The sequence below is a fragment of the Neolamprologus brichardi genome, chromosome 22 (genome assembly GCF_056152115.1).
Source record: "Neolamprologus brichardi isolate AB-2024 chromosome 22, ASM5615211v1, whole genome shotgun sequence".
Lineage (NCBI taxonomy): Eukaryota > Metazoa > Chordata > Actinopteri > Cichliformes > Cichlidae > Neolamprologus > Neolamprologus brichardi.
Genome location: NC_142124.1, coordinates 32,703,727 through 32,992,084, shown reverse-complemented (window position 1 = coordinate 32,992,084; position 288,358 = coordinate 32,703,727). Strand labels below are relative to the sequence as shown.

The 288,358-nt window shown below is 41.0% G+C and overlaps 5 protein-coding genes across 5 annotated transcripts; 3 read left to right on the top strand and 2 right to left on the bottom strand.

Annotated features, from left to right (window-relative positions):
• Positions 1 to 3,725: 3,725 nt before the first annotated feature.
• On the top strand, positions 3,726 to 27,421 carry eepd1 (endonuclease/exonuclease/phosphatase family domain containing 1). The gene is made up of 7 exons (XM_087835340.1): positions 3,726 to 4,848; positions 14,222 to 14,273; positions 20,222 to 20,332; positions 20,827 to 20,961; positions 21,520 to 21,658; positions 21,750 to 21,944; positions 26,971 to 27,421. Exons 1-7 carry the CDS (start codon positions 3,899 to 3,901, stop codon positions 27,159 to 27,161), a joined length of 1,773 nt encoding a protein of 590 aa, XP_087691466.1. The 5' UTR covers positions 3,726 to 3,898; the 3' UTR covers positions 27,162 to 27,421.
• Positions 27,422 to 31,741: 4,320 nt separating this feature from the next.
• On the top strand, positions 31,742 to 43,774 carry anln (anillin, actin binding protein). The gene is made up of 23 exons (XM_087835111.1): positions 31,742 to 31,872; positions 33,168 to 33,318; positions 33,401 to 33,820; positions 35,405 to 35,727; positions 35,849 to 36,158; positions 36,345 to 36,511; positions 36,603 to 36,692; positions 37,665 to 37,773; positions 38,056 to 38,336; positions 38,410 to 38,543; positions 38,623 to 38,764; positions 38,850 to 38,985; positions 39,193 to 39,366; positions 39,520 to 39,646; positions 39,770 to 39,818; positions 39,920 to 39,973; positions 40,070 to 40,102; positions 40,194 to 40,212; positions 41,372 to 41,484; positions 41,776 to 41,862; positions 41,957 to 42,064; positions 42,783 to 42,955; positions 43,031 to 43,774. The coding sequence occupies exons 1-23, from the start codon at positions 31,855 to 31,857 to the stop codon at positions 43,146 to 43,148; spliced, it is 3,336 nt and encodes a 1,111-aa protein (XP_087691237.1). The 5' UTR covers positions 31,742 to 31,854; the 3' UTR covers positions 43,149 to 43,774.
• Positions 43,775 to 52,311: 8,537 nt separating this feature from the next.
• On the bottom strand, positions 52,312 to 54,133 carry arl4ab (ARF like GTPase 4Ab). Its single transcript, XM_006803370.2, has 2 exons — positions 54,014 to 54,133; positions 52,312 to 53,048 (listed from the first exon to the last, which is right to left on the bottom strand). Exon 2 carries the CDS (start codon positions 52,969 to 52,971, stop codon positions 52,366 to 52,368), a length of 606 nt encoding a protein of 201 aa, XP_006803433.1. The 5' UTR covers positions 52,972 to 53,048; positions 54,014 to 54,133; the 3' UTR covers positions 52,312 to 52,365.
• A 2,004-nt stretch (positions 54,134 to 56,137) lies between these two features.
• Positions 56,138 to 82,653, bottom strand: scin (scinderin). The gene is made up of 16 exons (XM_087835499.1): positions 82,386 to 82,653; positions 74,491 to 74,645; positions 72,329 to 72,490; positions 71,313 to 71,462; positions 69,563 to 69,655; positions 68,593 to 68,725; positions 68,388 to 68,476; positions 68,020 to 68,235; positions 66,660 to 66,781; positions 63,438 to 63,528; positions 62,712 to 62,882; positions 62,458 to 62,635; positions 57,887 to 58,008; positions 56,805 to 56,882; positions 56,672 to 56,732; positions 56,138 to 56,438 (listed from the first exon to the last, which is right to left on the bottom strand). Exons 1-16 carry the CDS (start codon positions 82,573 to 82,575, stop codon positions 56,275 to 56,277), a joined length of 2,175 nt encoding a protein of 724 aa, XP_087691625.1. The 5' UTR covers positions 82,576 to 82,653; the 3' UTR covers positions 56,138 to 56,274.
• A 48,529-nt stretch (positions 82,654 to 131,182) lies between these two features.
• Positions 131,183 to 280,519, top strand: LOC102779017 (thrombospondin type-1 domain-containing protein 7A). Its single transcript, XM_087834913.1, has 28 exons — positions 131,183 to 131,626; positions 175,583 to 176,708; positions 178,546 to 178,794; positions 188,341 to 188,522; positions 204,985 to 205,140; positions 209,758 to 209,961; positions 211,680 to 211,874; positions 221,651 to 221,891; positions 225,578 to 225,693; positions 229,081 to 229,213; positions 231,265 to 231,368; positions 237,845 to 238,039; positions 238,192 to 238,458; positions 242,030 to 242,208; positions 242,333 to 242,338; positions 242,530 to 242,663; positions 245,244 to 245,397; positions 250,934 to 251,075; positions 252,683 to 252,798; positions 252,879 to 252,996; positions 257,413 to 257,558; positions 258,563 to 258,737; positions 261,066 to 261,239; positions 261,490 to 261,585; positions 264,317 to 264,399; positions 267,821 to 268,034; positions 275,855 to 275,942; positions 277,938 to 280,519. Exons 1-28 carry the CDS (start codon positions 131,473 to 131,475, stop codon positions 278,023 to 278,025), a joined length of 5,235 nt encoding a protein of 1,744 aa, XP_087691039.1. The 5' UTR covers positions 131,183 to 131,472; the 3' UTR covers positions 278,026 to 280,519.
• Positions 280,520 to 288,358: the final 7,839 nt, after the last annotated feature.

The window sequence follows — 288,358 nt, the reverse complement described above, 5'->3', positions numbered from 1 at the left end:
GTGTGTGTGTGACAGAATGCAGAAATCGAGCTTTTGAACATATTCCGACCCCCCAAAAAAGACAAATTATGGAATTTTCTGCAACTGAATATTTCATTAATTTTGGTTGGTCTTCCTTGAGTTTGGCCTCATTGGCTCAGTGGGCATTATAACCTACAACTCTTGCACCAATTTTGAACATAACAATGAAGCTGAAAAAATGTAGTTGTTCACCAGCATCGTAATTCCATTACTGTTTATCATGGCTTACCTTGGTGTGGTTTGCAAAGTGCTTCAGAAAGATGAGGAAATCTGTTTCTTGCACCCATCCTGATTTATTTCCACTACCAGTACTTCCTACTGGTCCATCTCTGACACAGTGGTCTGCATCATGTATGTGTGGGAACACAAACAGTGGAGGAATTGTGTTGCCAATGGCATTAACCGCATATACAAAGGTGACCAGTGAACCTCTCTCTGCTGATGTCGTTGCCCCAACTTGTTTAATATAAGTTAAAGTAATAGTGTGGTAAGTTGTAACATCTGCATTATTGTTACAACTGACCCAGACTCCTATAGCCATGAACTAGCTAACATTACAGCCAACGGCTAAAACATTAGCACTAAAGACCTACACAGAATATATCCCCATAGACGTACAAATAACACAATTTAAGTTTGATGAGTTTAACTGCAAAGCAGATAATGCTGTTAGAAATTGAAATAAAGTAGAAAAACTTACTTTTTGGCATACAAATGACTTTTTTTCTGTTAAATTGTCTGTGTTTGACAAAATGTGCTGATTTTTCACATGTGATAGCAGAACTGAATTGGGCATGCACAGGATGAATCACATCATTTGAAACTTAGCCCTGATTGGAGAAATTGGAAGTGTTACAACTGACCCACGTTACAACTATCCCCGGTCTCCCCTACATGTGTGGCTGGAGAACAGCCACATGCAGGCCTGATGGGTGTGGCCCTGCAGGAGGACTGGCCACACCTGAAGTTCCTGCCTCACACCTGTTGGTGATCAGGGCTCGTCGGGGGGAGCTACTTAGGAGAATGTTGGAGCTCTCGCTGGCGCGGGATCATTGAGTTGTCGTCCCAAGTTAGTGTGTGTCAGTGCACGACGGTGCAGTTCGTGTATGCCCGCCAGGGTTGGTGTTAATGGCTGTTTTTGTGGTTTCCCCCCCAGGAGGAAGAGTGGACCAGAACGGCAGCACGCACAGGGTGTGCGAGAACACAACAGCGGGGAGCACGAGCACAGACGTCGGAGGGGAGCACACACACACACATACAGGATTCAAGGGAGCAACGGGGAGTTATTGTGTTTACAGCCTTCACTGTAAATAAAGTGCACTGTTTGCATCGCAGAACCATGCGTTGTGGGTCCTCATTCCCCCATATCCCCACGGTCTGCCAGCCAGACCGTGACACTAATCAATCTCTCCAGATGTGGTCACACGACAGTTTTCCAAAGAGACATTTGAGTGATTTATCGACTGTATGAAGCCTTGAGTTTGTCTTTCTTACTGACTTGTTCAAACAAAAGCTGGACTCTGTGGACTTCATTATGTTAGCTTCAGTTAGGTTTGTGTGTTTTAACCCTTTTTGTGTTAAATAAAAAAATCTTCTTTGCCTAAGTTTCCTTTGCTGCTCGGTCCATCATATTTATATTCAAAAAGAGGTTTTTTGTCCCCACATGTGTGGATGTAAACGTTTAAAGGCAACAGTGAAGCACTGAGCTCAATGTCACCTTTAAAAGGATTTCATTAAATATTTTAATTCTGCTGATCATGTGTGAAAAGTCATAATGGCTGAATTTGGCTCATATACGTTTACTTAGGACGATGGATAATAACAGACTCGTGTGCTTTTCATTGTTTTATGATGTGTGACTTTGGTCTTGCTTTGTTTGTAGACTGTAGCAGCAAAATTAACTGTTTATCTTGGAGGGTAAAGCAGGAGGAATCTTTCCTTCAATCAGCTTTCACAGGTTTAACAGTCGGTCTGTGTCTGTGGGGAAAGGCGACCGTGACATTTGTGAGATTCACGTTTACCCCTCCCTGTGTGAGCGGCTCCTGCTTTTGGTTTGTTTATTTCCTTGTTAATAAAACTGAATATTTTATGGATGTTTGGATGTTTAGAGACAACAGACTTGATTCATTTGCTGCTGTTGGAGGTGCTGCGAGTTTTCACTAAGCTACATCAGAGAGGGGGGAGAACATGCAAACTCCACACAGAAAGACCCCGGCCTGGAATTGAACTCAGGACCTTCTTGCTGTGCAGCAACAGTGCTAACCACCATGCCGCCTGGTTCCAAAAAGTCATTGATGAAAAAACATTGGGCACTAAAGTGGCATTCCTATCTGCAATGGGGTGTGGTTTGCAGCTCAGCTGCAGGGGTGGAGAAGGAAGTTCAGAGTGTGGTGTCAGGGGAGGCTGACCAACACAGCAGATCTCCATCACCTAATAATGCCTCCTGACCTGACAGGAGCGCTGTGCTGGAGAAGAGGCAACTGGAAAGCTGCACAAGTAGAAAAGTGAAGAAACACTGACAATAATTATGAAGACGACAAATGTTCCTCTTCTTTTCCCGCTCTGTTAGTTCAGAAGTCGGACCGAGTCCATTCAATCACTTGAATGGGGAGAGCTTTGGTATGTTGGTGAGAAAAAAATAGTTTAACAAGCAGCTAGAAAATATAATAACTGTTGTTCCACTGAGCTGATTGCATCTCTGTGCAGCGCTGGAGGCGATACATGCCACAACAAGCATAACAGACACTACAGAATCCTACCATTACTATTATTATGATGATTATTAAGTCCTACACACAGAGGGGTGTTGCAGTGTAACTGCCTCACCAATAACTTCAAAAACTAGTGATTTGGTCACATTTTGGAGGTTACATCGTTTTTCTAAGGAGAACGAGAGAGAGAGAAAACCATGAGTCGATCACTCTGGACATGTGACAAACAGCTTGAAGTATCCAGCTTAAGTTCGCTCAGGAGGTTAAAATAGTGATTTTGTGACACAAATTATCTTGAAAACTTCATATCACACCTCTCAGAATCTTTTTGTATAAAACAGCATTTAATAATCATTTCGCTTTGGAATAACTTAAAAATAATACAATTATGAAGTCAAGAAAAAATCCTGCACTGAGCTGCAGCAGCAACATTTCTGTGTGTTTAGAAAAGCCGAGCTCGACGGTGAAAAATAAATGATTAATCCTAAAGAAAACCAAATCTACGTTTGGCTGCAGCCCTTAAAACAATTTACATGATTGTATATTATCAGATCCTCTTCCTCAGTGACAGAAAACGTTTAGATATCACATAGAAAGACACGCCCCCTACTGTTAACGGCTGAAACAGCAAACCAGACATTTCAAAATAAACGTCAAACGCCAGGAAAAGTGTAAAAGTAAAACTACAAGTAAATAGTTTTATTTCATCGGGCCAAATCCTGATTAGACCAAACCTCACCCACAGTATTGCATGAATAACGATGTGTAAATGAACAACAGGTAATCTGATTACTTTGATGCATAAGATGAGTAAATATAAATTGTTAAATGTGAAATAAAATCATTATTAACCCGCGTTAATGTATCTGTTGGTTATTCCTACACTGTGTGTTTATGTGTGAACCAGTGACGCTGATGGCTGCTTTTATTTTGAAATCTGACAAGTACTCCGGTGTGCGCCGGTGTGGAGCTGGGCACTTGACAGATTTCTCCGGCAACGATTTGTATTGATGTGACCAAAGGCGAGTGAGGTGGAGGCTGACCCGTGGGCGGTCACACTGCGCAATACCGCAGGGCAAAGTTTGCCTGCTCTGATCTGCCGCTGGTGACTCGAGGACTGCTGTGTGCGGCATGAACCAGGGCTGAGCGCAGCTCGGGCGGTGCGTATGTCCAATATTATCTTCAATGAACGCTGCCGTGTAACCGCCGTGTTTCACAACGTACTCTCCGGCGCGGGCCTCTGCCTGTCCACTGCACCGATCCTAGCCATGGGTGGGAGTCTGGGTTGCCACCGCTCCATCCCCAAAGACCCCACTGATTTCAGCTGCGGCAAGCGCAAATTCAGCGCCGCCTGCAACTTCAGCCACATTCTGGTGAACCAAGAGCGGCTGAACATTAACATCGCCACCGAGGAGGAGCTCATGACTCTGCCGGGAGTTAATCGCACAGTTGCGCGGAATATCGTGCAGTACCGGGACTGTATCGGTGGCTTTAAAAAGGTGGAGGACCTGGCGCTGGTAAGCGGGGTCGGGGCCACCAAGCTGGAGGTGATCAAACTGGAAATCTGCGTTTCCAGCAGGACCAGTTCGTCCCAACACTCTCCGTCGTCACTGCGCAAAGACTTGGACTCTCAGCTCTACACCGGCATGAACATCAACACCGCCACCCCGGCGCAGCTCATGAGCATTCGAGGAATCACGGAAACGATCGCAAAGAACGTGGTTTCGTATCGCGCGCAGCACGGCCCGTTTAAAAGCATCGAGGACCTGGTGAAGGTGAAGCACATCAACAGCTCGCTGCTCGACAAGATCCGGTTCCAAGTTTTCGTGGAGCGCTCCCGGGCACCGTCCACCAACACGAACGCGGGGCTCCCCGGCACCACCAAGTGTCACCCGAGCCCCTCTTCCTTTAGTCTGGGCAGCGACGACTTGGACCTCCCACCTGGAGGCCCGACCCAGATCGTCTCTGTGCGGCCGAAGGTGGATCGCCCGCTGGGGCTCCGGGACGGGAAGTCCGTAGTGCGCGTGGCCACCTGGAGCCTGCAGGGCTGCTCGTGCGACAAGGCTAACAACCCGGGGGTCAGGGAGGTGGTGTGCATGACCCTGCTCGAGAATGAGTGAGTACCTGCACACACTCATCACACCTGGAGGCCGCGTGGGCAGATGAGGAACGCTTATTGGTTAAGTCTGATTTCTGTGCGGAGATAATTTAAAGCTACATGAAACCCCCAAACTGAATAAGTCACTTTATTAAATTCAGTCACTTTTATTTATATCGCGCAAAATCACAATAACAGTCTTAATGAATGAAAGTTTGTAAGATAACAAAACAACTCGAGTTTCTTTTCCCATCACATAAATGCGCACAACGTGCTGTCAGCCAGCTGCGTGTGCTGATCGTCATTATGTCAGGATATGTCAGCTGTGCGTCCACACACCAAAGGAGACCTACAGCCACTCACTGCCGCAGTCAGCTGGAGCTCTCTGGGGTTTAATTATGCTGTGACCTCATCATATTTTCAGATTCATGACTCTTTCGATCCTGAACGGGAGCCTTAACAGGACTAACCCCGCCCACAACATCACTGCACTCAGGCCCAAGTTTTCTTGTGCAAAAACCTAAATAGTGATTTGATTTGAATGACAGTCGTGCAGGAATGATGACTCTTTGTTTCGGGTTTATAGAGACATGTGTTTGTCTGATGTTGTGCATATTTCAGACTTCAGAAAAACAAAACCAAAGTAGCTCTTTGCTTTGTGTTATTTGAATGTTATGGGTTCAAACATGTGGAAACATCATTAAAACTGCTGCAGAAAGAAAATAAGATTAAAAAGAAAAGTTCAGAGTCATCACCTGATGTTACAAAAGCACAAATCTGGGATTCAACAGACCAAACTTAATCGTGACCTGACGAGTTTTTTGTAGCGTTAAATCTGGTTTTATGTGCAGAATAAACCTCGTTCATGCATCGTTTTTATAAAGCCATCAGATGCATATGAAAGGGAAAATGTATCATTCAAAATCTATGAAAATTCGACCCCGAGACAGCAGGCGAAAAACATCATCAGGGCTTCGTGATTGAGGTCAAGCCAGTTGTGTGTTGCAGGGGGCACATTCCCAGATTCCCTGTCAGACCACAGTGGACCGTGGTTCATATTCCACCAGTGAAAATGTTCTTTTAAGCAGAAAACGAACTAAAATAAAATAAAACTCCATCCATGCATTTTGTTTGGCTTATCTTGGGCTGGATCGTGGAGGCAGCAGCCTAAGCAAGCAACCAGACCTCCCTCTGCCCATCCACCTCCTCCAGCTTACCCAGGGGAACACCGATGGGTTCCCAGGCCAGCTGACAGATATAATCTCTCCAGTGTGTCCTGTGTCTGCCCCGGGCCTCCTCCCATCTTGTCCCTGACCCAGAGTGGCCACTACAACCTTCTCCGTCTGAGGACCATGGCCAAAGACCTGGAGGTGCTGATTTTCTTTCCAGGCATCGGTCTGCATACAGTGAAAACATAAGACTCTGTGGAAAAACTTTGGGTGTTTATACCTGTGAAGACCATGAGTGGCTGTGAAAAATGAGAGCAGCAGCAACGCAAATCAGGCATCAGGGTTTAAATCTCCTCAGTGGCTCTTTTTGTTCTCTCGTGGAGAAATGAGAAGCTATAGTTTGGTAAGGTCTTTAATTGATAACCCCCCTTTTTTTTAATATTACAAAAAGGTTCTTTAAGCCGTCTATAGAGCTTCACCCTGGTTTCCAGAGCAAACTGTGTCAAGTACAGCCTAAAGTCAGCAATGGTGTTGTGATCCTTGTTAGTGAGGAGCAGGAGCAGCAGCAGGAGGAGGCTCAGTGTGTTTGCACAGTGACAAACTGCTGTGTTAGTAATCATAAGACCCAGTCTAAGTTTACACACTTTATGACTTTCCTCCAGGCAAAAGCAGACGGCTACTACAGTTCAATGAACTCTATTATTTTTCACCAGAGTTTGCACAAACTGCTCTCGGCCCAAACAGCCAATCAGGGACGTGGAGCTAGAATCAGCTGGCTGCAGTCATCCTGAGTACAGGGAAGTGAAAAGAGCTGACTTAAGCTCCTAATAGCAAGGTTCACATGGATCAAAGCATGCAAGCTGATAATGTGGTGTTAATGTTTCTTACTGTTGAATTCTTCTTCCCCCGGCTTCTCACTGCCAAACAGGCCCAGCTTTGTTAGCCAGCTAACCCAACTAACTAACCCAACTAACTAACCGAACTAACTAACCTACCTACCTACCTACCTACCTACCTACCTACCTACCTAACTAACTAACCCAACTAACTAACCCAACTAACTAACCTACCCAACTAACCCAACTAACTAACTAACCAACCTACCTAACTAACCTAACTAACAAACTAACCTACCTAGCTAACCCAACTAACTAACCTACCCAACTAACCCAACTAACCTAACCTAACCTAACCTAACTAACTAACTAACTAACTAACTAACTAACTAACTAACTAACATACCCAACTAACCCAACTAACTAACTAACTAACCTAACTATCTAACCTAACTAACTAACCATCCAAAGCATATAGGACTGAATTAAAATGTTGAAATTTAATGTTGAAATATTTTTCGTTATTTTTGTATTTTGGACATTTGAGTGAGATAAAAGCTCAGTACTGACGTTTATTAGTTTATACCTGGAAACTGGACCAGTTTCTTGGATCGGCTCCTATTTTCCCCAAATATCCTTCAATCACTGATGTGCAGTGAATATTGGGACAGGGTGGAGCTGGTGCATCCTGTAAATCTGGGGAAAAGAAAGCCTTCGTCTCCTGGTTGTGACTTAATCTTAAATGTGACGCTCAAAGGACGCAGCCACTGATGCTTCATCGTGTCTTACTTGTGTCTGCAGCTAATATGAAGTCCTGTTTGACACTATCAGTGGTTGCTGCTGTCAGAGTGACACTGACGAGTCTTTAAGCAACATTTACTTTTATGCTCATGTGTATTTTTCTTGCTGTAAACCCAGCTGATTTTATCCACCTCTATAGACTTGACCATAGAGTCGTGGCTTACAGTCACCAGTGTTGTCCTGATGAGATGGCTAATAGGCAGCTCAGACTGTGGGGGTTTGAATCCTTGCCAGTGGAAATGGGAGGATCAGGATCTCAAGCAGCAGGAGCGTTGCATGCTCTCAGAGCGATCAGACCTGCAGGGGAGGAAGGAGGTATTGTCTGTGCGACTGCAGGCTGTTTATTCTGAAAACAGGATCTGTGGACAAAGTTTCTGCCCATAATCCCATCAACACCCAGCTGTTCAGCGGCTCAGGTGGGCCAGTGTGGCAGAGTAAAGCATGCAGGAGCTGGAAAAGTGAAACGGAGTCCAGCAAAATGTGGTTTTTTTTAAAACTTTTTTTTATTTATAACGAGTAAATAACGAGTAAAAAACAGCTTTTTAAAACTTTTTAAAACAACAGCCACTGATCAAAGCTTTACAGCTAAAAGAATAATGAAAAGCATGATAACAAACAAAGAACACAAGTAAAACAGTACAAGTTAAAAAAAAAGAAGAAGCCATAATTATTTTGGGGCAGCTGTTGCTCAGGAAGTAGCGTCGGTCATTAACCAATCAGGTGGTTTGATCCCTCTACTCTCGTCCTTTGGCAAAATACTGAACCCTGATTTGCCCTTGATGTATCCACTGATGTGTGTGTGTGTCTCATTTCCAGTATTCAGGGTTATATAGACTGAGCCCTGCAGAGGTTCATTAACAGGATCAAACACCAATTAGTCTAATTGAGTAGAACCTGGAGAACCATTGAAACCCTCGCAGGCACAAGAGGAACATGAACCTCCACACATACTCACCCAGCTGGAGTTTAAATCATGAGACGCTCTGTTTTTATGCCATGTGTCCTGAATCAGGAGAAAACAGGGAGCACGAGGGTTTATTTGCATTTTCAGAGACGCAAATTTAACTTAATAATGAATTAAAACATTGCTTTTGTTTTCAAGAGTCAAGATTTTAATAATTTTATCTGAACTGAGCTTTCAAAAAACCTCTGTGCAACAAACAACATTTAACTAAACGTCTTGTGTTTTTCAGTGATGGTCTGAGAGCATCTAAAGCTTTCTAATGAGTAACTCTGTCCAGATCTGTGGTTGATACGCGAGCACGAAAGACTGCGGCCGTTCCTCGACCCGTGTTAAAGATTCTGACCGTTCGTACGACGTTGAGGTGCTGATTCTTTTAAACATGGACTTCCTGCTGTGATGTTTCTAGGACAAAAGAAATCAATATTTCGATCAGCTGTTAAATACTAATTTACTAACAGTGAGTCGTTGTTATATTTAGTTGTTTTTGCTCTTTGGTGCTGTTGAAATATTTCTATTCATTTAGTCATTGAGGTTTCTGCTGGTGTTTATTATTCTTGGTGCTTTGGTTGTAGCTGCATGATGTAGAAGTTTACACCTGAGCAAAATGTGATTCCCAGGAGTAAACACGAATCATCAGGAAGGATGTCCGGTGTAACAAATCAAAACAATCTGAGCAACCTGTTGTGGCAACAGAGGAGCTCAAACAGCTTTTATTCTGGGTGGTCTGAGGACAGACTGACTGTAGACATCGAGGTTTAGGGAGCTGTTGCATGAAGACTGTAAGACTGCAGTGTCGTATTTGCATGTGATCAGTAGAGTCCAGAAGTGTGGAACCAGATTTTCACATTATTCAATGTTTATTTTTAGTCTTCAGTTGATGCAGATGGGTGTTGTTATTGTCATCGTCCTACAAAGACTGTTTAGCCGTAACCAGGAGCTTTCAGATCGCTGTCTCAAATGCATCTGGCTGTTTGTTGAGTCTAGCTTCAAATTGGCAATCACACATAGAATTATGAATAAAGTTTATTTTTTCCTTTTCTTTTCTTTGTTTTGTTGTTGTTGTTGTTTTTGTTTTTTTAAATAAAACAAGTGAAGTCAATGTAAAAATGTGGATGGGCTGGTGGAGTGTTTCATCCTCACCCAGGCAGGTGGAGTTCTCTAGAAGACCTGCTGGGGATGCTTATAAGGACCTCAGCTACTTCATACCCAGTGTTGGGAAGGTTACTTTTAAAATGTATTCCATTACAGATTACAGATTACATGCCCCAAAATGTATTCTGTAACGTATTCCGTTACGTTACTCAATGAGAGTAACGTATTCTGAATACTTTGGATTACTTAATATATTATCATGCTGTTTACAACTACATGAATGTACTATTGCTGTGATTTATTACTGTTACTGAAGGTCCGCGGCTCCGAACCGTAGTAAAGGGACCTCTGGCTAATACGGTGGGTTCGTGTCGGCTCGTAGCTGAAAACTAGCTTTACTTTGTTGTCTGGGTCAACTTTGCTAGCAGAGACAGAGAGAGGCGTTGAAAGGCTGCTCCAACAGAACTTATTGTTTGTGGAGGAAAACACGAACACGGTGTACAGTCGAGTCTTAATAGCTTACTTACAACTGGGCTCGTCAGGCTCTCTTCTTGGCTGCAGTGGTTATTATTATATTTACATGCTTCCAGCTCCCGTTTTTGCTCGATGACAGCTCGTACTTTTCCTTTTTCTCCCTCCCTCGCTCACAGACACATAACGGGTATGGCAGTCCATTCTCCCTGCAGCACGGACTACACTGCCCATGATGCTACATTCTTTAGAGCTATACCTGTAGCATTCTGCCTGTTAGCTTAGCACAACAACAACAAAAAGGCCTCTCTCACCCAGGAAACACGCAGAGAGAGAGCGTCACCCTGTAACCATGGCAACCGTAACGCTGCCGCCTGGAACAACAGAACGTAGCTGTCAAACAAAACCCAAACAGTCCTGACCCGCCACAATATGAAACAGGGAAGTACCGCCGTGTAATCCATTTATTTCAACAAAGTAACTGTATTCTAAATACCACCTTTTTAAACGGTAACTGTAACGGAATACAGTTACTCATATTTTGTATTTTAAATACATAACGGCGGTACATGTATTCCGTTACTCCCCAACACTGTTCATACCTACTGGTGTGTAGTCGTGGATGGATAGATGGAATTGGCACACTGAGCATGAGAGCGCTGAAGAAACAGCTGTGATGTTTATTTATAGTAGCACAAGTACAAATGGCTGAGACGGTAGCTTCAGTGCAGCTTTTCTTCCTTTTGTGTTGGTTTGTATTGACAGCGTGCAGAAAATCTTATAACAGTCACAGTTTATGTTGATTCTTTGAAAACATCACTAGTTGTTGCTGAAATGTCTGGAAACATTTGAGCAGATACCAGTTGTTGCACACACATCTCTTCTCCACGTTACCCACAGTTGTCAAATGACTGATAAGAATCGGTCGCCATCTTTAAAGGAGAAGAACTCTGCTCGTTCTTTCTGTCTGACATGAATCCTGTATAACTGAATCAACGTGGCACTCTGATCACGGCTGAATTGTGCCATGTCATGTGACATGTTGTAACTCAATTCTGACTCCTGACTGACGGCATTACTTATGATGCTTGTGCTTCCCTGGTTTCAGTGAGGATCAGCTGACAGGAAGCAGCCAGCAGCTGTAATGTTGAGAGTCTCACCTGTGTTGCAAAATGCAAAGCAGCTCATCTTCAGAGTAAAAGTGCCTGTTAGAAATGTATAGCACTTTATTATGCTGACTGTTGATCTGGGAAGTCATTTGAAAAGTAAACAGTTCAACATTTATTGGGCTGTAAAGGCCCGTCCTTCATGCAGTGTTGGCACAGTCCAAAGTGTGTCTATAAAGAGTCTTATTTTCTCAGCTGTCTGCCAGTTTGTTAAAAGAAACTTTAAATTTGGCCTAAGTTTGCTGTGTGTTTACTATGCTGATCAACCATAATACATGACCATCTCCTAGAAAAACTCTGTGATCTCAGCTTTGCTTGGTACCAGTAAGTCATAAATGCTGTGCAGGTGCAGTGTGAGGGTAGAAAGAAGAAATGAAATGCTCAGAACTTTTAATTAAGGCTAAAAGTTCCATTAATGTTAGAAGATTTCTATAAAACAGAGTCATCCGTCACATTACTTCATAGCTAGTAATAATTTTAATTTTTCAACGTTCTGATAAAATTTATTTTTCCCAAACATTGTAAGTTTATAAATTTTAATTTACAAATACAAAATGGGTGTTCTGGTGATTAACTCTAACCAGTATGGTTGAGTTTCAAAGTAACCTGAAAAAATGAACGTGGTCCACCCAGTGTTATATACTGGTGGCTGTAGCTCAGGTGGCAGAGCGGATCAGCCACTAACCAGAAGGTCGGTGGGCAAGATACTAACCCCATGTTGCTCTCCGATGCATCCATCGGAGTGTGAATGTGTATGAATGTTAGATACTCAGCACTTAAGCTTAGAAGTGCTTGTGTGATTGGGTGAATGAATTAGCTGTATAAAGCGCTTTGAGTGCTCGGTAGGGATGGGTATCGTTTAGGTTTTATCCGATACCGGTGCCAAACCGGTACTTTTGAAACGGTGCCGGTGCTTAAAGAATGGAGAACACAAAATTGGTCCATAAACCTCTCATGTTCAGTTGTTTTTTTTGTAAAAAGATAACAATGTTAGCCTTTTCTGCAGCTATAGGGCATATATGGTATCACTCTGGGCTGGAAGCAGTGCTTAATCAATGGAAAAAACACAAACTTTGTCCAAAAACCTCTCATGTTTAACTGTTTTCCACTTTTTCTTTGGTCATTTTAGCCTTTTTGGCCAGGGTGAAGGGAGTATCTGCCATCAAACAAGAAGACAGCCGCATGTAGCTATGATGATGTTTGCTAGTTCACCTTACATGCATTAATGTAATAACATGGTAGTAGATGTGCAGTAGATGTGCTCGGTGTGAGGTCTCGCAGCAAGCTATCAAATACGGCGCATTTCTCGGCTTTTAAAAAAACCCGCTATGCGTCGCGGGTGTTTCATCAGATTTGAGGTGTTACCTCCTTTGACAGCATCACAGTATCAGCTTAAAGCACTTGTTGCAGCTGCTGAGTTTGCATATTTTGCTGTGAAGTACAGCCAGACTTTGACCGCTTCGCCTTCGGCATTTTTAATCTGTAGCTCTGCTCTAAAAGAACGTACGTACCTGGACCCGCCTACTATCCTCGGAAACGTAAAATGATTGGCTAGAATCTAAAGTGTATCACAGCTCAGGAAAAAAAAGCACCGAAATGTGCGCTGCTTTTCGGTCTGGTCACTACCGTTTATGTCAGAACCGGTACCATCATGGCACCGGTACCCATCCCTAGTGCTCGGACAGAGTAGAAAAGCGCTATATAAGAACCAGTCCATTTACCATTTACCACATACAGTGGTGTGAAAAAGTCTTTGCACCCTTCCTGATTTCTTTTTTTTTGTGTATGTTTGTCACACGTAAATGTTTCAAGGTCATCAAATAAACCTAAATATTAGGCAAAGATAAGAAGTAAACACAAAATGCAGTTTCAAAATGAGGGTGTTTATTAGTCTCGTGAGCCATTATCCACAAATGAAATCGAAAACATGGAAGCTAGTGAAGCTTCCAAAGAGTGTCTGACCAAAATTACCCCAGGAGGTCACAAAAGATCCTAGATCAACATCCACGGAGCTGCAGGCCTCAGTCGTGTCAGTTAAGGTCAGTGTTCATGACTCCACCATAAGAAAGAGGCTGGGCAACAATGGCCTACATGGCCAAGACGAAAAGCACTGCTGAGCAAAAGGAACATAAAGGCTGATCCCAGTTTTGCCAGAAAACATTGTGATGATCTCCAAGAGTTTTGGGAAAACACTCTGTGGACTGATGAGACGAACGTTGAACTGTTTGGAAATGTCACATTACATCTGGTAAGACAACATTTTCGAAATGGAGCATCATACCAACAGTAAAATATGGCGGTGGTGGTCGAGTGATGGTCTGGGGCTGTTTTCCTGACTTTCTGTGGTAAATGGAACCACGAATTCTACCAAAACAATGTCTGTCCATCTATTGTGACCTGAAGCTGAAGTGCAGTTGGGTTCTTTAGCAGGACAATGATCCAACACACACCAGCAAGTCCACCTGTGAGTGGCTTAAGAAAACAAAATGAAGACTTTGGAGTGGTCCAGTCAAAGTCCTGACATGAACGTGACTGAGATGCTGTGGCATGACCTTAAAAGTGCAGCTCCTGCTTGAAAACCCTCCAGTGTGGCTGAATTACAGCATTTCTGGAAAGATCAGTGGGCCAAAATTCGTCCACAGCGCTGTGACACACTCACTGCCAGTTAACACAAACACTTAGGGGGGAATCACTTTTTCAGACCACAGTAAAACCATGTAGTAATGACAGGAGGAATGCCCAAAGTGTCCTTTGGTTGTCAGTGGGTTTCATTATCAGGTTTTTCAACTAATTATTTATTTTAAGAGGATTTGGGTAAATAATGGATATGTATGTATATGATGTACGTGTAAAGGTACGTTTTTAAAAAATGCATTCTCTCTCTTATTACAGTATCAAGTTACTGGCAGTGCAAGACCTGCTGGAGCACGAGGCTATTGATAAGGTAAAGTGGAACATGAATTACACTTATCCCAACTTCTATTGTAAATGAGGTGACTTGCGTGCACGGGCAGCAGGAATCAGAAATGTGACAGCAGCTTGTCTTTGTGTATACTCTGCAGAGGTTCAGTGATGGGGAGGGTCGTTAAGTTGATTGGGTTACAGCCATGTAGGGCCTTCCATGTGGTTTAAGTACGCCTGAGTTAAAAATACTCTTGTGCTCTCGCTCCCAGGACTGACACCCTCAAATTCTAGTTGATTTTTTCCGTCACACTGCTGCCAACATTAGCGCTCATTCATTCATTCATTCATTCATTCATGTCATTACTGATTTCTCGTAACTTATATTTGTCATATTTCCTTTTAGTAAATAACATAATGATTAGCAACACATCCTGTCTCGTCCCCCCCTTATTGTCACTGGCTATGGGCCAACTTGTAACAAGTGGGGGCTTGTCCGGGATCTAATTCATTGTTGGAGACGGTTTGCTTTGTCATCTGACTTAAGCTCATTGTTCCGATGGAAACTGTTTTCACTCCTGTCTTGGAAGGAGTCTGTTGGCTTGGTCTGCTCTGTGTGCATTTGGCTTGTGTTTTTGTTGTTTTGTCACAGCTGACAGAGGAGCGATGTCACGTTTCTCTGGGCTGGTCACAGTAAGGGGGCAGATGTATTTAGTTGGGATGTTTCTGGCAACTATTTTCTTAGTTGACTAAACGAGGGAAATAAATTAGACCACATAACTGACTAGTCTAAAACTAAGAAACACTCAGACGTCAACTTTCTAATCACATTCTTCATGTCACTTAACTGGGCAGCACCTCACATCGTGTGTTATAAATATTACACATTAAACTCCAAATAGAAAAGGAAGAAAAAAACTTTAAAATAATAAACTAATGTTAAGTTTAACTATACTACAGCGTTACTACAGAAGATGCTCATGTGTTATTAAAATATAACAGATTAACATCTGAATAATTAATAAATTGCTACTGAAAAGTCTGGCACATTGTGCCGGGTATCAATCAGAATGTAGTCACGTGACACACATGAACGACTTTAACCCTTTAAAACCGGTCAGAGCGGGCACGCTCCGTTTTGCGCAATTACTTTTAAATCCTGGTAGCTCTGCAACCATGTAAGCTAGCGCAATAATTTTTTTTGCATATGAAACCGGAGGAGTTGTACTTACATCTTATGCCATCAGCTTGTCCTCGGTCACAGTTTCCTTCCACATATAGCTGCAAAAACTGCATAAAAAGCACTTGCAGCAACAAAAACATAATATTCCAGAAACACGCTTTGCTGATCCGATCAGCTGTTCATAACACTTCCTACGTCCATCAGCGTGAACTATCGCATGTCCGCCATGACCTGCCCGAAACCGGAAGTGACGTCATTTTCGCGGAAATGTAGGTTTTTTTTTTACCATCAGGGCCTCATGAGCCTATACTGGTGTTTTTAAAAGTTATGTTTGACTTTATGACTTTCTGTGTCGTTTCTGGGATGCTTAGGACTCATATTGCACTGCTGGAAATAGTTTATTTTGATGCATATGCTGCTTTTTTGCAAATTTGCATTATAATATTTATTTTCGTTTTTCCTGCAGTGTATAAAAATTGGTGTATTTCAAAAATAAAACTATGAAGACACTTAAAATAAATTTCCTGTGGTGGGAAACTATTTTGTGCAACTTTTTTGTATTTACAGTTTTGAGGGATAAGCCTCTTAAATTTCTCTAACTAGAAATATATGTTAAAAAAAAGAACGATTTTCAATTTTTTTGTAGTTTATTGCACATTTTTTGCAATTTATGTAATTACTATGCACTTAATGCAGACATATTATTAAAATTTAGGCTGTAATGGATGTATTGATGTATAGCAACTTGAAATGCTCCCAAAAATGGCTCCACAGCATGTAAACATATAATATAAGCTCTGGCGGACTTGGTTCTATGGTAGGTCTTAAAGGATTAATGAATAACGATTTTGAATAACAAATCAATAAATTATAGCCATTTTCTTCCGCTTATCTAAAGTCATATCTTAAAGATCTTATAGTACCTCATGACCACTGAGGTCAATTGGCACTTCATTTAAAAATGAATAAATTAACTAATCCTGTCATGAATAATCAGACTCCATTTTATCTAAGAGACTTCGTAGTACCGTGTCACTCCAATAGAGCACTTCACTCTGGGGAAACTGGCTTACGTGTAAATTATACTTCTTCAGGAAATCTACGTCGTGACTCGCGCTTTAACTGAAACCCCATCCTGTACCAAAACCTATATAACAGATCGACACACATCACAAGGGCTTGAATGCCATGGGAGGTTGTGGTATAGTGATAAAAGGAGCTTCTGGTTATTATGCAAGTTAGAATGTGGCTTTCCAACAGAGGATATTTAAAAGTAGAAGCAGAGCCTTCAGCTTTCAGGTTCCTGGTCTTTGGAACCAGCTCCCAGTTTGGATTTGGGAGACAGAAAACGTCTCTGCTTTTAGGATTAGGCTTCAAACGTTCCTATTTGATAAGACATGTAGTTGAACTCCAGCGATCCAGCAATGACTCCTCCCCTAGCTACTCTACTGAAGGCCTGGGGGGCTTCCCATGATGCACTGATTGTTGCTTCTTTACTCACATATTTCACTCACTATGTTCTCACTCTGCTCACTCTGCATTTCATCATTTGTTATTATTGATCTCTGGCTCCCTCCCATCACCTCAACCAGCTGCCACTCCCTGAGCCTGGTTCTGGCAGAGTCTTCCTCTTGCTAATAGGGAGTTCTTCCTTCCCACTGTTGCCAAGTGCTTGCTAAAGGGGGTCGTTTGAGGTTTTTGCTGCAGGATCTTTTCCCTTAAACTATAAAGCACCTTGAGGCGATTTTTGTGACTTGGCACTATACACTACCAGTGTATAGTTTGGACACAACCTCTTATTTAATGGTTTTTCTTTATTTTTACTACTTTCTACATCATAGATACAAACTGAAGACATCAAATATATGAAGAAAGATATGTGGAATTATTTAGCAAAGAAAAAAAATGATGAATAACTCTAAATATGTCTTATATTGTAGATTTGTCAAAGTAATGCTCTGACGAATCTGACAAATCTTGCTTTGTTGACAGCGCTGCAAACCTTCGCCCTACTCTCAGTGAGCTTCATGATGTAGTCACCTGACATATTTCACTTCACAGGTGAGCCTGTCAGGGTTCATTTGTGGGATTTCTCACCCTCTCGTCCATGAATTATGACAACCTCGATCAGGATTTTTATTCATTTTTGAACTTTCTTTTATACATGTACTTAAAAAAAGTTTTTTACATGTTAACTTATGTGGACAACATCACCTTTCATCATACCGTCAACACTGACGCAAATACAAGAAAACAGCCTTTAAATAGCTGCCCACCATCCATCAGTTGTGTTGTGCAGCAGTCAGGTTGGTGCACAGCTCACAGCTCTGTTTGACAACTGATAGAAATCATATTATGGCGAGAACCAATCAGCTAAGAGAAACAACAGCCCATCATTACTGTAAGGACTGAAGGTCAGTCAGTCTGCAACATTGCTAAAGCTTTGTCCCCAAGTGCAGTCGCAAAAACCATCAAGACTACGATGAAACTGTCTGACATGAGGACGCTCCAGGAAAGGAAGACCAGGAGTCCTTCTGCTGCTGAGGATACATTCATCTGAGTCACCAGCCTCAGATTAGAGCCCACATAGATGCCACACAGCTCCAGTAGCAGACACATCTCTACATGTTCAGAGGAGACTGTGTGAATCAGGCCTTTATGGTCAACAGCTGCTGAGAAACACGACTAAGGAAAAGCAACAAGCAGAGATTTGTTTGGGCCAAGAAACACGAGGAGTGGACGTTAGACCATCTGTGCTTTGGTCTGATGAGTCCACAGCTGAGATCTTTGGTTCCAGCTGCTGTGTGTTTGTGCGATGGTGAACGATGGTCTCTACATGCATGGTTCCCACTGTGAAGCCTGGAGGAGGTGTGATGGTGTGGGGGGGCTTTGCTGCTGACACTGTTGGGGATTTATTCAAAATTGAAGGCAGACTGAAGCAGCATGGGTACCACAGCATCCTGCAGCTACATCCCATCATTTATTCTTCAACAGGACCCCAAACACACCTCCAGGCTGTGAGGGCTCTGTGACCAAGAAGGAGAGATGGAGGGCTGCACCTGATGGTCCGGCCTCCACAGTCACCTGACCTAAACCCAGTGGAGATGGTTTGGGATGAGATGGAGGACCAACAGGTGCTCAGCATCTCTGGGACTCCTTCAAGACTGTTGGAAACCATTTCAGGTGACGACCTCATGAAGCTCATGGAGAGAATGCAGAGAGTGAGCAAAGCAGGAATCAAAGCAAAGAATCTAAAAAATAAAACGTGTTTTCAATTATTTCACTTTTTTATTTACATAATTCCATATGTGTTCATTCATAGTTTTGATGCCTTCAATGAGAATCTAAATAGTCATTAAAAAACATTACATGTGAACGTGTGTCCAAACTTTTGACTGATAGTTTATATATAATTCAACTGAACATTTGCTTTAATAACTGTGCGCCGGTTTGAGTGGTTTAAAATAAGATTTCATATTGTTTGTTATTAACTGCTGCTCAAGCACTAAGTATAAGTAGGGATGGGTATCGTTTAGGTTTTATCCGATACCGGTGCCAAACCGGTACTTTTCAAACGGTGCCGGTGCTTAAACGGTGCTTAAAGAATGGAGAACACAAAATTGGTCCAAAAACCTCTCATGTTCAGCTGTTTTTTTGTAAAAAGATAACAATGTTAGCCTTTTCTGCAGCTATGGGGCATATATGGTATCACTCTTGGCTGGAAGCAGCTTAAACAATGGAAAAAACACAAACTTTGTCCAAAAACCTCTCATGTTTAACTGTTTTCCTCTTTTTCTTTGGTCATTTTAGCCTTTTTGGCCAGGGTGAAGGGAGTATCTGCCATCAAACAAGAAGACAGCCACATGTAGCTATGATGGTGTTTGCTAGTTCACCTTACATGCATTAATGTAATAATGTGGTAGTAGATGTGCAGTAGATGTGCTCGGTGTGAGGTCTCGCAGCAAGCTATCAAATACGGCGCATTTCTCGGCTTTAAAAAAAAACGCTATGCGTCGTGGGTGTTTCATCAGATTTGAGGTGTTACCTCCTTTGACAGTATCACAGTATCAGCTTAAAGCACTTGTTGCAGCTGCTGAGTTTGCATCTTTTGCTGTGAAGTACAGCCAGACTTTGACCGCTTCGCCTTGGGCATTTTTAATCTGTAGCTCTGCTCTAAAAGAACGTACGTACCTGGACCCGCCTACTATCCTCGGAAACGTAAAATGATTGGCTAGAATCTAAAGTGTATCACAGCTCAGGAAATAAAGCACCAAAATGTGCGCTGCTTTTCGGTCTGGTCACTACCGTTTATGTCAGAACCGGTGCCATGATGGCACCGGATACCGGTACCCATCCCTAAGTATAAGTTGACTTTAAATTGAATGTCCGGATATCCGTATGTCTTACTTTGAGAAAATAATGTGAAATGCTCATATTCAAATCTGAAATATTAATTTCATTTTTAAATTTCAAGTCCTGCCAGCTGGGTCCTTTTAATTTATATCGAAGCAGATTGGTAGAAGATGATACTTAATACTTTTAAAATGTTTTTTGTGTGTGTATTACCTGTTTGCCATGTTGGTATTTAAATAATTATCTATTAGATAATAATTTGGGTTAGAGCAGATACTCTCTAATCCGAAGGCTGGTGGTTCAATCTCTGGCTGCTCCAGTGTCCTCGGACAAGATACCAAATCCCAAGTTGCATCAGATACTTTGTGCCAGTTGCTTCCACAGTTTTACAAAATGTTAATTTGCTTTTTAGTTAGTAATATAATAACAGGCAAACCCGTCTTTATGTGTTGCAGTTCTGTGCAGAATTAAATCAAGGAACACTTGCCAGTTTACAGAAGTGGAAATGGCCACGAGGGCTGTGGAAAAGCGTCGTGTCGGAAAAACCCACCGGACACTCCAGCAAGGTGGGTTTCCCACTGGCAGCTGTTACAACGACACTTTAAATTGTATCCACAAAAATAAATCAAAGTCTAAACTTTGCCGAAGATCAATCAGTTCAGTTTTCAGTTCCCAGAAATCGATTTGAATAATTTACCCGTTGAGAGTTTTAACATTTTTTAACATTTTTTAACCACTTCAGTTTCTTTTATTATCAGGAACTGTTGCAGATGTACTGCAGTAAAACTAAAGCAGTGCTGCTGCACAGACTGATCTTTCATGCAGAATAAATATGAAATGATCTTTTGTAAAGATAGCAGTGACCCTCCAGCTCTATTACAGCAGCTGATTAGCTTCATGCTTACACTTACAATCAGCATCAGTAAACTACAGTAAAATGTTTATGTAACTGACATGAATAGCTGTGATTTACTAAATCATAAGTAGAGTAAGTAAGTTTATATTAATCAAATAAACTTTTGAAAGTGTATCTAACACTAATACATGCCTCTGTTCACAGGGAGTGAGCTACTCCGGCTTTTTGTGGGACAGCTCCTCAGGAGTTGATCTGAAGGATGCCGTCGTCATGGAGTCTCCTGCTGTCAATGGAAATGGGAGTCATTTACACCATCCACTCTATGTGGCTCACTTTTTAGTAAGGCTATAATTTATTGTCATTGAATTCATGTTGTTTAATTTTATTTCTATGGCACCAAACCCACCAACAGCTGTCTCAGAGCCTTGTATATGAGACCCTGCAACGATGAAGAGAACAACAATCAGATGATATCCATTTGTAATTGTTTAGGATCTGAATACTTTCTTAAACCTTCAGAACTAACACATGGTTGATGCACTGCTGCATATTTCTTTGGTTTTAAATAAATAAGATGACCTTTATTAGTCCCACAGGTGGGAAATTTGTTTTGTTACAGCAAAAGTGCAAAGTTATGTAGCAGAAATTAGAAAACACTGGAATGCAATAAAATAAAATACTATATACAATAGAATAAAATAGAATAGAATAGAATAATATATACAATAGAATAAAATAGAAACACAAATGCTATATACAACTTCGTCAGAAGAAGAATTGTATAAGAATTGCACATATAGCAGTCTCATTGCACGTGTGAGGGTTTGATCAGCTGTTCTTCTTTTTACTTGGCAGGATAAAATTTTAAGTGGTCAAAAAATTGACTTTTTCTATTAGATCGGTTCATTTGAGCTGACGGTGGTGAATGTCCATATGCAAGCCCCTGCTTCACCAGAGCCGTCCGGAGGCAAAAACCAAAACTCTGATGAAGCCAAGTGTCAACGCCTCCCTCCCAGCATCCAGGGAACACTAAAAGGTGAGTCTGCCAGGTCGGACCAGTCGAGGCCGCACGTGTCCGACGCCGTAGACGGATCCGCAAAGTTTGACGTCCGTTTCTTTCTTTGCAGGTGAAAAGGATCTACTAGTGTTGGGCAATTTTGGTTGCTCTCCTCAGAGCTCAGAGCTGGACGCACTGAGGAAGGAGAAGTTCTGCGCCCTGATACCATCCACCCAGTTCACCAACATCACCACCTGCTCACCACAGGGCACGCGCTGCTTGGACAACATCTGGGTCAGCCGCTCTCTGCAGAAGATGTATTCAGGTACATGCACAGTTGTGTTTGGACAGATTAAGATTAAAAAGTTCTCGTAGGTTGTCTTGATAAGGTCAGGGTTCATATTAAGGAAAATGATCTGTGAATTCATTCAGCAGTCATCACATCTCAAGTTATTTAGTTCAGCTCAGTTTTATTCGTGTTTCATTAATTCAGGGCAAAGGTCGGCAAAGTTTACATTACAAGTGCATCTCAGGAAATCAGAATATCATTTTTTGTAATTGAATCAGGTTAGACTTGATATGATTTCTTCAGCTTTATTTTAAATGTTGGTTCGCTCAAATTATTATTATTATTAGTAGTAGTAGTATAAGACTTTCAAGTTTGAGTAAGTGACTTTTCAGACATTAGTCTAGCTCAGGGGTCAGCAACCTTTAACACCCAAAGAGCCATTTGGAGCCAGTTTCCAGGAGCCGCAAATACTTTCTGACATCTAAAATGAAGATAACACTGTATATATTGGTTTTTACCTTTATGCTTTGTGTGAACAACTAAGGTGTGTTGCTTATGAAATCCATGAAGTGCTACAGAGAAAATGACATTTTATTTACGTAATTAACACATTTTGAACTCTTAAGAAATATAACAAAAGGAAAACTGAACTAAAATGATCCAGCAAACAAAAACTGTCGTATCTCCTTTGAGCTTTTGGAGCCTTGACCTGACTTTTAAAAAATAACTGGAAAAAAAGCACTATGCTGCTAAAAGTTGAAAAATAGATATTTGCAAAATTCTGCCTAAATAAGTATTTTACCTGGTTAATGTGTGTGGCGGGGCGTGGTCTGCAGCGCCGCTGCAGGGGAGGCGGACGCACCTGAGCGGCACCCGCAATCACGCCTCGCCGCCTTAACGTCTGTGCTGTTGTGTTGGTGTGTGTCGGGCTGTGAGCTGCAACGCTACAGCCGGCTGTATGCGTACAGCAACCGTGTGTGAAAAGCGTGTTCATGCAAACATCGTCGGGTCTGCCGTGATATGTTTACAATAAGACTTCTGCTCCTGAACCTCTGCGCACAGCGTCTGCAGATCGGGGCTGTACGAAGTCACTTTCATCAGGACCGTACGCAGTCACAGCTGTCGTCTGTGAGGCGTGAGCGGTGTTTGTTTATAACATAGTTCATGGTGGAGAACAGCTGCTAACATAATCCACAGCATGTCTTTATCCTGTCTTCCTTCTCTCACCCCAACCAATCACAGCAGATGGCCCCGCCCCTCCCTGAGCCTGGTTCTGCCGGAGGTTTCTTCCTGTTAAAAGGGAGTTTTTCCTTCCCACTGTCGCCAAAGTGCTGCTCATAGGGGGTCATATGATTGTTGGGCTTTTCTCTGTATCTATGAAGCGCCTTGAGGCGACTTTTGTTCTGATTTGGCGCTATATAAATAAAATTGAATTGAATTGAATTGAATTGAATAATGTGGATTCGAAGATCCATAACTGGCCTACCTGGGGTTGAAAGTGTCGATAAATGCACGGCGTTTCGGTGGGTACACCGGCTTCTGCGAGTGTGACGCTTATTTTGAGCAATGAAAAAATAATAAGATATAATTGTATTTTTATATTTCAAAATCACAATAATCTTCCAATTTAGAACTACAAGTTAAAAAAGAACTAAACATAAATAAAATACACTTCAGCTAAATACTTTTCCCAAACGGAGCCGCATGCTAAGGACTAAAGAGCATGAAGACCGGAGCATGCGGCTCCGGAGCATGCGGCTCCGGAGCCGCAGGTTGCTGACCCCTGGTCTAGCTGGTCTGGTTCAGTACACACCGTCACAGTGAAGGCTGCTGGATGGACAGCTGTCTCGCTGACGAATATCGAGCCACAGAGGATCTGTGCTGAGAAGGCTGATTGATTTCAGAGAGCTATATCAAAGCTTTTTAATCAGAGGTTGACTAGAAACTAAAAGTATGGTACAAAAGTTGATTTTAGGAACTAGGCTGAGGCTGGTCTTAGCAAATCACGAGCCACCGTGCACAGGTGTCTTCAGGAAAGAGGCGACAACTGTCACATTCCTGATATCAAGCCAATCCTGAAATATAGAAATCTTTCAGTTTATTATCTGAGCTAAAAGGAAAAAATGTTGCCATCCTGTTGTTAGACTGTTGGTCCTCTTTTCACCTGAAAGTAAGTATTGCATAGACTCTGGATGAAGAGTCACATGAAGAGACACAGAAACCAAGATGTTTGGAGACCAGTGCGATGTTTCCACAGTTGGTGAAGAGATTAGATGATAGTTGTTTGTTTAAGTTTGATAACTTACAACTGTTCTGAGGTCTGAGTGGATGGACGAAGGATGCTTTTAAATTCAATTCATTGTATTTTTCTGGCGCCAAATCACAACAGTTCCCTCAAAGTGCTTTGAGACGATGCCATAACCACACCGGTGCTCAGAAAGGCCTAGAAATAGCCGGTTGTCCACCTAACTGGACATGTTTAAAGGAAAAGAAATCCTTGAAAAGAACGTTAAAAAAAACATTTTTTCATGCCTAAAGATGAATAAAAATACTTTTAAAAAAAGTTGTCATAATTCATGCATGAAAGGGTTCATGAATATTTGAAAGTTATTATATTAAAATGGTGAAAGAAAAACAATTTTTCATAATGTAATTTTTTAAATGGGAGATGGAGATGCTGCAGAGTTAAAGAACAATCAGAGTTCCCGTCTGATCCTCTGAATCGAGCTCAGGTGTGGCATGATAGAAGAATCCAGGTTAGATAGTCTGGATACACTGATATGACGTTTTAAAGATAAGTGTCCACGTTGACTCTCTGTCATTTATTTGACTTTTTTACATAACTGTATATAAGTGAATAAGCCGAGTACACCTCCATGATTCAGCAGCTTGTTCAGTTCAGTCTGACTTGTTTATTTCTGTCTCTTTCTAACATGTGAACTATGACTGACAGAGCTCTGCACAAGCGTTCCAGTGTGACGGCTGGTTTATGCACGAATGGCAAATAAAGAACTTTGAACCTTGTATTTTAGCTCACTCAAGGTTTTCTTTATGCACAGCTCCAATTTCTATGAGGTGCATTTTAGAAAGATGAGGATTTCTCTTGGCGACCCTTCCAAACAAGCCGCACTTGTTTAGTCTTTGTTTCTAACTATCAGCAACTCAAACATATAACATGCTAACTTACGCCTGCATCGTTTTACATGTAGTTCTTGTGTTATTAGTTAGCACTGTGTTTTTGGCACAGTTGAACCAGAGCAGCAAACTGCCAAACTTACAATAGAAATAAACTGCGTTAAATCTACTCTACTGCAAACCCTTGTGAAAGTGTGTTTTGCAACAATGTGCACAAATGTAACCACACGTCCAACACAGCCCACACAGGAGCTACAGTGTCAGCCACATAGGCTACACTGTAGGCTCTACACAGAGTCGTCCCAGAAGTCCAAGTCGAGCGTTGCTTTTACGCAGGTGCTCAGTTTAGTTGTGTTGAGTTCCTGTTTCTCTTTATTCTTTATTATTCCTCTAGTTGCTTCCGTACGTTTTTTGCAGATTAACTACTCCCTCAGTTTTCAGCCGATTTTCTCCATTCAAACTTTAAAAAATTCTGCTTTTTCTGCTAATGCCAGCTATGACTTTTGGTGCTCATAACTTCTATACTTTTTGAGATATTTAATTTTTTTTGCAATATTTTTTGCCCATTTCTGCCACATTATCAGTGGCCTCACTGATTTTCCTTGCCGGGCTGAGCTGTGTTTTAGCTCAGTGAGATGAGCAGACTGGGAGGCCTGGGTTCAAATCCCGCTTATGGCAACATTTCTTTCAGTTACCAATTCAACTTATTTAACTCTTTTCAACACAAATTTCAGCTTTTTCACCTCTTCTGCAAAATTTTCAGTTTTTTCTGCTGTTTTCAGAAAAAAACTCTTTTCAGCAGAAATTCTGCTGATTCACCTCTTTTCTGCAAAGTTTTTAGCCTTTTCAGCACAGTTCTCAGCAGCTTCTACTCATTTCAGCAGAAGTGTCAGTCTCTCCACCTCTTCTTTCTGAGAATGAGTTTGGCTCAGTGAGAAGCCGCCTTGAGACCAGGAGGGCCAGGTTCAAATCCTGCTTATGGCAATCTTTTTTTTCACCACTTTTCAGCAAAAATTTCTCCGTCTTTACCCCTTTCAGTAGAATTTTTAGCTTTTCACCACTTTTCAACAAAAAAATTCTGCTTTTTCTCCTTTTTTCAGCAGAATTTTCAGTTTCTTCACCGCCATGCAACTTTTTGCAACTTTTCAACTTTTTCAGCGTTTTTCAGCAGACATCTTCAGCGTTAAGGCATCCACACAGCATTTTCGCAGGAAATGCAAATTTTTCTAGTTCTTTATATTGTATGTTTAAGACCCTACAAAACACCGGAAAATCCCAACAATCAGATGAGCCTCTGTGAACAGTGGGGAGGAAAAACCCCCTTTTAAGAGGAAGAATTGAAAAGAAAGAAACAAAAGTCACACAAGCAACTAACGATTAAATGTATAGCGGTTTATAAACTAGTCATATAAAACAAGTAAAGTCGGGTTTTTCATTAACAGTCTTAAAACGAGGCTGACTTTAGTTTCACGTCAGGTTAAAAACAGGTTTTATGCTGAACACAAACTAAATGTTAAGTCAGCTCTCGGGTCCTTTACATAAGTGTGCTCTGGAGTTCACCAAACCAATTGAAACTTTGGTCTCCAGTTATGACAAGTCAAACCAGGTCTTCAAGTCTAATCTGAGTGTCAAATCATCAACTTCAAGTGTGCCAAGACAAGTCTGAGCCTAGTTAAAAGCACGTTGAGGCCACACAGTTATTTAGACTAGAAGTCACTCAATCAAAGTTTAAGTTGAGTCTCAAGATAAAAATAAAAATGTATTTTAAACTATGTGTAAAGTAGAGGATACATGGTTACTTTAACTGTATGATGAATGTGATCCTAGTTTCATAGAAGCTGCTATCAGATCAAAGTTCGGTGCATTATTTGTGTTGCATGAAGTTCCAAGTGTCTCCTGACTGTTCTTGTGTCCTTTCTTCTCACAGGCCACTGCATGGTAGTTCGGGAAGGCTTAACTAACCCCTGGATCCCAGATAACTGGTCATGGGGGGGTGTGGCCTCCGATCACTGCCCTGTGTTTGCAGAATTTTATGCAGACCTACCTCCTAAGGAGCTTAGCAGACCCGGTATGGCAGCGGTGGACAGGGGGGACATTGTGCCCAAACATGAGCGGTGACATCAGCTGCAGCAAAGACAGAACTGAATGAAGGTTTTAACCTATCAGGATCCTGCTTTATCTCGCTTTGCTGTGGCGCAGTTTCCTACTGAATGTGAACAAGTGCCACGATTGCCTTTTGGGTTTCAGGTTATCAGTGGAAAATCGTAAATGAGAAATATTCAAGCCATAACAAATGTTTAGACAAAAAGATGATGTATTTTAAAAGAAATGTGCCAAACATTTTATATATGTATAGAAATAAAAATGAATTGATAGATGATCAAGGCCTGTACGAACTCTTATTGATGCAGTTTGAGCACCACCTGAATGACCCGGACTCTTACAGGCGCTGCTGTCCTTCATCTGTTATAGTTCACTGGAGAGTAAGATTCAATCTCAGCTGCTGAGCTCATGAAAGCCGTGTGCTTAATTATATAAGTGAAGCTTGTGTGCATGTGAACTGCCATACTTCTCTGCAATAACGTTGCCAGGCACAGTGACATCACAGGGCTTTGCTGCTGCCCTTAAAGCTGGTCGTTAACCACCTTCACAATGCTGCTTTTGAAATTAAACAGCCAAGTAACACACTTGTGTTATACTGCTCAGCACGAGGCGCACACGTGTTTTAAAAGCACTGTTTATGTGCACGGACATGCCGACTGGCTCACCTGGCTCTTTCTGTTTTGGTGCACAGCTGTTCTCTCTCCTCACGTCCTGTGTGCTGCTCAAACATGATCTGATGATCCCTAACTGCATTGGCCAGCCTCCTCTGGCACTGCCCCCTGAACCCACTGCCCCACTTTTTGCCCTGTAACACAGAAGACAAAGTGGGGCATATTTTACCACATGAGCTTTGAGCTATTTCCAACTCTTCCTGACCTCATCGACCTTACTGACAAAGCACTTTGCACAGCAATCAGATCAGAAATTGACTCTAAGCAGTCACGTGATCCCACGACAGCAGAGATGACGCTGGTGATGGTTGGATGACTCCTCATGAAGTGATTAATGTGCTGCTCAATAGTGAGAGCTGCTGGATTAAAAAAGTTACTGCAGGTAACCTGAAGAAAGGAGATACCAGGAGGCCAAATCTGTGACAAATGATCCTGATTGTAACCAACTGATGAAATACAAGGTGAAGTGTATGTATTCCAATTAATTTGGTTATAACAGTATATCTAATCTATCTGTTTGGTGATGGTCTAAGGAGGTTGGAAAGAAGAAAATTTTTTTATTTTGCGTAAAATAAAAATGAAAGTTTCGTTAAGGAATCAGAAGTGCTTGTCCCAGTGGGAGTGATTGCACTCGTGTGTGAGGTTTACACACGTCTGCAGATAAAATCATGTTCATTCATGTGAACATAAAGAAATGAGTCCATGAGCAAAGCATTGGGACGTAACTCAAATTACAACTGCGCAAAAGTGGAAACCGGAGCGGGGAAAATAGGCAGCGCGCGGTGATAGGACACCGCTGCTGTATACGTCACGTAATGTTTCTTAAAGCAATACACGCACCGATAACGGGCGTGGCTCGCTGCGCTCAGGGACGTTTTGATGTTGTTTAAATCCCCCCTGTGTTTCTGCATCTTCCAGAAGCTGTCACTACAAAAACATGTCAAACTCACTAAACTTAATAAAGAATTCCCGAATCATAAAAGTGTTCCTTTTAATCTAGCTTTTAAAATAACAATCCTCCATAAACCCTGGAACAACCTCTGGTCTCCATCAGGACCAGTAGTGACCTGTAATGGAAATGGGTGTGACGTTTAAACCCAACATAACTCCATGTCATATATCCTCCTCTATGTCTATTTTAACATTTATTTCTTTAATTTTATATCTCAGTATCATTACATACGGAGCCCCGCAGGGGACATGGGAGAAAAAAAATTAAGACGGACTTTTGCGAGATCTCGCAAAACTAACTCTCGCAAAACAAACTCTGCGCAAAAGTTGAATTCCAACAATGGCGGCAGCTACTTAGTTGTAATATTACTATTTCTGGGTCACAAAATACACTTTTAAGATATTTTGAGGCGTGAATGTAGCTGTGTAAACGTCAGATACCTGCTCGGTTTACAAGACATCACATATTTGCAAAAGAGCTCCGACGTTTTCGGAGATCTGACACCCACTAGCTCGAAGCTAACGGGAGGTCGAGACCTACTACAGCCGGGAGGAACACCGCTTTCCCGGCACATCGTGCCTCGACCTCCCGGTCGGCTTCGAGCTGGCGGCCTCCGAAGAATGCGGCTAAACTTTTGCGAGATCTCGCAAAAGTCTGTCTTAATTTTTTTTTTCTCCCATGTCCCCTGCGGGGCTCCGTATTTACATTTTTTCTTGTTTACAAAAACAGAAACACAAGTTGACTGAATCCAAAGTGTTGAACCTCATAACATTGTTAATTAATCAAGATTAAAATATCTGTCCAAAATAATAGAGATCCTTCACACGAGTCCCCCAGTAAGATCCTACATCTCCAGAGTTCATGACTGTTGGTGTTCTGTAGATCAGTCACTGCAGACACAGCCAAACAAACTGGAAGCTTCATGTTGCTGGTTACCTGACTGAAGAGTAACACCCAGTCAAAGTCTTTTGACCTCACACGGTTAGATAAGGGGAATTAAAGGTCACCTCACCGCCCCAATCAGGGTCTAATGCTGCATTTTGTTTTTCACATTTACACTCTGTCTAACCTTTTCAAAAACTAAAACTAAAAAATGAGGGAAAGTGGAGGCAGGAGGAGGAGAGACCCGAGGGGGTGAACTGAACTTCAGGTAAGAAGTTATGACCTGCAGTCTATCTGGGTCAGATATAAAGCAACCATTTTCGTTGTGCTGACTTTTTACAGTCAGTTACAATAACTTGTACTGCGTACTAGCATGATGGAGTTTCTATGATGTTACTGATAGTGAACTTTATTTTATTCATAAGGTTAGTTAGTAGAGTTGCCAACCGTCCTGTAAAAAACAGAATCGTCCCGCATTCAGAGAAAATATTATGCGTTTCATATTAAGCTGAAAAGGAACACAGTTTGTTCCGGACTTCAGCTACAATGAAAAAGCTGGAGTTATTCTGCTCGTTATGCTGTCAGCTGCCTCTTCTTCTCTCATTCTCTCCCCTCTCTCTCCTGTTGCCACTTCAATCAAAAACTGATCAATGATCAGCTGATCGGCTTTTCTCTCTTGTTTGTTTATCGCTCACTTTGCGCCAGAAAGAGGAAACCAGCGGATGTCGCGTTAAACAACAGCAGCACGTTTAAGCTTGATCAGCTGTTGTTAGAATTTATTTAATATTAATTTCTAGTATCAGCTGATGTTTGCTGGAGCCACAGCTGTAAAGCTGCTGGTCATGATGTGGGTTTGGATATGTGGTGAGAGGGAAACATGAAGATGAAACCAGGAGATGTCCTTACTGAATCATCAGAGCTGAACAGGTGATGGAGAAACAGGTTTACCTTTTAGGTGACATGAATGAGTTGAAGGGAAGTTATGAACTGTTTCTGAGAGACAAATAACACCAGCATCCTTTTCTAAGTACCTGACAGCTGGTAACTGTGCAGGGGCGGGGCACAAAGAAATACTTTAATTTCTTATTCTCATTTAAAATGTCTCGCTTTTAATAAATAATTATCTGAAGCTTACAACCAAAGTTTTTATCTGATGTAAAATGTATAGAAATATACCAACAAAACTGTACATCACTGTCACAACAGCGTTTGTTTTCATTCAAAGGCTTTATGGCTTTTCCTATAAATACCTGGTGGGCCGGTCTCTAGTCAAAATGCCCATTTTATGTCTCAGTCCAGCCCTGGCCACAGCCAAAGCACTGAGCAGGCTCCGCCCATGAATGTGCTGCAGCGGGTTTTGAATCCAACAACGAAGCCGTGCTGCTGGTGATCCATGATACAAGAATACATGACTCTGTAGTGCCGGGAACTTGGCATGAATTATGTTTGTGTTTTTTCCTCTTGCAAAAACTTAGACAGGATTGTAATTCCTGCCAAAAAAGCAATCCCCGACATTTTCCAAAATTTTGATTGGCGACATTTAAACGATCGGAAATTACAAATGTTTAAAGTCAGAAACAATAATATATATTTTTGTCACAAGGTAGAAACTGCAATCCGTTTTTTTTTTTTTTTTTTTTTGCAAAGCAACTTTTATGTTATTAATGAATGTATATATTTACATTCAACTCATTGACATGAAAAGATTTCTTTTCCAAAAGAGATCGGACCAAGAGGGCAGCAAAAATAGCAAAAACAAAAATTAACATAACGATAATTTCAGAATATTTTAAGTGGTCAAAAAGGGCTGAAACAAATACAATGTAGAACACAGTATGTGAAATAACGCTGAGTCGTAAAGATACCCGCAAAACAGGCCATTTCTTTATTTTATATGTAACACCTTCGTAAACTCTGTTGACTGCAGATTATTTTATAATCTGAGCAAACATAAAACACACACAGAAACACCGGAAGTCATTCTTTGGCACAACACCGGTCACGACCCCTCTCGGTGATTTTGATTGGCTCTAAGTGATCCGTTGAAGATGTAGAGTCTGCGCAGTAGTGACAGCGCCGAATTTCAAATTTGAACAGAAGCTGTTTGGTACAAAGAGAGAAGCTGGAGACGCGTAGTTCTCTGTACACGCAGTTGTAGTAGTTTTACTTCAAACTGCAGTCGAGTTGTTAGAAAGTAACCAGAATGGATCCGTTTACTGAGGTGAGTCACAGAAAAACTTTACTAATCAGCCAACAACGGAAGAAGCTGCGTTAAAGTGACTGGATAGTGCACAGCTAACGTAAAAACCAAATGTTATAATGGTAACGCTCAGACAGCACGGGCGATTAGCTTGTTTGTTATTAGCTTTAGACGTTGACATTTTTAACACGGCTGAAGAAAACATGTCACGTGTTTCTTTGGTCAAAACGACTACACGAGCCACAAAAAAGTGTCTCATTTTAATGTCAGTATGTGTGTGGTTGGAAAGTTAACAAGTATTTCGCTCCTGAATGATCGTTATATTTAAGCGCTCCTTAAACAACGCCCCAGTCATTAAACTCGCGGAGTGTCCGTGGCTGTGTCCAGCAGTCGGACTTGTTTCTTTCTTTTCTGTTATTTTCACTCATGTCGGTGTTGCCAGCTAACTAACCGACATGAATCATGTCTGATGTCATTATTAAACCGCAGGCGTACAGGAGGCGTGCGTCATTCTTCAGCAATGCTTTTCGTCAGCGCCTGCAGAGCTGATGTAGAGTGTCGTATGTGTCGGAACTTGCACAGCAGAATAGAATAGAATAGAATTAGGCCTTTAGTGGAATTGTTCATGGACAACGAGATTATGGGTGCATAAATATGCAGCAATTAGAATATAAATAGTAAGACAGCAGAATGCAATAACAAACAGGAGAAATGTAAACGCAGTGTTAGAAACACATTCTTATTATCTTTGGTTACTTCGTGTTTCTTTGGATGCGTTCACATGTTTCAGGAATTATCAGCTCTGACAGCTAAAACTGAGAAACATTAGAATCTGACAGTGAGGGGAATCCCAGCTTCCAGTGTGAAAGTGATAGTTTGAGTTTTGCACTCACTTATTTGTATGATTGCTGTAAAAGCACGTGTTAAATGTGCTCAGTAGCGTTTTTAACATAAATAAACAGTATTTATTTACAGTTTGTGTGCAGGTGAAATGAGCAACATAGAGCTCTGCCTGCTCCCAGACTTTACTTAATGGCATGCTTGTATTTATTTGTAATAGTAGTCAAAGAGAACAGTGAGAGCCCAAAGCTATAGGAGACTATTAAACCATTTATATGAGGTGTAAACACGTGTAAATGATCTTTGATACAGAAACTGTATCTGGGAGCGGCATCATCCCTTTAGCTGCAGCAGCGTTGCCATAAATCCCTTTGTGCACCTGGCTTTAGTTTGTCATGTAGCTTGACTCTGTTTCACTAAAGCAGTTGAACACTACAGAGGTGATGTTTATTAACAACCCCACTCTACCAAACTAGAAACTGTTGGAGCGAACTCGAGCTCGCAGAGAGAACCTCCAGAAGAAACTCGCAGAAAGAAGCAATGCAGCGAACAGACAGGTGGTGAAAAGGCCTCGAGAGCCACTGACTGACACAAACGTTGTGATCAGCGAGTCTCTTATTGATAAAGGTAGGAGCCCCTTTAGTGTTTTGGCACTTTAACCTCTGAGCTGCAGCTGTCTTGTTTGCTTAAATCTCTTTATTGTTGTCAGTGCCCCAGACGTCCACGAAGCCGTCTCCCTCGAAGCGTAAGTGCTCTGGAGAAAATGTCCAACCTGCAGCTGATGAAGAGAACCAGGAGCCGGTGATGCCACAAGCTCCTCTTCTCTCAGATCCTCCCACAGACAAAAAGCCCCCGGTGGGTCCAGCCAGCATCCGGCCTTTCTCCTCCTCGGAGAAGACTTCAGGAAAGCCTGTTCTGCAGTCTCAGGCAGTGCAGCTGAAAACTGAACGCCCAGAACCCGACAAGGTGGCCGTCTGCACTGCTCTTGTTCCTCCGAGCAGAACAGAAGCACAGATGGGAGCCGCCAATCCAGCTCAGAGTAACAAAGAGGATCCAGCTCCATCTGCTGCCGGCATGAAATCACGCTTAAAACACCTGGCAGAGCAGAGGAAGTGCTGGAACACTGACGGTAACAGTTTCCTGCTGTTTCATTTACATAAAATGAGTTTAAATTTACAGGAAGTTATTAACAGGACTTCAGGAGGGGGCGGGGCAGAATTATCATAAATAAATAAAAATGAGTCTGAGACAAACGATCACCATCCTGAGATAACAACAGCTGAGGGAATCTACATGAAATCGGCTCAACCAAAAAAACCTCAAACTCCGGACACACTGAGGTTGAAGCTCGTTCCTAATTCAGATCAAGCAAACGGCTCAGCCACGAGACAGAAAAGCACAGCAGCCTCCTCCCATCTACAAAAACAAAGCTAAAAAATCCATGTTTGAATCCAGCTGACTGGATGTTTTGTTCCACAGTCTGTAGCTCGTGGTGACTAAGTGCTTGTCCACACCAAAGGTGACTGCACAGGTCGCCTGACAGTCAGTCAGCAGTTTTATCAATAATCTGAACAAGTCAGTGACAACTCGAGGACTGAACTGCCAGCTGGTTGTTTTCTTATGGAGCAGGAAGGTGCTGAGTGCAAATGTTAAAGTTAAATGTGAATTTCTGTCTATGTAGTAGAGGTGGGAATCACCATACATCCCTCGATACGATATTATCACAATACTTAACGCATGATACGATATTATTGCAATTTTTAAAAATATTTTGGGATATTCAGATTCTGTACATAAAGGTAAACTTTATCAATATTCATTTTCTCTAATATCAAAGTCTCACACTCAGTCTTTCTCTCATTTCAGTTTGATTGTTGACAAACTGAACGGTTTGTATTACAGTCTAGTCCAACTTAACTGAATCAACCATCTGGTACAATTATAGCTATTCTGAACTATGCAGTTTATGAAAACTATGCAGCCCCTTCAGCAACTGAAGAATTTGAAAGTAAATTAAAACAAATATAATTTTACATTAAATAAAAAAGTTTTAAACTTAATTAAAATAAAACATGTCTTAAATTAAAATAAGTAAACTGTCATGTTTATTGCTGCCAAAAAAAAGTTAAACACATTTGGACAGTGAAGGAATGTCAGGATTCTTGCTCAGAAAAAAAGCTTTTTTTGTAACAAAATATCGATTTCTGCTGTCCCTGTATCGATACATTATTAGCAAACAAAGTATCATGATACTACACAGTATCCATTTCCCCACCCCTAATATGTAGAAAGTCACAGATGTGGGATTTTTGATCATTTCTCACAGTTGCTGTAGTTTCAGAAACAGATCGTGCTGCGTGTCAGACTGATGGTAGTGAGTCGGTCTTATGGCAGGTTTTAGTGACTGTGTATTGTGTTGTCTGGTGATTCCCACGTCTACAAGCAGACAACAGGAGGTTGAAATGTTTTCTGATGCTGTTTATTTTAAAGAAATCTCTCTTATATGTAATGTAGAACGATATAACACACACTGATTCTTTTAACCAAAAATAAGTTTGAGTGAGGTTACAGTTCATGACACCAAGAAGGATTCAGAAAAACAGATGCTCCATCTTCCTCCTCAGATGAGCTCTGATCCTGAAATTCCAGATAACGTCTTCGCTTTTTACGTGTGAATAAACGTGTAAAAGTGAAATTGTTTCTCCCTTTTCAGATGCTTGTGATGTACCTTCAGACTGTATTCCTGTATCCACGATAAACAGACCGTTTGATGCCCAACCAGCTGCCAGTCCCTCCGTCTCCTCAGAAACTTCCCTTGGGAGGAGAGGCAGACTGGCCAACCTGGCTGCAACCATTGGTTCCTGGGAGGATGATGTCAGCCATGCTAAAACCCCCAAAGAGAAAGCAAAGGAGACGCTCGCTACTTCGTCGAGTCCCAGATTCACAGTCAGAGACGCTGCGGCTTCCAGCGCTAAACCCAGCGTTTCGGTGACCAGTTCAACCGTGAGGAGCAAGTGCACGGGCATCTCCAAACAGGTATTATTTTATCTTCTGCATAATCGCTTCACTATTCAAATTTTAGTTTTTCCTGCGAGGTTTCCTGGAAATCCATCATAATCTCCTGTATAAATAAACTTTCCATCTGTTTATTTTTCAGCAGGCTGCGTTTTCTCCAAGCCTTCAAAAAGCAGACTCAGTATCCAGTCCTCAGAAGTGCTCCAACCAGGGCGCTACAGTTTCCTCTACTCATCTGAAGACCTCGGTTGAGGAACCGGCCCTCTTATCTACTCAGCAGAAGGCCAGCTCCTCCAGCTCCTCCATGTCGGCGCTTCAAAGTCCCCAAAAACATCAGGCCCTGTCCAAAGGCCCAGATGCCTCCTGCAGCCCCCAGAAGCCGGAGCTTTGTGCCAAGCCCAGCTCATCCGACCTTCCAGTCTCGAGGGAAAAGGTCACTACAGCAGCTTTTGGTGAGTTGGACTGATGAAAGTTGCTCAGTGGTAGTCTCTGCATGTTTTGATTTGGCCAGTTTCTTAGCACATCAGCTGGGTCTATTCACTTGTGTACCAGGGGCACCGTCCTACATTGTCCTTTAATTGTCTGCTCACATCAGTGTTGACACAGACCCATTAGTTGATTTTTACCATCTCAAATAGGAGTGAAATCTTTGCGGGAGCGCATCAACCAGAGCTTGCCTGCTCGAGTCGGCGTACAGAGCAGCGCTGCCTCCGTGAGTCCAAACACCAGGTCGGTACAGGAGAGACTCAGAGCTGCCCAGGCTACAAACACAAGCACCGCTGACATCACTATGAGACAGAAACTGGTAGGTTGATGTCATTCTTGGTGCTGCAGTCATGTTTTTCGCCCTCATCCGAACAGCAGAACGGCACATGCTAATAACAAGCTTGTTTCAGGAGCGTGAGAGCGAGCTGGCTCAAATCTGCAGTCGCTTCCAGCAGAGGAGCAAAATGTGGAAGGACAAAGAAGGAGGAGCGGACACTAAGGTTGGACAGGAAGCATCAGGCACACACAGAGTAAATAAAGGTCGTGTCCAAATTCATGGGCTGCTTCCTCCTGAGGACGCATTTGTAGACCGATTACGTCACAGCGACGCGCCGAAGGCTGTCCAAATTCATAGACTCCTCCGAATGCAGCCGACAAATGCGTCCTCCTTTTCCCCGAATTTGAAGGATGGGTCGGGTGTGTCCTTCGTGGCCTATCCCAGAATTCATAGCGCGGCCCAGCCAAACTCCAGTTTCCAACAATGGCGGCCGCTACTAAGTTTTAAAGTTACTCTTATTAATCTTTCTGAGTCACAAAATAAACTTTTAACATATTTTCAGGCGAGAAAGTAGCTGTGTAAACATCAAATATCTGCTCGTTTATCAAGATATCGCATATTTGCAAAAGTGCTTCGACGTTTTCGGAGCATCTGCTACCCACCAGCTCGATAGCTCGCCGGGAGCTCGGGGGTCACTGAAGCCGCCGAGAACGGCACAACTCCCGGCACATCATTTTCAGATCACCGCGGACTTTCGCTGCTCAGGTTAAACGTGATATATAAGTCACTTAGACAACCTAAAATGTTATTGTTTGGCTTTTTTCAGTGTTTTGTTTGTTCGTGAGTAAATCAGTTTGGCTGAGATTAAAGTTATTAGATTAGATAAAATAAAACTTTATTAATCCCCCGAGTGGTTTTTACACAGCTGACTAAACGTCAAACAGAAAACTGATTAAACAGAAGTGTGAGACGGTCGAGTTTATTAAACTCCACCGAGACAGCGGTGACGCTGATCAGAAGGCTGGACCGTCCAATTCCACGGCCGTTTACTTCCGGCCTACCCGACCTTCTGAGGACCCGGCCCACGTAGACCGCGAAGGCCGGGTCCTCAAGAGTATGCAGCCCATGAATTTGGACAGGACCAAAGTCTCCCAGCATTTACCCCGTTGGATTTTTCAAATGATGTACTTTTCAGGAAGAGGTCGTAAAGCCTGTTGAGAGAGAAGTGATGTCATCTGAGCCACCGGATGAACTCCCTGCACCATATAAGGCATCTGACGCACGCGGCGAGCGCACTGCTTCAGGTATTGCATGACAGCCCTGAACAGACCGAGTACTCGGACTGCTGGTAAAGTTATCAGTTATCTGGTGTCGGCAGATTGTTTTTAGTCATAGTGCAATGACTGCTGTGTGTTTGAATGATTGCACACACCTTCAAATGTCACCATCGGTGGTTCTGTTTGACCCTCAGCACTGATTCAGTTTAACTCCAGATTTTGAGTTTAGGGTGTTGGTGCAGCTCCACACAACAAAACAAACCTCCTGATGACAGTTTCAAGGTTTCTAACATGGGTTTGAATAAACAGCAGGTGGTCAGCTGATGAGCTCCCCTCCAGTGTTGACCTCCAGCCCCCTGAAAGTGGCTGTTCACACTACAGATAGGTTGACTGAAGAGACCCCAGAGGAGAAAAGAGAAGATCAGTCCATCAATTCTACCGTCATCAACGAGCTGTTTGGAGATCTAGAGCAGAGTGAAGATCACAGCTGCGATGAGGAAGATGCTTTAAACATCTCCTCGATGTCCCTCCTCACTCCACTGGCAGAGACCGTGGCCGCTGTGGTGAACAGTCCAGAAAAGAGAATGATGGTAAGCACCGACGAGTCCATGGAAACGCAGCGGTTATTGCTCGGTGATAATATTTTCTCCATGACTCGTGCAGACGTCCACTCCAGCCAACTCGTTCATTATGAAGAGCACGACTCCAGACGACGTCGCCAAAGCCGAAAGCTTCCAGACCTCCTCCGATGGAGATGCTGCAAGTGTCTCGAGTGAGGACCACAAGCTTCCCTACAGGTAAGCGTTTCCTCTGCGCAGCGCTGAGATGCTTCGTCTGCTTTCACCGTCTCACTGAGCGTTTGTTGCTGCGTGCAAGCATCGATGCGTACAGGTCAACCAGGGTGAAGAACACCGAGAGGCCCGGCGTGAAGCAGGTTATTGTGAGAAGAGAAGACGTTTCTAAGAGAGCCGAGGAGCCCCGAGCATCCAGCCTGTTCAGCGTCAAACAGAAGATAAAGGTTTACGTTAAACTTGTAGCTTGTAGGATTTCAACTGGTAATAAACTACAGTCTGATCTCACACAACAATCTGCCTTTTGTGTAGATTCTGACAAATGAAATCAACCTGCAGCAGACGGTTATCTACCAAGCCAGCCAGGCACTCAACTGCTGCACCGACGAAGAACACGGGAAAGGCTCACAGGTGGAGGCTGAGGCGGAGAGGCTGCTGCTGGTGGCAAGTAAGTGATGTTTCCTTATCAGCTCAAGGTTGTTGAGTAAAGGAACACAAACACACTTGGTGCTAATATTTAGTTTCCTGTATAAAATGTGAGAGCATTGCACAGACCTGCCCTGTGTCGACGCTCCACATGTCGGTGTTTAGAGGATTAATGAGGGACGTGGTTTGGCCCCAAAGACATGACTTTGTTTACGTTTGACGGCCTCAGGCGAAAAGAGAGAAGCACTGAAGGTGGAGCTGGACCAGCTGAGAGGAAGTCCAGGAGGAAGGAAAGAGGGGCCTGCAGCCCCGCAGCCGACGGCCTCCAAAGGCTGCATCACCCTGCAGGAGCTACGCCTGCCTCTCAAGGCAGACTTTGTCTGTTCCACTGCCAATAAACCAGGTACACGATCCATAACACTGCAGGTCTCCATTAGACCACATCTGAACGAGTGCTTTTATTAAACTGTTATTTGTGAGATTTGAGAATCTTCACAGTCAGAGTAAAATCCCACAGTTTCACACTAATGTTGTGATGCTGTTTCCATTATTTCAGAGTCTACCAAACATTCATTTTTCATCATGATCAGGGCGGGACCAGAGAACATTGTGGCCACGCCTTTAGCCACGACACACCGTGGCCTGAGTGGCGACACCCTCACCTTCCCCACCAAGTTCACCATGTGAGTCAGACTCAGACAGACAGACGTTAGTGTAGGCACTGCTGTGGTCCACTCATCATGTCAGCACGTCGCCTCTGTTATTGAAAACGAATCACAATCAATTTATTTACTCGTTTATTTCAGATCTGACGTCGACAGCGGCTTTGACATCAGTGTAGAAGTTTACTGTCTGGTACGTGTCCTCGTTCTGCAGCTCTGTGTTTCTGTGACGCCGTCATCATAGTCCTCTATAAGTTTCTGTTACTGATGGTGCACAGTGCTGTTTGCTTTCAGGTGCAGAAACGGGAAATCTGCAGCGACAAGAAGAAGAAAACCAACAAGTCGAAAGTAATTCCTGTTTTATTTTGCTTTTGTTTGCTGTTAGAGTGTGTGTTCTCACGTTACTCTTTAAAACAAATGTAATATTTTTCTTCATCTTCCTAGGCGATCACTCCAAAGAAGTTCCTCACCATCACTGTAAGTATTTAAAAAAACTAAAACTTTAAAGGAAAAATGAGAAAAAAGCTCCTTTTTTCCACATGTTAATGAATTTCTTCTTCTCCTGCAGAAGACGACACAGACACCAGGTATGTGACACTAAGGTTTATACAAACTGTGCTGGGAAGACTGTTATGTAACAAAGTGTAAAGATGCAGAGTGATGGTCTCAATATTTAAGCTTTATTAGGTCAAATAAACGTATTGGATCAGTGATCTGTTCATTTGAGTTGTTCCATTTTAAACAGAAGAAACATTTCAATACTCTTCCAGTAGAGGTGGGAATCACCATACATCCCACGATACGATATTATTGCAATTTTTAAAAATATTTTGCGATATTCAGATTCTGTACATAAAGGTAAACTTTATCAATATTCATTTTCTCTAATATCAAAGTCTCACACTCAGTCTTTCTCTCATTTCAGTTTTATTGTTGACAAACTGAACGGTTTGTATTATAGTCTAGTCCAACTTAACTGAATCAACCATCTGGTACAATTATAGCTATTCTGAACTATGCAGTTTATGAAAACTATGCAGCCCCTTCAGCAACTGAAGAATTTGAAAGTAAATTAAAACAAAATATAATTTTACATTAAATAAAAAAGTTTTAAACTTAATTAAAATAAAACATGTCTTAAATTAAAATACGTAAACTGTCATGTTTATTGCTGCCAAAAACAAGTTAAACACATTTGGACAGTGAAGGAATGTCAGGATTCTTGCTCAGAAAAAGGATCAACATGCTCTGAAGTCAGAGCACAAAAACCTTTTTGTAACAAAATATCAATTTCTGCTGTCCCTGTATCCATACATTATTAGCAAACAAAATATCACCATGATACTACACAGTATCCATTTTTTTCCCCACCCCTATCTTCCAGGTGACGTCTTTAGTCAGTGTGACAGTTTTTGTTTGGAAAGTTGTATCTGAGCAAAACCAAAATACAGATGTTTAGTTATGATGTATGTCTGAAAAAAACAAATGAGACGGATGGAGCCAGAGTGGGTACACATCACCAATTTTTTTTAAGTAAATATATTTCTAAAGATTCTTTTGAGATGAAATTCTCACTAGATGTCAGTAATGAGGCACCTTTTTACAGGAAGCAGCTGATATGAATTTGCACCCAGTAGCAGGGTTTCTAATTACTGACAGCTGTCTTTTTGCACCTTCCTTTTTCATGTGTTCATTACTTCCCCCTGTGTCACTTGTCATTATTAAGCATGATGTATGTTGTTGTAGTTGTGGCCAGTCCTGGAGGCCCCAATGCGGTTCGCACCAGTAACTTTGCTCTGATTGGAGCATACAAGCTCACCCTGGCTTCAATTGGGAAGACCCAGTTTGCTTTGGAGAAGGTAAGAAAGGCCTGAGTTCATATTCATGTATATCTGTCTCCATTCACACTGTTACATCCTCATGCATCTGTAAACTCAGGAATCATGTCAGCCTATGTATGTAATTAAGTATTAAACATGACACACACAGACACACACACATACACACACACACACACACACACACACACACACATCAAATGATTGTCATTTCTTATTTTCCTGGTAAAATATAAAGAAATATGCAGCGGCTCATGACTTTTGCACAGCACTGTATGAAGTGTTATTCAGTCTGACTGCTCTGGGTCACAGGTGCCATTCTTGTGCCCTTTGGAGGGCCACATCTACCTTAAGCTGCACTGTGAAGTGGGCTCAAAGGTGGAGGAAAGGGGCTTCCTGGTGAGTATGGCTCATGAGGCTGATACTGGCCTTAATGTGCTGCTACAACTATTCTTGAAGTCTAATCATCTGTCTTTGTTTTTTCTTACCACAGACAATGTTTGAAGATGTTAGTGGGTTTGGAGCTTGGCACAGACGATGGTGCGTCCTGTCAGGATACTGCATCTCCTACTGGACTTACCCAGACGATGAGAAGAGAAAGGTAACAATTAGGGATGCAACGATACCAATTTTTACAAACCGATACTTGGATCTGAGTACTTGCTGATACAGAGTACAAAAAACGATACTTCTACCACACACACACACACACACACACGCAATGAATTGGAAGACAGGTTTTATTTTATTCTCTGCCGATAAAAAATTAAATCTTGAAAAATAAGCACTTCTGTTAAATTGTTGCAGAGTCTCCACATTGTAATTTAACAAAATATCACTGAACTATTGGCACTGTCTCGAGCTTTCAGAATAATAAATAAACACTTCTGTTTGGAATAAAATAAACTTTTAAATTATTGCAGAGTGTCCATAATATAAACAAACAAACAAAATAATTATTATAAAATAAATAATAAATAAAATAATAATTGGCCCCCTAGTGGCCAATCTAAAAAGCTACAACAGAAATGACAAGCCACCCTCTGACTAATGAAATAAGTTGGTATCGGTTAACTTTTATGAGTACACACACACTTTACAGTATCGGTGCATCCCTAGTAACAATGCTACGAGCCACGCAAGCAAGTTTGTCTGTTTCTCTACATTCACGTGCTGCAAACAATGACTGCTGACTAACATGTGACTGCTCTAAACCTGCAGTAACAACTGAAATTCATTAAATAGACGGAGCCAAAGTTTACAGCCTTAAGAATAAAGTGTGTGTAAAGACATCTGACTGAACAGGGTTGTTCTCTTAGAATCCCATTGGTCGCATCAACCTGTCCAACTGCACCAGTAAGGCAGTGGAACCAGCCAGCAGAGAGTTCTGTGCCCGACCCAACACGATGGAGCTCATCACCGTCAGACCACGGAGAGATGATGACAGAGAAACGCTCGTCAGCCAGTGCCAGAACACCATGTGTGTCACCAGGTAAGTCTCCACCATATGGACAGGTACTTGCTCCTGGGTTGATGACAGTCAACACTCTGCTTGTTTCCTGTGCAGAAATTGGCTGAGTGCTGACACCAAGGAGGAGAGAAACCTGTGGATGAAGAAGCTGAACCAGATCCTGGTGGACCTGCGGATGTGGCAGCCAGCCTGTAACAGACCGCTGCCCAACTAACGCCTTTGTTTTCTTTGGACTGCTGATGCTGCATGGCTTACTAAGTGCAATACACTATGATACCAGCTGGATGTTTGAGTAGAACAGGATCATTGATCACAGGAGGGGAAATAAACATCCGACACATGCTAGGACAGGTTTTTCTGCGTTTACGTGGGTGTTGGGTTTTTATATATCTGATGCATTAGCCTGTTTGATGTGCTTCGGCTGATGTTGCCACGTTTACGTTAATGCTAATATTTAATATGCACGTGCTGCATGGCTTTAAAACATTTGGTTTCAGTGTTGAAACTTGAATGTGCGTGGTGTTGACATTCCTCTGTCTCTAAATATATACGTGTGTGTGTATATGTGTCCATGCTTTATAAACCCCTCCCCCAAAAACGTATTATGTTCAATGGAGATAACTGGGGAGCCGATGTTACGTATCCTGCTCTGAAGCCTGAGTCTGCATAACCAGCATGCTGACCCGTGTCCCAGCTGTCTGTCTGTACTGTCCATGTCTGTGGGAGAGAGAACCAGGCACAGGTAGAACATGTCAGCTGCACAACGAGCTCCAGCTGCTGTTTGAACCCAGACATCAGTGTGATGCAGCAGTGCGTAACCGCTGTGCTTCCATGTTTCAGTTTTTTTTGGTTATTTGTTCTTATTTTTAATTAAAATGTAAAGGTTCTGTCAGATATAACACACGGCTCCTCTACACAAAGAGATCGGGGGGGGAGTCATTTTTTTCCTCTAAGGTGACAGTTTGACTCCTCAGCTGTAAAAGGCTGATGATTGTCACCCTGCAGCATGGACGTGCATATGAACACAGTAACTCGGTGACGTAGGAGTTTATACGATCGTATAACTAGTGTAGTTTGAATCGCAGCGCCGTCGAGGTGGGAGATTGAGGTCACTTTACTTGTGACAGTAACTTGATGATTTTAAAATTGATGCCACCCGTGTATCTACCAGGAAGCTGGGGGCCGCCTTTTTCAAATGATGTCATTTTATTTACATGTTAATGAGTCTCAGGTGTAACAGCGAACTACAGAGTGCATGTTTACCTCTTAGATGCCTGTTAGACGATGCAGAGTAAATAAAATAGTCCAGTGACCTGCAAATAAATAACATTTTCAATAAAAGCACTTTTTTAAAAGCAAATGTTGATAAATGAAAATGGTCTCCATGCATCGTTATCTCTTGTTATCTCTTGTTCTGTCCTTTTACACTGATTTGGTAAACTTGGCTGTTTAACAATGTACGCTACAAGCTTTATTAAAAAAAGAATGGATGGTTTTAAAGTGTTGCTGTGTAATTATACTGAATGAAAACTGCTTTTTACCTTCTTGCAATTTGGTGCATTAAAAAAGTATTTGCCCCTTTCTGATTTCTTAGGGTTTCCACAGTTATGCTTGTTTCAGATGATCAAACTAAGTTTAATACAAAAATAACTCCAGTAAATACAAAATGCAGATTTTAAATGATAATTTCCTGGATTGGAGAATAAAAGCTCCAAACCTTATTGGATAAAGTCAGTTCTTAAACTGAGTCACTGGTTGGGCCTTCTTGGCACCAAGAAGTGCGATCATGTGTTTGATAACTGGCAAAGAGGTTACACAGCGATGATGCAGGAAACAGGTGACCTCACTGAGAAACAGCTCTGTCATGAAAAATAAAGTTTCCACACGACTCTGTGCAACCACATACATGCCCAAGTACATCTTTAATGGCTTACATGAGATTTAAGAGTAACAGCCATGTGCTGCTAACAAAATGCACTTGATTACCTGATCATCAGCAAGTGTGATCTATAAAGACAGCTTTGGCAGTTGGCTGGTCTAGATCGTGCACCTCTGCTTTTGTAACCTGACACATTAAGACACCGCAGCTGGAACATCATTAAATCTACCATCGTAGATTTAATGATGTTCCAGCTCAGCAGCCCCGGGCGTTCAAATACCTTAGAATGTGTCCTAAGGTATTTAAACAGCAGTATGTGCTCCTTTGAGCAAGGAGGGACAGGACGAGCACTGCCAGAGCCCCACTGACCACCAACAGGGCCTCTGACCAATCAAAGAAACAGATTCATCAGGCTAAATTTGAGCAGCATATATAAAATGTGTATTCATGCTGAACAATATTAGTTTTCTTAGCCTTTTCCATAGATGCATATTATGGAAAAGGCTAAGTAGTAAAGCATCAATATAAATACCACCAGAAACATAAGTAGCTCACATTTCGTTTCTATTTTAGCACGATAGACTATTTTAGCACGACCCAACCCTCGCCCCCTGCCTCCGCTGCACTGGTACGGCCTGTGGTGCTTATTGTGCTTATGTTATGTTCTATGTGCAATAGTTACTAAATCCATCCATCCATTCGCTTCTGCTTGTCCTGTTCAGGGGGAGCTGCAGCCTATCCCAGCTGTCAGGTTTAGTTACTAAATCGCTCAAAACTACATTTTTAAGTGTTTTATTAAACGTGTCTTTAAAGGCTAGAAATTTTTAATCAAGCTTTGCCTTTGTTTGCTAATATGGGACAATATGGATTTGTAGTCCATGCTCACTGCAGAACTCTGGCTTAACTAAAGGCTTTGAGGGTGTTATTAGCTTTAAGGATGCAGCTGAGTTATATCTGGGAGTCAAACTTCCTCTGATGTCACTTTTTCCTTCAGAGAGCCCACAGCATTATATGCACTATATCCTAAATAATGTCTCGTAATCGTGATGTAAATAGTGCAGATATTAATTGACACAATAAGTAATCAAACTGCTGGCCCAACAAAAGATGCAGATATTCCTTTATAATAATCAGCATAGTTTTAGACTATTCTCCCGTTCACCACCAACATGTCTGTCTTTCTCCGCTCTGCGACACCTGCTGGGAGTCAAACTCTGGTACTTGGTGATTCTGTTCTCAGACAGTGAAGCTGCAGACACCAGCAGCCACAGTCCACTGTCTGGAGCCAGAGCAGCCGACACCGAGGGAGATTTATGACCCTGTGGACAATATCCTGCCTTGTGGGTCAGCAGTCGAGGACAGGGGGAGTCAAACCTCTTATTTAATGGGACGTATCTCTGTGTGACTTCAAGTGGGCTAGACTAGTAAAACAGTTACTAGCACTGAATATCCAGTCTAGTCATGTCTTCCTGTACATGCCTGATTCAAACCAGGAAGCTACTCTCTGTGGGAGGAAAGAAGCATGAAAGCCTCACGTGTTAGTGGTGAGCCGTGTAGTTAGAATGATGGAGCACATTTTCTTTGTGTGATGTTGGAATATATGGTTGAAGTAGCAACACTGTGAAGTTGAACTGAAAACAACCTTTATGCTGTCTAGAAAACCATTTCCTCTGCCTGAGCTGCACTGTAAGGCTGTAAGTGTGTCAGCCACAGAGTGAAATGAATCTGCCCCACTTGCTTCACTGTTGCTGAGCTGAGCTGGAGGCAGCTTGGGACATGAAAGATGGGACAAGTCAGTTTTGTGTGTCACAAAAGTGGCTCTTTTTTTACCTGCTTAAATCACCATAGTAAGTAATGCTGAACATACAACTTGGGATACAGGAAGTTAAATTCAGAGTTCTGGTTTTCACATTTCCTCACTGATCCTTTGATTTCGTGAGAATCCACTCGGCGATGGGAAGTTGAATCTCTGATTCAGTTGCATCAGTGTGATGTTGGTCTTGGTTGCAGATCACTGAACCAGCTCTTTATTCTATAGTCGAGTGTGGTGACAGTTTGACCCTCCAGTCTACATCTGTTTTGTGGACTTGGAGAAGGCATTTGACCAAGTCCCTAAGACGGTTCTAAGAATAGAATAAGGTATTTTTTACTGGTGTAATTGCAGTTAAAAAAATGCAGTCTTCTCTTTTTTGTCTCATTTGGTTCTTTAGCCGTCAGAATTGATGTCTGAAGGCCAACAAAGATACCCAATGGATTTACTTTAACAAGTGGATCATCACGGCCTTGCCGTATTGGTCCATTTGATCAACGTTTTTTGTTATCATTAATTTAATTTAATTTAATTTTCAGTTGTTACAGATGGGACAGACATGGCTCGAGGATAGGAAAGGGAGGAAGAAAGAGGAAGGAAAAGAGAAACAGAAGGAAGAGGGACAGTGAGAAAGGACACAAATGTCCTGGATCACCTGTTGAGAGAAGGAAAAGAGAAAACAAGCAAAAATAAACACAGCACCATTGCATTAATCTAGCTAAGTGTAAATCAGCGGTCTCCAACCCCCGGGCCTCGGACCGGTACCGGTCCGTGAGTCGTTTGGTACTGGGCCACGAGAGTTGAGGCTCAGGTGTGAAATGTATAGTTTTCAGGGTTTTTATCGGTTTTCAGCGTTATTTTGTTATCGTTTTTATCGTTTACTCGGTTTTCCTTGGTCTTTTCACGTGTGTTATGAATAAATTTTCTTTTTTTCAGTACCAGTACTAGTTTTATTTTGTTGTATTTATCCGCGAAACCTTAAAGGCCGGTCCATGAAAATATTGTCGGGCATAAACCGGTCCCTGGCGCAAAAAAGGTTGGAGACCGCTGGTGTAAATAACAGTAAATACTATATACTGAATGTTGTGCAGGACCGACAGTACACAAAGTGCTTTGAGGTAGCAACAGTCTTCTTCATTAAGATTACTTGTTGAAAACACTGAATAAGTATTCTTGGTGTGTGTTCTTTGTTCTACTACACTTCAGCAAATGTGTTGGGTTTGCAGCTGAGTGCAGTCAGATATCACACAGTACCATCTGGAACCATTTGATTGGAAACAGCTTTATTACTCAGCATGCCGATGATCCCGAACACACTGGCAGTGGAGCAAAATCATACCTAAAGCCAAAATCTACAAATAGAGGAAACAGGAAACATTGTTAAACCTACCAAAGTTTCTCGAAGAGTGCACTGACGACTGGGAGCTCACAAAAGGACGCTGAACATCAGCTAAAGAACTCCCGGCCTCACTCGCCTCAGTTAATGCCAGTTTATGATTTCACAATATGACAGAAACTGGGCAAAAATGGCGTTTATGATCGAGTCTGAGGCAAACCCGCTGCTGACCGAAGAGAACAGAAACTAGGAGAATAGATGAGCTTTTAAAACTCTTGTGATCCATGGTGGGCCGTGTAAACTTAAATCTACATGAAGAGTGACTGCATTAGTGTATTAATACCATAATCTTTGGGTATATAAGACACACATCATGTCATGTTCTTCTTCTGGCACATGGTGGTGCTAAACATGTTCTAAATGCTTCTCCAGCTTCACAGCGTTACGTCTGTGAGTTTCTTAGAGCCTCCAGGCTGTAAATGAGCCTTTTTACACGTCATGTCCACTTTAAACACAGTCGGCTGTCATTCATGCATCTGCAGTTTCCTTCCTCCACAGCAGTATCTGCCCAGCACCCCTCTGTATTTTCCATTACACACAGTAGAGCGGCGTGCCAGGTCAAGACTGCCGTTTCCCTTTGGCTGGAGGGTGGCCGCCGGCAGGAAAACACTACTGAGGGCTTTTAGGTGTCATTTTTTCTACATAATCATAGCAGTGCTGGGCTTCTTGGTCCTGGAGTTTCATTAATGATGGATTAGTGAAGACACGCTGTTGGCTGCAGCTTCTCTATCAGGTTCTATGTGTTTAGACATGAGGTCACAATGAGGTTGAGACGCCACCACTTTTCTACTTGTATCTACTCCAGTCGGCTGCCTGCTGAGGACACTGGACTGTTACTGAGGGCATACTGGTCCAACTGTATACAAACCATTACAGTGTTTTGAATCACTTCAGCTCAGCTAATGTGAGTTTGAGCTAACTCAGGGGTCAGATTAGCACAGCAGCAGCACCAGTGCTAGCAGCATATCTTTCATAGCCATTCCTCCAGTCTTTTAAAGAGCTGAGAAAAAAGACTTTAAAAGTATGTTAGGGTGTATACTCAGCAGCAGAGAGGGGTGCAGGGTTGAGGTGGGACGTTTGAACGCTGTGTGGACTTCTAATCTGATTCCCAGTCAGCTCCAACTGTGAACGGTGTGAACTGCAGTTTCCAGAGCTGAGAACAGGATATGGTGATAATGTAAGAGGAACCGCTCCCTTCCTTGCTTCGGTTTCCTGAGAAGAGTCTGGCTGCCTGCCGACAAGACCCCACCCAACCAACCGTTCAGCACCGAGTGAAGAGATAGCACGACCCTTTCTGCAAACTAACGATTACTAAATGGACAATTTTGTGTTCATCCAGCACGTAGTTCAGATAAAAACACTTTCAGATGATCATGAGAGTAACTTTCTATTTTACTTTTATTTAAAAGTATTTGCCCCCTTCCTGACTTCTTGTTTATTTTACATATTTGTCACACTTACATATATTATACTCATATTAGGTAAAGATATCCAAAGAGCTATCTGAACCCTGTGTGCAAAAAATAAGTTTTTGAAAAGCTACACTCAGACCTGATGAACCAAGAAATCAAAGTCTGATAAAATGAAGCAGCTAAAAGATCCCATAAAGCAAAAGACAGCATGTTGATTGATTGATTGAAGTAGAGTCTTTGGGACTTCATTGGACCATGGTGAAAGCCATTCTCCACAAAGGAGTGGGTGACACAGTTAAAAGTCAGATGTGGTGGTGTGATGATCTAGGGGTGCTTTGCTGTTTCAGGACCTGACCAACGTGCTGTCATTGATGGAACCATGAAGTTTGCTCTACAAGAAAATCCAGCTCAGTTCATGCCCTGAAGCTTAAGTGCACTCGGGTTATTCAGCAGGACAGAGACCCAAGACGAACCAACAAGTCCACCTCGAAATGGTACAAAGAAAACCGACATTAAGGTTTTGGATGTTTTGAAATGTCCTTGTCAAAGTTTGACCTTAAAACGGATCCAGATGCTCTGGAATGACCATGAAAAGCAGTTCACGCTCGACAATCCTCAAACTGGCTCAACTGGAAACGTCTGTAGAGACAAGTGGGCCAAAACTCCTTCACAGTAGTTTCAAAGACTCATTACATTATTTCAAATGCTTGATCGCACTTCCTGCTCTCAAAGCTGCCACAACCAGTTATCGGGTGGCTGTAGCTCAGGTGGCAGAGCAGGTCAGCCACTAATCAGAAGGTCGGTGGTTCGACCCCAGGCTGCCTCCTGGGTGCATGCCAAATATCCTCGGGCAAGATACTAACCCCATGTTTGCCTACTGGTGGTGGTCAGAGGGCCCGGTGGCGCCAGTGTCCGGCAGCCTCGCCTCTGTCGAGCTGTAGCTGCCATCATCAGTGTGTGAATGGGTGAATGACTGAATGTAGTGTAAAGCGCTTTGGGGTCCTTAAGGACTAGAAAAGCGTTATACAAATGCCGGCCATTTACTATTAGGTTTAGGAAGCTAATATTCTTCCACACAGTGCATGTTGGCTTTGGTAGCTTTTCCCTTAGTAACAAATAAAAGCAAGTAAGCCCACCAGCCTCAAAAAGAATTAAAAAAATCCCATAACGCTATATTTTGTATTTACTTGGAGCATCTTTGTGTGAAAGATTTGTATGACAAACATGCCAAAAAAATAAAAATTAGGAAGGGAGAAAACTCTTTTTAATGGCCCTGTTTAACCAACAGATTTATGTACTTTTATTAGTATCACTGAACACATGATGTACAATTCACCTCCTTTGAAGAAGTGGAATCAAAGTCATTTTATAGCAAATAATTGTCCATCACGGTCATCCCGACTCTGGATGCAGTGCTGTAGTTTGGTGCTACACAACCCATTTGCTTACACACAAGGACACACGATAACACGTTTACCTTCAACAGCACATGTGGTGCAGCTGGAACCAATGACACGAGTTTGCTTCTTTTTTCCCACAAATTGTAAACTTGTAAAGCCTCGTTGGGCTACCTTTGAATAAGCGAACAAGCTCATAGCGCTGAGACGTGTGCAAAAGCCGGTGGGTGCGAATCCTTAACGTAATCAGTAACTGCTCAGCCTTTTATCTCACTGCACCGTGAGCAGCAGTTCGACAGTTACATACACCCAAACGCTCCGACGCTTCCACTCTGATCGTGTTAACTGATGTCCAAAAAAGGACTTGAGCATTACTTTTTAAAAGTGTGTTATTAATGCCTTACAACAAAAAGTCCAAACATGACAGGAAGTAAAAAAACAAAAAAAACATCACTACTCACTGAACATGAAAATAAATTCTCAGATGACGTTTAACATCACAGTTTTTATCCAATGTTAGCAGCACTGACACAGTAATCACAGGACGGCCTTAGACGTTACAACAATGCAAGTAAAGCATGTGGGACCAGTCTATGTTCTGCAACAAAAGGAGACACGACCCCGAAGAACTTAATAAATGAAGAAATGTGGCTGGTGACCTGAAAACTAACATCTTAGCAGCAACGCAGACGACACTTGCATATCAAAAAGTATAACGCTGATTGTCATCTTCCTCCAAGGGTGACTCGGACTTCTCACTGTGGTTTTTTAGGACAGTAGTTACAGTTGTTAGCTTTAAATATTTGAGCACTGAAGCGATCGTCAATTATTGACTACATGTTGTCATATAAACTAATAGCAGAGAGTATATAAAGCCCTTTTTTGGTGCAGTTGATTGAAAAGCAGCCTCGTGCTAAGAAAACAACTCGTGTGAGTCACATTTTGGTCTTTTGACGCTGCTGTCGAGTGAAGAAACCGATCACTGTTCTGTTTAAACAGTAACCAGATGATGAAGATCAATTAGTGTAGCTGTACTCGTCATGTCATCGAGACGTGTCAGCAGGAACACAAGCGCACGCTTGAAAAATAGCTTCTATTCAACTGATTGTGACACGTGACGCTGTTTCGAGGAGTCAGTAGTGATTCTGTACTTAGTGAGTCATTATCAACTTCACGTTAACTTTCAGAGCTTTGGTGGAATACACACGATCGAGACTTATTTGATTGTTTTAAGTTGGTACAGCGTATGTTTCAACAAATAAACACAACAAAAGCTTTTTGTCCTTCTTTGAGAGTTCAGCGTATTGCTGCACTAACTTTAGAACGACTGCATTCAGAATCCATTGCACGGGCCTCAGTGGGAGCACTGGCTAACTGGCTAACTTTAAGCCACTTCAGTTGAAGGAACAGACCCAGACAAAACTGACAGAATGGATACCCACACTGTGTCTTGTTCCAGCTAAACCCAGTGTTGTATTCAGCTGTACTCGTGCAGCTTTAGATTCTGCCCGTAGTTTGTAGTCCCTCTACTAGCACATCATCTCTTCCTCTTTTGCTGCCGCAGCACCTTTCTCCTCTTCACGATCATGGCATGGAGCTTCTCCAGTCCCTCCTGCAGCCCCTCGCCGATAATGGCACAAGCAGGCTGAAGGTGCCAGGGTGTGGCAGTGTTGAGCTCACCTAGAGACAACATGCTCTCCATCTCAGGCAGACTAAGAGAATTGCGCAGGTCCTGTTTGTTCGCCACCACCAGGACCGGCACGCCCTGGTTCTCTGCCAGCCGTGTGATTTTGTGCAACTCTGCCTTGGCTTCCTCGATGCGCTCGGCATCCACCGAGTCCACCACAAACACAATGCCATCGGCGCAGCGCGTGTACGAGCGCCACAGAGGCCGCAGCTTCTCCTGGCCGCCTACGTCCCAGAAGTGGAAAGACGCAGTCCGACGGCTGCCTCCAAGAGACACTTTGATCTTCTCTGCGTTGAAGCCCTTGGTCGGGACGGTGTTCACGAACTCATTGAAACGCAGGCGATACAGCACAGTGGTCTTGCCTGCACAGTCCAGTCCTAGAATGACAATGTGGAGAGCCTGAAAGCAGGGGAGGCGGGGGAGCAGCGAGCGGTGATCCGACAGTCCGTTTCCCATCTTGGCACACAGACGGGAAGAAGTTGCCACTAAATATTCCCGAGGTTGATGTTGTTGTGAAAGAACTGCAGCAAAAGCTAGAATGTAGAAGAGAAATGCACGAGTCAAGGCATGCAAACACACAGCACTGTTACTTTACATGGACACAAACACACAGGAAGTGAATAAACCCACACACCCTCACATTATCCTGACACTGAGCTCGGAATAAAACAGCAGGGCGCACTTCAACGTGTGACTCGGTAAACAACGGGGGCAAGAGATCTTTTAAATTTCCCCCAAATCCATCCGTCACCCCCATGGACAGATCAAAACCGGCCTTTGTGTTTTTTTTAAAAACTGAGCGACTGACATGTTGCTTTAAAAATGTGTTGCTTGGCAACCGACTTCTTTATGCTGAAAGGTCCGTTTCTAATCTATAAATTAAAATAAATCTTACGTTACTAACGAATCGACATGTGCTGAAGAATTGCCCCCCCCTGGGGTCGCTGATGAACACGTTTCCGACGATAAGAAAACTGCGTTTTTATGACTTTACGGCCGGTTTGCAGCGGCCGCTCCCGCCCTGCTCACCGAGGTAGACACGGACACGGTGATGAGTGATGCGCCACCAAGTAAGCGTTTCATTAAAAGCTAGCATTAAGAGTTAGCCCGAACTGATTTATATGGCAAATAAAGATGAAACATCTCTATTTATATCAATCATACCTTTAGCTTGTTATCCGAGGAGCGGCGTCAGTTTGTGACATATCCAAATGGAGTCTGGCGTGCAGAGCTGTGGTCCTGTGTTACAGACCTGACTCGCTTGCAAAGCCAACAAGTGTTGGAAAAAGCAGACTTAGCGCTTTGGGCCTTTTATGCACGTTTACATATAAAGCAGCGTCAGGTTAGCGTTACATGGCAAAGCAGGCGGACATCAACGTAATTTGCTTCATTGAGGGAAATTAATTTGAGCTGTCTCTGGGGTTAGATATGATTTTCCGGCTGTTATCGCTGTTTTCTACAGAAGAGTGGATCCGTCACGGCAGCGTAAGAAACGTACCTCGACAAACGGTGTTAACCCATCACCGCTGGCAGCGCGTCCACAGGTTCGCTAACCCACCGCCTTCACCTCCTCAGACGCCTACAACTACTACTACCTCTCCATTCCGCAGCGGCGCTAAGCCCACTAGAATAAACACCACTATTTCCGCTTCCGCTTTTCAAAATAAAAGCATAGCCGGCATATTTGGTTTGGCTGACTTCCACAGGCTTCGAAGCAAATCACGTAAAAGGGAAGGGCTCATTAAACGTACCGATGGGGGTACGAAGGGTGCTGTTGTTTGGAAGGGGTTTGAAATAGGAAATTATATAACTTTAATGCATCATCCTCGTGCATAATCTTATAATCATACAAAAGCTGAGAGTTCAGCGTCAGTGGCCTATTTACACGATCCCCCTCGTGTTGTACGCCCACCACGGGGAAACTCGTCAAAACAGGATTACAGTAATACTTGTAATAGTAATTTATATTAGTGATATTAATGTTTACACTATTTCAGAGTAACTCGGGATCCATTCCATGCACTTTATAGTCTAATTATCATGAACCTCAATTTTTCCAAAATTATGTAACACTGTTAATTTAAAGTCATTTATTTATATATTTATTTATTTAGCGACTCACTTCGTGGTTACACTCAAACCTGTGCAATTAAGCCCGTTATCAAAGAGCACGTCTCGGTCGAAAGGTTTCTTTAGGTATTTATTTATTTATTTGGAAGAAGGACGGTTTTTCAGGTTATATTCCACACACAGTGGCCTAAATTATGTTGAAGGGTTTAAAAAAAGACATTATAGATGGGATACACATGGACAGGTCGCCGGTCTGCCGCAGGGCTGGACGCAGGGAGGCAGACACATTCACACCTCTGGGCAATTACGAATAAACATAATCCTTCTAACCGCATGTCTTTGGATTGTGGGAGGAAGCGGGAGTATCCGGGGAGACGTCACCCGGCCCCGGGTGAAAACACGGAAACTCCACACAGCAAGGACCCAGACTGATGGTGGATTCGTGCAGTAGGACCTTCTTGCTGTGAAGCAGCAGTGCTAACCCCCAGTATACAATTTAAAAAACAAAGAAACTACTACATTGCTTATTTTAATTTTTATCATACTGTCTCCAGCTCATAATGAATTAAATGAGCAACTCTGCTCTGTGGATGAGGTTGAGGTTGCACGTGCTTTTGGATCAATATGAAAGCCGTGGCCAAATATTGTTTATTACACATTTTTAATTATATTATTATAGGTAAAGTTGGTGCTTAGAAATACATACAAACATCTACACCGAGCCTCGTGTTCACCCTCTGCTGGTGGAATTGTATCATTCAGACTATGACTGGCACACTTGCATACATGGATGGAGAAACTAGAAGACTAAACACACTGAGTCTGCCACTCTTTTGTTTCAACTGTTGTAAGAAGTGGCAACAATTCACAGGAAATGAATGACTCTCATTCACACAGTAAATATAAAGCTACCCAGTACACATCTTGCAAGCACAGAGCAGCCAATACACATATTCAGAGCAATGCATTTGCATTTAAAACTGCTGTTTTTGTAAGTTTAAGGGATTCAGAAGGACCGATACAAAAACAAATGGCAAAGAAAACTTTCCAGTGTCCAGATGATGATGCATCAGGAGGTGTAAACCATTATCACTGCCTGCACTGTGGATGTGTTAAAACAGACCAAAGAAGAACAGCATGCAGGAACTTCCAACATTTGATTATCTACTTTTATTAAATAGCTCTGAAGTTTACATGATTTATTTCAGCTGCACAATATTGTCAAAATCAGGAACATCCTTCCACAGAATAATGCCCTGGACTGCTGAACTAGAAGATGACACAGCAGCCTTCAGTTAATCCAATATACTACAATAAGAGCACTAACAGGGATGAGCAGAGCTAGCATCGCTTCATTTGAAACCCTCAGCTGGCCAAGACTTCATAAACACTCGTAACATTATGCACGCCATAAAAAGCTTTAATTACTGATTACTATCAAAGCTGAGTTGTTTCAGCTGGTATGAGAAAGCAGCTTATCGCGCAGTGAATACAGGACTGTTCTCATTAAAGCATTTTAATACAGACTGCTTTGAAAACAACCAGCCTCTAAAGGATGCAGCATCCTTTAGAGGCTTGTTGTTTTCAAACTTTAGGGAAGAAATCTACCACTGACAGCACACATGTGGATATATATTTAAATTGTGCTGATTATAAAGATGATAATATTTCTGTGTTCATGTGAATGTTTTAAACATTCAGAGACTTCACGCTCCTGGTGATCGAGTCCCAGTAGGAAGGGTCCCAGGCCAGGAACCAGCCTGTGAAGTTGGGCGGTTCATGGCCTTGTTTCACCACCACCACAGGCGTCAGCTTGTCACGCCCCCCGGGGTCAGTCTCAATGTACTGTTTGGCTGCAGAGGAGACAGTGAGTCACAGACAGGAAACTCAAACAAAAGTTTGTTGTAGGATGAATTTTGTAGATAAAAATCTAAAAAAAAACTATATAATTAAGGGTTCATTAGCTGTTAGCTATTGTATTTCAGAACAGGTTCAAATAGTCTCTTTATTATTCAAAGATCTTTGAATATTACTATAGTTTGTCTCATGCTACCTAATAAACTTCTGACTAAAGTCAAAAGCTCACCAGATTTGAGAGATTCAGCCCTCTCCACCTCGTTTGCATCCTTTCCAATCCAGACGAACACCTACAACAGAAGAGTGTGTGAGGGGTTGTTCACGTTGTCCTAAGACGTCTGTCGTGTTCTACAGTTCAGTACCTGGTCCCAAACATCCAGCAGCATCACGTCATCTTCAGCTAAGTCATCCTGTGTGAAATCTCCTGGAACCTCTTCAATCTGCACACAATAACATTTACACTCAGCTACTTTTCAATGATCAGTGTTTAGCACAACGTGACAAAAGCTGAATATTAGAAGCTCAGAATGTAGTTTTAATGACACGGGACTGTGTTACAGCACAACTGTCCCACCTGACCACATGGGGAATGTAACAGGTAACTGAAGTGCTGTGAATAACTGTAACCTGTGTTAGAAAGGCTGCATTTATTATTTAGAGGAGTGTTTAATGATATCTTACAGTTTGTTTAAATGCACTACACCAAATGTGCTGATTGTCTGACTGGGAAATATAACAGCACATCATTACTGGTGAAGCAGCTATACATGATGTGGGTCTTATGCTGTCAAGGGCCTATTGAACACAAGTGACTGACATCCAGAAGTCCTACCAGTGGCTGGGCAAAGCTGGACTGACAGACAGCACAGAGACGCTAATCATGACCCATAAATGGTTCAAATGTGAGCCTCCAACTAAGAATGATTGGATAGTAAGCAAAGAAAACTGTCGCTCCAACTTAGTTTGTTCCATCTGTGGGAAACTGTGGCAAAATTAATACAAACAAAACAAAACAAAATGTCATTAGTCTGATAAATAATAGAAATTCAGGTTTTTGTTTTCTCATTTTTATGATGAGTGGTCTAATAAATTTGTTAAGCACATAATTTGGGGGCGACCGTGGTTCTGTTATATAAATGCAATCCATTATTATTATTATTATTATTATTATTATTATTATTATTATTATTATTTTTATTATTATTATCATTATCATCATCATCATCGTTATTATTATTATTATTATTATTATTATTATTATTATTATTATCATCATCGTTATTATTATTATTATTATTATTATTATTATTATTATTATTATTATTATTATTATTATTATTATTATAAACTAATACAATAAAAACAGAATAAATAATATGCTGGAAAAGAAAAGTAACAAATAGATTCCTTCATGAGGGGAAAATGACAGATGTCAGAAACTTACTGTGAACCTGCCGGTCTTGTTGGAACATCCAAAGAGTCGAGGAGGATGAGCCATAGACGGACTCTCCAGCCTCTCTGATGTCTGGTACTCCTTCTTCCCTCCTAATTCAGCCCAGAAATGAGCTGCAAGACAAAATACAAAGTAACATCTCAGAAGCTCGTATAATCACATTCAAGTATAAGTATGAAGCCATTCAAACGTTCATATAGGGCAGGGGTCTGCAACCTGGGAGGAAGCTCTGGTCCCCTGCAAGACACCTCTAACTTTACCCTCACCTTCATCCTAAAGCTTCGAGCTGAGGGCCGTTTTCTCCCAGCAGGGGAGAGGGAGTGTATGTGGCAGTGGGGTGTGGTTTGTGGCTCAGCTGCAGGGGAGGAACACGTTCATCTATTTAGTACGCTTGGACCAGAGCTGCAGGACTGAGCTAGTTGACAAAAGGAGTGTCTGTGGTGTTTTGAGTACAAATCCCAGAATCAGAGAAACACATTGTTACTCGCCATAATGTGTCCGGGTGGCTGTTTTTTGTTCCGCCTGTCTGTGTCTTTAAGAGTCTCTGCAGGTCCCTGATTGGAGAAGCTGACGGCTGCTGATTGGTCCCCTGATCATGGTGAATGGTAAATATAGCGCTTTTCTACTCTCCCGGAGTTCTCAAAGCGCTCTATACAACATGCCTCATTCACACCCACTCGTACGAGCACTTCTAAACACAAGTGCAAACTAATCTACACTCACACTGAACGCATCGGAGGGCAACTTGGGGTTAGTATTGCCGATATCTGACATGTAGACTGGGGAAGCCAAGGATCGAACCACCGACCTTTCAATCAGTAGCTGATCTGACCCATCCTTGGCCTCCAGATCCTGTGTTACTCGTGTGTGTTCCTGAGGATTGCTGAGCTTCTGTATATAGTGTGTAGTTTAGAGTCACGTGTAAACAGTCACTGAAGCCGAAGGGTGAGCTGCCTTCTTATTTTCTCCTGTTTATTCAGTCAGGGGTAGCATTTGTCTTTGGTTTGTTCTTTTCATCACGCAGGGTTCAGGTAGCACCTCCTGGACTGGTTTTGTTTGTTATTTTGGCCTTTGTTCACCCCAGATTCACGCTGCAGTTTAGGCACAATAAACCAGTTTCACATCTAAATCGGCTGTGGTATGGCTTCGGGGACCAGGGCGGGGTCACTTTTAACATATGCTACGTTCCTGTACCCCTACACAGGGGCGTAACACCCATAAAACCATTTTGTTCAACATGTGTTGTGTGATATGGTTTCTGTGTAGGATGTTTTTGGTTTTTTGTCATTGAGAATTTGTCCAAAAATCAGGTTTCAAAGATAGTGGAGGGTCTTTGTCCCATTCGGGGATGAGTACAGATATCGAGTTTGTGACTGAAAGTAATGAATATCATTTTGAGAGAATAGTTTTTTCTTGTCTTGTTCAAAGCTTTGAAACAAATTAGTATCTGACATGAGTTTATTATCTTAAAGGAGGTGTGTGATTCCTTCTTGCGCCCATTCTGTAAAGTAAAGACTTGCTCTGTTGACCTGAAAGTCTGAGTTGTGCGTTTGGAGAAAACCTGCTGGGTTCTGAGTTTGTGACTTCGAGGGTTTTTCATCAGGCTGGCGAGGTGGAGAAGATGAATGGGTTTTTTAAGCAGCAGTGGCATTTAATTAAAGCTGTAATCAAGGGACGTTCTGAAAGTTTATCGTTTGCTTGTTCTGATTCTATCCAAGAGTTTTGTGCAACCTTTGGGTAAATCCAACTGATAACATGCTGTATCTACATGTGCTTTTTAATAATATGTTTGATTCCAATGAGCTCTATTCAGTCATGGTTGATTTCATTGGGAAACAGTTCATTCATGATGCTCTTTTTAATTCATGGTCCTTGCTTTTAACCAGTTCTTTTTGCTGGAAATGTTCAAATGTAGCGATGATGGTGAGACCGTGAGACAGTAGAATGACACGTTATTAACAGTTTTCAGGATAATCTGGTGCATTTTGGGGATTCCTGAGAAAAGGTGTCTCAGTCTCAGTGCTCTTGTTTGTATGTGGAGGACAGTTTTATTCTCAGTTTACAGATTTGCCCTCTGAGATATTATTGCTGACACAGATAATCTGAGCTTCCACTTGCCCTTTAGGGTTTTTTAAAAACATGCAAATAGAAGATTAACTAGTTTAACTTTGGGAAACACTGGATGACACCCAATCTTGTGGAGCCACGGCACATATCTCACATTAGAAAAATCACACAGCGCACCACCAGACAAAAATGTCACAAAAAGCATATTGATCCTTTCCCCCTGCGCACCAGGTATAGTGGAATTAACTCGGCTTGTCCCCAGTATAACTTTTTTGCTTTCTTCTGTCCCCTACTCATGCTGGGCCTTCATCAGAGGTTTCTCCAGGACCAGGTCAGACTGACGACTTTTTCTTTTCAAATATTCATCTATTGCTGTTAAACACTGCGTTCTCTCACTCACAGCATGATTATTATGAAATTCCTTCTTCTTCTTCTGTTTTACTGGCAGTTGGCAACCCATTTAATTACAGCAGGTAGATACACTGCCCTCTAGTGGAAGAGAATGTAATTGTTCTGCCCGTTACTCATGCTGATTGCTTGGAGTATTAATCAGGTGGAACTAGATAATCTAGATAATCTAACAGCCCCGTGCTGCGTCTCTGGCACTGAGAATCTCACAGTGTGTTGTGTGATCAGCCTAAGACAATCAAACAGCCGTTTTCAAGTTATAAGGCTTTGTTGTCAATTTTCAATCGATAAATCGTGAAGTTAACCTTGAAGAGCTTGGTGGATGTAAGCCAGATTTAACAAATTGTTAACATTACCCCAATCTTCTACCGCTCTAAACATTTTGAGCGATCATGCCATGCACGCACGAACACGCACAAACACTTCCAAATACAGTGGGGGGGGTACCCACAGCTGATGAACTGATCAAACTTACCAACAGCTGACAAACAAACTACGACTACTGTGAGATGGTGAACCAAATCAATAAGTTGGACACTAACTGGAAGGTTGGTTGTAAAAACATGACCTCATGTTGCAAACTGAGACATGAGCGCTGGTAAAAATCTTCACTTTCTGTCATATTTGTATTTAGTTTCTTTTGAATGGAGATCTTCCTTTTTGCAACAAGTGTTCAAAATAAAACTGGTCCCTGAGTCTGCCCGGCCAGCCCTGAAAGACTACATGTGTTTTTGTTTTTCCCCTCCCTCCTGCTCCTGCATCACTCAGCCGGGGCGGAGCTCACCTCGGGCTCCTGCCTCTGACATACTCACCTGCCGTTAATCACTCACCTGTTGCTCATCACTGCTTCTGGACACTACTAAAGGCAGCAGCTCAGAGCCTCTCGTCGCTGGAATATTGAATTACCCCGTTAGTGAGAATCCCGGCTTATAGATTCGACCGGCTGCTGCTAGCGACAACGTCTATGCTGTGTGACAACATGCAGACCTATGCGAGCTTGTGTCTGCGTGTGCGTATCATATGGACAGTGTTGGTCAAGTTACTTTAAAAAAGTAATCAGTAACTAATTACTGATTACTTCCCCACAAAAGTAATCCCGTTACTTTACTGATTACTTATTTTCAAAATTAATTAATTACTTAGTTACTTAGTTACTTTTTAAAAACACGATTTACAACCTGAATAGGTGATAAAGCGATAGATCTTTCAGCCCAATTCTACTTTTTCTGCATAATCATCATACAAAATGTAATCAAATGGAAAAGTCTCTTTTTAAAACTTGTTTTATTAGTTTTAAACTTTTAACTTTATGCATCAAGCAAACATTTAATTATCTGCAACATTCTCTGACTGGAAGAAATTTGTTTAATATTTAAACCTATTTTCTGCACATTCCAGCACATAAAATAAAATATTTTTTGTGTTTACACTCAGTCTTTCAAATAGATGCAAGTAAAACACAGCAGAAAATAAATAAAGTCAAAGACTAGCGGTCCTGTTGCTCTATTTTCACCTGTAAAGCAGGAGTGGGGTAGGCGGAGGGTTACCCTGGTGCAGGTGTGCAGCGGTCAGTGGAAGGATACGGCAGTTTCTCTGTGAGTTTCCCATTACGTCGTAGCTACTCGGTGCTTGTTTGGAAGTTTAGGGGTTTTTTCGCTGTAAAAAGAAGTTTTCTTCCCACGCACAACGGACACTAATGTTTTTGTCACTTTTTATGGAATCAAACTCAAAGTAAGGTCAGTACTTCCACGCTTTAAACGCTGCACGCTCATACTCTCTCCGCACTCGATATATGATCCATTGTTGATCTGCACACAGCTGTTGTCACGAACGTCGCACTCGCTTACGTCACTGTCATGAGACATTCTCGCAAAAAAATCACGGTTTTAGTAACGCAGTAACGCAGCGTTCCTACGGGAAAGTAACGGTAATCTAATTACTGTTTTTGAATTAGTAATCCCTTACTTTATGCGTTTCTTGAAAAAAGTAATCGGATTACAGTAACACGTTACAAGTAACGCATTACTGCCCATCTCTGCATATGGATACACACATTTGGGATATGTATGCCAAGTGTTGATCGTGACCTGGTTCTTGTCCTTCAGTGATGCGTTTGCAGCTGCAGTTCAGCTCGTTGCTCATGTACTCAGCTCCCTCTTCCTCTTCCTCACTGGCCCCTTTGCCTATCCACAGAAACCCCTGCCCATCAGGGCTCCTCAGAACGAAGGCATCATTAGAGTTTAGGCTGGCGGCACTGGCATCAACCTGAAACAGACAAGAAGTTCAGCATCTTTGCATAAACACGTCATTACTTTACTAACGACGAGCAGGAAATGCTTACCTCAGCAATCCTGGTGATGGTGCCCAGGTTCCGTCTGACTTGGAAGAGTCGCGTAGGAGGTGGAGGAGGATGACTGCCCAGGCGGGACGTGCCGCTCTTATACACAACGAGGGGTTTAGATTTAAAAAGACTGAGCAGATGTGGGGGTTCTTTACCCTGAGGCACTCTGACCTGAAATATGAAGCAAACTGGTTTTTAACGCACCAGTTAAAGAAAGTTCAAGACAATTATTTTTCACAGGACAATTTAAAGTGTTTCTGGTCGACTCGCCCGTTTTCTGTCTGCGTGTGTGCATGTGTAGGTCTGCTTATGTGCTTCAGGGGCGGAGCTTGCCTGGCTTCCTGCTCCTTTGCTATCACATCTGTGATCCATTGCTGATTATGGACCTGATTCCATTATGAATGATCTACACTATAGTGTCAGTATTTGCTCGTCTGCCATCACACGAATATCAAATTGAGTGATTTCTTAATCCAGAGGGTTTAATATGACACAGCCAGCTCTTCTGGGAAGGCTTTCAACAAGTTTGCATAAAAGAAGGGCCATTACGTTAGCTCCTGTCAGGTACATGGTGTACACTCTGAGCATGTTTCAATGAATCACTGCACCAACTTCCTATTTTCTAGCAAAATATAAAGAAATGAGGAGTGGCTGAAGATTTTGCACAGTACTTTTAGAACAATTAACAAAGCAATCAGTACAAGTGCTTCTCATATTTATTTGTACCTGAACCGCATTCCCTCCCAGTGAACGATCCAGCTCTACAGTCAGGAACGCTGAGGCAGTCAGCTCATCCACAGAGCAGCTGGCTCCCTGCCTGCAGGAGACAGTGATCAATATTCAGTTAGTCAAGTTACAGTAAATCTAGAAAGTGAACCAATCTATATTCTTAAAATAAAAATGCATCAAATAACTTTGTCACCAGCTCATTGTTGTGGATTTCCAGTGGAAACTTTTTACTTTGGTTCACTCGGTCCATTCTCCCACTTTGATTTAGTAAAGCGTGAAAAAAAGTGAAAATAATCAGAAAAAAACTACCAAACAAATAAACAAACACACACAGTTCATGTAGCTGTGATTCACTGTGATTCACTGTGATTCACTGTGATTCACTGTATTAGGAGTCTTAGCTGTCCACAGGGTGTTCTGTGACGGGAGCTTCCTCAGCTCATTTTGTAATAAAGATTCTGTATTATGGATGATGCATTATCATCCACGCTTAGGACTAGTCATTTAAATTTAAAGTTTGAGCCCTGTTTAATCCAGAATTGAATTCAAAATCCTGCTCTTCACATACAAGGTCTTAAATAATTGTCATGGAGAGATCAGGGCTAACGAGACAGGAGGCAAGTAAAACTGAACACGCTGACATCAGACACGAACCTTCAAAGTAAAACAGGAAACTCAAAACACACACGAAGACAGACTCAGAGAGGCGGGCTCTACACAGAGACCTGACTACACCAGAGGGGATTCACAGGCAGGGCTGACACAGAACAGAGGAGCACAGAATTAACACCACACCAAATAACAAAGCCTAAAAACTAGAACTCAGAAAGTTCTACAAAACTAGGGAGCCAGAAATACTAGGACAGAAACCAAAACACAAACAGTCATAATTCATAATAAAATCAAAAGTAAAAGTACAAAAACCCAAAATAACTGAGTCACCGACCCAGGACAATAATCAGGCCCCATCTTATCTTAATGACCTTGTAGTACCATATCACCCTATTAGAGCACTTCGCTCTCGCTCTGCAGGCCTACTTGTTGTTCCTAGAGTATTTAAAAGTAGAATGGGAGGCAGAGCCTTCAGTTTTCAGGCCCCTCTTCTGTGGAACCAGCTTCCAGTTTGGATTCAGGAGACAGACACTATCTCTACTTTTAAGATTAGGCTTCAAACTTTCCTTTTTGCTAAAGCATATAGTTAGGGCTGGACCAGGTGACCCTGAATCCTCCCTTAGTTATGCTGCAATAGATGTAGGCTGCCGGGGATTCCCATGATGCATTGAGTTTTTCTTCTTCTCTGATGTCTTATCATTCACTGTTTGTGTTTATACACTACTTTGCATTTGATCATTAGTTATTATTAATCTCTGTCTCTCTTCCACAGCATGTCTTTATCCTGTCTTCCTTCTCTCACCCCAACCAATCACAGCAGATGGCCCCGCCCCTCCCTGAGCCTGGTTCTGCTGGAGGTTTCTTCCTGTTAAAAGGGAGTTTTTCCTTCCCACTGTCGCCAAAGTGCTGCTCATAGGGGGTCATATGATTGTTGGGTTTTTCTCTGTATGTATTATTGTAGGGTCGACCTTTCAGTATAAAGCACCAAAAGGTGACTGTTGTTGGGTTTTAGCGCTGTATAAATAAAATTGAATTGAATACCAGGTTTTTGTAATTTTTTAAAAGTCTACTAACAATATTTACATAGATACCACTCTCCTTTTTAAGAAAAACAATAAAAACCTGCATTCTGATTAAAAAGACAGAATGTTACTTAGTATCAGACAAAGGTTTCTCAGAAGAACATTCTCCAAGCTTTGGAACTGCCGACATGGCTCCAATAGCTTGGAGAATGTTTTCTGATATGTAAAATAAAATGAACATTTTTCCCAACCAAACATTCTCCACTTCTTTGACCTTCTGGATGAGGTTTCCTCACTTAACTCTGAACGCCTGTCCTTTTGCAACATGCCAGTGTTGAGTTCTTTTTCCCACCTTCCTGCATCACCCTGTATGAATCCTTTATTCATTATATTTTGATCCATCAGCCTGATCTGTTTTACAAATCATTCTTGTAGTATTCTTCTTGTAGGCATAACTCAGGACTTCCCTTAATTCTCCCGTTTCAGTTTTTTTGATACAGTAAATCCTCTTTGTAATTCTGCAAACCTTCTAAAAGGTCCAGTCAGTGTACAAACTGTTGTGATACCCTTGTCTCACAATTTTTCATGCTCAATCATCCAAGTATGGAAATCCCAAAAAGTTGATTCTGTTCACCTGGACGTAGCGTTTTCAGTGTTTTGTCACTCATCCAGGTGACGTCTTCAGTCTCAGCTGACTGCAGACTACAGGTGCAAGTTTCAGTCATAATGCAGAAACCTGCAATCACCTAAGACCAAAGAAGACACTTGAATGAGTGACTGAACGCTACGTCCAGATGAACAGATTCAACATTAGGGGTCAGATTGGTATTTTAATGTCTCCCTCCAAAATATGCTCCCCCAGATTTTATTCCATTGATTGATTTCATTATCACTTTCCTGAAGGTGTTTTATTCCCTTGGTCTACTAATGATGTTGGAATCCAATTTTGGATTCTTTGCTTGGTAATGAGAATAGTATACAGAGACGGCGGTATGTTCCCGATGCGTTCGTCCCGAGGTGCTCCATAGGAATGCGAAAGGTAACCTTCCACATCCCTGTGATACACGCCGGATTGTGGATGGAATCCAATAGGACGATGCTCCCTAACCTTAACCACAACCTTAATCGTGTTAGATAGTGTTTTCCAAACACAATAAATGATTCAGTCCAAAAGGTTCTCATGTTTCCCCCTGTTTCTGAAAGCGTAACATACAGACGATTTGTCGATTTTGTAATATGTTACGTTTTGGGATGAGAACGTGTTGGCATACATACACACTGAGCAGAGCAAAATATCCAGTCCGTTAAACTTGATCTGGTCAGTTAGTGGACGGGCTGCTCAGTTTCAGCTGCTTCAGTGTTAAATACAGAGATAACAATGAGACTCCACCCCCCTCATATTTTCTGAAAGCAGGGAAATAGCATGGTGTCAAAAGGGCGAGTGACCATTTGGAGTGTGCCCTAAAGGTCGACTAGTCCTGGGGGTGCACCACTGTTTACCAGCATCAGCAGTGACAGGACATTTGGTGGTGAGAATCAGAGTATGTGTATTGGATGCAAACTAGCTCAGTTTCTGAACTCATACCAGGTGTAGATTATCTGCCCCTTCCTGTAAGTGTACAGGATGATGTAGCAGTCTCCACCGTAGAACTGACCATAGTTCTTAGGATCAGCAGGGACCCTACCGCTGCTCTCCACCCTCCAGATCTATAAAATGAGAAAAATAAGAATAGTTATTTCTCTAGTAATACCATAATAATTTCAACAAAAACTGATTTGCTGTTGCAACAGGTCAACTCATCTTCCCTCAAAGCTGTGTTCCTAGCATCATGTGCCAACATGAATCATGTCACCTACAGCCAAATAGCTCCAGAATCAAATCAAGTTAATTTTACTTATATAGCACTTTTAAAAACAACAACTGTTGACCAAAGTACTGTACAACAGAATAATCAGATACAATTGAAAAAGAAAGTAAAATTAAGGATAAGAAAATAATAAAATAATGACAGACCTGACTGGCCTTAAAAGCCAAGGAGTAAAAATGGGTCTTTAGACGAGTTTTAAAAGTATCTGATATGTAAAGGCAGTTTAGTCCACAGTTTCGGAGCGGTCACAGCAAAAGTCCGATCTGCTCTGTGTTTTAATCGAGACCTAGGGACATTTGGTCCGCAGACCTCAAAGATCTCACTGGAGTGCATCAATGTAGAAGCTAAGACAAGTGCTGAGAAGCCAATGATAAGAATAAGACCCATGCTATCAATACATACAGATTACCAGTCATCAGATACTCAGCTGGAATAATAAACTGGCCACACAAGGACATCAATGCCACCAATGTCAAGACACGAAAGCTCCTTATAGTACATGGAGGTCTCCACCTAAAGTTCACTGAGGCTCAAAGAGCAACAGCAGTTTCAGAGCCACAATCTGAAGCACACCTAAAGCCCCTCGTGCTTCTGTTTTGGAAGCAGTGCTGGAGCACACTGTGGTATCATACCCTCGTGAGCATCAGTCGAACAGTACTGCAGAAAGTAGTGTGTTGCTACAAAAACAGCGAGAAAAAGGCAATTAACATTGGAAAAGAGACAGGACTTCTTTCAGCTTCTTGAAGATGTTTCAAATCTCCTCCGAGAAGCTTCTTCAGTTCTAAAACCAAACGGTGGAGAGTCTCAGGTATTTAAACCCTAGTGGGAGTTGTGCCTTAAGAGGGTCGTTGACCAACTATTGATCATGTGCATCATCGCACGAGCCAAGGTGTGGAAAGGGTGTGGGTCATTATCAGCAGAGGTTTCGGGTGAAATCACTGTGAGACCTTGCCTCACCCTATCAGGATCCAATCACGATCACTCTTTCTTTCTTTCTTTTCTTCAAGAAACTTTAAAAAGATGACCATGACCTTGATGACTGAGAACATACACAGACATACAGTACAGTTCATTCACCTGTGTTTCTCCACTCCCATCATCCACCATGTTATACTGAGCTGCCATGTGCTGGGACTCATGAAGTTTTGAGGCATCAAACTCAACTTGCTGAATCTTGGCAACCTTCTCAGTGGTGAACACCTTCCCAAAACCCTCGCTCTGATCTCTCTCCTTCCAGTCCAGGAAGAACTGCTTGAACATGGGAGTCTCTCCTCCTTCTGGGAGCACCTGAATCTGCAGGACCATCAGGAGGAACATCACTGGAACTATTTCCATTTCCAATACAGGACAGTTTTCCAATAGTCCTGTACTTTTACTTACAGGAAACTTTTAATGAATAATATGAAAACATGCCCAGTTTCCATGAAGTGAAACTGAAAGTAAACCTGTGTGTTTGCCGGGTAGCCCATCTGCTTGATGAAGTTCTCAGCGGTTTTCATGGCCTCTTTTCTTTCATTGGGATTAGCGTTATGTCCTGCAGGAAAAAAATAGATGAAATCAATGCTGATATGAAACTGGGTAGCTTATTTCACTTATAACAAGCCATTCAAAGCAGGTCCCAAAATCTCTTAGCTAACACTGTTTGAGCACCTTTCCATACAAATATCATTTTGTTTTTGCCGTGATCCAGGATGAAGCATTCATCTGACAGTAGGTCACTCTGCAGGAAGGGGTTTTCTTCCTTCACAACAGTCACTGTCATGGATCCTGATGCATCGGACACCTGGTAATAATAATAATAATAATAATAATAAAAAAGTTACATGATGGTTCTTGACTTCATTTAAGAATTTGTGCAAATGTTAGATAGAAAACAAACAGAAAAAGGTTTTATATGAATGTGTTTAAATGTGTGAATGATGCAGAGGTGGAGTACAAATACTCTGTTACTGTACTTAAGTAGAATTTTCTGGTATCTGTACTTTACTTGAGTAACTTTTTACTTTTACTCCCTACATCTTTAAGCAAATCTCTGTACTTTCAACTTTTTCATTTTTAAAATGTTATTTTTGGTTTAAGGGATTTGAGGGGAGTTATTATTTCATGTCACTGCGGGCCATCAAACTGATTCGACAGTAACAGTAACTCATTAAGGCAGTCGTGTTTGCATATTAACCACCAGGGAACGTTGTACAAAAAGAAGTGAAAGATGCAAAACTGTGTGTCAAAGTCAGGCGAGGAAGTGGCCGTCTTGTTGTTTTGTTTGGGGTTTTTTTGCACAGCAGAGCGACTGCAGGTGTCCATAAGTTGCGGTTGGGACACTTCAGCATCTAGCTAGGTTTAGAGACAAGCGAGCATAAAGGGAGTAATACTTTTTAAGTGGGAGGTAATTTCAAATATAATGTTTCTATCAGCTCAACAAACACAAACTGTTTGTGTGCAGTTTGCCTCACAGAGTGTTGCAGCTAAAGGTCCAGCTGCTGTATCTGCTGTGTAGCTGTGTAGCATCAGCAACAGTAGCAGGATTCAGAGTTATGATTGTGTTTGATGAAACATTCTAACTATTACACAACAAAGATCTTTGTCGATTTTTTTGTGTTTGTTGATGTTAATACTGTACCATATATAGTTTAGCCATCTTTCTGTTAGACATGTCAGCCTCTGTGTCGTCATCATCACCTCCCTCTGACAGCGGTGGCTTGTCTCCAAGAACCTGTCCAACACCAGAAAAAAGCAAAAACAAGAAGAAGAAGTGAAACAATTAATGCTTCCAGTAAATCCAAAAATAAACAATTCAACCAAAGCATAAATATAACAAACTATAAACAAACATAAAAGAAATAAAAATGAGTTGAAAACATGAATTGAATGCACATGTGAAAAAACTAGTGAATGTTTTGCACTATTGTATTTATATGTAGATTTATCAACTTATGTTTTCTGAAGCAAAAAACAAAAAATGAATAAAACACAAATATCTGTCAGCATCAGGTGTTTAGTCTACAGCTCAAACATATATTTCTTGTTTGATTTCAAGTCCACTGCTAATGTAGAGACGCACCCCCCCCCACCCCCCCGCCCAAAAAAACCTAGCACAAAAATGAAGAAATTAGAAGTGCAAATGTTTATTAGCTATCAAAAAGGTGGGACCAGACAGTTATCCATAATCACGTCAGGGCCTCAGGCCTTCATTTAGCCCTGTGATGGTGGACTTCTTTGGTGGAGTGTTTGAAGCAGGAGGCTCAAGGGGGACATGTCGTCAGGTCCTGGAGCCTTTCTGGTCTTCTGTCTCTGCAAGTGTAGACTCACGTCTACACTTGGAGTCAGCGGGCGGGGGTGTGTGGGGGGTTGAGACTGCAGGTAGTCTTTTTGTGTAGGTGTGAGTTGAGGGTGAGCAGATGGGATTTTTTGGGGGTTGTCTTTAAAATCTGCAGTAGAAGGTGTTAAGGTCATGAGCAACCAGGGGAGGGACTCCTGTATTTGGTGATGTGCTGCAGGCCTCCCCAAACGGATTCTGGGTCACTGGCTGAGAAGCTGTTCATTTTCTTTAGCTTTCTTTAGCTTTCTTTAGCTCCTCTAAGAAAAGCTAAAGCTGATCTCCTTGCTCAGCTTGTTAGGAAACAGCCCAATGAGGTCCATGCACTCAAATGGTCATGAAAATAAAGAAAAACCATTAAATGAGAAGTTGTGTCCAAACTTTTGACAGGTAGCGTATACCACCACCTGGTAGTGGTATACGCTATATGGACATATAGTGTATTTGGAACATATACATGTACATGTACAGTGGCGGTCCTAGCCACACACACACACACACACACACACAGACACACACACCTGTATCTTTTGCTCGTTTCTCCTCTTCTTTTCTATTTTTTCTAAACTGAGCACCTGATGGCTTTGAACTTTTCTTGTCCATCTTCCATTGGTTAATTTTGCACTCCAGTATGAACACCCATCCCTCAACCCGAGGATCACCACAACATAACCTAACAGACCTACACCTTAGTTCACAGATTCACTTTGTCTAAGGTTTATTTCTGGGATCTCACACAACCCAGGTTTCAAATCATGAATCCATAATGGGCTTGGATTTACATCATTATGAATGAAATGTGCTCTATCTGGAAGCAGCCCCCCCTCCCCTTTCGACAGGTTGTGTGTGAGACTTTAAATCATCAAAGTGTGAATTATAAACACACAAAGTAGTCTTCAGTATGTATCTACAATGTACAAAGCAGTTAAAATAATAAAAAAAAAACCAAAACATTGAATGAGAAGGTGTGTCCAATCTTTGGACTGGTAGTGTATATGTTTAGAACAGGAAACCCAAATGCAAAATAACTCAACACCCATAAAATAGGACTTACATCTGTTAACTTTGATGGTTCACTTCCTTCTTCCACGACTATCACTTCTGCACGAGCATTCCTCTCGTTGTCACGGATACCCCTGGCCACTTGTGTTGCCTTCAGTCGCTCATACTTGTTACACTTGGATCCACACCACTGGTAGATCTTCTGCTGACACAACAACAGTTAGACAAGGCAATACAAACTCGGCTTTGGGCTCCATTTAATTTACACTCTCCCTGCAGATACATAGTGTCTACAAATACTATATCTGCCTTCACACGCATGTGAACTTGAGTAACATCCCATTCTTTATCTTTAGGGTTTAATATAGCTTCACAGGTTTTAAGAGTGTTTATATATTTTTGACCATTCATCCAGAAGCACATTTGTGAGGTCAAATACTGATGTTGGACGAGAAAGGCTTGGCTCACAGTCTCCCCTCTAATTACACCATCAGCCTTCCTGCATTTGGCAAAATGCAGTCAGTTCCATGTTCCTGGCAATGCCAAACCCAGACTTGCCAGTGAGATTACCAGATTGAGAAATGGGATTCATCGATCCAGAGAACGTATCTTCGCTGCTCTTTGTGATGTAACGCTTGAATGTGGCTGACCCAGCTATATGACTTTGGGTGGCCTTCCACTTTGTGGGTCAGTACACCACTAATAGCTAACTTGGGAATATCTAGTAGTGAAGAAATTTCATGACGGGACTTGTCGCAAAAGTGGCATCCTGTACCATAATACAATGTCCTGAGCTCCTGAAATTGACCCTTTTTTTAAAACAAAAAAAACCATTTTTTAATACTTAAAAGTAGAGAGGGTGCCTTTGTCCCAAATCCAGATTTGGGTGCTTGTTCTACAGAAGTGGGGCCTGGAAGCTGAAGGCTCCCGTTCTGTTTTTAGACACTAGGAATTACAAGTCAACCAGCAGTTTTAGAACAAAGTGCTCTGATGGGGTGACAGTACTATGAGGTACAATGAGTGATAATGAAATACTTGGCAGTATAGTATATAACAGTTTGTCCTTACATCTCCAAGGTCAACGATGAAGCAGTCTCCACTGTTGAAGCTGGACCAGCTGAAGGGGACTTGGGTGGCTCTGACAACACGCCGACCCTTGACATGTAGAAGTCTCTGTGCTGTAAGATCATTGGTGACCACATGGTTGAAACCTGAGGCCACACCTCCTGTCTGTGGACAGAGAACATATTATGCTGTCAACCTTCTCTGTTTGCATTGTCACTTCTCTTTCTTACTCTCTCGTGCTCTTTCTTTCCAGTCACTGTTCCCAAATATAATGTAGCAGGGTTTGCAGAGTACAATGTCACCGGGCTGGACCAGGTGACCCTGAATCCTCCCTTAGTTATGCTGCAATAGACGTAGGCTGCCAGGGGATTCCCATGATGCATTGAGTTTTTCCTTTCCAGTCACCTTTCTCGCTCACTATGTGTTAACAGACCTCTCTGCATTGAATCATATCTGTTATTAACCTCTGTCTCTCTTCCACAGCATGTCTTTATCCTGTCTTCCTTCTCTCACCCCAACCAATCACAGCAGATGGCCCCGCCCCTCCCTGAGCCTGGTTCTGCTGGAGGTTTCTTCCTGTTAAAAGGGAGTTTTTCCTTCCCACTGTCGCCAAAGTGCTGCTCATAGGGGGTCATATGATTGTTGGGTTTTTCTCTGTATCTATGAAGCGCCTTGAGGCGACTTTTGTTGTGATTTGGCGCTATATAAATAAAATTGAATTGAATTGAAATTGAATAGAAAGAAAAGAGAAAACAAGCAAAAAATAGAGCAACATAATAAACACAGCACCATTGCATTAATCTAGCTAAGTGTAAATAACAGTAAATACTATATACTGAATGTTATGTTGTATATGTTGGCGCTATATAAATAAAATTGAATTGAATTGAATTGAATTATGGTATAAAGTCAACGTAAAAAAAATATCTGGCTAGTTAATAAAGGACAAAAAAATCAAGTGGTCTGTAAAGTCATATTTTTGAGCCTACAGTAACAATAAACTTTAAATTGCAAAAGCCAGCTAGTGACAATTTTTAATGGTATGCATGGTACAAGTTGTATACTACTTTGGTTACCTAAGGCAAGGTGTAAGTGAGGGTTGAAGTGTTCTTTAAATGCACTCAAAGCACAAACGACACTCTTTTGAGGATGCCACATCTCGGACTAAGAAAACAGATGGTTTAAAAAGGAAAAAGCTAGGGATGCAATGATACCAATTTTTTCAAACCGATACGATACCGATACTTGGATCTGAGTACTTGCCGATACTGAGTACAAAAACCGATACTTCTACCACACACACACACCCACACACACACTGCCCGTGGATTTTCTCTTGACATTTTTCATCGCTTTTCCAAAACCCCAGTTAAAGTTGGCTGTTCTGGTCCACACTGCTGACATTTTGTTTAGCCTAGCTACAGCAGCCTCCAGTTTCTCTTTTTTATCTGGAGTCGCCAGTCTCACTCGCCTAACCCTGTGCCTGTTTAGTGCGGCATGTCCCCCTAGTGGCCAATCTAAAAAACTACAACAAAAATGACAAGCCACCCTCTGATTAATGAAATAAGTTGGTATCGGTTCATGGTATCGGTTAACTTTTACAAGTATGAGTACACACACATTTTACAGTATCGGCCCCGATACCCGATACCAGTATTGGTATCGGTGCATCCCTAGAAAAAGCCATTTTCCCCTTTCGAAGTCCAAAGTCAAAAAACCTTCACTATACAGAGGTAGTGGCTGACAACACCATCAGCCACCACCCACACAGTCCTGAGAGCCAGGGGCTTCAAAGCCCACTCACACATGCCCTTAGGAGACTTCAATGGGCCACATGTTGGGGTGGGGTCTCACAGTGGTTTTGACGTACACCCATTTCCCCACCATGGCTCATGTGACGCCTCACGTGATTAACAGGTCATGGACAACGACTGTCAGAACCACTAAAGTTACACTATTATATGTTTAATTCTGTTTGAGAATATTTGTTTTTCTACTGTGGGCACAGCAGAGAACAGTCTTCCTGCAAGATGATAGTTTAAATCATGTTCCTCCATGAACTGAATGCAATGATGGCGTTGGCACTTGTGGTTCGGCAGCTTTAGACATCTAGAATTGTAATTAAAAGATCAGCATGTTTCAGCAGAGCTCGTGAATGAACATACTTTGTAAGTGAGCCCTCCTTTGAAGTAGCTGGTGAAGGCAGTTGACTCAACCCCCTGTAGTTCTCGGTACTGGACTGGCTTTCCACCCAAGTAATCATCCAACTGCACGGTAAAGATGGCTGCAGCAGTGCTCTCATCCTGGCTGCACTCTTTTCCTGTCAATAATAAATAAGGACAGTGAGAAAGTAGTTAAGCAATCCAGCTGTATGTTGAAGTAAACTGCCGAACGTCATAAGGTGTTATTCCGGATGGACCAGAGCCTCCTGCCTCCATCTGGTCCATCAGGCATGGAGTGACTCAAAACGTTTATTTCTGGGGTGGATGGTGTCAATGGTGATCTCAGTGATCTCGGGCCAGGGAGACATTTAGGTTTTGGGAGAGAAAGCACATTGCTGCCAATCAACTTGTGAGCAGAGCAGGTGATGTGCTGTGTTCTGCCATTGTCTTCGGCAGAATACAGTTGTTATGGAAGAGGTGAGGATGGCTTCAGTAATGAAGAAGCAGAAGTGCACCATCACTGACAGGTTGAATTTCTTCGGCTGCTACAAGAAAAATGTCCTTTAATGTGCTGTTTTGATGAGGGAGGTGATATTAGCTTCCCACTGCAGATCCTGGGAAGATGATGGTTCCCAGGAAGTGGAAAGACTTCACAGTGACCACAGGTCAGTCGAGCAGATTCATGGTGGCCTGGTTTCATTCTGAAACTCACAGTCACCTCCACTGTTCTGTCAGCTTAGGTCTCCACATTGTTACTGAATCATGGCTACCTGAAGGGCCTGATACGCATCACCATTATGGAAAAATAAAAACAGTTGAAACCTTTCCTACATGGTGATAAAACTCTTGACGGTTACCTGAAAAACACATTATTGTTTGTTAAAACTTGTGAACCTAAATGCCTGCCAATGCGGTGCAACCAGAGCCATCCTGAAATTCACAAGAGTGTGATCTAGGGTTTTTGATATTGTACATAACTGGACACTCATCCTGCAACTCTGCCTGTTTGTGCTTCGGGTCCTGCCAGACCAGCTGCTGGCTCAGATGGTGGTGGAGCTCACCGTGATGCACAGGGACTAAGTGGTGGTGGCTCAGACCAAGTGCCAGATGCAATTGCTAGAGCAGCTTCACAGGAGACTCTGCTGGCTTCAGCAACAGGAAGATTGGAAGATTTTCCACTAACAGTCTTGTGACGACACTCTAAGATTCAATTCAATTCAATTCAATTTTATTTATATAGCGCCAAATCACAACAAATGTCGCCTCAAGGCGCTTCATAGATACAGAGAAAAGCCCAACAATCATATGACCCCCTATGAGCAAGCACTTTGGCGACAGTGGGAAGGAAAAACTCCCTTTTAACAGGAAGAAACCTCCGGCAGAACCAGGCTCAGGGAGGGGCGGGGCCATCTGCTGCGACCGGTTGAGGTGAGAGAAGGAAGACAGGATAAAAGACATGCTGTGGAAGAGAGACAGAGATTAATAACAGATATGATTCAATGCAGAGAGGTCTGTTAACACATAGTGAGTGAGAAAGGTGACTGGAAAGGAAAAACTCAATGCATCATGGGAATCCCCCGGCAGCCTACATCTATTGCAGCATAACTAAGGGAGGATTCAGGGTCACCTGGTCCAGCCCTAACTATATGCTTTAGCAAAAAGGAAAGTTTGAAGCCTAATCTTGAAAGTAGAGATAGTGTCTGTCTCCTGAATCCAAACTGGAAGCTGGTTCCACAGAAGAGGGGCCTGAAAACTGAAGGCTCTGCCTCCCATTCTACTTTTAAATACTCTAGGAACAACAAGTAGGCCTGCAGAGCGAGAGCGAAGTGCTCTAATAGGGTGATATGGTACTACAAGGTCATTAAGATAAGACGGGGCCTGATTATTTAAGACCTTGTATGTGAGGAGCAGGATTTTGAATTCAATTCTGGATTTAACAGGAAGCCAATGAAGGGAAGCCAAAACAGGAGAAATATGCTCTCTCTTTCTAGTCCCTGTCAGGACTCTTGCTGCAGCATTTTGGATTAACTGAAGGCTTTTCAGTGAGTTTTTTGGACATCCTGATAATAATGAATTGCAGTAGTCCAGCCTGGAAGTAATAAATGCATGAACTAGTTTTTCAGCGTCACTCTGAGACAGGATATTTCTAATTTTAGAGATGTTGCGCAAATGGAAGAACGCAGTCTTACATATTTGTTTAATATGTGCGTTGAAGGACATATCCTGGTCAAAAATGACTCCAAGGTTCCTCACAGTGTTACTGGAGGCCAAGGTAATGCCATCCAGAGTAAGAATCTGGTTAGATACCATATTTCTAAGCTTTTCAGCGCCGAGTACAATGACCTCAGTTTTATCTGAGTTAAGAAGCAGAAAGTTAGTGGCCATCCAAGTCTTTATGTCTTTAAGACATTCCTGCAGTTTAACTAATTGGTGTGTGTTATCTGGCAGATAAGATCAGCCTTTGTGATAACAATTAATGGTCACATGATGGCATATTGCTGACTTATCACCTCGATGTTGGCCACTCCACCGTCTGACTCAGTAAAAGAGGCTCTCTGTGGGGAACCCCTGCTCCACACACCTAATTTTCCTTTCCTTTTATTCTGCATAAGTTTTGAACACATCACTGTTTTGTCCTAGCAGGTAAGGGGGGGTTGATGGCTCTGTTGTGTACATCAGGCAGAAACTGTCTGTTCAGACCATGCATAATGGCTCCACTGAAAGATGCCAATGCCTAGATCACCCAGTGGCATCTCGCCCTCCAGCCATTTAAGTTCGAGGTGGTCCATAGGCCGGGGGCACGGTGGTGGCTGAGTAGACTTGGCCGAGTAGAGGTATAGTAGAGGTATGTGACCGTGGTGTGGTCTGAGGCGCCGATGCAGAGGAGTGGTGGTGCAGTGGGTTCAGCAGGCAGTGCCCTGGAGACTCGCGGGGCAGCTGGGTCTGATTATTTAATCACACGCTCTCTGTTTTAGTGGTAAACTGGGATGGGAGGAAAAGAGCAGTGTTGGAGTGAATAAACTGAGCTAGAGATACAGTGACTAAAAAGTCGAAGTATTCCAAGAGTGTGATTTATTGTTGTTGATATTATAAATAAATGGACTCTCACCCTGCAACTCAGGTCCTTGTCTCAATGGACAAGCCCCCAAACTATCTGCTATCTGCCCCTGGTGGGTTAGGGAGACTTCATGTTGACATTATGAACTTGGTGAAGTCATGAATAATGCTGACATTCCCTCCAGACTTTTGCCCGGATAGAAAAGAAAACATCTCAGACAAAGCTGAGACAGCAGCTGAATCAACATAAGAAGGAAATGTCAACAAAGAGTGAACCGTCAGAATGAGACAAGCATGACAAGTTGCTGGTTAAAGCTGCACATTACCAATACAAACTTTGTCAAAGAGAAAAGCTACTGGAGATTTCTTTGTGTCTAAGTCAAAAGAATAATGCTGTTAGCCCAGTGCTAGAAAATAACATGGAACCATTAGAGGAAGAATTACTTGTAGAGCGTAAACAGAAGTCTTAACACAATAGTGGTAAAACTACTACCAGCATTGTGATAATTGTACAAGAACAATTTATTGAAAAATAGCAGTCTGTTACATAACAGAAAAAAGGGGTGACTGCAGCTAAAGAGGCAGAGCAGGTTATCTACTGATGACTGGCTGCTCCAGTCTTGTCCTGCTAACTATGCTTGGGCGTTATATTAACCCACGCTGCTCTCTGACACACCCATCACAGTGCCAATGTGTGTGTGAATGTTTGTTCAGCTTGTTTGTTTTCTTAAAGTCACAAAAGAGAAGCTTAGAAAACCTGAGCAGCATTTAGTGCCATCTAGATATAACAACCCGCTTTGTTTAAATGCAACTTTTTAGGAAACAGTGAAAATTGGGTGAAGTGAACCCCGAAGCACAATTAATGTTGATCACTTAATTTTTATGTTTTATTCAATCAGAAAATCAAAGCACACAAATATCCCTCACTGTTATAAACACCCTAATTATTACAAATATATACATACATATATATATATATATATGTATGTATGTATGTATGTATGTATGTATATATATATATATATATATATATATATATATATATATATATATATATATATATATATATATATATATATATATATATGTATAAAGAAAATGTGTTCATAATATATAGTTTTGTAGGTTTATATCCATCGGTCTTAATGGACAAGCACCAGACAGAATGTTGAGAGTAGAGTAGAGTAGAGTAGAGTAGAGTAGAGTAGAGTCACTCGGTACACATTTGGTGTTTACTTTCACATTTTGAATTGTTGTTAAAATGGTTCCAATCAAAAACTGTAGGTTGGTGTGGGTTAGCGAGCTCAACACACGCTTTTGTGCGATGCCTACTTTTTGCAAAGTTGTTGCAAGTGAAGTGTGCAAAAGACACAAAAGGAGGCACGAAGAGATACGGCACCAAAACTTAGTGTTGAAGTGTGAACGCATGCACTGTTTGTTACACCCATTACAGGTTTCTTATGACATCTATGACATGCTGCTACTGATAACTTCTGTGGCGCAGAAAGACATGTCAAAACCAAGAGTGTTTTAGGCTTTTCTTCTTCTCTGCTGCAAATAAATAAAAGCAGTAAGAGCAACGCCACAGCTCAATGTTAAAAAGATAATCAGCTGTTGTCAGTAAATGATTAGTTTGGATATGATTATCAGGGGGATCAGGTAACGCCAGGTGTGAATAATGAGGTGTGGTTATGATGGAGCTGTCACTCGAGAAAGGCTTATTCAGGTTTTGGAAACTTTATGGCACACGGCATTAAAGTATATCAAGCTTCATACACACACTTATTGTTAGCATGATGTGTAGTGATTGTATGGAACAAGCGAGGACCGATTTTCTGGCTAAACTTTCCTGAGGTGAAGCAGTGGTGACATGTTGCTGAAGAAAGCAAACTGGTACAGTAGTCATGTATCCACAGCAAATTAACAACAAACTTCATATTTTACTGTTGCAATATTTTTTTTAACCATGCAAATCAAGCTTGATGGAGTTGGTGACTTTGCAGCACCTTCTCATTGTGATTTTACAACATTTCACTCACTGAGCTATTGAGTCACGTAGCCAACAAAGCGTCCTTGAAAATGAAGCAGTGACGTAACAACAAAAACTATCAATAAGCTTCTGCTTGGTCCAGAAGCAGTCAGACCAGCATCATATGTGAGTGCAATCTGTTAAGTGGGTTGTGGGTTACCAATTTATGATGACAGATACTATATATACTGTGCAGTACTCCATGTGTATATTTAATACGCAGTACTTTTCATGAATTAGTCCCAACAGTGAAGTAAACTGCAGGAGGAGGAGGAGCAGAGCAGGGGATGGTCTATATGACAAACCTGACAAAGACAGCATTGTTGGCAGGTGTTCTGATAGGACACTACAATATTTTTATAAAGTTTAAGCATTTAGATACACTGTTAAAAAAACATCTTTAAAAAACAGTAATATCCCAGCAGCTGGGGCCAAAATACTACCGTAAAATAACAGAAAATAACTTCCTCATAAAAATACTGGTATTTCCAGTAATGACAATACAGTTTGTTGCGCTAATTTTACATGGGATTCTTCCTTTTCCAAGTGCGTTTAGACATCAAATTAGGAACATTTTAACGTGATCCAACAATGGTAAATGGACTGGTTCTTATATAGCGCTTTTCTACTCTTTCTGAGCACTCAAAGCGCTGTACATAACTTGTACATTCACCCATTCACATTTTTCTAAGTGCTTTCTAAGTAACATTCACACACACATTCATACTCCGATGGATGCATCGGAGAGCAATTTGGGGTTAGTATCTTGTCCAAGGATATTTGGGATATTTGCAGACTGGGGAAGCCAGGAATCGAACCAACAACCTTCCGATCAGTAGATGACCCGCTCTACCACCTGAGCTACAGCCACAATGAAATTACCTATAAACAAGGTCAATGAATGTGGCAATATGAATCATAAAACGTAAATGTACAGAAATATACAGTTATTGGTTGGTTTAAATAATAATGGATTGCATGCCCTGGGACAGACTGACAGAGGCGAGGCTGCCATATCGCACCCTCTGCACCTCTGGCCATGGCCAGTAGGCGAAAAGTCTTGACCACGGACACAACACCGAGAGTGTCTGAGCCTGGGCTCCAACCGGCAACCTTCTGATCACAAGGCGAACTGCCAACTCTTGAGCCACGATCGCCCTAAATATCAATGATAATAATACTTATGTGATGTAACACAAGCTTATAGGAATCTTGTTATATACTTTTCCATAGACTTACATTTGAATTCAACAGTTCAATCTTTCAAATAACGGACAGATATTTGTGAAAACATGATACATTTGTGAATCTGTATCTAAGTATGCATATGTACAGACAGATACATTTAATACTCATGACAATTATGTTTTATTACATTACAGTGATTTAACGTTAATTTACATTTGAAATGTGAAATCAGTCTATTTACGTAACTTTAATGATGTTCTAGAAGAATAAAACTGTAAAATGCAGTAAAATACTTTTATATTTGGATGTTTTCCTGCAGTACAGCCATACCCGCGACCTTGTGGTTGTTAGTTCACATTCATTGGCTGATGCGTAGCGTCATGTTATTATGTGTCCCAACATCCAATGGGATGTCACATTGTTTTCATGGCCACACCCTCACCCCAGGTGCAGAGGCCTATTTCTGTTCAGGAATGTTGTGAATTCTTTGAGATTTATATTAATTGCAATTCCTACCTCTACATTTATTTTTTAAAATATATAATTAGCACAGCGTGACCATGCAATGTTTTTTTTAGTTTTTATTCCTATTAATTATATTTTCACTTGTTACCTCTGAAATTTTGAATCAGACCTAGATGACATGAAATTTTCAGCAAAATTATAATTCAAATACTCCTTTAATTATTGATTATTCTCATTAATTTTTGATCATTTTATATATTTTTCCATAGTATTACATTTGAATTTAACAGATCATTCTCTCACATAAAAGACAAATATTTGTGAAATTATGATACATTTCTGAATATATTGTATCTAAATATGCATATAAATATATTTAAAAAACAAGTAAATATTTACACTGATGTTATGTTATTTTACCTTTGACATGTAAAATCAGTCTACTTATGTAAATGTAATGATATTCTAGAAAGACAGTATAAAACTGTAAAATATACAGTAAGATACTTTGACATGACTATTTTCTGGAACAGTGTAGAGTGAAGTTTGTGTTATAGCTGAATGTGGATCATTCAGAAAGCTGTGAGGAAAATTATTTTCTCTGTAAATGCTTTTGCTACACAGCTTCCTAATACAGCAACGCAGTTAGATCACCAACTAGACATTTGTTTGAATAAAAATTAAGAAGGGTTCTTTAACCTGTTGCACATGATAAGAAAACATAAAAGTTATTAAAATTAAAGATGAAAAATGAAAAGTAACAAAAATTATTGTTTATGTTGTGAATAAAATAAAATAAAAATCTAAACAAAATCAGCTGGTCAGAGCAAAAACGATGTTAAAACGTATGTCTGACCTGTATATAAAGCAATATTGTATGATTTTGTATGATTTTGTGATTTCTCAAGGAATAGAGCAGAGTCAACTTCACGGGTGATATAAAGATCGTGTCACATCCTGGCGTTGGTAACTTCTAAGGAAGCTCTTGAGTGGTTCCTTGGAATTTAATTTGAGATTTATCTGTTACCCTGGAGGACCCCTCTGAAATAGGACTTCTTCCAATGATAGGTTATTACGCCCAATTATAACTCATTTCCCTCATTCTGAGTGGAACAATAAACTGACACAATGAATTCGGTCCAGAGCTTCAGTCACTTACCCAGCCAGTAGTGCAGATGGTAAAAAGAGCTCTCTTTCTTTTTGACAGTGTAGAGAATCACATAAGCATCCCCAGTGTAGAAGCTCCCATGTAAGTTGTCGGGCACAGGGACCAACTCCATAGTCTCAATCCTCCAAATCTGCAAGCCGGCTTTCTTGCCTGCTTTGGTGAACTCCTCATGCTCGAGCATCGTGTCAAGCTGTTGCAGAGAATCTGACTGAAGAGGTGGAAAGGATCGTTGAGAGCAGAAACACACTGCCGGCCTGTTCTGCTGACTGACTGATAGTGTAGCAACAATGTTTCAGCTTCTGCTTTTCTCCTCTTAATACACACAAAGTGGGCGTGTCCTGTCAACATACACCAGCGTTCTCAAACATACACGAGAAGAGTGGCTCAGTTCCAGATCACATACAAACTCATCTGGTTTTCTGTAACCACAGACAAACTGTCAAGCTTGTTAGTCGTAAAACTAAAAACTGGAAGTGTCTCCTTGCAGATTATTGTTTTTTCTTTTAGGAAAAAAGTTTGTGGCATGAAATGTGGAGAATGTGAGGAAAAATTAATATCGGTAGTATCTTTAAAAAACAACAGAAATACAAACACATGCTTGACAGAGTACAGCACAGAGCAGGTGCATTTCAAGCTTCATCAGACTTTGGTTAGTATCATTACAGTAATGATTACTCCGTCTGTTTTTTATCGAGCGCTGTCCTTTGCCAAAAAATAGCATTTCTTTGAAATGATCATAACATAAAATCTTTTCTTTCGAGGCAGCACCTTGAAACAGTGATCCATGATTTTGTTTCTTCCCGCCTGGACGACTGTAACTCACTTCATGTGGGGGTCAGTCAGTCGTTGCTCTCACGTCTGCAGCTGGTTCAAAATGCGGCTGCAGGACTCCTAACAGGAACTCGTGAAAGAGAGCATATAACCCCCGTGCTAGCCTCTCTGCACTGGCTGCCTGTGTCTTTTAGAGTTCATTTTAAACTTCTTATGTTTGTTTTTAAATGCATTCACAGTCTTGCCCCGCCTTACCTCTCTGAGCTTCTTCATCCCCACACACCCTGTCGGTCTCTAAGGTCAGCTGACCAGCTGCTCCTGGAGGTACCGAGATCCAGGAGGAAGCTCAGAGGGGGCGGGGCCTTCTCTATTGTGGCTCCAAAATTATGGAATAATTTGCCCGTGCACGTTAGAGAGGCCTCTTAACTGTCCACTTTTATTCCTTGGCTTTTAACCTCAGTGAGACTTAGTTTCTCTTTTAATTGAAGTAGTTATTTAATGATTTCACTCTTCTTTTATTTGGTTTTTACTTATATCTCATGTAATTTTATTTTACAGTTCCAATGTACAGCACTTTGTGTCAGCTGTGGTTGTTTTAAAGTGCTTTATAAATAAAGTTGATGATGATAACTCTAGTTTAACGTGACCTATCAACACATTCTAAAACCTGGTCAGTTGTTTGAAGTCCTCACGTTTAACACAGGTTGAAATGGAGACTTCTTGTGGTTGGTTCTTGTTGCTTTGTGATCTTAAACTGGGGATGTGATTTGAAAGACCTGGTGCATCCATTGACCCCAGATGGTTAAAGCAGGGTCATGCAGTGGGACCAGCGATTAACCGTCAGCTGGTCCTCACAGACCTGTCCTCCATCAGTTAGGGCCATGAGGGCTAGAGGGTCAACGGCTGTTGACGTGGCCACTGTGCAACTCAGCACATACATTTGTTGGAGCTGAGGGCTGTGCTCCAACAGTATCTGTGAAGACTGAGAGGCTATTACATCATTGTCAGGACAGACAGCACCAGACTTGGACTGAGCCCTTCAGCATCCTCCCGTTGAGCCTCTTAAGGATGATGATTTGGAATGGCTTTCCCTCAAAACGGTTACATTGTAACCGTGGTTCTCAGAGTGGGACACTGAGCTCTCTCCACCTTTAAGGTCGCTCGAAGACACATTGCCATCAAGTGATCAGTGACTTCCTGTGGGGCGTGGCCGGGATAGCTGGAGTGAGTTAAAGAAGTACCGACATGCCCTGACTAAAGGGGTGGAGAGATTCAATTCAATTCAATTTTATTTATATAGCGCCAAATCACAACAAAAGTCGCCTCAAGGCGCTTCATAGATACAGAGAAAAACCCAACAATCATATGACCCCCTATGAGCAGCACTTTGGCGACAGTGGGAAGGAAAAACTCCCTTTTAACAGGAAGAAACCTCCAGCAGAACCAGGCTGAGGGAGGGGCGGGGCCATCTGCTGTGATTGGTTGAGGTGAGAGAAGGAAGACAGGATAAAGACATGCTGTGGAAGAGAGACAGAGATAGTGTCTCAATCAGAGAACCAAGGTTACAATGTAACTGCACTTTCTCAAGTTATCGTATTCACAAGGTCAGAGGTCGGCGAGCTTCCGACTTGAGTTACTGCATTCACAAGATTTTCAGAAACCTTGACCTCTGACCTTGAGGTTGAGGTCACTGAGATTCAACCTTGCCTGAGATTTTTATTAGATGCACCAACAGTATTATTTTGATAATCCTACATCACATTGTTTTCCAGTAGTTGCATTCACAACATAGTCAGAAAATCGGACTTCTTGACATTAAGATCAAGGTCACCAGGATTGAAACTCACCTGAGATTCTTACTAGATGCACTGATTAGACTATTGGACTCACAAACCGGGTCCAGGCTGCTCACCGGCTGCCCAGTGGGGTGACGGCAATCAGCCTTTAAGCTTAGGGGTAAAAAGTATTTCACATCATTTATTGTACTTGTAAGATATATGTGAATACAACTTCATCAGTGTTGTTTTTGCATAAAGTGTAGGTATTGTCACTTGAGGAAACAAGGAAGGGTAAAAATGTTCACCATTTTTCCAAAACATTTATTACTTACTGTGTTTATTGAACATTTCTTTGGCCACATGGAAAGCAACTGTGCTGATGACTTCAGATCATCTTTGTAAGCTGGATGGATACAGTGGACCACAGAGGCTTACTTTTATATCTAAGTATTCTGCAGCAGGGATGGATGGTGTGCTCCGAAGGTCAAGCTCATCACCTTCTGCTGTGCCAGACATTTGAATTTTGTTGTGTATCTGTCTCTCAGTGTAGTTTAAGCTGTCCAGGAAGCCTCAAGCTGTGCAGTGCAGGGAAAGCTGTGATTGGCAAATGCAGGCGGTGATTTCCTTTTGCTTTTTGTTTTAATGGGCGGAGCAAGTATTTTAAATATTGCTTGATGATTCTCTTTTAATTGTGAAAAAATAAATTCATGTTCAAAGATTAAAATACTCTTAATTGTGCAGCCCTAGAGTTTATTTATACATGACAAAGTTTTGTAACCACTTTCTCTCCTCTTAAATTTAAGCTTCAGTTCTGACCACGCATCATGTTGTCCTTTGAGGTCAGTCAGGGAGCTGGTCAGCTCTGTGAAGTTTGGGATGAACCTATGGTAGTAACCAGCCCGCCCTTGTTGTACTGCTGATGTTAGCATGTTGATTCTTCCGTGACAACCTTCCCAGTGAGTAAAGTTTCGCCTTCCACCTAGTTTGCTTAAGTAAATCCAACATCCCACGTGGCTGTCGCTGGCTACAGCCACCTGGTTGCTGTGTTGGCAAAGGGCTGGACATCTTTAAAGCTCCCTTTAATCACCGCAAGTAGGCTGAACGCCACCGCCTGGCGTTCTCTTAACAACAGGAGCAGCAGGTGCACGGCACAGTCCCACGTCGCCCACTTACAGGCTTCTGCCGTGGCTTCAAACATGTCCACAAATGACTAGGGATCATCCGTTTCATTTTATGCAGCGTGATCGTCGGAGCAATGGGAAACAAGGATGAAACACCAGGCCAGCTGTGGGATCAAACCAGCACACTAAGTTTTCCAATATCTGTGTGCATGTGGCACTTGGACTGAGCCTGCAGGGCCTCCAGTTGTTGGAGTTAACTACTGCCTGTTCTTACTGTAGCACCCACGTTGGCCGTGGGTCAACAAAGCACAATGGGCCACAAGAATATCCCAAGACACACATGCTCTCATACCGTACCCACATGGAAAAGAAATAGAAAAAACTTATAAAAGACTTGCATCAGATGTGGCCTACTTCATATAGTGAATGTGGCCACTTTCTCATTACTTTTATATATTGTTTTAGTAAGTATCCAAAACATACAAGTTTCATTTATATGATTTTTCAATGGATCTTATATCTGTTTGACCTCTTGTATGCTTTTCATACAAGTTTCACACAAGACAGATACAAACGTTATAAGATTGATATATATCTTTTCCATATGCATGCTTGCATGTTTCTTTTATTATTACTCACTGTATGTTGTAACTTTGCCATTGTTGCCCAGTGTTGGGCCAGCGGCATTCCCAGCTGCTCACTGTACTGCTTCCTCCTGGTCCCAGGATTAGGAATTGCATACCAGTTGCACTAGCTAGCCTTTCCTGGTACGAAAAGAGACTATTACTTGTCAATGATCAAAAGAGGTACAAATTTGGTAGTGATTAGTTCAATTCAATTTAATTCAATTCAGCTTTATTTACATAGCGCCAACAGTCACCTCAAGGTGCTTTACATTATAAGCTAGACCCTACAATAATACACACAGAGAAAAACCCAACAATCATATGACCCCCTATGAGCAGCACTTTGGCGACAGTGGGAAGGAAAAACTCCCTTTTAACAGGAAGAAACCTCCGGCAGAACCAGGCTCAGGGAGGGGCGGGGCCATCTGCTGTGATTGGTTGGGGTGAGAGAAGGAAGACAGGATAAAGACATGCTGTGGAAGAGAGACAGAGGTTAATAACAGATATGATTCAATACAGAGAGGTCTGTTAATACATAGTGAGTGAAGAAGAAACACCCAGTGCATCATGGGAATCCCCCGGCAGCCTACATCTATTGCAGCATAACTAAGGGAGGATTCAGGGTCACCTGGTCCAGCCCTAACTATATGCTTTAACAAAAAGGAAAGTTTGAAGCCTAATCTTGAAAGTAGAGATAGTGTCTGTCTCCTGAATCCAAACTGGAAGCTGGTTCCACAGAAGAGGGGCCTGAAAACTGAAGGCTCTGCCTCCCATTCTACTTTTAAATACTCTAGGAACAACAAGTAGGCCTGCAGAGCGAGAGCGAAGTGCTCTGATAGGGTGATATGGTACTACAAGGTCATTAAGATAAGATGGGGCCTGATTATTTAAGACCTTGTATGTGAGGAGCAGGATTTTGAATTCTGGATTTAACAGGAAGCCAAAACAGGAGAAATATGCTCTCTCTTTCTAGTCCCTGTCAGGACTCTTGCTGCAGCATTTTGGATTAGCTGAAGGCTTTTCAGTGAGTTTTTAGGACTTCCTGATAATAATGAATTACAGTCGTCCAGCCTGGAAGTAATAAATGCATGAACTAGTTTTTCAGCGTCACTCTGAGACAGGATATTTCTAACTTTAGAGATGTTGCACAAATGGAAGAACGCAGTCTTACATATTTGTTTAATATTTGCGTTGAAGGACATGTCCTGGTCAAAAATGACTCCAAGGTTCCTCACAGTGTTACTGGAGGCCAAGGTAATGCCATCCAGAGTAAATGGTTAGATACCATGATCCTAACATCTAAGATTAGTGTGTGCAATATTCAAGTCTAAAAATATAAAGTCAAAGAATAACATAATTATATACATAAATAAAGTTAATAATGGTTCCCTGGAAGCCCCAAAATGTTTGGAAAATAAGGTTTCAGTAGTGATTCTTAGACTTTATCACAAAATTGAAATAAATGAATGTGAGGCACTCTACTAGATTACCAAAGTGACAGATGAACAATTTGCTGTTCTGGAAAATAAATGACCAACATTTTGTTAAAACGTCCCTGAGAGACAAATAGCAATAGCATATAAGTCACACATTTTACAGACTTTAAAGGCTTCAACAAACAGACTGAGCTTAACATTTGTTAGCAGCCTCTGCTCCAGGAAATCTAAACATCAGTATCATCTCTGAGTGGCCTCTTAGCACAAATACTGAGGAAACTGCTGATAAACCACCGCCTACCGTTACGATCAGTCTAATTCTGTGGCTTGTGCTGGCAGTCAGTTGCTACTTTTGGCTTCATTTCCAAATAATGTAAATTTTTACTGTAACTGTTCCTTATTTTAAAGGGCTGATTAGTGTTGTTAATCTTGTAGTGTAGTTCACAGTATTAGCTGTCAACTTATTTGCAACAGTGTTGCAGTTTATTATTATATTTTTTATGGTGTGATTACAATCATCCCATAATGTGAAAGACACATAAAACGCCCCATTTCAATGCACAAAGTTGATAACAGCTGCTGTCATATCAGTTACTTCTGACTGAGAATTTAGGTTTTGTTAACCAGTTAATACAATAAAAACCTGAACTTCATTCGTAGTACATCGCTCTATTTAATTGATTTAATTGCTTGCTAACCAGGGTAAATGGTGTACTATCTGGTCGTTAAGTGATGATGTGACGAATCCTACTTCCGGGCCTAAAGTAGTCTGCGTTTAATATGGCTTTTGTGTTGTTAACATGTTTAATGTTTTGTATTTTCTTCTATTTAATCTCAAAAAGCTCCTAAAACAGTCAGTGATCACTGTTGACCTCCCTCGGCTTTTATTACCACTAATCATTTATTTAAGCTCAGTTTTTAAAACCTTAGGATGTAGCTACAGCCCAGCCCATGCAGCAGTATATGAATGACTAACCTCGTATTGTGGATGGATTATCTCAGTTGTTCTCCTGGCTGATGTTTGGTCCTTTCATAGCATCCTGCCATGCGATTACATTTGTTCCTGACCACCGAGAACACTCACGTTAACTTTTATCGAGTGGAAAAAAAGTTAGCTTGTTTATATTATGCTAACATAGCTGTGTCGCTAGCGGTCACGTAGCACATCATTAAATACCAGCTAGCCAAACTTCAGTAACCCTACAAACGTCACTGCTGTTTAGTTTTCTGTCTTCATTTATGTTGGAAGTGATAACAGAGCTGTACGTTTGAATTTGTTTCCAAAACCCCGCAGTCAGGACATGCTATATTGTATTTAGATAGAAGCTAGCGAGCTAACTTCCTGCTAACTTCTAACTCCGTTAAATGTCATAAATTCCGTTTTCATGGATGCCTGGATGTTAAACTCAATTGTTACACCTGGTAGAGCAGAACGCTGATCATTTTATTAAAGATGAAAGACTTTAGACAGTTTTTCAACTCTCAGTAATGCCATAGTGATCGTTTGATATATGGACCTGCAGCGGAGTTTAGGCCCAGACACGGCTAGTGACGACAAACTTAACGACCGGATAGATAACTCTGTATTGTCATTGCACAGTCATACATATTACAATAGTACAGTGAAATTGGAAAACTGTCCCACGTTGGCACTACGTACAACACGACACAACACATCACAACACAGGTAGCCAGTCAGGTCAGCTGTTAGCACTGATTAGGCCTGCCCTGTTGTATCTGTTTGTGACCTCAGCAGCCTGAATCTCCTACCAGACGGCAGCAGCTTAAACACCCGGTGTCCTGGGTGTGTGCAGTCCCGTAGGATGCTGCGTGCCCTCTTGAGACAGCGAGTGCTGTACAGGTCCTTCAGGGAGGGAAGAGGATGTCCAAAGATTTTTTGGGCCATATTAATGACCATCTGAAATGCCTTTTTGTGTGCCATGGTGCAGCTGGAGTACCACACACAGATGCAGTATGTCGGCACACTTTCAGTGGAGCAGCGGTAGAAGACAAGCAGCAGCTCCCTCTTCAGCTTCATTTTTCTGAGGATTCTCAGGAAGTGGAGATGCTGTTGGGCCTTCTTTACAACTGCTGAGGTGTTTGAGCTCCATTGGAGGTTTGAGTCTATGTGCACACCCAGGAACTTGAAACACCCTTTCCACACACTCCCCGTTGTGCTGACAGGTTGCAGCTCAGACTTCCTCCTTCTAAGGTTGACTACCAGCTCTTTTGTCTTAGTGGTATTGAGGTCCAGGTTGTTGTCTCCACACCAATCCAACAGCCTCTGAACTAGGACTGAGTGATATGACCCAAAATTCATATCTCGATATTTTTTAGCTGGATGGCGATATACGATATATATCTCGATATTTTTTTAAGCCATAAGGTAAGAACAAAAAGAGAGTTCTTAGTCAAAGCTGTTTCCCAGATGTCACACAGACACTTTTATTAACATACAGTGCAGATGTGCATGAAGAAATTACTCAAACATAAATTATCAGCATTTATTAAATGCGCTGCTTTGGCCTCTCTGATACCTCTTTTCAGATCAGATCTGGCTGCACTGTACTGTATACCGTCCCTGGATATGAAAGCGGCATCACGTTGCTTCAGCAGGACCTGGACCTCTTTAGTCATCCAGGGTTTCACAGTCTTTATGGCTGGGGGGGCTCCCCTCCTAACAGGAGTGTATGCAGGGATCAGCAGCATGATCATGTAGTCTGACAAACCTAGAGGGGTTGCTCTGTAGTCTTTTTGGATGTTGCTGTAGGCTTTATCCACTGTATCATCCCCCCCTCGTTGCACATTTAATATGCTGTTCAAATCTGGGGAATACTGACCCTAAGTCAGCATGGTTAAAGTTCCCAGCTATGATGTGCACTGTGTCAGTACTGCATCACTAGTGCTAACTGTGCCTTATGCTAGCTTTTAGGAGGCTTGGTCTCTGTCTTCTAACAAACGTTTTGTGGGCCCTACAATAGTGCAACAAATGTAAAAGGTTATGACAGCTTCCTCTCCTGGGAAACCCCAGACCTGTGATCCTTCAAAGATCAGCCTCGTTTAAAGCTGTGTTTGCACCAGGTTTCTCAGTAGAAAACATAGATAAAGAACTTTCACTGGACAATACAAAGTGACAGGGACGGATAATAATAGTGAATTAGCATAAGAGAGTATAATACGTTTTAGCACCCAACAACTGGAAACTGTAAGGTGCAATCAAAAGGTCCTGAGACTGGTATGAGCAGTGACTGTCCTGAATCTGGATTGCATGTGATGATGTCAGTTGTCAGTAGGTTGAGGCCACATACATACACACTAAAACATGCTGGGTTAAAAATAACCTGATTTGTAACCCAGTGCTTGGTCAAATTTGGACCGAGCCAACGCTGGGTTGTTTCAGCTTAATAGGGTTGGGTTATCGGTCTGACCCGGCACACTGGGTTAGCATAATTGTTTTAACTGTTTAAAGTTGACGTTACCAAAAATTGGGATGAAACTCATATCTCACCACAAGGGTTATATTAAATTACCATTAACATTTAGGTTAAGATTCTATTTACTGGATGCTGGTTTAGCTAAGTTGGATAGTCAGGCGACCATATGCTGCACGGCTGAAAGCAGTCGGTCTGAGCTCAAGTCTGACCTGTCTCCCCCTCTCACTTTCCTGTCAGTCTTCATTGTCTAATAAGGTCAGAAAACAGGATTCCTACTTACAGATTGTCTCAAAAATACTTTTATTGCCATATGATACACAGAATAGACAGTATTGACAAATAGTTTGTCAAACAGAGCAACCTCAGCCTCATTTGAAATAATAACTTATTTTAAAGTAGAAATAACTGTAGCTTTCTTCATCAGAAGCTACCTGGTGTTATCTGTTAAATGGCCTTTGAGTAGGTAACGTTCTACAATAAACCAATAAATTGCATTATCAAAAATAACCTTTTCAAACTTTTAGAATTCACTTTTTACTCATCATGTTTGATTTCATAGTAGAGGAGAAGTCCAGTGATGTCTGATCAGGTCACAGTCTAGTTGACAATGGCAGTTTTCTTCTGAGGTTTGTATTCAACACAAACACTTGGGCACAATTTTGACCCAATATTTGATCAAAGCTGCCCAACCTAATTATTTAATTATTTATTGCCTGAGTCACGACTTTTGAACCAATATTCGGTCAAACTAACCCAACTTGGCTTTTACCCAGAGGCTGAGTTATGAAAGCAACCCAGCATTTTTCAGTGTGTATGCTTATTCTGGGTTTTTCCTGTTCCTTTTCTTTTCAGCAAAAGCTAACAAAGCCAAAATGCCTGAACACACACACTGTGTTTGTCAGTAGTCCAGGCTTTTCTCTCATGATTTATCCATGTGACTGTGTAACACAGTACCATTGTTATGACCCAGGTCATTGTTGCCGTGTGGTGCTGTTACTCGCCACACCATGCGGGGGCATTGTTTGTACTCTGTGATGTCTGTTATGTAAGTTTCCAGGTCGAGGCTGACCATTGGTGGAAGAGGGAATGAGGCCAGCTACAAATTGGGACCTGATTGGGCCGGCAGCTTTTCCTACTACTTCCTGTTTCCAGTGAGCTGTGCGTTTGGCGCCCTTCGTGGCGTGTGACAGAGCTGGGCTGCAGTAAAAACAGTTTAGAGAGTCGTATCTGGACATGGTAGCTGTAGGGGTGGGAAGCCGTTTCTTTTACCACCTTTTTCTCCTGTTTCGGGGAGGGAGACAGGTTAGAGGTTTGTATTTTCTTTTGGGGTTGATTCACTATAGGTAAGTTAGTTCTGATTCATTTCCAGTGTGTTTTGTTTGTTGTTTTGGCCACGCCCACCCTGACGCTCGCCACCTGTCAAGTTAATAAAACGACTAGTCATTGTAAAGCTGTGGCTGTGTGATTTACTTCTTTTTATTATTTTTCTTGTGTTGCACTCCAGCCCCCCAGGCCGGTGTGTAACACCATAATACCCAGCTAGTAGCTAGTTTGGCACATTCTTTAACAAACAGAGCAGGTGTCTAAATGAATGCAGATGCAGGCAGCGGCCTCACAGTCAGCCATTATTTTCACACTACAGCCACATCTGCTAACCCTCACTCTAAAACTCTAAGCTATGACTGAAGCGTACCACATTTCCTGTTTTTGAATGTTAATGCATATATGAGGAACTGAAGACAAAGTAGATTATGTTTATTTTAAAGGCCTCACAGCAACATCTGGCAACAGTGTAGGATACCAATATGTGTAGTGTTGGCACAGTGCAGTGGTACCACTAACAAATACCCAATAAGATGCTCAGTAAATAACTCTTTCGTCACGTCGACAGACCAGAGCAGACTACAGTGTTTTGTTCTGTGGCTTTTAATGCAAAGAAGAGAAGAGAGGTGTTTGAGAAAGAGGGTAACCTTTTTAAACAGCAAAGGACGAGCAGGCGGTGGTAACGTTCAATTCCTTGGAGTTGTTATTCTGCTTGTGTAGCAATTCTGCTTATCAGCTGTCTGCTTATCAACAATCAGCTCGTTTCAGTTCGTGTGCCAGAGGAAGAAAAGAGTGGCCCATCTACAGCATAGATATGAACATTACTTTTATTTTTATTGCACAAAAGGATGAGCACGCGGTAACAAACAGGTCCGACACAGCTGCATCCTGAACTTTGTGTTCACACATACTGAGAGAAAGATCATATGAGCGTCCTCATCAGGGCAGGGTTTGTGTTGGTGTGTGGGACTGTAGCCGAGAGGTTACTGATAAATGTGAAATGACACGCCACGACCCGAGTGTAGGCTGCTTTTCACACTTTAACAGTTTTTCTCTACAGATGGTTTTCTGCACATCCTGCTGTCACTGCCGCTGATGCTATCACAATGTCCTGATCGATCAGCCTCGTTCTCAGTTGCTCTGCCTCCTCTTCTGCTTCTCTCTGGCACCAGCAGCTACTGAATTAGGGGAGCTGTGATTAGAACGACGGCTCCCTGAACCGGAGAGCCTTCTTCACCTGCATCAATGTCACTGGCACTGCCAGATCTGAGGCATCTTTTTGGGTGACATCAGTTCAGGGGCTGGTCGGTTCTGCAAAGTTTGAGATGAACCTGCTGCACATGCTCCGCCCAGGTGTCACTGTGGATGATAACATATTTTTACATGACTTGGCAATCTTCTACGGATTATTGCAGTTTTTTTAACCTTAAGATCACCTTAATCTGACTGTCTGAGCACAGACAGCCAGTTCATTTCAACAGTGATGAATCCAGATGAACATAAGCAGCAAGAGGGCAGCCTGATGAGAGCAAACATCATCGAGGTTGTGCTGCAACAACTGACTGTGCTTGAAGCTGCATTTATTTGTTAGCACTTTGTGTTTCTCCACATCCTGTTTACGGATGGAAAGTGTGACCCAAGTGGTTTCTAAATTCTGTATTATCAGCTCTTTCTTATCTGCTGCTGTGTCTCCACTTAACATTTCTCCACCATCTAAGACATTTCATCTACCAGTTAATCCACGAGTCAGTAATAACATAATTACAAAGTGATTTCCCCTTCTCTTATCAAGCAACTCACATAAAGTACAAAACTGATCGTGTGCAGCTTTGTAAAGCAGAGGAATTGCTCTCCTCGCCGCACAGAGCGCAACTTCAGTACTTTCTGAGCTATGTGCAGACACAGTAAGCTCTGCTATTTTCACTGAAAACAGCAAACTGTGACCACGAGCTTATAGGTGCATTTTTATTTCCTCTTTAAAACCTCCACCTGGCTAAACTACATGCATGCATCTTTCCATTCCTATGCAGAAGCATTTATATACCATGTGACTTAGCCTTGCTATTTTTTAATTGTTCTGCTTTTAGATGGCACAAGATTTTCTACCAATTTAATCACACTAATCAGAATTTATGTTCAATTTGTTCAGTCCAAAAAATTGGATCAGACTTATTCAAACTTTATGATCTGTCTGCCAGAAATGATGACGAACCATTTGATTCAGATCTATGTTCTCAACCACGTTACTAAAAAAATGTTCAGTTCTCCTCCCTTTGGTTAAAAAGTTCATCCATGACCACCATAACAGGCACCAGCCGCCCTGCTGCTGCAGCTCTTTACAGCTGTCTCTGGCATGGAGTTGGAACTCAATGTCCCAGGCTCCCTTGCTCTCGGCATTCTGCTGGAGGTGAGAGTTGAAGATCTCCTAGATCGGGCACGCACCCTCACTATATGTTTTGTAAGGTCTACCCAGCATGTCACCTGATCTAACTCACCACCAGGTGGTGATCAGTGACACAGCACTTATCATCTGGACCTGGGGTGTCCTGGTGCTTTGGGCTGTTAACATTAACATTAATGTTTCATATTATACTCTGTTTATTTCGTGCTGTCGCAAAACACACTCTTTAATCCAGCATTTTTTCATTGGTTTAGATGATGGTTTGCAATAGTCATCACGGCACGACAGCCAAAGACCAGCCAAGACGAATCGGGGAGCTTGTTCCTAAACAAGGGGCCATCTCTGTAGCATGGGCATGGTTTGGTTACGAAAAGTCTGACATGGTGCAGAAAACTGTGCAAATTATGCAGCAAACTGGTCTCCACCAGAGACACAGACACAGTGAACCTCTTCTGCCACTGATGCAACAATCACGTGAGAGAGTTTAAGAACTAAGAAAGAGAAAACAAACCCTCAGACTCAAATGTTAGCACAGGGTTTTCCATGTGGCATGCCATTCAATAAAGACTTATGAAGATAAAAGATAAGATAAAAGATATGTGGATGAGCTGAACGGTGCACTTCATCAGAGACTGGACACTCTGCAGCCATAAAGGAGCAATTCTGACAGCCTGAGGAGCCTGAGGCCTCAGGGCTCTTGTGTGACTGCACAAAGGATGCTCAGGATCTGTTCCCCAACCTGAAGGAGCAGGTAAGCAACCCTCTGGTCCACCAGGAAAAACTCCAACATACATGCAGCAAGCCAAGGGGATACCAGAATACCCAAAGCTGCCCTGCGCCTCTCACCGAGAGCACCTCCAGACTGGAAGTCCAGTGCCTCTCTAGGTGACTGGTTCCAGCTGTGCGCCGAGGTGAACCCAACTATATAAAGCAGGTATCGCTCAACCTCACACAAATCCGTTCCCCCAAGAGAGATGTTATTTAGGGCCCAATTTACTGACATCTGCAGGAGCACAAACCCTTCTTTTAATGTTAAAAACCTGCTGGATTTACCAAAGAGGCACAGTGTTAGCTTTGTGACTGAAAGGTGTGAACAGGAGTATTTTTGTTGGCTTTACAGTACATGCATGCAAGAGCTTCTCTTTCTGTGGCAAATGATTTCCTGCAAAAAGCATGAAATCTAACACGAATGTCTTATGTCTGATGTGGCTGTGACAGTTGTTGAACAGTAATCAGCACTTTGCACTGATAGCTCCAAATTGTGAGCGCAGTGACAAAACTTTGACTCTGTCCTAAAACCATTCACTCAGTCCTCGTGCTGAGTATTTAGTGACATCACTTATTGTTCCTCAGTAACACTGAAACAGCAGAAACTAAAATGAGCTTCTTGTCTTGGCACTGCACACTCAGAGAGCAACTTGTCTCTGCTGAATCTGAATCTGTAGATTAAAGTGTTATTGTGTTAGATTAATGTGTGAATGTTGCATAAAACTACAAAGTCGTGTGTGCACTCACACTTGTGACACAGTAACACAGTAACTGGGGCTCATGACTAGAAGAGTTATTGAAATACTGATTTTCCTTCAGACTTATCTCAAATTGTAACGCTGTTTTCAGAGATAAACACATGTATGAAATCTGATCTTACATTTGGTTATTTTGGCCCCAACGCTCTCCCTCACGCTCCCTCCTTAGGAGCTTTTGTACGAAATGTAAGTGACCGAGAGCGAAAACATCTGGAATAGACACAGACACAGTTTACTGATGGAGCTCTGATATAGCAACAGACTTCACAGTGGATCTGCTAAAAAAAAATGCTTAAAGACAGAAAAACTTACAAAGGGAACATTAATGTGATCAACCTTCACTGATAAATGATGGTTCCCTGACAGTCACTGTTTCACATTTACTAAAATAAAGTATTTAATGAATATAAGGTTGTATCACCAAAGGGAATTTATTACAAATATCTCAGCTTTTGTAAAATGTAAAATAAGCCACTATGATCCAGGCGTGATGAGCTCAAAAATAAAAGTTAAACCGGATCTGGGCCTGAGCTGGTCTGACTCTGTGTCGGACACATTTGCTGGTCTGTTACGGACCAACTGGGACTGATTTAGGTGATTTTCAGTGGAAAATATGTTAAAGCTTAGACTCTGAATGTCAGACAGTAAACGATTAAAGCTCAATCTGTGAACACATTTCAACATGAAATATAGTAAGCATACAGACTGTCACTGCATTTAAAATGTTACTTTCAGATTCAACACTTAACTAAATGTATTAAAAGGAGTTTCAGCCTCATATATTCACATAATCTCCAAGAGTCGACTGTGACAAACATTTTCCAGTCGGTGTGACAAATTTATCATTGATAAATGTGTAACTTGCAGTAAATGTTTGCAAAGCAAGGAAACTGACAGTTCACAGCATCGCTATAGTCAGAGTCAAGATGGAGACTCAGTAGCGGTTTTAGATACGGGCGACACGGGCGGTTGCCCGGGGCGGCATCGTGGTGGGGGGCGGATTCACGGGCATCGGCAAATAAATAAATAAATAAAATTGCTCGTACTCATGCTGCCCCGACATCAGCCAGCGCATATTGGGAATGTCATAGGCAGATCGGTTTTCTATCACCCATTTGCTGGGAGTAAGGGCGCCCTCCGTTTGCGAGGTGCGCCTGCTGCATGCGGCGCAGGGAGGAGAGGGCGGGGCGGCGGGGGAGTCTCTGGCTGGCTGGAGCAGCGTCTAATAACCAACTCGCAAAATAAAACAATTAAAAAAAACAAAAAACAACAAGCACGAAAACACCAGACATCATGATACAGACTTATAATTTGCATCGATGTTTTTTTTGAAATTCTATACGCGAAAAGTGAGCGCGAGAGCCCTCGGTGCGCCTGCTCGCTGCTGAAGTCAAAGTAAACTTTATTGTCATCTCCGCTACAGACAGTCCAGTATATAGAGAGACGAGACGACGAGGCTCCAGTTACAGCAGTGCAAGTAAACAAACAATAAATATAAGAAGAGTAAGAAAATAAATATACACTTTAGGACTCGGGGTAAAGGGATCAATAACAATTTAAAATTTATAATTTACAGTTTGATGATCTCACACACAACCTGTCAACAGGGGAGGGGCCTGCTGCTTCCAGATAGAGCACATTTCAATCATAATGTTGTAAATCCAAGTCCATTATGGATTCATGATTTGAATCCTGGGTTGTGTGAAATCCCAGAAATAAACCTTAGACAAAGTGAATCTGTGAACTAAGGTGTAGGTCTGTTAGGTTATGTTGTGGTGATCCTTGGGTTGGGGGATTTGTGTTCATACTGGAGTGCAAAATTAAAACCAAGATGGACAAGAAAAGTTCAAAGCCATCAGGTCCTCAGTTTAGAAAAAAGAGAAAAGAAGAGGAGGAGAAACGAGCAAAAGATGCAGGTAAGCAGATGTGTGATTGGATAATGGCAGGTCATCCTGAAACAATCAGAATCAGAATACTTTATTAATCCCTAAGGAAATAATGTGGGTTACAGTTGCTCCAAGAAGAAATGGTAAAAATAGCAACAGTAACAGACTAAACTCCAAACAATACATTATGTTACAGATTTTAATGTTAATTAGTCATTGTCAATTGTTGATTTGTCCTGTTCTCATAGTATGATGAATTATGCTGGCTGTTTGGTAGCTGTTTGCATACAATGCATACTCTCTCTTCATGTGTGTGTGTATGTTTCTCTGGTGAAATTCATGTATAAGTTGTATATTTTTAATGTTTTACTTGGGAATAGAATGTATGTATGTGTGAGTTTGGTGATGGAGTTCTTATTATGTATGAATTATGAACTTCTATGACTTATTTGTCCATTTTTAATATGTTTTTTGGACAACAGATGAAAATTAGTCTTTGGCTATAATCTGGTATGTTTACATTTATGTAATGTTTTTTTTTTTTTTACATGTATGTTCATTAACATGCACTGTCCTAAAAAAGAGAAAAAAAAAAAAAGCGTTTTATTATGATGCATTTCAGACTGTACAAAAAGTCATTCACTAAATAATTCCTGGGTACCTTTTCCTCCCAGTACCACTGTCTTTGTGCTATGAGAATTATTCCTGTAGATGGCGACATTTTTCCAAGTTTTGTGTGAGTGACCGATCCCATTGACGAGAAAGCAGAAATGCAGGAACTTACAGCAAAGATCCACCACCTTTTAATTCAAACAGCACATGTCCACATTTGTCATGTTATGGAAAGACAATGAAGTGCCCAGCCTATGTAGTGGATGTAGCGTTTTCAATGTGGGAGACATCAGGATCCCCTTCAGTTCGCTGTTAGCCCCGCCTCAGAGCTGAGTGCGCCATCATGTACCTGCTCAGTCGTGTCTACGCCCATTTGGACGAGGCGGCAAGCACTTTGACTGTCATGTTTTTCAACTTTTCCAGCGCATTCAGCACCATGAGGCCGACCCTCCTGGGCGATAAGCTGACAGTAATGCAGGTGGATGCCTCTCTTGTGTCCTGGATTGTTGATTACATGACAGAATAACCACAGTATGTACGTCTTTAACATTGTGTGTCTGACAAGGTGATCAGCAACACCCTCTACACCACAGACTTCAGCCATCTTTTGAAGTTTTCAAGGTAGCTTTATGTTAATACATGTAAAAAACTGAACAAAATCAGTTAATGACAATTAATGTTTGTTTTAATCAATTTATTCATAAAACAAACTAACAATTAACAATTATAATGAAGCAACAAATACATTAAATTCATATGCCATTTCTCATTTGGGAACGAATCTTTCAAGAACTGACCATAATCTGTCCGTTCTTTCCCTGCTCTCCTCTGCTCTCGTCTCCTCAGCCTCTCTTCACTGCCTCATGTCCTCTCTGATGAAGTCTAGCAGCTCATCATCCCTATCCACCATCCATCCCTGCTCTCTCACTCTCTCACCGCTGTCACTTCCATCGGTTGCCCTATTTTAAAATTTAAACTCTGGTTTTACGTGGCCGATCAACAACTGCGTCTTGTCGCTATGTCATCTTGAATGGTTGACCCCAGAGGGATAATATGATATATTCATGTATGATCATGTCATAACACCTAAACAACTTAAATTTTAATTTTGGCATTACAAATCTTTTATTTTATATATTTATTTATGAGCTTTTCTATTTTTAAAAGTGATGAATGTAGTTTTCTTGATATTGAATTTCCAACTCCTTTTCACATCCATACAATACAGACTTTTGGACCAATCACAGATCACTGAAATATTCTAAATTCACACAGTGTTGTTACTTTGTACACATTGTTGTCTATTTTTTTTACATATCTTGTCAACCAAGTATAGTTTGTTGGTCTTATTCCATGTGACTCTAACCTCTTTAATATCTGTGTATACCAAATGCTTTCTGTAGGTCAACATAAATACAAACAGAGCACTCATCACTCATGACTTAATTAATTCAATGAATTCAATGGTTTCAATTATTTCTTTAAACTTCGTTATCACGGCAAAAGTAATAATTCTGTTTCTCCCAAAACAATTCTGATGCTCTTCCAATATTTTATATCAATAAAAAGATGCAATTGTTCCTTAAATAACTTCTCTAATATCTTTGAAAAGGGAAATATGCCTGTAAATGCAATGCTCATGTCCATGTTTAAGATTGGAATTACCTTCGCTAATTTTATATTATTAGGAAAAACTCATTTTTTTAAAGATTGATTGCTTGTATACATCGAAGGTTTTACTATAATCTCAGGAACTTGTTTTATAACTAATGTATCAATGAAGTTTATATTAAATGCTGTTTAGACTGACTTCACCCCTGTTCATCATGTCACTCTTGTTGATCATAACAACACCTAACTTTGGGATTTATCAGCCACTGTCTCCATTCTGTCACCTCATTGGCTCCATAACTACTCATAAACATGTATAGTGCTGCATATTCTCCTTTATTCTCCTTGTCTTCCACTCTTTCATTTATCCGTATCACACATGCACACACACACACATGCACACACACACACACACACACACACACACTGTCCATCTGTCCAGTGTGATCAATCTTTATTTCTTTCCTCTTAACAAAGCTTAAATAAAAATCCAATCAAGGTATCTTTTACTTGAAATGAAGTTTTTTTCTTTCTTGACAAATTATTAGTAACTCAATGAAACCTGCTGCCAGGAAACCCAGTTTTATTTTGGACTTGTTGATTTCTTTGAAAATGTAAGATAATTGTGTTCCTGGGTGTGTTATTTTTAGTGCCTCTGAGTTTTTTATTCATACTCGTTGATTTTTCTGCTTCGTTTCTGATTGCTCCCCTTTGTGTCCAGTCTGTCTCCGTTTCCTGTGATCAGTGTCCCCATGAAGTGTGGAGTCTAAGAGTTTAAACACCATAACTGAAAATACTTTATTTATTCAGATATTGATTCATCTTAAATATTTGGGTAAAATGTTCTATGTGTTACACTGTCTTCTTTTTTGTCTCCTTACTTGTGAAAAAGAAGGTTTTCCCATTACACGATACAGTCCTGTGAAGAACTAATTACACCCGATGATTCAATAGCTTGTAGAACTAACAAACAGGTCTATAAAGAAAAGCTAGACAAAGGTCTAAGGCACCTAATAATGAAACTCAGGAGCACAAAGGAACAAATTATAAAACCACTGTTGGAAAACGAAAGCGCTAAACACAAATCCTTTCTCAGATCATCTGTGTAGGTTCTCAGTCATCCAGGTCATTGCAGTCTAAGGAACATAAAAAAGAAAAGCATCTGAAGAAACTTTCATCCTCTCATACAAGAAGCTTCAGTTCTATGACCAGTCTGTCCCAGATTTTAAGCCCTATTCGGAGTTGTCCCATAAGAGGGTCTTCGACCCACTATTGATCATCTGCATAATCACATGAGCCAAGGTGTGAAAATGGGTGTGAGTCATTGTCAGCAGAGGTTTCAGGTCAAAACCATTGTGGGACCTTGCCTCACCCTATCATGTGACTTATTAGGGTGACTTAATAAGTGACAGATGTGAGTCAGCGATAAGGTGTCTGGGGAGGGATGTGAAAACTGGATAGATGGCAGATACTTGGTGCTGTAAGACACCCCCTCTGCTCAAGAACGGTCGTTCACAGTGGACATCAATGGGCTCTTTCAAACCATCTGTCTTCTTTGTCCAAAATGTGAACAGTGGCATCCTTGAAAGAGTGACCTTTGACCTTTAGATGCAGATGGACAGCCGAGTCTTGTCCTGTCGTGGTTCCGTGTTGTGGCGTTTATGAGTGGTTGTTTGGTTTCTCCAATGTTACACTACGTTGTTCAGTTTGTCTTTTGGATGAACCAGTTTTTGTCTGAGTGTGTGGCTGAGTCTGAAGTACACTGGGATTTCATGCTTGGAGAAAACTCTCCTAAGTTTCTCTGCTAAACCTGCTTCATAAACGATGACAGCGCTGTTCCATTTGTTATTCTGTTTTGAGAGCTTGCTGTACATCTATGTGTTACTTTGCTATCACATCTGCCTTGGAGGGAATGTTTTCTTCCAGGTGGTGTAGGGTCCTAATTACTCCAAGTTTGTGTTCCAGAGTGTGGTGGGAGTCAAAGAGGAGGTACTGGTCTGTGTGTGTGAGCTTCCGGTAAACTTCAGTGTTGAGGTTTACCATTTCTGGAAAATGCACGTGCATTTTTGCAACCTCAATATTAAAGTTTACTGTTTACTTATTTAAGTTTACTTATTTAATCCAAAATGGATTAAACCAAGCTTATTAGACAGGAGCTAACAAGCATTCGGTGGAAAGATCTAAAAATCTCTAATCTGCCCTTCATCAGCTCCAGTATGAATAGCCAAGTCTTCACTTATCCCATGTAAACTTACACCCATTTGGAACAATCCAGATATTTATCAGGAAAAGAAAAAAGGTTTTCATTGTGGCATGTGAAAGGGATACAAATTCTAGAACATATTATACAAGATGGAAAGTTTATTTCATCTGAAGAACTATCCATCCATCTTCATCCGCTTTATCCGGGGCCGGGTCGCGGGGGCAGCAGCCTAAGCAAAGAGGCCCAGACCTCCCTCTCCCCAGCCACCTCCTCCAGCTCATCCAGGGGAACACCAAGGCGTTCCCAGGCCAGCCGAGAGATATAATCTCTCCAGCGTGTCCTGGGTCTGCCCCGGGGCCTCCTCCCGGTGAGACATGCCTGGAACACCTCACCCAGGAGGCGCCCAGGGGGCATCCTTATCAGATGCCCAAACCACCTCAGCTGGCTCCTTTTGATGCGGAGCAGCAGCGGCTCTACTCTGAGCCCCTCCCGGATGGCCGAACTTCTCACCCTATCTCTAAGGGAGATGCCAGCCACCCTTCGGAGGAAGCTCATTTCCGCCGCTTGTATCCGCGATCTCGTCCTTTCGGTCACTACCCACAGCTCGTGGCCATAGGTGAGGGTAGGGACGTAGATCGACCGGTAAATTGAGAGCTTCGCTTTTACACTCAGCTCCCTCTTCACCACGACGGACCGGTGCAGCGTCTGCATTACTGCAGCTGCAGCCCCAATCCGTCTGTCGATCTCCGACTCCCTTCTCCCATCACTCGCGAACAAGACCCCGAGATACTTGAACTCCTCCACTTGGGGCAGGACCTCATCCCCGACCCGGAGTGGGCACTCCACCCTTTTCCGGCTGAGAACCATGGCCTCAGATTTGGAGGTGCTGATCCTCATTCCCGCTGCTTCACACTCGGCTGCGAACCGCTCCAGTGCGAGCTGGAGGCCCTCACCCGATGAAGCCAACAGAACCACATCATCCGCAAAGATCAGAGATGAGATCCTGAGGCCACCAAAGCGAAAGCCCTCCGCCACTTGGCTGCGCCTAGAAATCCTGTCCATAAAAATTATGAACAGAACCGGTGACAAAGGGCAGCCCTGGCGGAGCCCATCACCCACCGGGAACGAGTCTGACTTATTGCCGGCAATGCGAACCAAGCTCTTGCAACGGTTGTATAGGGATCGAATGGCCCGTAGCAATGGGCCAGACACCCCATACTCCCGCAACACCTCCCACAGGACACCCCGAGGGACACGGTCGAATGCCTTCTCCAAGTCCACAAAACACATGTAGACTGGTTGGGCAAACTCCCATGCACCCTCAAGTATCCTCGAGAGGATCCCCAGACATGGGATTCCTCCTCGGAAGACGCGTCAGTGGGATTAAGGAGGTCCTCGAAGTATTCCTTCTACCGCCTGACAATTTTCTCAGTCGACGTCAGCAGCGCTCCGCCAGCACTATACACAGTGCAGGTAGAGCACCGCTTTCCCCTCCTGAGACGCCTGACGGTTTGCCAGAACCTCTTCGAGGCAGTCCGAAAGTCTTTTTCCATGGCCTCTCCGAACTCCTCCCACACCCGAGTTTTTGCTTCAGCCACTGCCCGAGCCGCATTCCGCTTGGCCTGTCGATACCTGTCGGCTGCCTCCGGAGTCCCACAGGCTAACCAAGCCCGATAGGACTCCTTCTTCAGCCTGGTGGCTCCCTTCACCTCTGGTGTCCACCATTTGGTTCGGGGATTACCACCACGGCAGGCACCAACCACCTTGCGGCCGCAGCACAATGCAGCAGCTTCGGCAATGGAGGCGCTGAACATGGTCCATTCGGACTCGATGTCCCCCGCCTCCCTCGGAATGCTGTTGAAGCTCTGCCGGAGGTGTGCGTTGAAGATCTCGTGGACTGGGGCCTCTGCTAGTCGTTCCCAGCACACCCTCACTACGCGTTTAGGTGCACCAGGTCTGTCCAGCGTCCTCCCTCGCCACCTGATCCAACTCACCACCAGGTGGTGATCAGTTGACAGCTGGTCATAACATATGGTCGCAGGTCTGGTGATACGATTACAAAATCGATCATCGACCTACGGCCTAGAGCGTCCTGGTGCCACGTGCACTTATGGACACTCTTATGTTCGAACAAGGTGTTCGTTATGGCCAAACTGTGATTAGCACAGAAGTCCAATAACAAAGCACCGCTCGGGTTCAGATCAGGGAGGCCGTTCCTCCCAATCACGCCTCTCCAGGTCTCGCTGTCGTTACCCACGTGAGCATTGAAGTCTCCCAGCAGGACAACAGAGTCTCCAGGTGGAGCACCTTCCAGCACCCCCCCCCCAGGGACTCTAAGAAGGCTGGGTACTCCGAACTGCCACTCGGCGCATAAGCGCAGATGACAGTCAGGACCCGTTCCCCGACCCTAAGGCGCAGGGAACAAACCCTCTCGTCCACCGGGAAAAACCCCAACGTACCGGCAGCAAGCCGAGGGGATATTAGAATACCCACCCCATCCCGCCGCCTCTCACCAGGGGCAACTCCAGACTGAGACAGAGTCCAGCCCCTCTCCAGGAGACTGGTTCCAGAGCCCAAGCCATGCGTAGAGGTGAGCCCGACTATATCTAGCCGGTACCTCTCAACCTCACGCACTAACTTAGGCTCCTTCCCCACCAGAGAGGTGACATTCCATGTCCCTATTGCCAGTCTTGGCAGCCGGGGGTCAGTCCGCCAGGGCCTCCGCTCCTGGCCGCCACCCGGCACACAATGCACCCGACCCCTATGGCGCCTCCTGCGGGTGGTGGGCCTGAGGGAGGATGGGCCCATGTCTCCTCTTCGGGCTGTGCCCGGCCGGGCCCCATGGACTAAGGCCCAGCCACCAGACGCTCGCCCTCGGGCACCCTCCCCGGGCCTGGCTCCAGGGCGGGGCCCCGGTAACCCTATCCCGGGCAGGGTAAACTGTTCCCTTTGTGTTTTTTTCATAGGGGTCTTCTGAATCGCTCTTTGTCTGGTCCCTCACCCAGGACCAATTTGCCATGAGAGACCCTACCAGGGGGCAAAAGCCCCCAGACAACATAGCCCCTGGGATCCCTGGGACACACAAACCCCTCCACCACGATAAGGTTGCGATTCACGGAGGAGGAGCATTTCTTTAATTTCATTTTCTGTCTGTCAAGGACCATGAGTAGTTATGGACTTGTTTATATTTTGATGGGTTTGGCTTGGCGGTCCTTGCAAGGTGACCTGCCATGTCCATGTATTGTATTGTTGTCCCTTGTTTTCCCTTTTACTGGTGTGTGTGTGTGTGTGAGTCAGTCAGTGAGTGTGAGACTGCCGCATTGGGAATGTACTAACGGCTGCCAATTTCCCAGCAGGAGTGCGTAAACGAGAGGGCAGCGAGTAGGGATGGGTACCGGTATCCGGTGCCATGATGGCACCGGTTCTGACATAAACGGTAGTAACCAGATCGAAAAGCAGTGCACATTTCGGTGCTTTTTTTCCCCTGAGCTGTGATACACTTTGGATTCTAGCCAATCATTTTACCTTTCCGAGGATAGTAGGCGGGTCCAGGTACGTACGTTCTTTTAGAGCAGAGCTACAGATTAAAAACGCCCAAGGCGAAGCGGTCAAAGTCTGGCTGTACTTCACAGCAAAAGATGCAAACTCAGCAGCTGCAACAAGTGCTTTAAGCTGATACTGTGATACTGTCAAAGGAGGTAACACCTCAAATCTGATGAAACACCTGGCGACGCATAGCGTTTTGTTAAAAGCCGAGAAATGCGCCGTATTTGATAGCTTGCTGCGAGACCTCACACCGAGCACATCTACTGCGGGTGTGGTGCCTGTTATCAGACCGGAGTTAGCAACATCCCCCAAAAACCCAAAGAGGAGAGTCCTGGCCCCTAGCCCTGCCAGTGTAGCAGAAATGATGAGGATGATGATGCAGCAGCAGCCGTTCTTCTCTGCGTGAGTAGCTTAATGTTGTTCGTGTGTAATTTACGTTGTTATTACATTAATGCATGTAAGGTGAACTAGCAAACCTCATCATAGCTACATGTGGCTGTCTTCTTGTTTGATGGCAGATACTCCCTTCACCCTGGCCAAAAAGGCTAAAATGACCAAAGAAAAAGTGGAAAACAGTTAAACATGAGAGGTTTTTGGACAAAGTTTGTGTTTCTTCCATTGATTAAGCACTGCTTCCAGCCAAGAGTGATACCATATATGCCCCATAGCGGCAGAAAAGGCTAACATTGTTATCGTTTTACAAAAAACCAGCTGAACATGAGAGGTTTTTGGACAAAGTTTGTGTTCTCCATTCTTTAAGCACCGGCACCGTTTCAAAAGTACCGGTTTGGCACCGGTATCGGATAAAACCTAAACGATACCCATCCCTAGCAGTGAGCATGGGGTACACAGACACTAGGGAGCAGAGACATGGAGTACGGACACTGGGAGAAGACAGGACCTGTGCGGGATTTATCACGGTGGTTGTTTGGATGCAAGGTAAGACAGAATTCATGCTAATGCTTTTCAAATGTGAAATGTAACTTTGGTTTGGCAACTTTGTACTTTTGTGTTACTTGCAGCAACAACTCCACCTCATTGTTAGTCCATTTAAAAAACTCTGTGCTTTTCCTCGACATTTTGCTTTTGTTTCAAAGAACCGGGAAGTAAGGATTTAGTTTGTTTGTTAGAAAGTAGCGAAGTACCGGGAAGTAGCGACGAAAATGCCATTTTCAAAATTATCCGGGCTGGTGTAGACGTAGCCTTGGTTGGAGCGTGGCATAACTTTTATTTTGGAATTTGAGAGCTGTACTTTCAATAGACACACTATTTGTCATGTAAATGCCCTCAAGGAATCCACACTTTTCACAGACTCTGTTAACCTGCCCTTTAATTGTTTGTCGTTTTACTTGCATTTGGTGGTCATGAAAATTTTTTTTGTGAACTCTGAGCTGAGACTTTCCTGTGGATGCCATACATATCTATATTTAAATACCAGACCTGGTGGCACAGCCTGTGAATGTTCCCCCTCCTAGCACAGGAAACACTCTCGTACTTGACTATCTTCACTGTCAGCAACACTAAAAGTTGCACGCAGTTCCCATACCCCTCGCTAATGCCTCAGCCCAAAACTTAGATTCTGGCCCTGATTCTGCACACGTCTCCTCTCTTCTCTCTTTTTTTATTGATCAGCGCTTTTTTGTCCCACCCCATACAGTGGACATAAATCTATCCAGTCTAACAAGATGAATCCAATCTCCTCAGCCCAAAGTGCATATTCTCATCATCACAATACTTTCTGACAATGATTCTCCAACGTGGGCTGTGTACATATGTTAAAATCACAGCCTTTGAGTGCTGAGTAGAAAAGTGCTATATAAGAATCAGTCCATTTACCACAGCTGGGCACAGACAGTGAGTTTTGGGCTGAGCTTTGGAAACGTGCAGTGTTAATATTTTTTTATTACTTTTTTCGGAGAGCCCTTTCAGTGTAACAAGAACGCGAGGCGCTGCCTTGATAGGCCGGTAACGCACAGAGCATGAGGCAGGGGGTCCAATTGTGAACCGAGGTGATGAGCTAAGGGCAGGTGGCTACGACATGTCCCTTACGGCTGCAATAGAGGCACTTACCGGCCGAAATCCTGTGCTGGCGCTCTGCAGCTGTAATGTAGGAGCCGCCTAACTGCATGGGTTCCTCCCCATCAGCGCCCTTGTGTGCCCGGGAGAAGCCTGATTCAGCCATGGCGCCAGTGCCCAAGAATCCCACAGACTTATGGGAGTTGTAGTTTCGCTGCGACCGGCGAGCCTGCAACCGTTCATTAACCTTAATGCACAGGGACATCAAATCATTAAAGAAGGCAGGTAAATCATGCATAATGAGTTCCTCCTTTAATTCCTCACAGATGTTATTTAACAAAGCGCTCCTTAGCGCGCCTGGCTCCATCCCGTCAATAGCGTAGTGGGACATGCTCCGCTTACCTTGTTTGAAGTTCAGGAGACGGAGAGCAGTGGCCTCAGCCCCGGTGCCTTGATTAAACGCACTCTTAAACTTAGTGACAAAGTCAGTAAAGGAAATGGGTCAGAGCTTAGCACAACCTGGGCCCATTTTAGCGCACGGCCTCTAAAAAGTTGAACAAAACAAGTGATTTTTGCCCCATCATTATTGTGAAAATGTTGTTCTTCACGGAAAATTAAAGAACACTGAGCCAGGGAACCGGTGTATTTTTCAGACTCGCCCGAGAATGCTTCAGGCGTGGGCAGGGGTCCGTCCAGGGATAGAGCAGCCCGAGGAGGGCTAACTGTCGCTGCAGCGGGTGGCGTCGCCCGGGGAGCGGGGTTAGCTGGCTGAGGGCTTCCCGGCTGCACATTTCCTTCCAGCGGTATTAACTGGGCAACGGCCTGAGTTAATGCGGCGATGTCATGTAGCTGGATGAGCATCTGTTCATGACGGGCAAGAGCAGCTTCCTGAGCGGCCAGAGCCTGGCCCACGGGGTCCTGTCCTGCTGAGTCCATGTTGGCTGGATTGTTTTGACAAAGTTCTTTTAATCGTGGCTCAAAGAGTTGGCAGTTCGTCTTGTAACCGGAAGGTTGCCGGTTCGAACCCCGGCTCGGACAGTCTCGGTCGTTGTGTCCTTGGGCAAGACACTTCACCTACCGCCTACTGGTGTTGGCCAGAGGGGCTGATGGCAGCCTCGCTTCTGTCAGTCTGCCCCAGGGCAGCTGTGGCTACAACTGTAGCTGCCTCCACCAGTGTGTGAATGTGAGAGTGAATGAATAGTGGAATTGTAAAGTGCTTTGAGGTTCTTGAAAAGCGCTATATAAATGCAATCCATTATTATTATTATTATTATTTTAACGGACCAGGTATTCTTTGGGCAAAATCAGTGTGTTTATTTACAGTTAAAAAACACCAAGTGAATATATACAAAGTGCCAGGGGGAAAGGGGAAGAAGTGCTCCACTCTTTCTTTACAATAAGCCAATTCCTCTCCACAGCCGCTCCTCTTGTTCGTCCGTCCAATACAAAACCAAACAGTTTCAGGGATGATCTACGCACGCAGAAAAATCAGGTTAGCAGAAAGTCACAAAACTCTCAGATTGCAGATTCACAGGTTGACTGACACTGATAGCTCAACGATCCAGCGAAGACTAGCATAGGTCTGCCATCTTAAGTAGAGTGGCAATCCGCTGGAATCAGCCACAGGTGTGGTGATGAGAGCAGGTGCGTGGGCCAGCAGAGCCTAACACAGAGTCAACCGGTGAGACACGGGGACCATGACAGAAGCAGAAAGTTAGCGGCCATCCAGGTCTTTATGTCTTTAAGACATTCCTGCAGTTTAACTCATTGGTGTGTGTTATCTGGCTTCATGGACAGATAGAGCTGGGTGTCATCTGCATAGCAGTGTAAATGTATGCTATGTCTTCTAATGATGCTGCCTAGGGGAAGCATGTATAATGTAAACAGAATTGGTCCTAGCACTGAACCCTGTGGAACTCCATAATTAACCTCAGTGTGTGAAGAGGACTCTCCATTTACATGCACAAACTGGAGTCTATTAGATAGATATGATACAAACCACTGCAGCGCAATACCTGTAATACCTACAGCATGTTCTAATCTCTCTAATAGGATATTATGGTCAACAGTATCGAATGCTGCACTAAGGTCAAGAAGGACAAGCACAGAGATGAGTCCACTGTCAGAGGCCATAAGATCATCATTTGTAACCTTCACTAAAGCTGTTTCTGTGCTGTGATGAACTCTGAAACCTGACTGAAACTCTTCAAATAAACCATTCCTCTGCAGATGATCAGTTAGCTGTTTGACAACTACTCTTTCAAGGATGTTTGATATGAAAGGAAGGTTGGAGATTGGCCTATAATTAGCTAAGACTGCTGGGTCTAGAGATGCTTTTTGAGTAAAGGTTTAACTACAGCCAGCTTGAAGGCCTGTGGTACATAGCCGATTATTAGAGATAGGTTGATCATATATAAGATCGAAGAATTAATCAATGGCAGGACTTCTTTGAGCAGTTTTGTAGGAATGGGGTCTAAAAGACACGTTGATGGTTTGGAGGAAGTAATATTTGAAGTTAACTCAGAAAGATCAATTGGAGAAAAAGAGTCTAACTTAACATCAATGGAACTAAGAGTAGCTGTAGATAATATCACATCTGTGGGATGATTATTGGTAATTTTTTCTCTAATGATTCAAATTTTATTTGTGAAGAAGTTCATGAAGTCATTACTAGTTAACGTTAAAGGGATGGTTGGCTCAACAGAGCTCTGACTGTTTGTCAGCCTGGCTACAGTGCTGAAGAGAAACCTGGGGTTGTGTCATGGTCCTGAGTCTGTCAACTCAGTGTTTCGTGTTTCTTTGTATTATTCTATGTGCTTGTTTATTCTGTTATATCGTTTGTTAAGGTTTGCCTTAGGGTTAGGGTTTTTGTTCTATGCCTGCCTGCTCCCACTTCTCTGTGTTTCCTCGGCCTGTCTATGGTGTCACACTGTCTGCTTGTGAATCTGTCTGTTTAGTTCAGCGTCTTGTCTGGTTCTGTTCGTGTCCCTGAGTTTGTGTTGTGGATTTCCTGTTTTATTTTGAAGGTCTGTGTCTGTTGTCACTGTGTTCAGCTTGTGCCCTCAGGCCGTCTTGTGTATTAGAATTGGCTGTGCTTCCCACCTGTTTTTTCCACCTATTTTCTTCAATCAGTGACGAATAATAAGATGTTCTGGCTTTGCGGAGGGCTTTCTTATAAAGCAACAAACTATTTCTCCAGGCTAAATGATGATCCTCTAAATTTGTGACACGCCATTTCCTCTCCAGATTACGAGTCATCTGCTTTAGGCTACGTGTTTGAGAATTATACCACGGGGTCAGGTACTTCTGATTAGAGACCTTAGTTTTCACTGGAGCTACAGTATCCAGAGTCGTACGTAGTGAGGAGGTGAAATTATTAACAAGATAATCGACCTCTGTTGGGGTAGCGTTCAGATAGCTGCTCTGCTCTGTGTTGGTACAGGGCATTGACGATGATAACAGTGGCTGGATTATATTCTTAAACTTAGTTACAGCGCTTTCAGAAAGACATCTACTTTGATAAAGTCCACTCTCCACTGCTGCGTAATCAATTATTGTAAATGTAAATGTTATCAAGAAATGATCAGACAGGAGAGGGTTTTCAGGAAACACTGTTAAATGTTCAGTTTCTATGCCATATGTTAAAACAAGATCTAGAGTGTGATTAAAGTGGTGGGTGGGTTCTTTTACATTTTGAGAGAAGCCAGCTGAGTCTAATAAGGAACTTATAATAATAAGCAACAGTCTAACAAGCGACTCAGTTTGCGGTGTGAGTGCAGAAAGGGCTTTTCTCCCCTCCTCACCCTATCGCACAGATGTTCTCAGTGCAAATTGTGCTGCATTGTAGAACAATGTACAGATACACCATCATCGGTAAGCTGTTCTTGCAGGTCTGTGGAGGTGATCTGTGGGTTGTCTGTAACCATTCTCACAGCTCATCACATATGCAGCTCCTGTATGTTTCTTGGCTTTCCAGACCTGGGTTAACAGCAATGGTGCTTGTGGCCTTCTACTTCCTGATTACACTCCTTACAGTTTAAACCTCTGAGATAGCTTTTTGTAACCTTCCTCTGAACCATGATACTGAACATTTGTCAAGCACAGAAGCTTACACAGTACGATGTGGTGAAATGCTTATTGCTGTGCAATGCCCGACCATTAAATGGCAGCAAGAATTGACAGTAAGATTTACAGATTACTACAAAATTTACAGATTTTAACTGCAATTAAGAATTACATGTAAGAAATTATTCATAAAAGAAAGAAGAAAGAAAGAAGAGATTATAAATTATGTGTGCAAAAAACCAGAGTTCGTGTGGTGATGTGTGTGGGAGAGGTCCATCCTAATCTTCCTAGCTTTGGTCTTGCACCGCTTGGTGTAGATGGACAGCAGACCAGGATGCTCTCGATGGTGCGGGAGTTATCTTAATGATCCCATCCTGTCACTCTTCAGAGGAGAAGTCAAACAGTCAAAGAGAAACACAACCTTGGCTTCCTGTTTTTCATGGTGGGACACACCTGTTTATTCAATTCAATTCAATTCAATTCAATTCAATTCAATTCAATTTTATTTATATAGCGCCAAATCACAACAAAAGTCGCCTCAAGGCGCTTCATAGATACAGAGAAAAGCCCAACAATCATATGACCCCCTATGAGCAGCACTTTGGCGACAGTGGGAAGGAAAAACTCCCTTTTAACAGGAAGAAACCTCCGGCAGAACCAGGCTCAGGGAGGGGCGGGGCCATCTGCTGCAATTGGTTGGGGTGAGAGAAGGAAGACAGGATAAAGACATGCTGTGGAAGAGAGACAGAGGTTAATAACAGATATGATTCAATACAGAGAGGTCTATTAACACATAGTGAGTGAGAAAGGTGACTGGAAAGGAAAAACTCAATGCATCATGGGAATCCCCCGGCAGCCTACGTCTATTGCAGCATAACTAAGGGAGGATTTAGGGTCACCTGGTCCAGCCCTAACTATATGCTTTAGCAAAAAGGAAAGTTTGAAGCCTAATCTTAAAAGTAGAGATAGTGTCTGTCTCCTGAATCCAAACTGGAAGCTGGTTCCACAGAAGAGGGGCCTGAAAACTGAAGGCTCTGCCTCCCATTCTACTTTTAAATACTCTAGGAACAACAAGTAGGCCTGCAGAGCGAGAGCGAAGTGCTCTAATAGGGTGATATGGTACTACAAGGTCATTAAGATAAGATGGAGCCTGATTATTTAAGACCTTGTTTATGAAGATCAAGGCTTAAAGAGCTCATCCAACCAATTTGGTGTTGCGAGTAATTAGTAGAAAGCAGTTACATGCACTTAAATCAGCAAAATTACAAGGGTACCCAAATTTTTGCACAGACATTTGATTTAATTTTGTACAACTAAATATTACTTTGTAAAACATCCCAGTACTCAGATATGACTAGGAAATAAAAGCCACACCACTATTATTATTGTTTTTAAAGAAGAGTGAATTATTATGCACGCTGAAGGGGTTCCCAAACTTTTTCATATGACTGTATTTGTGGCATTGCCAGAAATGAACAACTTTCCTTTTAGCACCTTGATTGTTCCTCCTGTAAAGTCCGGTGGGTATTAAAAATGCTTATAGAGATTCTGTTGATTCTATTTCTTGAAGATTGCATGAACATGAACTGACTGCATAAGGACACACAGCTATTTTGTTTCTTTTGGGTTATTTTAAATGATGCCATATAAATATAATATGATCTCAGTTCCCAAAACTGACATGTTGTGACTGAAACTGACATTATGCTGATTTAATTTAATCCAGAGCATGCTGTTCTGCATATCCAGCCCAACTCTATTCTGATGCAAAAGAAGGCTTCCAGTAAAGCTGCAAATGTGAGACAGGACAATAATGACCACAACTGTCCTTGACCTTTATTTAGAGTAAAACATCTAAGATGCAAGGACATTTCACTTCAGTAGAATGAGAAATCAAAATTGTTTATCTTTTGTTCTTTGCAAATGGCTTCATTAGGCGGGCAGATATCGTGCTCAGGGGTAGCAACCATGAAATTCTACATATTATTTGCTTTTTTTATTTGGCAACTCTATGATGTGGAATCATTTGGTGTCAAGCATGTGATTGGTGTTGCGCATTATGACTGTCAGAGGGAAGGATTTCACCAGAGCTGGAGGTTCTTGTCTCTGGGAAGGAATACGGATGTAGAGTGCTCATTGGTAGAGCCTTGGAGATCCTGAGGGGTCGTGGGGAGTGCAGCAGGGGGTTCAGTTGTTGGGGGATGGGGAAAAAGGGGTAGGGGAAAGCGTGATGGAAAGACAAAAAAAAAAACCTCTGTGGTTCTTCCAGCCACATCACAGAAAATAAACCTTTAACTGTAACTAGGACTTCCACTTCTTTACAGTTTTTTCACAGCGTCTGCCTCATTACTATACCGCAGAAATGATTGTTAAATTCTGATCTTTGCCTAAAGCATGCATTTTGTAAACAGTCCCTCCCTCCCTCTATTTTCAATATACTGTCTGTCTCAGACAGAGAAGGGTGCCCTAATAAAATATAAATCTATGATTCACCCTTTTTTAAAATCAGCATTAGAAATAAAACTGTACACTGGGATTGCAAAAATGTAACAATCATAACATAAGAAATATTTTATCTATCCCAAAGTTCAGCCACAAACATGAAAAACCACTTTTCTCACTGAAAATCACCATATATTATAAAGTATTCACTCATCTGCCTTCGCACACATATGAACTTGAGTGACATTCAGTTCTTAATCCATAGGGTTTTTAATATCTCAGCCCAGCCTTTGCAGCTATAACTGCTTCCACTGTTCTGGGAAGGTTTTCCACAAGCTTTAGCAGTTTGTCATTTTGCATTTTTGCACTCGCTGCTCTAATTCATCCCAAAGGTTTTCTATCAGTCGAGGTCAGGCCAGACGAGTTTTGCTGCACCAAATTTGCTCATCCATGGTATGTTGAAGCATTAACCCTCTGGAGTCTACGGTCTGCAGCATAACTGCTCGTTTTTGACTACTTTTGATTTCATATTTTGATTTTACCTTACGCTGTGTTTTACCTTGCAGAAGTGTTTACTTTGCCTTGGTATCTGGTATTTTCAGCACCATCTCACATCTCTGACTTTTGACATACTGTATTTAATGACCTTAACTCACACAAAAAAAACATTTGAGTTGGAAACGGTCGAGTTTTACTGTGAACATTTTTAACGACTCATTTTCTTATCTTTTCATCCATCCATTCGCTTCCGCTTATCCTTTTCAGGGTCGCGGGGGGCGCTGGAGCCTATCCCAGCTGTCATAGGGCGAGAGGCGGGGTACACCCTGGACAGGTCGCCAGTCTGTTGCAGGGCCCATTTTCTTATCTTTAAATGCATATTATATGTGGTAGTGGTCCCATTATTTTTATGCACAAAACAAACAAACGAAAAAAGACAACGACACTACAAACCAACTATAAACTCCAAACACTCTAAATGTCACGAATCTCTCACACTGTTGATATCACTTTCTCTCTCTATGCCGTCACTCCCAATCAACCCAATGCCAGGTGTTGCCATACAGTTTCCATGGTGCAGTTTTCCACAGATAGGAAAGGAGATATCATGTCTCCTTCATTTTAAATCAGTCTTGTGATTAGGACACGCCGTGTTCATAGACTCCAGATAGGAGTTCCTTCCACTGAAAGTAAGAGGCCAAACCTAACTTCTGAAAAACAACCCCATACCATAATCACGTAAGGCTGCTTGGCCATGGAAACCCATTTCATGAAGTGTAGGCTGTATCCCAATTCAGGGTCTGCAGCCTTAACGATCCTCAAGGGCCGCGTACTCAAACACCACTAAGGCCGGAAGTGCGAGGCTTGTGAAATGAGACGGTCTAGCCTCCGTCGCGCTGCCCAGGTTGCCTAGCAACCATGATACTAACAGCTGGAAACGTTTCATACAGCTTTGTTTGACAGAAATGAAGGAGAAAATCTTTTGTTCATTTGTTTGTTTGTTTCTACATGAGCTTTGATCATTCTCTGATTAAGCTCAGCTATTGAACGGCGTATATTTTAAAGTAAAGGCTTTAAAACCAAGTTAGTACAAACGTCACTAATGTCACATGACTTTACCGACATGTGGCCAACAGTAATGTTTTCATGTTCTTCGTTATTAAACATTTGCACATAAATAATTGACATAATATTCAGTACTTACTTAAAGTTTACTCTTCGGGCGCGCCTTATCCGCCGTTTTTAGTGGCGTATGTAAATGTATTATTATTAATATTAATAAGTGTTTGGGAACTGAGGACACTGAGGACACTTGAAACCGTGTAGGGGGAATTCTTTCCAATTCTTGCTTGATGTACAACAGCTGCTCAACAGCCCGGGGTCTCCGTCGTTGTACTTTGTGCTTCATAATGCATCACACATTGTCAATGGAAGGCAGGTCTGGACTGCGGGCAGGCCACTATAGCACACGCACTCTTTTACTACGACGCCACGCTGCTTTGCATTGTCCTGCTGAAATAAGCAGAGACGTCCCTGAAAAAGACGTCGCTTGGATGGCAGCACATGGCAGGTAAAATAGCTAAAGAGAGGTTGGAGAGCTCGCTGGAAAAGATGAATAAAATCTATGACAGGCAGGATGTGGAATGCCAGTGTGTGTCCTTGCACTTTTGGCCTTTGCTACCTCTCCTTTCAGGTGAAATACAGTGGTCCCTTTCTAGTGGTCTGCAAGGTTTCTGACCTAAATTATTTGATAGAGACTCCTGGCTTCAGGAAATCGACAAAGCTGCGCCATATAAATCTATATATACATATATATATAAATCTCTTAAACATCTCATTCTTGTGAACAAACAGGGTTAGGGTCTTCAGCCTGCTCACTTGTGAAGTCAGGATTAGGTTGTATATAATAAAAAACATATTGTTTATATTTTCCCCTGGAGGTGTTTAAGAGGAAATGTTAACCACGTCTTCTATAACCTCTAAATGAGATAAGTGATTGTTGATCAGGTCGACAGTAGCAAACATTTAATTCTATTAAGTCCTGTGTTGTTCTCTGTTCTCCCTCATTGCTACCATGTTTCTTGTTACCACTCCCTGTGATAACATTTGCATATTTAAATTGGATGTGCTTGGCTTGGCCCTGCAGTCCAACTCCCACACCTCCCCCCACAGCCTTCTAACCCACCCCCACTCACCACATACTGGAAATGTGCTGGAAACAGTACAGAGCAGAAAGAATAAACATGCTTACAGCCCGACTCTTCTCATAACCATAATTCAGTTGGCTAAATATGCAAAGAGCAGTGAATGACAAAAATCTGTTGGAGCTCACTAAACAAATGATGAGGCTCATGCCTGAGTGATCCTTCCCCCCACGCTGCACCACTACACCTGTGAGGGTCCCCCCACCTACCATATCCCACTTTAACCCCCAGGTTCAACCACCATGAAAACATTAACAGTAAAATCAGCAGAGGCTCACGGTTATGTTCGGGGAATCTCTCCTCTTAACAAACCCAACAGAGAATAACTGGGGGTTAGTGTCTTGCCCAAGGATATAAAGTGTGCAGACTGGAGCAGCTAGGGACCGAACCACCACCCTTCCAAAGTAACTGATTACAAACGCTACTTCCTGAGCTAAAGCCACCCCACATTTTGCATCTTTGAATGTAATTTGTTTTCCATATCAAAATCAGATGCTGTTGTTCTGGGTCGATATCATTCTGTACCTGTAAAGGGGATAAATCAGTGAAGACGCTGGGACGCTATGCTTCTCCTTCAGCTTCATTCCAAAGGAGGCATCATGGCCGCAGCGCCCCCTTCCAGCAGCTGCAGGCATGACTAATCAAACACATGGATTATGTTTCAGCCTAGAGCTGGGCGATAGAACGATAACGATATTATTGCGAAATAACTTTTTCTCGATAGAAAAATTTAACTATTGCGATAGGCCTCATCTCTCTACAAAAAAAAGAACAGCCAATCCAAATTAAGTAGCGCAGAGCCGAACCAATCACAGCCGCAGCGTCACGTCACGTGACTTGTTACGTACAGGACAAGTGCCAAGCCGCACATGTGTATTTGTTTGGGAAGCAGCCAGCCGCCGTGCCACCTGGTAATGGAGGAAATGAGTGTGCTGACTAGAGAAAAATCAACCGAGAGCGTGAGCGAAGGTTACCGAAGAGAAAACAGATGATGGTTCCAACGCCGGAGAGATTGTCGAACGGAAGAGCCACAGAAGTCTGTAGTGTGAAGGTATTTCTGCTATTTCAAGTCTGACAAAAACAGAGTAGTGCGCACTGTAAATTGTGCCGAAAGCAAGTCTGGAAATACAATAAAGCGGTGCATGCTCAATCTCTGACTGGAAGCGCTAATTCGTCATTCGGCTTCTGTCAGACTAAAGTAACTGTTAAACTGTTTGAAAAGCTCAGCTATACAACAAGGAGAGATCGAGAATTTCCTTTGAGTTCTCAGTTTATTTGATATTGACAAAAGTTAGTCAATTTTGTTCTTCTGTAAAACAAACTAAGATTTATTTTTAGAATTAATATTTTGTTTCTAAGTGGAATTGACAATTTAGTCTGTTTTGTTTGTTCTATTTTGAAACGTAAACGCTTTAGCGGCTGCCTTTTGTGTAGTTTGCAATATTTGCCTTTATTTATCTGAAAAAGTCTCATGTTCCTTAAGTACATCTACCCTGTTGAACTTATTATGGGAAATAAATATTTAAATCAAAACAAGCTGCTGATTATTTCACATTTTACTTGTGAGCAACGGCACATTTAAATCCTACAAATATAGTTATTTGGCTTATATCGTGATATATATCGTTATCGCCTGAAATGAAAAAAAAAAACATATCGTGATATGAAAAAATCTCATATCGCCCAACTCTACTAGTTCAGCCCCATCAAGTACATTGTGGATTGAAATTGGCTAGTTTGTACAGGCGGTATTATTACATCCTTCTGAACAAAGTTAATAACTCTTAGTTGTTTCCGGCTCTTTTGCATTACAATACTTTAAAAGGGACATTTTTACCTTTATTTATAAATTTACATTTTTTTAATGAATGGATTCACTTTTGACTGTTTTACTTCCCACTGTTTCCCAAAGTAAAGCCAGAAATGTATCAGGAGAATCATTTGTTTGCATGAAGTTTGTTCACTCTATCCTGATAAATCCATTAACAGGGAGATATTAAATTGTGGAAGATGATTAAAAATGAGTCAGCAGTGAGGGGTGTGTATTCTAAAACTGTTTTCAAAAACAGAATTACCTGTAAGAAAAAAAATCTTTTCAAGAAAATCATTGATGTACTGGAAAGAAAAGAGTCTCAGACTGAGACCAACATCCTCCAAATATATTCCTGTTATTATTTTGGCAGATTGTGAATGCCTAATATTTGCTGAATTACTGGAGCGATCTATTGAGGTGTTCAATACAGTGTCAAAAGCTGTTGAAGTTTCCAATAAGATCAGATATTTGAGAGGAAATGTGTGACTCAAAGCTGGATCATTATTATTAGGAGCATATAGACTGACAACTAGGGATGGGTATCGTTTAGGTTTTATCCGATACCAGTACCAAACCGGTACTTTAGAAACTGTGCTGGTGCTTAAAGAATGGAGAACACACACTTTGTCCAAAAACCTCTCATGTTCAGCTGTTTTTCTGTAAAAAGATAACAATGTTAGCCTTTTCTGCAGCTATGGGGCATATTATCACTCTTGGCTGGAAGCAGCTTAAACAATGGAAAAAACACAAACTTTGTCCAAAAACCTCTCATGTTTAACTGTTTTCCACTTTTTCTTTGGTCATTTTAGCCTTTTTGTCCAGGGTGAAGGGAGTATCTGCCATCAAACAAGAAGACAGCTGCATGTAGCTATGATGATGTTTGCTAGTTCACCTTACATGCATTAATGTAATAACGTGGTTAGCCTACTCAACGTAAATTACACACGAACAACATGAAGCTACTCACGCAGAGAAGAACGGCTGCTGCTGCATCATCATCATCATCATTTCTGCTACACTGGCAGGGCTAGGGGCCAGGACTCTCCTCTTCGGGTTTTTGGGGGATGTTGCTAACTCCGGGTCCGATAACAGGCACCACACCCGCAGTAGATGTGCTCGGTGTGAGGTCTCGCAGCAAGCTATCAAATACGGCGCATTTCTCGGCTTTTAAAAAAACCCGCTATGCGTCGCCAGGTGTTTCATCAGATTTGAGGTGTTACCTCCTTTGACAGTATCACAGTATCAGCTTAAAGCACTTGTTGCAGCTGCTGAGTTTGCATCTTTTGCTGTGAAGTACAGCCAGACTTTGACCGCTTCACCTTGGGCATTTTAATCTGTAGCTCTGCTCTAAAAGAACGTACGTACCTAGACCCGCCTACTATCCTCGGAAACGTAAAATGATTGGCTAGAATCTAAAGTCATCACAGCTCAGGGGAAAAAAAAGCATCGAAATAGAAAGACAGTTAGAGTTGGTGTGTGTCTGTCAGTCCACTGTTTACTGCAGCTATCAAACGTGTACATGTTTACTGACTCTGGAGGACACTTGAAAAGTTTGTGAAAGGAGTCTGATATGAGTCAGTGAAGCTCACTTCTGTCCGATGACTGCAATATTGAGGGGAGTTTTTCAAACTTTCTTGGATAAAACATTGTTCCAGTCAGTTGTACGATGTGAGAATGTAGTAAAATTGTTTATCAGAGCGAAAGTGTAATTTTTAGGACACCGAAGCCTAAAATTGTTGACAGATGTCCAGAGACGGGAGGGTGGTCTATCTAATCTGCTAATAATAAGTGATTATAACAATATCTGGAATAAATAAGCAAGTTTAACTCTGTTCTTGTATGTTAGCTTGAGGAGGAGGAGGACATATTATCCAGATGCTACATTGTCTCTTTCCTCTGTTTTCCCTTCTTAGGTGATCAAACACAGGTACAGTTCTTCATATCTTGAGTTTGAAGCTGCAGACACAAACACTAACAGTGAAACCGCCACTATGTTCAACATGGAGGTTTCCACAAACCAGAACACACTCTCATGTAATTTTAATGGATTAACAGATTTATGAGAATAACCATTTCTTTGGAAAACAAAATTACACGTTAATCAAGTACAGCTGTCAGTACAATATTGTTTTTATTAAGGCAAGGCAAGTTTATTTGTATAGCACAATTCAACAACAAGGTGATTCAAAGTGCTTTACAGAGACATTAGAAACAAAAACAAATAAAAAGCATGATTTAAAATTGATTAAAACAAGCAAACAAACAAACAAACAAACAAACAAAACAGTATATAAAATCAAAACAGATAAAATCAAAACAGATAAAATCAAAACAGATAAAATCAGTAGTTAAAATGTAAGTTTTGAAATTTAAGCTTAAGTGTGGATTTGGTGCTTTATTCAAATGCAGCTGAGAACAGGTGAGTCTTCAACCTGGATTTAAATAAACTGGGTGTTTCAGCTGATCTGAGGCTTTCTGGGAGTTTGTTCCAGATATAAGGAGCATAAAAGCTGAATGCAGCTTCTCCGTGTCTGGTTCTGACTCTGGGAACTGATAAAAGACCGGATCCAGATGACCTGAGGGATCTGGAAGGTTCAGATTAAATGAACTCAAAAAATATTTTAAAATTTTAAATAATTAACTACAATTTAAATGCTTTTCACTCTATGCTCTAAATTCCAAGATCAACAGTTTTCTGCAGATTTAAAGTCTTGCCTTATTTACAGCAGTGTTGCATTTTATTGTTATATTTTAATCAAGACTTTATTCATTCACCAAAGTGTGAGGTAAGACAAAGCATAGAAAAAAGTGCTTGTGTGAATGAGGCATGTTGTATAAAGTACATTAATTAGAATAGAAAGCACAATAAGAAGCATTTAGTGCACGCTTTAGATGGGTTCGTGCGTGAAAGCATCAACACCATGTGCATTATTTAGTTTGTTTACCCATCGCTGTTGGTATTCTCCATTTGTTTTGTTCTTTTCTCTTGAATTTTCTTATGTGAATTATAATTTTGGAATGTGTTTCCATCAAAAATGATAAAATGTTGATCAAAATGTAAATTGAACATAAAAAATATAACAGTAAACTCTAACAATGGTGCAACTAAAAGATTAATGCTGCAATAAATCATTGTTTGTCTTCTGTCGTTGCTGCATCAGATGCTTCTCTGAACTTTGGCCATATCTGTTGGTGTCATTGATTTTGTATACTTTGGTAAATGCTTGTTCCTTATGTGGCGTAGTTATTCATTAGGTGTTTGTATTGTTTTTTCAGCACCACAAGAAACGTAAGATTTTATTTGTGTCTTTTATTCTTGCCAGGATTCTTAGCAAGAATAGCAAGAAGAGCTGTCCTGCTAAGATAAAGGGAGGAAGAAAAGAGAGAGAGTGTTAAGATGTTAGCGTAAGTAGAAACTACTCTGCTGTCATTTGAGCCTCACGTTACAGCAGCAGCTGAGTTATGATGATGCTTTGCTAATGGAGACTGTAATAACATTTGCTTCTGTGGGGCAGGGGGCTATTACATGGCGTACTGTGGTATGTTCAGTAATTGCACATAGATCATAGGCTAAGCCTTTGAAACAATAAAATTTAGGTGTTGTGCATTAGTTGCAGTAGTTGTGGTGCCTGATGGTCACAGGCCGTCAGAGCGTTGTGTGAAACCCGATAGACAAACCGATCCACCAAGTCCATTTCATGCTTTGCATCTCCAAAACATGAAATCTACATGCATGCAGACGTTGCATTACCAGCAGGGAGAGATCGTGTTCATAGTCTTTCAGGGCCACCGTAAAAAGGTTAATAGTTAACCTTTTAATAGGCTCATAGTTAGGCTAACACACTCACCTCTCATCTTTTCTTTCCTCACAAAACCGATAGATCCTCCACTTCGTTTAACTGTCTCCCAGCGCAATTCTTTGCATATTTTGTTCCTGCAACTGGTCCGTCGGGTTATTGTCTCCCCAGAAACACTTCCTGTGAGCTTTTGGAAATCAGTTTTTTTCCTCTTTCTGTTGTGTTTTGTGTGCTTTTGCAGCGTTTTTCTTATTGCTGGTGTTTTCTAAAGTTGCAGTCCGTTTGGCCTCTCAGGGCCACCGTACTTTTCGCAGTATACTTAAATTGGCCTTATTTCATTTGAATTTGTTTTTATTGATAAAAACAACAGCTGCCTCAAGCCAGCTTCATATTGTAAGCTAAAGACCCTACAGTAATACAAAACAACAGAGAAAACCTTAACAATCATATGACCCCCTATGAGCAGCAGTTTGGCAACAGTGGGAAGGAAAAACTCCCTTTTAACAGGAAGAAACCTCCTGCAGAACCAGGCTCAGGGAGGGGCGGGGCCATCTGCTGTGACCTCTTAGGGGTGAGGACAGGACAAAAGACACAAACTGAAGAGAGCCAGAGATTAATAATACTAATAATTACATGCGGAGAGGTGTATAAACACCTGGTTTCCAATGTAAAGGGAAGTGGGATGTTTCAAAGTAACATGAATGCCTGCCAAGGTTTCCTGAGAAAACATATTTACATAAAAGTGCATTAGGAGAGGTAATATATCCATGCATATTTTAGCAGGTATATATTGTATGTGTGCATTGTACAGCTTGACTGCTGCTGGGATGAAGACACGTGTCTATGATAATGCTTCATCTTACACTGTAGCTGTAACAATCTACTGCTGAAGGCAGATTTGGTTTTGGCGTTGGTGGGGACGGATGATTCAACCACCGAACACTGTTTCTTTTTTTTTCCTTTTTGTCTTTGCTTCTTGATAAAAAGAGGAGATATATACTTGCCTACATCTGCTATTCTACATACTTTTAAACCATTTAAAATTACAATTCATAGTTTTATGCGAATTATATAACGTTAAATTACTATTAAACAAATGACTGACTAAGTATTTTAGAGTTTAGTTTACTTCAGCCATAATCCATATAAATCAGATATCATACAAAAATAAAAATAGCTTCAAATACAGTCATGACAATAAAAGAATGACTTTAAGGACTTAACAACATTACTTCAGTTACACCAACATCTGTTATATTTTGGCACTAAGGCAACACTGAATGACCTGCTGGTTTTTGTCCATAAAACTACTCGTCTAAGATGACCACAAAGTAAAAGATCTCTCAGCAGAATTATGCAACATTTTAGGCACTATTGCCCCGATCAGATCAGTGAGCTGAGAGTTTTTATTCTAAACATGAACTACTGTTACAGCAACAGACATGGACTACATGCCCCACACAACAACTCAATGTCCACTATGTGAAGGAGCCACATAGCTTGTTAAGAGCTCCTTAACTGGGATAAACTGCTGGCGTATTTGTTTTACATCTATACTGTTCAGTCTCTCCTGGACTTGGTACAGCCTCTGTAAACTAATATCCTGGCCTGCTCGAGGCTCCGTTTTCTCTGACAGTTTCAATCAAAATTAGAAATGCTGCTCTGAGACTGAGAGAACTAATAATGCTGCTTGTTGTGCAGTTCGTTTCCAAAACATGTTATTCATGGTTACATACAGTTTTAGACTGATGTGGGCCAAAGCCTAGCACAGCCTGTAATGTTATTATGACACATTTTATGAGTGAACTTGACTTTAAGTGACTTACAGGTTTCTTTGAAAAATACTTTCTTATATCCAGGTTCTTCTTTTTGCTGCCTCCTCTCCTCCTCACAGCGCAGGCTTGCAGCTGCTAAAACTAAACAGAGCTCCCTGAAAGGCTCAGCCAATCACATTGGCCATATTTGTCACATGATGTAGGACTCCAGTAGAGAACGTAATTTAACTCTTTCTGGAGTCGTTGAGACGCTGACAGATCTTTATTTCTTTCTATCGAGTTTGTTTTTCTTTACTCGAAGAGATCAAATTATTGGTGGGGACGTGTCCCTGCCGTCCAAATGTGCCAAATCTACGCCCTTGGCTGAAGGAGCTGCTGAGAGCCTCCACAGTCTCATGCATTGGTTCAGAGGTGTTGTCCATAATGTACCGTAGCTTGTCTAACATCCTCTTCTCACCCACCTCCTCTGTAGAAACTAGTGGACTGGCCAGGACAGAGCTGGCTCTCTGCACCAGTCTATTAAATTATTTCGTGTCAGTCTCCGTGTGCCACCTCTCCAGCAGACAACCACATATAAAATTTGCCATTAATGTGTCATAAAAGGTCCTCAGTAATGCTCTGCACACCCCCAAAGACCTCAGCCTGCCCAGCAGATGAAGCCAACTTTGGGTCTGGTGTTTTCTCACCAGTCCAGTTTTCTTTTGTGGAGAAGAACAATTTGGAAAGGAAAATATGTTTTGAAAGAGAAAAAAATATAACCTTACTTGTGCTAGTAAGGTTATATTTTATACACTTAGCATCGACTGTGTGCAAGTACATAACCTCCTTAGCAGGGAAAAAGAAGAAAGACAATTCAGAATATGACATTTCTACTAAACCAGTTTAGCAGAAGTCCTGAAATCTCCTGATTCTCAGATGCCTCAACATTCAGCGGGTAAAATAGGTGTGAACAAGTCACCAATTTTCTAATGAAATATATTCCTACAGGCACTATTGACGTGATTCTCACCAGATGCTGGTAACAACCCATCAAACTCACACATGCAGAGAACTCAAACCACAGATATCCATAAATAAAGATTGCCTCCACTCAGCCTCATTATGTGTAATAACCAGTGTTGGTCAAGTTACTTGAAAAAAGTCATCAGTAACTAATTACTGATTAATTCCCCCAAAAAGTAATCCTGTTACTTTACCGATTACTTATTTTCAAAAGTAATTAGTTACTTAGTTACCTTTTAAAAACATAATTTACAAACTGAATAGGTAATAAAGCAAAACATTAAATTATCTGCAACATTCTCTGACTGGAAGAAATTTGTTTAACATTTAAACCTATTTTCTGCACATTCCAGCACATAAAATAAAATAGTTTTTTGTGTTTACACTCAGTCTTTCAAATAGATGCAAGTAAAACACAGCAGAAAATAAATAAAGTCAAAGACTAGCGGTCCTGTTGCTCTATTTTCACCTGTAAAGCAGGAGTGGGGTAGGCGGAGGTTTACCCTGGTGCAGGTGTGCAGCGGTCAGTGGAAGAATCCGCGAGTTTCTCTGTGAGTTTCCCATTAGCTACTCGGTGCTTGCTCAGAAGTTAGGGGGTTTTTTCGCTGTAAAAAGAAGTTTTCTTCCCACGCACAACGGACACTAATGTTTTTGTCACTTTTTATGGAATCAAACTCAAAGTAAGGTCAGTACTTCCACGCTTTAAACGCTGCACGCTCATACTCTCTCTGCACTCGATATATGATCCATTGTTGATCTGCACACAGCTGTTGTCACGAACGTCGCACTCGCTTATGTCACTGTCACGAGACACTCTTGCAAACGAAATCACGGTTTAGTAACGCAGTAACGCAGCGTGCTTACGGGAAAGTAACGGTAATCTAATTACCTTTTTTGCAATAGTAATCCCTTACTTTACTCGTTTCTTGAAAAAAGTAATCGGATTACAGTAACACGTTAGTTGCGTTACTTGTAACGCGTTGCTGCCCATCTCTGGTAATAATGAGATATGACACAGAGGGTCAAACTCACAGGAGGCCACACTAGAGCTCAAACACCAGGAGATGAGAGAGATGATGTCAGAGTCCAGATGCAGCAAAAGGCTGGTTTTTGTAGACTTGATCAAAAATGTTCTTTTGTCAGAAAACTTTTTGCATGAAACAGATTTGCATGATTAAACTCTCTTGTTGTTATAACAATGCTGTCACGATCAGCTGATATATACTGGGTACCTAAGTGACGTAGCTTGTTCATAGCTAACCTAGCTGCAGTTACCAAACTGATTAGTATTATCTGCTCTGAAGTCGGCAGAATATGGGCTGTTCTGATGACACAGTGCTTCAAACTGCGCTAAATAATGTGTAATTGAAGCTCATCAGTTTTGTTATTATGTGACTGTGTGTTGGCAAGCAAAAGAACCGGGAATGCCAGTTTGTAGGGGATAGCCTTTAGCTTAGGTTAGCTTAGCCTTTAGCTCCTTTAGTCCCCTTCCCCCTTTTTTCTGTCTCTGCTGTCGACACAGACAGCCGGGACTCCTGGACTTTCTGCTACATCAAATGATGCAACTATGGTGTTGAAGTAAGCCACTTAGCCTCTTTTATGACATTAGGCTTGAAGACCAAATCCCACTTATGGTTCAGCCTGGAGGAGGTTTGTTGAGTTGGTGGAACAAAGTGTTGATCCACTTCTAAGACATAAAATCAATCTATACTACGGTAAATCTAAATTAAAGGAAATTTATACTGTAGTGTGCTTCATAGCATCTGCTTTCTCCTTGGTAGGAGAAACCTGTCAGCACCACAGGTCCAGTGAGGGCACTGAATATTTCTGAATAATCTTCCTGTAGCATCTTTGTATATAAGTGTTGGATCAGACATGTGGGAATGCTAATGAAACAGGCAAAAATTAACATTCCCTTTTGGGAATGTTAAGTCCCAAATTAACATTGTTAATGTTGTTTTGGGAATTCCCAAAAGGAAAATGCTAATTGTTCAAGGAGCTGTCCTTCACCTCCCTTATTTATGCACCGTTCAAATTCAGTAAACATCAGGCTCAGATCAGGTTTTTACAACAGAAAATCAAAGTGCTGTTTTTCATCAATATGAGCTCGTAAACTGTTATTAAGCAGACAGTTTGCTTAGCTTCTTAACTTATATGATCATAGAAGGCAGGTAATCAATCATCTGTACAAATGACTTCTTCAGTCCTGGAAACAAACAACTTCAATTCAATTCAATTTTATTTATATAGCGCCAAATCACAACAAAAGTCGCCTCAAGGCGCTTCATAGATACAGAGAAAAACCCAACAATCATATGACCCCCTATGAGCAGCACTTTGGCGACAGTGGGAAGGAAAAACTCCCTTTTAACAGGAAGAAACCTCCAACAGAACCAGGCTCAGGGAGGGGCGGGGCCATCTGCTGTGATTGGTTGGGGTGAGAGAAGGAAGACAGGATAAAGACATGCTGTGGAAGAGAGACAGAGGTTAATAGCAGATATGATTCAATACAGAGAGGTCTGTTAACACATAGAGAGCGAGAAAGGTGACTGGAAAGGAAAAACTCAATGCATCATGGGAATCCCCCGGCAGCCTACGTCTATTGCAGCATAACTAAGGGAGGATTCAGGGTCACCTGGTCCAGCCCTAACTATATGCTTTAGCAAAAAGGAAAGTTTGAAGCCTAATCTTGAAAGTAGAGATAGTGTCTGTCTCCTGAATCCAAACTGGAAGCTGGTTCCACAGAAGAGGGGCCTGAAAACTGAAGGCTCTGCCTCCCATTCTACTTTTAAATACTCTAGGAACAACAAGTAGGCCTGCAGAGCGGGAGCGAAGTGCTCTAATAGGGTGATATGGTACTACAAGGTCATTAAGATAAGATGGGGCCTGATTATTTAAGACCTTGTATGTGAGGAGCAGGATTTTGAATTCTGGATTTAACAGGAAGCCAAAACAGGAGAAATCTGCTCTCTTTCTAGTCCCTGTCAGGACTCTTGCTGCAGCATTTTGGATTAACTGAAGGCTTTTCAGTGAGTTTTTAGGACATCCTGATAATAATGAATTGCAGTCGTCCAGCCTGGAAGTAATAAATGCATGAACTAGTTTTTCAGCGTCACTCTGAGACAGGATATTTCTAACTTTAGAGATGTTGCACAAATGGAAGAACGCAGTCTTACATATTTGTTTAATATGTGCGTTGAAGGACATATCCTGGTCAAAAATGACTCCAAGGCTAAAACATTCTTTGTAGTTGTGTCATTGTGGGTACAGCAGCTCACAGCAGAGTCTTTTCAGCTCAATCAGACATTTCTTAGAACGTTTCCCGCTCAGCCATCTCTAATTTGCATAAAAACACATTATAGTCCAGATTGCACATATATAATGATTGCTGTGAAATTTTAAATTCACATACTTATACATATATGAATCCTTTTAACATGCCATTTATTTTTCATGCTGGATTAAGCAGATATGATCGGTCCTCCTTGGTGTGTGCCTTGGCTCCTGCAAACACTGTCCCCAATCTCTAAAGTTCTGTTGGTGATGGGCCTACAGCAGGGTGGGCCTTTTTTCCTTTAGTTTAGTTTTTTAAAATGTGCGTATGTGTCCTGAACCTTTTCTTTCAACAGCTATTTAACTGTAAAATAAGCTGGTGCAAGATGTTCATTATTAATATTTGCTTTATTTAATCAAAAAGTAGACAATCAGGGATGATTACAGATTGTTCCTCATTCTTTTTAGTTTTTAGTATCAACTCAACAAAAGAAGCAGATTAAATGCTAACCATCAGTCGATATTACACCTCGAGTTTCAGTCTGAAATGACCTCAGTCTTGATACTTTTGGTTTCTGGTGAAGAACGTCCAACACATACCATAGAAACGTTGATCCTCCAAACAGAGCAAGGCAACTGTGCAAACAAAATCCATATCTCTGCAGAAGCTGTCAGTTATCAAAGCTGAATAGAAGTCATAAAAAGTACTCTGATGATTGTGACGGTCAGCCATCCTGGAGCTTATATATCCCTATATATATATATATATATATATGTAGATATATATATATATATATATATATATATATATATATATATATATATATGTATATCCTGCACCACAGCACTGGAATTGCTCAGGACACTAACTTGCCATTCAGATTTTCCCAATTCAATTCAATTCAATTTTATTTATATAGCGTCAAATCACAACAAAAGTTGCCTCAAGGCGCTTCATAGATACAGAGAAAAACCCAACAATCATATGACCCCCTATGAGCAGCACTTTGGCGACAGTGGGAAGGAAAAACTCCCTTTTAACAGGAAGAAACCTCCAGCAGAACCAGGCTCAGGGAGGGGCGGGGCCATCTGCTGCGATTGGTTGGGTGAGAGAAGGAAGACAGGATAAAAGACATGCTGTGGAAGAGAGACAGAGATTAATAACAGATATATTCCCTGATCCCAATCCACTAGATGTGCCAGAACAAGCCCACCCACAAATCTGCAATGCTTCAAGAGTTATGAGCTGGTTTGCCAGTTAGTGGGGAATTTGACCAAAACGGGACAGGTGGTTTGAATATTTTGTCTGACTGCTGTATATAACAATATTTTCTACATACCCATCTTTTGACACATCCATCCATCCATTTTTATTGTAATAAAAAGTTAAAATAGAATAATGCTTTAATAGGAAAACTGCTGCTTACTTGTTTACTTCACCAACAAACACATCTCCACATTCTCGATTCAGCTAGAACTTCTCTCAGGTCTTTGTAAAACAGCACGAGTGATGAGTGAGCAGGGCGGGTGGACAGGATGTGTGTGTGTAAATGTGTGCATCAACTGCTTGTGTGTGTAAGAGAGAATGAGACAGGCAGAGAAAGAGCTGGGAGAAAGGGAGGCGCTACATTACCCGGCATACAGCAGCAGGAGCAGGCTGGGCTTAGGGATCTATTGTTCCCTGTTTTATTACCGCAAGAGCTCATTCGCACTCATTAAGTAGCCAGGGGAATAAGAGAAACACAGAGGGAGAGGAGAGCGTGAGGAAACCTCACCCTCGCTTGCTCAGGATTACTTCTTGGATGCGGTGGCGTGGACAAAGCAGAAAATTCACTTGAGTGCCGCTCTCTACCTTGTGGCCAGGCTCACATTCTCCTCTTGATTGCATTGGGAACAGCAGTATTTGCCGTGCGGTGGCCATGGGGACGGCCGGCAGAGGTATCAGGATCCGAGAGGTATTGAAAGGAGCCCCACTCCTCTCTCTCTGGACGTTAGCGCTGCTGTTTTTACCCATGTGGGAACTGGATGCACAAGCTGCAGTGGAAACTAGACCCGTGTACATCTGGCGAACAGGTACAGTCCATCCTCTCTGCTCGTTCAGTCCTGGTCCCTGAGACACTGACTGGATGGATGTTCTAACCTTACACTCTCGATGAAATATTCATATGCAAATGTTTGTGTACAGAACACAGTACATAAGGGGAAATGAAAAGGGTGAACATGCTTGTTTTTGTTTCTTTCACTTTTTATGATTGGATCCATATATCTCATAAATTAATATTTTTTTAAAACCAAAAGTTTATTTTCTCACGGTCTTTTTGTGGTTAATGCACTGGAGCCATCTTGCTACACTAGAGTTTGATAACATATTTGCTGCAGTCCCTGAAGTGAATGGGGGTTTTTGCCCCCGTTTGGGGGGTGGAGATGTGCATTGTGCTCCTGTCTTTTTGGCAGAGCACTCCCCCAGACAGAGACAGCTGGAACACTTTGATTGCCTTATGCTGCTATTGGACTCATGTATCACATTTTGAGATGTGTGCAATTGATAAGAAATCGTGTGTGTATCAAAGCTGCATATGTTACTATGTTTCTGAGTGGGGGAAATGGAAGCTAGCTGCAAAGGAAGCGACACAAACACAAATAGTAATTGACTATTGATGCAGGTGTTTTTATCTGCTGATGACTTGTGAGTACAGCTTTACAGTCTCAGCACAATACAAGGATCCTCACTGCTGCTGTTTAGGGTGGTGCCTCTCACCATCCAAGGTTCATTCACTCTGTGAGAGCAGCACATGGCCAGAAGGACACAAGGGAGAAAGAGGGGAGGAGGATAGAGGAGGAGTGATGAAAGCAGGAATTGGGGGTGGAACTGTGTTGACCCATTGAGACAAAGGTGCCCTTTAGGGGCAGCTGGAGATGAATGTTCTCTTTCTCTACTGTCTAATCTCTCTTTCTCTGGATCAATGTCCTGGTTTCACTGGGATTCTGCAACCGCTGTACCACCAGGGACTGATCGATGAATATAACCCAGTAAAGCTCAGCCTGCATGAGATCAACTATGGCTTTAGATGAAGTCTAAAATATGACCTGCAATCATTTGTTTATGAAGAATAGCATGTGCAGCGTAATCATCCGTGGAGTTGAAATAAAAATATTTCCGTTCTGCAATGTTTGCGTCCCCTAATTGGTTAAGATTCCCAGATGTGTATTCGGGACAACAGGAAAAACATTCACAATAAATTATTCCTTTTTTCTTTATACCAGCATCTGTGTAACATCTATTGCTGTGAAGTTTCTTTTCATTTTTATGTAGAAAATAATGGAGCAGGTTGATGGTAGCAGGTTGATGGTAGCAGGTTGATGGAGCAGGTTGATGGCAGCAGGTTGATGGAGCAGGTTGATGGTAGCAGGTTGAAGGTAGCAGGTTGATGGCAGCAGGTTGATGGAGCAGGTTGATGGAGCAGGTTGATGATAGCAGGTTGATGGAGCAGGTTGATGGTAGCAGGTTGATGGTAGCAGGTTGATGGAGCAGGTTGATGGTAGCAGGTTGATGGAGCAGGTTGATGGTAGCAGGTTGATGGTAGCAGGTTGATGGAGCAGGTTGATGGTGGCAGGTTGATGGTAGCAGGTTGATGGTAGCAGGTTGATGGAGCAGGTTGATGGCAGCAGGTTGATGGTAGCAGGTTGATGGTAGCAGGTTGATGGTACATGTGCTTTCACCTGTTTTGTTTACTTGACTTTTTCTTTTGTTTGCTGAGTTTCCTCCTTAGTAGAAGTGAGACACCAGTATTACTTAATGGTTTTTCTTTTAGAGCTGGTTTTATGCTATTTCACACTTGGACTACTTTCATTTAACGATCACCCTCATTTTACTTCCTGATTAGTTGGATTCATGCATTGAAATCGTCGTCTCTTTAATGGAAAAGCTTCTTTTGTTGCTCCTGAACTGCTCAGCTAATTTTGCTCTCAGACTGGCCTCGATTTATTTATTTATTTGTTGTGAACATTATCAGTTTTTTAACACAGTATAGGATATAAAATAATTTTAATCAGGTCTGACTTCACAAGATAACACGAGACGTGACTGTGTGCACTTTAAAAAATTATTTCCTTCAAACTGAGACTTTGTTTCCCCCCAATCTTCGTGCAGCGGTTTACTCCAGTATAAAAACACAACAAGATAACACACAAATAGGTCACACTCACTATACGCTCTTATCAAAGATAATTTATTTATTCCTGTCATAGCTGTTGTTTACAAGCTTCATTGTTCACACCACGTGCAAAGGAATGGAAATCCTTTTGTATTATGTGCTGTACCTCCCACTGTGTTAAAGCAGCGGATGAGATTAAGGGCAGAGAAACCAGAGCAGATTGGCCAGACAAAGTTAACCTAGATACGGTACAGACATGTTTGTGTGGCGTCTCTCTTCTTGGCCTAAGTGTGTCTGTGCTTGGCACTTGGGTGCAGCTCTTGTCACCCTGACAGAACAATGGCAGCAGTGTAGAAAAAAACAGTCAATGTTTTTGTGCATGCTGGGTGTTGCTGCCTAATCGGGTTTTTGTATGATATTAATAAATTCTCACTTCATTATTTTATTATTTTTTACATTTATTCCATGTTGTCAGATTAGGTACTATCAAAACTCTTGGCAGTCCTGATCCTTTCCCACAATGAATAAAGCCGATCTCAGGAAATAACTGAACAAATGTCCTGCTCACTTATAGGCAGGGTTTTAATAGTTAATAGTTCTGCTTATCCTTGGGTATGTTGCTCTTCCAGCTACCATACTGCACCCTGGACAGGTCGCCAGTCTGTCGCTGGGCTAACACGCAGAGACAGACAACTCACATCCCCACCTATGGGAATAAATAAATAAATGAGGGCAGATGAACAACTATTGATAGCAGCAACTATAAAAGATATATCTTGACCCAATGAGACTATTAACTCTTGCAGCTCCGGGTGAAATGCTAAACTTTTTGAAGACTCACACAGTTGTGTAGATATCCCAGTCTCAATAAACATATTCACCAACGCTTCCTCTCGCTTGTGATGTTCCTGCGAACGGACCAACCAGCAGCCATCGCTGTTGGAAGCACTGCGTTAATGTTTTTGTGGAGTTGTCTCGGGATGCTTCACGCTGCCTTGCCCGGAGTTAGCTTCTGTTTCTGGGGATGAGGCTTGGGCGTGCTCCCTTACCTTCTCAAGCTAAGCTAGGTTAGCCTTCTTGTGCGAGCTTTTCAAGTGCACTTTAAGGTTTGCGGGACTTTTTTCCCTTTAGAAATGTCCCGCATCATTTGTCTCTTTCCACTACAAGACACTTGCTTTATCTAAAACACAGTCATATTCAGAGTAATACGAAATTGGACTCTGGCGATTTCTCCCGACTTTTGCTGACGTGATTCTGCGTGGGAGCAGCGACACAGACGACTCGACTAACGTGCTGCCCCCTGCTGGCACAATGAGACACAGCAAGAAAAAACCTGGAAACTACACGTCATTTTCACCCGAGACTATTGAAAACTAAACACATTTTTGCTATAAATTCAGTTAATTTTAGTTAGTTTTGTGAACACTCATTACAGTTTCAGTTAGTTTTCCTTTTTTTTTTTTGCAAAAGTCTTGTTTTTATTTTTATTTCCGTTAACGTAAAATGTTTTTTCACCTCTAGTTTTCATTAACGATAATAACCTCGGTTATAGGGAAAAGAATCTATCCCTCTTCTGCTACAATCAGCTGATTTCAATGTGTGCCAGAGGGTATTGTTACAGTCTGCAGCATGGATATTATTTTACAATGGATGGGTGCTATTTTATATTATTTTACATGCTTTCTCCTGGGAGTAATTAAGTAACATACACGTCTAATGCATGAGTTTTTTTTACAAGCTAACATTTATTAGAAGAGCTTGTTTTTGACAAACTTCATCTAACCATGCAGCCTGCCTTAAGTCTGAACTGAAAAATGAAGAGATGCAGCCCAATATTTTTGTCCATGGTGCAGACGGGCAGCTGAAATTTGCGACAGTACTAATGTGAAAGACACGGGTTCTCTGGCGACTGCAGCAACATGTTCAGAAGTGAACATGGAAATATTAATAAAGAATCTGTTAAATCATTCCCTGCAGGCCATTTTTAACCAGACCAGAAATGGACCATGAAACCAACAGATGAGTCATCAGCCTCCACATTACACCCATATGCATGGAATTTGGTGACAATGTGTAATTTGGCACAGTGTGGTGTCTTTTGGCAGATGACTAGATTTGTGTCTGGAGTGTAGAAGCCACAGACAGAAGGTTTGGGATCAGCTGGTCTTCCTCTGTAAATGTTATCTCCCTGTTTCCTCTCCAGTCAGTCACACAGACTTTCATTCATGATGAGTGTCATCTTTTGTCATTTTGAACAAGAAAAACATCTGACACTGTTTTGAAGTTGTTACATGGCACAAATAAATTCTAAACAAATTTCAGAGATTCACAGTTTATTTTCTATTTTTATTACAATTATATAATCATATCTCTAAACCTTTCTGTTACCTTTGGAAAACAATAAGAAACCTAAAACAGCACATTTAAGTCCGGCCTTTCACATAGTTAAGTCTTACAAATACAAAAACAAACATAGTGGTCTGTGTACAGCATCTATGTTTAATCATTTTAATACGTTTTCAGACACTGCAGCAGCTCCTGGCAGTCCTGAAAACCAGTTACTGGTGCTTTATATGTCCGCCCTGCACTTACTCATCTGTTTAAAGCAACCTTTGAGGCATAAACACAACTGCCAGTGTAAGTGATGCAGTTGTGTGCTGCTTGGTCCTCTGTGGAACAACAAAGGTTTCTGTAGAGCAGCACAAATCAGAGCAATGAATGATGGAATTTGATGGGACAGGTCATCTTGTCCAGACTCTTAAGAAAGAAGTGATGAATGAAGGTAATTTAATGCTGTATAGATCACACACTGAGAGAATAACACTGTGTTGTGGCATCGTTCGCATGCAGCTCTGTTCAGGCTGCAGATGCTCATCTCTATGTGGCACACAAAAGAGGCTTCACCTCGAGTCACATGGCTTGCTTATTGTTCTTCTTCACCCCCACAAAATCAATCCCCCGACCTCAGCCCTCACCCTCTCTCAAGGTGACCTTTAACCTACAAGCTGAGAGGGGTCTTGAGAGTATAAACATTAAAAATGAGGCAGGAGTTGAAGCTGAAGCTGCTTCTACACATCAAGTGTTTGTCTGGGTCGAGTGCTTCGTTCAGCTATTTAGACTGGCCCGTTAAAATATGACATAATTAATCATAATTAAGGAAGACGTACAAAAAATATTTTGAATGTCAGGGTAGCAGTGCCGGCATCATCATCATTAATATTATTGTTTAAAAAGATTAAAACGATTTCAGTTTCCTGAGGAAATATTTATCCCTTTGTTATATACAGTCTCTGTATTGGTCTTCCAGCTCAGTCTGATTTCAGTGTGGATGCTCAGGTATATATACTCCTCCACCAACACTGTGTCCCAGTACAGACTGGTTGTGTAGCTGTCCTGTTCCTTCAGATGTTGATCTCCATCTGTCTGATCTTCACCGTCACATCGCGAAGCAAACAGTTTGGTAAATGGTCTGTATTTATATAGCACTTTACTTGGTCCTAAGGACCCCAAAGCGCTTCACACATCCAGTCATCCACACATTCACACACTGGTGATGGCAGCTACATTGTAGCCACAGCCACCCTGGGGCGCACTGACAGAGGCGAGGCTACCGGACACTGGCTCCACCGGGCCCTCTGACCACCACCAGTAGGCAACGGGTGAAGTGTTTTGCCCAAGGACACAACGACCGAGACTGTCCGAGCCAGGGCTGGAACCGGCAACCTTCCGATTACAAGATGAATGCCCAACTCTTGAGCCACGATCGCCCTGTTTCTCACAGAACACACCACGAAAGAATCCAGGAGCACTTTATCCTCTTTCTCCTACCTGTCACTGATGCATCCAATAATTGGACATAATTTACAGTCGTTTGAAAAACAGTTTGCGCTCTTCCTGGTTTCCTAGTGTTTTGCATATTTGTCACACATGCTTCAGATCCTTTTTAATGTTAGACACAGATAGAGTTTTTAAATCCATTAAGGGAGAAATGAAATGCAAACCTACCTGGTCGTGTGGAGAAGTCATTGCTCCTCCTGTTAAATCATGAATTAACTGTGATTAACCACAGTTTTCGAAAAACTGACTTCAGTTTCACTAATCACACTAATCACAAGGCCTGTCAGGAAATCAGGAAATCACTTAAATAGCACCTGTCTGACAAAGGGGAGCAGATCAAAAAGCAACACCTCACGCCACGACCTGAAGAAACACCTGAAAACAAAGTCATTGGAAAGGGTGACAAATCCATTCTAAGGCTTTGGGACTCCAGTGAACCACAGTGAGAGCCATTATACACAGATGGAGAAAACTTGGTAGGTTGGTCACTCCTAGGAAGCTTCACCAGAGCCCCACGAGCACATCGAAGACTCAGGAGGTCACAAAATAAACAAGAACAACATTAAAGAAGCAGGAAACTGCTGCAGACCAAAAAGAACACAAAGGTTTGTCTCAAATTTCCAAAAACATCTTGATGACCCCCAAGACTTTTATTCTGTAGACCAAAGCTGAACGTTTTGCAAAGCGTGAGTCCTATTACTTCTGGCATAAACACAGCATTTCAGAAAACGAACATCATACCAACGGTACATAACGGTGGTGCGACGGCCTGGGGCTATTGTGCTGTCACAGGACCTCAGAGGACTTGCTTAATGAGTTCTGAAGGATGTCGGTCCATCACTACGTGACCGCTGAAGCACACTTGGGTTATGAAGCTGGATGATGATCCAAAACACAGCAGTCTACCTCTGAATGGCTTAAGAAAAACAGAATGAAGATTGGAGTGGCCCAGTCTGAATCTGGGATGCTGTGGCATCACCTTGAAAAGGTGGTTCATGCTCAAAAACCCTCCAGTGTGTCTAAATTACAGCAATTCTGCAAAGAAGAGTGGCTCCAGTGTTTTTCCCCTTAATAATAAACACTTTCATTTACAAACTGCATGTTGTGTTTTCTCATGTTATCGTTGTTTAATATTAACATTTGTTTGTTGATGTGAATCATTTAAGTGTGACAAACATACAAGAAAATAGGAAATCAGGAACACACAACACAACTTGTAGTTTGTGCCTTTGTGCTGAAAAGAAACCTGAGGGCATTCCTGCTTTCCTCTTTCTTTAACAAATAGGAAAAATGTTCCAGCTTTAAAGACCTTTTTTTCCAGGAAAGACAAAGAGTTTTTAAATATGGAAACATTTCCTCTCCAGCAAATGTGTTATCTGCTTTAAGACATGTGTTTGTGAGTAATACCAGAAAGTCACTCTTTGATTTGTTGCTTTCTTTTTCAGAGGAGCTACAGTAGCCACAGTCATACAGCTCAAGTTATGATAATGCACTGAAGAAAAACGTAGTGGAATCATCCAAGCTTAGTTACAGCACTTTTTAAAAGACTTATAGATTTACTGCAATCGTTTTTCCCAAGGCTGTGTATTCCACGACTGTAATCTGAACCGCATGGTTTTAAGGAAATATTATTAATTGTCAAGTTTTTGTTTTATGTCAGGACGAGACCAAGACTGAAATACTGAGGCTTTACATTTCAACAAATGCAAAAACACTCAGTCTGCTCGTTGCCCAGATGTATCTGGGGTGAGAGCAGCTAAAGTAAATACAGGACGAAGGTCATTTATGTTCATTTCACAGCCGGTTGTCAACCTGTACAGACCTTTGCACCTCTATAGCACCTTGCTGCATTGAGAATACAGCAGATGTTGTGGAAGGAAATTTGTAGCTCAAACTTGTAACGCACACCTGGTAGTTGGTGGGATCAACAAACATAAACAAACCAGTCTACATTCTATCAAACAATAAGTTTTATTGTTTGATAGAATAGAGCCGTTCTGTCCTCCTTGGTCTCTGACTAAGCTTATAATCAGGGGTGCGTTAGGTGCAGTGTTGAGGAGTAACGGAATACATGTACCGCCGTTCCGTATTTAAAATACAAAATATGAGTAACTGTATTCCGTTACAGTTACCGTTTAAAAAGGTGGTATTTAGAATACAGTTACTTTGTTGAAATAAATGGATTACACGGCGGTACTTCCCTGTTTCATATTGTGGCGGGTCAGGACTGTTTGGGTTTTGTTTGACAGCTACGTTCTGTTGTTCCAGGCGGCAGCGTTACGGTTGCCATGGTTACAGAGTGCCGCTCTCTTTCTGCGTGTTTCCTGGGTGAGAGAGGCCTTTTTGTTGTTGCTGTGCTAAGCTAATAGGCAGAATGCTACAGGTATAGCTCTAAAGAATGTAGCATCATGGGCAGTGTAGTCCGTGCTGCAGGGAGAATGGACTGCCATATTCGTTATGTGTCTGTGAGCGAGGGAGGGAGAAAAAGGAAAAGTATGAGCTGTCATCGAGCAGAAACGGGAGCTGGAAGCATGTAAATATAATAATAACCACTGCAGCCAAGAAGAGAGCCTGACGAGCCCAGCTGTAAGTAAGCTATTAAGACTCGACTGTACACCGTGTTCGTGTTTTCCTCCAAAAACAATAAGTTCTGTTGGAGCAGCCTTTCAACGCCTCTCTCTGTCTCTGCTAGTAAAGTTGACCCAGACAACAAAGTAAAGCTAGTTTTCAGCTACGAGCCCAACACGAACCCGACGTATACATTTTGGGACATGTATTCTGTAATGGAATACATTTTAAAAGTAACCTTCCCAACACTGTGTATATGTAAACGTTTCTGGGCTTGCTTTCAGCCTTGTTGTCGGCTTTGTGTTCACTAGTTGTTGTTTGACTGTGTTTCAGGTCATTTATTAAGTGATGCAAAAGTAGCAAGTAATCTGTAATACATACTCAACACAGTTTATGAAGCTCAGGAGGAAGGAATGATGCCATGCAGCTGTGTGTTATCACAGCTCAGAAAAAAAAAACTAGTGTGTTACCAAGTTGGGATAATCCATTAGATGATTTACCACATGCTTGTTTGTCAGGCTATGCTTCCTAAAGTCACCAAGTGTGGCGTCCCAGCTTCTTGAGAAAACCTCCACCTGGTTAGTGGCAGCTGAACCAAGTATATTTGTGTTATTTGTCAAAATAATCTCATCACACGTAAAATAAGACACAATCAGCTACAGAGTAACACATCAGTAAGATTTTTTCTTTTAATACAAGATAGTTTTGGTTGGAATAAGTGAAAAACAGGAGATGAGAACAAGAGAGTGTGTCTCTGGCTTTTAGTGTTTCTAAAAAAATAAAATAACAAGAGGTCACTTGGTGGTCTCCGCTTGTGTTTGGTCCCAGTGACGTCACCAAGACACTGAGCATGAGAGTCATTTGTAAAAAATATTTTGGTATCATCCACAAATCATATCTCAGTTTGTCTAAGACTACATATGGTGTTTATATATCATCTGAATAACTTTGGACCGAGCACGGTCGGTGCGACGTCCAAGCAGGAAGCTCAGAAAGTTTTTCGATCTTGTGTCAGCAGAGTGTCAGTTGAAGGTGAATACTAATAGAGGTGTGCCTTTAGAAGATGCCAGGTGATGAAAAGCTCTTTACGCTTCTTAGGCCAATCTGCTGGCATGCTCCCATTGCTCACCAGGAGGTAACAGGTTTAGCTGCGAGCAGGAACACATTGCTAATCTGTAGGATGTGCAAGTTTGCCTTCAGTGCTTTGTGTCAGAGAAGCTCTGTGAGAGGCACTTTTGTGTATTTGAATTCAAACCATTACCTCTTCCCAACCCAATGTTGCAATTTCATTAGCTAAAAAATATCTAACTTGTATTTCTATACAAGTATTTGTTTGTTTCAGTACTTCAGTGTTTTTTCTGGCTGTTTGTAAACAGGAACTGAGTTTTGGCTTCAGCAGGTCCTGCATGTCTACTGCAGTGAATCCATCCATCCTTTGTTTAAAGAAAGATTTGACCTCTGTCAGTGCGCCCCAGGGCGGCTGTGGCTACAATGTAGCTTCACCAGTGTGTGAATGGGTGGATGACTGGATATGTAAAGCGCTTTGGGGTCCTTAGGGACTAGAAAAGCGCTGTACAAATAAAGACCATTTACCATTTACGACCACTGATTAGATTTAGGGAATGTTCACAGTCACCAGAAGGAGCCACGTCTCCTGCCGGGAAGCCTAACAGTCTTATATGGCTCAACGTTTTCAGCATTTACTACATTTTCAGTTAGAATTGATGGTTAAAAAGCACAAGAATTATAAGAGCATCCTTTAAATACATTTGCTGACTTTATGACCCACACAGATGATTTTTTGTTGTTGTTGCTGATTGTGACTTTGATGTGGTCTCATCCTCCAGTCTTTCTAAAGACACCCATGATAAAATCAGTTAGTTACTCCGTACTGTAATCCATTCATCAGCCAAACTCATATGTATATTTTGTCCTCTTTTCTGTCTGTTAAAGAAGAAAATCATAATTGGAAATGTATCCCCAAATATCTGATGCATCAGTTCACTAATTGTTCCCAGAACACATTTCGTCTTTGTTACTTCCAGAACACGTGTGCGGCCAGCGTCATGGAGCCCACACTTGCTCCAGCATTTCTGTTTCTTTATCTTTATGTGATCATGTATCGCACCACGTTTTTCCAGGTAAACTCCTGACGTGCTATGCACATATTTTATCCCAGGTTTTATTCTCTAATTCAGGGTTGTCCAAACTACGGCTCGCGAGCCGACTGCAGCCCGCCAACCGTTTTTAATGGCCCGTTCTAAAAATATAACAGACTTTAGTTCACACACAACATTTGTGCTGTATTGTACTTCTTAGCTGTCGAGCAAGCAATGAAAGGAAACACTGGCTCATGCCCACCAGAAATAACAGAACCAAAGAGATGCAAGCTTGCAAGTGATCGCAGAATTGCAGAAAATTTTAGAGTAGGTGGAAAATGAATATTTTTCATGGAAACCCAGGAAAAGTGTTTGTTTGATTTGCCGTTATGCAAATCACAGCCTGCTAACCCAGCAAACTATTTATTTCCAAAGAGCAGCCAAAGCCGTATGTGTGCATGAAAGCGTTTCGGGCAAAGCTGCGTCTCTTCATGTCACACCTGTGCACCTTCAGGGGCGTGCATGTCTCCATGCTGACCAAAATCAAATGTGCATTCCTGAATATGAAGCTCTTTGTCGTCCTGTAGGGTCCACCTGGATTTCCTTCCTGTAGTCGTCTCTGGACTGTATAGGATATGTACAGGAGTCATAACTTTACCTTAATATCTTTATTTTTGCAATGAATCCATTTTTTTTCGATGGTTTGAAACTGACAAGTTACCCAATCAAATGCCTTTTAAGCATCAATGCTCAGGTTTCTCTTTGGCACACTTCTCCTAATGTTACCATGAGCTTGGTGCCTTTTATACAGCCCGTCTGGTCTTCATCTATTTCTGATACCAATGTGTTCATTTTTTTCAGAAATGATCGACGTATATATTTTATAGTCTATATTTAACATGGAGATTGCACAAACTACAATCTTCCTGTGATTATCGCTTCTTACCATGATGGTGACATCTTATTTTTTGAGTCCAATTAAAAGTGGCGTGAAGTACTGATATGAATTCTTCATTAAATAATTTGTACTATTGTGTACTATTCACTACCAATTGATTTTTGTGTTTTAAATTTTATAGCTTTGTTAATTTCATTTCATCTTAGGAAGTTCCACTGATGGCAGAGCCAGTTGCTCTAAAAAGCATTCATTGTATTATCTTTCTCCGCTGGTGGTTGTGTATAGAGGTGGTTATAGTGATGATGAAATGTCTTTCTTCTGTTTATTTGAGTGTGGGGCTTTAAGTTTCTTTATTGCTTTATTCATCTTGGTAGATGTTTTGTTTATTCTGGGCCCATTTCACAGGAACGCCTCTTTAAAAGTAGATGCTTCTTTTCCACCTCTTCAAGTAGAAATGTCTTTTTTTTCTCTTCTCAGTTTCTTTAACCTGGCTGTGGTCTGTCTGATCGTTGATGTTTTTAATTTTTCTCTCTATAAATTGATTTTATTTGCCAATTTTATTTATTTGTTTATGACAGGGGATTTCTTTAAATCACCCTGTAGTTCTTCAGCTAAGACACCTGAGTTAGAAAACACAAACACTGCAGTTGTCTTTCACTCGCGAGGGCGGTCATGGACGCACGACCTGCGTCTCATCACTGTCTGCGTTCTTTATTTATACTTTTCTGTGTGTGTACAAAAATAACAACGTCACTCAGAGCAACGGGTTTTTCTCTTCTCTACATCTGACTGTTCTCTGAAGACAGGAAGCGGTTAGTAGCTGAATAAGTTCAAGTCACGTAGACATGTAGATTGCTTAGTGATCAATAAAAGCACATTTCATGGAGCTGATCACATTATATAAAAACAATTTTCCTTTGACAGTTTAATATCTTGTTTTTTTTCTTTGTTTTTTTCAGTCATTGTTTTCAGTTTTCCATGATTAACTGCCCTCAGCACATTATCATATATTAACATTTGTGCCTGCTGGAATCAACTCGCTGAAACTAACTGAAAGTTGAAGTATTACATGTAAATCTTTTAAGCCCCAAGATGTTTTACAAGTATTATATGGACATAAATTACAGCTACTGCTCTAAGTTAAGAGTGATGTGCAAGGATGTAAGACTTCTATAACTTCTCAGCGTCCTTAGAGAGAAGACAGAAAAGACATTTTACAAATCTTAAAATGAGGTTCTTGCTTCTCATAACTGTGCAAAAAGTAAGAACCTGAAGCTTTTTTAAATGAAGAACAATATAAATGATTAAACAAAGACACTTGTACACATGTTTGCACATTAACAAAGCACACACACTTATTCTCATGTTGACTCATACATGGTGATCCCCGACCTTACGCTCTTAAAAGGTTCTGCTTCTGTGTTTCTGCCACAGTTCCTTAAAGCAGCTGTTATTCCATCCTTATAATCTTCATGCTGTCACATTCCTGCCTTGTGTCAGCTCATTTGTTCTTGAACTGGGGAGAGCACTGTGTCTGCAGTGTTTCTGTTTTTATGTGTCGGGATCATAGCTAGTATATTTATTCCACAAAATAATCTGGTCTGCATGCTGCGCTGTCGTGCTGACACACACAAACACACATGTTCACATTGTTGTCTCCGTGACTCAGTCTGGCTCTACATACTGTCTGAAAAAATTGTTTAACACTCTGCGAGTGCGGAAAGTGGAAACATCAGTGTCACAGGCTGCTCCACCTGCTTATCTATGATTTTTTTTCTCAGGCTTGTATGACAAGAAGGCCCTGATCACATGACCTCAGGGACTGCTAGGGACATAGGACTGTAAAAGTTCAATCATGTAGGCTGGTGCTTGTCCATGAAGAGCTCTAAAGGTCAGAACCAGAATCTTAAAATGGACTTGATGGGGAGCCAAAGCAGCTGAATTAGCAACGGCGTCACATGAGAGTACTTAGATGATTACTGAAAGATTTTAAGATGGATTTTAAAAGCTGCAGGGGGCACACAAGAGACTGAAACTGGCAACACATAAGTTGACAAATTCTACTGAACACGAACGTGTGAAGGCACAAAGTAACACCAAGGGTTTCATTAAAATTTCCATCAGATTTACTGTGATCCAAGTTAAATCTTTGGGAAGCTGTTTTGATTCCCTACAACCAAACTGCCTCATGGGATCTTAATGAGGACTGAACTTTAACTTTAACTGTGCTTTGTTCTAAAAGAACAACCCTGAGCTACCCTTTATTCAATTCAGTTTTATTTATATAGCGCCAAATCACAACAAAAGTCGCCTCAAGGCGCTTCATAGATACAGAGAAAAACCCAACAATCATATGACCCCCTATGAGCAGCACTTTGGTGACAGTGGGAAGGAAAAACTCCCTTTTAACAGCAGCCACGTCTATTGCAGCATAACTAAGGGAGGATTCAGGGTCACCTGGTCCAGCCCTAACTATATGCTTTAGCAAAAAGGAAAGTTTGAAGCCTAATCTTAAAAGTAGAGATAGTGTCTGTCTCCTGATTCCAAACTGGAAGCTGGTTGCACAGAAGAGGGGCCTGAAAACTGAAGGCTCTGCCTCCCATTCTACTTTTAAATACTCTAGGAACAACAAGTAGGCCTGCAGAGCGAGAGCGAAGTGCTCTAATAGGGTGATATGGTACTACAAGGTCATTAAGATAAGATGGGGCCTGATTATTTAAGACCTTGTATGTGAGGAGCAGGATTTTGAATTCTGGATTTAACAGGAAGCCAATGAAGGGAAGCCAAAACAGGAGAAATCTGCTCTCTCTTTCTAGTCCCTGTCAGTACTCTTGCTGCAGCATTTTGGATTAGCTGAAGGCTTTTCAGTGAGTTTTTTGGACATCCTGATAATAATGAATTGCAGTAGTCCAGCCTGGAAGTAATAAATGCATGAACTAGTTTTTCAGCGTCACTCTGAGACAGGATATTTCTAATTTTAGAGATGTTGCACAAATGGAAGAACGCAGTCTTACATATTTGTTTAATATGTGCGTTGAAGGACATATCCTGGTCAAAAATGACTCCAAGGTTCCTCACAGTGTTACTGGAGGCCAAGATAATGCCATCCAGAGGAAGAATCTGGTTAGATACCATATTTCTAAGCTTTTCAGCGCCGAGTACAATAACCTCAGTTTGATCTTAATTCCGTCTTTATCACTGTGCTTTTACAATAAATGTTTAGGAAAGACTCTAATCTTAATATCGTATTAAGCATTACAGCATTATTAAGAGTTACACAGCATGCTGGTATGTGGTGTCCACGCGGGAGCTATTTTTTGTTGTAAAGTTGTATTTTTTGAAATTGCTGTTTCGTTAAGTTTCGGCACCAAAGCACTAAAATAATGTTAACTGTGTATATTAGAGCACATATTAGAAAAGGTTGTTTTTGAGTCTAGCCAGAGGATAATTGAAAAAAAAAAACCTTACTAATGCAGTTTCTTGGTTATGAGCCAAGATCATGTTTGTGTGTGTGTGTGTGTGTTTGACTCCTCCCACCAGATGTTGTGGGTGTGGCCTTTTCCTTTTCTTCCCTCCCTGGGGTTAGCAGACACCTGTCTCTATCAAGACACACCCATGCAGAGTGCTCGGCTTGAAGTGATTCCTGCTGGATGGACAGCAGCCTCTTAACCACCAGAGTCGAAAAGTTTATTAGTGAGTAGTGCGAGTAAATGTGTGTCTGTGATTATGAGATCTGGTCAAGATCTTTGTACATATTTTTGTAAATTAGAGAGCTTGAATTCTTTCACTGCAGCAGCCTTGTAGGAGTGACAGGGTTAGAAAACTGTGTGTGTTTGATTTGTTTGGCAGATGAGGGACCTTTAGAGATCTTGTGTTTGTTATTTTGGCATAGCCCAGATTTTTTTGGCTCTTGCTTGGGTTGAGGTGGAGTGGGGGAGTTGCATTTCTTGTTATGCTGAGGTTACATCCAGGCCAAACCTTGCCATGATCTGTACAAACCCAACCCCCTTTGTTGGTGCTACACAGTGGGCACACTTCTTTCTGCATTTCCAATCGTAACGTCCGTCATGTGCTGCAGAATATTTCAGTATAAAGACAGGTTTTAGAGAATCATGCTGCTGAGCGAGCAGAAAGTTTTCCATTGTGAACTCATCATGATTATTAAAACCTAACAGCTGCTTTAATCTCCTGCTCAGACAGAGTGTTTCTCCCAGACGTCCAGTTCAATGGAAACAAACAGCAGCAGCTCTGAAGACGTCCTTACAGGACATTCACTGAATAGCAGCTGCTGTTAATGTTCATGGACAAACAGAGCTGCACTGATGCAGTTATTATTGCACAGATATTACCCACAGCTGTTCCTGATCTGGTTCCTTTTGTTTTACTTTTACTGATAACTTCACAAATTGCCTAAATGTCAGACATGGATACAATGTTATTGCCATGATTGCTCAGTCGCTTTCTTATTGAAGAATCATGAACGTTGACCTTAACTAAGTTTGTTAAATGTTGTTCTGGGTACTTCTGTGATGAGTCATTGATGAGTAACATGAAAAATTCTGGTAGGCCAGCTAATCCTTGGCAGGCGCTCCATTATTTCGGTTTTTATAAAAAACGTCTCTTAGTATGTTAGCTGGAGTCCTGAATTTTAGAAATGATAATTGAGTTCCTTTAGATCACAATGAAGAGGACTGGCAGTCATCAGGTCTGGGTGTGGCTATAGAAATAAAACTCAGCGTTCCAGAAAATCACAGTTAATTCATGATTTAACAAGGGGGGCAATTACTTTTTCACAAAGGGCCAGGTAGGTTTGGATAGCTTTTTAAAACCTTTTCACTTTCAATCAATGAAATAATCACATTTTGCATTTAATCGTGTTATCATTGTCTAAGATTAAAACTTGGAATTGTGACAAATTTGCAAATAAAACGAAGAAATCAGGAAGGAGAAAATACCTTTTCACAGGACTACAGTACCTCATATAGATATAAACACACTGATTTAGTTTAACATGTTGCAAAGCTACCCCTTCTCTGAGTGAATACTGCTGCGTAACAGTTTAATGTTAAAACAAATTCTTACACAATGAGAAAAACTGAAGCAAATAACCTGAACCTCTGCGTCGTTTTAACACAACCCGACACATCTGAACGTTCCTTTAGAGGCTGTATCATTAAGGCTGATTCTCCACAGCACAAATTGGCAGACCTGCTTCACATGGCGCCCCTCCCATTTGTTAGGAATAGAAAAGGATAAATGTAGAAACGATGACAGTCCATAAACCTTAAAATCTCACACACATGCTGTTAAATGATGAGAAAACAGATGGAAATAAAAACAACCCAGTAAATTACGTGCTTAAGTTTTTAAGCTACGTTCACATTGGCTTCATTTCTCAGACCTTTTCTGTAGAGTCTGTCGCATCATAAGCAGCATTTGTCCATCCTACATATCCTATCCATATTGTGTTTTCCTCTGTCCTGCGAATGTCCCATGCTTCCAGGCCCAAACTCCATTGGGAGCACTTATGGGCATTGTGGGTAATTTCAAGCCACCAGTATAATTAAATTCGGTGCTGAAAATCGAGATGGGGTTGTGGTGATGAAATAAATGTGCAGTCTCAGGGCACTAACCACAGGGAGAGCCTACTGTGTGACTACAGAATGCTGGGTTTCCTCCAGCCAAGTTAATATCCAAGCTACTCAGGCATGAAAAGCAATATTAGCCAATTAACTATTGCTCTTTATTGCTGCTTCCACAATGGGGTAGTTGTATGAAATAAATGGCGTATCAAAGGTTGAGCTACGGAGCAAGTTGTTGTAGTATTTTTTAAATATTGGTGCTAACAAATAACAAAAATTAATTAAAATAATTAAAATGGTGGTTCTGAGGCAGTCTTTGTGGTTATTTTACACCATTTATTTTAAACTTTAAACCTCCCTGAAGTCTCTACTTATTGATCCACTACATGAAGGATTTCTGTCCTGGACTGTCCGCTGAAGTCCATCGAGCAGGTTGGGGAGGAGAGGATGTTTTCTAAGCTAACATCCAACATCCATCTGTCTTCCTTTTTACCTTGCTGTAAGAGCTCCGTAACACCGAAGTTTCTCATCCATGGGATAATAAAGGTTTATTCTACTCTATTCTATTCTATTCATCGAAAAATAAAAGCTGCACTTCAGCTTTAAAATAAAGTCCTTATGTTACGTAAAAAACAAGCAAATCAATAAATGTGTTTAACTATTTGATACATAAAAAAATCACAAATTATTTCTTTTGTGATAAATTCATTCATACATGAGCATCTTTTTTAACAGACTAAATTGTTTCCCTATTTAATGTATTTAGACGACGCTATAGATAAAACAGTGTTGTATCATATGCTCGGCCTGCTCTCTGGTTGTGCCTTTGACATGGAAAATGTGCATGGTCTTTGCTAATGTTTGGATATGTGTTTATCACCCATCTAAACATTGTAAATGCTACAGAAAAACACTGAAATATACACTACAATGGGAAAGTACAAGAGGAAAAAAAGAGACCTCTACTCATGCTGGGTTTCCATGGTAGGACAGCATGAGAACAGGAAACAAAAAAACTCCTCTGCACAAAAAGCACATAAATGTCCACAGCACAACATTATGGAGCACGTGACAAGCCATTCATTCAGATCATTGTAAGGGGACGATATGAGATGATGCATCATTCATGTTCATCATGTTTTGGCCTATCCTGTCATCATAGCATGAGGATGGGTTGCATGTGTTACAGGACGGCAGCAGACTGGAGAAAACCTTAATCATGTGATTCAGCGGCCCCAACAATGTTGGTCAAGTTACTTGAAAAAAGTAATTTTTTACTAATTACTGATTACTTCTCCAAGAATGTAATTGTGATGCTTTACTGATTACTTATTTTCAAAAGTAATTCGTTACTTTATTACTTAGTATCTTAGTTACTTTTAAAAACATGATAAACAACCTGAATACGTAATAAAGCAACAGACCTTTCAGCCCAATTCTGTTTTTAATATAAAATATATAAAATTGAATCAAATGAAAAAGTCTCTTTTTAAAACGTGCTTGATTCGTTTTAATCTTTCAACTTTATGCACATTGCATCAAGCAAAAATTAAATTGTTTGCAGCAATTATATGCAAGTCTTCTTCCCACGCAGAGTGTACAGCAGACGCTAATGTTTTTGTCACTTTTTATGGATTCAATTCAATTCAATTCAATTTTATTTATAAAGCGCCAAATCACAACAAAAGTCGCCTCAAGGTGCTTCATAGATACAGAGAAAAACCCAACAATCATATGACCCCCTATGAGCAGCACTTTGGCGACAGTGGGAAGGAAAAACTCCCTTTTAACAGGAAGAAACCTCCGGCAGAACCAGGCTCAGGGAGGGGCGGGGCCATCTGCTGCGACCTTCATTAAAACCTGAAGTAATATAAGTACGTCTACGCTTTAAACGCTGCATGGTCCTACTCTCCGCCACACTCCATATTATCCATTGTTGACCTGCACACGTCTGTTGCTGCCACGGACGTTGCGTGTGCTTACATCATTGTCATGAGACAGTCTCACAAAATCACAGTTTAGTAATGCAGTAACGCAGCATGCTTATGGAAAAGTAACAGTAATCTAATTACTTTTTTGCAATAGTAATCCCTTACATTACTTGTTAATAATAATAATGTATATTTTATTGATGCCCGTGGGGAAATTACTCTCTCTGCATTTGACCCATTCACTCAGTGAAGCAGTGGGGAGCAGTGTGTAGGGACGGTACCTTGCTCAGTGGTACCTTAGGGTAACCGTTCAGTCGATTTGAACCCCGACCTCCTGGTCATGGGGCGCCCACTCTACCTACTGCCCTAAAAACACAAACACAAAAGTTTGTCTTTGTTCAGGTCATATAATGGTCCATTCCAGTGGTGATGGTGCAGTAAAAGTAGTAATAGTGGTATAAGTAATACTATGTAAAAATGTTTTTTTGATTATCAGAGTGTGATAATCAATATCACACTTTTTTATTTTGAAAAAACACTTATCTTAGTCACATGATATGGTATTTTAAATATGATCCCCACAAGCTTCCAAAAATGAGTAAAAAAACAAAGATCTTTGGAGAGCTTCTTTGGAAAGGGCAAAAGGCCCAATGAGAAGACAGAACTAGAGCCGACGGCTTTCAAGAAGAAGAGTCCTACTTGAATTGTGCCAAAAAAGTGGATTCTGTTCATCTGGACGAAGCAACTTCAGTAGGAGAAATGTTTCATCACTCATCCAAGTGACTTCTTCAGTGACTATAGAAGTCACATGAGCCTGCATCAAGATTCTTTATGCATGGGTTTATCACTGCATGTGATTGTCACACACCAATGCATGATATGTGCCAACAGGCTAGTAAATTGGCCTGTGATGCCTCCAAAACTGCTTCGGCACATGGAGACCAAGCACCCTGGATTAAAAGACAAGTCTTTGGAGTTTTCTGAAAAGAGAAAATGTGAGAAAATGTGAAAAGGAATTAGTTACAGCCACCACATCAAGAAAATGAGCATCATACCTAGTGGCTAACTTCATGACTAAGGTGAAGAAACCTTTTAGTACCAGTGAGGAACCGATCCTGCTCGCCGCTAAGGACATTTGCTGTGAACTGTAACTGATGTTACAGTTAAAAAGTTAGCACAGTTTCCTATTTTAACTTACACTGACACTAATAGAGGATCTAGAGGACACAGAGGATTAACAAGTCATCGTTGTACACAATTCAGGTAGATCCTGATATACTGCTTGCTTCTGTGCCGTATCAGGAGGATGTGCACGAAGAAAAGATATGTGCACTGTCACTGCAACTAACACCACAGTCTCCGAATCATTACATATCAGGAAAACAGAATTGGTCTTTTGTGTCTGCATATGCACGAAGGGAGCTGATTGGACAGATTTCTGTTGTTTGGGTTTGCAGAGAAATGATCTAAACTTGCATGTGCTCATGCAATTTTGTGAGGAGATGGACGCAGAGCAGAACCGCCTTCTCTGACATGCAGAAGTAAGATGATCTAAAGGCTGATCATCGGCCAGGAGTGTTGACTTATGACAGCATATTTGCATATTTCAGTGACTCGAAATGGGTCACAAAACTCACTTACTTGTGCGACATATTGAGTCTGCTTATTGAACACAATGTACCACTTCAGAAGAAAATGACAACTGTCTTCAAGTTGGCAGATAAAGTAACTGGATTCAAAGCCAAACTAGAGTTATGGGGACATCTGAAATCTGTCAAATGTTTCAGTACGACTTTGCTAAGCTACGAAGCCGCACCGCTTGATGGATTGTCGGAGCATTACGGCTATCGTAGGTAGGAGCCTCGCGGAGTGATACGTACTGTGCGTACTAACCCTTTAAAGCCGGTCAGAGCTGCACGCTCTGTTTTGCGTAACTATTTTTAAATCCCGGTAGCTCTGCAACCACGTGAGCTAGCGCAATAATGTTTTTTGCATATGAAACCGGAGGAGTTGTACTTGCATCTTATGCCATCAGCTTGTCCTCGGTCACAGTTTCCTTCCACATATAGCTTTGCAAAAACTGCATAAAAAGCGCTTGCAGCAACAAAAACATAATATTCCAGAAACACGCTTTGCCGATCCGATCAGCTGTTCATAACACTTCCTACGTCCATCAGCGCGAACTATCGCATGTCCGCCATGACCTGCCCAAAACCGGAAGTGACGTCATTTTCGCGGAAATGTAGTTTTTTACCATCAGGGCCTCATGAGCCTATACTGGTGTTTTTAAAAGTTATGTTTGACTTTATGACTTTCTGTGTGGTTTCTGGGATGCTTAGGACTCATATTGCACTGCTGGAAATAGTTTATTTTGATGCATATGCTGTTTTTTTGCAAATTTGCATCATAATATTTATTTTCGTTTTTCCTGCAGTGTATAAAAATTGTTGTATTTCAAAAATAAAACTATGAAGACACTCAAAATAAATTTCCTGTGGTGGGAAACTATTTTGTGCAACTTTTTTGTATTTACAGTTTTGAGGGATAAGCCTCTTAAATTTCTCTAACTAGAAATATATGTTAAAAAACAAAAACGATTTTCAATTTTTTTGTAGTTTATTGCACTTTTTTGCAATTTATGTAATTACTATGCACTTAATGCATGCATATTATTAAAATCTGGGCTATAATGGTTGTATTGATGTATAGCAACTTGAAATGCTCCCAAAAATGGCTCCACAGCATGTAAAAATATAATATAAGCTCTGGCGGACTTGGTACTATGGTCGGTCTTAAAGGGTTAAAGTGTGTTTCAGACACCAACTCTGCTGGTGTTTGGATCAAGATCAAGCAGAATATCCAGAAATTTCCAAAAAAAAAAAAAGCCCAGAATACCTTCCATTTCCAACATCCTGTCTTTGTGAACTGGGATTTTCTGCCAGCGACCAAATTACAGAGTACACTGAACATAAGTAACGCACTTCAGGTGTCATTGTCAGATGGGAGCGGCTCATTGCAGGAAAACAAGATCATGTGGTAGTTAGAAAGTGAAACACTAAAAGTTTTATGCTGTCCCAACAATGTGTTTTTGTAAATAATTATTAATATTTTAAATATATGTGTTCAGTCTGAGTCACACACAGGCCTCAAAAGAAGAAGATTTTATGATCCGTGTGTTTATAACATTGCACTGCAGTTTTCACTATGGAGACAAAACAGTTCAGTTATACAGCTGCAGCAAGTAGAATCATTTCCTCTTTGTTAAGATGCGAGGTTCACATATGGTAACATTGTAAATAAATAAATAAATAAAAGGGTAACAAAACAGAGAGCAACACATTCTTGGTGTGACTTGACTGAGCCTGATTTTAGTGACATGACTATTTCTCCAAATATTTATTTATCTTGTAAACTGTACAGATTCACTGGTGATTACACTGCAGTGAGCTTATCTGTAGCACGATCAGTATGGAATAAGATGAGCACGTCTCCATCCTTGGCTTTTTACACCAGTTCTTTGGGAGTCCCTGGGTGAGGTTGTGTCACGGCGGGGTGCGCCGGTGTGAGGAATGAGGTAGACCCAGATGCAGACACGGTGGAGACAAAACGTAGTTTCAAAAATAAAGCAAGCCTTTATTGGCTGATTGCAGAAGAAAAAAACAAGGAACTAGGGAAACTAAGGAGGCTACGAACACTGTGTTAACAAAAAGGCTGTGACACTCAAAAACTATGACCAACTGTCAAAACACTGAGTAAACTAGAAAACAGAGAAACAATGGAGTAAACCTATGAAAACTGTGGTGAGGTTAACAGACGATCTGACATTGACTGAGTGGAAACACACAGACTAAATACACAAGGAATGATCAAAGGAAGTAGAATCACATGAAAACAGCTGACAACAATTAACATAATGACAGGACATGTGAAACCAAACATAATAAACACAAAACTCTTTCAAAATAAAACAGGAAACATAAGGAAATCCAGACATGACTTGAACTTGACAAACAAAGAAAACTTAGACATGAAACATGGCAGAATGTAACTAGATAAACCGAAATGAAACTAGACTAAAAAGAATAACAAAACACCAAGAAACTCAGAATACTGGGTCACATGACCCAGGGCCATAACAGGTTGTTATACATATTTCCAACATGTTACCTAGAACTATTATTAGCTAATGTATATGTGTATATATGAGTGTGTGTGTGTGTGTTTGCACTTAGTGAACTAAACTGATTTAAATATAAAGGACTGCACACTGTCAATAAGTACTCAGCTACACACGGTTCAAAATAAATGCAATAAAAAGAACCTTGTGTGCTTGGTACTCTCAAAACAACATGTAGGTATCCACAGGAATGAAAAAACATTTCTAACTTCATCTATCACTGTTTACCGTGGGCTAAGCTCAACCATTCATATCATCTCACATCTCTCCATAAACTGCAGTTAGTTCAGAATCCAGCTGCTCGTATAAAATTAGAACAGCTCCACTGTTCTTAAACAGCTCGCTTCCACTTCACCTCAGTGTCAGTTTCAAGATCCTGCTTCTTGCTTTCAAAGTGTTTCATAACCTCGCTCCTCCATATTTATCTGATCTTCTCCAAACATACTCACCCCCTCGTACACTCCTCTCTTCTTCATCTTCCCGAGTACCATGGGACTCAGAGTTGTTCTGCCTCGAGACGTTAGAGTGCACTTCCACCAGATCTACAAACTCTGGCTCTACTTTCATATCGCATCTTAAAACCCACAATTGCAAACCCTTCGTCATGAAAGGTTTTATACTTTCATACATGTTTTTTTATTTTTCATTTACTTTATGCTTTTATTTTGTTGTACTAATGTAAGGTGACCCTGAAGGTCTTTAAAGGCACCTATAAATAAATGTATTGTTAACAGAACAATAGTCTACTACATTTATTATTATTGGCTGATTGTCTACCACAACGGGACATGTTTAGTCCTAATAAATTTTAAATGGAGTTTTTTCTTCCTGTTCAGTGTGTGATCATTTTGAATTGGAACCATTCTGAGTGGGTGCTAGCGTAAAACTGCTCGAAATCCATCGGGACCTTTGGACCATCTGGGGCTTTGTTATTTGGAAAATGTTGTAGGGCTTCATGGAATTCACACACTGAAATAGATGAATGGAGAGGACGACAACTTTTTACATTTTTGTAGGTTTAAATTGTTAATACATTCCTTAATAGCAGCATCAGACGGATGAATCTGTGACGACTATAAAACTTCACAAAAGTCTTTCAAAGATTTAATATTTGTTGTGGATTACGAGAAATGTTCTCAGTCAAATGTCAAAGGAGCTTGCAAAGAAAAGCGTCTGGACTTCTTTACGTTACTTGAAGATGTTTCACCTCTCATCCGAGAAGCTTCTTCAGTTCTAAGGTCAAATGGTGGAGAGTCCCAGATATAAACCTAGTGGGAGTTTCCCCCCACAGAGGGACAAAGGACCCCCTGATGATCCTCTAATCGCCTGAGTCAAGGTGTGAAACTGGGTGTGGGTCACAATCAGCCAGAGTTTCGGGTGAGTTTTGTGAAACCTGGCCCCATCTCATCATGTGATTTCCTGAGGTCAGATGGCCCAGGATGTGAGTGGGCGTTAAGGCGTCTGGGAAGGGATCTCAAAACTGGATTATAGATGGCAGAGAGTTGGTGTCGTAAACCACCGCCTCTGTTCAAAGATGGTCGCTCACAGTGGACATAGATGCTTCTTTCACTCCTCTTTCAAACCATCTGTCCTCTCTGTCCAAAATGTGAACGTTGGCATCCTCGAAAGAGTGACCTTTGACCTTTAGATGCAGATGGACAGCTGAGTCTTGTCCTGTGGAGGTCGCTCTTCTGTGTTGTGCCATGCGCTTGTGAAGTGGCTGTTTGGTCTCTCTGATGTAGAGGTCTGTGCATTCCTCACTGCTGTACAGCAAACACCACATTGTTAAGTCTGTGTTTTGGCGTTTTGTCTTTCGTGTGAACCAGTTTCTGTCTGAGTGTGTTGCTGGGTCTGAAGTACACCGGGATGTCATGCTTGGAGAAAACCCTCCTGAGTTTCTCTGATACACCGGCTACATAGGGGATGACGATGTTGTTGCGTCTGTCCTTCTTATCCTCCCTCGCTGGTGTCTGATCTTCTTTTCTGTGCCTCTTTGCTGACTTTAAAAACGCCCATTTAGGATAGCCGCACGTTTTGAGTGCTTCCTTCACATGTGTGTGTTCCATTCTCAGTCAAATCTTTAGTAGACTAAATAGTTTTTCTTTCTTTATACAGCGATGAATTTTCTCCAAACACAGCCATTACAAGATTGTGTCTTCTTAATTTAATTCCAATTTTAGTTTTCTGACGATGGTAATTATACGTTCTTGTTGCGAGGCAGCAAAGGCAGCATCTAATTATTAATTTGTTTTGTTGTAATAAGTGATTGTTCTTTATCTTTCAGTTAGATATATTGTTCTCCTGATTGATTGTGTGACATTTTTCGGTGTAAGAGCAATAACAACCGGTGCATGATCACACAACCATCATGATGTGAATGTGAGTGCTGTACTGGCAAAAACAAAATGCCTGAGAGCATCGCAAACACAAGAATCCTTCAGGTTTGTTAAAAGATGTCTGTAGACTGCAAATGTTGTCATATGCCTGTAATATTCATAACTCCACATTTTGAATAGATAAAAAAACAATAGATAAATTATAGTGTTGTGTGTGTACAGATGGTTTGAACATATATATGAGTCTGACAGATAACACCTGCCTATAACTAATTTAACTGATTAGCAAATTTTAGCCTCATTTCTCTGGAACTTCATAAAGTTTCCATGTGACAGATCTCAGTGTGGTCATGTTTAGCTAACTGGTGGAGTGCTGTTAGACGTGTGTGTGTCTGTGCTGTATGTTTGTGTAGTAAATCCCAGCATTGAAGGTAGAACAAGCATAATTCTGAGTGCAAAGACAAGAGAAAAGAGGTGAAAAGTGACATAAGTGAAACAAAGCAGTGCAGCCATCAAAGAATAACTTAAAATCACAACAACAGCAAGGCAAAAAAATAAACACCAAACATAATTTGCTTTTAAACCAGTGAAAAGGGAAAATAAAAAGGAAAGAGTCACAAAGGGCTTTGTGTGGATATAGATAACCTGACACAAGATCAGGACAGCCATGGAGTGGTGTTGAGCTGTTGATGTACAGATCATCAGCTGTGATGCTCGGGAGTCTCCTTGGATGAAATTCTTCTGGATCAGAAAAAAAGACTTTCTGTTGCTCCTGGGAAATTGAATTTTAATGCTGAAGAAGACTTGTAGTCAAGACCGCCTAATCCGAGACCAAGACAAGAGAGTATCGAGACCAAGTCGAGACGAGACCAAGACAAAAAAAGTCTTTAAACTGCAGCCAGATGCTGCTTCGTTTACGCGTTTCAGGCATATTCATGTGTTTTTGCTTTCGCACAGCCCTCCTCACCGCTGTCTACTGTCTCACTCACTCACTGAGAGGACAGACGCACTCTCCACCTGACTGTCGCGTCTCTCACCCTCTCTGTTTTTCACATAATGATATTATCTTATATCCTCACATGTGATTGGCCACAATATGGAGCGATTGGAGCATAGCTGAGCCACTGTGTGAGAGCTGAGCAGCCAAAGGAAATTAAGTGAAAGATTTATTGGCTCTGTTTTGAGTTTTGTTAAAAAAAGAATGACTTCATATAGAAAAAAATATATATCACATATGCAGGACACCTTAAACTAGTTTTTTAATTAAGCAACAAGGCTGTATCAAAATAGGGACTAAACCCCGATTCAACCAGACCAAGAACTGATCCAGAATTAAAACAGGACTACAACAGTAACCAAAACAGAACCAGAATCAGAACTAGATGATAGCAGCACTAAAAATCATCATAGACCTGCACTACACTTATTTTTTAATTCTACCAAAGTCCACTATTTAGATTCAGAAAAGTTTATATAATTATTCAGCCTTGTTGTGCAAACAAGCTGCAGAACTTAATAAATATAGAATTTGAAAAGTAACAAATGGTATCTAAAAGATACACTAGGTACTGGATACATGTTCTGATGAGTTTTGGCAAACAACCATTTGACAAACATGTGTGTCTCACCTGCTCTTGTTCATCTCTGTTCATCTCTCTCCCTCTCTCTCTGTTCCTCCCTCTCTCTCTCTCTCTCCCTCTTTGTGCTGACAATCAAGCCAAACACCAACATCATCAAATATACAGTTGAAACCAGATATTTACAAACTCTTCAGATAAAAACACTTTTTTAATTGTAACATCAAATCAGACTAAATGTTTATTTTTTTTAGATTGATAAATATAAAAAAACATAATTGTTAACTTTAAGAGTAAAGACAGAAATTATCTGTATTTCTTAATTGTAAATGGCACCAAATTGTATTCAAACTTGAGCCACACATATGGAGCTCCACAGTTCTGTTCCTGGTGTTTTGGTTGACATCTCTTGATGTTCCCATGTCAAAGAAACAGGCTCTGTGTTTCGCCTTATATGCATCCACAGCTGTGCCACCAATTTACTCACATGGACTCTACGAACCAATCAGAAGCTTCTTCAGCTCAGAATGGAAACGTCTGGAGTTTTCTTATTAATTAACAATAAACTTAGTGTATATGTGCTCCTACATTTGATGAAAGTGATAATAAAGAGACAGCTTTCTCTCTTTATTCTGACATTTAACTAATTTAAAAGATATTTCAATATTTATTTATCCAAAACAAAACAAGTTTACTCTAAATTGATGTTTAACAGTAAAAAAAAAGTTTTTATGTTTTCTCCCTAAAGTGTAAATATCTGGTTTCAGTTGTGAATATACTGCTGTGTATTGAAATTCCTCTTGTTTAGCATAGAAATATACTGAACAACATACAAAGCATAATATATAAAATAACATCTACCAGAAGCTCCTTATGTCCATCGTTGTGTTCATCAGTACATAACTGAAACTGGTTTAGAGAGTTTGTTTATCCGTGGAGGGAAACAACTGAAAATATGAAATGTGAGCTAAGACTAAAAAATCAGCATTGTTGTTGTTCGGCTTTTCATTTATCCATTTGTTGATTCACTCAAAGAGCAAGTATCGCAACCAAGTGATCAGTTTGATATCAATCTTTTGTGATTCACCGTCATATTTACATTATTAGTTCAGTACGAATGATTTGCTTTGGTACCTGCTCAAACTTCAGCTCTCCTCTGTCTGCAGCAAACTCGCAGGCAGCAGCTTCTCGCTCACACGTGTAAGTGCTGTGCTCAGTCGCCCAGTGCCTGAGCTCGGATCATACCAACATTAGGGGGAATTTACGACGGTGCGCTTTGTGCTTCGGGTGTTGTTTTTGTTTTATACAGTTGTCAGTCAGGCATCTAACTAACAAATTACACTCCAAAAGACCCCGGGCTTCTGAAAAAAGGACCCGGGCTTAAGCTCAGTAATCCACGCCCCCGCTCTGCTGATGGTTGACTCCAAATCTCCCGACCACTATGTCGATTTGAGAACGCAAGACCGAGACAGCGAGACCAAGAGCGGTCTTGAGACATCCAACTCTACGCTGAAGTCCATTCACTTGTCATCAGTTCTTTTTTCTAATGCATTAAATAAATATTACAAGCAGTTAGCAGTTAGGAAATAATCCTGAAGTGTTCTGCACATCCAAATCCCTGCTCATATGGAGAAATATCTCATATCATATCAAATCTGCAGCTCAGTTCAAATAAATCCACAATATTGCATCCAAGCTATAAGATTAAATCTGTGTTCCTGAAAGCTTTTCGGTGTGGTAACTCTTTGCATGAAGGCCAGTGGAAAACAGATTTGCACTCTGTGACTTAATATAGTTCTTCAAATGGAAGAAAACCAGATCAATCATCAGAGAGGGCGACAGGAGCCAAGTTAATGTGTTAAAGCAGCTGAGCCTAGAAATCGTCTGTGGGGTGCACACACCAACCCTCCTGGCTGAGCTCCTCACTGGCAACATGAAGCTAAATATATCACAGTGAGTCTGTGGTGGGCTAATCAACACCTCCTCCCCTCGTCCATCACCCTCCACACCCCTCCATCTTCCTACCCTCATTTCTTCATTGCTCCCTTGCATGCCGCTGGACCCCATCTGTTCTACTTACTGCCTGAGCAGGAGGTGGTGGAGAAGAGGAAGGGGTCCCTGGTTAAGTTTCCCAGACCAGCTTTGGTATTTCTTTTACATACCTCACAGCAATAGTTAACTAATGGATTTTAAATATCACATTAATACATATTTGACAATGTGTCAAATTTACACTAAAATGAACCAAATGAATGACAGCATCTTTGTGTATTTACGAGTTGGATGATATGGCACAGAAACACACGGCGAGGCTTAAATAATACTTGGTTTGGTCTTTTTTTCTTTCAGCTGCATTCACATCAAACTCTTCAGTGCTTCACTCTAAGAAATAAAATGTTGTATTTACTTAATCAAGTTATGGCAACCAGTCCCACAAAACTCAGTTGTTTCAATGGGAAAAGTCATTAATTGCAATTAATTGTTTGATATAAATCTAACTAAGCTTTGTTAATTAAATGCTGAAGAAAAGAGTTAAATTACATTAACTTTGCATCTACTGACAACAGATTCAATTAACTTGACATGATTAAGTTTAGCTTGCTAAAGCTAACTGATGATTATTGACAGGGTTTTAATAGTTTTGCAATTTTCATTAGTTTTTATTTTTATTTAGTTTTGACTTCAGATTTTCAATTTTATATCAGTTTTAATTAGTTTTTACCAATTGTTTGCTTGTTTAGTTTAGTTTTTATTTTTTTGAAAATCCTTAGTTTCAGTTTAGTTTTGATTAGTTTCAGTTATAGTTTTAGTTGTGTTTGCAATAATTAAGTGTAACAAAATCCCAGTTTCATCATATCAGTCATGCTGCTCATCCTTGGGTATGTTGCTATTCCAGCTACCATACTGCACCCTGGACAGGTCGCCTGTCTGTCGCAGGGCTAACACGCAGAGACAGACAACTCACATTCCCACCTATGGGTTCTTTAAATAAATAAATAAAGGCAGATGAACAACCATTGATACCAGGCAACTATAAAATGTATATCTTGGCCCCAATGAGACTATTAACTCTCGCAGCACCGGGTGTTCGTAATTTTGGTTCAAGTGAATTGATTAACTTTTTGAAGGTAATTGACTCACACAGTTGTGTAGATATCCCCGTCCTGTTGTCTCGGGATGCATCACGCTGCCTTGCCTGGGGTTAGCTTCTGTTTTCTGGGGATGAGGGTTGAGTGTGCTCCCTTACCTTCTCAAGCTAAGCTAGGTTAGCCTTCTTGTGTGAGCTTTTCAAGTGCACTTTAAGGTTTGTGGGATTTTTTTCCCTTTAGAAATGTCCCTCATAATTTGTCTCTTTGCACTACAAGACACTTGCTTTATCCAAAACACAGTCATATTCCAAGTAATCCCAAATTGGACTCTGGCTCCCGACTTTTCCTGACATGATTCTGCGCGTGGACGGAGCAGCAACACAGACGACTCGACTAACGTGCTGCCACCTGCTGGCATAATGAGACACAGCAAGAAAAAAATCTGTGAAATAAACTTCATTTTCACCCTTGACTCTTGTATGACACGCACACATCAATGAAAACTAAACACATTTTTGCTATAAATTCAGTTAATTTTAGTTCGTTTTGTGAACACTCATTCCAGTTTTAGTTAGTTTTCCTTTTTTTGTTTTTATTTTTATTTCCGTTAACGAAAATGTTTTTTCACTTCTAGTTTTCGTTATTTCGTTAGTTTTCGTTAACGATAATAACCTTGATTATTGATAGTCAAAGGTTAAGTTAATTGTAGACTGTAGCTGAACTGTTTAAGTCACTTTAATACATCTGACTTTATTAAACTCTGGTTTAGAAAATTGTCCAACAAAGCATTTAACAAAATCTTCATTGTGCATTGAACCGGGACTATCATGAATTTATGATAAAAACATGCACAAAAATATACCGGTAGTTAATACATACAATGTGTACTGATTAAAATAAGAAAAAAGTATATATTTACAAAAACTGAATATGTAGCCCAATATAGTAAGAAGTGAAGAAAAATAAAGATGCATAGAAATTAAAAGGTTTTTTATTAGTAAATGTCTCACTATTTTCTATCTGGTGTCTAAAACCAGCACAACTGGTTTAGACATTTAATCTTCCTGTAAAAGAAAGATTCTTAAGTTGTCATGAAATGTAAATATTTATCAAGAGGAGAAGCACAAAGTGGAGAGAACTGTCGTGAATCTCTGTGCTGATTAGTAAAGTAAAGGTTTCTGTATAAACTGATTTTCAAGACAGATTTCATCTTGACTTGTCTGTGACATTAAATGAAAACCATATAGAACGATTTCAACAAAGAGGAACACATTTCTGACAAAGCAATGTATTTATGACATTCTAATATGAATGAATGAATTAAATAGCACAAACTAACATTGTTATTATACTTATCAAAAGGCTAATATGCAACTTAAACTATCAGGTTGTATTCTGCACAGTTGTTTCTGAGTTGCTTGCTTGTCTCTCAAAGAAAGGATGCATGGTTTGACATGACATGTCTTAATAAAGCAGTCCCAGCCACCCCCATCTCCTCCTTTGTCTAATCCCACCTCACCCCCTCTGACATTTAAGAAATCTATCCAACCATATCCTACCCAACCCCCACAGCACCGCCACCATTGCTGCCACTGCTTTGTTCCCTGGCAGTAGGCAGAAGGTCTGTTTTAGTATTGGACATCTGTCTACCCTTCACCTATTTTTATGCAGCTTTAAAACATCCTCTATTATTTCCCCCACTTGGGTATTAAAACTGTTTTAGTAATCTAGCACTTTCATATGTTATATGGTCAATATAATCCTTTTAATTGTATTCCATTATGTAAAAAGAGAACTGGTTTCACCCCGACATGAACATTTTAGTAGCCTTGCCTCCACTTATGATTTGTAGTGACCATCTCATAACAAAGACAACTTCTCGTCACAGACATTTGGGAGCCTCTGCTTCCAGAAAACAAAGAGCAGCAGGGTAACGGCTCAAGGTGCTGATGACATTTCCCCTCTTGCCAAGTAGAGTGTCATAATCAGATAAGAAGAAGTGGATTAGTCTCTATGCTGAGTGCAAAGTTGATGATTCCAGCCTCAGAAGGTCTTGAACCACTCTCATCCTATTATTTTTCCTTTCACCACCCTATCCTTTCACCCCCAACCTCATGTTACCCAGCCTAATTCAATCTTGTTTGCTTCTCCACTTTATAGCCCAGATTGAATAATGACTAATGGACAGATTTCACAAAAAGAGTCACCTGGCTATCTCCTCTACGATGCCATTTTTCTTCTCTCTCCACCCAGTCATCACATGTCTCTTGTACTTCCTCAGGACTACTTTTCTGACTCAGATGCCTTCTCAGATAATCTTCAGTGCCACCAGTTCCTCAGGAGTCTTGATAAGGCCATCTGCCACTGAGAGCATCATTGTTGCTCAAATTTCCTGCTTAACCCTGAGATCAATCATCAAAACTGCTCCAGCAATTCCAGTCTCACCCTTTTGTCCCAGATATACCTTTGTGAAACAATGTAAAGAACAGTAGTAGAGAAGTAGAAATTCTTCAAATGTTAAGGCTTGACGAGGTTCTGGTGTTTGCTATCAGTGTGGTACACCAAACAGAAAGTGATTGTTTTCAGACAAGCTCACTTTCACAACAGTCATGGTTAGTTGGTATGTTAAGGGCAAGAAGGCTTACAGAGTTATGTTGCATTCCTGAATAAGGCTTCTAAGTTTGCACTCAGAATTTAAATATGGAACCCCCAACTCCAATTTCCCAGTTGAAAACTTGTCAACCCAGAGGTGGCACTGTAAAGAAACAGTAGTAAAAACTTTAAAACCTTTCATCTGTGCTGTTGTGTATTTGTGACTCATGTGCAGAGATGGGCAGTAACGCGTAATCCGATTACTTTTTTCAAGTAACGAGTAAAGTAAGGGATTACTATTGCAAAAATGGTAATTAGATTACCGTTACTTTCCCGTAGGAACGCTGTGTTACTGCGTTACTAAAACTGTGATTTTTTGCGAGAATGTCTCATGACAGTGACGTAAGCGAGTGCGACGTTCGTGGCAACAGCTGTGTGCAGATCAACAATGGATCATATATCGAGTGCAGAGAGAGTATGAGCGTGCAGCGTTTAAAGCGTGGAAGTACTGACCTTACTTTGAGTTTGATTCCATAAAAAGTGACAAAAACATTAGTGTCCGTTGTGCGTGGGAAGAAAACTTCTTTTTACAGCGAAAAAACCCCTAAACTTCCAAACAAGCACCGAGTAGCTACGACGTAATGGGAAACTCACAGAGAAACTCGCGGATTCTTCCACTGACCGCTGCACCAGGGTAACCCTCTGCCTACCTCACTCCTGCTTTACAGGTGAAAATAGAGCAAAAGCACTGCTAGTCTTTGACTTTATTTATTTTCTGCTGTGTTTTACTTTCATCTATTTGAAAGACTGAGTGTAAACACACACAAAAAAATATTTTATGTGCTGGAATGTGCAGATAATCGGTTTAAATATTAAACTAATTTCTTCCAGTCAGAGAATGTTGCATATAATTAAATTTTTGCTTGATGCATAAAGTTAAAAGATTAAAACTAATAAAACAAGTTTTAAAAAAAGACTTTTCCATTTGATTACATTTTGTATGATGATTATGCAGAAAAAGTAGAATTGGGCTGAAAGATCTATCGCTTTATCACCTATTCAGGTTGTAAATCGTGTTTTTAAAAAGTAACTAAGTAACTAAGTAATTAATTACTTTTGAAAATAAGTAATCAGTAAAGTAACAGGATTACATTTTTGGGGAAGTAATCAGTAATTAGTTACTGATTACTTTTTTTCAAGTAACTTGACCAACACTGCTCATGTGTCTGTGTATGTTCTCAGTCATCCAGGTCATGGTATTCTAAAGCCTCTTTTCCATTTGTACCTACTCAGAACAACTCGCCACGGCTCATTACGACTTGACTGGATTTGACTGATTTTCCATTACAATTGAGTACCAACTAATGTGCATGGTTTTCACGATAACAGCGCATCCAAGTGTCCCGTGAAATACAATACAATACAATATAATACAACTTTATTTATATAGCACATTTAAAAACCAACGGTATACCAAAGTGCTTCACAATAAAACAGCAAGTTAAAACATGAATAATATAAGACCATTAACAAAGTACTGAACAGGTCAATGGCACTAATTACACAAGAATAAAAGTGAATATCAAATCAAACTTGCTAAAAACACACATGTTTAAAGTAGAAGAAGATATATAGAAAGATAAAATTGGAATTGATTATAAAATACAGGTGTTAACTAACTGGGAAAGAAAGATTAAATAAGTGAGTTTTTAATCGTGATTTAAATAATTGGATGGAGTCAGACGTGCAAAAACGGCAATGATGATCGACCCAGAAGGCAGACCGAAGAAACGGTGGATGGACAAAATTAAGGAGGACATTAAGACCATCAACGCATCACCTGAGGACGCCTTGGACAGAACCAGATGGAGAAACCTTTGCCGAAGAGCGGACCCTGCACCAGCGGGAACAACGCCAGGATGAAGAGAAGTCAGACGTGTGAATAGCAATGGGAATGTTGTTCCACAGGTTAGGTGCAACCAGGGCAAACGCACGGTCACCTCTGGTCTTAAGCCCAGATCTAGGCTGTACCAAGAGTAATTGGTTGAATAATCTGAGGGCTCTCCCAGGGGTGTATGGAGAGATAGCTAGGTGCTGTATTATTTATAATTTTGAAGGTAAGCAGCAATATTTTAAATTCGATGCGGTATTTGATGGGGAGCCAGTGCAAATCAGAAAGGACAGGGGTGATAGAGGCAAACCTTCCGGTACCATTTAAAAGGCATGCCGCAGCATTTTGGACAAGCTGTAATCTATGGAGAAGAGCAGTATGGAGACCAAAGTAAAAGGAATTACAGTAATCTAATCTAGAGGTCACAAAGGCATGAATAAGCTTTTCAAGATCCTTATGTGGTACGCAATGCTTAGCCTTCGAAATAAGACGCAGTTAGTAGAAGCTAGATTTGACTACAGAGGTCACTTGTTTGTCAAATTTGAAGGAGCTGTCCAGCAGCACACCTAGATTACTAACAGTGTCAAGTGGCGAGGGCTCCAAAGGTATCTCTAGGAAGCAGTGCAGTGACAGAGCAACATCGTCAGTTAGCTGAAAGTAAATTTGTATATCATCAGCATAGCAATGAAATGAAATGTTGTATTTTTCAAAGATTAGGCCTAGAGGTAACATATAGAGAGAGAATAACATTGGGCCCAACACAGAGTCTTGAGGCACGCCACAGCAGAAGGAAGAATAGGTACCCAGAATGACAGAGGAGGACCTGCTCGAAAGATAGGATTTAAACTAGTTAAGGGTGTCACCTCTAATGCATGTACAGTGGGGCAAAAAAGTATTTAGTCAGCCACCGATTGTGCAAGTTCCCCCACTTAAAATGATGACAGAGGTCAGTAATTTGCACCAGAGGTACACTTCAACTGTGAGAGACAGAATGTGAAAAAAAAAGCCATGAATTCACATGGTAGGATTTGTAAAGAATTTATTCGTAAATCAGGGTGGAAAATAAGTATTTGGTCACCTTAAACAAGGAAAATCCCTGGCTCTCACAGACCTGTAACGTCTTCTGTAAGAAGCTTTTCTGTCCCCCACTCGTTACCTGTATGAATGGCACCTGTTTGACCTCATCATCTGTATAAAAGACACCTGTCCACAGCCTCAACCAGTCAGACTCCAAACTCCGCCATGGCCAAGACCAAAGAGCTTTCGAAGGACACCAGGAAAAGAATTGTAGACCTGCACCAGACTGGGAAGAGTGAATCTACAATAGGCAAGCAGCTTGGTGTGAAAAAATCAACTGTGGGAGCAATCATCAGAAAATGGAAGACATACAAGACCACTGATAATCTCCCTCGATCTGGGGCTCCACGCAAGATCTCATCCCGTGGGGTCAAAATGATCATGAGAACGGTGAGCAAAGATCCCAGAACCACAAGGGGGGACCTGGTGAATGACCTGCAGAGAGCTGGGACCAAAGTAACAAAGGTCACCATCAGTAACACACTACAACGGCAGGGAATCAAATCCCGCAGTGCCAGACGTGTTCCGCTGCATCCCAAGAACACCATACCTACTGTGAAGCATGGGGGTGGAAACATCATGCTATGGGGCTGTTTTTCTGCCAAGGGGACAGGACGACTGATCCGTGTTAAGGACAGAATGAATGGGGCCAAGTATCGTGAGATTTTGAGCCAAAACCTCCTTCCATCAGTGAGAACTTTGAAGATGAAATGAGGCTGGGTCTTCCAACATGACAATGTCCAAAACACACCGCCCGGGCAACAAAGGAGTGGCTCCGTAAGAAGCATTTGAAAGTCCTGGAGTGGCCTAGCCAGTCTCCAGACCTCAACCCCATAGAAAATCTGTGGCGGGAGTTGAAAGTCCGTGTTGCTCGGCGACAGCCCCAAAACATCACTGCTCTTGAGAAGATCTGCATGGAGGAATGGGCCAAAATACCAGCTACTGTGTGTGCAAACCTGGTAAAGACCTATAGTAAACGTTTGACCTCTGTTATTGCCAACAAAGGTTATGTTACAAAGTATTGAGTTGTATTTTTGTTATTGACTAAATACTTATTTTCCACCCTGATTTACGAATAAATTCTTTACAAATCCTACCATGTGAATTCATGGATTTTTTTTTCACATTCTGCCTCTCACAGTTGAAGTGTACCTCTGGTGCAAATTACTGACCTCTGTCATCATTTTAAGTGGGGGAACTTGCACAATCGGTGGCTGACTAAATACTTTTTTGCCCCACTGTATGTTCTAACCTCGTTAGTAGAATATTATGGTCCACCATATCAAAGGCTGAGGACAAGTCCAGTAAGACTAAGACCGCAGAATGACCTGAATCGGCAATTAGGAGAAGATCATTTTGGACTCTCAGCAGAGCTGTTTCAGTGCTTTGACGTGGTTTAAAGCCAGGCTGAAATGAATCCATCGTATCCAGTTGGGCCTGGAGTTGTGAGAAAACTATCTCTCCAAGATTTTGGACAGGAATGGGATTTTGGAAATCGGCCTGTAGTTCACAAAGTCATTATGATCGAGGCTCCTTCTTTGAAAACAGGCTGCACTACAGCGTGTTTAAAGGCTGACGGAACATGGCCGGAAAGCAATGAAGAATTCATTAGAGTTTAAATACTGGGCCCGATTGCATCAAAACCATCCTTGATAATGCGTGATGGGAGAATATTAGGTACAGAATTTGTATTTTTCAGTTGTTCAACTATATGCTTAAGGGCAGTGAGTGACACCGGCTAGAACTAGGGATGGGTATTGATACGATTTTCACGAATCTGATTCCATTTTTTGTTTAACGATTCGCTTCTTTATCAATTCTCTTATCAATTCTTATTTTTTAAAAAAGGAGAACACTAAGGTCGATTAGCTTAGAACTTTGTTTTATATCTTCTCTTTGAACAAGGCTGAGTGGGTCCCTCCAGTTCGCTGAGCTCCTCCGGCTCGCTGAGCCCCTCCACTGGTGGTGCAGGCTGCGGCGCGGGCCCCTCCGGCTCTCTGAGCACCTCCGGCTGCGCTACAGCTACTGATGGTTGATCCAGACGTGAAGATGATGGTAGAGTAGATGGTGAAGCCGAGAGTACTGCGGTCGCTGTAGTCTGATGGGACGCTGGTGGAGAAGTAGCTGCAGAGGGCGGAGGTGATGATGGTGTGGCAGCTACTCGTGGTAGACTGGACAGCGATGCAGGAACAACAGACGGGTGAAATGATGGCAGAATAGGTCCAGCAGGCATATCAACCTCCAACTGAGGATGAAGATGAGAGGCTGACTGGACTACAGACTGAGATATAGGTAGCTGAGCAGCAGACTGAGTTACCAGCTGGGCAGCCGATTGAATTACTAGCTGGGCAGCAGACTGAGTTACTGCTACCGGCTGTGCTACAAGGTTAGCATTCACACAGTCCATGGTTGGGTATAAAGCTAAGGGGTGTAATGATGAACTGTCCATATGACTCACCGCAGCCGACTGATGAAAAGTCTGGGAATCCGGCTGCGGTGAGGAGCGCCGGTGGCGCGAGCATCGCTTCTTTGACAATGCCAGGGCCGGCGTGTCAGGCTGAGGTGAATAGAGAATAGATAGGAGAATAGAGGTGGAAAGTGTTAAGCAAAAAATCCGCCACGATCGGGTAGAGAGAGGTGAGGATTCTCCCTGAATCCCACACAGTGCAGATGTTCGTGAAAGGTGAAACAGTGGCGACTCCAAAAACTCCCACACCGTGACTTCCAAAACACACTCCGCTCCAGATTCCTGGTAACACAAACACATTCAGGTTAGCAGGGAATCTACTTTCTCGAGGGTTTATACCAAGTCCACGGCTGTACTGACGAGTTCTGACTCAAGGATCCAGCGTCGGCCTCAGCTCAGCTACAGTCTTAAATGACGAGTGTAATCTGCTGCAGCTGGCAGAGGACGACAAGCAGCAGGTGTGGCGGTCTCCAGAGCAGAAATACTTCCGGGTTTGCAGTCTCCTCAGCAAGCCAAAACCTCCGGAAGCTCACACGGAGAAACATGGAGAAAAAGGAGAGAAAACCAAAACACCACACGGAAAATATAAACATAAACATACACTAAAATACACGAGTCCTGGATCCCTAGACCCAGGCCATGGCAAGAGTAGCGACAGTTAAGAATGTGAATCATATGTTGAAGGCTTAGAGGATAGCTGTTGAAGGAACACACCAATGACATTCTGTTACACTTAGGCTATGTCCACACGTACCCGGGTATTTCTGAAAACGCAGATTTTTCTATGCGTTTGCACCTTTCGTCCACACGTAAACGGCGTTTTCGGTCACTGAAAACGGAGATTTTTAAAAACTCCGGCCAGGGTGGATATTTTCTAAAACTCCGTTTTTGCATTTATGTGTGGACGAGAAAAACGCAGAAAACGCAGAAAAAGCTGCGTCAAAGGTGTGCGTCTTTTTGACGTCACACTGTGCGCCACGTTATTGTTTCAGTGAAATGAATTTCTACAATACTGTTACTGTTAATTGTTCTCTCTGCAGTGTTTAAATGCTTACATATACACACACAGTTACTGTCCCTCCACACATACGACTCGGTTCTGCTTCTATGCCCCAGCTTTGTTACTTTTTCCCACCGAGGCTTCTAGACTTCTGATTGGCCAACATTTCTACACGGTTAGGAATATAGCGCCACCTGCTGCTTTGGCATGTTCCTAGCAGCGTTTTCCTTCATTTCTGCCTTTACGTGTGGACGGGATTATTTTTATAAACGAAAACAGAAAATCTCCGTTTTCAAAAATACCTGTGTACGTGTGGACGTAGCCTTAATATTGAATCATATCAATTCAATTCAATTCAATTTTATTTATATAGCGCCAAATCACAACAAAAGTCGCCTCAAGGCGCTTCATAGATACAGAGAAAAACCCAACAATCATATGACCCCCTATGAGCAGCACTTTGGCGACAGTGGGAAGGAAAAACTCCCTTTTAACAGGAAGAAACCTCCGGCAGAACCAGGCTCAGGGAGGGGCGGGGCCATCTGCTGTGATTGGTTGGGGTGAGAGAAGGAAGACAGGATAAAAGACATGCTGTGGAAGAGAGACAGAGGTTAATAACAGATATGATTCAATGCAGAGAGGTCTGTTAATACATAGTGAGTGAGAAAGGTGACTGGAAAGGAAAAACTCAATGCATCATGGGAATCCCCCGGCAGCCTACATCTATTGCAGCATAACTAAGGGAGGATTCAGGGTCACCTGGTCCAGCCCTAACTATATGCTTTATATATGAACTAATATTCTTCAGTTCTGCAGCCTGCTCCACAAAACCTGGGAGGTGAGTTTTGGAACAGCCAGGTGTAAATGCTCCAGGTACAGCGAAGAGGACTCCTTTCTTCCCCTTAAACAGTTGATCCATAGTCAACTTTACTAGTCCCTATGGACCCCAAAACGCTTTACACATCCAGTCATCCACCCATTCACACACACACACATTCACACACTGGTGATGGTAGCTACATTGTAACCACAGTCACCCTGGGGCGCTCTGACCAATAATGTAACAGAATGTCACCGGTATAGCTGATTTTATGGTGAAAGGGACTTGATTGTATACCAGTTATATGTGTGTTTTACTTAGAGATAGTCACATACCTCAACCTGACTGTAATGTGAATCTGAGTCGAGGTGTGGTTATTAGTTACAGCTACAGATGTTGAGTGGTTAAGATTTTTGATCCACTAAATGAGCGAGTCTCAACATCCAAATTTCTGGAGCTTGTTGATAAGAAAAGCCAAGATGACTTTATCAAAATTTTTGTCACCTTAATTATGGTATCAAAGTGGTGTCTCGAAGATAAACTAACGAGGGTGAACAAGCGGTGTGTGTTTGTGGATGCATGTCTACTTTTTATAACTCTTATTACTTTTTCCAGTATCTGTGTTGTGACTTCTAGAATTCTAATTAGTATATGTGAGAAGTCTAGTCTTACAGATAATGTAACACCACACACAGCTAATGATACACAAGATTACACCATTCCTGGCATAAACATGTTTTTATGTAATGACCTAACCTTCAGCTCCTCTGCTGTGGAGGAGGCTATTGTCCTTAAAGTTGAACTGGAATCACAGTATTGAAAAAGAACAATTAGTAGTGATGTGCGATACCACTGGTTTACTTTCCGATCCGATACCAAGTAAAATTCAGGTTGGTATTGACGATACTGATCCGATACCGATACTCTGTACAAAAACGTAATGTTTAATTGTATTTTATAATACAATATATAGTTGTATTATGTAATTGTAATAATATAGCTTCATAATGATTACAGGACATCACACTACTTGTTCTTGTTGCTTAATAATGCAGATTTATCATATAGAAATAAAAACCTGAAGTTGTGCGCTCAGTCATTGTCGTAAGTGCACACGCCAGGGACTGCGACACATTTATACAGCTGTATGACTATGAAAGGCGTAGGAGGAAGCAAACAGATGATCTGAATGATATCGTTTCTTTCCACTGTGTTCCTGTTAATGAAAAACTACAAATTTACCCCAAAATACTAAAATGTCGATATTTTAATATGAGAATCGATTCTAGAACATAAATTACTGGTATCAGAAGAATCGATATTTCAATATCGATCTGCACACCGCTTTTTATTTGTCAGTGCATTATACCAGGGAGCACTTAGCTTTTAGATTGCTAATGTGGTTCTCCATAATGCTAACATTGATGATGAATGTTATTTTGATGGGCGCTTTTACAGTCAGCTCTTAAGGACTGGAATTGAATTGCCTCTACTGGAAAAGGTTATGAAAGGCTGACAGTGAAATGTCAAGTTCTTGGTTTTATGTTTATCTTTTCTTTATAATCTATTCAATAGAAAAATAAAATATATATATTATCTTTTTCAGAGAGTCGTTGTTACAAAGTAATCACAGCAAAAATATTTTTGGGGTCTAATTGTGCTCCTTGCACACTTGTGCTCAACAAGATGTCACATGCATGTATGTTCACTCTTAATGCGTAATACTCTAAGTGAATATGGGAGTAAAATCTCCAAAATTAGCTGATGAACAAAGTACAGAGGCTAAGCTACCAAATATCTACTGTCACTGTAAACTGAAATTAGTTTATGAGAAAGTTAAAGACAAAAAGTCAAAGGTATTAAACATCCATGTACCTGTTATCATTATATAGATCATTACCCACTTCCATGCTGCTCTTTACACTGAGGAGAGTAAACAGTTTGGTGTTTGGAAGCTGCTGATTCCAAACTTCCTGATTCCTGTTTTTAACGCTGAATGCATGAAGCTGCGTACAGAGTACATGATATTTTCTCTGACAGCAAAAACCTGATGGAAGGTAAAAAGTCTCATATATATATTTATATATATATATGTGTAATTGGTAAATGGTCTGTATTTATATAGCACTTTTCTAGTCCCTAAGGACCCCAAAGCGCTTTACACAACCAGTCACACACCCATTCACACACTGGTGATGGCAGCTACATTGTAGCCACAGCCACCCTGGGGCGCACTGATGGAGGCGAGGCTGCTGGACACTGGCGCCACCGGGCCCTCTGACCACCACCAGTAGGCAACGGGTGAAGAGTCTTGCCCAAGGACACAACGACCGAGACTGTCCAAGCCGGGGCTCGAACCGGCAACCTTCCGATTACAAGGCGAACTCCCAACTCTTGAGCCACGATCGCCCCATATGTATATATTTGTAATGTGTAACCTTCTTCGTGACTGAATAGAACATCATTATGTAAAAGTCCAGACTTTGAGTTTCATCTGGTGATAATGTGCAGTACTTGTACATAACAAAAAAAAGAAGCTTGCTGTCACACTGTTCATGAAGTTCTAGTTTTGTCTGTTTTCTGAGTGGGCCTATAGTGGAGGTCTGAAGAGGATTTTCCTTCTGAGGAAGATGATGGTGAAAATAAGAGTTCTGCTTGATCCCTGCGATGAACTTCAGTCCTCCTGACATTTCTGAAAGAACGTATGCCTTGCTGAACATCTGGCACAGCACAGCTATGATGAAAGAAAGAGAAGACATCTGTCTTCTGGACCCATGAATCCAGCTTGTTGTTTCCCCCAAAGTAAATGTAGCTGATTATAGTATTGTTGTTAAATAAAAACAACAAATTAAACCTCTAGAAAAACTTCAACTGCTGTGTTTTTAAATTTAACATGCAGATGAAAGTTTTAGTTGAATGTTGAATGTTTTAGTTGTTTTTAGTTGAATGTCAAAGGCCTCCCTCTCTGTTTAAAACGAGGGTAACAAAAACTAAGGAATGACAAATTATTTAATTATTGGCAGCAACACAGGTGTGTAGGATGGCTAACAACAACACTATAACATAGTGTGTATGCTAGCGCCTAGCCTAGTAACGCATTAACAATGCTACATGTTGTATAGAGCAGCGGTCCCCCCTCCCCCGGGCCACAGGTCATTTGGTCCCGGGCCGTGAGAGTTGAGGCTCGGGTGTGAAATTGATGGTTTTCAGGGTTTTTTATCATTAACTCGGTTTCCCTGGGTCTTTCCCGTGTTGTAGATGTGTCTTATTTTGAAAGAAATATTCATGCGTTACTATAGTGACCAGAAAGCATTAAGGAGGAGAGAGGAGGATGTTACTCTCAATGTTGTTGGTGCATTTCAGGAGGACGCTGCTAATAAAGTCACACAATTACACAGTTAATTTGCATTTATTGTTATATTTACAAAATACCAGTTTTTGTCGTATCATTTTATTTTGTTGTATTTATCCGCCACACCTTAAACGCCGGTCTGTGAAAATAATGTCTGACATTAAACTGTCTGGTTGGGGACCGCTGGTATATGTCTATAAGATGTTAACATGTATGCCTTTTGCAATGTATCGTTGTGGTTGTATTTACGTTAGTTTAACGAGCCATTAGACACAGAGATCGTTAAAAACAACCAGAGCAGCGAAGCTGTGTAAAAAATGCACGTTTGTGTGATCACATCCAGTGGGTGAGTGGGTGGCACACTTTTATACGGTGAGAGGAAATGGAGCCATGTTGTGCGTTTTTATACAGTTGTTGCTCAGACCTAACTTATTAAAATGATTAGTAGAGTGTTAGAACAAGAACAACAAGGTTAAAATATGAAACTAAATGTATTAAGATAATGAAAACTGTGACTTTCCCTTTGCAAAAAGCACGGCCGCTCATTCTTCTCTGACCTCTCTGTTTATGTTCGTTTCACAGGTCCGTGGGGTCGTTGTATGGGAAGTGAATGTGGTCCTGGAGGCAGCCAGAGTAGAGCGGTATGGTGCGCTCATTCTGAAGGTTGGACCACCCTGCATACCAACTGTGACCAAGCAGAACGACCAGACAACCAGCAGAGCTGCTTCAGGGTGTGTGACTGGCACAAAGAGCTGTATGACTGGCAGCTGGGTGCCTGGAACCAGTGTGTCCCAGTGATGCGCGGTGCAAGGGTGCAGCGTCCTACCACGTGCACTCAGGGAGAGGAAGGAATTCAGACCCGTGAGGTGGGATGTGTTCAAAAAGCAAAGGGGGAGCCTGCAGAAGATGCAATCTGTGAATACTTTGAGCCCAAACCACGCCTGGAGCAGGCCTGTCTCATCCCATGTCCTCAGGACTGTGTGGTGTCTGAGTTTATCCCGTGGACTCCCTGTTCTAAAACCTGCGGGATAGGGTTACAGAACCGCATTCGCTTTGTTCTGGCTCCACCATTGTTCGGTGGGGCAGCCTGCCCAAATCTGACTGAATTTCAGACATGCCAGCTAGGTCCCTGTCAGGGAGAAGAGAGCCTTTACAGTCTCAGGGTGGGTCCCTGGGGCCCATGCACTGTCCCACTGCCAAGGCAAACCAGACAGGCTGACAAACCACCAAGAGAGAGTGAAAAACAACCCCGGGAAAGTGCTAAACTTTCTAATGAGGGAGACAAACTCACCAAAGAGGGTGAAAAACCACCCAGAGGAGATGGCAAACAGGCCAGAGAAGGTGAAAAACCGTTAAAAGAAGGAGACAAACAGCCCAAAGACGGCGAAAATCCACTTAAATCCAAAAGAAAACTGGGCAGGGGAAACAGGAACAGGAAATCAGACAGGCCATCGCTGCTGGCTGATCGGCCGAAACGACAGAAAAAAGCGAAAAACAAAGAAAAAAGAGAGAAATTAAGAGAGAAAGTCCAAGAGAGGTTAAGGGAGAGGGGCAAAGCAAAAGATGCTGAGACCAGAGAACTCATCAAAAAGAAGAGGAACAAGAATCGTCAGAACCGCCCGGGAGGAAAGTTCTGGGACCTACAGACCGGATTTCAGACCAGAGAAGTGACCTGTGTGCATAAGAGCGGGGCTGTCGAGGCGCTCAGGTAACCACGACTGAAATATAATGAAGAAAATGAACTGTTATCTGTGATGTCATGGTTCTATCCTTCATAGAGTATTGATATCATTTTCTTTGTCTTCTTCTTTTAAAGATCAGTTACAGACTGAGAGCTATAGTTAAATCTCTGATATTTGAGCTTGTCTTAGAGTTGACAACTGTTATTCTATTCATTACTGGTTTTAAATTAAACTCAATGATAATTTCATTTTTTTTAATAAAGATGAAAAATCACCCAAAAAATGTGTTTTATAAATATTTTATCATGCCCCCATTAACAAGATTACTATCAGTTTTAATTCATGAAAATGTAACATAATTAATACACACAGCTTCCAAGCTCAATGTTTTTGTATTCATTCATTTTTTCCTTTTAAAAACATAACCTGCCCTGCATCAAAAGCTGAGGCAGGAACAGGCTGATGTGGTTATAGCACATAAACCACAACCTGATTCACTGGCTGCAGGGAGACACAGCTGTCAGTGTTTAAGCAACTCAAAGATGATATAAGTTAAGTAGTACACACAACTGGTTAGTTTGTAGCTGCCTTGATAGGTTAGGCCGGTGCTGATGTTTTGGTATTTGAGAATGTTAATGTGAATTAAACTAAGTGGTATTAAACCCAATAACTGCCACATTTACCAAAATACAGTTTTTAACTTAAACTATCCAGTAAATAATTAAAAAGGCTAATAAGCCCAGGGTTTAAAATACTCAATGTCAGTCAATGTGGCAAACATAACTGTTAGCTTTGAGCATCTAACCACAGGCTAGAGGACTGGGGGATATATACAGAGTTTACAGCTTCTGCCAAACTATTGTTTCTGTGTATGCCAAAATAATTCACAAGTAGAATAAAGAAACGATTGCATTTCCATTTGGCTCGTTACTTTTAGTAAAATGACAATAAGATTCTCAGTTTTTTTATCACCTGTCCAGTAACTTTACTCTTTACACATGAGCCATATAAACCATAATAAGAAACAGGCCATTTAACATGTAAAGCCTCATATGGTCATAATGAAAACATGGTGCAGAGGCTTGCAGGTCAATTGAGGCAAAATGAGAGTAAAATAAAACAATTAACCTAACACAGAAAAGCAAAGAAAGTGTGCGCGTTAAAATCTAAAACATCCAGAGAAGAAGAACAATGGAAGTGTTAGAGAAGCATCACATCATTATCGCAAATCATTTTCTTTTGAACAAAGTAAAGCAAACGCAGTGATAAAAACAACAACAGCGATTTTAAAGCAGCCCTGTCTCCCAACAAAGCCACGGCCTGTGGAAGCAGCCTCAGAAATACAAATAAATGACTTGGATCCTTGGAACTTTAATATGCCGATTATCACATTAGCTGCCTCAGACAGAGAAAAGCCTTGGAGTGAACGAGCGGTAACAACAGAAATAGCCACTGAAATGCAGCTCGGATGTGATTCTGATTCGCACTGACTTCCTCTTTTCTTCTTTTCTTTATCTGCCAGCTTCCTGTGAACCCGAGGATATTGTGTTTATACTATAAATATAATCAGTGATGTTTCAGTGATACATCTGTCACACTTAAATGTTGGGCTCATTTTGCACACAGATAAAATATTGCATAATTCAAATATTCTTTCTTTACATCAAACCAGATTTTAGCACGTCATACAGCCTGTTCTTTTTAATAACTCTTATATTATATCAGTTACAGTATTTCTCTTTTTCCTACAAAATATAAAAAATGCGGATCGATTGTAACTTTTGCACAGTTCTAAACATGTTTTGTTACATTTTTAAGTGGTTACATCGAGTACTTTTCTGTCTTTATTTCCATGTTCTACAGCCTGTGCTCTCAGGAGACTTTGCCGGTGACCTTCCAGGCTTGTGTGATAACCAAAGACTGTGATGTGACTGAATGGTCCAAATGGTCTGCTTGCACCAAGGAGTGCTATGACCCCACCAGTCCCAAGGCGGTGTGGACTCGCACTAGAAAAGTGACCCAGTTCCCTGTGGGTGGAGGAATAGATTGTCCAGAGTTGGAGGAGAAGGAGCCCTGCACCCCCCAGAGTGACGTGGTACCACCCTGCATTACGTAAGTACATGTGCTTAAGTTAATGCACGAGCAGCAGAAAATGACTCGTTATTATAAACTTATAGACCACACCTCCCTGTGGTAGACAGAGAACAAGGCCAGGTTGTACCTCACGTCTTTCCCACCTCTTTTTCTGGCGTGGTACAGGGCTGCACTTTCTGCATACTGACTCAGAAAAACAAAATCTGTCTTTAAATGAGAAAGATCTGACACAATTAACTTGTGTCGTGTTCAGAATATTTGGAAGGAATCTCAGGAGAACGGTCTGTCTTTTAAAAAAGGATGTACCTTTCTTTTGGCAGTTGATATTACAAGTGTACACAGCGCTGTGGACGTCTGTGTGAACCAGCAGCATGTTTCACAACAAGGATGAACTTAAAGTGGGCTGCACAACATTATATAGTGAGACAAAGACAGATTATAGCAGCTATCTTCCTGGACGTGGCAGTCTTGGTGTCTGCTGCGAAGCATCCTCGTATTTCCATGACCTCGTCTGGTATCTGCTCCCTCGCCTGTAAGAGACAGAAAAGCCTTGATAATCTGATGTTATTGTTCTTCTAGGCATCTCCGAAAACGTTAGAGCACTTATGCAAATATGTGATGTCTTGATGAATCGAGCAGATATTTGAAGTTTACACCGTTCTCGCATGAAAATATCTTAAAAGTTTATTTTGTGACCCAGAAAGAATAATATTTCAAACTCCGCCACTCTGTGTTCCTCCACCACTGCCTCGTTTGAGTTTTGGACGAAATGGATTCTGGGATATTGCATTTCGTCACTTCGAGCTGATTGGAGACCAAAACAGCCAATCAGATTTGTTTTGCATCCAAGTCTGTGATTGGTTGGTTTTGTGGCACAAATATAACGGTGTAGAGAAAGAGTTGAGCGCGCACGGGCAGAAATGTTGAGAGCACAAGCAACACATTGTGAGCGAGCGCAAATACAAAAAGTGAGCAAGAGGGGCTGCTGTTGTGTGTGGATAATAACAAACACTGAAATACATTTTTTGCACGCAGCAATGAATTTTATTCACTCAAATTTAGCTTTTCTTTGGTCAAAATAAAGTTCTCCTCAAAATGCAACACCTGCACCTGCAATTTTTTTTGCGTGCGCTCAGAATAGTGCCATAAAAATAACGCCATAGCTGGCCCCGCCTACTTTCTGTTTCCATCATGGCCGTGTTGTGTGTTTAGCTGTGTATTGTGTGACCAAGTTTCTGCATCTAGAAGAGCTAGATTAGTTTTTTTCTGTATATGCTGTAAATATTATAAAAACATTATGAATAATATTTTTATAATATTTACAGTATATATTATAAAGTATACAGTAATATTTATAAAGCAAATAGACCTGGTAGCTGTAGGGGTGGGAAAGCTTTTTCTTTAAAACCATTTCTCCCGTGTAGGGAGGGAGGTTAGACGTTAGTTGTGTTTTCATTCTTGATTGTTCTGTTTGTTGTCTTGGCTGTGCCCACACTGATGATTTCTACATCAAATGAAAAATAAACTATTCTGTTTTTGAGACTGCAAATCTCACTGTAGCACTAATCCTTCCATTTTCAAGCTGTGCTTGTTCCTCGCTATAATGCGGTTCACCTTTCGTGGCCTCGCTGTTACAGCGCATCGTGTTCTGCGTCCTGATCAGCTGTAGACCATTGACAATCAATCTCCTCCGTGCCGTGCCTCCTGTACAGTACAGCATGTGATCAACTTGTAAAATTCACATAACTCTTCGATCCTAGCAGTGTGACTCTGAAGTGCTGCACTGTATGTTTGTAAGTTTTCTCCCCAACAAACACAATAATATCGATGAAGATTTTTGCACCGACAAAGGCGCCTGCCGTAGCACCCAAAAGGCAGAGGAAGATGCTAACCATCGCACAAAAAGTTAGACTTCCGGACATGCTAAAGGAAGGTAGAAGTTAGCGTATTTTTTGGATTATAAGGCGCATTAAGCGAAACAAAACAGTCAGATAAATCAAACTTTATTCAACTCATTCTTCTTGCTTCCTCCACTTCCGTATCATTGATTCATTAATGTTGAATTTTCTGGCAGCTGCTCTGTTCTCATGTTCTGGACCTGAAAACAGGGTTTGATCTTTGGTTTCGTTCTATAATACTGGACTTATTTTTCTACAAGGTTTGAACTTTGAGAGTTTAAACAAAACAGAAAAGTGTGAAAATGTTCATGCCTGTCTGATAAAAGTGTATAAAGTGTGTAGTGAGGGGTTTCACAGCCTTAAAACATCTATAATCATTGTAAAAAATAAAGCTGGCTACGTCGCAGATTTCACTTATCGCAGGTTATTGTTAGAACATAACCCTGTTTAGATCACTCAGCTTTAGACACTGTTGATAGGAGTAGGATTAGTAACCCCACCACCAATTTGACTTTCTTGCACCACTCTACTGAAATGAACATAAATTATTAACTACTCTCAAAACAATATTTCAGGGGGAATAATTCTAGGAGTTAGCCCTGTAAGACCCAACCCATCAAAAAATAACCGGAAAATTCAGATTTTTTTTGAACTGAGATGTTTATTAACCCTTATGACAAAATCCACAAAATTTTTTTGCTATATCATGTTCTTCATGATATATTTGTTATATATTTTTTGTATCGCACTTGATACATTGGCCATTTTTAACTTTTTGTTAACAACAATGTTAATTTTAGACAAAAAAATAATTTTGTCCATAACATTTTGAAATTATGGCAAGTATTGATCATGTTGATGAGATAGATGTCTCAGTATCAAATATGATACAAAGGGTATTGTAGGGTTAATATTAATTATCAGAGCACGCAAAAGTTACTATTCTTCTGCATGGCCTGGTGTGATCAAACAATCTTGAGCTACTTTAAAAAAGCTAAATAGCTAAAAATTTCCATAAAGACATAATAAGGTGAGGCATCTGGAATCTCATAAAGTTTGTTGCTGGTTAGTTGATTTGTCCTGTTAATATGACTGGTGCACATATGTCTGTCCAGTTAGGTGGTAATACTGAATTTATGCATTTACGACATCTAACAGCCATGTGCTATTGCCTACATCATAAACTTGCAAGCACTGTGCATGAGGTTTATTGTAGCACATTATAAATCTAAAGAGTCTTCCTCTTCTGCTCCATACAGGCTGACACAGTATTCTTGTGTCAGCGTGTTTACCCAGAAAAATATCACTGTTTAGTGGTGTTACATGTCTTAAAGATTCCACTCATGTTTGGGTTTTGGATGATCTCAGCATCATCTTACTCATATCACGGGTATAATTTTTTTGTGATATTCTCAAGTTACTCCCCCTGGACCGTGCAAAAAGGGAAAATTGTGTTTTTATCATGCAGACCACAGGTGGTATGGATTTTCTTTATGTCACAGGACAAGTCTGTCCTTTAGAGAAGTAGGGGTTGCTAAGGTAACTGTGAAGTGATCTGATACATGTGGAAGATAGATTGTTGCACGGAGAAAGCAACTATAAGCGAATTCAGACTGACCAAGGGTGAGCAGCTGCATCTGTACACAGGTGCCATCATGGCACTACTGCCTGTTTTGCTACTTCATCTGCTACACTGTGCCTTTAGCTACCATGGTGTCAGTTTTCTGATATGACGGGCATTTAATTGCTAGTACAACAGAGGGGAGTTGTAGAGCTTCTATTAATTGTGCTATTGGTGTTCCATCTGCTCGATGGATGCCTCTCTGCTTTCAGCTGTTAGCGCTGACATGTCACAAGCAAATTGGAGTAAACATTTAATCTTTTACCTGTAGCTATTTTACAGGCAGCTGTCAGGTTGTGGAGAGCACAGCTGATCAACCATTCGTGCTTGTATGGTTGTGAAAGTCTCAACAGCAGAGTTTAGTTGAACAGCGGCATAACCAGCAGAGTCAACCTTTTCATCCTGAAAGCAGGAGTTGTCCACAAATAAAGTAAGATCAGCAGCTATCATGTGCTTAAGCTTCTCAGTATGCTGTAACAATCATGGGAGTTCCTATCAGTTGGCAACATCATCCTGGTTGCAGCGTGCGCAGTGCTGCACCAGTTGTTCAGTTCTGGAACTTTGAGATTTGCCTTCATAGCCCGTACACCTTGGTTGGGTAGAAACAAATCTGGAGTAGTAAACTGGTGTGATGTATGAAGTATCACTGGGCAGCCAATTGTCAATAAAGATGCCTTTTTAAAAGCTGCAGCTGCCTGGTCCTGATAACTGGGTGGCAGGCCAACTTCCATGTTGTTAAGTTTAGTGCAGTAATAAGTTAAAGGCTTCATACATGGGGGTGTCTTGCATGAGTACAGCATTTCTATTTCATTCAGTTTCATTTATATATTAGTTTAAAGTAATCAGTAGCCATTGCCCAGTGATGGGGTATACTGGATATGTTTCTTCAGTGCCTCAAAGACTCCCTCTGCACCTTCTGTCCATTGCAGCTTGGCTTTATTGTTGCTTCGACCTATTGTCCATATTATAGCTGATCCACAGGCGGCTATATTCTGCCATTCACAGGAAAGAAAACACCTGGCCCATGGTTAACTGTTTGGGCGCTTTGGTCACAGCTTCTGTTTGGGAAGGAGCAATTAGCCTCCTTACCAATCCAATCCAATCCAATTGGATTATATAGCACGTTAAAATAGCCAGCACAGGACCAAAGTGCTGTACAGAAAATGAGTTAAAAACAGTAGAATAAAAGAAAAATAAATAAACAAAACACATAATACATAAAAATTAAAACAGCCCTATATTAAAAAAGAAAACAAGATAAAACAGCAAAGAATCAACTATAAACAACTAAAATAAAACTAAAAACCAACATCTCACATGGTGTCAAAGGTCAGGGTAAAGAAACGGGCAGGGAAGTGGCCTGTCTAATCTCTAAAGGGAGATTGGGAGCTGCTACAGCAAAAGCACGATCACGAAGTTTACGCCCAGTCCTGAGTACATGCAGGAGCAGCTGATCAGCTGACCTGAGAGAGCGGGAAAGATAAGATGGGGCGAGGCCATGGAGGGCTTTAAAAGCAAATAAAAGAATTTTAAAATGAATCCTAAAAGAAATGAGCAGCCAGTGAAGTGAAGCTAAAACAGGGGAAATGTGTCCTAATGCCTTTTTTTTGCAGCTGCCTGAGCTGAAAGAAGCTAGATTTTTATCACTGCCTTAATCTGATTTTCAAACACAGTCCACTTTGACCCCCAGGTTTGTGACACCTGGTTTAACATACTGGGCCAGGGAATCTACATACACATTGGGGGTCTCGGTGGGGCTACCAAAAACCATCACCTCGGTCTTTTTATCATTAAATTTTAAAAAGTTAAGAGATCCAAGCCTTAATGTCATCGAGACACTGAAGTAATGGCTGTGTAGAGTATGTGCCTTTTTTCTTTAAAGGGACAGAGTTCTGACAGTCATCAGCATCCTTCCCCCACAAAGTTGTCTACCAAGACACTTCTGTGTGCTTTTGTTGGCTGAATTACAATTTGTCTCTGCTTTCTTTATGGTCCCCGAACTGCCAATGTAGTTAGAAAAGAAACAGACGTCTTTCTCACAATTTTCTTTAGAGGTTCTACAAATAAGAACATCATTTACATAATGCAGCAGTGTTGTGCATCAATCTGCTGCAAATTCTGTGCTAACATATGGTTGAAGATGGATGGAGACGGGTTCAAACCTAGGTCAGGTGGTATAGGTGTACTGCTGTCCTAAGAGAATTTGTGAATCAAGGTGCATGTTAGGGTGCCTGGGTCGTCAACCCAGTGTTTTGTGTTTTTGGGCTTTTGTTACGTTTTGTCATCCAGCAATAAAAGCTGAGTTTTGGAGCCTGCCGTGAGTCTGCACACAGCCTTCACACGACAGTGCAAGAGTAAATGAAAAGAGCTGAACACAAATCAATCACAGTATACAGCTGAGCATCAGAAACAACAGTGTGAAGCAGTGATTCGTGATGCATTGATTGCTCTGAGGCAATGGACCAAACAATAGTCTTGGAGTCAGGATGTTGAATTGCTAAAAATTGTTGTATTGCAGAAACTTGTGATTTATTAACACTTCAATAGAGGGCGGATACCTATTGCTTGCTGTAGAGTAATTTCCATGGTTGTCTTACTCACCATTTATCAATATTCTAATGGTACCAATCACTGCTGCTGAAACATGAATTTGTTTATTTTCAGGTAGAATGCACTCAAGTACTTTCAGAGCAGATTCCCACATGGGACCTAGTTTATGTGACTCATTCAAGCACAGTATCACCAATGCATGATGGGTCTTCATCTATCATTGATAATAGTAAGTTCAATTCATGTCATACCAGAGTCGATCTATTGTTTAACGGGACAGTCTCTCCTTCAATGACCATGCTAACTGTAACAACATACATTAGTTGCACTACAATAGAACAGCCCTTTACTGTCATTGTATGTGTACAACAAAATTATGGGTGCTCCACGCCAAATGTGCAGGAGTAAAATATAAATAGTAAGACACCAGGAATAAATAACAATGAGTTCTTCATTCTGTTGAGGTTGGAATGAGAACGATTACACAGTTGGTGTTGTCCAGACTGCCTTAGTCCTGGTTGTTGGTCATGTTAACCTCATCTGCCTCAAGGACCTATTGGATTAATGGTGTGCTGAAGGTTGCAGCGTTGCTACAGCTAGAGCTGGTGCTTGTGGTTTGCTTCTGGATCAGTGGTCACCAACAGCACCTTTCATCTTTCTTTTGTTTGGTTAGTTTTCTCAGCTTTAGTTGTTTCAGTTTATTTGTCAAACGTTTGTTCATTTTATTTCCTTCCCATAATCGTTAACATGATGGACAATATGATCTACAACCAACAGCCATGCCAGCATATCCAGGCCTACCACATTCTCCACTCGCTCTTGCACATGTAGCATGGCCTCCACTGTCATTACCTTAAACAGGGTTTCTGCCTGTTTCACCTTTGAATCTGCTTTGAAAGTGAAGAAATTTGGAAAGATATGAATCATCTGTAATTTTTTCTCCCTTCACTCTGGAGGGGTCTACTCTTTCTGGATAAAATGTTCTCAGCTCCTCCTACATGTCTGTGTGACGTCCTCCAAACCCTTCACTGTCTTTCCTTTGGCATAACTGTGGGAGCTCAGCCTTGGTAAACACATCTCCATGCATTAACAGAACTTTGATGTCTCCAGCATTACTCCAGCACTGCTCTCCTCTAAAGCACTGATAAATTAATTTGCTCCCTCTGTGAGGTCTGCCAGCCTATCTGCCAACCCTAGATCGCAGTAGGATCTTCTTATGGGCCAGAAGAGTGATCAAAGGACTTCCTTCTGGCACCAATGATTATTATTTTGATTCATTAATGGATCTTTAAAAGGATTCACTCTGTGATGAGAAAAGTCATTGGGAAAGTGAAGGATGTGTTTATGTAGTTGCTTTCCTTTTTGGAGAAAGTTTTCTTTTATGATGCCTACCAGTTCACTCAATGAGCCTTTGGACCCTCAGATCTGGTGAGGGACGCCACAGGGGCTGGATTTTGCTCCAGACCACACTTTTTACATGTGCCAGAAATTTCTCCCAACATCACTGGTTTATTAATTTCTCTAGCAAATAGGGTGAGTATGGTACACGTGCAGATCTCTTCTATCTGGTCGTTTCTCAGCTTCCATTGTTTCTCTGATTTCATTTTCCAGTTGGTCAGCTCTGCCTGCTATTTGGTCAGCATTCATTTTTCGCTCCTCGTGTACTCCATCCAGTCCTTCAATGCCGACAGCTCTTCAGCCACTCTGCTGTCACAAGATGCTTCTGTGCTCTTAACCAGGCTTTCCTCTCCTGTGGCTATGGGGTCATTCACCTCTCTGACTATCAGAGACTGTGTTCGTGTAGGAAAAGGTGTTCACATGCTGCTAATTACATCTTCATTCCAAAAACCTCTGGCCTCTGGCCCTACAGTTAAATGGATTTAACTGTAGGGCTGCTGTGAGTGTGGCTGATTACACAATCTGCTCGATTACTGCAGCTTGGCTTTGGTAAACACGTCTGCAGTCATGTGTTCACCAAAGCATCATCTTGATACTTCAATAGTTAACCCAAAAATGTTCTCATTCCTTGAGTTTCTGTTTGTTTTGAGTTTATGTTCAGGCAATGATTTCATCTTTACTGCTACTTCCATTTTTTCTTTATAGAGATCCCATTATTGTTTAATATCAGTGTACATAGTACAGTATTTAGCCTGTCTATTTTTTATTGCATTTATACCATATCCTGTTTAATTTCCCTTATTTATTTATTCTGGTCGTTTATTCACAACTTTATTATCAGTTTTGTCCTGATTACATTGTATCACCAGATTGTTAATTACAGCAATCACAGTCAGTGCTCCTATATAAACATTACTATCCCTAACAATGTCCACATTCAAGCATGCATACATGCGTGGTCTTAAGGTTTTTATTATTCACTCATGAATCACTTATAGTCAATAGTCCACTGGAGGGCACCCACATTGGTGTTTAGCAAGATTTTCTCTTTTACATTTTCTTTTTCTACTCACACTTACTGGATCATTAGTTGCTTGCATTAGTGCATTAGTTGCACATAAATAAGTGACATAATATTCAGTACTTACTTAAAGTTTACTCTTCGGGCGCCCCTCATCCGCCGTTTTTTTTGGCAAAATTATCCACACCCACCGCCGCGCTATGCATTCTGGGATATGTTGGGCCATGAAGTCTACACCGCCACGTCCTTAAAATTCAGGGAAATGAAGGACGCATTTGAGGGCCGCATTTCGAGCAGCCTTTGAATTGGGACAGCCTTCGTTGCGTCGCTGTGACGTAATCGGCCTTAAAATGCGGCCTTTAAGGCTGCAGACCCTGAATTGGGACACAGCCAGAGAGAGTAAAGAAAAACACATGTAGCCTTGCGGGGCGGCTGCACAGGCACGGGGACCATGACACTCACTTTAGTTATAGTCATTCTCTTCCTTTCTGTCATTTTCAAAAATGTTTTCCTTTTTCTAATTACTTTTAAATCTCTCTGCTTGCACCTTTTTCTTTTCTTCTTCCCTTATTTAAAGGATTACCTTCACATAAGACTCTAATCAACTCACACACCTATATCAATAATATACAGCAAGTTTACTCTTATTGTACACTTCACTGAAAACTGTTGTGGTCTCTATGAGCCCCTTCATGATCTAAACCATATATTTACTGGAAGTCATGTGCTAGTTTGATTTGATTCTATTCTGACCGTTGTTTCATGGTCAGAAACACTAAATTAATATGTCAGCAGTCGCTGCAGGAAGACAAGCAGCAGCTTGTCAGTGGCACAGAAGACCTGCTCAGCTCCTTAAAGCTGAAAGTTTGTGTGATAGTCAGAAAACGAAGCCTATTATCAAGCAGACTGTGCGACTCGCTGATTAATGGTCTCAATAGCTGCAGTTCACCTTCACAGTTTGATCGTTTTTGCTTGTATCTGCAGCTTTCTTAGAAAATGATGAGCAAAAATGTTGTTCCATGTTATCAGTTTATTTATTGATTCACAAAGGTTCTTGTTGTCACACCTGTCCGCAGGTACAGCTGGAAGACCACAGAATGGACAGAGTGCAAGGTGGACATGCTGCTGAGCCAGCAGGACCGCCGACGTGGAAACCATACAGGAATGTGTGGAGGTGGTACTCAGACTCGGGAGGTGTACTGTGTGCAAGCCAGCACTGACACACCATCAAACCTCAGTCCTCTCAGGAGCAAAGAAGGTAATTTTTCTGTTTTATTAAACAAAAACACTCCTGAGAAGGTAAATGTTGTCATTGCATTGGTCTTTTTCAAAGTTAACCTCCGTCCGGTTTCATTGTCTGATTCAGGCTTGTTTCATTATATCTTAAAACCACTATCATCCTCACAAGAACTGATTCAAAGGTAAGACAAGCAAACAGCAAAGGAACAGAATGAATGGAAAATATCTGAATGACAACACTGTGTATTACTTGAAGTGTTGCTTAAATCTAGATTGAGAGAGCATTTTGTGTTGTAATTCTCGTACTAATTATTTTATATATGCATGCTAGTTCAACAGAGGTGGCATGCATAGTACAGACATTGTATAGTGCAGATACTTGTGTTAAGAAATACTCCAGTAAATTTTGAAGTACCGAGTCAACTTCTTTACTCAAGTAAAAGTGAATACCATAGGCATAAAGAAAGAAAGTAAAAAGTAGCTCAGTGAAGACAATTCTTCATCTATTTTCGTGCACAGGTAACTGGACCTTCTGCAAATATAATATCAGTGCATGACTAAATACTAGTTTTATTCAAACCTAAATTCTAATGGATGTACTTGAATCTGTTACCCAGGACGCAAGCAGTAAGAGAATTAAAAAAATACTATTTTCTGTTGCCTGCATGGCAGAGTGGGACACACACCTGAACAGAACAATGAGGGGTTAAAGTGAGGGAACACTAAGATCTGTTGCAGTGGCTCAGCATATACTGTATACTTTCTTTATAATAAACAGTATAAAGGCAGGATAATGATTGAATTCACTGAATGAATCTAAGCATCATCATCTTAAATGTAAATTAATCTCTGCTACACTTGATGGAACCCAACAGTAGCCATAAGCACCATAGCCACGGTGCATCAGTGCACAACACAGTGCTTTACGGTAAACAATCACCACATGTAAGCTAACCTGTTTATCCTGCACAAAACTACCCAGAATGTAATACAACATTTGAATAACACAAAATTAGTATACTTACTTTTTGCAGGATGCTTCACATGACATTACATATAATTTTTATATCTGCAGTGTTACTAAGCAGCCCTTACATTTAAATGTAACCTCTCTTCTTCCTGTCCTGTTTCGCCTTTTCTTAGATTTTTCACCATTTCTGAGTGAAGTTAGCTCTCCTTTGTTTTTCTAAGTCAGGAACTTTAGCAACCAACACACTGCAACAGCCTGTATTCAAATTGTTTGTTTGTTTGTTGAGCTAATTAGAAATGTTGTAGAAAGGTTATTTAATGTAAAAACAATATTCCCTTTATGCTTATCCCTCTTAACCCTCTGGGTTTGTTCAAAATCACTTTCAGCTTGTTCATGGCCAAAAGTGGCCACCAACAGATTAGGTCTCTAATTTTTTATTATTTTTATGGTTTTTGCCATTTTTTCTGCATAAAGCTTTTAAGTGACTTCAGTTCTTTTCATAAATATAAGATAATTATTACTTTTTAAATTTATAACCCTTTAAACACCAGTTTGTTTGTCCACTCTACTAGCTGGAAGACAACCTCAAATCTCGCAATTTTATATAATTGCAACGCTACTGGAATTTCTTGTATTATTTTTTTGACTTGATTTTTAAGATTAGCATCAGTGCTGTTCATCAAGACCAAAATTTAAATCAAATCCATAATTTTAACCCTTTAAATACCAGTTAAATCACATAATTGTAATGATTTACATAAGGATAAAAGCATAAAATCCCCATTTTTTTCTAAATAATACATGCAAACTGATTTATTTTGTAACCATGATGGAGGTTAGATGCGTAGCAATAATTAAAAGTATCAATGAGTTTTATGCATCTTTGGGTTTTTGTGTAGTGACAGAAAAACAAGAAAAATCCCTCTCAGCTTGTTTGTGGCCAAAAATGGCCACCCCCTGTTTATGTTTACCAAATACTATAAAATTAATATATATTAAAATATTTTTCTACTTTCGTTGACTTGATTTTTTAAAATTAGCACCGCTTCTAGTCATGAAAACCAAAATATAATTCATATTCAGAAATTATACCCTTTGAATACCAGTCAGCTTATGTATTATTACTATGCTTTTGGGGGAAAATTGCAATAAAGTTCACATTACCATATGAATGATGAAACCTAATATTTTTTTAATCATCATTGCAGGTCAGTAACAGTAACAATGATTTATTTTTACTTTACTTTATTAAATTTTGGATAAATGGCCAAAAAGAAAATCACACATGGTGTGTTAGTGGCCAGAAAGGCAATTTAATGACCAAATAACCACTGAAATGACCACAAAAATGATCAAAATTTATATTCCAGTGTGTGTGCGTCTGTGTGAATCCTCATTAGCAGCAAGATGTGCTAACCACAGTAGAGTGGTTTTTGTAGACACACTTTCTACACCTGAGGGGCTGCTGTTCCTGGAGGTGCACCTTTTGCACCTTCTTCTCATTTTGATGGTGGGGTGTGGGTCACACTCTGGTTCAGACTACTGTGTCTTGAGATCAATGGCAGAAGTGGCTGAGAATCAGGGACAAGGGTGTCATGTGCCCCAGCTCTCCCAGGATCACTCTTCATTTGTTGGTTGTAGAGGACTCCCCCACTTCAGTGAACTTGTTTCCGGCGGGACAAAGGCATCATATCCCAAGACATCCAGGGGATTGGAGAAAAGAGCCATCAGTTAGTTTTCCTTCAACAACTCGAGGTGCCAACATCCTCTAAGTTATCCAAGCTGTATTTGTGCCTATTGTAGTCCAGGATTGCTTCTTGCTTCCAGGCTTCCTCTGTTCCTCATCACTAACTGCTGGTTCCCTGTGTGTTGTGGTCAAAAAAATCGCATTCCTCCGTTGCTTTGGCATGTGGGATATCGCCGTGGTAGTTTTGGTGAATCCAAAGACAGACAACAAAATCTTCCACTGTTGCAACTGGAGGAGCTGAGGTTGAAGCACTGGGTTGTTTCCCCTGTGCCAGTTTTCATCTGAGGGGTTCCTCTGCCAATGTGACCGAAGTAAAGACGTTGTCCTCGGAGCTCCTCCATCAGTTGGAGTCTGAACCCCTTTCCCTTTTTTACTTCCTGAGAACTTCCAGTGTTGTCATCCAACATGCTATGTATTGCTTTATTCTGGTGTAGGCTTCATCTCCACTTCCTCTATAATCCTCCAATCCTCACACCTTTGCCCCCCGTGCAGGTTTGTCAGGGTGCACAGCAGCTAAAAGATCTCCTTTGTTTTAAAAAAGTCAAAAGTAGATCTCAGGCTGCTAATGCAGGAAACTGCATACAGGGTGAGCCCTGGTTTGATACCAGTGGGTACTGGATTGTAGAGCAGTCTCTCTTCAGTAGTGGGACCCACACGGTATTCTTTTCATGAGGGATCCACTCAGTCACCGGCTCCTCGGTCTCAGAAAATGCTCCTATGTTCTTTTCCATCAGTTGCTCGGCCTCCACCTCCATGCCCCCCAACCCCAATCCTCCCCCAAAGAAGAGGATTCAGGCACTGGCTAGTACTCATCATCAGTGGTGATGCAGTCAGCCTCTTTGGAGATTGTCCCCTCATCTTCTGGAGAGGAAGTTTCTTCATCTTGGGCAGATGTCTTGTCTTCAAGGGCAGAGGACTGCTGCTGTCCTTTGTCTCTGACCAGATCATACAGACAGTGCTTGAAGCAGTGATGACCTTCTTGTCATATAGCCAGAATAAATGATCTGGAAGCCGTTAGGCTTACTTACAGCAGTAGCAACGTCTGCACCTGCATAAACTCCAGGACACGTTTACAAACAGTGTTTGTTGTTGTTTGTGCTGCAGCTGCAGCTTTGAACTCTGCAAAATGTCCTGTGATCGGGTTTTGTTTTGTTTTTTTGAGTTAATATTTTGGGTATGGTCTCTTTTTATGAAAAATACAAGAGTAAAAGTGCTTTTCACATGTGCTTCAAAGCTAAGTTTGACTGGGAACCTCAAAGCTCAATAACCTGCATCCACAGGAATTCACTGCAGCCTATGTAATGTTTGATGCGTCATTATTTATTCCAGTCTATATTGCAAATACATGTTTGTGCTGCATGTCATGCACAAACACAAACTATCAGATCCTTAAGATCAAACCTATGTCAAAATTGTGTCATTATTTTGGTCCATTGGAGTGTGATAACCCATCAAATGCCGCTACTAGAAACTCTGAATATTACATGAAATCGTTTGCTTGGCCAAAAATGGGTAAATTATGTAATTCGGTAAAAAACATTAAAAAAATAAAACTTTTATGTGTTGAGTTTAGAATGAAAGCAATTTTACCTAAATTGTATGATTTAGTACTGTCAATAACAAGGAATCAAAAAAGGTGGTTATAATGGGTTTCAATTGAACAAAAATGGCCACGATAGAGCCAAGAGGAACAATTTGGTGTATAGTGAATATTATTGACATTATTAAGGAGCTGATGTTGAAAATTAAAAAATCTAAAAAAATGCACACCTTTGGAAAGTTTCATTCCATTTGCATTAACAGAACGAAAATGGTTGAAAAAAGAAAAGTGAAGTGGCCACAAATGGCCAGGATAGAGCCGGTTAAGCTAGATGCTCACTACAACATACAGACTGAGTATAACGCTATAAATTATACCTTTGAACCTGAAGTAATGAGCCTGATTTGAAAATGTCAGGAGTAGAAATACAGATATTCGTGTTGAAATGTGGGGGGTAAAAGTAAAAAGTAAAAAACAAGAAAAATAACTACAGAGATAAAGTACAGATACTGAATATTCTACTTACCTACAGTAACAAAGTATTTATACTTTGTCACTTTCCACCTCTGCAACGTCTGTTGTTTAGAAACCAAGTTGTTGTTGGTCAAAGGCATGTGCCAGGTTTTCTGTACTCTGGTTTTAAGTAGTGGTCGGCGGATCGATCCAAATATTGATTGTACGATACCAAGTCATCATCGGTATCGGATCGAGATCGCCTGATGAGATCGATTCTTTACTTTAAGCTCCGCTCTTGTTTGCAATGCTGCAGACGAAAGACGGAACAGCCAGGTCGCCAGACTCACCGCTCCTGTGTCAGCGCAGAGCAGGCACACTTTGCCCCCCCCTCCCCCCTCTTGTGTTCAGATGTTGCGCTGTCACGTGACGTGACGCTTTGGGGGTTTCTCAACAGTACTTGTTTGTTTTAATTTGTTTACCGGTTTGCGTGCACTTTTTAATTTAAAAAATGATAATACAGCGTTTTCTATTTAATTATAAACTTTGTCCTAATTATGTCCTGGGATTTAACTGTTTAATAATAAAAAAGGAAACATCACAAAAGACACTTAAGGTCATGAAAATTAATTGAGATTTAGCAATTCAATGACGCATCCACCTCATTTATAGAAAAGTATTGGTATCGGTAATTTCCAAAATTTCCAAATTCAGTCTGTAACAGCTACACAGTGATAAGTAATTAAAAGTAATTTTTTATTGATATAGCATCTTCCAAGATAAATATAAAAAGCGCTTCATAACAAAAATGCTAAAATGATCTTTAGCTGAGTGAGAGAGTTGCAGAGTTTCTGTCTAATATAGTTTTCAGCTATGCGTGCTGCACAGTGAGCAGGCTTTGAGCAGCCCTCAGGGACATAAAGTACGTCTGTAAAAGTTCTTGATGCTTGGCTGTGTTGAGCTCTAAAAGTCAAAGAAAGACTCTAAAGTGGACTTTGACGTTGATGGAAAGCTGGTGTAATTGAATTAGCAAGAGTGTGAAGACTTAGTGAGGGAGGTTTTTCTAATACAAATAAATAATGCATGTAGACATGATGAAGTAAATTCATCAATAACAATTTACAGTTCAGAATGTGACACAGTATTTGTGATAAATGCCAGATATTTAACACAAGTTTCTAAAGTGAAAGCTTTGTGTAGTGAATATGGCAAGACCGAGAGTTTGCATTACCTTAACCTTAGGTTCAAACAAAGACTTGTGTTTTCTCTCCATTAAACTGGAAAAATGGTCAGCCATCCACAGTGTTGGGGAGTAATGGAATACATGTACCGCCGTTACGTATTTAAAATACAAAATATGAGTAACTGTATTCCGTTACAGTTACCGTTTAAAAAGGTGGTATTTAGAATACAGTTACTTTGTTGAAATAAATGGATTATACGGCGGTACTTCCCTGTTTCATATTGTGGCGGGTCAGGACTGTTTGGGTTTTGTTTGACAGCTACGTTCTGTTGTTCCAGGCGGCAGCGTTACGGTTGCCATGGCTACAGGGTGACGCTCTCTCTCTGCGTGTTTCCTGGGTGAGAGAGCGCCTGTTGTTGTTGTTGTGCTAAGCTAACAGGCAGAATGCTACAGGTATAGCTCTAAAGAATGTAGCATCATGGGCAGTGTAGTCCGTGCTGCAGGGAGAATGGACTGCCATACACGTTATGTGTCTGTGAGCGAGGGAGGGAGAAAAAGGAAAAGTACGAGCTGTCATCGAGCAAAAACGGGAGCTGGAAGCATGTAAATATAATAATAACCACTGCAGCCAAGAAGAGTGCCTGACGAGCCCAGTTGTAAGTAAGCTATTAAGACTCGACTGTACACCGTGTTCGTGTTTTCCTCCAAAAACAATAAGTTCTGTTGGAGCAGCCTTTCAACGCCTCTCTCTGTCTCTCGCTAGCAAACTTGACCCAGACAACAAAGTAAAGCTAGTTTTCAGCTACAAGCCCGACACAGAACCCACCGTATTAGTCAGAGGTCCCTTTACTACGGTTCGGAGCCGCGGACCTTCAGTAACAGTAGTAAATCACAGCAATAGTACATTCATGTAGTTGTAAACAGCATGATAATATATTAAGTAATCCAAAGTATTCAGAATACGTTACTCTCATTGAGTAACGTAATGGAATACGTAACAGAATACATTTTGGGGCATGTAATCTGTAATCTGTAATGGAATACATTTTAAAAGTAACCTTCCCAACACTGGCCGTCCAACGTTTAATAGAGTCCAATCACCTTTGCAAAACTTGTAGTTTAGATACATCTTGGGGCTTAGAAGAGATATACAAGTGGATATAATTTGCATGGCAGTTATTGCCTTCATATTCCACATCTTCCCGAGCTCCTCTCTCAGTCCTTGGTGTTTCTCAAGCTTCTTGTGTTCCCTCTTCCTGATGTTCCCATCACTTGGTATAGCTACAGCTATCGTTATAGGCCTCTTCCTCTGCTTGTCCAGTTTCTTTGCATGTGTGTCCTGCCTGCTAGCATCTTGTACCCTGCTGGTATGTGCTGGAATCTTTCAGGGGCATCTTCACACATCCTGCACCTCAAGTCTTGCCTGCTGTGGTAGATGGCAGCCTCTATCGATGTCGCATGCTCCTGTGCTGCAGTGCACTGTGTTCAGCTTTGTCAAGCTATTGGTAGGAATTTTGATATCAGTCACTTCTGCTGTCTGCCAGTGGTATCTGCCATACAGGGGCCTGTTCTTCCATGACCTCCTTGCCTCACTTCTTTCTTGGGTTTCTGCTGTCTGAGGTATTCACTAAGCACATGATCAGTTGTGGCCATTTTCCTGATGTACTCATATATGTTTGCTGTTTAATCCTGGACAGTGGTTCTGTCAATCACTAGTCCACAGTCTCCTTCCAACTTGGGGTTGTGGCGTTTCTAGCAGCCTCTTTCGTTGTACATCTACAATAAGTAAAGACAGTAAAGAGCTGTTCTGTTGGTTCCCATTTGCCTGTGCGATTCCAAGGTATCTGTTCTCAGTGTTTGCCTCAGTTGCCTTCTCCCCTCAGTTCTGATTACCTTCCCTCTCTTCGTTACCATCCCTACTACAATGCTCCTGTCTGAATGAAATTCTGATGTCCATGCTGTAGATCCTAGTAGTGTGGATCAGTAAATCGATGGTCACTACAGAACACTGTTTTTAAAGAAAAAGGGCAGCACGGTGGTGCGGTGGTTAGCACTGTTGCCTCACTGCAAGAAGTTCCTGGGTTTGACTCCACCATCTGGCCGGGGCCTTTCTGTGTGCATGTTAATGCTCGTCTGGGTTTGGTCCGGTTACTCTGGCTTCCCACAGTACAAAGGCATGCAATTAGTTAAATAACATGCCTTAATGATTCTAAATTGCCCATAGGTGTGAATGTGAGTGCGAATGGGTGTCTGTCTCTATGTGTCTGCGACAGAATGGCGATCTGTCCAGGGTCTGTCGCCCTATTACAGCTGGGATAGGCTCCAGCCCTGTTATGGATGTTATAAAACCAATCCTCTTCTTTGTATGCTCCTAACATTTAGGAACATGTTAAAATTAGGAATTTTTGCTTGTCTCATTTTAGTCCTTGTCATTCAAATCAATTACATTGAAACTATTGTCACTTCTTAAGGATTCGATGTGAAATAAGAGCTTTCTTTCCACAGACAACCCCCATCTCTGCCTTTTTGTAGAACTTTCTAACTGAATGCATTTGATGTGTTTTGTTCTTTGATTAAAATAATCATAGAACTTTCATCTGATTTTTAAATTACTGTTATAATCCCAGTCCTAAAAAGTAGAGAGTCCAGAGTACATTAATAAACCTGATATTAAGACATCCAAAACTTTGTGACATCATGTTGAATTTATAATAAAGTGTAACTTAAAAATATGCAGAAGTCATTTTCACATGATGGCATGATCTAACAACTCAAAATACGCCTGTTTAGTTTATCTGGTCTACAAAATTCAGCCCAAATAGTTGATAAGAGTTTCACACCTGGTCCTGTACAGTTTCATTTGCATGGTTCAAACTGGGTTTGAAAAACAACCCTCTGCAGGTACAAGCATTGGACTGAAAGTGGCTTTAAAACCAGCAAAGAACAACTCTGAAACAGCTCCATCAAGCCTGGAGAACAAATCAAAAAAGAAACAGCTTAAAATAAAAATATAGAATTAATAAAACTAAACTTTATTGAAAACCAAAAAAACCCCAACATATATTATGATTTACTTTAAGGAGCACAAAGTATTTCTATTAATTACATGATGTACTGACCTGAGTATACTGATTAGTGCCAGTTGCACTCAGCAATTCATTAATATTGCTGGAAACATCGATGTACTTTTACAAATAGGATGAGAGGAGGGTCAAAAAATGAAAGGTGTGGCTCTACTCACACCCCTGTGAACTACAGACACTCATTACACAATATCCTCATGACCAGAAACCAGGGACACAGACGGGAAGAGAAATGTGCTAAACTTGACTGACCCCATGCCGGTTAGGACGAGGAGATCGAGAATATTCCAAAATTAACTGGGTTGGACAGAAGTGGGATACTGACAGTCAGTGAACTGACCCTGAGGGGAAGTGGATCAGAGTAAATGCAGTTTTGGTTGCTTGAACTAGACCACTGGCCTGCGAATAAAAAGCTCACTTTTAGTTCATTGAATTATTAATTATTTATTTTAAAAGTAACAGTTCTATTATATTGTGTCTATTAATGTTCTTATTTATTTTACTATTTCTGTGCACTTTGCAACTGTTTCTCTGTCAGAAGCACTTAATAAATAATTTTTGATTATTAAGGTCCTGATCTGGTTAACTTAAGATGTTTCCATCTCCAGGCATATGATTTATTAGAAGATCCTTCGATTCTTCTATGTCACAATGCTTATATCATTTTGTAATTTACACTTTAAAAATTGTCAAAATTGTTACCTTCTTGGCAACAGTAAGGGCTACATCGGAACGCAGCGTTGTGGAGACAACAGGATGTGGCAAACCAACAGGGAAGATGCTGTAGCTGATCAGTGTCTTGACTGGGCTGCACTGCCAGGTTACATTTAGGTGTTTAGTGTATGCATCTAAAATCCCATTTGATACATTTTTATATTGAGTTGTTCCTTCTGTTGGTTGCTTAATTAATATTTTTATAATGCAGAAATTATACATTTGTATTTTTATAAAATATCATCTGCATAAAAAATGGCTTCATGGTCTACGGTGGCTGTTTGAATACATTTTTGATATTTTCAGCACGGTGGTTAGCACTGTTGCCGCACAGCAAGAAGGTCCTGAGTTCAATTCCAACATCAGGTCTTTCTGTGTGGAGTTTGCATGTTCTCCCCGTGTTTGCGTGGGTTCCCTCCGGGTACTCCGGCTTCCTCCCACCGTCCAAAGACATGCAGCTTGTGGGGATAGGTTAATTGGATAATCCAAATTGCCACTAGGTGTGAATGCGGAGTGAATGTGAGTGTGAATGGTTGTCTTTCCCTGTGTGTTGGCCCTGCGACAGACTGGCGACCTCTCGCCCTATGACAGCTGGGATAGGCTCCAGCGCCCCCCGCTACCCTGAAAAGGATAAGCGGAAGCGAATGGATGGATGGCTTCATGGTCTATGGTGGCTGTTTGAATACATTTTTGATATTTTCATTTTGTCTGATTAAATCATCTACTGGCTCTATGAAAAATGTAAAGAGCGAAGTAAAGAGAAGACATCCTTATCTAGTAACACTGTGGAGCGTGAGGATGAGATTAAAATGTGAGATTTATTGATAAGTAAAAGTTGTTCACCTTTAATAACATCAGTCTGGTCAGGATGAATTAGAATTGGTATGATTTTGTCTCGTCTAGATGCCAGAGCCTCATTTATAATTTTAATGTCTGTATTGATTTGAGAAAGCAGCTGACAGTCAGAGAGGTTGGCGTGATCGTTGCTGTGTTCAAACTTGGTGAGACTGGTTTTAAAATCTGAGGTCATTCTTATGAATAGTGGAGATGAGCAGAAATGTTCGTAGCAGTGAAGCCATCAGGTAAAAATACTTTCATGTGTTTTTCTTGCTTTATTCATGTTTTCTCAGTTTGCATACAAGTTTTATTATTGCACTAAAACTTGTTTTGTATTAGAAACTCAGTGACTCATTGAATGCTGTAAATTAGTGACTTTATCCATATTAAGATAAAGATAATCTTAAGATAAAGGCTCCTTTTTAGAGATTTGTCTCAAAGAGAGAGAGAGGACCATATTACTGACTGGAATGTCTTAGAGTCACTTTGTGTATCCTGATCCCACTTAATCCAGCTTCACCAGCCTGTTTTGTTTAGCCTAATTTTTTCTGGTATGATTATTAGTATTTTGTTGCCAGAACACCCCAGTAAAACAAAAGAATCTGAAACCTTACGATATTTTAAGATGGGTAAGTGAGCTGTATTGAGCACATGTTACACTGGTGGCCTCACACACCTCTCAAGATATTTATTTAAACTATTCAATTCAATTCAATTCAATTTTATTTATATAGCGCCAAATCACAACAAAAGTCGCCTCAAGGCGCTTCATAGATACAGAGAAAAACCCAACAATCATATGACCCCCTGTGAGCAGCACTTTGGCGACAGTGGGAAGGAAAAACTCCCTTTTAACAGGAAGAAACCTCCAGCAGAACCAGGCTCAGGGAGGGGCGGGGCCATCTGCTGTGATTGGTTGGGGTGAGAGAAGGAAGACAGGATAAAGACATGCTGTGGAAGAGAGACAGAGATTAATAACAGACTATGCTCTAATATTTGTTCCAAACTCTACCAAAACATTAAAAACAAACAGATTTTGTTGCTGACTGGTAAATTGCTTTTGACCACAGCAGTGATATAATTTCTTAGAGCTACTGTCATTGCAGAACTTGTGATTTTTAATTCTGATCTGATAATTTGGCTGTTGTAATGTAAGAATTTGCTCTCTAAAGACGATCAGCAAACCCCAGTGGGACTGAGACCTTAATATCTCTGAACATTATGATCAATGCAACACCTACAGAGCATGAAACTGTGGCATGCTATATATAATAGCTGTGTAACTCTGATGCAATGAATCCTCATCTGGAAAGGAACTGGCAATAAGGTTATTAGTCAGCTGGTGCACAGAGCAGTGCCCTCTGGTGTTGGGAAGCACAAAGAAGAATGAGTCACAAAGAGTCAGATCTCTGTTGTTCTTTTAACCGTCACTGGTAACGACTTCATCAGTTTCTTCACAAATAGAATTTTAAGTGTTAGAAAAAACAATAATAATCATGACGGTCTCACAGAAATTACATTATGCACAGCTATTTTCAGTATCATTGATACTGGGAGGTCTCCTTCCAAATCTAGAGCGGAGCATCACTGAGCTGCTGGACAATCTGAGGTGCAACCTAGCAGTGTTGGGTGGACCAAAAGATAAGATCCCAGGAGGGTTTAGGTCAGAAAAGCATGGTGGCCTGTCAATGGTATTAATTCCTTTATCCTCCAGGAACTGCCTGCATAGAGGCATTTGAGGTATTGTCATGCACCAGGAGGAATCTAGAACTGACTCCACTGGTGGAGCTCTGAGCCCATCCTGCTCTTCCTTCTACAGAGAATCTCCTCCATGCTCTTGAGACTGTACTGGGACACATAGCAAACCTTCAGGTGCAATCATAGAGGGGCTGAACTTCCTGTGCAACCTTTGCAGAGTACATGTATTGCCTGTGTCAGTATTGCCAAAAAAAAAAAGAAGAAAAAAAAAGGACAACATAGAATAGAATAGAATAGAATAGAATAGCCTTGTTATTGCACACATTCAGCAAAATTGTAGATTCACCTCACAAACTGTGGATGGAATACAAATATAAATAGCTGAACAGCAAGAATAAATTTCAGAGAACAGTAGTATGTACAACAAGCGGATTATGTACAAACAAGAGGAATACATCAGGAAGACGTCTATCCCAGGAGCCTATCCCAGCTAATAGGACGAGAGGCAGGTCGCCGATCTGTAGCAGGGCCAACACAGACAACCCACATACATACCTATGAACTTGTGGGCTCTTTCTAAAAAAAAAATATTAATGTAGGGCAGATGAACATCCATTGATATCAGGTAACTATAAAAGATATATTTCATTTCATTTATTTATTTATTTCACACTTGGTACAACAATTCAAACAAACCAACCACACTTTCTATCAAAATGTGTGAAAAGGAGCAGGAAGAAGAAAATATTCTTATTAAACCCCGCCCCCTATCTACAATCCAATTTATATTACAAGTGGGCACCAAAAATCAGGACAAACTAACATTAACATTTATCTCCGGTCCTAACCCAAACCAACAACAAATTTACAATCAGAATATACCGCTCCACATAGTAACAAGGAGAAAAATAAAAATAAAATAAATAAAAATGGATGGATCCTTTTTCAATGAACTCCAATTTCATTCACATTCTTCATATTGAGTTATCGTTTTAAGCATGTAACACTTTTTAAAACGATGTAAATTTATACAATTCTTTAAATTATAATGAAGTGAGTTTCACAGTCGTATACCCCTAACCGTTGGACTCATTAATCTTTGTGTAGCTAACTGATGCTTAAAATAAAATTTCCCCCTGAGCACAATAAAAATACTCTTTGTAACTTAAAGGGCAAAATATTATTTTTAGCCTTAAACATAATTAATAGTGTAAGTAATTTCACTAAATCTCCTAATTGTAATAATTTCGATTTTATAAATAATTTATTTGTATGTTCTCTATATTTAACGTTATGAATCATTCGTATCACTTTCTTCTGTAATAATGGCAGAGTAACTTTGTAATTAAGATGAATTTAGTACCATACCATACCACCTTTATTTATAAAGCACTTTAACATAAAACCAGAGTTCACAAAGTGCTGTACATGCTAATAGCATAAGTAAAGAAAAAATTAAAATGAGATAAGATAAAATAAATAACTAAACAACTAAAATAAATTGAAACATGTTAAAACAAATTGAGTCAACCCCTCTAATCAATGCCAAAGGCTTCAGCGAATAAATATGTTTTAAGAAGACTTTTAAATTCAGAAAGAGAGGAAGCCTGCCTAACATGCAAGGGTAGATCATTCCACAACTTTGGAGCAACTACAGCAAAAGCACAATCACCTTTAAATTTATACTTAGTTTTCGGTACCTTAAGGAGCTGCTGATTGGCGGACATAAGGGAACGGGCAGGTGTATATGGTTGTAGTAGCTCTGAGAGGTGGGGGGAGGGGGGGGGGCAGGCCATTAAGAGATTTAAAAGCAAATAAGAGAATTTAAAAACAATCCTAAAATGTACAGGTAGCCAGTGGAGCGAAATTAAAATTGGGGTAATGTGCTCAGACTTTTTTGTTCCAGTTAAAAGACGTGCTGCAGCATTTTGCACAACCTGCAGGCGCCTAATGGACGCATCACTAACCACAAAATAAAGTGCGTTACAATAATCCAGCCTAGAAGTAACAAAGGCATGGATTACTGTCTCAAAATGCTGTTTCGATAAGATAGGCTTTTGGCTAATTCCCTCAAATGAAAAAAGCTAGATCTTACAACAGCTCTGACCTGGCTTTCAAGTTTAAGATTTGCCTCTATTTTAACTCCCAGATTAGTGATGACTGGTTTAACATACTGTGCCAGCGAACCAAGATCTATAATAGTGGCCTCAGAAGCGCCACCAAAAACCATCACTTCTGTTTTCTGTTCATTAAAATGTAAAAAGTTCAAAGCCATCCAGGCCCTTATTTCATCAAGGCATCTGAGTAGCGGGTCTACTGAGAAGCCATTTATCTTTTTAAGTGGGAAATAAAGTAGTAGACACAATTACGACATCGGGCAATAAATGAGTGTAGGTAGATTTCTTAGACATATTCGTCTGCATCAGACAAGTCAGTGTGGAACTCTGCAAATGCTGCTGATTAATGCAATGGTTCAAATAAGTAAAAAGAAAACTGGGGCACCATCGGGAAAGGGGCCGGTGCTCAAGCCCCTTCCACCCCCACCCTCTGCACGTGTCTGGACAAATGTATGACAGACACACACATCATCGAAAACTAAACACATTTTCTACATAAATTCAGTTAATTTTGGTTAGTTTTGTTAAAGCTCATTATAGTTTTAGTTATTCCTCCTTTTTTTTTCAAAGTCTTGTTTTTTATTTTTATTTCTACATCCATCATCCATCCAACAAAAATGTTTTTTTACTTCCAGTATTCATTATTCGGTTAGTTTTTGTTAACGATAACAACCTTGCATTGGACGAGGTCTAAGTAGAGTCCGTCTGCGGGTGGCCTGATCCAGGAGCAGGTGGAAGGGGGATTTGAAGGAGGCCCAGTTTGGTGATGAGGATGTTTGGGATTGTGTTGCTGAACGCTAAGCTGTAGTCCACGGAGAGCATCCTCATGTAGATCTTCCTGTTCTCAAGATGGCTCAGTGCTCTGTGAAGGGTGATGGTAACGGCATCCTCTGTGGACTGATTTGCTTCTTCAGCAAACTGGTGGGGGTTGAACGAGGAGGGAGGCAGGCAGTCTCTGGTGCGCTGAGAAACACTTCATGACTACAGACATGAGAGCTATAGGTCTGTAGTCACTGAGGCTGTCTATTCCACTGTTTGGGGGATGGGAATGATGGTGCAGGCCCTCAGACAAGTAGGAACAGCGGCATGAGTCAGGGAGAGGTTGGACAGCCTGATGATGAAAACCCATGTCAGTGATCTCCTCCTGTAAAACAGAAATGAGTACATCAGAGGTAAAGTTCAAACTGAACAGTTTGGAGACAAAGAGAGGCAAAGATGGAATATCTTGGAATGAGAACAAAAAGATCCAAGAGGGAGAATTGTAGATTTACACAAGATGAGGAGGTCCCCTGGACCTATTTCCAAACAGCTGCAGATTGCAAGCTTAAAAAATCTTTTTGTTGATGTTGAATGGCAGTCTATAAATCAGATCAATAACTTAAGCCAGCCTAGATCTCAGCTTGAAGTACTTTTTGAACTTTCTAGCAAGAAAGAAAACGAGATGTGACAGGAGTGACTCAAACGGACAAACTTGTGCTCTGGGGCCCAGTTCTGTTTCACTCACCCAGAGCATCACAGGGCAGTGGCCATGGTGGTTGTAACACTGAGAAAAAAAATGACTGCTTTCTATCTTACTCGCTATTCCCAAAATATTAACAATAGAACCACCAGTAGTCCATGATAAAGAGACTGGATTGCTCATCCGCCAGCTTTTGCCACATTAGCACTCAAGGGCACATCGTCTACTGCCTACTGAGCAATGCTATTAAAGGACACACCTTTGGCTAAGCAATTTGTATGTGCATGAGTTCTGCTGTGACACAACCATGATGACTCATCAGCCTGACGACCTTGCAGACAGCCATCTGCAGCTGATGGAGCAGAGGTCAACTGACAACATCTAGAAAGGTTTTTTTTAAACTGCGGTTGCAATTTGAAATCAGTGTGACTCACTATGCCGTCTGTCATGTGTTGTAGTCACATGACTGTGGGTATATGCGGAAAATACATGGATTATCACCCTCTGCACCACATAGCTGAGTACTTTCTAATCACTTTACAAGGCTTTGAGTGCTCAGGTAGAGTAGAAAAGCCCTGTATAAGAACTATATGAGTCCATTTTATTGAGCTAGTTTGTTTTTAAACTATGTCCATCGATAGATGAACACTGTGTCTTTGTCCTTGTCTGTGTCTCTATAGCACTGCGGCCAGTGGACAGTAAGCTTTGTCTGGGTATTCCTCCAAACACCACCCAACTCTGCCACATAAGCTGTCCTGTTGATTGTGAGGTATCTTCGTGGAGCACGTGGGGACCCTGCACGTATGAAAACTGTCAAGACCAGGTAGCCAAGAAAGGTAAGCGATACTGTTAGGGTTACTATAGTATATTGTGTCATGAAGTGACTAATCAAAGGAGTTCTGCAGGGTTTACTTTCCTGAAATCTCCCTTTAAAAATTGCATACCCCTTCATCTGCCCTACGATTGTTATTGTGCCCCAATAAAGCAAATAAGCCAACAAAATTTACAGTGCATTGACTTTTACCCAGATTTACAATGTACAAAACATTCTACCTTCATATTCTATAGTATTTTAATGTGTTTTTTTATTGTGTATTAAAAATGTTCAACTTGATGTTGACAATAAAGTCAAAATCAATTACAGAAGCCATGCAGTTGGATGCTGTCGTGGTGATGTTAGTCCATCAGTAGAGTTGACACAGTCACAATCCCTGGGACAGCAGTGTCCACCATGACGCTGCCTTAATGAAGAACATCAAATTAACAGGATGACTAGAAATTGTTGAAATGGATCCTTCTGGCTTTATTTACTTTTATCCTCCTTGTGTCACTCTCAGTCCATTTCCTCCCTTGAGATACTTTGTCAGACCTTTTTTGCTGCTGTTGTCCTGAGTATAACCTGCGCACTTCAGAAATTATCTGCCAACTTCAATTTGCAGTCACGTCATCAGTAAACACTAGTGAGTTGGTTTCACATGTCCGTGCCATGTGGTATTTTTTGAATCATGAGGCGTTCCTTTCCTTTTCTCTTCCTTCTTCTTGTGATTCAATTTAATCTTGTTTTCATAAGTTTTTATTTTTGTTTTGTTTGTTTGTTTTCAGAACTGTTTTTTTCAGAACTGTTTTCTGTCAACATTTAATTGTCACGGGCTGCCGGGGCAGGAGTGGCGAGAAACAGAACTGAAAATACTCTTAACTGGGAAAAACTAGAACTTAAACAACAAAACCAGAACACGAATCAGAGTACCTTGGCAGGGAGAAAGTCCAGGAAGACGGAGGAACAAACACAGAATGACGGAGGGGAAAAAACACAGACGAACCAGCAACTAACAGAGGCAGACACGAGGTTAAAATACACAGAAGGATAACAAGGGAATGAGACACAAAAGGAGGGCACAGCTGGGAGTAATCAGACCTGACGAGACAGGGGAAAAGTAAACTGAACACACTGAGAACAAACACGGACCTTCAAAGTAAAACAGGAAACACATACACGTAATGACATAACACACCAACTTAACACAGACTGGGGGACACAGAACCATGAAACAGAAGAGTACAAACACCCAAGGTAACCAAAACCACAGACTAATAATAAACTAAAACACAAACACAGAGTCACAGACTCCGGACCATGACACTAATCTTGTGTTCCTGTTGTTGGGTTTTACCAGGGGTGCGAAATTTTACTGTAAAGCCAATGATTTTCCTTCATGAAGGCATTTCATTCAGAAAGATGTCTCTTGATTGTAGATTTGAAAAATGACCTCATTAAGAGTGTTCTTAACCAAGGAAAGTATTCTGTGATCAGCCACTTTATTCGTCTCCTGTGCCACTGATGTCACTGAGCTGGATAAAGAACACATCAAATTGCTGACTTGGCCACTCCTAAAGTATTTTCTATCTCTCTCATAGGTTTATTTCAATTGTTCATGAATGACTTGCATCAAGATCTCTTTGGACCTCATGTTGACATTTCCAGTGAACAGCCACTAAATAGTTCAACACTTGAATTGAACTTCAGGTCATTTGTGACTGAATAAAGAAACTGCTTTTCAGTCAGTTTTGAATGTAAAGTTGGACGTCTGAAAATATGGGTCTATGTATAAAAATGCATGTAAGGAATTTAGTTAAACCTTTTAAAACTGGAAGTCTTCACTGCACACACATCTTTCCCCAGTAAAATCTACCGTGGTACAGTACAGTGGCAAAACAGTAAAAAAAAGTGTCAGATTTATATCAAAGTACGTGTACAACAGCAAACTGAGCACTTGTTTTCTATGTCACATACATTTCACTTTCTGAATTCCACAAGAGGGAGGTTGCCATCATGTTTTCCTATATAGACAGCCGATGACATCCTTGACCAAGTCCCAAGCTATGGCTACATTCACTCTGCAGGTCTCAATGCTCAATTCTGATTTTTTGATCAAATCTGATTTTTTTGTCTGCTCGTTCACACTACAAATAAAATGCGACAGCAAATGCGCTCTAGTGTGAACGCTCAAAGCGGCCGCATGCGCAAAAGAAGACTTCACACACAGCGCGCTCTGTTTAGACCCAGACCAACAGTATTGTTTGACTGATGGCCCTTAATATAAAGACTTCGGACTTCATTTTTGCTTTAAGTTATTTTGTTATTTACATAATAATGTAAATAACCTAATAATGATCCTTATTGCTGTTTTAGAGGAGCGCTGCTTCAAAGGATAGTTGCAGATTTCTGTCAGAATCTGCAGATTATACAGTACAAATAAAATGTTCACGTTTCTCCAACGTTGTCTTCCCAACAGTTTCACTGACATCTACACTGGATGGTCAGGAAGCGTTCGTGATGTCTTCTCCGGCGCTGATAATTGGCGTCTGTCTTGTGTCAGTGACGTAAAAGACGGATTTAATGCGACATGACCATCAAACAGCAGTCGCTTTCTAAAACATCAGATATGTATCGGATTCAGCACCACATACGAAAGTGACCCAGATCGGATTTGAAAATATCGGATTTGTGCCGTTCACACTGTCATACCATGATGGGATATGGGTCGCATAGGGTCAAAGAAGTCGGATTTGATGCGCTTTCGCCTGCAGTGTGAACGCAGCCTATGTGTCCTCAATTTATGCAGTCAGCAGTGTTCAAGAATAAGATGTGACCTGGATGAAACTGCAGTGCTATCATCTTAATTAATGTTAATTAGCCACAGCTGACTGAATTTAGTAGATGACAGTTGCAGTTTCAAAAGGTGAAATGGTTTTACGACACAATGAATAATAATAATAATAATAATAATAATAAACTTTATTTATAAAGCACACTTAAAAACCAAGGGTATGCCAAGGTGCTTAACAAGTAAGACAGAGAATAGGAGGGGGATAATAGAAATAGGACCAAAGCAAGTACTAGGTATGCAAGCAGGTAGCTGTCACTGATACACAGGAAAGCAACAGGTAACGAGCGAACAAGAATTTAAATGACCATAAAAGTGCATGATATAAAATCATCAAAGAAATATTAACTAGAGGGAAAGGCAAGATTGAATAAGTGGGTTTTTAGTCGTGATTTGAACAGTGCAATGGAATCAGATGCGCGGAGGTCGAGAGGAAGGTTATTCCACAGTACCAGCCGGAGCAAACGCACGGTCACCCCGAGACTTCAGCCGAGATCTGGGTTGGGTCAGAAGTAGTTGAGTGTTCTAGCAGGAGTCTGTGGTTTGAGAAGTTCACTAAGATAACTTGGCGCTAATTTATTAATAGTTTTGAATGTAAGGAGTAATATTTTAAATTGAATACGGTACTTTATGGGCAGCCAATGCAAGCTAGCTAGAACAGGAGTAATATGACAAAATTTCCTGGTACCAGTCAAGAGGCGGGCTGCTGCATTTTGGACTGTAATGCAAAATTAAAAATAAACAGAGCCAAAATCTTCATGTCAAAACAAAGATTCATCACCTATCACGTAGCCTTCACTCCTGCCTTTCAGTTATTGCATCCATGATACACTCTGCAGATAGCAAGTCAGTGGTGACTGAGAGTATAGCATTCAGTCCTCATCTTCGTTTATACAACCCTAATCCCAACCTCAACTCTTGCCGTTCAAACAATTTCCCAAATTAATTAATGGATGTCTTCAGGCATTAGTCATGTGCAACATATAACAGACAATCAACGCAGGACTACATAAAGTGTAAGTGTGCAAAAACTGCAAAAGAAACAGAACAATACAGGCACAAGACAGCGCAGACACAAACGTGCAATAGAAAAGCGCAACAATGACAGTAGGTTGTGCAGAAAGTAACTTGATATATGAAGGTGTGTGTGTGTGTGTGTGTGTGTGTGTGTTAGTCTAGTGTGTTCAGGAGCTTGGGCGAAGAAACTGTTTGGCGGTCTGGCAGTGAGCGCCTGGTAGCTGCCAGAAGGCAGCAGATTGAAGGTTGTGTGTGAGGGGTTTTCCACAATGCTGGTGGCTTTGTGATAGATATATGCATCACACTATTCATCATGCAAAGTTCTTTGAATCTTTGTTAATTTAACTCCTAATCCATCCAATTTTATTTATAAAGCACTTTAAAACACTCAGCACAGGACCAAAGTGCCGTAAAGAAAATAGGTCAAAAACAATAGAATAACAGAAAACAGCAAATATAAATAAATAAAACACACAATACATAAAAATTAAAACAGCCCTATATTAAAAAACAAGTTAAAATGCATAGAATCAACTAAAAACAACTAAAATAAAACTAAAAATCTCTAAAGGGAGACTGTTGGAGCTGCTCCAGCAAAAGCATGATCTCAGTCACTTGTGCTACATGTAACACTGTTAAAAGCAATATTTCAATAAAAAACATCTGGTGAAAAAATATGCTACAGTTGTACACAAGCTTACACACAAGGGTAGCCATAGTTTATTAGTTTGAGATCATGTAGCTCATTAGATTTCTGTTGTTCCCCCAAAGGCTTTAAGTTGAGGAAGAGGAGAATCATCAATGAACCAACAGGTGGGACAGGAAACTGCCCCCACCTGGTGGAGGCCATACCATGTGAAGACCCGGGCTGCTACGACTGGCTGGTGGTTAAACTGGAGGACTGTATCCCAGATAATGAGGAGAAGTGTGGACCAGGAACCCAGATCCCTCAGGTCCAGTGTGTCAACAGTGACGGTGAGTATATGTGAACGTATTTATCCCAGTCCGAGCTTTAGGAGTAGCTGGTCTCTAAAGTGCTTTGAGAGTTTTGGTTCCAAGCAAAAGCTACGATGGTGTTTTGACACTTTCCATAAATTATCTATCACTCTGCTAGCAAAACATCCCCAGGGTATCTTCATACTGTAGAAAAGTAAGAACACTGATGATTTTCTGTAGTCATAAGGTCTCTCTGAGGAGACAGAAGATAATGTTTACAGAAGGTGTAATTCACACAGAGTCACGTGACAATTATGCTTAAAAATGTCTACTTTAAAAATACTTTATGTAATTTTGGCACATTATGTGCCATCACCATAGAAACAGTGCAAACAGTACAAAGTCAGGGGCCTTTCTCCACTGTCACTGAGTTTTCCTGTTGCCCGCTGTGCAGGTATGGTTTGAAAACCTGCGTTCCCACTCGCACTCGCTTTATCACACAGTTGTCACTGACGTTTCACTCTAGGCATGTCACACAGAAGCACAATAAGGAGTAAGATGTGAACATGAGTGAATTTTATCTTGATCATAGAAAATTGGACAGTGGCTTATAAATGTGTTGATAGACATCAACTCATCATGATGCACATGCCTTTAAAGCTGCTGTGAAAGCTCGCCTGAGGGTGGGTGATAATGTGCACATCATACTTTAGGAGGCTGTGTGGCACCTGTGCTGGGATGTTTCTTACACCTTTTACGATGATTATTTATTTCTAAGTAGTCCATCGATGATTTTATTGTAGTCTGCCGTCCCATTCACATCTCTGTGAGTTTTTCACAATCAAAAGATCATTCAGTCATTCAGTTCAGGATTCCTAGGACCATCTGATACTCAGCCCAGCCTGTGAATGATGTACTGAAATGTCAGTGAGATGTCACTCCCATTTCCAACATATAAATTTATAGGGTTTATAGATTTGTTAGACATTTGTTGTGTTTAACTTATGTAAAGCTTTGGCAGCACAAAGCAAAGATGAAAACCAGCACAAAGAGACTTTCAGGCCGCAGCCTGAATGCTCATCACTGCAAACAGCCAAAACTGAATTTACACTTACCCATTATTAGTAATTAATTCCCCAAATTAATATCAGGTGATTGTACCACAAAGAAATGCAGAAACAAGAAGTGAGATCCATAGGCAGAACAGCGGGGACCCCAAGGGCTAACACCTCCACGCAGTCTCCGGACACAGATGCCGTAAAAAATATGATAAAAAACACAATTGTCCATAAAATTCTGAGCTCGATTGTGGAGTAGAACAGTCCACAATATAAAAACAAGAACACGAAACACAATAACAACAAAGAAAGAGAAAAAAGGACTCTGTCAGGCCGGAGCTGCTAACACTGGCTGCCAGCTCGGAGCAGCGCCAGAAATGATCTATTGTTGCTGTTTATTTCAGGTTTTTTGTTTTTTAATTTAAATAAATAAAACTGTGATGCAAAAGAATTTACAATGTTGGTCATCAGTTACATTAGTTACCACATTAGAAAGTGCAATTTTCCCTTTAGTCATTTTGGCAGTCCCACCAAGAAAAGCAACATTTCACACTCAGCCTTTATTTTAAAATGACTTTTTGAAGGAAATTTGATGTTGCTTTCTTAGCCCTGTTTAATTTAATGAATGTTATTATCTTTTAACTTTATAACACATTTTAAATTTGGCACAGTACCTTACTTCTCTTTGTATTCACCCAGGTGAATATGTGGATCGACAACTCTGCCAGGATGCCATCCTTCCTATGCCATTTATCTGCGAGGTGCCTTGCCCTAAGGACTGTGCCTTGAGCCCCTGGAGCCCCTGGTCTCTCTGCTCCCATACCTGCTCTGGAAAGAACACAGAGGGCAAACAGACCAGAGCTCGTTCCATCCTCGCCTATAATGCAGGAGAAGGTAGGAACTGTATAAGGAGAGCAAAGCAGCACTGCAGCACTCATGAAGTTACAGTATAGGTAAAGGTAATTCTATTAAAAATGAATATGTGCCTCTCACCTGAGCTCCTCAGTGTACGCTGGGTCTTTCAGCAATGACATCAGCATATTTAATCAATGCAAATGTTTAACTTAATAGTACAGAAGTCCAATTTAAGCCTTTAAGAATACAGGGGTAGGTTGAAATTGGTGCTTAATAATAAGTCTTATTTTTACAACATGTTTTTCATTTTCCATTAAGGACACGAGAAAGCAATGTGAAATTTAACATTTGAACATAATTGAACGACATTTGAAAACTTTAAACATAGTCTAAAGATCGCATCAAGTGAAAATCTCGATGGAGGCTTTTATTTTCAACATCAAGGATTATTGATGTAAAGTTGTAAAGGGTTATTCAGCAAATTTATTCACGTATGCTTTTATCATTGTTTCTACAATAAGTTGTCTTATGGCACATATGCTTTGTGATCATACATTTCTCAAGTATTCAGATCCATCTGTCACAATCAGCAGGGCTGACTGTGTGTAGAGTGAAGGGTGGACCCAAATGCAGACAGAAACAAAATGTGAAACATGACTTGAATAACAGAAAACGAGCCGTTTATTGAGGCTGGCAAAATAACTGTAAACAAAAGGCAAAATGCAAGGCTAACAATAAACTAAACTGGGTGAGCTAAATTAACTAAAAAAAACCTACAACAGGAACATGGACTTGACATGAGGAAACTTGACGCAACTTCTTGGCTTGCAAACAAAGCATACGATCTGACAATAACACACTGAAAACAGAGGACTTAAATACACAGGAGGTGATTAGGGGAAGTGGGAACACATGGAGGCTGACTGACATGAGCCTAATGACAAGACAAGGGAAGTGAAACTAAATACAATGAACAAAGAACACATGACCCCTTCAAAATAAAACAGGAAACACTGAAACTAGACATGACAACACAAGCTTAACAGACCTAACACGTGATGAACGATACAAGAACTCAAACATAGAAACCAAGGAAACAATAAATAATAACTGCCTTTCCTTAACTAAAGCTAAATAGGAATGACACATAAACTAATCACAAATCTAAAATGAGACAAATACAAAATGAACTCAGAGCGCTGGGTCAGAGACCCAGCCTGTGACACCATCATGTTTTGGGTTTATCAAGACTAGGTATTCTGCTCACAACATCAGCAACAAGTCCAAGTTAAGTTTGCAAACCATGTCTTTGTACAGACTGTATACACATAAAGTGCTCACTTACTTAGCATTATCATGTCCTTGATTTCTTTAGTGAAATACGCATACAGTGATGAAATATTGCACAAATGTAATAGACGTACACATCTTTTGAAAACTATAAACCAGATTATGTTGCAGTGTGTTACGTTAAAGTGACTGTATTTTAAATGTGTGTCTTTGCACGTACTTCCGTTTGGACAGCAATTTTTCATTGACCATTAATCATCCCAAATCTCAGCTGCATGTCACTGCATATGGATGACACATGCATGGGCCAGATGCTGACTGGTTGACAAGTGGGTCAGAATAGGGAACAAAGCAACCATGGAGTTTACCAGGAACAGAAGAAGAGAGAAAAAATACAGCATGAACATCACGGATCGTGGCTGTGAAGGTCACTTTTCATTGTTTTAAACACTCAGTTTTGTTGGTTAGCTCACTACCTTCCATCATATTCTGGGCACCTTCTGCTGGCTTTGTCTTGGCCGGTGATTGTTTTCAGACCCCTCCAGAATGTCCTTGCATTATTCCCTTAAGCCACTCCTCCAATTTTCTCTTGTAGGTGTCACTTCCTTTCTCTTTGTCTAGCACGTTCACTGTTTTTGGCAGCTTGGGGATGGCCTGCCTGCCTCCATAGAGCCGTATTGCCACAGTGAGGCAGTGTTCAAAATATGTGGTACAGCGAGTCTGTGGGCCACTCTTTTGTGTGCTGCTGTTGGCCCATCGCCAGCTGCAGATAAGAGCGTCATTATAACTTACAAAGACCTGAAGTGAAAAAGAGCGTTAAAAACAATGAAAGTGTCAACTGTCACTTCCTTCACTTTCCTTATTGCTGCCAACCCGTCAACCAGTCAGCATCTTCCAAGATGAAAATCTGACCTGAGGTGGCATTCCAGTAGAAATTCCTTCCTTTTTCCAGTCTCCTTTGCTTTTTGAGTCCAGAACGAATTCATTCACCCACTTCTCTGAGAAGCACAAGCGAAATACGTCTTGTGCAGACTGGTTAATGTTGTTAGCTCTTCCATCTTATTGGACATAGATCTTAGATTTCTCGTAATGACATATGATATGGAAGGTTTTCCCAAGACTTTACTCTAGCTCTGCAGCCTGTCTTTCTTCTCCTTACTTTCATGTGGAGCTCCAGAATATAAAACAGTAGTTACTGTGTCAATGGAGCCATTGACACAGTAGTAATCTCGGCCCAGGTGTAATGACACGGTGGCCATGTGTGTTAACTGTGTTATGGAAGGAGCCATTCCATAACACAGTTATGGAATGGCTCCTTCCATAATCAGAGTTGGGTAAGTGGAAATATAGCAAGTAAGCTACTGAAGCTTAAATGTTTTAATGCATCAACTGCTGGAGATAAAAGGTTTTTAAGAATTCTCCTCAACCTCTGATGCTTGATATATAGGGAAGGACCACATCAGTGCTGATCAGTTCAGCACTGGAGCACCAGATGTTAAAGTATGGTTCAGGGACTTTGCAGCCTCTGCGAAGACTGAATCTGCAGTGTACCGTATTTCCTTTTTACAATGTGCTCCTCCACTACATGCTTCACTTCTGATGGACTGAGATCACGTGTATTGCTGGAGCGATCTGAACTTCACCAAGAGATTTAAGTGGTACTTTCTGGGAGTCAACTCTAACACCAGCCCGTTCTCACTCCCGAGGCGTAACATGCCGACGCTTTGTCACGTCCCGCGGCGTTCCTGAGGAACGCGAAAGTAGACCTTCGGCGTTCTTATGGTACGCGGCGGGTTATGGCCGAAATCCAGTGCAATGACGCTCCCGCGGCAATAGACGTTCCAGCCCTGTATTCCAGGCCTAAACCTAACCTTATCCCTAGCCCTAACCATAACCTTTTTCCTGATCTTAACCACGACTTTAATGATGTTAAATAGCGTGTTTCTAAGCGTTTTGAAGAAAAAGAGCGAACATGTGTAGATTGAGTCCATACGGTTCTCATATTTCCTCATTTTTCCGAGGTCGTCCCTTAGGAACGTGGTGGGTAGCCGAAAACGTAATATGTTGACGATTTGTCACCTAGCGTAAAATGTTACGCTTTGGGAGTGAGAACGTGTTGCTAACACGGGATTTAGTGGGGTGGGTCTCAGTTAACTCGGGTAGTAACTCGGCTGTGGAAGGCAAAAGATTTGTGAATGACTCACTGATTTGGGCCATCATGTCCTTGAGAACATAATTCCTGCCAATTACCTTAGCTAGGTTTTTAAGTTTAGGGAGGTTGGAATGGGTACTACTATATCAACTGCCTGTCTATGGAGTTTAGAGGTTTGCTCATCTACTAATATGATCCTATTAATGGAGCAAAACCTTTTAAGAAAATCTGTAATTTTCTCCCACTTTCTTATCATCTATAGCGATACCATTGATCATCACAGCATTAGAGATTTTAAATGGAGAGTTGTATTTTTTTTCAACAATATCCAACTTTTCTTGAGACTAAACTTCATCAGAGGGTGCAGTTTAGAACTGTAACAAATGTAACTCCCCCAGACCCTTTATTTGGTTACAAAACCTTGGACCTGTGTTTAGCTTTGTTTAGGTTATAAAGTGTGTGAGATTGCAGGGAAATAGCTTGAGGCTATGTGTTTTAAACACTCACTTTGTCTGACAATACAGGAGTACAATGAACAAAAGGTTGCAGTTACTATGTTAGCAGAAAATGAAATCCACAGAGAAGTCTGACATGAATAATAGACTGCACCAACGATAAGTAGGGACGAATAAACAGACATCAGCCTTTGGCCATTTTGGATGATGAACACGCCCCAAGAGAGAGCAATTTTAATGACAGCCACCAAATATATACATGTGCATCACGTGTCAAACAAAACACATCCCATTGGCCGTTTCCATAATTTGAGAGTATTTGCTTTCTTTCATGTCAACATACTATACGTTGAAATGAAACATTGCCATTATTATTTGATATATAATTCTTATTGTGTTACTTTTCAAGTGCCTTCATCATTAAAAATGCTAACAACTAAAAACAGCATTTTGGATTGTGTTGCCTCTCTTGGAGTTTATTCAGTAAAGAAAGAAACAGAAAATTTTACATTAGTCTGAGTGACAAAATGCATACAACATTAAAAAAAAAAGAAGTCTTATTCCCTGTTACAAACGTTTAAGGTGGCAAGATGCCACTTTCTTTTTGAACATGTTCACAGATCGTGAAGTGTGTGTTACACAACTAACATGTAACATACATACCCTGACACACAATTTCTGTAGATAAGACAGTGTCCTACAATAGATCAGAAATCCTTTTTTATGGATCAAGGAATTCAGTAAGGACTCTCCTGGCCCTCCTACATGCACCTTTTTTCAGGGTCAAATTCAAGCCGTTTTTAAGCACTTTCAAGGTCCATGTTCAAGCTTTTCCAGCACATTGCCACTGTCATAAATTACATATTGATACAAAAACATGCATACGCAGAATCATTTCACTTTTTTTTTAATCGCACAAAAAAGACGGTATTATGCTAAATGTCATTTGGCAAATAACTTAACAATAAAGTGAGAAATATAATAGAATTTGTCTGAAATTAAAGTATAAAAAAAAATCAAAAGTTAATGCAATAACAACTCAGAACAGTGGAAAAACAGATGGGGGAACTCTGGTAGGGGTAAAACTGCATCATATATAAATGCATATTTGCTTCACATTACCTCAGTAAGACCATGTGCAAAATCACCTTAGACTGACTTAAATGTCCCCCCCCCCCTTTTTGCTAAAAACAGAAAAAAAGTACCACACAAAATACTACAAAAGCAAAATGATGCATTATATGCATGTAGTGTATAAACTGAGAAAAGGCATAGAAGCACATTTCACCAACAAATCTAGATGTGCAAATGAATGAATCAACCTGTCAGATCTGTTGAGAAAAATAACCCACAAAACAAGAAAACTGCACCAAATCCATCAAAATAATAAGGCCAAATAGGGCAGGGCCTATGAAGGAGTGTCTTTCAGTTCCTTGAGTTTGTCAGTTGACTGTTTCTCCAGAACCTCCAGACTTTTTTCCTTTTCTTTTGCAGCTCTTTGAAGCCCATTGGACTTTGAGATAAAGCACAATTTTCCTTCTGACTCAGCTTTTTCTGCATTCTGATCAGCAGGCTTTAGGAGAACCCACACATCCTTCTCCAGTCTCTTTTTTTTGGTTTTTATCTCTGTTATCTCCTCCGTTAGTCCTTTGGTCTGCTTTGCTTTCTGTTCATGTTACTTTAGAAATCGTTGGCCCTCAAGATACATGGGATACTGCCTGGCTGCAGCTGCAGAGCGCAGTAGCTCTTTTGTGTAGACTACATTGCGCAAACCTCCAACATGGTTTACATGGTCAATAACGATCTGCTGAGCAATCAGTGAATGCTCTTTAAGGTTCTCAACCATTCCCTCGTTAGTCAGTCAGTCAGGGTGCTTGCTAATCAGTGCTTTTGCAACTCTGGTGAAGTCATCATCTTTTTGATAGGCCTTGAAAGTGTACATGAAGCTTTTTCAAATACGTCATGCTTAACGTCTCATGTCATTTGTGTCCCATCCTGCATGAAGGCAAGATTTCCCCTTCCAAGTCTGTACTCAACATCTACTGAGAAATTGGGTATATTAAAGAACTCCGGCCACTGATGGCTTAGCAGTCGTAATGTCCCAACAGTTGACACGATTTCAGTGTTTGCTGTGCATGACTGATCATGTGTTGGGTTATGAAAGAGTTGTTAGATGAAGAGTTATGAGAGGGATGATTTTTTTTAGTGTTGCTCTTTCAGCATAATTGATTTGCCTCTTTAAGGCAAATCAACTATTTCAGTCAAACTGCAGAGGGCATTATTGAAGTCTTTATCTTCGTACTGTGGTTTAAAATGATACTGCAGCAATCTGGTGTCTTACACATCGTTAACTTTCTAATATCATCTACACTGATGACAACTCTCAGGAACATCCGCTGGTCTATATTCAAGTAATTCTGAGAAAAGACATATTTGTGTGAAATTCCAACATTTCAGTTACTCTCACTTAGCACATACTCAGTAGGCACTGCCACAGCGAATTGTCTAAAAATGTATGATGTTCGCTTGTTGTTATATGACAACGAGCCTTCACTAGAAGTGCATTACAGAAATGCAGATTATCAGTAACTATCTTAACTATTTCATTCACTAAGGGGTCATCAGATTGATTTAGTATTGTTAATGGATTAATGAAACAATGGCTGTGAAGGCAAATGAATCTGGTTTTACTGCTCTATAACCTCTTGCAAGGCAGTTTTAGAGATCATTAAATCCTTTTCACTAATGTGTTCCAGCTGTTTCTCAAAGTCTTCCATGTTTTTGTTGAATTCTGTTAATTGAAAGTCAGCGTCAGCAGCATCAGGATCACTGTCCTCAGGGGGAACAGTCACAATGTCCTCATGCTGAATAAACCCATTAGTCTGAAGTTCCTCAAATATATATTTTCTGAAACAATCTCAGGTTTGAATTTCATCTTATTGTCAAGCTGATGCTCTTTGCTTTTGTGTGCATTAAAGGTTAGTATCCCTACTAGTGAAGAGTGTGTCGTTTCTACAACACTGCTTTCCTCCCACGGTCCCTAGAGACGTTGAAAGGAATGACTTAGTCGAAGGCTCTAGAGGTCCCTATGTACGCACGTAAACTTGTGTCAAAAAGTTCACCAAACTGATACGCACAGAATGTTTTCCTTCATCATGCGGTTGAAATTAGTGCGGGCCGTTGGCTTCATTTGCGCTGCAGTGATGGGATTTCCAGATCTTTTTAGAGAACCGGCTCTTCAGGTTGTTTTGTTGCTTTTAACTAATTTATTATCAACAACAATATAAAATTATGCACAAAATGAATTACTAATGTCAAAAAAATGAGTGCTTGTGTATTTATACATAATTTAACTGACTGGCTTCGAGTTAACTAGCTAACCTTCACACTACATGCCCGCTGGACCTGCTAGCTGCTCCTTCCTCGCCAGACTGCTGTTACACTGTGTTGAATGTAGAAGCCATGTCCGAAGTTCACTCTGACACCTCTGTCTTTCTAACTGCATGTGTATATTTAAGCGTGTAAAAGCTGCAGATAATAAGACTAACAGCAACAGTATTTTGTCTCTATCTGCCATTGTTGAAGTGAATCTCATGTAAATAATAACGTGGTGCACACCGTTGACGTTGCGCGAGTAAATCTCGGTTTTACTCGTCCACACCTAGAGGTGACTCGTCAGCTGTTTACATGTGGGCGAAAGGCCCAAACCCATAGAAAAATATGCATTTTCAAAAATACCCGTGTACGTGTGGATGAAGCCTGAGTTTGAGGACAATTTATTCCTCCCGCTGCCTCAGCAGAGCAACAAATATCATCGTAGACAGTTCCCATCCTGTTTTTAACTTGTTCAGCCTGCTTCGATCAGGGGAGCGCTACAGGTGCCCCCAAGGTCATAACCACCCTTAACTCGTACACACACCAATAGCACAGTCCCACACAGCCATTTTCCCATTTCCCTTTATAAACCACCACTGTGCAATACGAAATTGTATGCGCAATAAACGAAACAAACTGTTTATTTACATATTTACTTTTTTCTTCTTACACCAGATTGTATATTTGTACATTTTTATACATTTTATATATATAGCGCAGCAGAACTTCCCCCCAACCCTCCTCCCCAGTGTTGGGGAGTAACGGAATACATGTACCGCCGTTACGTATTTAAAATACAAAATATGAGTAACTGTATTCCGTTACAGTTACCGTTTAAAAAGGTGGTATTTAGAATACAGTTACTTTGTTGAAATAAATGGATTACACGGCGGTACTTCCCTGTTTCATATTGTGGCGGGTCAGGCCTGTTTGGGTTTTGTTTAACAGCTACGTTCTGTTGTTCCAGGTGGCAGCGTTACGGTTGCCATGGTTACAGGGTGCCGCTCTCTCTCTGCGTGTTTCCCGAGTGAGAGAGCGCCTGTTGTTGTTGTGCTAAGCTAATAGGCAGAATGCTACAGGCATAGCTCTAAAGAATGTAGCATCATAGGCAGTGTAGTCCGTGCTGCAGGGAGAATGGACTGCCATACCCGTTATGTGTCTGTGAGCGAGGGAGGGAGAAAAAGGAAAAGTACGAGCTGTCATCGAGCAAAAACGGGAGCTGGAAGCATGTAAATATAATAATAACCACTGCAGCCAAGAAGAGTGCCTGACGAGCCCAGTTGTAAGTAAGCTATTAAAGCTAGTTTTCGGCTACGAGCCCGACACAGAACCCACCGTATTAGCCAGAGGTCCCTTTACTACGGTTCGGAGCCGCGGACCTTCAGTAACAGTAATAAATCACAGCAATAGTACATTCATGTAGTTGTAAACAGCATGATAATATATTAAGTAATCCAAAGTATTCAGAATACGTTACTCTCATTGAGTAACGTAACGGAATACGTTACAGAATACATTTTGGGGCATGTATTCTTTAATCTGTAATGGAATACATTTTAAAAGTAACCTTCCCAACACTGCTCCTCCCCTACATGTTAGCACTGAGTTGGAGATGCTCTGTATCTTATTTAACAAATGTCTATTCTATTCTAAATAATAAAGGTTGAGTTTAAGGATAAAGTGACTGAAATGAACCCAGAACTGAACTGTGTATTTTTGCATTGTGTTATATCCTAGGAGGCATTGTGTAACTCAATACTAAAAAATAACCTTGTAGTTGATGTTGTCACTAAGTAGCTCTACAGTATAGTGGATTACACATTTGCCTAAGTAGTGAACAAACCTTGGTGGTTGTGTCAGGAAGCTGTAAACCTGCCGTAGTGACCACTTGTGAGCAAGGAAGTAGTTTGTTAATGTTGTGAATAGTTCCCTTCATCAGGGCAAGAGCACTGAATCACAAACAGTTTGTTGCAACTCATGTCTTAAAACTTATTTTTTTTACTTTGGCTTTTGATTCTGTGTAGTTGGCTGGTCTAGCTTGTTGTGTTGTTACCTATTGTTTGTTGTCCTCTTTTATTGTTTGTTTTAACTGTCTCATGCTTTTATTGACTGTGAAGCACTATGGTCAACACTGTTGTTTTAATATGTGCTATATAAATAAATTTTGATTTGATTTGATTTGATTTTGGAGGAGCGTAAGACTGAACATGCTAACACAGGATGCTACACAGGTGTCAGGTGCTCAGCTGGGACAAAGTGCTGAAAAGAGTGTCACTGCAGTTTGTTGGTTAGTTCTTTGTGACTCGACCTTCATAAGTGAACAAACAAACAAAAACTAGTTAGAGATCCTCTCTCACAATTGGTCCACTGTCCTTTGCATTTCCACCTCAGACATTGAATTTGAATGTTAATAAATAACATTTTTGCTTTTTTATTACAATTTCATTTTATTTAAATTTCATAACCCTCACTCCTGTGTCCTGGTCATTTGTCAGCACTAACACTACCCCACTGACAACTGTGCTACAATTTTCACTTCTCAGGTGGAGTCCAGTGTCCAAACATCAGTGCTCTGCAGGAGGTGAGAAGGTGCAATGACCATCCCTGTACGGTCTACCACTGGCAAACTGGTCCATGGGGACAATGCATCGAGGACTCTTTCATTCCATCAACCAACACATCTGTGGGCCGTACTCGTGGAGATGATGTCTCCTGTTCTGTGGGGATGCAAACCCGCAAAGTCATTTGTGTCCGGGTGAATGTGGGCCAGGTTCCTCCCAAAAAGTAAGAAAACCTAATCAGCATATTTTGGCATATGACCGAATACTGTATTGCACGTCTTGTGAAGTTGAAAGGGCATGAAACTGTCCCAGTTCATTACCAGTACAAAAACTGAACAAAAATATCTATCAATATAAAGTTATTCTGGGACTTTTTCACCTTCTGTCCTATTTTTATGTTTTGACTGTCTGTTCTGTCACTTGTGATAACAACAACACACATCAATGCAACTGTGTGAACTGATATTTTAAATAAAAATGCTTTTCTGATTTGTCTCCAGATGAAATGGATAGATGAATCTGGCTAAATTGTTCAACATGTAAAACAAACAATGTCAGACAATGTTTAAAGATAGATGTGAGGGCGGGGTTCGCCGGTGTGTTTGTGAACTGGACCTAAAAGCAGACGCTGAGAGAGGAACTGCATGTTCCATCCATCCATCCATCTTCATCCGCTTTATCTGAGGCCGGGTCGCGGGGGCAGCAGCCTAAGCAGAGAGGCCCAGACCTCCCTCTCCCAGCCACCTCCTCCAGCTTATCCGGGGGAACACCAAGGCGTTCCCAGGCCAGTCGAGAGATATAATCTCTCCAGCGTGTCCTGGGTCTGCCCCGGGCCTCCTCCCGGTGGGACATGCCTGGAACACCTCACCCAGGAGGCGCCCAGGAGCCATCCTTGTCAGATGCCCGAACCACCTCAGCTGGCTCCTTTCGATGTGGAGCAGCAGCGGCTCTACTCTGAGCCCCTCCCGGATGGCCGAACCTCTCACCCTATCTCTAAGGGAGAGGCCAGCCACCCTTTGGAGGAAGCTCATTTCTGCCGCTTGTATCCGCGATCTCGTTCTTTCGGTCACTACCCACAGCTCGTGGCCATAGGTGAGGGTAGGGACGTAAATCAACCGGTAAATTGAGAGCTTCGCTTTTACACTCAGCTCCCTCTTCACCACGACGGACCGGTGCAGCGTCCGCATTACTGCAGCTGCAGCCCCAATCCGTCTGTCGATCTCCGGCTCCCTTCTCCCATCACTCGCGAACAAGACCCCGAGATACTTGAACTCCTCCACTTGGGGCAGGAACTCATCCCCGACCCGGAGTGGGCACTCCACCCTTTTCCGGCTGAGAACCATGGCCTCAGATTTGGAGGTGCTGATCCTCATTCCCGCTGCTTCACACTCGGCTGCGAACCGCCCCAGTGTGAGCTGGAGGCCCTCACCTGATGAAGCCAACAGAACCACATCATCTGCAAAAAGCAGAGATGAGATTCTGAGGCCACCAAAGCGAAAGCCCTCCGCAACTGCATGTTTTCAACAAAAAATGAGCCTTTATTATGGCTGATTGTCATGAACAAACACTAGGAAAGGCGAACAGGGCGAGTGCGAACTGAAAAACATAAACTGGAAAACTACAAAAACTGTGACGAGACTGATGACTGACGAGACTTGGAGGAAAACCAGATGACGTGACAACGAACAAAGGAAGACAGGACTTAAATACACAGGAGGTGATCAGGGGAAGCTCAATGAAGCAGTGATGGGATTCATAATTAACTCGTTTGGTGCTCACAAACGTCTTTTGACGAAATGTCAGGGAACTTGACAAGTACTGGAAGCACCTAAAAATAATGTGTCTAGATTTTCTCTTTATAATATTGCGCCAATCTGATTGCACTTGATGCAATTTTTATTAACAACGACCTGGACTATAACCTTTGACCTTTAAGCATTTGTCTGGTTCTCGGTCATCCTGATCCTGGTAGTCAGTGGAGCTTGAAAAGAACAGGACTGAAGTTTCCTGAAGACATTTTACGTCTAAATTTGCAAAGAATAAATAATAAAGACTCAACAGTGCTAAGTCCTGTCGCTTTTAAATCTGTTTTCACCTGTTTAGCAGGAGTGGAGCAGGAGGAGGTTTGCCTGGTGCCGCAGCAGTCATGTCAGTGGGCGGGATCCGGGGATTTCTCTGTGAACGTTCCCGTGGCAGCGTACTTGGTGCTCGCTCAGATTTGACATTTAATTTTTCACTGTAGAAAGAGGTTTTCTTCCTCTGTCATGAGCAGAGATGGGCAGTAACGCGTTACTTGTAACGCGTTACCGTGATTTTTGTGTGTTTTTACCGTGATTTACCGTGAAAAAAAACCGTGATTTTTTTTGCGAGAGTGTCTCATGACAGTGACGTAAGCGAGTGCGATGTTCGTGGCAACAGCTGTGTGCAGATCAACAATGGATCATATATCGAGTGCAGAGAGTATGAGCGTGTAGCGTTTAAAGCGTGGAAGTACTGACCTTACTTTGAGTTTGATTCCATAAAAAGTGACAAAAACATTATTGTCCGTTTTGCGTGGGAAGAAAACTTCTTTTTACACCGAAAAAAACCCCTAAACGTCCAAGCTAGCACCGAGAAACTCGCGGATTCTTCCACTGACCGCTGCGGCACACCTGCACCAGGGTAAACCTCCGCCTACCCCACTCCTGCTTTACAGGTGAAAATAGAGCAACAGGACCGCTAGTCTTTGACTTTATTTATTTTCTGCTGTGTTTTACTTGCATCTATTTGAAAGAGTGAGTGTAAACACACACAAAAACAAATTATTTTATGTGCTGGAATGTGCAGAAAATAGGTTTAAATGTTAAACAAATTTCTTCCAGTCAGAGAATGTTGCATATAATTAAATTTTTGCTTGATGCATAAAGTTAAAAGATTAAAACTAATAAAACAAGTTTTAAAAAAGGACTTTTCCATTTGATTACATTTTGTATGATGATTATGTAGAAAAAGTAGAATTGGGCTGAAAGATCTATCACTTTATCACCTATTCAGGTTGTAAATCGTGTTTTTAAAAGTAACTAAGTAACTAAATAAGTAATTACTTTTGACAATAAGTAATCAGTAAAGTAATGGGATTACTTTTTGGGGGGAGTAATCAGTAATTAGTTACTGATTACTTTTTTCAAGTAACTTGACCAACACTGGTCATGAGACACTCTCACAAACAAAATCACAGTTTAGTAACGCAGCAACGAGGCATGCTTATGGGAAAGTAAGTAATCTAATTACTTTTTTCAATAGTAATCCCTTACTTTACTCGTTACTTGCAAAAGTAAATCGGATTACGCGTTAATGCCCATCTCTGCAATAAGAAATATTTCTGTTCTATCTTCCAATGTACACATACACAAAAAACTGTTGTTGAGAAAGCATCACGCCAAAAAAAATCAGTTTAGACTTGAGAAACAGAAGTTTTGATTCTTAGAGAGCACAGTGGAGTAAGAAGTATCGTCAGAATAAGACTGGTAGAGGTAAGAAGCAAAAGATTTTAAGCGCTGCCTCCATAAGACTAAAGTGAACTTTACTGATGAGACGCAAAGTCATGATTTCAATCCTGTTGAATGTTTGTGAACTGAAGACCGAGGTCCAGAAGACGATCAGATCTGGAGGAGATTCGTCAAAGAAGAATGAGCTGGGATTGCTCAGGAGACATGTGTGAGACTTCTGCAGGAACGATACGCAATTAACTGTTATCATCAGGGGGAAATTTTTACATTTGTCATGTTAATCCACAAACTTTATTAATATTTTAAGTAGACATTTTAGAAACATGGAATTAGTTTTTACAGTGCAGTGTGTTCACTGCGGCTCTTTCAGATTTTCAAGGGTACTCTGTGTGTGTGTGACATGTCAGTGATGTACTTTCAGGTGTCCAGAGAGCGTTCGTCCAGACACTGTCAGGCCCTGTTTGCTGCCATGCAAGAGAGACTGTATTGTCACCCCATACAGTGATTGGAGCCCCTGTCCATCAACGTGTCAGACAGGTACAATCAATGCACACGTTAATGCTTCTAACAATGTTAGAAAGGCCACAAACAGCTAGAATGTGTGTGTGTAAAGCAGTCACCCCAACAATAAAGCACAGAAAATATGCAAATTAGGGATGCAACGATACCAATTTTTTCAAACCGATACGATACCGATACTTGGATCTGAGTACTTGCCGATACCGAGTACAAAAACCGATACTTCTACCACACACACACACACACACACACAAATGCAAGAATTGGAAGACAGGTTTTATTTATTCTCTGCCGATAAAAAATAAAATCTTAATAAAAATGACCACAAAAAAATTTCAAGTGAAAAATAAGCACTTCTGTTAAATTATTGCAGAGTCTCCACATTGTAATTTAACAAAATATCACTGAACTATTGGCACTGTCTCAAGCTTTCAGAATAATAAATAAACACTTCTGTTTGGAATAAAATAAATACAAATTAGGTTTGAGAATAAAATAAACTGTTAAATTGTTGCAGAGTGTCCATATTGTAAACAAACAAACAAAATAACGAAAGTATTTGGCATTGACGAACGAACTCCCCATCTGCCAGTGGATCATCAGTCCACTGTGCCGTTAAACCAATTCAATTCAATTCAATTTTATTTATATAGCGCCAAATCACAACAAATGTCGCCTCAAGGCGCTTCATAGATACAGAGAAAAGCCCAACAATCATATGACCCCCTATGAGCAGCACTTTGGCGACAGTGGGAAGGAAAAACTCCCTTTTAACAGGAAGAAACCTCCGGCAGAACCAGGCTCAGGGAGGGGCGGCCATCTGCTGCGACCGGTTGGGGTGAGAGAAAGAAGACAGGATAAAGACATGCTGTGGAAGAGAGACAGAGGTTAATAACAGATAAGATTCAATACAGAGAGGTCTGTTAATACATAGTGAGTGAGAAAGGTGACTGGAAAGGAAAAACTCAATGCATCATGGGAATCCCCCGGCAGCCTACATCTATTGCAGCATAACTAAGGGAGGATTCAGGGTCACCTGGTCCAGCACTAACTATATGCTTTAGCAAAAAGGAAAGTTTGAAGCCTAATCTTAAAAGTAGAGATAGTGTCTGTCTCCCGAATCCAAACTGGAAGCTGGTTCCACAGAAGAGGGGCCTGAAAACTGAAGGCTCTGCCTCCCATTCTACTTTTAAATACTCTAGGAACAACAAGTAGGCCTGCAGAGCGGGAGCGAAGTGCTCTAATAGGGTGATATGTTACTACAAGGTCATTAAGATAAGATGGGGCCTGATTATTTAAGACCTTGTATGTGAGGAGCAGGATTTTGAATTCAATTCTGGATTTAACAGGAAGCCAATGAAGGGAAGCCAAAACAGGAGAAATATGCTCTCTCTTTCTAGTCCCTGTCAATACTCTTGCTGCAGCATTTTGGATTAACTGAAGGCTTTTCAGTGAGGTTTTTTGGACATCCTGATAATAATGAATTGCAGTAGTCCAGCCTGGAAGTAATAAATGCATGAACTAGTTTTTCAGCGTCACTCTGAGACAGGATGTTTCTAATTTTAGAGATGTTGCGCAAATGGAAGAACGCAGTCTTACATATTTGTTTAATATGTGCGTTGAAGGACATATCCTGGTCAAAAATGACCCCAAGGTTCCTCACAGTGTTACTGGAGGCCAAGGTAATGCCATCCAGAGTAAGAATCTGGTTAGATACCATATTTCTAAGCTTTTCAGCGCCGAGTACAATGACCTCAGTTTTATCTGAGTTAAGAAGCAGAAAGTTAGTGGCCATCCAAGTCTTTATGTCTTTAAGACATTCCTGCAGTTTAACTAATTGGACTGACATCGCGCACACACTGCTTGTCTTTACCTCTTCAGAAAGTTTTGGCACCATTATCTCCCTGATGTGTGGGCGGCTGGGAATTTCATATCGCAGCTCGAGTATGCTGAGAAGACGGTGCAATCCTATGTTTTCCACGACCGGCATTGGCTGGTCATCCAGAGCGATAAAATAAGTCAGAGCCTCTGTTATTTTAACTGCCCGTGGATTTTCTCTTGACATTTTTCATCGCTTTTCCAAAACCTGAGTTAAAGTTGGCTGTTCCGGTCCACACTGCTGACATTTTGTTTAGCCTAGCTACAGCAGCCTCCAGTTTCTCTTTTTTATCTGGAGCTGCCAGTCTCACTCGCCTAACCCTGTGCCTGTTTAGCGCGGGATGTCCCCCTAGTGGCCAATCTAAAAAACTACAACAAAAATGACAATCCACCCTCTGATTAATGAAATAAGTTAGTATCGGTTCGTGGTATCGGTTAACTTTTACGAGTTAACCGATACCACATTTTACAGTATCGGTCCCGATACCCGATACCAGTATCGGTATCGGTGCATCCCTAATGCAAATCATTATTTTAGCTGTAGCAGATAAATAATAGCAGCAGCCTCTTCACTGAAAAGGAATATCAGATATCCCAGTTCTCTTGTGACTGTTGTGACATGTTTCATAAATGCCATGGAAATGCAGTGTTTCCAACAAAGGTTCCCAGGGTTAGATCCCCAAGGAGGTTACCTAGTGGAGATGGCAAGCAATGTGGGAGAAGAAGTTTGACGGTCCAGTTATTGTTGTGTTTGTTTTTTTAAGCTAAGGTATGATGAAAAAGGATTGTATAGCTATAGTGAGGGCTGACACTTCTGATGTAGCAGCTGCTTGAATTCAATTCAGTTCAGTTTTATTTATAAAGCATCAAATCACAACATCAGTCCCCTCGAGGTGCTTTATATTGAAGAGTCTTTACCTTATATTGCAAGGTAAAGACTCTACAATATAAAGGAACACGTTTCCATGTAAATATGGAAAACCAGAAGCCAAACAAATGAGTCACTCTATTTTATTCTATCTGCACACAATTACAACGTGTCTTTCATCTCTCTTATACAAGCTTTAATAGAGTGAATATTGCAGAGACATCGCTGTTGTTTGTTACATTCTCAGATCCTTCGGTCACGTTGAAGTGTGCATTAGGCTTATAAGATGCTTACTTTTAGAAGTAATAGTCCAGCTGCAATGCATCCCAAAACCATTTTCATCCTTAATAAATTATCCAAACTCAATCACTGGAAGCTTTAACCTGATATAGTAATCCTGCTAGAAGTGGACTTCCTGTAAAGTCAATTATCTCTAACTGTTGTATTGGATACCATAGAGCAGATAATGGAGATGACATTTGAGATTTCACTCAATTATATTAGCCTCTCCGTGAAATGCTGTCTTCTTGTACAGGGTGAGTATGCTAGCTAGGCTAATAATAAATACATCCTATCTTTAAAAAACAGCTTTAAAGATTCAGGGCATTTTGGAAACTTCCGTTTAACGGATCAGTGTGTTCTCTTGTGGTTTCCCTTAGGCGGTAACACTAAAAAGAAGCAATACAGGAAACGGCTCATCATCCAGTTGCCAGCTAACGGAGGACAGGACTGCCCTGAGGTACTGACCCAGGAAAGAGACTGTGAGACTCCCTCTGTCTGTGAGGGATACAGGTATGGGTCCTGTTCAGTAAATACGCATTCATGCATGACGTTAAATGCTATTAATATAGTTTAAATCATTATACACCGCTCAGACACAAAAATATAAGGAATACTTTTTAGATCAGAGAATAGCATCAAGTCAGTTAAACATCTGGGATGTTGATTTGGTAACTGCATTAAAGGGGCAACAATGAGAAAGCCCCAAACAGGAATGGTTTTACACGTGTGTTTTTTCACTCAGTGTCAGAAGAGAAGCACTTTTGTATCAGTACTAATGTTATGTTAAAATGTGTGTGAAAAAGCCATTCTTAACATGAACAACCGGAATGAACATGGCTCAGGAAAAGGCAGACGACTACTGTGTCTGGTTGGGGGTGAGCGGAGGGAGACGAGACAAAGGACTCATTGTGAAAATCCAGACTACATATTACAAATATTTGTTAATTAAAGAAAAGGGTTCGCAAAGAAGAAATGCTCAGTGCATCTTGAGCTGGTTCTACAGTAAGCTGAAGGCTCTGCCTCCTGCTTTGCTTTTAAATATCCCAGGAACCACAAGCGAGCCTGTGGTCTGCGAGAAAAGTGCTCTATTGGGGTGATATGAGTTCATAAAGATAGGATGGGGCCTGATTATTTGAGACCTTTAGTCCCTGTCAGCACACTCGCTGCATCATTTTGGATCAACTGAAGGATTTCCAGGCAGTTTTTAGGAAATCCTGATAATAATAATAAAACAATAAATGCATGAACTAGTTTTTCAGTATAACTCTGAGAAAAGATGATTCTAATTTTACAGATACTCTGCAACGACGAGTGCAATATCTCCAAAATTAGAATCTAAAATTAGAAACAGTCGAGCATAAGATGAGCTCATTTTTATTGTCAGTGTTGCAGAAGCAATGAATAATAGTTTAGCAGCATAAAGCCAAAATATTATTTACATTATATAAATATAATGTCAGAATCGACTCCAGCATTGCTTACAGCAGCGGTCTCCAACCTTTTTTGCGCCACGGACCGGTTTATGCCCGACAATATTTTCATGGACCGGCCTTTAAGGTGTCGCGGATAAATACAACAAAATAAAACTAGTACTGGTACCGAAAAAAAGAAGATTTATTCATAACACACGTGAAAAGACCCAGGAAAACTGAGTTAACGATAAAAACGATAACAAAATAACGCTGAAAACCGATAAAAACCCTGAAAACCATACATTTCACACCTGAGCCTCAACTCTTACGGCGCGGTACCAAACGACTCACGGATCGCTACCGGTCTGAGGCCCGGGGGTTGGGGACCGCTGCCTTACAGTTCTGCAGAAGGTCAAGGTAATGCCAGCAAGTGTCTGTCCTGATGTTTCTCATTTTTATGATCCAGTACAAAAACCTAGAGGTCATTATATCTTTAAGACACTCCTACAGTTGAACTATATTATGAACACAGGGATAACACACACATATTAATTAAAAGGTGATTATCGTCTGCAAAGCAATGAAAATATATGCTGTGCCTTTGAATGATATTGAACAATCACAGAAATTAATCCACTGAGGCTACAAGAAGATCACTAAAGCTGTTTCTGTACAGTTATGAATTCTGACTGAAACGCTTCACATAAACTGTTCCTCTGCAGGTGAGCAGTTAACTGGTTCAATACTATTCTTTTATGAAATTTTGAGATGAAAGGAAAGTTGGAGATTGGTGCAGCTGAGCCACCCGATGGCTTTTTAAGTTATGGATTATTTACTGCCACCGTAAAGGCTCGCGGTATGTAGCCCATTAATATAGATTAATCATATTAATCTGATAACACGTATTATCTGATAATACAATATATTTAAAACCAGTCTAATAAAGTTTGTTAATCCTAACTTCATGTTTATAATAAACAAGCTCCTTCACAAGTTAAAAAAAAAGTGGGGGGACTTTTTTCACTCAGTACCTGCCAAAAACTAATAATCAGTGCTGAATATGATGTTTTCTTGTGATGGCCAAATATGAACAAAGTAGACCAGTTCAATTTTCATTCAAGACTCCTCTTATAATGTGTTTTTTGGCAGATGGAAAACTCATAAGTGGCGAAGATGTCAATTGGTTCCATGGTCTGTTCGGGAGGGCAGTCCTGGGAATCAGGAGCTCTGTGGGCTAGGTCTGCAGGTTCGAGGTGAGGACAATCTCACACACACACACACACGCACACACACACACACACACACACACACACACACACACAGAGTAACGCGGTAAGGGACCAGAGCGCCTGGCTGCAGCTTCACAGATAATGAGCTAATCAGAAGTGTTTCGACTGTGGAGCCTGAGTGTGTGAATAAAACACAGGAAAAAGAAATAGAGCTCAATATATATATATATATATATATATATATATATATATATATATATATATATATATATATATATATATATATATATTATGGTATTGAGGAATGTATACAGATGTACAACAAAATAAATATATGCATATGTATCACACACAAAAATAATGGGCTGACCAGGGCTTTGATGGCGGGAGTATAACCTAACCAAAACAAGGTCAAAAAACATAAATTATCATTCAAGATTAAATTGAAACAGCGTTCTACTGTCATGATAAAACAAATAAATCCATAAATAACAAAGTCAAATCATTAATTAACCAATAACCAAACAAATTACAACATCTAATTCTTATAATGATATTCATTCAAAATAATATAGAAAACCATTCACATGGGTCCCATCAAAGTAAAGTAAATTAGCAATAACGCTAATAAACATTATCCAAGGTTAATTAAATATTTACAAAACAGATTTAATTCTAGGAACAAGTTTCAATATTCTAAAAGAAATTTAAGACAATTCAAAACTCCCATAGGCCGTTTTGGCATTTAATCAGAGTAACAAAAGATCCAAAACGAACAAAACTGAAATCAAATCACTCACTCAACTCTTGAAATGTTAATTTAACATTCGGCCTTAGTGAAAAAAAACAACAATATTCAATAAATGTAACCAGTAACTTCACTTAATTGTCACCAGACTAGCGTTAGCTTACCGGTGTTTAAAATGCACGACCGCGTTCCTCCGCCACTACCTCGTTTGAGTTTTGGACGAAATGCATTCTGGGATATTGCATTTCGTCATTTTGAGCTGATTGGAGACCAAAACAGCTAATCAGATTTTTTTTGCATCCAAGTCTGTGATTGGTTGGTTTTGTGACACAAATATAACGGTGTACAGAAAGAGTTGAACGCGCACAGGCAGAAATGTTGAGAGCGCGAGCAACACATTGCAAGCAAGCGCAAAAACTGAACGAGAGGGGCTGCTGTTGTGTGTGTGTGTGTGGATAATAGCAAACACTGAAATACATTTTTTGCAATTTTGTTCACTTAAATTTAGCTTTTCTTCGCTCAAAATACATTTCTTCTCAAAATCCAACACTTGCACCTGCAATTTTTTTTTTTATGTGCGCTCAGAATAGTGGCACAAAAATAACACCATAGTGAATGGACTGATTCTTATATAGCGCTTTTCTACTCTCCTAGAGCACTCAAAGCACTTTATACAAGACTCCGCATTCACCCATGCACTGTTTTCTATGCCTTTCAGTGCTTTCTAATTAATTAACTAACATCCATACTTGATGGATGCATCGGAGAGTGAGTGGGGGTTAGTATCTTGCCCAAGGATTTTTGACATGCAGAGTGGGAGAGCCAGAGATCAAACCACCAACCTTCCAATCAGTAGATGGCCTGCTTTACCTCCTGAGCTACAGCCACCTCAAGTCTGGGTCATTTGCTCTGTCATCTCAACCCCCCCACCTGACATATATAATTAGCTTCACATATCAAATACTTTTCAAGATACTTGTTTTTCGTTTGCAATTTGGTCCAGGCCTAAAGTCTGAGGCAATGTTTTAACATTTAACATTTTCATTGGCTTTTTTGTTTCTTTAAACAATCAAAGTGAATCACGATGTGTAATTTGAGACAGAATTGAACTATTGGGTAAATGAAATATGAAAAAATGTAAGCAATTCTCACCTGCCAGAGACAACTAGTGATAACTTTTGAATAGTATATAATATTAAACAGGTCACAATAAAATAATGTAAAGTAAAACATGTAGAACTTTTTTTGCATGAAATTCTTTCATTCATTCACAAAAATTAAGAAAATAGTATTTTCATTAAACTTTTATTGTACCGTATTTTTCAGACCATAAGGTGCATCGGATTATAAGGCGCACTAAGCGAAACAAAACAGTCAAATAAGTCAAACTTTCCTCAACTCATTCTTCTTGCTTCCTCCACTTCTGTACCATTGATTCATTAATGTTGAATTCTCTGCAGCTGCTCTATTCCCATGTTGTTGTAGTGTATTAATGACTAACCTCGTATTGTGGATGGATTTTCTCAGTTGTTCTCCTGACTGAAGTTTGGTCCGTTTACAGCATCCTGCCATGCGATTGCATTTGTTTAACCATCAGGAACCCTCATGTTATCCAGTGGAAAAAAGATAGCGTTCATCCTCCAGCTCCACTGTGTTTATGTTATGCTAACATAGCTGTGTTGCTAGCCAACACATAGCACATCATTATATACCAGCTAGCCCAACTTCAGTAACCCTACAAACGTCACTGCTGTTTAGTTTTCTGTCTTCATTTATGTTGGAAGTGATAGCAGAGCTATACGTTTGAATTATTTCAGAAATCTCTCAGTCAAACATGCTATATCATGTTTAGGTGGAAGCTAGCGAGCTAACTTCCTGCTAACTTCCTGCTAACTTCTAATTCTGTTAAATTTAATAAATTCTGTTTTCATGGATGCCTGGATGTTAAACTTAATTGTTACACCTGGTAAAGCAGCAACGCTGATCATTTTATTAAAGATGAAAGAAATTAGACAGTTTTTAACTCTCAGTGATGCCGAAGTGTTCGTTTGACTTTGAAGCTAGAAGCAGACGGAGTTTAGGACCCAGATTACTCCGCGAGGCTCCTGATCACTGTAGCCATTATGCTCTGAAAATCCATCAAGTGGTGCGGCTTCGTAGTTTACCAAAGGCGTATTAAAACATTTTTTGACAGATTTTTAAGTGCTGTGTACCACATAAAATCAGTTCGAGATCAGTAAGCACAACCAGAATTCATACATAAGGCGTACTGTTGATATTTGAGGAAATTAAAGGATTTTAAGTGCACCCTAGAGTGTGGAAAGTACGGTAGTTAGTAAATATCATTTTATAGTAGTGTGTATTCAAATATGGGAATTTTTAAGAGAGCTTTAATTTTTTTTTTTTTTTGTATTTTAGCCAATACTTAGAATCTTTTCTAAATTCCTTTTGATGAAAACAGAAGTGATGAAAGACAAGTAATAATTCCAGGCTTTTATCTTTAATAGTTTTTGGGCCATTCATGTTCCAATATTGTCTCCGATTTCAAATTGCCTGAAAATGAGTGGATGGACCATTTTTCTAAAAACATATATCTTGAAAAGTATTTGATATATGAAGCAAAAATTCTCAGCAATAATTATTTGTCTCCAGACTTTGGACAATCACATTTTTAAACAAATTGAATATGGCTAAGTAGAAAATATTCTAAAACAAATGCTGATTTGACCCAGGTCTCAGAAATGAACAATATGTTCATATTTAACATAATAATTTCATTTTTTCACCATGTGGAGATTGAATGGACACTTTACCAGTGTTTGTGATTTTCTGCTACAACTTGTCATATTTACTTGATCCAAGTTGAGTGAAAAATGGCATTATCTTAATTTTTGTGACTATGAATTTTATGTTCAAAAAATATTCTACATGCTTTATTTGGCAGTATTGTTAAATTCAACTATATACCATTAAAAAAGTGTCACTCGTGTGTGTGTGAAGTGTTTTAATAGGGTGCGCTCAACATTCACTTTGCACAAGGGCTTTAATTAATTTTTCAGATTTTAATTATTAGCCATGTTTTAATATATGTGTCCAAAGAAAACTTTCAGGCTGTTATCTTTAATAGATGTTGTGATATTCACGTTCAAACATTGCCTCAGATTTCAATGTGTGAAAAAATGGTCAAAGTAGGTCGGCAGGCAGTTTCACAAAAAATTATGTGCTGGACATTATTTGATATATGAAGCCAAAATCTTGCAGCAATCATTCTGTGTCCAGACTTTGTACCACAACATTTTTTTGCAAATTGGAAATGGTCACGCAGAAGGCCCGTGCTGATTTGAGACCCCTCTGTAACTTGTTCTAAAGGATGATGGTGAAAAGGTTCTAACACGTAAATGATGCAGTGAATGACGTTCAGGTTAGTTGATGTTTTCACTCAGGAGTGTGCCTCCTTTCAGCCCATCACAGCAGCTGCACCATCATTTGCAAAGTCAGCAAACCTTGCTCATATTTTTTTTCAGAGACAGTCTTCATAACTGCATGTTGTGGCAGACAGCAGAGCTGTTCCATGACTGCAATTTAACAAGCTGAAAGAAGAAGCTGCAGAACTCACTTTTGTAGGGAATTCTGTGGTCAGTGATCAGGCAAGTGTTTGACACACAGTAGGAATAGTTATAGTTTTTATTATGAGTCTCATAATCATTCTCATTCATTTAGTTGATTGTAGTTCTTCAGAAACAATGGTCATTAGCGGCTTACTGGAATATTGAAATGGAAATCGGATCTGGTGTCAGTGGCAGTGTCATCTGTCACTGGTGACGAGTTCTAACTATGAAAGTCAGTTTCCGATTTTAATTTTGTTGTAGACGGTTTTAAGATGCAAATCTTTTAAATCCCCACTGGAGACAAAAATAATAATTTAGTGGGGGAGGAGTGGATGGGCATGTAGACACTGATAAATGGAATCACAAAATAACATGTCATGGTCAGGGAAATGTTAAACATATAAGCAATAATTAATCACTTCACTGGATTAATAATTAAATGTGTGAGCTCTCCTCTCTTGTCGCTGGTGGCAGGCACTAAAAAAGGAAAAAAAGAGTTCATCCACCTGATTACCTCCACCTGAGTCTCAGCCTCCTTGGCACTGCCCCTCAGCCACCTGCCACAAGGCCATTGTCAGTTTCCGGTTATCATCACCCTGATCCCTGGGAGGTACCTGTAATGGTACTCTGGCTCTCTTCCACAGCGTGTCTTTTGTCCTGTCTCCCCAACCAATCACGGTAGATGGCCCCGCCCCTCCCTGAGCCTGGTTCTGCAGGAGGTTTCTTCCTGTTAAAAGGGAGTTTTTCCTTCCCACTGTTGCCAAAGTATTTGCTCATAGTGGGTCATATGATTGTTGGGTTTTTCTCTGTATGTATTATTTTATTGTAGGACTGTGCCTTGATGCAAATGATGTTGTGATTTGAGGCTGTATAAATAAAACTGAACTGAATTTAATTAAATTGATTAGCACAATACTACCCTTGTGCACCCTTTCACTTACATAACGCATAACCATGTTGTGGATATTAAACAGAAGTAAACTGCGATAACCTTAAATAGTGACAATTTGAAAGAAAAAAAAAGTTCTATCAAATCATGCCCATCTATATTTTTCTGTGACAGCTGGAAAGATAGTATATTGGGGTAGGTTTAAAAAGATTTTAGTTTGAATAAAACGATATTGTTTCATAAAATCCTGAATCGATAAACTGTGTCAACAACCACCAAACAGCTAAAACAGCAAAGAGCAGGTAAACGGATTCTGCACAAAGATGTAAACACAAAGTGTGGATCGTTCTCCCGACGGCATGTACACAGAAACACCATCAGGTGCTGAAAGCAGACGTCTCATAGATTCTGAAGCTGCAGGTTTCATCACTCTGACCAAAATTCACTGAACCAGCAGCAAAAGACGATCCAAACTATGCTTCACGTTTGAGAAACATTGTCATGAATTACCTCTGACTTTTACTTCCTGCACAGCTCTCTCTCTCAGTGTACTCAGCAACCAGTTTACCATCAAAATCTCTGTTTTCTGCATTATTCGCTTGCTTTCTACCGTTTTGTAGAGCACCGTCGCCTGCTGCTCGTTGTTTGTTGTGTTTTTTTTTCAAAAATGACATTCGACAAGAAAAGCCTCATTTCTGCTGTTCAGTACTGAAAAAAACTTTACAAATGATGCTAAATTGCAAAATGCTTAGCTGCATCTCTAATCAGACCTCTGTAATTTTGCTCTGCTTCACTTCAGCAGCGTCAGGTAATGTTCATATGTTGATATTGTTCATGGTTTTCTTCCCTACTGAAGATTATCTGCTATAAAACGCCAGGCCAGGAAAGTCTTCTTCATGTTGTTCTGAGTTTTATCCTCACGTACTTTGACACAAAGGCCTCTGCTGTGATGCTCACACCTCTGATGAAGTCTCACAAGTGTTGAGTTTTTACACATAGATATAAAAACATGGACATGATAAATGATCAGAATTATAATATTTCTGACTGACTGAGTCAAAATTGAAGTGAATCTAATCAGTTACAGAAATCGAAATTGATACCCAACCCTGATAGTATATACAGTACTCTAAATCTGATAATCAAATCCATTAGTGATTAGTTCACATTATCGGTTATACAAATGGTGTGCCATTACAAAAACAAAAGTCCATTTTTGCAGAACTCCATCATTCCTTTTTTTCCCCTTCTTTAGCTGTTTCATGCCGAAAGCAGGATGGTGGGCAAGCAGACATTGAAGCTTGTCTTAAGTTTGCTAGCTCCATGCCATCTCTCACCCAACCCTGTCAGGTGCCCTGCCAGGAAGACTGTCAACTCAGCAGCTGGTCCAAGTTTTCTTCCTGTACAGCAGATTGTGTGGGTGTCAGAACCCGCAAAAGGATGCTAGTAGGTGAGTGGCCGACTTCCAGAAACTTTCGTGCTAGTTCAGCAGATGTAAAAACATATTGTTACTTTTCTGTGTGTGAAGGTCACCACGTTGAACCCTTCACTAGTGGAAACTGGTTATAGATGATAACCGTTTATCTTTTGCTGTTTCTGCAGGGAGAAGTAGAAAGCATGACCAGTGTAAAAACAACCAGCTGTATCCCCTAAGTGAGACTCAGTACTGCCCATGTAATAAATACAATGCCCAGCCTGTAGGCAACTGGTCGGACTGTATCCTATCCGAGGGTGGTCGCATGGAGGGTCAGCTTGGCATGAAGATACAAGGTGACATCAAAGAGTGTGGCCAAGGCTACCGCTACCAAGCCATGGTGTGCTATGACCAAGACAACAGGATAGTGGAGACTTCTCGATGCAACAGCCACGGTGAGTTTTCTGTGACTGGATAACTAAATCTGACTCCAAGGCGTCACATTAACACCGTTCCCCGCAGAGCAGGGGTCTCAAACTTAAATGAGCCGTGGGCCACTGCTAACGCTGTCATCTCATTGGAGTGCCACTTTAGTGTTCAAGTAGCACAAAAAACTAACCAAACAAACAAGAAAACACCCACAAATATTTCTGAAAATGTAGATTTTTTTTATTTCAAATATTATATAACAAGACAAAACTGCAAATGTGAAGTTTGTTTCCTCCCTCTTAACAAACTGAAGCCTTTCATTGACCAAATAAACACATTGGCCAGACACGTAACAGCACTTCTGCTATCATTTTATTGGTATTTAACAAAATAAAATGACAACTGAATGCTACTATCCACCTGTGCCTTAGAAATATGTGCAAAACATCACTGAATTGAAATGGATTTCACAGCTCTGGGGAAGAAGCTGTGTCTCAGTCTGGTATGTTCATATAACGCTTTCCAGAAGGAAGCAGTATAAACAGTCCATTGCCAGTGTCAGTGGGGTCTGCAGCAATATGTCTGCCCCTTTTTTGGATCTGTCCAGCATACACTGAGTCCAGATGTGCAAGTGGACTTCCCACAATCCCTTGTGCTGTTTTCACCTCTGCTGCCGTCTCTACTTGACTGGGTTACAGCTAAATGTTGGAGATGTCAGTTAGCTGCAAGATATATATATATATATATTTGCATCTGCTGATTATTCTAAAGACAATGTGATTAAGTGTTGAATCAGTGAAACTGTGTAAATTGTCTTGGTTGTCATATAGACAGCCTATGTTACTGATTTGCATGCTCATGTGACCTCTGTGTTGTGTCTTCTCTGGTCTGCATTCACAACAAAAAGGCAACAAGTTAGGATGCTTTCAATTATTGTCGTGGGCAGTCAGCGTAAAGACCTCGCAGGAATCCTCCATTATTCTGAGGATTACATTTAGTTTTCAGTTTTCAGTTTTCTTTGTCATATGCAAGTTAGCACAGGGTCAACATTGCAATGAAATGTGTTTGACGAGCAGCAGTCACTCAGCAGCATGATACAGTAGGAGAAAATATAATAAAATATAATAAAATAAAATAAAATAATAAAAAAATAGAAAAATAGTAAGGAGCAAAATATTAGAGAGACATAGTAAAAGAGAAGAGATGACTAAATATATATGTATCTATAAATATAAATATATGTACACTAGTGATTAAATAAGAAAATCTTGAAAAGAAATATGACGGGAGGGCAGATGGGATATTGCACAGGAATGAGCAGCAGAAAATTACAGTATTGCACTTTTAAATATAAATATCAATAACAATAAAGTGAAGTGACCAGTGCAGATTAAATTTACACTTGCAGTGTGATCATATAGTGGTAAAATTATACAAACAAAATAGAAGAACCTCGACACAATTAATCTGCATCTTAAATTTCCCAAATGAAAGGAATACAGAAATATATTTCAGAGCTGTACATAAAACAATGAGTATTCTCTAAACAGTGTGGCACAGTCACATACCTGCATTCACAACAAAAAGGCAACAAGTTAGGATGCTTTCATTTATTGTCGTGGGCAGTCAGCGTAAAGACCTAAATGGAAAAGCAACAACAGCGTTAGCTAGCTATGCTCCCGTGTTTTCGGGAGTCTCACAAAAACGTGCATCAATTCAACACAAGGACTGGAGAAATTACCCGCAACAAATGATGTTTAAACAACAAAAATAATCGGGTCAGATTGTATTACTGTTACAACCTGCGATATGATTTTTCTTCCCCACGACATTTGCGCATTCCTTACCTCGCAGGAATCCTCCATAATTCTGAGGATTACCCAGAATCCCTTGCCCTTTGTGAATGTTGCAGGTTGACTTTTACAACAGTGGCTGTATCCCAATTCAGGGTCTGCAGCCTTAACGGTCCACAAGGGCCGCGTACTTAAAGACCGCTAAGGCCGGAAGTGCGAGGCTTGTGAAATGGGACGGTCTAGCCTCCGTTGCGTTGCCCATGTTGCCTAGCAACCATGATACTAACAGCTGGAAACGTTTTATACAGCTTTGTTTGACAGAAATGAAGGAGAAAATCTTTTGTTCATTTGTTTGTTTGTTTCTACATGAGCTTTGATCATTCTCTAATTAAGCTTAGCTAATGAACGGCGTATATTTTAAAGTAAAGGCTTTAAAACCAAGTTAGTACAAACGTCACTAATGTCACATGACTTTGCCGACATGTGGCCAACAGTAATGTTTTAATGTTCTTCGTTATTAAACATTTGCACATAAATAAGTGACATAATATTCAGTACTTACTTAAAGTTTACTCTTCGGGCGCCCCTCATCCACCGTTTTTTTCCGGAAAAATTATCCACACCCACCGCCGCGCTGTGCATTCTGGGATATGTTGGGCCACGAAGTCTACACCGCCACGTCCTTAAAATTCAGGGAAATGAAGGACGCATTTGAGGGCCGCATTTCGAGCAGCCTTCGAATTGGGACAGCCTTCGTCGCGTCGCTGTGACATAATCGGCCTTAAAATTCGGCCTTTAAGGCTGCAGACCCTGAATTAGGACACAGCCAGTAAGTGGTGCCAATGTCCCATTTAGCGGGATTAAACTTCAACTCTATTTAACTATGTTACACTTACCTCACACAGTACTCTGCAATGAGAGTACTAACCAGTACCAGAAAGAGAAAGAAAGACTATATGTCTCCCATACTGGCTCCTATTCAGTGGCTTTCTTTAAATCCAGAGTAAATTTTAAAATGCTTCTCTCCAAATAGAAGGTCTTGAATAATCAGGCCAAGACCTCAAAGTGGCATATCACCCTAATAGAGCACTTAGTTTGAAATAGACCATACCTTATTGGAAAAGATAGAGAAAAGTAACTATCAAAACACAACTTCACTACAACCTCGAAAGTACCTTGTTCTGACTTTATTAGATAGTGAAGTGAAGCAGGCGCCTGCTCATCCCAGTGAGCTAAGCCACTGCTATGAAAATACTATGTTTAACCTAAGTTTTTGCACACACATTTAAACACGTGCATAGAGAAGCTGTCGATTTACCAATCAATCTACGTTTCTTCCTCACCCATGGTCACAAAAGAATAAGCTTTAAATACAAGTGACGGATTAGTTTCCTTGAAAAAAAAAATCAAGTTAAGGCGATTCGGTCATCTGACCAGGATGACTCCTGGATCACTTCCAGTTGAGGTGTTTCAGACATGTCTTACCAGGAGGAGTCCCCGCTCATTAGTCCATCAGATGGATGGACCATTTTTAACAAACATATATCTTGAAAATGATTGGATATGTGAAACAATTTACAGCAATATATAATAATATGTCCAAACTTTGGACCATAAGATTTTTGTGCAAACCAGAGATGGTCGAGCAGAAGGCCCACAATAACTTGAGACTGAATGACCTGTATGTCAAATAATAAAAACAGACCCTTAAAATCTATTTTGCCGTACACCTTCCCAAAACTGTGTACAGCCACGATGCTGTCAAATATCTTGCTCTACTTTTTTGTTATGTGACTGGTTACAGGGTATATTGAGGAAGCCTGCATCATTCCTTGTCCATCTGACTGCAAACTAAGTGAGTGGTCCAACTGGTCTCGCTGTAGCAAATCATGTGGCAGTGGGGTCAAAGTTCGCTCTAAATGGCTCCGAGAAAAACCATACAATGGTGGCAGACCTTGCCCTAAATTGGACCATGTCAACCAGGTGAGAGAGGGCTCACTTAAAGTGTTATATTCTAGCTTTATACCTATTTTTTTGGATATTAACCTAAATAATGCTGTTTTCTGTTGTTTCCTTGTCTTCTTTTACAAATGGATTCCACTTACAGGCTCAAGTAAGTAGGCTGCTGCTTTTTGTAATTATTTCATAAAGTTAGTTTTGGTATTTAGTTTTATTATAATGTATGATTTTCAAACTTAAGCTAAACTGAGTGGAAGGATTTAAATTTCTTATTTTTTGACACATTTCCTCTTTGACATCATGCAGCTGTGCCTGTAGGGTAACTGGTGTTTTTATGTGCATCAGGTCTATGAGGTGGTGCCTTGCCTCAGCGACTGTGGGCAGTATGTGTGGGTGGCAGAGCCTTGGAGTGTGTGGAAAGTCAGCAATGTGGACCTGAATGACAACTGTGGTGAAGGTGTTCAAACCCGAAACGTCAAGTAAGATGAACAGAATCATGTGTCAGTGTCTCTGATCTTTAGGTAGAGCTTTAAACAGGTGATATTCTTCCTTTTGGAGGAAAAACAGAGCTGAGTGTTTGCTTGTGCTGAATTGTTAAAAAGTGATCAAACAATTAAAATAGTAGTGCATGATGTTATAGAATAGAATAGAATTCAACTTTATTGTCATTGCACATGCACAGGTACAGGGCAACAAAATGCAGTTTGCATCCATCCAGAAGTGCTTTAGCCATGATATAGATATATTAGAATATATATTAGCAATAATATAGATATGTAAGTATATTACAGAAATGGGTCTATTATGGTATGTTATAATGTACACGGTATGAAGTATGTTATGAACCAATATATAACCACTATATACACTATATTGCCAAAAGTATTCACTGACCCGTCCAAATCATTGAATAGAATAGAAATATCCTTTGTTGTCCCTCTTTGGGGAAATTCAGGAGTTCCATCAGCAAAGTGACAGGCAGATGGAGCATGCAGATTCACACAAAAGTAACGAAAGTAAAATAAAAAAAAAAAACAGGGAAATTTACAACATCCAAAAAAAAGATTACCGTACAGTTAGTAAAACTAGCATACTCAAATTCAAAGAAATGTGAAAGTGAGTAAGATAATCCTTTTAAAAATATACAAAAAGTGCTATATATTTGTGCTTTAAAAAACCTGACAAACTGTTTACAGAAAAGCAGGGATGTGAACAACCCTTGTTGGGAACAATCACTGCTCCCAACAACCTATCCGGTCGTTAAGTGATGACGTGACGAATCCTACTTCCAGGCCTAAAGTAGTCTGCGTTTAATATGGCTTTTGTGTTGTTAACATGTTTAATGTTTTGTATTTTCTTCTATTTAATCTCAAAAAGCTCCTAAAACAGTCAGCGATCACTGTTGACCTCCCTCGGCTTTTATTACCGCTAATCATTTATTTAAGCTCAGTTTTTAAAACCTTAGGATGTAGCTACAGCCCAGCCCATGCAGCAGTATATGAATGACTAACCTCGTATTGTGGATGGATTATCTCAGTTGTTCTCCTGGCTGAAGTTTGGCCCTTTTACAGCATCCTGCCATGTGATTACATTTGTTCCTGACCACCGAGAACACTCACGTTAACTTTTATCGAGTGGAAAAAAAGTTAGCTTGTTTATATTATGCTAACATAGCTGTGTCGCTAGCGGTCACGTAGCACATCATTATATACCAGCTAGCCAAACTTCAGTAACCCTACAAACGTCACTGCTGTTTAGTTTTCTGTTTTCATTTATGTTGGAAGTGATAACAGAGCTGTACGTTTAAATTTGTTTCCAAAACCCCGCAGTCAGGACATGCTATATTGTATTTAGATAGAAGCTAGCGAGCTAACTTCCTGCTAACTTCTAACTCCGTTAAATGTCATAAATTCCGTTTTCATGGATGCCTGGATGTTAAATTCAATTGTTATACCTGGTAGAGCAGAACGCTGATCATTTTATTAAAGATGAAAGACTTTAGACAGTTTTTTTACAGTGATCGTTTGATATATGGACCTGCAGCGGAGTTTAGGCCCAGACACGGCTAGTGATGTCAGACTTTACGACCGGATTATGTTTGTTGGGAGCAGTGATGCTCATAAAGCTGTAAACATGGTAACATGAGATGGTGTTGTAACATTGTAAACATTGTACATGAAAGTTGTATTCAATCAGACTGTCTGATTATCTTAGCAGCAATGTGATGGCTGAGGGATAAAAGCTTTTCCTAGGTCTGTCTTTATGGATCTTAATCATCTGGCTAAAAGTAGCCTTTGAAACAGGCATGATCAGGGAGTGATGGGTGTTGAGGGATTTTCTTAATGTTCCTGAGACCACTCTCAGTGTGGGAGTTGTGCAGTTCTTTAAATGAGGGGAGTGGACAGCTCACTATCCGCTGGGCGACCCGTATAACCCTGCAGTGGTTTCTCTTCTGTGCTACTGTGCAGCTGGAGAAGGATACAGGATACTTTCTACTGTGCAGTGATAGTAGGACACAAAGTTTCTCAGGGATGTTATTCTTTCTGAGAACCCTCAGAAAGTAGAGTCTCTTGTGGGCTTTCTTCACTACCTCAGCAGTGTGCGTTCCCTTGATCAGGTCTGGCCTGATCATTTCACACATAATGTGCTGAAGGAATTTAGAAAGCACAGATTTTAAATCCACGTGATTAAAATCCCCAGTGGGGACTGGCCCTCGTGTCCATTATCAGTGTCTGACCTCACAAATGTGCTTCTTGAAGAGCAGTCAAAAATCCCCATCATATGGAAAGTCTTCCCAGAAGAGTTGAAGCTGTTATAGCTTAGACGATGGGTCGACATCATGTTAAACCATTTTCATTAAAAAATATATTTTTGGCAATATAGAGTACATCTGGTTTAATATCCAGATATTTAGCTTTACAAAGACTTTACAAAGACCACATGTATTCATGTTTATTAACAGCTTTAGTTCAAGAAGACTGTAAAAATAGGCTCAAATATTCGAGTGTTGTTGAAGGAATGCTGTGAAACTAACTTTTGCTTCAACCTTTTGTGACCAGGTGCATGCTGAACACTATAGACGGGCCCTCTGAACAGGTGGAGGACTACTTGTGTGACCCAGAGGAAATGCCTTTGGGGGCCCGCAAGAGCCACCTGCCCTGCCCGGAAGACTGTGTGTTGTCAGACTGGGGAGCTTGGATCCCATGTCCACTGGTAAGGATGGAAGGAAGTTGCCAGTCTTTTTTTTCTTTCTAAATATTACATTGTTTCTGACATGTTGCCTTTATTATATAGTGGATAGTTGAAACCAGAGTTAAAGTAGTGGTTTTGAATTCAGAGGTCTAGTGAAGATAATAGAGGAACCCCACCTGTGTCAACTAAACCTGCTCTTTGTGCTAAAAAGGCACTCTGTGAATAAGTGCATATGTTTGTTGATGGGTGAATGTGTCTTGTGGTGTAAAGGCAGTTTAACCCTTTAAAGCCGGTCGGAGCACGCTCTGTTTTGCGTAAGTATTTTTAAATCCCGGTAGCTCTGCAACCACGTGAGCTAGCGCAATTTTTTTTTTTTGCATATGAAACCGGAGGAGTTGTACTTACATCTTATGCCATCAGCTTGTCCTCGGTCACAGTTTCCTTCCACATATAGCTTTGCAAAAACTGCATAAAAAGCACTTGCAGCAACAAAAACATAATATTCCAGAAACACGCTTTGCCGATCCGATCAGCTGTTCATAACACTTCCTACATCACATGTCCGCCATGACCTGCCCGAAACCGGAAGTGATGTCATTTTCGTGGAAATGTAGTTTTTTACCATCAGGGCCTCATGAGCCTATACTGGTGTTTTTAAAAGTTATCTTTGACTTTATGACTTTCCGTGTCGTTTCTGGGATGCTTAGGACTCATATTGCACTGCTGGAAATAGTTTATTTTAATGCATATGCTGCTTTTTTGCAAATTTGCATCATAATATTTATTTTCGTTTTTCCTGCAGTATATATAAAAATTGGTGTATTTCAAAAATAAAACTATGAAGACACTTAAAATAAATTTCCTGTGGTGGGAAACTAGTTTGTGCAACTTTTTTGTATTTACAGTTTTGAGGGATAAGCCTCTTAAATTTCTCTAACTAGAAATATATGTTAAAAAAACAAAAACGATTTTCAATTTTTTGGTAGTTTATTGCACTTTTTTGCAATTTATGTAATTACTATGCACTTAATGCAGACATATTATTAAAATTTAGGCTGTAATGGTTGTATTGATGTATAGCAACTTGAAATGCTCCCAAAAATGGCTCCACAGCATGTAAAAATATAATATAAGCTCTGGCGGACTTGGTTCTATGGTAGGTCTTAAAGGGTTAAGAAAGATAAGCATGCTGCATGAAGTGAATTCTAATTTCCCATATGTGTAAATAGATTGGACCCAGCAACTTCAGAGTTTTAAGACTTCTCAGCCAATCAGATTGTCTCGTATTTCTTTATGGCTATTGTGTAATGAAGTTAAAAACCATTATACTGGATACAGTAGTGATATAGTTTAAAGCCTTCCCCTGCTTTGTAGCATCATTTTCAGATTCTCAGGGAGTTATCTTAATTACCAGATGAAAGTCAATGATTATTGACCCAAATTGTTTATAATCTAACAAGTTACTATAATTAACTGATGAGACTGGTAATACAAATGTTCCCAAACTTTGCACAAAAATGAAAAAGACATTTAAATGAAAAAATAACTGGATTAACTCTCTTATTTCTAAGTCATCATAGCTGGTAATCTTAACCCTATATTTTGAACAAGGACAAAATTTCACTCATTATTACAGTCCAGAATGGGATATATAGTATGTAGCTCCAATTAATTTACCAATAGGAGAGAAGATGAAAATCTGGCAGCCAATGGTGGGAAAAAGTAAAAGCGCAGCACCAACGTGAGGAGCTAAACAAGGTGGAAATTAAGATGCTTCTAAACCAGCCGAGACATATGTTCTCACCAGCATATCCTGGGTTAGAATAGGGTTTGCTTCCAGTTGGACTTGTCCAGCACATCTCACCTAGATGATGCTCAAAAGGTCAGCTGCACGAAGGACCTGAATTGGCTCCTTTTGATAAGGAGGAGTAAAGGCTCTAATTTCAGTCCCTTCAGCATGACCAAGCTCTAACCCTACTTCTATAGGAGAGCCAAGACACCCTTCAGAGGAAGCTAATGTCAACTGTTTGTATTTGTGATCTCATTTTTTAGTCACTACCCAGAGCTTGTGGTCATAGGTGAGGGTAGGAAAATATATTGCCCAGTAAATCAAAAACTTCTCTTTCATACTCAATGCTCATGCAGCAGCAGCAGCATTACTGCATATGTTGCACAAATCCATCTGTCAGTCTCCTTCATCATTTTTCCCTCTTTAGTGAATCAGACTCTGAGACAAACTGAGGTACTTGGGACAATAATTCAGCCCCACCCCAGGGTAGACACTTTAACTTTTCCCAGATGAAAACAAAGGATTCAGACTTGGAGTTGCTAATTCTTATCTCAGCCAATTTATACAAATAACTGCATGATGACGCCAACAGAAGCAGCTCACCTCTCCACCCAAAAGTCCATGAAATGCATGACATGATTACAGAATCAATCATTAGCCTGCAACCAAGTGTGTCCTAGTGCCAAATGCACCTATGAAAACTCTCATGCTTATTATAGACAACCTGTGAACAACAAAGAAGTCCAGTTACAGCGCACCGCTCAGGTTTAGGTCAGGTAGGATGTGTCTGTGAAGGTTCTCAGTCATCCAGGTCATCGTAGTCTAAGGAGCTTGGAAAGAAAAGCGTCTGGACTTCTTTAAGTTGCTTGAAGACGTTTCATCCGAGAAGCTTCTTCAGTTCTAAGGTCAAATGGTGGGGAGTCCCAGATTTAAACCTAGTGGGAGTTTCCCCCCACAGAGGGACAAAAGGACCCCCTGATGATCCTCTAATCACATGAGCCAAGGTGTGAAAACGGGTGTGGGTCACAATCAGCCAGTGTTTCGGGTGAGCTCATTGTGAAACCTAACCCCACCCTATCATGTGATTTTGAAATCACATGATAGGGTGGGACATGGTTTCACAATGAGCTCACCCTTTAAGTTCAAGCAACCTAAAGAAGTCCAGACGCTTTTCTTTCCAAGCTCCTTAGACGTCAGGTAGGATGTTGCTCCCCATCACACTCCACCAGCCTTCACTGTCATTGCTCACATGAATTCTGAGGTCCCCAAGGACAACAAATCCAAATCAGTCCCCAGGTGGGGGACCTTCCAGCCTGTGTACTCTGAGCTGATGCTTGGGGCACAGGGAAAAACCACAGTGAGGACCTGTCCTCTTACCCCAAGGTGCATGGAAACATCCACCTGAGAAAACTACCAGCAAAGAGAAGTATACCTACCCTAGTTCACTACTTCTTACTGAATGCAACTCCAAAGTGGAATAAAGATTAGCCCGTCTCCAGGATACTGGATCCAGAATTGAGCTGTGTGTTGAGCTGAGCCGAAATATATCTAGCTGGTATTGCTCAGTGTCACATATTTGTTTGTATGTTAATTCAATTCACTTTTATTTATATACTGCTAACAACAATCGTGTCAACACACTTTATATAGTGAGACCCTACATTATTTAAGAGAGAACCGCAATAACCAATCGCCAAGTGCTTGGCGATTGGTGGGAAGTAAGCGCTCCTTTTCAACAGGAGCTCTCTGTCAGGACCAGACTCATGGAGGGGCAGTAATCTGCAGTGACCAACTGAGGGTCAAGGGAAAAGAAGGGACAAAAGGTGAGGACAGATAGACCGCTAATAACAAACAGGACAAGACAGTTAACAATGTGCAAAAGTGCCATATAAACAAGTCAGGACTGAAAAGAAGAAAGAATGAAAGTCCAACACCAGTCTAGACTTAGAGCAACATAACAAAGGGATTTTTGTTATGTTGCACAACAACAGAAAAAAATGAGTTCACAGAAGAGGGACTGGATAGTTAAACATTGTAGTTCCCATTCTACTTTTGGAAACTCAAGAAACCATAGGTACCATAGGTATGGTAGGTGAATGTGACTGTGGACAGTTGTCTGTCTCTATGCGTACCCCACCTCTTGTGTTAACCCTTTAAAGCCGGTCGGAGCGGGCACGCTCTGTTTTGGTTAACTACTTTTAAATCCCGGTAGCTCTGCAACCACGTGAGCTAGCGCAATCATTTTTTTTGCATATGAAACCGGAGGAGTTGTACTTACATCTTATGCCATCAGCTTGTCCTCGGTCACAGTTTCCTTCCACATAAAGCTTTGCAAAAACTGCATAAAAAGCACTTGCAGCAACAAAAACATAATAAAGAAACACACTTTGCCGATCCGATCAGCTGTTCATAACACTTCCTACGTTGGAATAGACGTCAGAGCGAACTTTCGCATGTCCTCCATGACCTGCCCGAAACCGGAAGTGATGTCATTTTCGCGGAAATGTAGTTTTTTTACCATCAGGGCCTCATGAGCCTATACTGGTGTTTTTAAAAGTTATGTTTGACTTTATGACTTTCTGTGTGGTTTCTGGGATGCTTAGGACTCATATTGCACTGCTGGAAATAGTCTATTTTGATACATATGCTGCTTTTTTGCAAATTTGCATCATAATATTTATTTATTTTTTCCTGCAGTATATAAAAAATGGTGTATTTCAAAAATAAAACTATGAAGACACTCAAAATAAATTTCCTGTGGTGGGAAACTATTTTGTGCAACTTTTTTGTATTTACAGTTTTGAGGGTTAAGCCTCTTAAATTTCTCTAACTAGAAATATATGTTAAAAAAACAAAAACGATTTTCAATTTTTTTTGTTGTTTATTGCACTTTTTTGCAATTTATGTAATTATTATGCACTTAATGCAGACATATTATTAAAATTTGGGCTGTAATGGTTGTATTGATGTATAGCAACTTGAAATGCTCCCAAAAATGGCTCCACAGCATGTAAACATATAATATAAGCTCTGGCGGACTTGGTTCTATGGTAGGTCTTAAAGGGTTAATGTAGCTGGGATAGGTTCCAACCCCTCACAACCCTGAAATTGATAAGCAGAGGAGATTGGATGGATGGAATGAAACAAGGAAGGAAGGAAACCATAAGTAATCAAAGTGCTCTTTTGGGATATCATGGAGCCTTGATCATATATTTTTAGGTCGTGACTTATTTTTGGAAAAATGTGAATAGATTTTCCTGTGTGCCAATTAAAATGATCATTTTCTCAGTTCTCTGTTGCCAAAACTTGGATTCACTGTGAAATAAAAACAATATTCTGATTGCCGAGGGTTAGAATTAGAGTTGGGATTATCACTGATAATGACTTTGACTTCTGAAGGTGAATATATGAATTAGGCCTGATCATTCAGGACTTTGTGTGTGAAAAAACAAGCTTAGCTTCTGTTCTGGTTTTGGAGTTTTTCTTGATCGCTTCGGCACAATTGTGACAGCAGAAAAGTAATTCTTACTACTGTTAATACAGTTCTCAAATCAGGAACACATTTCACCAATACAACCTGCTAGTGTTTCGATGCAAGATATGATGCACTTCTCACTTGAATCTCACATCTCATCAAAAGAGTTCAAATTTCAGTCAAATTACTTCTGTCTGTCTATCTGCAACATAGAAAAATCAAAAGCCTTTATGTTCCACGCTTTTAATGTGTGCTTATGTAAAACAGTCAGAACCTTTCCCTCTGCTTTTCAGCCATGTAGTGAGAACAGCACCCGGGAGAGGAGTGCTTACCCGCTCCGACAGCCAGGAGAAAAGAAGGAGTGTCCACCGACTGAAGAGACAGAGCCGTGCAAACTCAACAGGAACTGCTTTCACTACACCTACAACATCACTGGTCAGCATTAACCTGTTCAGATTTGTTTCCAAAGAAGTTGAGATATTATGTATGTTAATAAAAACAATGAATGCAAATCAATTAAATTCTGTACTTAAAGCAGGGGTCTCAAACTCCAGGCCTTGATCCAACACAGCTGATTCAAATGGCTAAATGACCTCCTCAACATGTCTTGATATCTAAACATGCAGGACACCATCCCTCGAGGCCTGGAGTTCAAGGCCCCTGATTTAAAGACACAGCATAGTGCAGTGTTTAGCACTGCAAATTCAAAGCAAGCACATCCTGGGTTTAAGCTGTTCAGGGCCCTTCTGTGTAAAGTTACCGTTTCACTTTGTGCCTGCGTGAGCTTTTTCCATGTACTGTATGTTTAAATCCTCATAGGTGTCAATGTGAGCATGAATGATTGTCTTTTTGTGTTGGCTTTGCAAAAGACGATCTTTCACTGAGTGTACATCCAGCATGACGGATTAATCAAAGGAAGGAAAACAGAATGTCGGTTGTTTAAACTGAAACTTTGGCCCGCTCATTAACCCTTTAAAGCCGGTCGGAGCGGGAACGCTCAGTTTTGCATAACTATTTTTAAATCCCGGTAGCTCTGCAACCACGTGAGCTAGCGCAATCATTTTTTTTGCATATGAAACCGGAGGAGTTGTACTTACATCTTATGCCATCAGCTTGTCCTCGGTCACAGTTTCCTTCCACATATAACTTTGCAAAAACTGCATAAAAAGCGCTTGCAGCAACAAAAACATAATATTCCAGAAACACGCTTTGCCGATCCGATCAGCTGTTTGTAACACTTCCTACGTCCATCAGCGCGAACTATCGCATGTCCGCCATGACCTGCCCGAAACCGGAAGTGACGTCATTTTGCGGAAATGTAGTTTTTTTTTTTTACCATCAGGGCCTCATGAGCCTATACTGGTGTTTTTAAAAGTTATGTTTGACTTTATGACTTTCTGTGTGGTTTCTGGGATGCTTAGGACTCATATTGCACTGCTGGAAATAGTTTATTTTGATGCATATGCTGCTTTTTTGCAAATTTGCATTATAATATTTATTTTCGTTTTTCCTGCAGTGTATAAAAATTGGTGTATTTCAAAGATAAAACTATGAAGACACTCAAAATAAATTTCCTGTGGTGGGAAACTATTTTGTGCAACTTTTTTGTATTTACAGTTTTGAGGGATAAGCCTCTTAAATTTCTCTAACTAGAAATATATGTTAAAAAAACAAAAACGATTTTCAATTTGTTTGTTGTTTATTGCACTTTTTTGCAATTTATGTAATTTTATGCACTTAATGCAGACATATTATTAAAATTTGGGCTGTAATGGTTGTATTGATGTATATCAACTTGAAATGCTCCCAAAAATGGCTCCACAGCATGTAAAAATATAATATAAGCTCTGGCGGACTTGGTTCTATGGTAGGTCTTAAAGGGTTAAAAAGTATTTTATGGGTCAGAAATAAACAACTTGGGGTTAGTACCTTGCCCAGGCACACAGACTGAAGCAGCCAGAGATTGAACCACCAACCTTCAGACTGTAGATGACCTACTCTCCTACCTCCTGTTATGCTGACCTTTTACTGTGTCTCTTCAGAATGGAGTACCTGTCAGCTGAGTGACAAAGCAGTGTGTGGAAATGGATTCAAAACCCGCATGCTGGACTGTGTGCGTAGTGATGGTAAATCTGTAGACCTCATCTTCTGCAAAGAGGTGAGATGTGTAGTGCTGCTTGCCTTTTAAACCTTTGTAAATGTTTGAGTTCATGAAATACTAATGATATTTCTTTGCAGCTTGGTCTGGAGAGAAAGTGGCAAATGAATGCATCCTGTGTTGTGGAGTGTCCTGTTAATTGCCAGCTGTCTGACTGGTCACCATGGTCTGGCTGTAGTCACACATGTGGACTGGCAGGTAAACAAATCCAGGGAAGAATTGGAATTAACCAGTTTTTCGCAGTAGTGTATTGCTACTATGTGCTAATGTTTGAGTCCAACAGTCTCTAATCATATTTGTTTCCTTTTAAGTTTTCTGTACTTTATCTGCACTGCACTGTGTTATTTTACAGCTCAGCTGCTCTAACAGGAATGATAAACACTGGAATAAAAGTGAATGTGGGAATTACAAACCTTTACTTCACGTAGATTGTCCAAATGCTTTACTCTTAGCTTGGAGTTGCTGGTTATAGTGCAGGAGATTTCCCCACCTGGTGACTCCATTGTCCTACTTCGTCACATGACAGTGAGACCTGGCGTGGTGTAATTGGGAGGAACGGCCTGCCTCGAGTGGTTCAGATTACTGGATTTTTGTGCAATTTGTGACAGAGGAATGTTCATGTGCACATGGCACTAGTACGCCCTGGGTAAATGATTGATTCTGGAAATATTTTTTTTGAGACTTTTTGAGAAGCTAAGCATTTAACAGATCAGCATCTAGTAGTTAGTTAGATCAAAAGGCAGGGTAGGATGGTGGACAGGCCTCGCACACCCAAACATCTGGCAGAGGCCACCTCCATCAGAACTTTGACAGCATTCAGAGAGAAACTGGGAATACTGACTCCAAATGTACCATGTTCCTCACCTACATTGTTGAGATGGCTTCACAAAGGAACAGCTACAAGGTGGTCGGTAATTGTTTTGTTGATAATCCCCAAACAACATGGTGGACATCATAGATGAATGCTTGCTCATAGGGGGCCATGTGATTGTTGGGATTTTCTCTGTATCTATGAAGCGCCTTGAGACGACTTTTGTTGTGATTTGGCGCTATATAAATAAAACTGAATTGAATGAAGGGAGCTGACAAGCTAAAGAAGGGGTTCTGTCAGGCTTGTGTAGCTTGGAGGACTCCGGAGGTGGCAGACAGGTGCTGGCGGGCCAAGTGGAGTGTGGCTCTGGTAGCAGCTGAAACAAGGAGTTCAGTGAGGCCATGTTGCAATTCTACTTGAGCACTCGAAGCACTTTGTACTGATTCACCCATTCACTTTTTTCTACACCTAATTCCTTTCTATCGGACATTCTCACTCTGATAAGTGCCTCAGAGAGCAACTTGGAATTCGGTATCTTTCCCAAGAATGCTTTGCCATTTGGACTGGAACCACCAACCTTCCGATTAGTAGATGACCTGAGCTACCTCCTAAATTCTGGAAAATTATGATGTGACTCAAGAAGGAAAAGCAATGTTTTCTCACACAGAGTGTGGTGTAGGGGGAGTGTTGCTGATGTCAACTGAGCATATAGTTGGTCAATGAAAGGAATACTTTTCATCCATCCTGTTGGCATGCAGGATGGATGAAAGTAGTTAAACAACTCCTTGGTGGCAGGGCCCCTTGTGTGGAGGAGATTCATCCTGTGTACCCTAAGGCTGTGAATGTCATAGGGCCAGTTTGATTGACATGCCTCTGTAATATTGCGTGGAGATCTACTGTAGGGTTGTGCCTCTAAATTGGTAGACTGGGGTGTTGATTCCCATCTTAAAGAAGGCTGGCTGGAAGCTGTGCTATGGGAGAGTCACACTGTTCAGCATCCCTATGTCTATGTCAGGGTACTGACGAGAAAAGTCCATTAATTGAACCTCTGATTCAGGTGGAACAATGCAGTTTTCTTCCTTGTCATAGTTATTGGAGAGAAACAGTTGGAGCGATGACTGTTAAGTTGCCGCCGCATCTAAGAGTCTAACTATGTCAGATGTCTCAAGGCTGCATTGTAGGTGGCTGACAGGTGGTGTCGTAAGCCACCATCTCTGTTCAATGATGGTCATTCACAGTGGACACAGATGGCCACAGAAACAGAAATAAGGATTACTGAACTAACACAACCTGAAGCAGAGTCAAATCTGGATGAAGGTTTCAGGTACGCTCTCCAGTGCAATCATTTCTCCATCCAATCTCATCCATGACCCTGAAACACTGGGTAAAAATGCCTCTAAGGCTGGAGGGAAATAGTATTATAATGCACACATGGAAAGAAAGCTCTTAAAACACGTGGTTGTCCCAACTAGGCCTTCATCAAATAAATGCAGATAGATAGAAAAGGTCAGACACCAACTTGGGAGAGACAGAATGGCAAACAGAAGAACATAGTCATTCAAGTCATTTGTTAGAGAAACCCCAGAGAATTTTCTCCAAGCATGACATCACAGTGCACTTCAGATCCAGCCCCACTCTGAGACAATTTGTGGTTCATCCCAAGGACAATAACTCGCAAACACAAGTTAAGCTGTGCAGTGGTGTGAAACCAAACAGCTGCTCCACAAACATGTGACACAACATGGAAGAGCCATCCAGACAGGACAAGACTCGACACCTGAATCATGCCAATGTTCACATTTTGGAATTTAGGACAGATGGTTTGAGTGAAGAGTAAAAGAAACCATGTGAATGACTGTCTTTAAACACAGAGGTGGTGGCTTATGATACTGTAAGCTGCCTTCAATGCAGTTTGAGGTCCTTTCCCATTTTGCTTCAGGTAACTTCAATAGGCCACATAATAGGGTGAGGTATGGTCTCACAGTGGTTTCATCCGAAACCCCTGGTGGTGGTAATAACATGTTGATGATTCACAATGATTAATAGGGGGTCAATGACCTTCTTAATGGACAACCCCACTAGGGTTTAAATACCCAGGACTCTCCAGCTTTTGATTTTAGACCTTAAGAAGCCTCTTGGATGAGAGGTGAAATAGTCCAGTTGCCTCCTTTAAACTCCTTTTAATGCACAGTGACTCTTGGCGTTCTCTCCCCATATTCCCAGTTGAAAAAGAGGTGCAATTTCAATAGTATGTCTCAGAAATTCTGTCGTAATGTGTAAAATTCCTTAAAAAAATATTTATTTACTTTTAACTGAAAATTTACCCTGAAATTTCTATACTAGATAGAAATAAAACAGGATTTTTCCTGTTATTTAATTCTTTATCTCTTATTTCATTTGTTTAGTATAGTTTGAATGCCATGGTCCTGGGGTTTGACCATGTGTTTGGAGTTTGTTTGGGTTTGTGTTTAGCATTGTTTGGCCTTGTTCACTCTTTTAGGGATCTCATTCTGATGTTCAGTTTTGCGAGGCCTTGGTGCTTGTTCTTAGTTCGGAGCTTTGTTCCATTCTCTGTCCTGTTTGTCTTGGTCTTGCATCTCTGTGTCCTCCCCAGCAGTGAGTCAGTTATGTCTGTTTATGAATGTCAAGTTTGCTCTCTGTCTCTCACCCTCTCTCTGTCCATCACGCTCTTTCTTGCCTGTGTCTCAGTGTTAGTGATTTCTGCCGTGGCGCCTGTGTCCGGCAGCCTCGCCTCTGTCAGTGCGCCCCAGGGCGGCTGTGGCTACAATGTAGCTGCCATCACCAGTGTGTGAATGTGTGTGTGAATGGGTGTGTAAAGCACTTTGGGGTCCTTGGGGACTAGTAAAGCGCTATACAAATACAGACCATTTCCCATTTCCTGTTTTGCAGTGATAGTAACTTGTCTTGTGTGTGCCATGTTCAGTTTTGCTTCCCCTGTCTTGTTAGTTAGATTATGTCCAACCATGTTCCCCAGGTGTTTCCTCTCTGCCCCAGTTCCCTCTTGTGTATAAATTGTCTGTGTCTCCCTCCGTCCGGTGTCTTGATCTCCCTCATCCCTCTGGCTGTCTGTTCTGTCAGTATAGTACCAATTGCCTTCCTAATAGCAAAGGAAGAGGTCTTCATCAGTAGAAACAGCTGTAAACTTATGAAAACACAGCTAAAAGTTAAATGTCTATGCCCTCTAAAGCTTTCCAGTGGGGCAGAGTCTTTGCCAGGCTGATTCTGGCCCCCGAGCCTTATATTTAAGACCCCTGACTTAACCTCTTAAGCCCCAACGCCCCCTGATACGGGGGCAAAAAGCAGGAGATCAGGTAGGCTTGGGGCTTAAGAGGTTAAACCATACTTCAGGCCTTGTATCTATTGTTATTTACTTAGTACTGACTAAAAAACAACTGAAAATCAGGTTCAGTTTGAAACCACTAGCTGAAAATGAATGCACAGTACCAAAAACATGTTGATGCATGTGAGCCTTCATACCTGATAGATGGCTATGACCTTCAAACGTAGTGCAGGCCTTCTGTTTACAGCAAACAAATAAATAAGAAAAGTCTTTGTAATAAAACAGTGATATCCCAATCATGAGGGACCAGGGTTTAGACACTGTAGAACATCAAAAATAAAGTTAAACTGGAACTGAAGACAAACAGTCTACATTTGTTTTTAGTGTGAGGCTGTCATCATGAAAACATACACAATACTGTAATTAATTAATTAATGTTATCCTATTCTTTTTTACCCAACCATTAATATCTGAATTGATTCATTTCTCTGCTTTTTGGCAGGCAAACTGTGGAGGAGGCGGACGGTGATCCAAGCTCCGCAGGGTGATGGGAGGCCATGTCCATCCCAAATGGAGCAGTGGAAGCCCTGCCTGGTGAAGCCCTGCTACAGGTGGAGATACAGCACCTGGTCTGAGTGCAAATCTGAGGTCAATTAGCCTTCCTCTTCTTCTTCAACATATTTACCAGAATAGTGAAACACTGTATTTAATTTTCACTAGTCACTAATTTCACTAGCGTGAAAAATATTATATAAAACCATTAAAGTCATATCAAACCATCCTGACATACTCACCTAGATGAGGAGAGATAGTCCAAAATGGAGGTGTCTCAAGATGCTGTCATGACACCTGGTGAGACTTTCCAGAGGACTGACTTTGACCATTTCACTATTTAGTAAACCCTAAAAGACACGCTGTGACTCTTTTTCACAGCATGTCTTTATCCTGTCTTCCTTCTCTCACCATAACCAATCACAGCAGATGGCCCCGCCCCTCCCTGAGCCTGCTTCTGTCGGAGGTTTCTTCCTGTTAAAAGGGAGTTTTTCCTTCCCACTGTCGCCACGGTCTACCTTACAATATGAAGCGCCTTGAGGCGACTGTTGTTGTGATTTGGTGCTGTATAAATAAAAGTGAATTGAATTGAAAATTTATACTTAGTATTCATAAGAACTTTATAAATGAAAAATGGGACAATTAACATGACAAATGTCTTGACTAATTATTATTATTATTATTATTATTATTATTATTATTATTATATGCCTCTCCTTTTAAATTGCCATGTTAACCTGAGGGATATTATTATTATTATTATTATTATTATTATTATTATATGCCTCTCCTTTTAAATTGCCATGTTAACCTGAGGGATATCATTATTATTATTATTATTGTTATTATTGCTATAATAGTTTAATATTTAACTCATTTCAAACAGCAGGTAACCAGTAGTACCAGTACCAGTAGTTTGTTACTATATTTAGAATTGTTTTTTTAAACTTACCAAGGACTAACACAAATGGTTTAAAATCATTTGAAGGCCTAGTAGCTGAAGGTGATTAAAGCTAGCAGCTAGCTGACTGGACTACAGAAGTTAAATGTAGATTGAATTGTATCCATATTTAGTGTAATTCTGTTTGCTTTTCCATTAGGGAGCGAGGTGTGGAGAAGGTCTGAGATTCAGGAATGTGTCGTGCTTTGTGTCAGACGGTTCAGGTCGACAGGACGGTAGTGTGGTGGACGATGAACTGTGTGGGGATCTGGAGCCCTCAGTAGAAGGAAACACACAGATAGTTCTGCAGGAAGCCTGTACTGTACCCTGTCCAGGTAGGTTGTTGTTGAATCCAGCTCTTTGTTAATAAAGAGCAGTCACTTGCTGAGGTAACAGTAACTTGTCTGTTACTATTGGACCCAAACCCAAGACTATTCACACTAGTATTACAGTTAATGTTCTTCATTATTAAATACACTGACTAAACTGTTGATATTGAAAGAAATTCTGCTGGTTTTAAATATTTCATCATCTGATGGATTCTGACTTTTGTATGTAAATAAGGAGCCTTGCTTACACACAATAGTTAATCACAGAATCCCACAGGGTTCTGTGCTAGGACGTTTTCACATTATACATCAGCCCAGATAAGATGTCATATCCAGTTAAATTCCTCTGTACATGGTTTGGATAGTTTTGACCTTCAGTTCTGTCTTGACGTTGTCCTTCAGGATATGACTTTAAATTAGCATATATATAAATACTATAACAGGAAACATTGTCTCAGAATGATGGTAAAAAAGGTCCATTTGTTACTTCTTGGGAGGATGACTTCAATTATTTATCAGATTGTTCTAAAAGCCTTTATTTGAGCTTTTCCTGTCAGTTCTAGTGCTGTTACTTAATGCTAATCATTGAATCTGTCTCTGCCACGAGCCGCAGAGTTTAGTGCAAAGTAAGAGATGATATTCAGCTGCGGGTAATTTACCAACATAGATCCCTTGAAGGACTAAAATGAACCAGAAATGCCTGATTGACAAGTTTATTTTTACACTTTTCTAGCATCTGCTCTTTAATCTCTGCAACGTGTCATGGTCTGTGTGCGGGCAGACTCCAAAACGCAAAGACAAAAGGTGAACTTAAACTGTTTTATTGCTGTGCACAAACTGAACTGGGAATACAAAAACTAAACTAGTAGGCAGGCAGAGGGAACCCACAGCGAGGGAGGATGGTGAGGAGACGTTAACGATGCGACACTGACGCAGAGAAACGCAGGCCTTAAATACACACTGGGATAACAAGGGCATGAGACACAGCTGGGACTAATCAAAGCTGACTAGACAAGGGGAAGCAAAACCAGACACACTACACACAGGACAGAGACTATCAAAGTAAAACGGGAAAAACAACAACAGGTATGCACAGACACGAGCGTGACACAACCTCAGACATCAACAGGGAGGGAACACACGGGCAGACAGAGGAAGCACAGAACCAAAACATGAAGAACTCAAAGTCTAAACCCAAATACATCATCAGAATAATCCAGAACATAGTATGATAATAATGCTAAACACAAAACGCTGGGTCAAATGACCCAGGACCCTGACACAATGCCTCCTCGACACACCAATGACTTCCACTATATCAAACAGGAAAAATGAGACCAGCTGTTTTGATTTCTTTAGTAAATCAGTTTGCAAACTTGATCTAAAGACTCTCCTGGAAGGAACCCCCAGAAATAGGTATAAATTAGGGATGCACCTATACCGGTATCGGGTATCGGCCTCGATACCACATTTTCTAAAGTACTCGTACTCGTTAAAAGTCCCCCGATACCGAGGACCGATACCACGGTCTGAGACCTGTCTATGTTTGAGCGGCATGTAAAGGGTTGATCACAGGTGCCGAGTGTATGTTAAGTGTATGTGTCCGAGCACGAACTCCCTGACCCCCTTTGAGGAACTAACTAAAAAAGTGAGCAGCTACGACGCACTAGCCTCTGATGTCATCCCAGCTGTGACTGTGCTAGCGAGACTTCTAAACAGAGAAACAGACGAACAAATTTAAAATTAAATTTTGTTTTTTTTATAATTATTTATTCTGTAATATGTTGCATACAACATGCTTTTCATTTTAAATAAATGTTCTTAATTCCAAACCAGTCCCTTGTTTGTTTGTTTTTTGTTAAATTATAGGACTAAAGCTGTTACCTGCAAATTTAAATCATGTTTTTATTAAGTACTCGGTATCGGTATCGGCGAGTACTCGTACTCGTTTCCAAAAAAGTGGTATCGGTGCATCCCTAGTATAAATACTTGTAAATATTTAATAACCACTGTATAGGGCCTTTCTAAACATTATGGTTGGCTACCATAAAGTGGGAATGGATGCTCATTTTAAAGAATGTATAATGTGTAAGATTTGTGTGCCATTTCATTCACGTGTTATTTTCCTTTAACTAGCTCAATATTACATTTTAACAGCACATGATATAATCTCCCAAAGCCATGAATAGGCTGTGGATATGCACTTAACACTTAAAATTTAACACTTAAAACTTAATTACTTCTTAATTATGGACACTGTGTTTATCAATAACTTTTACATCATACAGCGATGTTGCATTTTGGTTTGCTGATGAACTGGTTTCTGTTCTGTAGGAGAGTGCTACTTGACAGACTGGACTGTTTGGAGTTCATGCCAGCTAAGCTGCATAAATGGAGCTGACCTGGGCTTCGGTTCAGTCCAAGTTCGATCTAGAGCCGTGGTGGCCCAGGATCCAGAGAACCTGCTGCAGTGTCCCGAACAAGAGCTTGAAGCACGACCGTGCACAGGTCACAATAGTCCCGGTCAAAGGATGTTTTTTAATATGAACTGCAATTAATTCAGACATTTAAGCACTGATATAGTATTGTCCCTTTTCACACTTTTTACACTAAGAAATGTAAGTGTAAGCTACACAAAAAATAAAAAGGGTGAAAAGGACAGACAATATTCATATAATTTATATAATTTATATAATTTAATTTTAAATAAAAACAACATTTTTTTAAACAAAAACATCTGATTATATCCTTTCTGTAGACGGTGAATGTTTTGATTACAAGTGGAAATCTGGACCGTGGAGAGGCTCGTCTCGGCACGTCTGGTGTGAGCGTTCGGATGGTCTCAATGTCACAGGTAATAAGAACGTGTTTGCTGGATGAACTAAACGAGCTACAGTCTCCCTGTCAGCTCTTTTTTTCAATTCAGTTCAATTCAATTTTATTTATATAGCGCCAAATCACAACAAAAGTCGCCTCAAGGCGCTTCATAGATACAGAGAAAAACCCAACAATCATATGACCCCCTATGAGCAGCACTTTGGCGACAGTGGGAAGGAAAAACTCCCTTTTAACAGGAAGAAACCTCCAGCAGAACCAGGCTCAGGGAGGGGCGGGGCCATCTGCTGTGATTTGTTGGGGTGAGAGAAGGAAGACAGGATAAAGACATGCTGTGGAAGAGAGACAGAGGTTGATAACAGATATCATTTTTCTTTTCCCAATTCAGTGCCTGTTCTTTAAAACCCTCGATTTACTGAATGCTCAAATTGCCATTGTAGACCAGTTTACAGCCTGATCTCACACAGAGCAGATGTAAATGTGAGTGTGTGCATGAGTTGCCGCAATCAATCTTTGACATGAGGATTTGCTCTGTGATTAGCAGGGTGACAATGTGGATAAGCTTTCCTAAAACAGTCTTCCCCACAAGCATTACTGGAAAGAGAATTTGAGATCCAGATAACAGATGTTTCAATCCCCAGCAGTGCCACAGTGATGATTGAAGCCTGCTGTCCATCACCATCAGCACTTTGCATCCACTTCTTTTCCAAATAGCCAATTCATTCATATTTCTGTATACATGAAGAAATATCAGTAGATCTGATGCTCCAGATGCTGTGCTGGCCCTTGCATCTGTGATTGGCACAATGCACATTGTTATTCCCTTTTCATAGATTTTTGCTTGTAAGCAGTGGCATTCCTTTCATGAATATTAATATAGATTTCTCCTCCAGAGCCCACAACCTAATAAATATTCAGTAGCCTTGCTGGATCACCATGCTTTTGCAGACTTGCGTTTTTTCTGTCAGTGTCAGTTGCACACTGTCTACATCATTGCCATCACTTTATTCTTCATCATTAGACCATTGCTGACAGCTGTGTCTGCAAGCCTCCCCAGGCACTGCCTTTGAACCCACTGGACTGCACCCCTCCCCTGCAGCTGAGCCGCAAAGCCACATTCCATTGGCACACAGCCCCATTACCCAACTCATGGCCTACTCACGGGCTTTTTAACATAACATTCAGGGGTGGCTGTAGCTCAGGTGGTAGAGCAGGCTACCTATTAAATGGGAAGCAGATGAGGATTGGTGGTTCAATCCTCATCTGCTCCAGTCTGTATGCCAAATATCCTTAGGCAAGATACTCACCCAAGATGCTCTCGGTGCATCCATCAGAATATGACTGTGTGTGACTGTAAGATAGAAGCCCTTACATAGAAAGACCACTGAGAAAAGTGCTTGTGTGAATGGGTGAATAAGGCAAGTTGTGCAAAATGTTTTGAGTGCTCAGTGTAGAAAAGTACTGTGTAAGAATCAGTCCATTCAATGGCTGCTGTTTCGTCTATCTGGGGTGCACCTGCCTGCCTCCCCCATATACTGTACCTCCCTTCATCTGACCACACACTTCCCGCTGCATATGCTCTGCCCAGGTGTCACTGTGGATGATAACATTATACAGATAGGTGGCAGCCTGTGTAGTGTGCATCTCAGCACCTGCTGGAAAGTGGCCGACGCGCCAACAAGCTGAAAGGAAGGATGACCAGTTGGTACAACCCATACGGAGTGGAAAAGGCCGTTTTCTCCTTGTACTCTGGAGAAAAGGGAATCTGCCAGTAACCTTTGGTCAAATCCATCAAAAATCCATAGACCCATCTTTCTTTACGTTTTGTGTTCAGGTAACCGGTAGAGCTGTGAAACCAGCACCACCCCAGGGTTAGTCTCAAAGTGGTGTTCTATGAGAGCGGTGCAACTGGGCAGGGGAGACAACAGACACACAACATCTGCTCTCTGGGCCAATGTTAGAAGGTGGTCACAAGGAGAGAGGTGGGAATGGTTGAAGTTGGCACCTCCGGCCCCAACTCATGTCTATCCTTTACCAATCTAACAGGAGAAATGGATTCTCCCTCTCTCCATGCTTTAAGGAGGTGGTTGATTTGTGTGACCCCTGTACAACCACAACACTTCATAGTCAACACGCCCCACTTGCCACTGAGGTCCAGGACATACTGAATTACTGAATATGGAGGGTGCTGGGAGGCCACCTCGCTGCAGCTTCCCAGAGCCTCTGAGTATAGTCAAAGGGGCGATCACACGCTTTCATCTGGCTCACCAAGGAACCAGATGAAAGCGATGAAATCGATCATCTGATCCAAAATCACAGACGTGCTTAAACTTGCCTTGCGATGCTGGGAGCAGCTACAGAGCCCACTCTTCCACTGGCACACCTTGGCTGCAGCTCCGAAGATATCCACAAAGGACCATGCCACAGGTCTGACAAATCACTTCGGGAATTTGGTCAACACTGTGACAGGATTTGTGCTGCTGGGAAACCCGACACAACCTAAAAGGTGCTTGGTTTATTGCAAATAACTTCTACTTGACAAGGAAGGTGGAAGGCTATGAAAATAACGCAAGAGACTACGCAAAGTAAACCCTAAGTAGATTACAAAGACAAATAAACAGGAACTCAAATGAAGAACTGAGGCTCAAGATATTAAAAAAAGATATATAAGTCAGTATAAACAATAAGCAAAAAAAGAACCAAACAGAACATCAAACCTCTGGTTTGACCTTTTGAACTTTACTCCACAGGTGGATGCCTTACAACAGCCAAACCAAAGGCAGACCGATCGTGTAACCCACCATGCACCAAGCCACAGTCCCTGTGCACAGAGGTGAGTATATGATGAAGTCAATTCATTCATTTTTCTTACATCTGTGGTCAGATCCAATCTTCAGCTTCCACTGTGCCACTGAGTAACAGTCCAGGTGGATTTGAGACCTATCTAATAGAGCTATTTTAGCTCCATTGCCAGGCTCTGCATTCTTGTGAACAGCTCATTAAACCCTTCAAAATAAAACTTCCACCTGCTTTTTGAATATAAGATTCAAATCATACATCATTTGAAAAATGAAATGCGTATGCTTACAAATATTAAATTCAGTGTAGAAGACCATCATTACCAGCATGAGCAGTTTCTCATTCTGATATAGTTGCAGACAAGCAGAAAACTAGCCTGCTGTTTGCTTTATAGTTGTATTATATTAGAACACATCATTATTGTTTCTTACTTCTACAAGTAAGCCTGCAGCCCAAGAGCAAAGCTCTCTATTGGGATGATATGAGGTCTTTAAGATAAGATGTTTATGATTATTCAGGACCTTGAATATGAAGAATTAAATTTGATTCTGGGTTTAACAGGGAGAACTGAAGAGAATCCAATTTGGGGGAAATAAGGACTGTCTATATATTACCTGTCAGTACTCTTGCTGCAGCAACTCAAAGCTTTTCAGGCAATGTTTAGAACAACATGATAATAATCAATTGCAGTAGCCCAGCCTAGAAGTAATACATGACTGAAGTAGTTTTTCACCATCACTCTGAGACAGAAGGTTTCTTATTTTCGAGATATTGAGACATTTGATAAGAGAAGCTGTTAACAAATTGTGAAACTTGCGATGGCATCATGATATGTGACTAAACCTTACATGACTTGGACTTTTGAGTTGTGAATGGCTGCTGTTTTATTTCTGTTTTTTAAACCTTTAGAAATGTGATTGTTTGAGGTTATTCATGTTATTCAGTAGTTCAGGTCAGTAGGTCATGTTTCTACAGTACATCTTATTAATTACTCATGCAGGGAGCATTTTTATCCCAAAGGAAGGGATTCTTATTTACCAGATGTCCATGTGACTGGCTTCGAAAATGTTTGTCATGCTTAGCTCTTGATGGCAGGCTATTGGTTTTGAGACTAAAGTTGGGCCATTTATATGGATACACTGTAATAAAATGGGAATGGTTGGTGATATTAAAGTCCTGTTTGTGGCACATTAGTATATGTGAGGGGGCAAACTCCTCAAGATGGGTGGTGACCATGGTGGCCATTTAGAAGGCGGCCATCTTGGATACAACTTTTGTTTTTTCAATAGGAAGAGGGCCATGTGACACATCAAACTTATTGGTAATGTCACAAGAAAAACAATGGTCAGTCAAAGACCATTGTCAAATCATTCAAAGAGTCAGGCCAGTCACACACTGATAGTGAAACTGCCCTTCAACAGGAAACAAATACAAAAACATGTTCTCAGACGTGTGTCATAGATGCATCTCAAGTCATGTCATGGATATACTTTCATTATAAGAACACACACTTAAAAGCACTGCTGAACTTGGTGTTTACAGTTACAGTCTATGAAGAGCATTCTGACTGAAGTCCCTGGGAGCTGTAAGTGGTATCGTTAAGTGTTTTGAGAATTTTGAGAAATCAAAATTGGAGTTCAAAGGGCTGGGTTGAAATTTGGCACTTGGTGCATTGGTTTTTCCGCATTTTCAACTTTTCATTTTCAGAAATTTTCAATGATGAAAAACACACCCAAGCTCTCTATGGAGTTTGGAAAGAAAAGCGACAGGACTTTTTTAAAATTTCTTGAAAACCTTTCACTTTTCATCTGAGAAGCTTCTTCAGTTCTAAGAGCAAATGGTGGAGAGTCCCAGATTTTTGAGAGTGCCCCTTAAGAGGGTCGTTGACCCTCTATTGATCATCTGCCTAATCACATTAGCCAAGATGAAAACGGGTGTGGGTCACTATCAGCCAAGTGTAATAGTGACCCACACCCTTTCTGTGAATACCTGCAACCAAATCAGTTTTAGACCAGCTTCAAATCTAGAAACACTTCTGCTGAGGTCATCTCAACCCATATTTCAAGTTTTATGTAAAAGACTTGGATGTTATTTTCTTCTCTTGTCAAAAATAACTATTACCAGTCAACAATAATGCCTATACTATACAGTCTCCCACTGTCTCTGTTAACATATTTTCAAATGATGCTAAATTCTGCATCAACTCTGCTGACTGGTGCTAAACATATGAGCTTATCCCTCCAGTCATGGCATAGCTGCACTGGCTTCCTGTGCATTTTAGAATTTAGTTTAAGCTTTAATAATGGCCCTTAACAGACAAGCCCTAGCTTATATTACCAGTCTTACTCATTGACATTCAGCTCCCAGGACTTTCAGTCTACTGGCAAAGATCTCTTAGCCCTTTCCCACTAAAACCTACTCGGCTCAACTTTACTTGGTTTTGAGGGTTTTCCATCAGGTGACAGTACTTTGTACTAGGTACGTTTTTAGGACCTACTCGATCAGGTTCCAGACTATCTAAATTGATCTGATCAACAGACTGACTGGTCAGTCAGTGGCATCACTTGAGGTATTAGAGCGACTCCTTCACCCACCCATCCATCCATTCGCATCCGCTTATCCTTTTCAGGGGCGCGGGGGGCGCCGGAGCCTATCCCAGCTGTCATAGGGACTCCTTCACAAAAATCAAAATTGAAACCTGTTAACGGGGGAACTGGCTGCACAAAAATCAGCACCGTGTCCAGGAATGAAGTCCAGACACATACCAATCAGCAGCACGTATACCATGGCCTCAATGCCCTGGATTGTGTGTTGTTTTTGTCCCATGCAAGTGACATCACAGGATTTTTGGCTGCATTGCTATAACAACCCCATGCACGTTAGGTGTTTGTTATGCTATTACTCAATTGTAATTGAAAATGACGTAGACTGAGTAGAGTCGAGTCAAGTCAATTAGAGCTAAGTAGGTACTAGTGGAAAAGAGGCATGACATGTCCTCAAACAAGGCGAGAAAGCCGTTGCAGTCGCTCTGCTACAGTTGTGGAAGCAGTTACTGCTCGACATCAGGCAGAGTTCTTATTACAGGTTCATCAGGAAGACTTAACTTCTCTAAAACAGACTCCAAAACAACTCAAGTTAATCTGGGGATTTTTAAAAACTCATAGTTTATCAACTTTACATGTAATGCAATGAATTGGTCAGTGCAACTATCAGATACCAAAACCAAACCATAAAAAGGAAAAAGAAAATATAAAAATGTTGATTGATTGGTATCTGCTGGGAATAATCACCACAAAGCAGTCTTTTCTCCCTTTTTAAAGCAGTTTGAAAATAATTTGACTTCCAGAAACTTTTATTCCTTGTGTTACCTATGGCACATCTCTGCTGCTCGGGAGTTTCGTTTACATAGTTTCATATAACAGAGTGCATTACGAAATTTCTCTTTCCTGTTTCAGGCGGGTGTGTGTGGCTGTGAAGATGGCTACACTGAAGTGATGACATCTGATGGCTTGCTGGACCAGTGCACTCTCATTCCAGTGCTAGAGATCCCCACTGCAGGTGACAACAAGGCTGACGTTAAGACGATCCGAGGCTTCAACCCCACTCAACCTGCAGCTAGCTCACCGGGCAGGGCAGGACGCACCTGGTTCCTGCAGCCCTTTGGTCCAGGTAACAGAGCCATCGCTAACTGTCAAGTCTATAAGAAATGATAATATATTTAAACAAGAAGCCCGTTATGTGGATGCAATGTTTAATCTCAGAAATGTTAAAATTATTTCTGTCATTTATTTATAATATCTATCTATATTTCTATCTATCTATCTATATATTTTTTAATAAAAATTGAAACTAAGCTTTTTGTAAGAGATGCAATACTCACCTAAAAATCAAAATAAAACTACATGCTGCCTCTATAGAAGAAGGCTCCATGCTAAACACACATTTTACAATCAAAATCTCTTTGACTGTAAAGATCTTTTGTTACAGACTTTGTACTATTGTGAACCTTGAGGCTACATTGGGAATGTTTTTTTAAACACTGAAATATTTGGACAAATTCGAAATATTATGTTATGTTATATTCTGCTGCCCCCTGCTGATCAGATGAGGAACAGACTATAGCAGAAACCTAAACACTGGTTGGATCAAATCAGAAGCTTCCACAGAAATATTCATTCATTCGTTTCTTTGTACTTTATTGTTTCCAAAGAGGACATTTGTTCTGGACTCCAACAGGGCAAGCATTACAACAACCACATACAAAGGACATACATAAAAAAATATATTTAAACCAAATTCATTTTTTTTCCATAAACTACAAACCATTTAAAGTTATTCAGAGCATTAATCGAGCAAGTTACAAATGAATTCTTAAACCTTTTAAATTTTCAAACCTTCTGTCAGAAAGTAACAGCTCATATTGTACAGGATATGACTTAGACTGCACAAAATTCCTGTGGCTTGCTGTAATGCACACTGTTCTGATACTATTTCTGGACTATAATTTTTGTGGCTGCCTGTACCACTTTTAACAACCTCCATTTTCAGGAGACCACACTATTATTTTGTGTCTAATTATACTTATACGTGCTTAAAACAGGAAACACAAAAGTGCTCAGACAGAAGCATGACTTTTTGAGAGAGCCCACCCAGCCAACATGAAAACCAACATAGTTATACAACCAAAACTGCACATTTTTTTAAAACAATTTTCAAAACATTTGTGAAAAAATTATTTTTTACCATTTATTAATAGAGCTGTGTGTCCTCTGTTTTAGCTTCTGATAGCTGGATAGTATTAAAAGCAGAGCTAAAATCAATAAAAAAGCAGCCAAGCATAAGCTGTGGGGTCTTCAGGGGTTTTTAAAACCAAGTGCATCATGATGGTTATAGGATCAACTGTATTCTGAGGCTCCAAGCTGGTGTCAGCTTAGGGCAGACATAATCAGTCATTTGGTGAACAATGTTCCCTCTAATTTTTCATGTGTGTGAGCGAACACACAAACTCCCTGAGCGTCCCTTTGACCACTGTGAGCGACAGCAGACGTGTGCACTGTGGTCACGCCAGCATCGAATCCATCCAAGTTACATGTTTATTAAAGTAATCAAATTACAGCATTTACATTTATGTTAGACTACTTTTAATTAACTGCTTTAGCCCACTTACAATGAATATTTAAAAAAATCTCGTTCCTGACCAGTGGAGGATGTTAACACTATTGGAAGTAAAAATAACTTGAACTCCAATTTTGAAAACAAAACTTTCTTTTTCTTTTCTTTATATAAAGCTCTGACTTGTATTATGAGTCTGTGGTCTGGGAGAGAGTCTGTAACTCTGTCTGCAAAATACAGTAAATAATGACCAATGTTGGGCAATTAATTATATAGTTACTTCTTCAAAAAAGTAACTGAGTTATGCAAACAGCAAAGTTTTTTGCAGCTGTTTTTTTAAATGCAGCCAAGGCGTTTTTTTAAATAAACATTTCAAACTATTTCCAGAACAATCAGCTGTTCTGCATCAAATCTGATGCCACACAAATTATTTGTGTCACTCCAAAAAATCATTTCTGTCCACTATGAGATGAAGGAGAACAACAGCCTGATACCTGCAGGCCTGACAGCAGCAGATGCATCACTGCTGTAACACCTGTAACATTCAGCAGTCGCCTCATTGTTCTGACGCACAACAAAACTATTGACTACACTACACACTAACTACACACTAACTGCACAAGATTTGTGCTAAATGTTGAAAATCTCTCACATCTCAAACACGCCATCACTCCTAAAACTTCCCCCTCCCTAAACACTTAAATGCCATGTTGCCATATCATTCTTTGATTGGTCCACATGGTACATTTTTTGACCAATAGGAAAGGGTGGGATTTTTTTGGTGTTGTTTTTGCTCACAGGCTTTCGAGCGTTTTCCTTATAAAATGCCGTTTTTACTGTTTCTTCCTGCAGTAAATATAAACAATGATAGTATTCAGGAAGAAAACCAAACATTGCAGATATTTTATCATAACTCTGGTTTTACGTGGCCGATCAACACAATTTAAAAATTGGTATAAAGTCCACACTTTGTCCGTCAGTTGTTCCGTCTGTCCTGCTCACATCTCCAATGGTTGTACATGTTGTCATTAACATCAGCCACGCTGCTTTGCTCGCTAAAACACTGGTGTGGGCACATAAGGACGCTGTCATAGCCTGTCAACAACGTTGATTAGCTGCGTGTATACGAATGTGAATCGCATTATTGGCTGGACTATGGGATAAGGTGGCATCGTTCGGGGTCCAAGGAACCTACGCACAGAAGCGAGTGTTAACACTACACTGAACAATCACAAAAGCAAACTTAGACTTACCCGGGGCTTTCCAAACTCGGGGCATTCAGCGATGAGCTGCTCCGAGCCTCAACCATAAGTAGCGGCCAGGGAAAACAGGAACTAATTAGCTGCAGGTGCCGATCATTAGCGCAGATGCGTCGGCCAAAACTGGAAGCCCAGTAATGAGTTCTGCCCAGGCAGACAGAGGAGAGCGAGCGACATGGAAAACAACAAAAACAACACTGTGGGCCAATGTGAGCCAGCTGGCGAGACAGGGGACCAACATTATATACATTATTATATATACATATATACATATATTCTTAGTTAACAAACTTAACAAACCTGTTTTTTTTTGCTTTTGTCTGGAATGTGCTAACTTGGGAGCAGTGTTGGTCAAATTACTTGAAAAAAGTAATCAGTAACTAATTACTGATTACTTCCCCCAAAAAGTAATCCCGTTACTTTACTGATTACTTATTTTCAAAACTAATTAGTTACTTAGTTACCTTTTAAAAACATAATTTACAACCTGAATTGGTGATAAAGCAAACATTAAATTATATGCAACATTCTCTGACTGGAAGAAATTTGTTTAACATTTAAACCTATTTTCTGCACATTCCAGCACTTAAAATAAAATATTTTGTGTGTTTACACTCAGTCTTTCAAATAGATGCAAGTAAAACACAGAAAATAAATAAAGTCAAAGACTAGCGGTCCTGTTGCTCTATTTTCACCTGTAAAGCAGGAGTGGGGTAGGTGGAGGTTTACCCTGGTGCAGGTGTGCCGCAGCGGTCAGTAGAAGAATCCGCGAGTTTCTCTGTGAGTTTCCCATTACGTCGTAGCTACTCGGTGCTTGTTTGGAAGTTTAGGGGTTTTTTCGCTGTAAAAAGAAGTTTTCTTCCCACGCACAACGGACACTAATGTTTTTGTCACTTTTTATGGAATCAAACTCAAAGTAAGGTCAGTACTTCCACGCTTTAAACGCTGCACGCTCATACTCTCTCTGCACTCGATATATGATCCATTGTTGATCTGCACACAGCTGTTGTCACCAACGTCGCACTCGCTTACGTCACTGTCATGAGACATTCTCGCAAAAAATCACGGTTTTAGAAATGTAGTAACGCAGCATGCTTACGGGAAAGTAACAGTAATCTAATTACCTTTTTTGCAATAGTAATCCCTTACTTTACGCGTTACTTGAAAAAAGTAATCAGATTACTTGTAACGTGTTACTGCCCATCTCTGCTCAGGAGTGACCTCAAGCATCTGAAACATGGCATTATTGGTTTTTACATTAAATGGTTTGAGTTGACCTGATGAAGAGGTTGTAAAGTCCGGTTAATGCTAATGTGTGTCAATACAACAACAGTCCTCAGGCTGGACTAAAACATCTGTGATGAAAAATAACAAGCCAACATTTTCCTTCTGTTAACACCGAGCAAGCTTCGTGTTAACACGTTCACTTCCCCTAACACTGCCGATCAGAGGCCTGTACTACGAAGCCGGATTTTGGGTTATCCAGGTCACATCAGGGTTAACCCATGCTGCACACCTTACCTGCTCCGGAGCAGCTTAAGATCCAGATTACAGATCAAAAGTGTCATTCTGGTGGAACCAGCTCCTCAATAAAGGAAGTCTGGATGAGCTCACTGTTTAACCTCTGATCCTATGAGTATTACCCAGCAGGCGCTGCAGAGTTCGGATGAAGCCGATCTGTGAGACTCAGCCAGCACTAACTGCCTCTGTTATGCAGGTGGCTACCCTGCCTCCTCTGATAAAATCTAGGAACCCGAGTAGCATTAAAGGTCCGATACCGGCCACACCAGTGCTTCTGCTGTGCTGTCACAGACACTAGTCTTTTGACTGAATGAACGCTGGCGCATCTGGCTGCCGCTGCTCACCAATTTATTCTCGTTGTTATTTGTTTTTATTTTGTTTTAAAGTTATTGATGGCAGCTTGACTGAAGTATTTTAAGCGTATTTAAAGCACAATCCTGGTTTGACTTACTTTTGCAATATTTGCGGGTTTTTACTGCTCGCACTCCACACCTCATGGCCTTTTCCATCCGTCTACATTCAGCCCTGATCAAGATGTGGATCCACAGGGTGTCTGTGTGATCCGTGCTCACCTGGGTTGTTTTTTCCATCGCTCGTCACCCTGCGACAGCTTTACTTCAGTACTCTGAACTTCTGCAACTCCGCTTCCTGACTCTCTACCTGTGGCGCTTTACTTTCTTAATTGCCCCTTGGAGATAAAGTCTTTCTGATTCTGATTCTGATTTAACTCTATCCAGACATCGCTTTCAAGCCCCGCCACACGTACATTCACCGAGGGCTTCGGCGAAACTTCAATACCAATGACACTAACTCAGTAGTATCTGGTCCAAAACTCGTTGCCATCCCCGCAAAACTGACCGGACTGTTGACCACAATGTGCTGGCCCACCTTGTTAGGTCGGCTAAGCCTGGCATCGTAATTCCAGCATCAACTTCTGTCTTTTAAACATCTCCTCTTACCGGTAAGGGACATCTCGTCCAGGATCTCCTCTCGGACCGTAAGTTGGACTTTCTTTGCTTGACTGAAACGTGGCAACAGCCTAATGATTTTGTTTCACTTAATGACTCTACTCCATCTGAGTTTGTTTACATCTGTCAATCTCGCAACTCTGGGCGGTGCAGCGGCCTCGTGATAATTCACCACAAGCACCGGAAAGTTCTCCCTGTCTCTTCCCCACCCTTCCATTCATTTGAATACATCGTGATACAGCTCCTTGTATATACTCCCACCACCGAAGCCAATTAAGGAATTTTTAAATGACTTTGCTGCTTTTTTTTTTTTTTTATTAATTTCTCAGTACCTTCCCTAAATTTGATAATTGTTGGTGACGTCAATATCCATATGGACAATGGTAAAAGCCCTCTTTCCAGAGATTTTACTTCTTGTCTGGAAAGTTTTGGGCTTCTTCAATACATAACATTTTCTACTCATTCTAAAGGTCATATCTTGGATTTGTCCTGCTGCTCTGGCCTTACCCCCACTCACTGTAAAGTTGTTTCCCCAATCTGATCATATGTTTATTTCTTCTCCTGTAAATGCACCATCCTCTAAAACCTATACTCCCCCGTGACATCACATTTAGGAAAATTAGTAATATTAACCTTGCTGATCTTTCATCTGCCATTTATGACCTTCCATTTACTCGCAGCTCCTCATCCCGTGATGAACTTGTTTCTTACTATAATGTCAACCTCCATAACCTTCTTAACATATTTGCTCCACTTAAACACCCGTTCAGCACCATGGTTTACTCTTAACCTGATTCATCTCAAGGCTAAAGGACGCCAACTGGAACGTCTGTTCAAGAAAACCGGACTTACAAAGAAATGCATAACGATCACATGTTGTTTTATAAGGACTGCATTGCTTCAGCCAAATCTGCACACTACAGGGTGAGCCATTTATATGGATACACCGTAATAAAATGGGAATGGTTGGTGATATCAAAGTCCTGTTTGTGGCACATTAGTAACTTTAGGCACTTCACCACAGAACGTTAGTACTTGTATACGGTCCCAGCTTTGATTCTGAAACAAATGTATATTTTTTCCTTGTAGGGTGGTTGATCAAGTCAAAGAAACCAAAGAAACACAGTATCCTGCATGCCCGGAAAATAATCAGGGACTGTGCAAACGTTCTTTTTCAGATTATTGTATGAATGTGTATATAAATACAAGGACATCTTCTTGACTGTGTTTGTAGTTTGAGACATGTGCACCTCAATATGTGGTTTTATACTGATGAAGTATAAAACTTTTTGTTTGAGATGACTCTCAAGACTGTTTGGAAAATATTCTGTGGTTTGATGGGACAAAAAGGTTTGAGTCCTGTTACATCTGATAGAAAGTTAACAACGTTTCATAAAAATAATATAATACAAACAATTAATTCAATTCAATTTTATTCATACAGCGCCAAATCACAACAAAAGTCGCCTCAAGGCGCTTCATAGATACAGAGAAAAACCCAACAATCATATGACCCCCTATGAGCAGCACTTTGGCGACAGTGGGAAGGAAAAACTCCCTTTAAACAGGAAGAAACCTCCAGCAGAACCAGGCTCAGGGAGGGGCGGGGCCATCTGCTGTGATTGGTTGGAGGTGAGAGAAGGAAGACAGGATAAAGACATGCTGTGGAAGAGAGACAGAGGTTAATAACAGATATGATTCAATGCAGAGAGGTCTATTAATACATAGTGAGTGAGAAAGGTGACTGGAAAGGAAAAACTCAATGCATCATGGGAATCCACCCGGCAGCATAACTAAGGGAGGATTCAGGGTCACCTGGTCCAGCCCTAACTATATGCTTTAGCAAAAAGTTTGAAGCCTAATCTTAAAAGTAGAGATAGTGTCTGTCTCCTGAATCCAAACTGGAAGCTGGTTCCACAGAAGAGGGGCCTGAAAACTGAAGGCTCTGCCTCCCATTCTACTTTTAAATACTCTAGGAACAACAAGTAGGCCTGCAGAGCGGGAGCGAAGTGCTCTAATAGGGTGATATGGTACTACAAGGTCATTAAGATAAGATGGGGCCTGATTATTTAAGACCTTGTATGTGAGCAGCAGGATTTTGAATTCTGTATTTAACAGGAAGCCAAAACAGGAGAAATATGCTCTCTCTTTCTAGTCCCTGTCAGCACTCTTGCTGCAGCATTTTGGATTAGCTGAAGGCTTTTCAGGGAGACAGGATATTTCTAACTTTAGAGATGTATGAGGTATACAAGTAAAACACAGAGGTGGTAGTGTGATCTTTCTTTTCTTTTCTTTTCTGTCATTATTCACATTGTAATCGGAGTGGTTATTCTGCCGGAGCTGACCGAGGGTGAGCTATGTTGGCAAAAGATAGGGGAAGTAATAATAAAATAAAAAAGAAGAAGAAAAGGAATCGAATGAGAGAGAGAGAGAAAAAGGGAGGTCTGATAACCCGATATTAGGTTTAGAGGGCTCTTTTGCAGATAACCTTAGATAAACTTTTTCATTTAATAAAGGAAGTCATAATTTAATAACTGCATTTTGTATTTACTCGGGTCACCTTTGTCTAAATAAAACTGTCCAATCGTAAGTGCTGACCATTGCTGTCTATGTGTATGTGTCTCTGCAGATGGGAAGCTGAAAACCTGGGTGTATGGAGTAGCAGCAGGAGCATTTGTGCTGCTTGTCTTTATAATCTCCATGACATACTTAGCATGGTAAAGTAACACATCTGAAATATGTTCTGACTTCATCATCAATTTGATTTTTTTCCCTCATGATGTCAATAATGTACATTAAGTGATGTGATGGAGATCACCATGAAAGAAAGTCAAATTAAAATGTAGTTCACTAATTAGCAATTAGTGATTTTGTACTGTGTCTCATAAAGTTTCCTAAAAAATCAAAGTGGGACGAGTCACGGAGTCAAATCTGTAGCAGGTGAGCGTTTTCAGTGTACTGTGAGTGTGCACTGTCGTGATGAAGCACCCATCTGCTGTTGCAGATTGGATGTTGCAAAAGAATCTTAACATCCTGCAACAATCTTACAACTTTTTTGATTATTTTTGATGTTGGGAATTTCACATATTGGCCAGTTTGGCCCCATAAGGACGAGTCAGTAAGGATTTTTTTTTTAAAATAATGGCTCTGACATCACGTTCACTGATCAGATAGCAATTTGTTTTTTAACAACCAATTGCTATCTGATCACTAAGCCATACTAAGAGTGAGAGTCCGATCTATTGGTAAATGGCCTGTATTTGTAGAGCACTTTACTTAGTCCCTATGGACCCCAAAGCGCTTTACGCTACATCGACACACTGGTGACAGCAGCTACAGTGTAGCCACAGCTGCCCTGGGGCGCACTGACAGAGGCGATTCATTGCACCTATTAAATCAACGACGCTTCAACAGACTTCTTAGATTTCAGTTTTCATGTAGAATAAAGTGTAACGCCTGTCTTCCATCTTGCATTGTCTATTTAAAGGCCATATTATGAAAAAAAAGCATCGTCCAATAAAATGACATGGGATCTGACCTCCATCACAACACTGCTCACAATTATTTCTTCATTTGTTTTTGTTTTTCATTTTTCTGTTTCCCTTATCATTTGTTCCTTCTTGTCTTGTCTTGTCCCTTTTTTTCTTTCTACCCTCTCACACTCTATTTAGTTGTTGTGGTTGTTGCCTTTGCTGCAAGTCAAGCTCCAAGTCCCCCTCAGACAGGATTTATTGGATGGAGCAAAACAGCTGCACTTATACCTGTCCTGCCTGCCAGAAACTAGAGCAAGAGGAGTTAAAGTGGTGCAACAAACAGCAACCGCAGCTGCAGGAAAAGCAACAGCAATATGAGGCGCAGCTCTCAAAGCCTCCATCATCACAGCAACATCCAGAGCTACAGCACTCACTGCCACACCCAGCTCCCTTTGAAACTCTTATCACGTAGTCAAGGCCTTACTTAACTCCTTTTATTCTCTACGTGACATGTTCCCAAACATCCAGATTGCTTGTTCAGTCATGTCAGTGGATCACCTACTAGAGGTGAGAAAACCAAAAAGCTGCTGATTTGACAGCAAAAAGTTGAAAAGTTGAATCATATTTGTTCAAGTTTATTAGTTGAACTAAGTCTTGGTTAAACAATTTCAATTCAGTTCACTTCAGTTTTATTAATATAGCAACAATTCAAAACAACACTCGCCTCGAGGTGCTTTATATTGCAAGGTAAAGACACCAACAACCAGACCATTTGGTATGAGCATGCACTCGACCACAGTGGGAAGGAAAAACTCCCTTTCAATATGAAGAAACCTCTGGAAATGTAGAATTTGAACTTCTCTCATGTTGCAGAGCAAATGCAATATCACAGTTTTTGCACATTTTAATGTTTATTTTAAGTTAATATTACCAAGACTGTAACCAAAGTTTAGAAAATAGTGATGTGATAATTTATCAATGTGTAGCAATAACTCTGAAGCCAATTTTGAAAACTATGAAGGACTTTATTTTGTACAGCTCTCCTCTTTAGCAACAGGGTCTAAATGAGGAGGGACAGCTGAAGACTGATGGATATACTTCCAAAGACAGTGGTGTTGTTTTTAAGGCAGACGTGACAGAAACACAGAATCATGTCTCGTATGTAATAGGTTGGTCATGAGTGGAAGTTACTGTCCGATTGTCTTACTGTTCCTCACCTGTTCTTTGTTTGTTCTGTAGCAAAAAGCCAAAGAAGCCACAGAGACGCCAGATGAACAACAGACTGAAGCCTTTGACTCTGGCTTACGATGGAGATGCAGACATGTAGAAGTCTTCCTGCTCAACGTACAAACATTTGTCCTCCTTCAGAACTTACGGCATCGCCGTGGAAACCCTTTGATATCAGCGCCAATGCTGAGACTCGTTCACATGCAAAAGAAGAACCTCAAAGATCAAGACTGACCACGTTCATTAGCAGCCTAGTTTTCCCCGTCTGTTTTTAAATGTTCATTTTGGCATTTTTTTCACAAGAGCCTTCATGGATTCTTTGTTTCCTGCTGAAAGTCCTCCTTTGCTTCTTTGCCATCTACCACTGCCCAAAATATTCAAACAACAGTCACTGAATAGTGTCTCCGCAGAACAAATACTTCTGTGAAAATCATTCCCTCGTTTTTTTCACTGCTCGGTGACATTGCCTTGATATCACTCGTTCTGTGTCAAATGAACATTCGGAGGCCTGAGTGTCATTATGGCTTCGGTGCATCTCACAGGAAACAACATGACGAGGAGACAAAAAGGAGCTTAATAAATCCCAGAGACAGCATCACTTCTGCCTGCCTGTCCCTTCTCCATTTTTCAGGGATAATTTTGCACTATATTAGTGCAGCATGATATGTACTTAGGTCTAGGTATGCCTGTCTCAATACAGATGTTGTAGAAATGTACAGAAGAAGGCTTTTTTGCAAACGAAAACTCACCAATGTTTGTAATTATTTTTCTTCTATTGCCTCTTTTTACATGATTTGATGGGACTTTGTGTAAATAGGATTTTTTTTAATGTGGTCTCAACTTTATCTTTCTATCATGTCTAGCTAAATGTTCCAAACTCTGCCAGTTAATCTCTGACATTTTTTTTTTACTAATTGTAACAACCGTTTTAATTTCAATTTAATTTATATAGTGCCAAATCACAACATCGAGGCACTTTATATTATAAGATAAAGACCCTACAATCAAACCAACCCCCTTTGAACAAGCACTTGTTGACAGTGGGAAGGAAAAACTCCCTTTTAACAGGAAGAAACCTCTGACAGAACAGGCTCAGGGAGGGGCGGCCAAATTTCAGAACCAGTTGGGGGTTGTGTGATTTTATCTTTGTAAATACGTAACATACATCAAAATCTTCTGTGGAAAATTCAAACATCATGAAAGCCTTTAGATTATTACATGGAAAGAACAAAGAAAAAGTCTAAAAAAACTAAACATGGAAGATAAGTTCATCATCAAATTGTTTCTTTCATCCCCAAGAACTCTCAGTTGAGTCCATCTAAGAAATATTATATTTAACACCAAATTTTTGACTTTAGCGCTGTTTGTTTGTTTTTTTAATTCATTATTGAAATTAATGGCTTTACCAGTGGCTACTAAGTTTGGACCACTTGTTATTTACTTACGATCAGCTACGAGTGTACATCTTTAAGCTTGGTTCTGCACCAGTTATGTGGTGAATTTGGGAATCTCTCAGCCTGGCTTCTTTCTGATATGTCAGCCCGTTCTCACTCCCGAGGCGTAACATGCCGACGTTTTGTCACGTCCCGCGGCGTTCCTGAGGAACGCGAAAGGAGACCTTCAGCGTTGTTATGGTACGCGGCGGGTTATGGGCGAAATCCAGTGCAATGACGCTCCCGCGGTAATAGACGTTCCAGCCCTGTATTCCAGCCCTAAACCTAACCTTATCCCTAGCCCTAACCATAACCTTTTTCCTGACCTTAACCAGGACTTTAATGATGTTAAATAGCGTGTTTCTAAGCGATTTGAAGAAAAAGAGCGAACATGTGTAGATTGAGTCCATACGGTTCTCAGATTTCCTCATTTTTCCGAGGTCGTTATTTAGGAACGTGGTGGGTAGCCGAAAACGTAATATGTTGACGATTTGTCACCTAGCCTAAAATGTGACGCTTTGGGAGTGAGAACGTGTTGGATATGTAGCTTAAAAATATTATTTATCCTCAAAAATAATTTATTGGAATTTTCTGTGGTTCTTCCCTTAAAGTCTTCTGTATACCTTTGATTTTTGACTCATTTTGAATTTGACCTCTGCCAGCCGATATTGCCTCTCCAGTGTAATGTTCGTTGTCCATCAGTTTATGGAGTCTTCAGCAACGTTGAAAACGAATTGGTCTTTCAGCCCTTGAACTTTCTGTATCAGAGGATGATGTCAGAACCTTTCCAGCTTTTCTATTGTTTTCAAAGACTTTAGGAAGAATAATTGTGTAGGAATGTTTTAAAGTGAAAATGACTGAAGTAAGCTGAAGGTCCACTCAGAACGGATAGTGTTGTATTTATTAGTACTGAGACATTGCCGGAAAATGGCAGTTTAATATTCTGTGGATTTGTTGGTAGTAAATCAGTGGAATGTTTAATTTATATTTCTTGGAAAATGATTTGTAAATAAAATTCTTTTTAAAAAAAAAGAAAAGAAAAGAAACAAACTTGGAAGTGTGAATGTGGGCGCGCTAAACATGATAAGCTTGTGACAAATAAGTCAAGTTTTCCTACTGTTTGTTTGTATGTATTTGAGTAATTGCTGATAATAAACAATGGAAATATTATTCTAATTCTTTTAATAACATATTAAATCATGCAGATTGCAGTACAGGTGTTCACACAAGGTTCAAATAAGTTAGTCTTTGGTTTACGGCTTTACCTGACAGTAGGGATGGGTACCGGTATCCGGTTCTGACATAAACGGTAGTAACCAGACCAAAAAGCAGCGCACATTTCGGTGCTTTATTTTCCTGAGCTGTGATACACTTTAGATTCTAGCCAATCATTTTACGTTTCCGAGGATAGTAGGCGGGTCCAGGTACGTACGTTCTTTTAGAGCAGAGCTACAGATTAAAAATGCCCAAGGTGAAGCGGTCAAAAGTCTGGCTGTACTTCACAGCAAAAGATGCAAACTCAGCAGCTGCAACAAGTGCTTTAAGCTGATACTGTGATACTGTCAAAGGAGGTAACACCTCAAATCTGATGAAACACCTGGCGACGCATAGCATTTTTTTAAAAGCCGAGAAATGCGCCGTATTTGATAGCTTGCTGCGAGACCTCACACCGAGCACATCTACTGCGGGTGTGGTGCCTGTTATCGACCCGGAGTTAGCAACATCCCCCAAAAACCCGAAGAGGAGAGTCCTGGCCCCTAGCCCTGCCAGTGTAGCAGAAATGATGAGGATGATGATGCAGCAGCAGCCGTTCTTCTCTGCGTGAGTAGCTTAATGTTGTTTGTGTGTAATTTACGTTGAGTAGGCTAACCACGTTATTACATTAATGCATGTAAGGTGAACTAGCAAACACCATCATAGCTACATGCAGCTGTCTTCTTGTTTGATGGCAGATACTCCCTTCACCCTGGACAAAAAGGCTAAAATGACCAAAGAAAAAGTGGAAAACAGCTAAACATGAGAGGTTTTTGGACAAAATTGGTGTTTTTTCCATTGTTTAAGCTGCTTCCAGCCAAGAGTGATACCATATATGCCCCATAGCTGCAGAAAAGGCTAACATTGTTATCGTTTTACAAAAAAACAGCTGAACATGAGAGGTTTTTGGACCAATTTTGTGTTCTCCATTCTTTAACACCGGTTTGAGCATCGTTTAAGCACCGGCACCGTTTCAAAAGTACCGGTTTGGCACCGGTATCGGATAAAACCTAAACGATACCCATCCCTACCTGACAGTCATTACAAATATAAGTCTGTACATAATTAAGTAATGTAGCACACAGAATAACTGAATCATCACTGTTGACTTTTTTCTTTTTCTTTATAATTATCAAGAGAGGAAAAAACCTCACTCTCCCCACCTTCTTCTCTTCTGGGCAGATGCCAAAGATCTCTTATGTGTGTCCTAGGTCTGTACCTGCTTTCTCCCCCTTGAACATGCTGGAAACACCTCACCTCAGAGCCGTCCACGAGGCATTCTAGTCAGACGCCATCACCACCACCTAAACCGCTGCTTCCGATGTGGAGGAGTAGTAGCTCTATTCTCAAATCTACTCAAGTTCCTCAACCCATCTCTAAGGGAGAGGTCAGACTCTTGGGAGGAAGCTCTTATCTGCTGCTTGATTTCATTCCTTTTTTTTTTAAGAACTATAGCTTGTGGTCATAGGTGCTGTACCACAAAAGATTATCAGCGCTCAGAGTCCTTTTGTGATTCTCACAAAAGGACTCAGTAGGTCTAAGGTTAGGTGACAGTCAGGAGTCCTTATTTTTTTCCAGTCTGAAGTACTTCACTCTTTAAAGCACTGAGATTTTTTTAAAGCACTGACATGTGTTATCCTGCTGCTGAATCCTTCTCTACAAAGTTGGAAACCTGAGGTTGGAGCATGTTGATGAAGGGTGAAGTCTGAGTACTACCATGCCCCCACCACAACAAAAGAAAAGCACCAATTTAATGTATTTGACAAAGAGTAACATAATTCAATTCAAATCAGGCAAATAGGAACCATGAAGAGGCCGCTAGGACAGCTGCAACCACCAAGTACCTGCAGAGGGTCAGGCAAGTCCTGAGGAGTCAGTTGAACGGTAAGAACAAGATCCGGGCTATCAACACGTACACGTTCCCATGATCAGGTACCCTGCTGGTATAATAAGTTGGCCAAAGGAGGAGATGGAAGCCACTGACATCAAGACCAGGAAACTCATGGAGGGTTTCACCCCAAGTCCAGCACCCTGAGGCTGTACGCTAACCAGAAGGAAGGAGGCCGGGGACTGGTGAGTGTCAGCACCACAGTCCAAGATGAGACAACGAACATCCCCGAATACATCAGGAAGAAACTGACAGCGTGCTCAGTGAATACCTCCGGCAGCAGAAACCCAAGAAAGAGGAGGAACCATCATGGAAGGACAGGCCCCTGCACGGTATGTACCAGCCACTGGTAGGATTTCTGGATGTCAGGTGGCTGACATCCAGAAATCCTACCAGTGGCTGGACAAAGCTGGACTGAAAGAAAGCACAGAGGCACTAATCATGGCAGCACAGGAACGAGCTCTGAGTACAAGATCCATAGAGGCTGGGGTCTATCACACGAGCCAAGACCCCAGGTGCAGGCTGTGTAGAGATCTCTGTCCCGAAGAGCAGTGTCCTAGGAACAACTAAGATACTGTGCAGGACCCTCAAGCTCCCAGACCTCTTGTAGAGGACCCGAGCTTGAAGGATAGACTGCCGAGAGGGGAATTACATATATATATATATATATATATATATATATATATATATATATATATATATATATATATATATATATATATTTGCAACTTTATTAGTGCAAAAGACCCCAAACATCAATGTATTTTCACTTAAACAAGCAGCTGTTTTTTTATGTGCATTAAAGTTATATAAAAATGTAACAGTGCAAATTCCTTGCTGACAGTTTAACCAAAAGGCATTTCCAGTGGAAATTGGCCGACATATCCTCAGCATAACCATGTATAATATCCACAAAACTTAAAAAGAGGTTATACACGCACAATACGGTAATATTATGTTGAAGCACAGTACGTATCACTCCGCGAGGCTCCGCCTACGATAGCCGTAATGCTCCAACAATCCATCAAGCGGTGCGGCTTCGTAGCTTAGCAAAGTCGTACTGAAACATTTGACAGATTTTCGAGCGCCGTGTTCATAAAATCGTTTCGAGGTCAGTAAACACAACCAGAGTTCATACATAAGGCACACGGGATTATAAGGGGCTCTGTCGACTTTCAGAAAAATCAAAGGATTGATTTTAAGTGTGCCGTATTTTCCAAACAACACGGTAATAACGACGGCCCGCTAGCATGCTCTACCAAAAATAGTGTTTCTTTGTGTATCTGACGGACGAAAGCTAAACCAGCTCCACCACTGAAGTTGCAGCATTTTTACAAACCAGTTCTGGTTCATCGTTTCATTCGACAATCCACTTTCGCCCTTCTCATTCTGCGTCGCCGCCATGATTTTTCCGCCATGTGCGTATGAAAACAAAGGCTCTGCGCATGCGTGTTTTACCCATATTCTATCGCCATATTTCATTTTCTTATCGTTGCCCAACATTATACCGGTATTACCGTGGACAGTATGGCCCAGCCGTAGTCCCGAGTGCTTGAAAAAGATAACAGATCGACTTCTTGTTTCTTGAAGATTAAGATCTCGTAAAAAACACAGACAGTGGCTCCAGTGTACACTTTTCATTGTTCTTAACACTTCAGTTCCTGGTATGTTATAACTTTGCCTGCAGAAAGATCTGTTGCTAGGTACAACTGGTCTTGGTTGTGCTGTTGTTCGTCTATCAGCCAGATGCAGAGAAGAGCAGTTATGGGTTATGGGACGATGGCGTTCCTGCACTGGCGATAGAAACTTCAAGGTATCGGGTTAAGGTTGACACCAACCTAGAGGAAGCATGTCTGTGACAACTGCAGTAGTAGGGAGCAGTTGTTTTTCTGCTCTTTTCAGAGTGATGCCCGACTGGAGAAGAAACGTGAGCCGGACTCACTGTGCACAGTTTGGTGTTATAATTGATTGAAAATGTGAATGAAATAAAAATGTTCGGTGTGATAATAGATTACAAACTGATACTAATTTAAAAAAATGTTTCTATAATGCATAAAGTTGAATACCTGTCTAACCACAATGCTCATAGATGATTGTATTATTCTGGTCATCTCTCAGTGATTGTGCTGAGTTATGAAACACATATGATATCAATTAAAAAATCCTTAACGACTTTGAGCAAAGAGCAGTCAAGACAGTTTGCTGATGTGATCTCTTGTGCATTGTTACTGGTTGACTTAATTAATTACTAAAATCATCGAGAGAAAACTTGATGAGAAAACATTGTAGTCAATCTTTTAATTATTATTACACTTTAGTGCAGTAATAACTGATTTCACCAGCAGGTGTCAGTAAAAGATCACTAAAAGTACGCAGACTGCCCAGTTAGACCTGGATTTTGGTTTGGTGCTGCCTATTAATTCCTGACTGAAGACATGCAGCGGTACAAGCCTCAAATACAACATTCAGTTAACTGAAAATTAGTTTTATTGCTCTTTTGAGAAGCTGGATGACCTTTGGAGCCGTCTGAACCTTATTAAGTCTCTATCTGACATGGCTCATAGCTTGCGCTTGTAGTCCTGCTTCACTAAGAGACAAAGGAGGAGCAGTTAGCTGGAGAGGGATAGGTCAGTGTACATTAACCTCTGCCGTGAAAAAATGTTGCTGAAAACATTCAAACTGGAATCGCATTGTGCGGTCAGTCATTCTGTCTGGGCTTCGAATGCTGCAGACTTGTGGCTTGTGCTGATATTTTCACTGCACAATGCTTTGTGTTGCAGAGGCAGCGATTCTGTCCTAATGCAGGAAGGTAGGTAGACAATTACATCTAATTTTCTAATTGTTTTACTCTGCCACTGATTACTTTTTTGTCCTCCGCTGTTGTAGGAATGTCATTTCTTTTATTGTTAGAGCCTCTGATTATGATTGGATGCTGGGAAGTAAAAAGAGACATAATGCATGGTTTTGGTCCCCTCATTTAATCAGCACTTCACATAACAATGTCTCTGTCGTCCAATTATATTCCCTCAACCAAGAAAAGGATATCCTACAGCCTGCCCTGATCAATTAAGTCATTTCGTAAAATCTACTTCAAACAGTGATTTTGCTGTAAATACAGAGACATTAAAATTTGGTAAAGTCCAAAGATAAATAAATAAACAAATAAATAAATAAATAAATACATAAATAAAGCACTGCCTCAGCCCAGGAAAGCTGTCTGTCATGAGAAGGTTTTAAATTAGGCAGCACAGTGATCTGTAAAAGAGCAAAATCACAGAAACGTTCTCATCGTGTGCTGTGAATCATATAAATCTGCCACTGCAAATATCAGGAAACCATTTTTGCAGCACCAAATGGTGATGAAGAATGACTTTGTGAACTTGGTGATCTCACAAATCATGTCAGAATGCACACAACTCGCCAATGTTTACCAAACTCATGTTTGTTGAAAAAAAATGGCAAAAACGGTTATGCATCCAGACGCTTCAGTTGGGTATTAAGTGATAAGTCAAATACTCGAGCTGGAAGATTCGTTTGACAGTGAAATTTCAACTGGAACAGCAGCGGAAGGCTTTCTAATTGTTTTCATTTGAGACTGATGATGGGTGGATTTACTCTAGTTGCAGTAAAATAACTGCTAAATCTACTGTAAACATTGCCCCAAAAAATCATCCTGTATGTTACAGAAATAACCTTGAAGAGAAAGTCTTGTCCAAAAAGTGACCAAAACTGTAAAGAAAAGTTGTGAAAAACCTGAATTATACTTCGAACTATTCTTTGAGAAGCTTATTGCAGACCCGATTTGGGTTTATGGCAGCAAACCATAAAGAAGGAAGCCATGTACAGAAGTTAAGTCCTTAAAGTTTTCATCAGACGCAACTTTCAAATCTCTGTGTGGCTTTTACTTGAAGCCGCATTCACACCCTCTAATAAACCTACTTGCTCAAAGCTGAAGCTGGCAGTCATTCTAACTGTGATGAGGAAGCGATTGATGTGTAGCAGCTGCATCCTGTGACCAGCACTCTGCTCAGCCATTTGTCTCTGTCAGCTCCCCCTCAGCCCGCCCACCCCTAACATCATCTTGAAAAGCACTGGCAGCCCGAGCCTGACTGCAGACCGCCAGGCCTTTTGTCGCCACACATGGTGTGAAGTGCCCACCCCCACCCTTGCCCACCCAGCACCCCCACAGCCTGCCCTTTTGGTCAAGCCCAGTTTGATTCCTATCCCTTGCTCCAAATGTGGAATGACACTAGAGACGGCAGCTGGTTGGACAAACCTGCTGCCACTGCATCACGGCCATGCCCGAGGGCCCAAAGCAACATCTGCCCTCACAATCGGCGGTGGAGCCGAGCCAGCCGAACATATTCATGCCACCGGACGCCAGCATCACTCAGCTGGGCAATCATCCTCTTCCTCTCTCTTGTCTTTATCTGTTGCTCCTCCTCTTTGTAGCTCAATGATAAGCTATTAGGAAGAAGCTACCCTATAATTTCCCCCCAGCATTGAATGGGCGCCTAAAGGTGTGCTTTGAAAATTAGTGATTTGACCTCCTGATTATGCACTGTCAATGAAAGATGGCTTGGTTCTGGAAAGAGGAAGCAGGTGGTTGATTGAGAAGTAAGAAATGTAGTCTTTCTTCCTTTCTGTAAGGGTTGGCAGCCTATGGACGTGTCCACATATCTGCTGTGAATGGTTCTCATTCTGTGACAGTGGCACAACTCAGCAGCTGAGCTTTAACTCTCTCTGCTTCACTGATGCTGTATCGTGCCCTTGAAAGGTGACGGGACTCATACTTTCTCACTAACTATCCATGTTGGTGAATGTGAACACCTTCTGAAACATTTCCAAACGCACGAAATAGCTTCTCCACACTAATTCATCTTTTATTTATTTATTAATTTGTTTCTGCAGCAAGGTCGAGCCACCCTTAGCTGACTCTGTGGCCGTCATCGAAATGAGAAGCATTCTTCTCATTCCTTGCCAGCCTCCTCATATTTTCAGGAGTGGGCCATGAAATGAAAGACACACTTTACAGCCAGCGTTGACTGTAGCGACCTATGACAATAAATGTTTTGTTTCCCTGCACTAAAATGTGACACTTAAGGGCTCAGACCTTAATATGTGACGAGCTGCATTGGTTTGTACATTTGTGGAGGCTGTACAGATAAGTTGGACTGGACATCATTCAACATAAATTCAAAGCTAACGTATGTGGATTATTTTTGTTGTTTGATTATGTCATTTTCCAATTATAACCCTTATAGTATTTGTTTGTTTTGTTTATAGAAAACATTTGGAGGAGAAAAATCCAAATATTCCCTTAACTGACTTTCATTTTGTGGCCTTTTTAAATCAGCTAAATTATTTGAACTTGACTGACCTGACACACAACTACTAGTTAAAGAGGGAGACGCTACACTGGTTTAAAAAATGTCCAAAATATGGTGATTAAAGCTGCAAATTTTTTCACTTAAATGAACTCAAGTCTTCAGTGTTGAAACATAATGCTCGCAGGATGTATACGTCCAGTTTCTACTGTTTTGTTGATGAAACAGCCAAACAAAAATCTACCAACGTAACATGAATACAACATCGAGCTGAATGAAGGAGGCAAAAAGCTCAATTTTCAATGTTTCACCTAAGTGTAAAGTGTGTGTAGACAGGGAAACTACAAACGTGCACCATTATAAACTAAACATTAAAAAAGACAAAAATGAAATAGGAATTCAGCATATAAAAATAAGTGGCTTGATCAAGCACAGCAATGCACTTCTGTCGAATCACATATCTATAAAATGTTCCCGTCCGGTTAAGGAAAAGGAAAGATCTCAGTTACAGTCCTCATGGCAACCTTTTTA

Coding starts and splice junctions, on each gene's coding strand:
- scin (XM_087835499.1), bottom strand. CDS start 82,575: ATGCTCGAGCATGAGGAGTTCACCAAAGCAGGCAAGAAAGCCGGCTTG. Junction 68,477..68,592: donor AATGATATTTGTATGGAAAG/GTGCTCAAACAG, acceptor TTTTTCCTGCAG/GACATAACGCTAATCCCAAT. Junction 56,883..57,886: donor ACAAGACCGGCAGGTTCACA/GTAAGTTTCTGA, acceptor TATTGTGTGCAG/ATTGAAGAGGTTCCAGGAGA.
- anln (XM_087835111.1), top strand. Junction 36,693..37,664: donor AAGGAGGAGCGGACACTAAG/GTTGGACAGGAA, acceptor TGTACTTTTCAG/GAAGAGGTCGTAAAGCCTGT. Junction 38,765..38,849: donor GCGTCAAACAGAAGATAAAG/GTTTACGTTAAA, acceptor CCTTTTGTGTAG/ATTCTGACAAATGAAATCAA.
- eepd1 (XM_087835340.1), top strand. CDS start 3,899: ATGTCCAATATTATCTTCAATGAACGCTGCCGTGTAACCGCCGTGTTT. Junction 4,849..14,221: donor ATGACCCTGCTCGAGAATGA/GTGAGTACCTGC, acceptor CTCTTATTACAG/TATCAAGTTACTGGCAGTGC. Junction 14,274..20,221: donor AGCACGAGGCTATTGATAAG/GTAAAGTGGAAC, acceptor TATGTGTTGCAG/TTCTGTGCAGAATTAAATCA.
- arl4ab (XM_006803370.2), bottom strand. CDS start 52,971: ATGGGAAACGGACTGTCGGATCACCGCTCGCTGCTCCCCCGCCTCCCC.
- LOC102779017 (XM_087834913.1), top strand. CDS start 131,473: ATGGGGACGGCCGGCAGAGGTATCAGGATCCGAGAGGTATTGAAAGGA. Junction 221,892..225,577: donor GGCCAGGTTCCTCCCAAAAA/GTAAGAAAACCT, acceptor ATGTACTTTCAG/GTGTCCAGAGAGCGTTCGTC. Junction 242,664..245,243: donor GTTCAAACCCGAAACGTCAA/GTAAGATGAACA, acceptor TTTTGTGACCAG/GTGCATGCTGAACACTATAG.